Source organism: Copadichromis virginalis, linkage group LG1, assembly GCF_057382275.1.
Source record: "Copadichromis virginalis isolate Kocher_CV1m ecotype Utaka linkage group LG1, C_Virginalis_male_GT1.1, whole genome shotgun sequence".
Taxonomy (NCBI): domain Eukaryota; kingdom Metazoa; phylum Chordata; class Actinopteri; order Cichliformes; family Cichlidae; genus Copadichromis; species Copadichromis virginalis.
Genome location: NC_140618.1, coordinates 38,522,236 through 38,777,518, shown reverse-complemented (window position 1 = coordinate 38,777,518; position 255,283 = coordinate 38,522,236). Strand labels below are relative to the sequence as shown.

The 255,283-nt window shown below is 42.1% G+C and overlaps 2 protein-coding genes across 4 annotated transcripts; both read left to right on the top strand.

Moving 5' to 3' along the window:
• Positions 1-37,182: 37,182 nt before the first annotated feature.
• large2 (LARGE xylosyl- and glucuronyltransferase 2) lies at positions 37,183-174,372 on the top strand. 3 transcript variants are annotated; one of them, XM_085461828.1, is made up of 16 exons: positions 37,183-37,631; positions 98,529-98,629; positions 142,200-142,422; positions 149,642-149,931; positions 152,594-152,676; positions 156,555-156,678; positions 159,197-159,368; positions 160,609-160,713; positions 160,898-161,010; positions 161,422-161,547; positions 161,950-162,105; positions 164,886-165,049; positions 165,136-165,414; positions 166,155-166,301; positions 166,399-166,594; positions 170,094-174,372. In XM_085461828.1, the coding sequence occupies exons 3-16, from the start codon at positions 142,323-142,325 to the stop codon at positions 170,289-170,291; spliced, it is 2,253 nt and encodes a 750-aa protein (XP_085317954.1). In that variant the 5' UTR covers positions 37,183-37,631; positions 98,529-98,629; positions 142,200-142,322; the 3' UTR covers positions 170,292-174,372. The 3 variants fall into 3 exon arrangements, with proteins under 3 accessions (XP_085317954.1, XP_085317963.1, XP_085317971.1); XM_085461837.1 differs by lacking the exons at positions 37,183-37,631; positions 98,529-98,629 and adding an exon at positions 128,988-129,205; XM_085461845.1 differs by lacking the exons at positions 37,183-37,631; positions 98,529-98,629; positions 142,200-142,422; positions 149,642-149,931; positions 152,594-152,676 and adding an exon at positions 155,347-156,065.
• Positions 174,373-186,325: 11,953 nt separating this feature from the next.
• On the top strand, positions 186,326-192,484 carry LOC146719227 (uncharacterized). Its single transcript, XM_085461856.1, has 9 exons — positions 186,326-186,825; positions 187,125-187,271; positions 187,504-187,685; positions 187,929-188,065; positions 188,187-188,280; positions 188,545-188,877; positions 189,066-189,240; positions 189,330-189,454; positions 189,653-192,484. Exons 1-9 carry the CDS (start codon positions 186,741-186,743, stop codon positions 189,977-189,979), a joined length of 1,605 nt encoding a protein of 534 aa, XP_085317982.1. The 5' UTR covers positions 186,326-186,740; the 3' UTR covers positions 189,980-192,484.
• Positions 192,485-255,283: the final 62,799 nt, after the last annotated feature.

Here is a 255,283-nt window from a genome sequence, read left to right as displayed (position 1 = left end):
GACACATCTGAGCGGATGATCTGATATCGTCGTGTTGGTGTTGTTCCCAGACCATCATGAGAATGTTGTTCCAGGTTCAACATTGCAAGTGACCAATCACATTGTTGTGACGTTATTCTTTTGCGCGCCAGGCCCATTCGTGCATTTATGAAATTCCAATGTTGCAAGGACAATATCAATTCTGCTTACTGTTTATTAAAGGGTTACGGTTAGGGTCAGGGTCGGGGTCAGGGTCCGTTGATCGGCGGACAGAGGCGGTTTCACGCAGCTTTAGTACAGTTTTTTGTTTTACGCCGGTTTTTCCCGAAGTTGAAAAGGTATGACGTCACAACATTCTGATTGGTCACTTGCAATGTTGATCCTGGAACAACATTTAGTATGATGATCTGGGAACAACACCAACACGAGGATATCAGATCAACCCATCTGAGCAGTCGCTGCCTGGACTGAGTGTTAAAAAATGGCCTGCATTTGTATAGCGCTTTTCTCAGTCCCTAAGAACCCCAAAGCGCTTTACACTATATTCAGTCATTCACCCATTCACACAAACATTCACACACTGGCAATGGCAAGCTACATTGTAGCCACAGCTGCCCTGGGGCGCACTGACAGAGGCGAGGCTGCCGGACACTGGCGCCACCGGGCCTTCTGACCACTACCAAGAGGGAAACATGGGGTTAGTAGTCGTCCCAGCTCCATCGGAAAAATGTGTGGACCACTACTGCTCCACCCAGCGGGGTGTTCTGATGAGTCTCCCAATCCTGTCACTGGTTTTTGTGCAGACACCATAAATTTCCACACACACTGGTATCATTGATGCATGCTTTTGCTTTCCAATAAGCCCACATTCATTAGCAAGGACACAAAACCTCCAGATTGGAATGCTATATTCAGTCTGTACATAGACTACTGTGTCTATAATGCGTTGGGTGTTTGCAACAGGTGTTATTTTACCATAACTGCTAATTGAAGTGTAGCTGTTGTGTGGTGCACGGCAATTAAAAACCAACAATGTTTCTGGCTGTGTGCACACACACACTGTGTCTGCCGCTCAGCGACAGCTCCTATGTGTGAGCAGACTGAAAATATGCGACTTGTTAGTCTTCACTGCTGGGGAAGCCTGTATCTGAGAATTAAAGGTGCCAAAAACAAAAAATGCACAATTTATTTTATTTTACTGGTTTAAAACAAAGCAATTAAAACATTTAAATTAAAAGAATTAATAACTCGTTAGTTAGCACAGTTGCCTCACTGCAAGAAGGTCCTAGGTTCAAATCCACCACCTGCCCAGGGCCTCTCTGTGTGGAGCTGTTCTCCTCGCGTGTGTGTGGGTGCTCCAGCTTCCTCCCACAGTCCACAGACATGCAGTTAGTGGGGTTAGGTTAACTGGTGAAAAATCCCCATAGGCATGAATAGTCGTCTGTATCTGTGTTAGTCCTGTCGCAGATTGGTGATTCTTGCTCTATGGCAGATGGAATAGTTTCCAGCTCCCCCACAAACCTGAATTGGATAAGTGGAAGAGAACAGAGGGATGGATAATAGCTGTGGTTTATGTCAAACTTCTTTTTTTATGTAGCCTGCTGTTGAAGTTTGAAACACAGCTCACATGGAAACCAGTACTGGTGACTAATATGAACCAAGAAGCAACCTGTGGTGCTGAAAAATGTGCCACAAACTGAGCCACGTGAGGCTGGATCAAATTAAACCTCACGCGTTAAAATGGGACTGTGATCTTTGTGCAGCCAAACAGCTGTCTAAGTTGTCATATAACCTGTTGGTCATGTGACCGTAGTACATAGCAATTTTCACATACGTACATAGGAACCAGGAGTGTGCTGTGTCAAAGTGCATGATTCTGACACATTTAGGGATTCGGTTTGAGACACAGGGTTATCTGTGTTGTTGTGGAGAGAGCAGGCTCTTCGTTAGCTTTTGTTCTCAGTCCATTTACATCTTTGGGTTTCTCACCTACCAGGCTGTTAATTAAACTGGCATCTCAGCCATACATCAGCTCCTGATTAGACGGGTAAAGAAAAATGCCAACAGACACATACAGCTTGGAAATCAGGACTGAGAATCAGTGGCCTTTTCTATTTCTTTGTGCACATACTTAAACTCCTTTGGGCAGCATGCATCCTACAAGAAACCCACTCTGCAGAATATATTTGAATATTTAATTTATCCTCAGGTGTTGAAAATGTCTCATTAGCTGGTGTTAACAGCACTGTATCATCTATTTATGTGGAGCTAAGTTTGCTACAATTTTATTAATGTGTAAAAAAACAAAAAACGCAGAGTTTGTTCTGGCAGAGGAACCTTATTACTGTGTCCCGGCCGTGCGGTCAGGGGTGACTGACAGCAGTTTTGGTAAATGGGGCCAGGTTTCAATTAGCTTTGTCCTCAGGGGGGAACAGAAGCTGCTCAGCCACAGCAATGAGCACAGAAACCTGCCAAGACCACTTTTCATCTCTGTAGGTCCAAAGGGAAAAACAAACAACAGTAGAAGTCCTGTGTTTCACTCTCCATTTACTCACTGAGAGACACGCTGCCTGATTCTAGTGTTAGCCACTGAAAAAGCTTGCCTGCACCTCTTAATGGTTTTTACAGAAGTTTTGGTTCAGTTGCTAAAACCTACTTCGCTTCTTAACATCCATCAGCTCATCAGACACCGGTTAGGGTTAGGTTAACATCAGGGTTCTTATAGCAGAAGGTCAGATGCTGTAAGAGATTTGGGACAAGGTCAAAATGGAACTTAACCATAACTGTTGAATGTTAAGGCCTCACCGATCCTAAATAGGATCCTTGTTATTGTTGATCACTGGCACTCGTGATAGTTTCTGTTTATTTCCAAATAGATTTGGGAATTCAGTGTTCACTGGTCTGAAAAGAATCGCATCGTTCTGATGTAAAGTTTGATCATAAACGTCATACAGTACAAATAAAATAAGAATACTACAATAGGATACTGAAAGTCACTGCAGATGTATGTTTCAACGTAAGGAACCATCATTTGAAATATTTGATATATAGTATCCAAAAACGTAATTTATGCAAAAAGTAATTGATGCCCGATGACCCCGGATTGTACGAATAACATTTTATGTCTTCAGCTGGACCGAGGATAACAACGACCCTTAGCCTTAGTATGTCATCTGTCCGGTGAAGTTGTCTAACACTATCAAACCTGTAAACGTTCCAGGGTGGAATGGAGGGAGTCATTTTGCCGATGACAAACAGTTATATCTCTTCTGCAGGCCTGATTCCTCCCTCCCACCTTCTTTTCTTACAGAATGCATATCAGAATTAATTAATCCTGGTTCAGCTCTCATTTTCTTAATTCAGATTCAGATTCAGAAGACTTTATTTATCCCCAAGGGGCAATTAAGAGACTGACCTTACGGACCGTACTGAGTGACATATGTGACCGTAACGCATACGGTCACATATGTCACTCAAAGATCACATTGGGGAGACAGGTCAGAACCGAACCACAATGGAAAATGCACAACATGAGGAAAGACGAGGAGAAAAAAGAACTCCCCCCAGACTGAGCTCCAACAGGGAGATCAGTTTGAGAACAGAAAAAAACACCTCAGCACATGAATCATCACATCTCACAACATGGAAGACATAAGCTTCGAAGCGTTTGGGGGGGTGAGTGTAGGTCTGTGTCAGTGTGTGTGTGTGTGTGTGTGTGTGTGTGTGTGTGTGTGTGTGTGTGTGTGTGTGTTCCGTGTCGAGAGAAAGTGTCCCTTCACCCGGTTAAGCAAAAGTCAACAATCTTCGGTCGACGCGGGTGGCCTTGAATGAGGAGGGAGAGAGTCACAACAAACAGTCTTATTATCTAAGGGAGAGTTTTGTTATTCCCGTCAGCTTTTGCTTTGAGCATCCAGCTGGCGCCAGGTGAGCCGCATGAGATGAAGATGGTAGTTGTTTTGGTTAGTGTGAACAAACTGCATCCAATTTTACAGTTGGTCTAACGTCCGTCACTGGTCACCAGGTCTCTCAATTCCCGTTGTTCTTCTCCAAGAGCTTATCCATATTGCGTTAAAAAAAACACAGTCTGAGTACTCACAGTCCTGCCCATCGTCTATCATGACGGCCAGCCTTGTGGGATTTTAAACAGCTGTAGCCGCTTCTTGTTCTTCGATAAGCCAGGTCCGAGCCAGCTCCAATCAGCCAGAACTCTGTTATCATAGTTGGTAGATGTTGTTCAATGTCCTCCATCAAGAGTGTTGCCAGACACACAACGCAACCAACCATCGAGTATCCGGCAGAGAACATCTCTGCAGGACAGTGATGACCTGTTCTACATCCATCAGCCACAGTGCTTGAGTTGTGCCCTACTTTCACTCATCCAAAACTACACACCAGCGTCACTGGGCCACAGATGCACTGCTAATTGCTTGCCAGAAAACCTCTTTCTGAATGCAGCATATCATTTTCGTATTTTAAACAACTGTGTTTTACAGCTCTGTGTAACTTATCAGGCCAGCTGCAGCAGCTGTGTGCATAAATTTGGATTCTCTTCCCACATTCTCTGCACCTCCGCAACACCTTTCAAACCTACGTACAGTAACCCAAACATTACTTATGCAAACCCTCTTTTTTATTCAGTTCTGTATATTATACTGTGTATGTCTGTTTTGCATTTAAATAAGGGTTATTAAAGATTTCCTGAAACACTTAAACATGCTAACCACAAATGTTTTGTTGCAGAGTGGTGGCGTGCTTTGTGCTCAGAGCTAAGCGAACATGTTTAAGGATAATGAACTGAATGGATAACACTGAAGTTCAGTAATGAAATGCACACTGCAGCAGATGAAACTGTTTTTGTTTGTTTATTTTTCAACTCTTTACTTCTACCATTCTCAGCTATCTGTTGATGTGATTCAGTGATATTACTATAGTAACTAATATCATCCAATTAGCCTGCATCTATTTACTTATGTGTTTATTCTGTAGCACAGGAAGATGAAATGCAAAGGAAACATTTATGATGTTATTCATAGCATATCATCTTACATCATTTACAGAATCAGACAAAACTAGTGGATTGCTCCCTGTGCTGCTTCCTCTCTCTCCCTCCCTCTTGTCTTTTTCCTTCCTCCCAGTATGTGTGTATAGCAACCCGTTCTCACTCCCAAAGCGTAACATTTTACGCTAGGTGACAAATCGTCACCATATTACGTTTTCGGCTACCCATCACGTTCCTAAATGACGACCTCGGAAAAAGAGGAAAATATGAGAACCGTCTGGACTGAACCTACACATGTTCGCTCTTTTTCTTCAAATCGCTTAGAAACACGCTATTTAACATCATTAAAGTCCTGGTTAAGGTCAGGAATAAGGTTATGGTCAGGGCTAGGGATAAGGTTAGGTTTAGGGCTGGAATACAGGGCTGGAACGTCTACTACCGCGGGAGCGTCATTGCACTGGATTCCAGCCATAACCCGCCGCGTACCATAAGAACGCCGAAGGTCTCCTTTCGCGTTCCTCAGGAACGCCGCGGGACGTGACAAAACGTCGACATGTTACGCCTCGGGAGTGAGAACGCTCTGTGTATAGCGTTTCTCTAATTCCTGCCTCCTTTGACCTTTGTGTTGGTGCCTGTGACCATTAACATCTCCGTGTTAATGCATCTGGAGGCCATGAGAGGAGCGAGAGGCGGATTGCTGGAGAAGCTCTAATCGAGGATGCTCAGGTGAATCCTGTTCTCACCTTCAGTGTTTAAACAGTGATAGACAGAACATACAAACCATGGCGGGACTCTTAAAACAGCTTATCCTGTTTGCTTCAGACAACACATTGTTACACCTCAGCCCAGGGAAAACCGGCGTGCAACGTAAGGAAATTTTTTTTAAAAAAAAGGAAAATGCCCCCACACTCCCTGCTCTCAAGGAAGACGAACCAAAAAGACATCAGCCCCGGATTTTTCAACAGCCAGTCAGTTTATTAAGTCCCAAAAGGTAGCGGGCATCAGGGTGAGCATGGCCAAAACAACAAACAAAAACTTTAGAAATGAAATGCAGCTGGCTTACCTACAGAGAAAACCCCAAAAGAAAATTACAGGTGTCTTACCTGCCTCCCTAACCAAAAATAGGAGAAAAGGTTTCTAAGGAAAAATGGTTCTCACCCCTACAGCTACCGAGTAAAAAAAATATTGACAACTATTTACAACAAACTATTTACAACACGGCAAAAGCTTCCAGAATATAAACTCACACGCAGCCAGATGCACAGTTTGTTGGGAACAGGAATTAGGCTGGGGCGTGCCGGTTGAGAAGGGTCCTCATTTATAGCCGGCCTCTCCCAGTCCTCCACCAATGGTCAGCCTCCACCTGGAACTCACATAGCAGCAATAACACAGGACACAAACTATGCCACCCTCTGGTGTGGCAGACAAAAAACACAGTACAAAAAATATCCATAACATTGAATCATAACAATATGAATAAACTTTCTGCCTTTCACTGCTTCTGTGTATGTGATTAAAAAAAAAATAAAAAAAATTTTCAAAGAAATACAAATAGAGGGCTTGAGAAGAGGATTTTGTATTTTGTGGACCAGGTGAGAGACCCTTAGAGATCCAGAGACACGAGCATCTGCTGGCAAGTGCTGATGAGCCTTTCAGTGAAAGTCACAGTTTGTGATTTGGTTGGTCTTATCGATTGAAGGCTCTCTTTTAGTTGAGCTGAGTTTGGGCCTTTAGTAAGTGATGAAACTGCACCATTGTAAAGCAAAAACAACAGCAATGTGTTTCTTATTTGTGTATTTTGTGGATCTGTTACCAGAAATGATATTTTTGCCACAGTTTGCTTGCACTAACCAGTCCAGCAGCCGTTCCCACGTGTGCACCTCTCTCCATGTAGATGCCGTTTCGTGCCATTACCTGCCCATTCAGCCTCCAACACAGACTTTTCATTTTCTAATTATCTGAAGTCCAAAGACTGTTCCACACCAAGTGTGTTGGAGAAAAAGAGCACAAAATTCAGAATTTTTCTGATGGAAGCTTGTCGTGTAAACTTTGTCCTCAAAAAACTTGAAGTTGACATGTTAAGGAAGAAAAAAGGCGATTATGGGCTCATCCCATTCTCACCAGAAGGCAGCAGCACGGAGAATTTCAGGATCAGTGGGACAGTTTGAGCTCTAAATGGAAGAGCTGGGACCACATCTGAGGAGGCAGAGAGCCGACTGACCTGGAACAGCATCTAGCTGTGTGTCTGAGTTAAAATAGTGTTACCTACTATTTCATTATTTTACTTTTTTCATCTCATCCTGTACTATTTCCTGTTTTATTTCCCATTGTGCTACGAGCACACATGTTCCCAAACGTAGTGCTCTGATTGGTTAGATCGGACTAAGAAAAGAATCACTGTGACACACATCAGACAGTATTTACAGTTTGTCCAAGATATAGGGTTAGAATCATCACCAACGCTGGCTTAGACCTCAGAGGGTTGGACCTGTGTACATGCACACAAATCAGTAGATCCAAAACCAGTGTGATGAAAAATTATGAACATTAAAAAAAAATGTTCTGGTTAATTTATAACCTGCTGTGAGCGAGCCTGTATGGACAGGAGATTTTACGTCCCAGCTAGGACGCTATGTTATGTTAAAATGAATTTAAATAGGATGATATAATAAAGGAATAAAATAGGAACTGTTTTTTATTATTATTCTAGCCTCAAAGTTGTGAAAAGACTATGCGCATATGTGCTTATATTGCAACAACAGCTGCCTGCAGTGAAGCCAAAGAGCTGTACATGAGATTGGAGGGACAGCCGGAGACAGGTAATGAACATTCCTCCCTCGCTGCATTGCTCTGTTAACATGAGGCCTGGTTAGAGGAACCACCTGCAGGCCGGATTAGAAAGTCCTCTCGCTACCTGCTGGACGTGGCGCTGTGTGTTTTGATTTACTGCTTTACTCATCTATCGTGTGTGTGTGTGTGTGTGTGTGTGTGTGTGTGTGTGTGTGTGTGTGTGTGTGTGTGTGTGTGTGTGTGCGTAGGTGTTATGGAAGTAGAGAGCAGATGGAGGCAGATGGCGACTCCTACTGCTGCAGTAAAATGGCATCTCATCACAGCTCTGCCAGTTTAATCTGCTACCAATAAAAATATATTCCAAAGTAAAATAAGAGAAATAAAACTGAGCAACAGAGGAGAGAGATGGGAGAGGTGGGGGCGACGGAGGAACAGGTGGTAGCGGGGGACAATGGTATGATAACAAGAAGCAGACAGAACAAGCAGTGGGACCTGTGCAAAATGTCGAGACCTGAACAGAGTGACGTTTATTTTTACACGAATAACATCACAAGTACAACAGCAACCTCAACATCTCTCCAAATTCTGCTCCACTTAAAGGAGAATTACACTTACTCTGCTATATCTGCCATTAATGTGCCTACAGTGGTTAATTCTACCTCCGCTGTAGAGATAATTACAATGTTAGACCATTGGTGCGGTCCAACAGGCACGAACAGCAAAAACACAGAGGTGAGGCCGAGCAGGCAGCTATTGTGCTGACAGCTCCCTGGCTCACCACCTGTAACTTATACTGCTTTCTTTAAGGCTTCACATCCATAGTTCAGTTGTTAAGAAGAGGGAAGCTACCCATGAAAAATAAAAAAATATTTTGTGCAAGGCTGAAAGCATGTTTCATTTTAACAGCCAGCCTATGAGACTGACTGACTTTTGGAGCCATTTGTGGAACAGCCCTTTCTGAAACACTTTAAAACCAGCCTGAACGATTACCACCCTGTGGCCCTCATACCGGTAATCATGAAATGCTTCAAGAGACTAGTCCTTCAGCACATCAAGGACTACCTCTCCCCAGAATTCAACCCCTACCAGTTTGCATACTGCACAAACAGATCTACAGAAGGAGCCATCGTCATAGCCCTCCACTCTGTGCTGAGTTACCTGGAACAGCGGCAAAGCTACGTCCGAATGGTCTTTGTGGACTACAGCTCAGCTTTCAATACAATCATCCCGGACATCCTCATCACCAAGCTGGTCACTCTTGGCACAGCACAGACTTAGCCCCCCTATACATCAACGGGAAGTGTGTGGAGAGGGTCCACACCTTCCGGTTCCTTGGCGTCCTCATCTCCGCTGACATCTCCTGGACAGACAACATCACAGCGGTCGTCAAGAAGGTCCAACAGCGGCTGCACTTCCTAAAGGGTCCTCAGGTAGTACAAGCTGCACTCCAACCTGCTGCTGACCTTCTACCGCTCGTCCATTGAGAGCCTGCTAACTTACTGCATCACAGAGTACAGCAGCTGCACTAAGGCAGACAGAGCAAGACTTCAGAGTGTAGTCAGGGCAGCAAAGAAGATCATCGGCTGCCCTCTCCTCTCCCTGATGGACATTTATTCCTCCCACTGCCTCAGCAGAGCAGCAAACATCATCAAAGACAGCTCCCACCCTGGTTTTAACCTGTTCAGCCTACTTCCCTCAGAGAAGCACTGCAGGTGCATCAGCACAAAACCCCACAGACTCAAGAACAGTTTCTTCCCAAAGGCCATAACCACCCTGAACTCACACTGATGTGGACCAGAGTAAGCTAACTATACGCACGAAAATGGCTCTGAATGGTGAGGTTATTAAGTGGACTCTAAAGCAGAACCCAAGAGACAGCAGGTCACAGATCGTACTGATACAGCAGAGAGGACTGGACAGGGTCCCAGTGGCGACTTGGGTTCCTGGTCCTGACAGAGGTGAACAATGCTAGACAATGACATATTTCTGGATTTTCAGTTGCACCCTGGTCTCCTGTGTCCTAAATTTAGGCTCCTCCATTCTCAGCAAACAATTATTTAAATCTATTGTTGACGTTGATTTTGTAGGTAAATGATTTAAATGGCGACGCCTACGATGAATGTGAAGAACGTTTGGCGTGGCAGCATTCTCTTATGTGGCTTTTCACCCCGTGTCCCATTTCATGTCTTTCTGGAGGGAAAAGAGGTTTGAAGTTTGTAAGAGCTTTGTCAGCTTCCTTGCAGGTTCACCTTCAGGTGTGACATCGGGGATAATGCTGTTGGAGCAGCTCCCCAGGCCCCCACAATTACACAGTAATGGAGGTCAGAGCGGACTCAAGCCGTCTTCACAGATCTTTATTATAGCAGCTACACTCTGGTAAGTCACACCCAAGTAAGCGTTCACCTCTACTGCTCCACCAGCTAAGGAAATGTCACTTTGCCACTGCTATAGCCCACAACACACACACACACACACACACACACACACACACTCTCACTCTCATTGCTCTGACTTTTCTCTGGAATGGACCAAGGGGCACACAGCCAACACAGGGGTAGTCACAAAAGTGCTTCTGAAATGAAATAAAATGTTAATATCTGTTAACAGTCATCTAGGTGGAGATTTGTTCTTAATAAATCTGCACTCCTGAATGAGACTAGCCTCATTCAAGAATGACCCGCATCTGTACAAGCTGGATCAAAGTCCTACCACTGTCTCCAGCTCCCTGCTAACCTTCACCTGAAAGTTATCACTGCTTTTCAACAAACTGCTTTGGAAACGGATGCATTACCATATTCATGTCATGGTGTTTGACGCAGTAGGAAAAAACTAAGACAGATGACATTGGACCTATTATTTAGATTTTATTATGTCTGCGTGCATTCCAAGAAGTGAGGATATTTTCTGCAATTAGCAAAAGAGGCGTGTGAAGGACCATGACTCCAGGCAAGACAAAGGAGGCAATGAAAAATGTTAATTTCTAATTTTGTCATTGTCACTGAGCATCTCCTGTTAAAGTGGGACATCGTGAAATTGTTTCTATCAGCTGGAAAGGAAATGTATTTTTCGCACCTTGCCCAAGGAGTTGACCACTGTGTAGGTAACGTTTTGTTTATGAACAGGGTTACTAACAGGCAGCATGCTGGCAAATGCTATTAAGCAGAAGTGTTCGCTGCTGAAGCTAATCCAACCTTGGCTAACTTGCCTTGTGATGAAGGTTAATACTGACTGACAACCACAAACCCCCACAGCTTCACCCCACAGCCGACATGTACACACACACAATAGCAACACATCTTATAGGATGGGGTGTGGAATAAAAATGAAATGTCTCTTGCACGTCCCTTTGTAAATGGTAAATGGACTGGTTCTTATATAGCACTTTTCTACTCTCCTGGAGTACTCAAAGCGCGCTATACAACACGCCACATTCACCCCATACACACAAGCACTACTATCTATACGGTGAGTGCTTTCTAACTATCATTCATACCCATTCATACTCCAATGGATGCATCGGAGAGCAAGTCGGGGTTAGTATCTTGCCCAAGGATATTTGGCATGCAAACTGGGGGAGCCAGGGATCAAACCACCAACCTTCCGATCAACAGCTGCTCTGTAGCTCAGGAGGTAGAGCATTTGTCTCCATCTACTATGCCACTCACTCATTTAATGTCAATGATAAACCTGTTAAATATATTCTCACGTCAGCCGAGTGTTTGTCAGTGTTTTTCTCTTTCAATGCAGCTGTCGTCTCTTCATCGGGGCCCTGAGGCCCTTCAGGCTCATTCAACCTCAGTCACAAGGAAGATTTCATAAGACAATGATTACAAAGCCAACACACAAAGTGTGATATTTGTGGGTTTGATTTTTGCACTTAAAAAATCTTTATGAACCCAAATTATAACAAATTGTTATTTTGTGTATTTGTTAACACATTATTCATTGTTTCTGACTTACATGATAATTCATTATAATTTTATAAGGCAAATCTTTTCAAGTACATAATTATGCTAAGCCTTATGTATTTATAGCAGAACATAGGTTTGGAGAGCTTTTTTCACCCTGATAAATAAAACCCTATTTTAAAAACTGCATTTGGTATTTACTTGGGTTATCTTTGTGTTATATTCAAATTTGCTCAATCATCTTAATCATGTAAGAGTGAGAAGTATGCAATAAAAAGGACATAAATCAGAAAAGGATTAAATACGTTTTCACAACCACTCACTGGTTAGGGCAATCCCGTTGTGAAGCCTTAGCATAAGCATCTTGATTTGTCCATGTTGATTTCTTTGAAATTAGATGTCACAAAGATGAGTTTTCACCCAACTGAGAAGTACAACACACACTCATACGCTACCAATTTGTCAATCACTTATACCTACATACAGACTGGGGATTTGAGCAGCATGATAACAAGATGAAAATGGGCTGGGCTAACTAGGATTATCAGATGAGTTAAATCTATGGAAAATCCATAATTTTAAAACTGTTTAATGCGTTCTACCATTTTTAAAGTCAGGCCAACCCATAGACCTGTAGAGTCACACAGTTAAAACAGTTTAGCTCAAGTCTAATGGGTGGCTGTAGCTCAGGTGGCAGAGCAGGTCAGCCAATAATCAGAAGGTCGGTGGTTCGATCCCAGGCTACCTCCTGGCTGTATGCTAAATATCCTTGTGCAAGATGCTAATCCAGGGCTTGACTGCGGCATTTTGACTAGAGACCGGCCCACCAAAAATGTGACGTCATTCAGGGGTAAAACCACAAAGGATTCTGGGAACTTGTGGCAAGAGGTACTAGCGCATGCAGGCTTTCAATTGAACTCAGTTACACAGCGATGAAAAGAAACACAAAAATTAGCAAGAAGCTGTTGTATTAATAACTGCAATAGCCGGTGTTGTGCCAAAAAGTGATTGCTCGTATTTAAATTGGTATAAGTAACTTGTTGGGCTATAATATGTGAAACATATGTCAAATGCATCCCTCATGGATGACATAAAGTCATCTCTCTCTCCTGCTCTTTTATTTCTCTCTCTTGCTCTTCTGTCTTCTCCACTTTTGATGATAAATCAGCCTGGTGCAACATGTAAGGATTGGCACAATTTGTTAAGATTTTGAGGAGTTTGAGAAACTAACCTTAAGCATAAAATAAAATTTACTATCAGTAACTTCATAGCACCCGCCCAGCAGTATATAAACTCTGTCATGCTAGCTAGTACGCAGTACCAGTTATTCTAAGCGACTGTAAAAAGTCAGCACAACGAAAACAAACTACAACTAAATCCGGAATCCAAGATGGCGCCGTTGAGTTCGGCTGCCGCCCTGGCAGCTCTGCGACGACTGTGCTTTTATTTCGTTTTATTTATGTTTTTTATTGGTTTTTTTGCTCGTGTTGCACTAGGCCGGACTCAATATGACTTTGGCACACTTTTGGATATAGGACAACACTTTTCACTCACCTCTGCTACGGGTTTACTGGACACAACGTTGTGGCTGGAAGAGATCCTCCGCGACGAGAACAATGACTCCAGAGGATGTTGGAGACAAAGGAGACGGCGATACAGAGGTAGAAGAGCAGGGGTCCGGAACAGGCTGCGTACCAGAGCATACCGCCCTCCACTGCCTAGCATATTGCTAGCTAATGTCCAGTCACTTGAGAACAAGCTGGACGACATCAGGGCGAGAACCAGGTACCAGCGAGACATCAGGGACTGCAACATCTTCTGCCTGACCGAAACCTGGCTGACCAGCTCTGTGCCGGACCATGCGATAACCCCGGCGGAATCATTTTCTATTTTCCGCTCGGACAGAACTGCGGAATCCGGTAAACTGCGGGGCGGTGGGGTTTGTTTTATGGTTAATAACAGATGGTGTAACCCTCAGAATATCACGGTCCTGTCCCGGTCATGCTCACCCCATCTGGAGCTTCTCACCATCCTCTGTCGGCCATTTTACCTCCCTCGGGAGTTCACGGCTGTGATTATCTCTGCGATTTACATCCCGCCACAAGCGGATAACAACAAGGCGCTATTGGACCTCCATGATGTGCTGAGCGGCCACCAGGCTAAACATCCAGATGCCGCCCTCATAGTGGCGGGGGATTTTAATAGGGCTAAATTAAAACAGGTCATGCCTAATTTTCACCAGCATGTTACCTGTCCCACCAGGGGAAACAACACACTGGACCACTGCTACAGTCCATTTAAAGGCGGCTACAAAGCCATCTCCCTACCGGCTTTTGGGAAATTGGACCACGCCGCCATTTTACTCGCCCCGGAATATAAACAAAGGCTTCATCAGGAAGCTCCGGTGACGCGAGAGGTCAAACGTTGGACTGTCCAATCAGAGGCGACGCTGCAGGACGTACTCGGTGATGTAGACTGGGACGTATTCCAGGATACTTCCGCAAACATTGACGAGTTTGCGGACACAGCGATTAGCTTCATTGGAATGCTAGTGGATACCATCATCCCCTCGACTACAATTCGGACCTTTCCCAATCAAAAACCTTGGGTTGACTCTACTGTCAGGAGAGCTCTCAAAGCACGGACCACGGCCTACAATATGGGGCTCACATCGGGCGATATGACCAACTATAAAGCAGCTTCTTATGGTTTAAGGAAGACTGTGAAAGCGGCTAAAAGGCGTTACAAGGACAAGGTGGAGTCGCATTTCCAATATGGCGACTCCCGACGTATATGGGACGGGCTACGAACAATCACAGATTATAAACCCAGCACTGTGAGATGTACGAAACCGGAGTTAGCTGATGAACTCAATGCTTTTTTTGCGCGTTTTGAGGCGCCTCAGTTTCAATCTCAGAGCCCTGCACCCGCCCCCGCTGCTGAACCAGCACCACTGATACTCTCTGAGCATGACGTGAGGAGAGCTCTGAGGGCAACCAACTGCAGGAAGGCAGCGGGACCAGATAGCATACCGGGACGTGTGCTAAGAGTATGTGCAGATCAGCTAACTACAGTTTTCACTAACATCTTCAATGCCTCCCTGGCCCAGCAGGTAGTCCCCACCTGCTTTAAAACATCAGTGATTGTTCCGATCCCTAAGAACACCCGCCCAGCCAGCCTAAATGATTATCGCCCAGTGGCCCTAACATCTGTAGTGATGAAATGTTTTGAGAGGCTCATGAAACCCTTTATTAGTTCTTTCCTCCCTCCCGACTTGGACTCATTGCAGTTTGCATACCGGACAAATAGATCCACTGGAGATGCTGTAGCACAGGTCCTGCACACCACACTGAGCCATCTAGATGAGGGACGTGGGAACTATGTGAGAATGCTGTTTATAGACTACAGCTCAGCGTTCAACACCATAGTGCCCCACATCCTTACGGATAAGCTCCGGGATCTGGGATTCAGCACATCCTTGTGCAGGTGGATTCACAGCTTTTTGACTGCGAGACCACAGTCGGTGAGAATAGGGGATGTGTACTCTCATACCCTTTCACTGAACATAGGGGCCCCCCAGGGATGTGTGCTTAGCCCTCTTCTTTATTCCCTCTACACCACGGACTGCACGGCCAGATACCCCACTAACTCCATTGTGAAGTTCGCTGACGACACAGTGGTGGTAGGACTCATCTCCGGGAATGACGAGAGGGCCTACCGAAGCGAGGTGGACGGATTAGCAAAGTGGTGTGTGGCAAACCACCTCTCCATGAATATCAGCAAAACAAAGGAGATGGTGATTGATTTTAGGAGACAGAGAGGCGAGAAAACTCACACCCCAATTCAGATCAATGGAAACCCTGTGGAGAAAGTCTCTAATTTTAAATACCTCGGTGTTTATATCAACGAGGACCTTAATTGGAACACACATACGGACTTCCTCATCAGCAAAGGCAGACAGCGCCTCTATCATCTGAGGCGTTTAAAGAGGTTTAAGATCTCCAAGAACATCCAGAGGAGATTCTACACCGGGGTCATTGAGAGCATCCTGTGTAATAACATCACGGTGTGGTACGGGAACTGCACAGTACAGCAACAGAAAGCCCTGCAGAGGGTCGTGCGCACAGCTGAACGCACTATGGGAACATCTTTACCAACACTGCAGGACATCTACGCTGAAAGGTGCAGATCCCGGGCCATCAGGATCACTAACGACTCCAGCCATCCCGCTTACAAACTGTTCAGGCCACTGAGGTCAGGGAAACGCCTCTGTAGCCTGAAAACAAGAACTGAAAGGTTCAGGAGGAGTTTTTACCCACAAACAGTGAGACTCCTCAATCAAAACACAAATCGAACAACATGATGGACAATTCCATACCTTTATCCTTATTTTTATTTGTATTTTATCATTTACATCTGTATTTACGTAAATACGTACACTATAGCTCTTAACTATTACAGCGTAATATTTTGCACGATATTATACATTTTTATACTTTTATATAGATATTTTTTTATTATAAGTTTAGTAAGATGCACAGTCAGGGGGGGGAGTACTTTTTAGCCGGAAAAAACATTTCACTGTGTGTTGTACTAGTTATAACTACATGTGACAAATAAATAAAGAATTGAAGAATTGAATTGAATTGAACTTGGTTTATATCTGACACAGACAGACAGCAGGTCATAACTTCTTACCTGAAATTCAGTTCCTCTGCCACTATGACCGGCGGCCGCCTCGGGTCTCTCCTCCTCTTGCCTCCCCTTTCCCTTATCCACCTGCTGGCCTCCACCACTTGCTGATGTTGCTAAATCTGTGGAAGCTATGCCATAGCTACCGCCAAACAATTCAGTTATTTTTACACATTTGGCAGCGTCTGCCTGAAGGGCTTGTTTCTTTTTGGCCCTAATTTTTTCTGCACCTCCTTTCCTTTTTTTGTTTTCCATTTTCTTTAGTTCGTCTACAAGATTGCTAAACAAGGGGGAGGGTGCATCCGACCTCCTCGGCTGTAATTGGTCCAGCCCAGAGTCGATCATGACCAATTGGCCAATCCAACACCTTTCATTATTTATACCCTTCCAAAAAAAATAAAAATAAATCGATCGGCCCATAAAAACAAAAAATCGCCAACGGCCCACCGGGCAAATGCCTGATGGCCGGTTCAGCTGTGTACTAACCCCATGTTTGCCTACTGGTGGTGGTCAGAGGGCCCGGTGGCGCCAGTGTCCGGCAGCCTCGCCTCTGACAGTGCGCCCCAGGGCAGCTGTGGCTACAATGTAGCTTGCCATCGCCAGTGCGTGAATGTGTGTGTGAATGCGTACCTACTCCTCGGGTGGGAGTGGCTAGTGTCCAGCAGGTGCCTGCACCCGTTCCTGTTTCTACTGAAGGCTCAGGAGAATTCAGCCCGTTCAGCCTCCTGTCTCCGCTGGAGGGTCCGAGGGGCCCGTTCAGCCTCCTGTCTCCGCTGGAGGGTCCGAGGGGCCTATCCAGCCTCACGCCTCGTCAGCTGGAGGGTCCGAGGGGCCCGTTCAGCCTCCTGTCTCCGCTGGAGGGTCCGAGGAGCCCGTCCAGCCTCACGCCTCATCAGCTGGGGGTTCAGGAGAACCGCACCAGCCTCATGCCTCGTCAGCTGGAGGGCCCGAGGAGCCCATCCAGCCTCATGCCACGTCAGCTGGAGGGCCCGAGGAGCCCATCCAGCCTCACGCCTCGTCAGCTGGGGGTTCAGGAGAACCGCACCAGCCTCATGCCACGTCTGCTGGAGGGCCCGAGGAGCTCGTCCAGCCACCTTCTGCTTCTGCTTCGCCTGGTCCAGCTTCAGCCTGTGCTTCGCCTGGTCCAGCTTCAGCCTGTGCTTCGCCTGGTCCGGCTTCGTCAGTCTTCATCTTCGCCTGGTCCGGCTTCGTCAGAGTCTTCATCTACGCCTGGTTCGGCTTCGTCAGAGTCTTCATCTTCACCTGGTCCGGCTTCGTCAGAGTCTTCATCTACGCCTGGTCCGGCTTCGGCCTCTGCTCCTGCTTCTGCCTCACCTGGTCCGGCCTCAGCTTCTGCCTCGCCTGGTTCGGCCTCATCCGAGTCTTCCTCGGCTTCTGCTTCTGCCTCGCCTGGTCCGGCCTCTGCTACGCCTGGTCCAGCCTCTGCTTCAGCGTCGCCTGGTCCTACGGCTGTTATGCCGCCGCCCAAGCCTCGCTCTGCACCTGGGAATCTTCGGCCACCTGCTGGACGTCACCGCCATCGAGGTCGGCCACCTGAACTGTTTCTACGCCGTTGCCGTCCGCACGGTCGGCCCCCTGAACGGTTTCCATGTCGCCACCATTGCCGTCCGCACGGACGGCCCCCGGAACTGTTCGACCATGGACTTCTGTGCCGTCGGCCTCCGGGCCGGCCCCCTGATCACATGAACTATGATTTTCTGGACCGTCACCCTCCGGGTCGGCCCCCTGAGGAGTCATGAACTGTTCCCTGCGCTCCTGTGATTTTGATGGACATTTTGGTTTTTTTGGCCTTGTTTCTGTGAATGTGTGTGTGAATGGGTGAATGACTGAATGTAGTGTGAAGCGCTTTGGGGTTCTTAGAGACTAGAAAAGCACTATACAAATGCAGGCCTTTTTACCATTTAATGTGGTTTTCTAACATGTGAAATAATGCAGCTGTTTTTTACATAAGGTTGTTCAGCTATCCGGTCTTTAAGTCTGACGTCATTAGCCATTTCTGGGTCCAAACTCTGCTTCAGGTCCCAAAGTCAAACGAACACTGCAGCATCACTGAGAGTTACAAACTGTCTAAATTCTTTCATCTTTAATAAAATGATTAGCGTTGCTGCTTTACCAGGTGTAACGATTAAGTTTAACATCCAGACATCCATGAACACAGAATTTATTAAATTTAACAGAGTTAGAAGTTAGCAGGAAGTTAGCTCGCTAGTTTCCACCTAAACATGATATAGCATGTTCTGACTGAGAGATTTCTGAAAAAATGCAAACGTACAGCTCTGCTATCACTTCCAACATAAATGAAGACAGAAAACTAAACAGCAGTGACGTTTGTAGGGTTACTAAAGTTGGGCTAGCTGGTATATAATGATGTGCTACGTGGTGGTGCTACTGTGTACAGTTTGCTGCAGTGTGGCAATTAAAGACCGCTGAAGGTGAATGACATTCTGCAACTTCAAGTGACTGTGGGCAAAAAAACCACTAGTGACAGTAAGTGAGCCGAGCCCAAGATCATTTTTTCTCAACTTTCAGGCGTGACACTGAAGTAACAAACAGTGAGAGCAAAGATTTTCCCATGACCTGGCAGTAAATACATTAGAGCGTCACCTAGGCAACCAGAGCCTGGAGCTTTATGGTTAGATGCTAAGACCCTGGCTTAGCTAAGCTAGCTTAGTTTAGCTCGTAGCTCGCTAGCAGTATGGCTGCCTCAGCTGTCCCTTCTGCATTTTCCTTCTCATTGTGGCAGATGTTTAGTTACTCCTTGACCTCTGTTAGTATTAACGATACTTGTAATAAATGTACACTGTTTGCTGCTCTGGATACCAGGATCGCTGAATTGGAGACCTGCCTTCCCTTGAAAAATCCGTAGTTAGCCAGGTCCCTGTAGCCGCTGTATCTGAAGGTAGCATAGCCACCGTTAGCTTTCCCCCACTTTTTCGCACAGTGCTGTGTAGGTTTGGATTTTTCCCCTTAAGAAGAAAAGCCTTGATTGAGACAAGGGAAAGTGAAGTTGTAATTGTTACCTCCTGACATCGCTCTGGTGGAAAGGAGGATGACGCTTGAAAAGACTTTGGAGATAACAAAAAACGAAAGAAAACACTGAATGCAGACATTTACACTCAGTCTAAATCGCTCATTTTGACATTTTCTTTATTGTGTTAACAATATATAAAAAGATTCAGAGCACTAAAACATTTACATCAGTGTTGCCAACTTAGCGACTTTGTCGCTATATTTAGCGAGTTTTCAGACCCCTTAGCGACTTTTTTTCTAAAGAAAGTTGCTAAAAAAAGACGTGAAAGCGCGTATCGCTTTTTCTCTCAACAAGCAGCGGGTGCTGTAACGCAGTCAGTTCTTCTTTTACTCTTATGCTGTTTTGTGGATCACAAGGTTTAAAACTACTTATAAGCACACACACACAAAGTAACTCCACCAGAGTGCCTATTTCGGGTCACTTGCCGGTCCAAGCCCGGGTAAAGGAGCAGGGTTGGAATTGTGACATTAAAAAAAACAATAATTGCTAAAAGAAATTTAATTTGTAGATCTAAATAAACTCTAAATGCATTTAGGACGTTTTTTACTCACTTTATGTCTCTTCCACGATGTTATTTCTCTCTCCAACAACATAGGTTACAATTAGATTAGCATGACCAATTATGCAAATTAGGCGATGACGTCATTTAGCGACTTCTAGCGACTTTTAGGACAACCAATAGCGATTTTCCTTACTGAGGAGTTGGCAACACTGATTTACATATTGCAGTGTCAGTTCCATTACCTAAAGCAGCGGTCCCCAACCCCCGGGCCTCGGACCGGTATCGGTCCGTGAGTCGTTTGGTACTGGGCCGCGAGAGTTGAGGCTCAGGTGTGAAATGTATGGTTTTCAGGGTTTTTATCGGTTTCCAGCGTTATTTTGTTATCCTTTTTATCATTAACTCAGTTTTCCTGAGTCTTTTCACGTGTGTTATAAATAAATCTTCTTTTTTTCGGTACCGGTACTAGCTTTATTTTGTTGTATTTATCCGCGACCAGTGTTGGTCAAGTTACTCGAAAAAAGTAATCAGTAACTAATTACTGATTACTTCCCCAAAAAAGTAATCCCGTTACTTTACTGATTACTTGTTTTCAAAAGTAATTAATTACTTAGTTACTTAGTTACTTTTTAAAAAGACGATTTACAACCTGAGTAGGTGATAAAGCGATAGATCTTTCAGCCCTGTCACAGGCTGGGTCTCTGACCCAGCGCTCTGAGTTCATGTTTGTATTTGTCTCATTTTGTTATGTGATTTAGTTTGTGTTATTTCCTATCTGCCTTTAGTTTAGGCAGTTATTGTTCCTGGGTTTTCTATGTTTTGGGGTTTTGTATTTATTCATCACATATTAGGTCTGTTAAGTTGTGTTGTCATGTTTTAGTTTTAGTATTTCCTGTTTTATTCTGACAATGTCATGTGTTCTTTGTTTATTGTATTTAGCTTTCCTCTCCTGGTCCTGTCATTAGGTTTATGTCTGTCAGCTGTTTCCCCCATGTGTCTCCACCTCCCCTGATCACCTCATGTATGTATTTAAGCCCTTTGTTTTCTGCATGCCATCGTCAGGTCGTCTGCTCATCCATGTCTCATCTCCAGGTACCCATGTCAGTTCACTATGGTTAAGGTTTTTCATGTTTTGTTATTAGTTCACCCAGTTTAGGTTATTGTTTAGTTTTCACCGATGCCCTATTATTTTGTACCCTCGTTGCTAACCTCAATAAACGGCTTGTTTTGTTAATCCACACCACGTTTTGGTCTGCGTTTGAGTCCTCCTCTGCAACACATACGGTCTGCCCCAGTCAGACCGTGACAAGCCCAATTCTACTTTTTCTGCATAATCCATCATACAAAATGTAATCAAATGGAAACGTCTCTTTTTAAAACTTGTTTTATTAGTTTTAACCTTTTAACTTTATGCATCAAGCAAAAATTTAATTATATGCAACATTCTCTGACTGGAAGAAATTTGTTTAACATTTAAACTTATTTTCTGCACATTCCAGCACATAAAATATATATATTTTTTTATGTTTACACTCACTCTTTCAAATAGATGCAAGTAAAACACAGCAGAAAATAAATAACATCAAAGACTAGCAGTCCTGTTGCTCTATTTTCACCTGTAAAGCAGGAGTGGCGTAGGCGGAGGTTCTCTGTGAGTTTCCCATCACGTCGTAGCTACTCAGCGCTTGCTTGGAAGTTTAGGGGGGTTTTTTTCGCTGTAAAAAGAAGTTTTCTTCCCACGCACAACGGACACTAATGTTTTTGTCACTTTTTATGGAATCAAACTCAAAGTAAGGTCAGTACTTCCACGCTTTAAATGCTGCACGCTCATACTCTCTCCCGCACTCATATGATCCATTGTTGATCTGCACACAGCTGTTGTCACGAACGTCGCACTTGCTTACGTCACTGTCATGAGACATTCTCGCAAAAAAAATCACGGTTTTAGTAACGCAGTAACGCAGCGTTCCTACAGGAAAGTAATTACGGTTTTTGCAATAGTAATCCCTTACTTTACTCGTTACCTGAAAAAAGTAATCAGATTACAGTAACGCGCTACAAGTAACGCGTTACTGCCCATCTCTGTCTGCGACACCTTAAAGGCCGGTCCGTGAAAATATTGTCAGGCATAAACCGGTCCGTGGTACAAAAAAGGTTGGAGACCGCTGACCTAAAGCACCCACTGAGTGCATTCATAATGTTGTTTTCTCATTCTCAGGGGGAAACTAGATGCACCGTACTGTATATACTGTTATAAATACAGCAGAAGGCATTCTTTGGACATTCAAGTTAACAAGTGTTTTTCATTAAAGAAAATCAGCCTTACACTTTATTTCAGATGTGAGTTTTTCTCTTGAAGTTTGAGCGCTGCTCACACACCTGCATTCTTACCGCATCATGATTCACAACAAATTAAATATTTAGGTATCGGTGTATTAGTACCACATATTGGATTCTGTTAATGAAACCCTGTTGAATATGAAAATGTCTTGGCTGGGACTAACACAGTAAAACCACCATCAATTTTAATATTAATTTAACAAATATGCTGTAGAACTAATGACATTACTGTGAACATGCGATAAGACTTATAGTAAATCTTCCATACCCTAAACACAGGTCTTATATTTAGAATTAACTATTAATTAAGAAAATTTGACAAATAAAAATCTATTTTTCTGGTCCTCTGACAGCCATACTTTTAAAACTGTAGACCCACCCATAGATAGGCTTTTTGTAAAATAACTGGTATACATGTCCTCACAAATGAATATAGCAGACTGATCATAACTGCTCTCCCATTTTAATTAAGGATTTTGTGGATTTATGAAAAGAGAAGCTTCAAATTCCCGGCCTGAATCATCATTTCAGTCCAGCTATGCATATCTTTCCATATTATTATACAACTGGTCTTGCAGCCATTGTCTCAGAAAGCATCTATGTCTGTGTCTGACAAAGATGATAAAAAAAGAAGTCATTTAGTTTTGCTGGTTGACTTTAAATCCACTGTTGCTGCTAAAATGATCTTGTGTTAGACAGACACCTGGATTTACTCTAATTATTTCTAATCTGTGATCCTGATTGCGCCAATTGTAATTAGGCTGTGATGATCTGTTTTGTACGCTGCATCTGTCAGTTTAGAAGAGCGACCTGCTTTTCTTTCATTTCTGACGAGTTTTTCCTCATGCACGAGTTTTAGAGCAGAAGGTGTCGTGTGCTATGCTAAGCCCTCTGAGGAAACTGTATCATTTCCTGGCCTTTAATAATAATCTCTACCTTGACTAGTTTCATGTTGTTAATTAATGATATAGCTCTAGTCCTGGCAAGGTTTGCAACTTCAGTAAAATCCATCCATCCATTCATTCACTTCCGCTTATCCTTTTCAGGGCCGCAGGCCGGCCTGATGGTGGAGTTGAACTCAGGCGGCAACAGTGCTAACCACCGTGCTACTGTACTGCCCTTCAGTAACTGCCCAAAGAGCAAAAAGACAGCAATCTCTCCAAATAAACTAATGACTTAATTCATAAATAACTAAAAAGATTATCTCAACTTTTGTTCCAGTTCCAGCCTGGCAGTATGAATGAATATGAATCAGCTGCTTTAATGATATAGCATTTAATTACAGCTTCTGTTTCAGCATAAGCCCCCATTTTTGGCACCAACTCGATGTGTGTGTGTGTGTGTGTGTGTGTGTGTGTGTGTGTGTGTGTGTGTGTGTGTGTGTGTGTGTGTGTGTGTTTTGATGAATTATTGATGTGTGCGTCTGGCTCTCGACGTGTGTCTGCCATTGGAGTGGCTTCTTTGATCGCAGGAACCCCACAACCCACCAGTGACGAACACACACACACACACACACACACAAGTACGCTTGACTACCTTTATTAAAGATGGTTATTAGGAGCTCTAGTGTGCCATCTGGCAGCTAATCAAATATTAAAAGTCTGTCTGTCTGCACCAGACACACCAACACACTGCACATACAGATGCACTGTGTGAACATGTGATGTGTAGTCATACCGCATGTAACAATTCATCCTTGTGAAAAACTTGATTTTGACCTTGGAAAGATTTCTGTTACGGGCAAAGGAAACAAAGGTGGGTAACAACAGTTATGACACACACTGTAGATGCTCTGGGGTGATTAGTTAGATTAGTTTCATGGAAATCTGCAACCACGGTGACGTCTTTGGATTTAATTCATTCAGGTACACGTGAACTATCTGGAATGAAGCATTCAATAATCATTAGAACACTTGGCAGCACTGTGAAGTTTTGTGTGTGTCATTTTCTGAAAAATGGAAACGTTTCCAACTTTATAGTCTCTTGCTTGTTTCAGTCTTTACTAATATAGACTGCTGCTGTGGATCTCAGCCAGGCACCCCCAAAACAGGAAGGTCTGGAACTGGCTCGCTGCTTAAAAAGTCAGAATCCCTGATCCTATGAGTGTTACCCAATAGGCAATGTAGAGCTTGGATAGAGCTAGAGAAGAGAGTCGCCCAGCTCTAACGGCTTCTTAGTCCTCCGGGCGTCGATCCCTGGCCATGCTCGCCAGGGTTGCCCTCTGGTAAAGTCGTCCCCTCGGTCACGCCCATTATCAGCAGCTTTCTTCTAAATCTGTGTACTCTCTGACTAACTGGCTCAAATTTAGTGGCCTGGAAAACTAGGCCTCAGGGATCTTATTATTTTTTAAGGCAACAGTAACCTGTAAGAACCCTTTGAGTGGTGCTATAATAATACACAGCTTTTTTTCCTTTACTGTTTCACAAGGTGTTAAAAAGGGAATGTCCACAATTTAGCAGGAGCAATGCAAAAGCCAAATCAAATAATAATAGTCACATGATCAAATCACTGTAATTATACTTTTCTACTTAACCTACTCCGAGCTAATGCTGAGTTCAATCAAAATTCAAACATTAATATCACTTTATTGCATTTTCTTCTTTGGTATGTTATATTTTAACGTGATCTATCATTACCTTCATCACATATGGATATACTTTCCTTCATGTTTCATTCAGTTTGTACTTTTTACTTCAACAGGATTTATCATTAGCTCAGCCTCATGAATATCCAACATGATTTTAATCAATAAGCTTGTTTTTTACTCCCTTTTTCTTTTTTATGACTCTGTGATTGTCAGTCACAATATATTCAGTATAACTTCTTTTTCAAATTATATTATAAAGTCAGAGATTCTTTGAGACTCGTGTCTCCTTGGTGTCTCACTCTGTCCTCCCCTCCCTCCGTCTCACTCACAGCCTCCAAGGTCATCTTTAGCATAAACAAGCTCCTCTGTGCCGAACCGCAGTGAGAGGCTTGTTATTGGGATCACTTCACAGATTACACTTTCTTCTTTGCTATATTGGTCAAACTTACACTTGATTATATTCTCATCAGTATTAAGCATATATAGAATTATGTATACAAATTATGATTATGTGTTTATCAGTTATCAGAGACAGATGTCCTATCTTTCACATTCCTGCAGCCAGTCTCAGCACACAGACACTAATCTGCCAAGGTCGAAGCTGATTGGAATAATTTTAATTACTCAACCTGCATTTCTCATTTTTCATATAAATAAGACTTTGGTTATATTTTTGATCAAGAATCAAACATGATTTACTATGAGCAAACTCACAGATGGCCTATGCTGTGGCACTCTGTATCACTTTAAAACATAAAAGTTCTTTCACCGTCTCTCAATATGTAATGAGAGGTAAAATTCAATCCCACCTCTCTTCACACTGTACAATATTTAATTCCCTTTTTCGTTATCTACTCTGGAATTTATTTGGATTTTGGCATTCTGAGCGCCTAATGAAATATTTCAGCCAACTTCATGTGTTTTAAAATGAGTGGTTTCAGAGGGTTTTCTCACCTGTAGATCCTTCACTTTTGGTCAAATCATTTGATGGCTTTGTAACCCTGTAGCTTTTTAATGTGATATGGTTCCTTTTTACACCAAGGACTCTCCTGATGAACTCCAAGCAAATGCCTCACTACAAATCCCGTGGGAATGTTCAACCCACTTACAGACTTGATATGTCTGGAGTAGGAGTATCAAAAATATAAATACAGGATGAAGGTGCTGTGTTTGTATATAATCAGGTCTATGGTACATTCATGAGTGCACAGTATACATTGACTGCAAGATGGTGTTTAGCTCAAACTTGCAATAAACACCTTGTAATTGGGCAAGATCAGAGTTGGACATAAACACGGTGGGGTTTTATTTTTGTCTTTCCTTCCACTATTTGTTAATTGCCCTTGACTAGATACTAGGAACTAAAAAAATAAGAAACTAGACAGCTGAGAGCTAGAAGCTAGGAGGGACACGAGGACCGCAGGAGAACACACAGCAACATGAGACAACGCAACAACAAGTAGAGGAAGACAAAAGTCTTAAATACACAGAAGGGTAACAAGGAAAGTAGAAACACATGGGGAACACAGCTGGGAGACATCAAACATAACGAGACGGGAGGAAAGAAATCTAAGCACGCTAACACAGGACACAAGACTGTCAAAGTAAAACCAGAAACATGAGACACACTGAAGATGCTGGCTTGGCACTGGGACTGAGGAAGAGCAGACATGAGAACATAACTGACTATGGAGACAGAAAGAGAACACAATCTGGACATAGAGACAAGGGTGACTAGATGTGATATATGGAACACGGGAGAGGCACAGAAACAAAACCTAAATCCTAGAAATGACAGAAAATAACTAAGAAACTAGAAAACACCACGAATAATACTAAATCAAAGAATCTTCGAAACCAGAAAACACATAAAGTGTGTGAATGTGTGCGTGAATGGGTGGATGACTGGATATGTAAAGCGCTTTGGGGTCCTTAGGGACTAGTAAAGCGCTATATAAATACAGGCCATTTACCATAAACCCTAGATTCCCAGGACCGTGACACCTTCACCTGAGAGTCCTCATCAGATTCATTTGGATCAGAGCCCCACGGTCCTGCACACCACATATCCTCTCTGGCCTCACCACCTCAGGAGGAAACCTCTCGTACCAGCCAGTCACCTGCCTGCCCGCTTTCCACCAGAAGATCCCAGGAACCCGATCGACCGACACACTGCTTCTTGTATAAAATGCCTGCAGTGAAGACCCAGAGACATAGACTGTCTTTTGTACCTGCTGCTGCTATTATCATGGTTAATAACACTATAAGGAGGGTTGTTGCCATGCACATTGCACTTTGTTGATGATAAAATTTGGGCTGTTCTCTCTGGGATTTTTTTAAAATTAATTAATGAATTTTTTGTGGGTGCTGTGTTTTTTGTGTCTCTGTGTATGGGCAGACTGCAAATCAATTTCCCACTGGGGACAATAAAGTTACCATTGACCATTGACCCCATTCCACCCCCAACCTTCCAAAAGGAAGACTTCACCACTCTCTTTCTACTCATGCTGAACTCATTTTCTGGAATGGACCATAACATATCCTGTCCTCTCTGGTCCCTGAGGACTCACAAGACCCAAAGGGTCTCGCTCAATCGCACCCTAAACCCCTCTATAAATGACTAAGGTTCAATAAACTTTTTGCTACTGAGTACCGCTGTCTGTACTCTTTGGGTCCTGCCAGATCTGCATCATGGCAGGATCATCTTCTCAACTTAAATGAACTGTTTTGGAGTTTGCTTGGAACTGGACCAAGAACACCTACTTCAAACGTTCTCGGTGCAGTTGTCTTGTTCCCCACCAGTGTGTGGTTACCATCTTCACATCTGCATGAATGAACCCCTCCGTGGGAGAAAATAAACCAGAGTTTGTTTTAAACTTACTAAATTATGCAAGTGTGAAAACAGCTTAAGGGAAGGTAACAGATTTATTGGCTTGCACTTTGTGAGGAACACCCTTCAGTTTATCAGAATCAGAGTACTTTATAATTCCCTAAGGAAATTTAGCAGGTCTATGAAATGGAATCAAGCAAACCTGCAGACTATAGGAACCACCTTCACTTTAACATGAGATGCAGAAGGTCGAGACTGATTCCCAAATGTTTGGGTCCTTGGTTCCTTGGAAAGCATAGAGCCAGTTCCTGATTGAAATGATAAGACCTTTCACTCTGACTGAGAACCTACACATACACCCAAATCAATATATATCTAGTCCAGCTGCAACAGTAAAATAAAAAAAACCTAAAACTAAAAGTTCCAACCAAGCAGCAAAATGCAAACCGATGTCCAAACACAAAAGAGGTGGAAATCATGCTTTGAACTGTAAATAAATAAACACACTCTCAAAATTCTAAACATAAAACAGGAAGAGAAGACAAATACTGCAAGCAACAGAAGGTGGGTTGTGGAAGGTTAATTATATTGTAAACCTATGTGTGTGTTCATCCATGTGTACAGCAAAAAGGAGTTCTCAAGACCAACATCCTCTTGTCCTTTAGGCATCCTAACTGACCTTTGACCCAAACACACACACAGGCATATCCCCATGTGTGTGTGAGTATCTGGGAGACAGCGTCAGGCAGCACATATGGGCTATTTGCATATGATAGTTCTTCTGGATCTTCAGGCTCACCTTGAATATTTGTGTGTGTGTGTGTGTGTGTGTGTGTGTGTGTGTGTGTGTGTGTGTGTGTGTGTGTGTGTGTGTGTGTGTGTGTGTGTGTGTGTGTGTGTTTCTTTGTAAAAATGAAGAGGGTGGCGAGCTGAGTGCGTCTGTGATAGAAGTGTTTGTTTCAGAGTTGAGCTGCAGCTCAGTTAAAGTTGTCCTAGTCTGATTTTTTCATGCTCTTATAAAAATAACTTGTCTCTGAATAATTTATGATCTGCGGGTTTTTGCTTCTCATGCTGTTTCACATTCTATTCCTCCCTGAATCTAGTTTGTAAACTCTCTCACTGTCTGTGTACAGCTCTTTCTGTTATCAATGTTTACAGTTTTTTTTTTACCTTTGTTTTCAGCAGTTGTTTTTCTGAACCTTTGGGTCTCTCGCTGGCATAGAAGAGATGCTCAGTCTTTTTCTTCCATCACCTATTTCTGAAACTCCACAGTGAAATGTTACTGGGTCATCTGTTGTCTGCAGTTGACTGCTTTCTTGGATACTTGCTACTTGATCTAGTATTTCTTGAGATTTTCCATTAGTCTTTGCTGTTCTCTAATATAATGAAGAATAGTTTTTAAATTACTGATGATTAGCCTCTGTGCCTCACAAGACAGGCCCAAACCATGACACCACTACCATCATGTCTGACTGATGAGTTATCGGTCTGATGCTATCGTGATGATGTAATCTTTTCTGTCTTCTATTAGCGCACTTTTCATTTAAACTCCTAAGACCCGAACTCTTTCATGGCATGCATTTTTAATTTCTCTTTGCTATTTGGCTGATTGGGATCTGATGAATGTAGAAACAAAGAATTATCTTTTTACCTGATTTTGCTCTACAAGGGCCGAGATCCCAATATGAGGACATTTGTTTAAATTTTTGATAGAACAGTGGCTGTATAATGTTCTTGTAAGTGGATATCAGGGCCTTGTGGAGCAAAATTTAGTATTGTGGTCTAGACAACCCAAAATGTGATGTCCACATACGTGATCTCCTCTATCCACATAACATGGTTTCAAAAGCCTTCTGCCTTACTCACCTCCCTGCCAGGCCCACCGGTCTTGTTCAGTTTTCTTAGATAGTGGTCCAATGAACATAAATAGCAGTCAATGACAGAGATTTATTGCTTACAAGTTACTCGGGGTCCCTACTATATATGACATTCAAGACTATTACTGTATTTTCCGCACTATGGCAGAGTTGGATGTCTCAAGACCGGTCTTGGTCTCGAGACCACTTTTACGTGGTCTTGGTCTCACTGTCTCGGTCTTGCTGTCTCAGATCGACATAGTGGTCAGGAGATTTGGAGTCAACAGTATCCATGACACACAACAATAATGTGTCATGCGCTAAAGCATCAGCTCTAAGAGCCATGCTTAGAGAGTGCTTTGTGGTGAAACAGAGTCGACTCCCATTGAGCGAGAGCCTACAGAAACGCAAAGCAGGAGATGAAGCATCGCTGAATATGTTTCCAAACCAACTTCATTCTAAGCCAAAGACTAGAAAATATGGTGAAGCATATCTGCCCTTTGGCTTCACCTGCACAAGTGCCGAGGTAGGTCTCCCTGCAGAATTGGTTTTCCCTTCGTCGGGAGCAGCGCTGGGCTGTTTAAATCACAGACAAACAGTATCCCACATTCTTGATTTTTAGTTCACAAACACTTTTTGGAGATATACATACTATACTATGGTCATGGTCCTAAGTCTGCCGACTCAGTGTTTTGTGTTTCCTTATGATTTTGTTTATTGTGATTATGTATTCCGTTATGATTTGCCATTTGTTAGGTTTCTGTTCTGTGCCTGCCCTGGTCCCACTTCCGTGTTCCCTCTGTCTGTCTATGGTGTCACACTGTTTGCTTGTGAATCTGTCTGTTTAGTTCAGTGTCTTGTCTGATTCTTTGTGTCTGAGTTTCTTGTTTTATTCTGAAGGTCCCCGTCTCGTGTGAGTGTGTTCAGGTTACGTTTTCCCTGTCCCGTCAGCTCTGACTTCTCCCTGGTGTGTTGCCCTCCTGTCTCTCATCCCTTGATTACTGCTGTGTGTATTTAAGCCCTGTGTGTTCTCCTGACTGTTGCCAGTTCGTCTGTGTTCCACGGTGTCCTGTTCCTCGTCTGCGTCTCTCTGCCTCTCACCCTGTTTGTATGATCTCCGGTTTGTCATTTAGTTTTCCCAGTTTAGGTTTGTTCTGTAAATTCTCTTCCCTCACTGCCTGTTTTTACCACCCCACCACTTGTAAATAAACGTCACTTGAATCATCAGTCACTGCCTGCATTTTGGGTCCTCCTTTTCCTCCAACACCACATGGCTCGCCTCGGCAGCCGTGACAACTATACTTTATACAGTAAAGTTAAAGCGGGATACAAATAATATCAGGCTGATCCTGCCACGATTTGTCCCGCGGTTCAAATCACAGAAAAACAGTATCCCACAGTTGTTTATGTTTTTAAACCCACTTGGCACAGAGAGGCATTTTTAAAAAAAATATTGATAGCAATGTTGAATATTATTACACAGGAAAAAAAACAGCTACACGTAAAATAATCACATCGTGACGCCTCTGCCTTTGTAAATGGAGGGACAGTAACTGCTTGTGTATGTAAATGTGTAAAACCTGCAGATAGTCAGATTAACAGTATTTCGTCTCTATCTGCCATTCTGCAATTTATCTCATGTAAACAATAACGTGCGCACAGCGTGACGTGAATAAAGGCACATACCTTTGACGTTGCATGACGAACTCTGTATTCCTCGTCCACACGTGAACGCAAAACAGGAGTTTTAAAGAAATCTCCGTTTTCGGTGATTCCAAACGCCATTTACGTGGACGAAACAGCTGCGTTTTCAAATATACCCGTGTAGGTGTGGACGCAGCGTAAAAGAGTCAGTAGTTTATTTTATTACTACCTGTAATTTATTGCAGATTACTTGTATTTGCTTAATTGTTTACTAAATGTTTGAGGTGTGAAATAAACCGCAATGGAGCAAAATATGGGCGTGTGTGGTTGGAGGATGTGTGCGTGCGTGTGCGTGCGTGTGTGTGCACGCGGGGGGGGGGGGCGCGAACGTTTTTCTTGTAAGACAAAGGGGGGGCCAGCAAAAAAAGTTTGGGAACCACTGTTCTAATCCATGCCTGTGATTTAATGTTTTTCAACTCAAAAATAATGTTTCAACTTGAGCCTTGCAGGTAAGCGTGGAGGTGTTTGAGAGTCCTGACTTCAGTGGGGAGCCATAGCTGGACTGGTTTGTCAAAGTAACTCAGTTGTTTGGCATCGTGGAGCTTCCACAGATTCAGTAACATTAGCAAGTGGTGGAGGACAGCAGGTGGATGAGGGAGAGGGGAGGCAGGAGGAGAGACCCGAGGCGGCCGCCGTTCCGAGTGTCAGGTGAACTGAACTTCGGGTAAGAAGTTATGACCTGCAGTCTATCTGGTCAGATATAAACCAAGTTTAGGTGGAGTTTATTTTCGTTGTGCTGACTTTTTACAGTCAGTTACAATAACTCGTACTGCGTGCTAGCTAGCATGACGGAGTTTCTATACAGCTGGGTGGGTGCTATGAAGTTACTGATAGTTAACTTTATTTTATTCATAAGGTTAGATAGTAGAGTTGCCAACCGTCCCGTAAAACGATGGAATCGTCCAGCATTCAGAGAAAATATTATGCCTTTTGTATTGAGCTGAAAAGGAGCACAGTTTGTCCTGTACTTCAGCTAGGATAGAAAAAGACACAAAGCTGGAGTTATTCTGTCTTTACGCTGTCAGCTGCCTCTTCTTCTCTTATTCTTTCCCCTCCCTCTCCTGTTTCTACTTCAATGAAGATGATCATGAAACTGATCAATGATCAGCTGATCGGCTTTTCTCTCTTGTTTGTTTATCGCCCACTTTGAGCCAGAAAAAGGAAACCAGCAGATGTCGCGTTAATCAACAGCTGCATGTTTAAGCTTGATCCGCTGTTGTTAGAATTTATTTAATATTAATTTCTAGTATCAGCTGATGTTTGCTGGAGCCACAGCTGTAAACCTGCTGGTCATGATACCGGTTTGGATATGTGGTGAGAGGGAAACATGAAGATGAAACCAGGAGATGTCCTTACTGAATCATCAGAGCTGAACAGGTGATGGAGAAACAGGTTCACCTTTTAGGTGACGTGAATGAGTTGAAGAGAAGTTATGAACTGTTTCTGAGAGACAAAAAACACCAGGATCCTTTTCTAAGTAGCTGACAGCTGGTAACTGTGCAGGGGCGGGTCTAGCAAAGTTTTGCCAGGGGGCCAGGTAGGGCATTAACAGGGAGAGGGGGGCACAAAGAAATATGTTCTTATTCTCATTAAAATTTCTCGCTTTTATTAAATAATTATCTGAAGATTACAACCAAAGTTTTTATCTGACGTAAAATGTATATAAATCATACATATACCAACAAGACTGTGTACATCACTTTCACAACAGTGTCTGTTTTCATTCAAAAGCTTTATGCCTTTTCCTGTAATACCTGGGGGGCCGGTCTCTAGTCAAGATGGCCATTTTTTGTCCCAGTCCAGCCTTGTGGGGAGCTCAGTCAGAACCATTATATCCACAATGATGTGTAAAACTGGCTGACACTTGTACTTTATATTTTTTTAATCTGATTTTTCTCTTCTCTGCTCTGATGCAAAATGGGATGATTCAAAGCTAAAGGAATTTCCCTGAGTCATCTTAAACTAAATTTGAAAGTCCCTTAGTCCAAAGTGCTTCATAATTCATAAAGACAGGGCTTATTTAGACCTGGCTGTCTGTAGTGTTCAGACTATAACTGACTGCAGTTTTCTGGGACAATTGTAGGCACGGTTTTGGTTTGTTGTGGGCTTCAGACTGGACAGTAATTAAAACTGAAAAAAATCCATCATTGAATAGAATTTTTAATATATATGTAACCAAATATTCCAGTTATTTTTAATTAAATGACATATGAAGAAAACTGAAAATATATACTGTGAATTAAATGCATAAAATAACACGAGAAATAGCCTATAACTCAGTAAATGTGAAGGGTTCTTTATTTTAAAGAAACTGAATTAGTACGTTTACATTGAAATATTATCTAAAAACTTAGTTTCAAATTTCACAAATAAGTCATATTCATTTAATAAATAAAACTGCTAAGCTCTAGTTGTAAGATACATATAGTTTCTTTTATATATATTTGTTTGTTAATAATATGTTGTGCAATTGTTAGGCAAGGTGTTTGTTTGCAAACGAAACTTTTAATTTAAAGTTTGATAATAAAAATAAAATTAAACGGATAAAAAAAATCAGCGATAAGTATTCAGAAAGAGCAGACTGACCTGTTATCTCTTAAAAAATATGCATGTGTGTTCATGTTATTACAGGATTCGGTTATTTCATTTAGTTTTGGAAAAGCATTCATTCCTTTTGTTCTGCAGCTGTATTGTGATGCAACCTTCCTTTAAAACGAAAACGCTTCACGTCTTCATAATGGCCTTGAAAAGATGGTTTCTCAGTAATGTAAAATCTGGTTTGTACAATAAAGTAACTGTTTGCTTTCTATGTAACTGTGGTCATGCTGTGTGATCATGTGTGTCAGTTGTTTCGTATTCACATAATCCAAATAAATGCAAAATGAATCTAGAAAATATTTTTTATCAACTTCATGGGGAACGTCTTTTTTACCCTTGGCTATGTTTTATGTAAGTCAAAACGTATTGAATAAAGTCCGGCACACTGCTGTGGCTGTGAGCACAAAGGTCCTACTTGCTTAAATCTTCTGTTTATGAAGGGCAGCCAATCAGAACATATTTGACTTGAAGCTTAAACTGCTTGTTTCAGACAGCGGAGGATGAGCTAAATAAGGATTATTTTGAACTGTAAACCATGCAAAGCTGTTCAAGACAGATTAAACTGTTCGGTCTCAACAAAGCTATTTGGGTCAAACAAACAGGTGGACAAAGGAGGGGGGAACAACTAAGCTGTAGTGCCTCTTCACCTCACTGTGCAATACCTTTTGTGCAATACTTTTGTTAATAGTCAACGGTGCAATAGACTCCATACTTGAAATGTGCAATTCACTTATATTTTTATTTTTATTCCTATTTATTCTATTTATCCCCTTCGTATATTTTATTTATATATGTCTCTGTATTTATTTATATGTGTGTGTGTGTGTGTGTGTGTGTGTGTGTGTGTGTGTGTGTGTGTGTGTGTGTGTGTGTGTGTATATATATATATAATATTCTGTAACTGTAACTTCTGTCTGTGCTGTGCTTTTGGAAACCGAATTTCCCAGAGGAACCCACCCGAGGGATTAATAAAGTTTTATCTTATCTTATCTTATCTTAAACTAAATTTGCGTCACGTACATATGTCCCTCATAAAAAATTGATGCATCCACTGGTTTTGTGAATGTCATTGTTTTGAATATAAATGTTAACCAAGCAGGTACCCACATAGCAAAATTGGTATGGCCTGGATCTGGCCTACACAATGTTCTTACACAAGGCCCACATACCGCAAAGAATAACGGCCCTTTGGTGGCCCAGATCAGGTTTGCCAGAGGTGGCCCACACATGGGCCAGCACAGGGCCTGCAACTGGCCTCATGCTGGCCCATGTGTGGGCCACCTCTGGATTGAACCACTAACCTTCCTATCAGTAGGTGACTTGCTCTACCTCCTGAGCTACAGCCACCCAGTGGTAAACACCCTGCCATGACACCAGTCAGTCAGAAGTGTTTTTCTTGAATATTAACTATACAGTGTGTTATTGGTGAACGGAAGAAATGTACTTATGCTTTTAAATTTTGCAGTATTCGGTGCATTGATTTTTTTCTACATTTTGTGTTTTTTCTACATGTTTTTGAGTTTCCCACATATAGATCTTTGGGTTTTGTTTAATTTAAAAAGATTACAAAAATGAACAATACAATACACTTAGTTTTCTTAAACTGATAACATGACTCTGTTGTACTCGTTCCTTTTAAATTATTAACTTATTGACATGGGAGACATGAATGAAAAGTTTTAGTTATTAAATATTTATAAATTTAATTATTAAACATTTTATTTTTATTTTAGTTAAATGGAACATGTCAACTGAAATCTAAATATTGGAGTGCTGATAGTCTTCAGCTTCATAAACTTAAAAAACTTAAGCTAATCGGTTGCTTTAAGTTTTTCTTTAATTCAGATAATTCCCTTTGAAATTCTCCAAAGGCACCAATAACACAAACAGAAACACAAACGAGAAGTCCAGTTCAGCTACTTCAATTAGTAGAGCTGAATTCATGCCAGCAAGCAGAGCAGTCGGGCCTCTAACTCTAAGCCTCAGGAAAATACAAATGAATAAGTGTTAATGAAATTCCTCAGGAAGTTGTTATGAAGGAGGGAAATGCCGCTGAGACCAAAAGTGCTTAGTGAATATTTTAACAATGGAATCTATATGAATTCACTGTTGAAGCGAGCCTCAAGTGACAGTGGAGGGAATGCAGTTTATTTGCTTGGCTTTTGTTTTAGTTCAGTAAAATGAATATGCATGCTCCCCTCGTATATTCTTTCTTACTAGGAGGTGATTATCCACTTTAACTTGTCAAATAAAATCATTAAAATCCTGAAAGATGGTCATATAGTATCAAACTGAGCCCATGACCAAGTCAAACTGAGTTACACTAAAACCTTCAGTTCACTTTATTTTTTATCTTTATTTACAGAACCATCATCTTACACTTAGGCTGCCATGACGATACTTCTGGGTTACTTCACCCAGTTAGGAACCTTAATCAGTAAAAGTGACCATTAAAGTGCAGCTCTGGAGGCCGCTGCTTGGTTTGGACAGTCTCAAATACTGAGCACTTTTTGTGATGGGAAGTTGTTGAAGCCAATGAGCAAGCACAAGATAACATGGCTAATCCTACTTTTTGAAACATGACCAACATTAACAAATTAGACTGCATTTTTATTTGGTATGACCCAAAGTGACAAAGAAGACAAGACAAGGAAGGGGCTGCAACATTGCAAAGCAATTACAGAGGTCAAGAAGAAGCCCTTTCCCGGCAGACCTCTGTAGAACTTTTGTACCAAAGCTATTACCATCTGGTGGCCTACAAATAAATAGAAGTTTAAGGCCCTTGGCTTCATTTTTCTGAACAGAAAGCTAGTTTATGTAGAAATACCAACAACACCGAGCTGATAACGCCAAGCATTTCAAGATAAAGTCTTAGAAAACCCAGAGAGAGCAGAGCATTACATCTCATATTGCACTTGTGTATCTTCTTGCTCTTCAGATGTTCCCTGACAGAACTTGTTGAATCTGCTTCCAGGGTTTATTTTTGTCAAATGCTTGTGCACTGAATTGAGCTACAGGTTGCAAGCGAGTTTTAAAACGCTGTGAAATCCCTTTATTGTGCTTTGGTCAGGTGACATAAGTGGTTGTGCGGCTCAATGAGTATGGCTGAGTACGTGTCTACTCCTTTTAGAGGATGAATACTGCAGGCGGCTCCTGGAAAGGAGCCGGAGCCTTTGTGTCGCCGAATCGGCCAGAGAAAGAGAGAGAGGGTGTGTGGCCGAGAGAAAGCGAGAGGGTTCCTATTGGCTGAGCTTGTGTGGGGAGGGCGGAGTTTGTCCTCATGTCGGGGGACAGGAGGGGGTGGGGGCTGCTGAAGACTGCCCACCTCCCTTTATTTTTCAGGAGGAGCAGAGAGAAGGAGGGATCGTCGGTACTCCTCTGCTCACGAGCGTGTGGCGAACCGATAGAGACCGGATCTGACAGCCGCAGCGCCCCCGCGCTTCTTACCCAGACAGGGTGCAGCGCTCTGAGGCTGGACTCGGCCGATAAAGCTCGGCAACCTCGGCGCGGGATTCGTGCTCGACCACCTGGCTCTCCTCGTCGCTCCGTCGTGTGAGGACAGATTTACTGAGCCGTTAACGTGGAGCGTCTCTCCCCAAACGCACAAACACTACACACAGGCACGCTTTCTGGACCGGAGACGATGCCACCTGCTCCTTCGTCCTCCGCTGAGCTCTCCGCTCGACTCTGAACGGATTTCTGAATGGTTTACAAATCCGCTGGATTAGGATATAGAGCGACTGCGGCCAAGAACAGCAGAACAGTGGAAGTAACAGCGAGCAGAAGTTGAGACGCAGGTAAGGGAGGTTTGCACTCCGTGTGGCAGATCGAGCAGCAGCGGGCTGTGATGTGACTCAGGAGGGATCACAGCCAACATTTCAAATCTCTGATGTTACTGACGTGTAATGCTGCCTGTCGTGGATTATGTCTGTGATCGAGCGCGCGCGTGCCTAAGTCATCTCCATGTGACTTGATTGGTGGATAAGGTGTAATTGAGCAACATTCTTTTTCTCTGAGCCATGTTCAGACCCCCCCCTCCCTCCCCAAACACACACACACGCACCACCATTACTCCTGTGCGCGCACACACATCACCTTCCACTTCTTCATGCTATTACTTTAAATTCGCAGTGTGCCTCTCGATGGAGCCGTTACACATTGTATCACGCTGAATAACATTCAAATCCTAAGGTCACGAACATCGTCCTAGTTTCTGCGTGGATGCATAATCCTTAAATAAAAAAGAACGCACAGCTGGCTCCACCAGACCTCTGCAGCGCGCTTTATTTCATATTTGAAGCTCTTGAACTTTGAGTACATTTGGAGTGCTAGCCCACTAAAAACAAACACAAAACGATTTTTAGTCAAATATATGACATGTTTTTGCCGTTCTTTTAAAATATGAGGCTTTGTTATAAAGTAAGGCACTGAGTTACAGACAGCCTGTGCTTGGACATAAAGTTAATTTGCAGCTATCTGAATTGCTTAAGCATTTTCTTTCTGTAAATTGCATTGCTCATTATTTTTTCTCGTTTTGAATAAATTAAATTTTTTTCTTTTTTCTTATTTTTGTTTTTTCTGTTTTAGTAATTTTACAGTTTGTATCAGACAGTTAATGTGAATATAATCTGCAGGCAATAATGAAGACATAGATACATCGGTATGATAAGGCTGACCGTGCATATTGTATTATTGATAGCGTCTTATTTATTTTATCTATGTGAGAGTCTGAATATTAAAGCATAGTGCTGCTTGAGCCTGTTAAAATGTCTTTATGACTATGTGCCCACTGACCTCTGGTTTGGCTGCACTGTGAATGGATAAATGTTCTGAAGCTGCTACCCTTGTCCTCAGTGGTTCATGGTTCATCTGAAACAGACTTGGGGAGGATCTGGAGAACTAAAATGCAACTTGGTTCACTACCAGTAACCAGAGGTGTGGCCAGATTGACCTGGACTGGCATAAATGAAATATCACACAGGTGGAATAAAGATTATGAAAGGGAGAAACATTTTATTTCAGGTATAAAGTTCAATCACAGCTGCTTTGTGTTAATATTTACAATTTTTTTTAAAACAAAATTTAAGCTTATTATTTTCTTTCTTCTTCTTTTGGCCACTTGGGGTCAGTGCAACAGAAATTGTTCTGTATTTGGTTCAAGCTCTGGACTGAGGAATCGCTTATGCCTCTTTTCCACTAGTACCTTCCCAGCTTGACTCGACTCTGCTCGGTCTCTGTTGTTTTCCATTATGACTGAGCGACCACCTCAGTGCGCCTGGCTCATTACAGCCGAAAGTCCTGTGATGTCTTTGCTTGCAAAACAAATGCAACGGAACAATGGAGGACGTCTGGGTGTTTGTGAGTCGGTGACCATGGTGTCGGTCTTTGTGCAGCCATTTCTATCGTTGCCGAATTTCAAAATGAGCAGTTTTGATTTTTGGGAACAAGCCACTCTCATGACTCATCGAGTGACATCATTGATGGGTCAGTTGTTGGCTTGCAGTCTGTTGATCTCACATTTTCAGATCGACTCGGATCACTTGTGATTCCAGCCGAGCAAGTACTAAAAAAGAACCTGGTACCAGGGACTGCTACCTGATCGGAAACACTAACAAGTAACACAAATGGACCTGAGCCGATTAGGTGCTAGTGGTCCCAACACAACACCAGTCAAGATGGGGTTTTTTTCTTTAAAAAAACAAACAAACAAAAGACCTGGGAGTGGTATGTTGAGCTGAGGGGAACTGCAGGATCAAGTGTTTTTTGCAAGATGCTCAGCTTTGTATTTTATTTTGTGACTTGCATGGAGTCTGGATGGGCATCCAGGCAGGACAGCAAGCTCTTCAACATAGTCTAGATGCCCATCTCCTCCTGTGGCGCTCATGAGGCCACATGAAATCCTGTTTTTCTCCTCAGGATTCTTTAGTCCCGTTCTTCCAGTTATTTCCCCAGAGCTCATGATTGTAAGTCAGGGAAAACCTACATTTTTCTAAATCTCCTCCTTTTTAGTTCTGATACAGCAACAGCATTACTGCCCATCCTCTAGTCTGCCTTGTGCACCTTTTAACCTCACTCTGGAACTGCACCCAGAGGCACCAGAAACATGATTTGTTTTGCTTCTTAGCAAAGGTAGAGCCCTTCATGCATCACTAGCAGTACTTGTTAATTTGTCCACAGCTGTAGCACATTCAGCGCCTGGTCAGTGCTCTTCATATGGGTTAGCGAATCTCAAACACACGATAGCTTCCAGCTGGTAACTCGTAAATTCCAACTCCTGACCCAATCTGGAACACAAAAAAAGCCTGTATTTGTCATAGTATGATATTGAAAACTATGGCGTCTACCTCTGGGATCCCGTTGTGACAGCTGTTACTTCTTTAAACACTTGGCCGCTTCTGCTTCCTTCTAATCTTGCTGCCTCCTTCCAGAGACACTGTCCAGTTTGCCATTTGTCCGATGAACCATGTCGTCAGTTTCTCTTTTGTTTGCGCTGTCCTCTGTGTTTGTTACAAAGGAGAGCTCCCAGACAAACTGGAGTAAGCGTTTAAAAAGTCCGACCTTTTGGCTGCTCGTGTCTCTGTCTGCCCACCGTCTCTTTTACCCTGCTTCTCATCTCTGTCTTTTTAATAAAACAGGTGAACTCTTCTCCTGTGTGTTTTAAAGAGCAGCATTTAATTATTCATCACTTGTTAGAAGGTTCTCTGTGCAGTGTGTGTGTGTGTGTGTGTGTGTGTGTGTGTGTGTGTGAGTGTGAGAGGCGCTAGCAGCAGTAGGACTTTGCTCCTGCTGCCTTCACTGACTCGACACTCCCATTCCCATCCAGGAAGTGGAGGAAAAATGTTGTTAACATATTTTCCAAAATCCTTCAAGAATATGTCTGGAATTCCTGATGACTACGTTTGGTTACGGCCGCCTCAGAACCATTTCACACTTCGCATCAAGCACTTTAACTTAATATCTCGGTTAGTGAGGCTAGTTGAGGGAACAGCAGGTATATTGAAGGGCACATCCTAACCAATATTAGCGTTGTAAGTCCATTTTGAAGATCTCCTGTAGGGAGATTAGTTTGTGCTCAATCTGCAGTAAATATTTTTGATAGGATGCCTCCGTTCTGGGAACTCTGTCAGTGGGAAAAACACCTCTACACTCTTTCACGGGCAAACATGAACAACATCGAGAGATTGATGATTGTCATCGTCACTGATGGTGATTACTTGTCCATCGAGGCAATTTCTTTTCTCTCTTCTTCACTCTTGCATTATTGTGAGATTCATAATAATAATCGCAGAATGTTACATTCCTAGAATATAACAGACCCCTACAACACAGACATGAATGGGTATTCATGTGCATGTGTGCGCTATTTCCCAGCAAAAGCATAACTGCCTGGAACGATATTGGCTGCGTAGGTGGTTACGTTGTAGCGAGGGCAGGGCAACATGGCCAAAAATGTTTCTCACGATATATATTTGAAAATTTGTGATAACGATAGAATTGATGATATAATTGCTGCGAGACAAAATACTTTTACAACTCCACAGCTTTATTAGTTGTTGTACTCCAACGAGCGCTTCTGCTTCAAATGATGAAATAGGTTTGTCGTGTTTCCTCCCTGCGCCACGATGGCCCGCTTGCATGTACTACAAAAACTTGTGCTTTGTTGTGTATCTGACAGACGAAAACCAGACCAGTTCCACACCACTGAGGTTGCACCACTTTTACAAACCAATTCTGGTTCATCTGTTGCTTTCGCCCTTCTCATTCTCTGTCGCCGCCATGCTTTTTCTGCCATGTGCGTATGAAAACAAGGGCACTGCGCATGCACATTTATTTCACTTTCTTATCACTGCCTAACATTGTACTCATATTACCATGAAAGGTATAATATGACCCAGCTCTAGTTGTAGTTGTAGCCTCTACAAAGATCCTCGCAGAAGTCTAAATCAGGTATAAGAGAGGCAGCTGGTGGTGTTGGTGCTGAACATATAACTGTTGAAAGGTTTGGTTGTTGTTTGCATGCTCAGACACTATATATGTTTATCTGAGTTGACCTTAGGTGGGTGCTGCATGGGTCATCCTCTAGTGATGTGTGATTCTAATGAAAAGGCTCATTAGTCCGGTGAATAACACCAGTGTATTGATGTTCTCGAAAATGCTGCGACTCACTCAGCAGCTCAACAGGCTGAATAATTGCTGTTGTTCCATGCACACATATGATTGTGACCAGCGCATGATGTCATGTGACTCTGGTGACAGATGGCTGAATCTCTATTTAGTCATAAAGAAAGCCGAGGAGGACGACGAGGTAGCGGAGGATTTGTGTGGTAAAGAAACGAATAATGTAAACGAATAATGTTTACAAAGAAATGACAGCTGTGCCGCATTTATTCTGCAGGAATACCTGGAGAGTTTCAGGTGTGTACATTAGTGAAGAGCAAATGTTTTAGCATATTTTCATCAAAGAAAACTGTTATCCAGTAAGTTTCTGTCAGGACCTGAAATACACTGAGAATTAGAATTAGAATTAGTGAGAATTTAAAATAAAATAAAAAATCGAACTTTGAAGATTGTCAAACCCAGTTATGGATGTTAGTTGAACATTTAAATAAATCAGTTCATTGATAAATATAATGTAGCATAGATTTATTGATTTTTTTTTTTTAAATTGCTATTGGCTAATGATTATTTTCTTATTCTAATATTTGTAGCATATTGTGGATGTAGAAGGGCTGCTGAAGGTTACTCGTGCTTACTGGTAGGGCTGTGACCAAAGTCTCATATCCCGATATAAGAATTCTATCGTCCGATAACGATATAAATCACAAAAATGTAACATTTTCTGTAAATTCTGTGAATCTCGACTTGCGTGAAGTGTTTCCAGCTGCGCGTCATGTAGCTGGAGTCGAGTGTTTTAACCGATGCATGAAACGATACATCTTTAGACATAAGTTGTAACGGCTGCTGTTTTCTTTGTGAGTATTTATTACACGGCGTGCTGCGGGGGAAAGCCTGTTCTAACGTTTGAGTCTAAGGTTTATTTTTTAGCACCTGGCGGCTCTTTTTTACTTCATCCGTAAATAATCTGCTCTTTCACGTGATTCAGTTTATTTTGAAAAGTCTCAACAGGATCTTGAGCTTTATTGTGAAAGGTTTATGTGGAACATAAACAAGCGGACACGCGGTGGTGTTACCGTCGTTGTTGTTAACCACAACGCATAAAAACAGGCGATTGTCCGTCCGTAGTGTGGTTATATTAAATATAACAAAAAGAGAGAACTTTAAGAAATTAATATAGCCACTACAGTGACCATCAAAACCATGAAAAAATATTGCCATAAACAGCTTATTTTGCGACAACACAAAACAAACAATAGCGTAAAATGAAACGATAGACGTTTTTATATCGTCATCCGATATATATCGTTATATCGAACAGCCCTAATTACTGGTGTACTAATTGAAGTCCAGTGTGGCCTGGAAGTGTATGAGAAAACTTTGTGTTACCTTGTTTTGACTGTAAAGTCTGTAAAGCAGCAGCTCAGTCACACGAGAGTAAACGTAGGTTGGCAACCTCATTGTTAGGAAAAATTGATGGTTTCCTGATGACTGCGTTAAATTTCTTCAAATCTGATGTGACTTCTATCAGTCACATGGAAAGGTCATCAAAGGTCATCTGGTGGGAGGAAATGAAAATAACATGAATTTAAAAAAAATACAAATAGAAATACAACAAATTTAAAAAGTGAACTAGTGAATTTAAGAACAACTGTGCAGAGGTGTGATTTTTTTTTTTTTTTTTAATTTTTATTCCTCATCTATTTGCATGAGTCTTAAATAAAAGAAAATGTACATTTCAGCTTCTTAGTTTCCCATTAATGTTTCAGATGGATTAGAAGAAATGCAGGAGATCATCGTTGCTTCACAATTTCCACCCACTTGCACAGAAGTGAAGCTAAAATATGTTAGAAATGATTGCTGGAAGCAGTCGTCTCTGTAGTCCAGTCGATTGAGGGACAAGAAGTATAATATGCATCCAGTAATAATGATGCAATGTAATGCTTGTGTCTGTCTCAGTAAGTTCCATATCGTTGCTATGCTGTAGTATCCCAGGTTGGTGCATCTGATATCATGATCCGAGAAGAGCTTCCTTTAGACTGTTGCATTGGTTCAATATTTCATTGATTAAAGAAGCGAAGAGTGTTTTGTCTGAAGGAGGTTTATAATCCAAGGCTTTTAACTTTTGGAATATACTGACATAAACCATTTAGTATAAAAGGAGTAGTTTTCCTCATCTTACAAAGGATGTGCTCACCAGAGCTATTATAGTTTTTGTGTTTTCTAATTGAAATTGAAGTTTTTATTGTATATTATATATGTTATATATCACCAAATTATCACAAGTTGTTAGTTTCAATGTTAGTTCTAGTCTTTTTATGTGTCATTGGCAAGATCTGATTCACAGTCTTGCAGACGTCCAGAGTCTCAAAGGACATGTCCATCAATGCCTCATCAGGCAAATTGTAATATATGCTTTTTCTTTTTTTTTTAATCTGCACGGCCTCTGCCTTTGTCTTTACAGTATGTATGTTCATAGACAGCACAGACCAATGGCATGCAATGCATTATTCAGAGCGTGTGCGAAAACCGAAAACTCTGTGAGAAGACGACATTTACACATTGGTTTGTCGGGGAAGCCGAGATAGTTTATACATTAGATGCCATTATGGGGAAACTTTTTCAACTTGTTTTAAAAATGTTATTTATGAATGCAAATCTTATTTTACTTGAAACGGAGGAAATACATTTTAAAGTTATTAGAGCTCTCCTGCTCATTGTTACAATTAATATTTACATAATATTAACATCATTTAAATATTGTTGAAAAGTGTTTTCTTTGCTTTATTTGACAGCTGTTGTTGACTACAAACATCGATATAATGACAGAAGGGTACTTCAAAATATATTGCATTGAATCATATTACATGTAGAGCTTACGATGTTCCAGACATTTGTTTGAGGAAACTGGATCTTCTTAAAATGTAATTGAATACTTGGGTTATAGACATTAAGTTGGTACAGTTTTGCTATTTTAACTGTGGTCCATGATGATTTTTAAAGAGTGGAAAAAAAACAAAAAAAAACAGGAAAAACAAAAAACAAGCAAAGCGAAAAAGTTTGCCTTCAAAATTTCACATTTATAGAATTAAGGGATCAAAAGTTTGAAAGGTGCCAGAATTGACACCCTGTAACCAAATGTTTTTTATTTTTTGAAGGTAAAGTTTTGCAAGACTTCATTGTCATTGGTTATTGTGTAAAATTGATACAACAAAACTAAACTCCAGAATCACCAAACACGTTTTACATCGATCAGGTGTAACATTAGCACCAGCTGCTTAATATTGTGCTGTGGTGATCCATCGACGTATGGGCTCCACTAGACCCCTGAAGGTGTGCTGTGGTATCTGACACCAAGATGTTAGCAACAGGTCCTTTAGGCCCTGTAAGTTGTGAGGTGGGGCCACCACGGATCGGACTTGTCTGTACAGCACATCCCACAGATGTTCGATTGGATTGAGATGTGGGAATTTGGGTCAACACTTAAAACTTTTTATCGTGTTCCTCAAACTATTCCTGAACAGCTTGTGCTTTGTGGCAGGATGCATTAACCTGCTGAAAGAAGCCAGAGCCATCATGTTCTACATCATGTTGTACATGGTCTCCAACACTGCTTAGGTCGATGTCAAAGTAACATCTACATGGCTGGCAGAACCCAAGGCTTCCCAGCAGAACGTCCCATAATGCACCTTGGTACCAGGTGTTCCCCAAGTAAGCAATGCACACCCGGCCATCCACGTGACCTAAAAGACAACATGATTCAGTAGACCAGGACATCCTCTTCCATTGTGCTGTGGTCTAGTTCTGACGTGGTCATTGTGTTGGCTTTTTCAGTGGTAGACAGTAGTCAGGATGGGCACCCTGACTGGTCTGCGCCAAACTGTGACGCATCCATCCATCCGAGAGATATAACCTCTCCATCATGTCCTGGGTCTGTCTTGCTTGTCATTCAGAATTTGAGCTTCAGTAGCTCATTGTTGGATCAGACCACATGGGCCAGCTTTTGCTCCCTGCATGCATCAATTGGCCGCCCATGACCACCACCAGTCCTTCCTTGGACCTCTTTTGATAGATACTGACTATTCAGCAGGAGCTGTAGTTTTGGAGATCCTCTGAGCCAGTTATCTAGCCGGCACAATTCAGCCCTCGTCAAATCCTCACACTTGGCCATTTCGCCCGTATTCATATTTCTCTACGATTTCATATGTATTAAAGAAAGAAAATATCTGTAAGATACAGTTTACTAAAGCTTTTAATCACAAGACAGTTTTCCAGGTCAGTTTCTGACTATAATTAGATTTTTTTTTTTTTTTTCAGCAGCTGAAAATAGTTTTTTTGTGCTTTTTCTGGAAGCAGTACAGTCTATCCATTAGCTTCCATAAGCAAGAGAATTACTCACATTTACGGCCGCAGCACAGCAGCTGTAAGATCATTAGTTACTCGTAATAAATTATCCTCAACATGGAAATAGGACGTACGCAGAGCTAACAGTGACAGCTCACCTTTGTGACGTGAACAACACAAGAGTCAGTTTATTGCACAGCTGATGGACATCTTAATCAACTTAATGACTTCTTACTTACAGTGTTATATGTTCTTCTTAAGTGTTTATAGTATTTGGCCTCTGTAATTATCACGTTCAGACAGTGTGATAGCTTCTTTACTAAAACGGTAAATAATGTCTCGTGTTGATGTCATGGGAATATCTGAATGAAGACATGAAGAGCATTAAGAACATTAAGTGATTCATGTCTGAATGGCAGAATGCAGTCACGTTAATGAAGCCAAATTGTATTTCTGATTGATGGCTGTGCTAATTACTCCGTGGATGGAGCCTTTCACAGTATTGATATCACACTCAAACTTGATTTATGATCAAAATAAAGATGGAAATGTTATTTTCTGCAGTACGAAACTTCTAATGAGCTCTTTCTGATCTATTGTGTGTTAAACTGAAAAGTGGACTATTAGAATATGATCAATATTTCAAAAGTATAATCCAGAACAATAATGTCATTAGGAGCTCTGCAGAGATCGTGGTCTAATGTACTCTGCAGCTAATGCAGTTGATGGAGTTAAAATAGATTTTGTCTGCGTTTGTGAACCATAAACTTTTGTAATGTAGAGGAAATTTCAACATTTGAAGTTCTTCTTTCTCCTTTAATTACATATGTGAAAGATTTGAGCTATTGGAAAAGAATAAAACTGAAAATATATGTACTCCTCTTAAAGAATGTCTAGTTATGGTCTGTCTAATGGAACGCATTCATTATGGACCAGAGTCTTGAGGTTTGCATCTTTAATAGAGAGCAGAGAGTTTGGTGCTGGGAAGGAAAAGTACTGAGAAAAATGCAGACTAGCCTTATCCTGCTCAATGTTTTTGAAAAAGAAGATCAGATTCCTTTTTAAATGAGTTTAATCCTGTTTTAATTGCTAACCTGGTTCAAGCAGTAAGCAGCAGGGTAATGGGCACATTCAAAAGGAGCTGAATTAATGACTAATATCGGCTAATTATGCTCCTGGTAGCATTCTCCTCTACTTTTCTTTTCACTGTCTTTGCAGCGATGTTCCCCTCTATGCCTGCGTTCATCCACTTTTTTGCTAATGGTTTCTCTATTAACCCCACCTGATGGCAGTGTAGGTAATTACAGATATATTTACGGCCTGTGGCCACACACAATGAGGAATAAATAACGTGTTTGACCAAGCAGAAGGAGATATTAGCCACCCAAACACACACTCACACACACTTCTTTCCTTTTTTAATGAACACCATCACCAGAAGGCGTAGTGCTAAAGTTCTGTTCAATAATTTCTTCAGCTGGTGAATCTCTCCTTTAACTCGAACTCGTGGGTTCGTCCGGCCCTCCGCCTCTGCTGTTCTGTTGTGCAACAAGATGTTTAAAAATAAAATCAATATGGACGCTGATGTAGGGGGGCGGACCGCACTCTGATGTAGGGGGGGCGGACCGCACTCTGATGTAGGGGGGGCGGACCGCACTATGATGTAGGGGGGGCGGACCGCACTCTGATGTAGGAGGGGCGGACCTCTGATGTAGGAGGGGCGGACCACACTCTGATGTAGGTGGGGCGGACCACACTCTGCACCTTTCACTGCAGAAAATGTTCATCAAATCAGAATCAGAGAGACTTTATTTATCCCCAAGAGGCAATTAAGAGTCAGCGGGCTTCTTTTTTACGTTTTACCTCCGCCTACTGTATTTTCACCCAACAATCACACTTTTGTATCATTTTTAAGACCGTATAAACAGTGTAGTAGAACAAGTGCATATGGGTGAATCATTAGTTTGCTTAGTATATTGCTGTATAAGTAATCTGTGCAAAATCCCATTAAGATTCGCCAGTCGATGATAATCAAAAGGCAATAAATGCGTTCCACTGTTTATCTGAAACAAGAACATATACATTAAAAACTCATAATGGTCATTTATTTTCTCCAAATGCTTAAACATTTCTAGCTCCAGTTTGTTGTTGTTTTTTAATTTTAACAGAAAAGCTTTTCATGATTCACAGTTCAGAATATATACCAGACTTTCCTGCAGCCCTTAGTTCATTTTCTCTTTGTAAACAAGTTTAAATCTTGCCTCTGCTTTTATGCCTTCTGATTGGCTGCCTTTCATAAGTAAAATATTTTAATGGTAGTTGGAGAGCGGCACTGACTTCATTCTTAGCCAAAAGCAGAAAAAATATGCCTGAAACTAAGGATTTAAAACAATCTGAAGCCTATTTTGACCTAATTCTTTAACATTTTAATCATATTATATAATATAATAACTGTTTTTACTATATATATTATGTTTATTTCAGAGAAGATTTGTCCATGTCAAAAAAAGGGAAAAAAAGGTCTGTGTGTCATCTAAAATCATCATAATTTAAAACTCAGCTTTTTGCTTTAATTTATAAAGATGGAGAAAAACAAAATGAATTCATGGACCATTGGATACAAGTAATATTGCCATCTCATTTTTTTTCTTTTAGTTTTTATTGTCCGAAGAGTCCAATACCGCAGTCCCTCGTTTATCGCGGGAGTTCCGTTCTAAAAATAACCAGCGATGGGTAAAATCCGCAAAGTAGCCAACTTTATTTTTTTTGCAATGATTATAGATGTTTTAAGGCTTTTAAGGCACTACACACTTTATACAGACAGGCATGAACATTTTCACACTTTTCTCTCGTGTTTAAACTCTCAAAGTTCAAACCTTCGTATAAAAATAAGCCCAGTATTATAGAATGAAACCAAAGATCTGTTTTCAGGTCCAGAACATGGGAATAGAGCAGCTGCCAGAGAATTCAACATTAATGAATCAATGGTACGGAAGTAGAGGAAGCAAGAAGAATTAGTTGAGTAAAGTTTGACTTATCTGACTGTTTGGTTTCACTTAATGCGCCTTATAATCCAGGAAATATGGTAATTTCTATTTCTGGTTAGCATCTTCCTCTGCCTGTTGGGTGCTACTGCAGGAGCCTTTGACGGTGCAAAACGTTTCATCGACATTGTTGTTTGTTGGGGAGAAAACTTACAAACATACAGTACAGCACTTCAGAGTCACACTGCTAGTGATCGAAGATTTATGTAAATTTTGGCTGTAGACCATTGTCAATCAATCAGGACGCAGAACACAATGTGCTGTTAAAAAACAAACAAAAAAGAAGGCATGCAAAATTGCACAAAAAAAATCTGCAAAATAGCGAGCCCGTGAAAGGTGAACCGCGTTATAGCGAGGGACCACTGTAATATTGGGATAACTATAAAAGGGAAATAAAGAAGATAATCAGTCATAACTGTTTTTTAAATAATAGGCTTTGTTCATTACATGTAATTCTAACACAGCTGTGTAGTTCTTTACAGCGTTGGACATGCTTCATTACCTACCTCTAATATCTTATAATATTTATTTAAGCTAATAATAGTGCTTATGCAGTCAGTTCCCGTCAGGCTGGTTTTACACATTCCCTCGTCACAACATTTCATGACTTACATCAGAGCTGCAGAGGCGATTGCGGAGTTGTTGCCCATGCTGGGGTGCATGTGAGCGATGCTGCTGCAGTCATGATTGATTTCATGTCATTATCTGTTTGCTGTGATAATGTTTTAGCGCCTCCATGGCTGACTGCTGTTTGTCAAGTTTATAATTGCCAATACTGAGGGTCGAACAACAAACAAGTGTGTCAAAAGAAAAAAAAAAAAGAGGCTGAAAGAGCTGATTAGGGGCTGTTGTTGTGAATGACTGCTGCACTTTGTGCTTGCCTCGAGTTCCTGCATTGGAAGAGCTCTGTGCAGTGTGTAGTTGTTATTTGGAGAATATACAGACAACATGAAGTTTTATTTATAATTGAAAGTACAGCTGAGAGTGCACTCAGCTCATTAGAACTCTGAAGATGGAGAGCTAGCATGTTAGCATTCTTCTTAGCCTGATTATATGGAATAAAACCACCAAGAGATTCTTTTTTATATAGTTTGAAACTTGCTGTATGGAATCTTGTTTAAACGACTTTTCTTTAAATTAAATTAAAATGAGTAGGAGCGTCCTCTGGGCTCATCTTTGTGTTTGCACTAGTTTTTATTTCAAGAAATGAGATTCTGTTCCTGTGCGTGGGTCAAAATGCCAAACAGGAGCTAAGTTATGCACAGTGTATGATGAGCATACAAGTTGAACTTTTGACTGAAATTAAAGTTTCTCAAAAGTCCTACTTGGTATATTTTTAAGGACTGGTAGAAAAATCATAGTAAAAACAAAAAGAGCTTCTGTTTTTCAGTTAGCAGCTTGACTGTAGCATGATAGCAAATATAACCGTGTAGAGCAGAAAACACTGGAAGTGCACACTTCATCCAATCAGATATGAAATAATAACAATATGGGCTAAATGATAATAAACTCAAAGAAATGAACTGGTCTCTGTTAGCAGGCTATATTAGCTTAGTTAATGACTGACTTAGCTGAACGTAGACATTGTGGTGTGTTGTGTGTTTGTGTCAGTTTGTGTTTTGTCTTCAGGTTAAAACACTGGTGGAAACAGTGAAGATGAAATAGTTCCAACCACTGATCAGTTTTGTCGTCAAACATCTTATTTTGACGTTAGAATTGTGAAAGCAACCTTTTCTTGGACTAGTCCTGTGTTAACTATGGCAGCATTTACCTGAGAATAATAGAGAATTGACATAATTGGTCAAACATCAAATTACTGATTGAATCCCGGTGGCAGCAGCAGGATAGAGTCTAACCTGCCTCCTCCTCCTCCTCCTCCCTTTCCTTCATAATGTGAAGCAGAGCGGAACAATCCTGCTGCAGCTCCGATCGCCTTCAGCTCCGAACTGCACGTGGGAGTCCGACTCTGATTTCATGCCTTTTATAGAGGACACTGCTGTTTTTCTGCCTGCGCTCCTATTCCTGTGAAGTGTGACTGTGTGTGTGTCTGTGTGTGTCATTTGGACTTGATAACACATTCAGTTAAAAAGCTGGTGGAAATGGAAATGGTGACGTGAGAGGGCATACGTATTAAAAAAGAAATCATGACTAGTGGATTAAAAGTGCGTTGTCAGGCATAATGATAGAGCCATAAAATATTTTTTAAAGGACATGTTATGCTCATCACTAAACCTTACAGCAAGGTTACTGAGTTATTCTTCATTTTATGCTAGTTTGCTGCTCGTCTCAGTCTGCAATAAATCACTGGAAGTTGGTATGAATGAGGGGCGTGGTCTGCGGCACGGCTGCGGGTGATGCGCACGCACCTGAGCAGCATCAGTAATCACACCACAGCTTAAAACAGAATGAGCTAGGTCCTGTTGTTGTTGTTGTTGTTTTTGTTGTTGATGATGATGTGTGTGTAAAGCTGCAGCTGCATGTCTAAGTCAACAGCGTAAAACGAACATGCGATCAGGTCTGTTGTGCATTGTTTACGATCATCTATCGTTTTTTTTTTTTTTTATACCAACATGATGTTTTAAATGTAATTTAGTGCAGTATTGAAATCCACATAAGATAGAAGTGCTGTTCTTGTTACCTTTCATTTTCCTTTAGGTGTAAAGTTTTGGCTACTGCTTTATTACAACAACAACACAGAAACATTTGTAGTTCTATTAAATGGAAGAAAAGAGTTAAATTATATTAAAATGAAATTATTCTCACCAGCTAGCACATACAGTAAGTAGCTAGAGTTAGCTAGAGTGTAGGTTTACCCCGACCCCACCACCCTTAAACCTAAACTATATTTGTAGTGTTTTGGGGGTTTTTTTTATGGTCAGAAGTGATGCTGAAGTCTTAAATAAGTTTTGCCCAAATCTGTGAGCTGGCTGTAGGAAAAAAACATCTGAATTAAGAGATGAAGAGACACAGCCTGGTACTTTTAATCTGTGGTGTATTTGTACAAAGCAGTGGAATGCTGAAGAAATCAGTTTAGTATAGTCATTTCATTCTCCTAATTAATTCAAGTCTGTCTCTCTGAAATCTGAAATCATACATTTTATGTAAAGCTAAGTTTTTAATCCAAACAGACACAGAGTCAGAAACACAAAGGGCTTCATATCTGGATCTTGGATGAACTGTGAATGTGTCTGTTCATGACTTCTGTTCTGGGTTTGACCTGCTTGAACTGTAGCAGGTAGAAAAATCACTTTTTTTATTGGTCAGAAAACCAAAACTTGTGTATGCAAGGCTGAAGGATTTAGGCTGGTTGTTGTTTTTTGTGTTGTTTTTCTGGTACAGATGAAATGGTCCAAACCTTTTTCTCCCACATTCCTGATCTGGGTTCAGCGTCATGCACGCGTTGTTGTGTTGCCTTTAAACAGTTTTTCTACAGTTTTGTAAACTTTGGGATTTAATTCAAGTTCAAAAACAAATCCATTCAGTTTAATACAGTTCATTTTTTTAATTATGACTTTTAGTGAGTCAGTCTGTCAGTTTGATAAGAATGGAGAGAGTGGTTTTGTTGTGAAGGCTGGCCCTGGTTGTGTTTGTGGATGAGAGGTGATGGTCGTGTTTTCAAATTTTGATTTAAAAAAGTATCTATAGAGTTATTGGGAGCATTTGTCCAAAAACAATTCATGATGAGCTTCACTTTGCTCAGTTTGTGACTCCTCCATGGCTGATGTACACCAGCGACGTCCCAGCATGCCCCTGGCTTCAGGATGGCCTAAGTCGGGGGTGCTGGACTCAGGCAGGGCCATGTGAATGCAGGATCAGGCAGGGGGGGTTGTTTAGGGTGTGGGGGTGAGGTGCTTTAGCCACGGGAGGTGCCGGCAGGGTCTTTTGTCGGCGTGCTTGGCCTCTTCGTATTCAGATCAGCTGTTGTTGGGATACCAGTGTGAGAAGAAGCATTAACTCTGCTCCCTCAGATGGATTAGTGTTTCTCTGCAGGATGAGCTGCTGGTTCCCCTGACTCCTCTAAGGTAAGGCCCTAAACCTGAGCGCACGTCTGAGCTGCATAGATTTTTCTTTTGTTTTGATTTCTTAGAAATTGATTTTGCTTTCAGCTTATATGCGATGTGACTGCTTCCAATTTCAGGCAAGCAGAAGCAGGAGGGGATTGCATTGAACTATATTTTTATTTTGAATTTTTAAGAGCTCCACTGAGCACAAAAGACTTTCATAGTAAGAAAAAAAGTTCTTTCTGACCTGATCTTGTAGAGAGCTCAGATTTGCTTTGTAACCATAATGTTTTCTGACTGCTTCTCTTGGAAGACCTCGATCAGGTTTCAATAAGCAATAAAGAGGAAAATCTAATGGTTTGTTTCAGAAAGTGACAGAAAAGGTCTGCACAGGGCTAACCCCCAACCCCCATCAGCTTAATGTTAATAAGGTGCACGGGGGGAGGGGGGCTGTCTGATTGCACCAATGTGAGAATAACAGTAATGCTGTGGTGGAGTTACTGTGTCTGTTTGTGTGCTACACATGTGACACATGGCCTCTTAAGTATCATGGGAATGGTTTACTATCGGCTGAGCTGGACTCCAGTGTAGACACTGCAGTTAACACTGTTCTTTGATCACTGATCAGCCCAACAGTTCATGTTTTTAATGTGGTCAAATTTGTTATTTTGTTTCAGAATTGTTGTCAAATTTGAACCTGAAATGTCTGAGACTTGTCCTTATTTGGAAGTTGCAAAGGTGCTCTGGATTAGAGCAGGGCGATATGACCAAAAATATTTATCACGATATAATTTGAAAATTTGCGATAACGATATAACTGACACTAGACAAAATACTTTACGACTCCACAACTTTATTAGTGCAAAAAAAAACCATCAATGTATTTTCACTTAAACAAGCAGCTGTTTTTTATGTGCATTAAAGTTATATAAAATTTAACAGTGCAAATGCAAATTCCTCGCTGACAGTTTAACCAAAAGGCATTTCCAGTGGAAACTGGCCGACATATCCTCAGCATAACCATGTATAATATCCACAAAACTTAAAAAGAGGTTAAACACACAATACGGTAACATTATGTTGAAGCACAGTACGTATCACTCCGCGAGGCTCCTGAGGCTCCGCGAGGCTCCACCGCGAGGTTCGTAGCTTAGCAAAGTCGCACTAAAACATTTGACAGATTTTCAAGCGCCGTGTACATAAAATCGTTTCGAGGTCAGTAAACACAACCAGAGTTCATACATAAGGCACACGGGATTATAAGGGGCTCTGTCGACTTTCAGAAATATCAAAGGATTGATTTTAAGTGCGCCGTATTTTCCAAACAACACGGTAACAACGACGGCCCGCTAGCATGCGCTACCAAAAATAGTGCTTTGTTGTGTATCTGACGGACGAAAGCTAAACCAGTTCCACACCACTGAAGCTGCAGCATTTTACAAACCAGTTCTGGTTCATCCATTTCATTCAACGATCCACTTTTGCTCTTCTCTTTCTGCGTCACCGCCATGTGCGTATGTAAACAAAGGCACTGCACATGCGCATTTTACCCATATTCTATCGCGATATTTCATTTTCCTATCGTTGCCCAAAATTACACCGGTATTATCGTGAACGGTATGATATAGCCCAGCCCTACTCTGGATGCCTTTTTAGTTTTTGCAGATGTTTGCAAAACCAAATCTGTGGTAGAAATCCTCAAATATCATCAGGGACTCTGTGGTATGTGGAAGTGTCTGCTTTTAAAGAACAAACAGTACAGCAAACAAATTGGATCAGAACAAAAAACAGTTACATACGTTCGAAAAAAAGATGAATTATTGTGATTATTGCTGCTTAAATCCGTTCTGCATGCGCTCTGTACTTTTCTTTTTGAAGGGTAATCATGGTTTGTGTCCATGGGCAGGACTTACTGAGAGTCTGTATAGAAAAAGTGGTGTTTCCTTCTGCAATGGGAAGGAAACGAAGAAAAGCATAACCTGGAGCAGATGTTTGGTAGTCAAATGATTGAGTTGTGTGTGCACGAGCTGTTTTGGAGTTCTCTTTGCAGATTAATATTTCACTGTGTTGACACAGGTGCTAACTGAGCCTTTGTACACTGCAGGAAGAGAGAAAGCAAACTGCTGTAAGCATCAACTCATGCTTCAAGCTAAAGGTTTAGCAGAATAATATTTACTAAGGGGTTTGGAACTGCACAATAAGAGCCTCATCCAGAGATTAGCAACCCTTTCAGCAACAGAGATATTCTACCTGTATGTAAACTGTGATGAATTGGGCTGCTTAACTGTGCAGCACCTCACATTATGAACATTACACGTTATATTCCAGACAACGAAGAAGAAAACCACTTAAACAGATGTTTAATGTATAAAATCATTTTACAAAAAAGATGTTCACATATTATTAAAATATGTCAAATTAATATCCAAGAACTAATAATCTGCCACTGAAAAGAGTGGCGCAGACAACCACTTCAATAAAAGGGAAAATGTAAAATAACAAATCGGTAAATCAGCCATCGATTTTCTTCCACTTCTCTGAATCGGCTCAGGGGGGCAGCAGACTAAGAAGGGAAGCCCAGACCTCCCTCTCACCAGCCACTTCCTCCAGCTTCTAAGGGAAAATATTTAGAGGTTCCCAGGCCAACTGATAGATGCAATCTCTCCAGCGTGTCCTGGCCTCTTCCCAGTAGGACGCGCCTGGCTGGAACACCTTACCCAGGAGGCACACACCTCAGCTGGCTCCTTTTATGCAGCGATTCTACTCTGAGCTCCTCTCAGATGACTGAACTCAGAGGATTTCTGTCTCTTGTATCTTTGCCTTTAAAAGAACTAACAATAAAACAATCAGGATTAACAGATTCATGGCGTTTTTCAGCGATGATCCTCCCTCTGGTGGCAGATGGTTGCATAACATTTAGGACACAACGATTGACGGGCAGGTTACAGTGTATCATGTACCGACGAGTGACAATGACGACGATCAGTTGTGTAGTCGAGCCCTCATTGCCCGGCTGTATGAATGTGCAGTGAATTTTAAGTCCAACTAAATCTCATACGCAGTGTAATCAGAACAGCTGATCTCATCCTGTCTGGAGGCCCGCACGTGAGGGAGCTGTCAGATGTTTGAACATTGAACCGTGGAAAGGTGTAGAAGGTTTTGTTGCTTAGAAGTCTTTCCCAGACTGTTCCACTTTAAAATACAACTGTTTAAGTACAGTTCATTTTGACTTAGATTAGAGGGCTGAGACGTCGCTGCGGCTGCTCGAGATACTCGTCTGAGTCCCAGGAGAGGACCTGTCATTTTCCCTGTCTGTATCTATCTCATCCTTTCCTGACAGTCCGACTGGAGCTGAACTTTGCTCCCGCCCTGTCGTCGTTGTGCCAGTTACTGAGAGCTCTGCTACTGACCTGGGTCGGCAGTGACAGTTGAAGATGGATAAGCTGGAGATGATATGGTTTTGTTTGAGATGGGTCCTGCTGAGCCTGACTTTGGTTGCTCTGTTTTCCTTTGTCTGTGTGATGTTTAATGCTGTCATTGTTACCTGTTTAGGACTTCATGGAACGCAGTGTTCAGTGTTAGCTCTCCGCTGTTGAAGAAACCTGGAATCCGCGATGGATTTTAAGACTTAGTCAATTTCAAACGATGCCTGTACACTGTGTATTCATGATGATAATATAATAATCAGATTGTATTAATAGAAAGTTTGACCTTAGACATAAATTACTGTTTCGAAAAAGCTTAAAACCTTCCAAAGTGTGGACAACTGCCTCATTATTCTTATACGAAACATCTACGTGGGGCACTAAAGAGATCAGCTGAAGCAAACTAGGAATTAATTTGGCAACTTATTACCAACATATTTTTTATGGAGCCAGTGCAGCTGAATCAGCCTCTGTCGTGGCTATATCAATTTCTCTCTTTCTCTTATATTTAAAATAACCACACTATGGACGGACAAGCGACTGTTTTTACATGTTGTCTTAGCAACAACGACGGTAAACCCAGCATGCGGCTCCGCCATCCATTTGTTTATTTTCCACATTAACCTTTCACAATAAAGCGAGATGAGATGCTAAAAATGTTAGAACAGGCTGTTCCCCGCAGCACGCCGTGCAATAAATACTCACAAAGAAAATGGCGGCCGTTACAACTTATGTGTCGTTTCATGCATCGGTCAAAACACTCGACTCCAGGTACACAATGCCCAGCTGAAAACACTTCATGCAAGTAGAGTTGGCCAAGATTCACAGAATTTACAGAAAATGTGACATTTTTGTGATTTATATCGTTGTTGTCTTATGACCAAAATCTCATATCCCAATATATCGCACAGCCCTGATGGCAACTTGGCAAAAGGCAAAGAACTTTGAGGAAAGGACTAGATAAAGACTAGCACACATCCAAAAAAAACATGTCGACACACCCCCTGGGAAAATACTGCCCCCCAATGGTGAAACCTTTAGTTAATGTGTTGCAAGTATTCTTTATACAGTCGATTGAAGTCCTGTCACCCTCGTAGCTGCTTCCCTTCTTCGTCTGTCCTTGTGTTTTTGTGGGCCCGAGGCTCCATTCTTACACACACAGTCAAACTTTGAAGGTCATTCCAAAATCCAGCGATTTGATCCTTTAAACTTCTGCCAAAGGGATGCAAGTAACTTCACTTGCAGGTCTGTATGTGTGACCAGCTCTCAGAAGCCATTCGATCACAGCAGTGTTCACCAAAGCCCAGAGTCCTCGGGGCGGTTTAGGGCTTTCAAGTCTTACAACCATTTCAAGACTGCACTGCAGCCTGATGTAAAAATAAAGTAGTTCATATTTCCTACAAATGTGTTATCCGTTCCAGTAAACACAAACAGCCACATTCACCTTATCTTAAGAATATGAGCATTTAGGAGTATTTACTAATCTAATCGGACTCTGCAAAAATGTGCCATCAAGCAGAGATGTTCAAAATCACCTCAAGGCCCATCTGCAGCATCACATTATGAGACTTTAGCAAATTAGATTAAAGGCAGCAAGATGCTATTTGCGAGAGATGATCTTTCTGCAGCTAAATTTATATTTCAGAAAGTTGTGTGCCCATAAACTGAACCCATCTCCTTTAACAGGCAGGAGAAAATCACAGAAATGACTTTAGAAAATGGCCAACAGCCACAGGAAGTTTAGCTACAGGGCTGTTTTTGTGCTTCAGGAAATCAGCAAAGCCCCACCCAGTGATGACGACTCACAATGACTTGTGTCTGGTTTTGTAACTGCTGCAAAATCACAATAGGCTTGACTTAAAGACTGTAGCTGTGCTGTGACTCCAGCTGTGATCACTCAGAGAAAGCTGGAAGCAGCACAAAGTCTATTACTCGCGGTACTGTGCCTCCTCCCTCTGTGTCACTCCTCTCACTCACCCATTATACTAAACAGAGAGACGGGGAGAGAGACCACTGTTACTGAACCAGGTGAAGAGTAGAAAACAGGCCTAGAAAAAAGAAAGTATCTGCTGAATGGAGCTGAAAAGCAGGTAAATCGCTCAACAGAGTTGCTGAATTAGCAACAGTCAGGTGAGCTGAAGTGTGACGATCACTGCTGTGAGTTAGAGGGGGAGTCAGGGTGGCGTATTTCCCACAGTTGCTGTTTTCCACAGAAGGAAATGGAATGTCTGAGACACGTTATCACTGGAAATAGTCTGAGGTCTACCTGAGAGTGCTCCTGAGAGCAGTGAGGCAGCACACATGACACCCAGTTATTAGCAGCTAATATATTAGACTGTTAAGGTCCTTTTATGTGGTAACCCACATGTACATGTTGTAGCTGTTTACTCTCACCAAAGGGCAGAAAAACTTGCAGTGAAGTGAAACAATGTGTAAAACAATGAAAACTGTCCAGCAGCCACTTTCTGTGCTTCTGTCAGCCCATCTTTTCTCTGACAGGTTGCCTGAAAAACAGCCACATCACTACCTTTCTGAAATATACTCTTCCAACTGCTCCCCAAGCCATGTGCTGCTGGCTGTGCGACCTCAGCTCTTTGTTGTTGCCTCCAGTCTGGAAAGCACAAAGCCCCACTCAATTCTGCTCGTATGTGTGGTTATCCCATTTTCCAACATGGCCTCCCGTCATCCCATTGTGAGTTTCCAATATCTGTAGTAGAGATGGCACGATACCACTTTTTTTTTTATGTCCGATACCGATATCATAAATTTGGATATCTGCCGATACCAATATGAATCCGATATAGTGTGTTTTTTAATCAATAAAACAGTTTTTTTAATATCTTTCTGCATTTTGTATAAGTTCATACTCAAGTTTAAATAAACAACAACACTAAAGCTATTCTGTTATACCTGTATGTAAAAAAAAAAAAAAAAAAAAAAAAAATACACTGCACCCACAATATTTCATAGTTCAGCAATACTGATCAATCTAATAAACTTAAACCTGCACCATCCTCCCTATTCTGGTATTTTAAAGAGTACTTAGCAGAAATATTAAGCAACCTAACTAATAGGGTTGCAAACTCCCAGCCAAAAAAAAATTAGGGAACCTCCCACCCTCCACCTCATGATGCTTAATCGACATAATCAACTTTAATTTGATGCAGTGTGAAAAAAAATGCACAGAAATAAATTTTTTTTCAAGAATAATTAAATAGATTCAACATCTTTCTTCAACAAAATTACAGACTGCACAGATGGTACTTTCCCAAAGGAAAAAGTACTATAGCTTACTAGGGTATATTAGACTTAACAGTTACTATATACAGTAATGGACTTATATATTTTACATAAGATTAAAACTTTGGGTGTAAGATTCAGACAACTATTTATTAAAAGCTAGATATTTTAAATGAGAATAAGAAAGAAAAGTATGTCTTTATGCCCCCTTTTCCCTGTTCATGCCCTATCGGCCCCCCTGGCTAAACTTTGCTAGATCCGCCCCTGCACAGTTACCAGCAGCCAGCTACGTAGAAAAAGATCCTGGTGGAGAAAGTAATATTAAATAAATTCTAACAACAGATTATCAAGCTTAAATGTGCTGCTGTTGTTCAGCCGCTGGTTTCCTCTTTCTGGCGCAAAGTGGGCGATAAACAAACAAGAGAGACGGACTAGCGACAGAAAAGCCAATCAGCTGATCATTGATCAGTTTCATGATTGAAGTAGCAGCAAGAAGAGGCAGTCGCTCCATATATCGGTCGTTAAGCTTAACGTGGGAATGCTTTACAAACATTCAGAGATGCTTTACTCCTCTCTGGGATAGCTTTCTTGGAGATGAAATGCTGGTTTGGTAGCGAGGCTACAAATACCCACAGCTGCTCTATCACATGAGCGCACTGCTGCGACGTGCTGCGGTTATGAGCCGAGTTACGCCGTGTCGCAAGTTTTGTGAGGTGCTTTTTTGATATTTAATGGATTGGATTACATTTTTTATTTCTCTCCGATATCCGATCCAGTAATTTACGTCAGTATCGGACCGATACCGATAGGTAATATCGGATCGGTCCATCTCTAGTCTGTAGTTTAAATTTCAAATCCAAAAGCACCGATTCTTTCCATTTATTTCATTTTCATGGTGTTAGACTCTGAGCTCTGTAGTCAAAAAGTAGCCCATTTTAACCCCGGTGCACTTGTAACTAGGGCTGCCAGGATTAGTTGACTAGTCACGATTACGTCGACTATCAAAATCGTGGACGACTGATTTAATAGTCGACGCGTCGTTTGAAGCTTTGTAAGATCACAAAAGACGCAGGAATGAGTAGTAGGATTTAAGAGTGTAATAACGGACTGAAACAGAAGATGGCAGCACTGCATGTACAAGGATGCCAGCTGCCGTTAAACCCCGAAGAAGAAGAAGCTGTGTCCCAGAATTCATAGCGCAGCCCAGCTCAGTTTCCAACAATGGCGGCAGCTAGTTAGTTTTAATGTTACTCTTATTATTCTTTCTGGGTCACAAAATAAACGTTTAACATATTTTCAGGCGAGAATGTAGCTGTGTAAACCTCAAATATCTGCTCAGTTTATCAAGACACCACATATTTTCAAAAGCACTCCGACGTTTTCGGAGACGTCTGTTACCCACTAGCTCGATAGCGAGCCGGGGGCAAGGCTCACTAGAGCCGCTGAGAACACCGGACTCCCGGCAGATCATTTTCAAACCCACCGCCGTCTTTCACTACTCAGGTTAAACATGATATATAAGTCATTTAGATAACTTAAACATGTTATTGTTTGGCTTTTTTCAGTATTTTATTTGTTCCTGAGTAAATCGGTTTGGCTGAGATCAAAGTTATAGTTTTTACACAGCTGAATAAACGTCAAGCAGACAGCTGATTATCAGAAGTGTGAGATGCTCCAGAATTTACTCCGGTGTCCTGTTATATTTTAGATAGCAAGGAGTTTATTAAATTTTAATGAAATTTGCAGATTGTTTCGGTGAAGTTTAATAAACTATCATCTTGTCTTTATTTTTAGTTAGCACAGATCTTAAACACTTAAAGCTGTAAGCTAATGATAGTTATATAAGAGCAGATGCTGCTGGTGCAATAAGCTGTACGCTGTACGTCCAATGGATGATGATTTGATTAGTTGACTAATCGCAAAAATAATTGGTGACTAGTCGACTATCAAAATAATCGTTTGTGGCAGCCCTACTTGTAACTATGTGTCAGATTTACTTGCCTCAACTTCAACAAGCGGCCCAGCAGGTGCCTCATGTTGGTCTTAGTCATCATGTGGACTGTGACTCTCACTAAAGTTCCCCTAAAGGCCATGTGAGTAGTGTTGCCCTTCTTGCCCTTCTAAAGTCTCCCTTTACCCTCTGCTCTTACCTTTGGGAGTCATTATTCTCAACTTTGGCTCCAATAAAGTAAAGAACTAATTTTTCATGTAGTAAACATCATCCACTGCTCCACAAAAGCTGTGTGGGGAGAGTCAGACTCAACCGTGAGTCACAGAAAAATGTGCCACAGCCTGAAGCAATGATCATGTTTTCTGTAACACTGCAACTCCTGTCATGATTGGTTCAGAACCTTTTGCCAGTGAGTTGAATAAGAATAAGTTACTCCATTATTTTAAATTTGAAGCACGTAATGAAAGTAAACTAACAGCTTTGGATTTTGTGGTTCATAAAACTTTAAATACTGAAAGTCCATAAGTGATGTTGCCACTCCATCTGAAATGTGAGAACCTTGAGTTTGAGTCATTTGAACCTCGTCTTTACATGAACACACTTTAATATACTTTGTTAATCACAGAGGAGCTGTTTTCTAAACTAAACCACATCTAAAGTAATTCAAATGAGCACAACCTTGAAAATGTGCTGTAGTAAAAAAAAGCAGCGTTCATAGTAAAGCGGTTACATTATTCCCTACGTTGTACCCAAAGCTTTTGGAGGTGGTGGGCACACAGAGTCCACTAGCATCTTCAGATGACTTTAAGAAACCTGGATGAGATAATTTAGAAAAATCAGATCATGCAGGAAATCAGACATCATCATTTACTACACGTACTGCATAATCCCATTTTCCAAGACACAAGCTGCTACTTCTGGCTATTACACAGCAAAAATGCCAGTGTTGATTTTTCAGTGTTAGTAGATTTCAACAGAGTTCCGAGTTAGTTCAACACTTAATCGAGTTAAAATAACACATCGGGAGTTGATTCCTGAAAAGTGTAAGTGTAGATTTTAGTCGTTACTGCATTTTAACACTGTGGGTGTTAAATTAGACCACACCTTCATTTCCTGTGGAGCTTCGCAATCCAGAATCTTCGGTCGCCATTTTTTCTTGCTGATGCGGTAAGTTTTATTCGGTTAAATATTAAGTTTTAGATTGACGTTAGAACAAGTAACATGATAACTAGTAAAAGAAATAGTATTTATATCAAAATACATCATTTTTAAGTGTCATATTTGAATTTTAACTGTTTTTGTTAAGCTGGGCTACTGCTAGCTAGAACTCTGCAAAGGACCAGTTTCTTTCCTAATATTCATTTAGCATAATCTGGCTATTGGCAGACTGTAATGAATATTACATGTTAATATATTTCACAGTTTTTATTAAATGCCTTTTATTTATTTTCGAATTAAACTGCCAAAGCCTTAGGGTCAGTGGTCTCAAACTCGCGGCCCAGAGGCCACTCGTGGCCCAAAGGCCACTTGCGGCCCACGTCAGGTGAGGTGAAGAAGTATAATGCAATTTGGCCCTTAAAGTGACTTTTTTTTGTCATTAGCCAAAAATGATTTAATATAAAGGCAATGAGGGCAGAGTGTTACCGGCCCTCATGGGTAGTGTAGTCAGTGCTGCGGGGAGAACGTGTGGAACTGCCCCTCCCGTTGTGTGTTTGAGCGCGAGAGAGGGAGAAAGTATAAGCTGTTACCGATGAGAAATGGAAGAAGAGAGCATGTAAATATAATAATAACCACTGCCGCCAAAATGAGTGCCTGGTTGTAAGAAAGCTGTTAAGATTCGACTGTACACTGTGTTCGCTGACAGTAAAGCTACAAGCCTGACAACCCAGCGTATTGGCCAGAGGTGTCATTACCACGGTTCAGAGCCGCGGACCTGGCCGAGGTAACAAGAGAGTACAAACATGTGGAGGGATTGGCTTTGTTAGTTCAGTGAGAGTCAAAAACTAATGTGTACACTTATTTCTGCATTTTTATTTTGTTAAATATGAATAAAATTACAGCAGAAGTGCTGCAAAGTGTCTGACCAGAAAGAGAGGACCATTGTGTTAATTTGGTAGTTCAATTAAAGGTATCGGTTAGTTAAGAGGGAGAGGGGGGGATGCGTTCATATTTGCAGTTTTGTCTTGTTATACAATATTTGAAATTTAAAAACGAACAAACGAAACGCTACATTGTCAGGAATATTTGTGGGTGTTTTCTTTGTGGTTTCTTTCTTTCTTTCTTTCTTTTTTACTTCTTGAACACTGAAGTAGCCCTCCAATAAGATGACAGCTCATTTAAGTTTGAGACCCTGCCTTAGGTGAACTAGGATGCTTAAGGGTAACCTGAGAGTATTTTTACACTATAATGGCCCCTACATCTTGTAAATTGTGGGAATTTCATTATAGTGCGCATTTCTGTAGCCAGTAGGTATTTTTCTTTTTCTTTTTTTTCTTTTTTTAGATTTCCTTTTTTTGTGGTAAATTAAGCATTTTCTAGTCTAAAATGAATAACATGGTTATATTAGGGTTTGTTAGAGAGTGGGGAGGGTTTTTATGGCTTAAAATATATTAAAAATAACAAAATAGAAATATGGTTCCTACTAACCCCTGTGATAGTTGAGAGAATACTGTATTGCAGTCATGTTACACAGCTTGTACTACTTAAAAAATGGATCAAGGATGTTTTTCTTAACAAAATTAATTTTAACTCAGTCTAAAGGGACTAGACATGCTAGATATTTTGCAAAGAAATGGTGTTATATGCTGGACCTTATTTTACTCTTGGCAGGTGGTGATATGCTGGTTCCCGAGAAGAGATGAACTAATCAAAGTCAGCTTTTCAAGACAGCCCCAAGACTCTTCGCAACTTGTGTTCAAATGTGAGGCCGTTGTCAGGTGATAAATGCAAGGAAGAGGCACTCAACTGACATGAAACATGTCAAAGACAACATGAAGGTGACATTTCAACACAGGCAAAAAGTGGTTCAAGAACCTGCCATAGCTTCTACTGTCCTGGACCTTTTCCCAAGATTTCTGGATACACCTGGCTTGGTAAGGCATAAAATAATTTAATGACTGCTTTGTGGTTCCTTTGTTTGTTTTCTTGTTAATGTGTTGTTTCTGTTGTTACACTTTGTGTTTAAGATTGACCAAGACTTCACAATGCTGTTTTTTGGGGAGGAAGTGTCTGGTAAGTTCCTTGCAAAGTGGCCAACATTCTTCAAGCCAAGGATCATCAAAGATTGCAAAAATCTGTCCCAGAGTACAGAATTGGATGAGCTGCTCATTTCTGCACAGCGTTACTCTAACGAGGCTGGTAAGTGTAAGTTGGAAATGGTAGATTTTGCATGCCTTTACAGCATTTGCTTAATTCCCACAACACAATATATCACTCATTTCTGTATGGTATGAAAACAAGCTTACAAACATGTTAAACCTGAAATGACATTTAATGTAGTTTGAACACAAAAAAAGTTATAATCTTACTATTGTTATGACTCGATATCTACTTCACTTGGTGGCCAGAAGATTTTAAGTCTCTAGAAATGAATTTTTATACCAAGGCGCTGGAAAACTGTCTTATTAGAAAAATTATCAGGTGTCTAAAATGTCATCATGGTATTACATAACGTGGAAAAATGACTGCTGTGGTCCTTTAAATGACAGTAATTGTGATGATCTTAATTTCTATTCTGTAGTTTGGGACTGCGAGGCGGCTGCCATCTTTTGCTGCTTCACTTCACTCCAACATCTAAGGGAAGGACGTCTTCAAAGATTAGCACATCAGATGCTGCTCACCACCTAATGAAATTCATCAAGGTATGCTTTTTAGAATTGTATATTTCTCTTTTGATGAGAACAGATGCAAATTATCAACGGCTGATATTTTAAGATGGCAAGGTGATCCAACCTGCAGCAGATGTATCTATCCCAGACAAGCTTGGTGTTGCAGGACTGACATGTCATTGTTTCTATTAGAACTAAATGTACACATTGAAACAAAAATAATTGTGCGCGCGGAGTGAAACATTTTAATATTGTCATAATTTCAAACAGCAATGCCTCAACATCAGATTATCAATTTTGTTTAATGTGAATCACTTGGTTTCTTTCTCTCCCTCAGGTGGGAGGTAGCAGAGGCTTTTCTTAAGGCTGGCCCCACTCAGCCATTCGTCCTGTGGGTTGGAGAAAGAAAGAACATCATCCAAAGTTTCTACCCAAAGTTTCTACATTGTCCTAGATCAAAAGGTCATTCCCTGTGTGACACAGATGGGAGATGCAGGTTTTGACAAGGCAAAACTTTTCAAGGCACATTTTTTAATTTGCCGTGTCCTTTGATAAGGCATTGGACAACTTCTACACATTCATCCAGACCATCAAGTGTATGGCATTGATGTTGGCAGCGTGAAGGACAGTCCTCGGGTCAATGAAACAAGAGGAAGTCTTCACTGTACGGTTTAAAGATATCCACTATTCAGCACTTTGACTGGAAATGTTCATCTGTTACATTTGCAAGATACACCACACAAGTTGCTCAGTGTTATTTAGACATTTGAAGTTCCAGCATGGTTTGTACCCAGGAAAGTTTTTACGTTTGACCTGTGGAGAGCCATGTGAGAGTTCATTTATCTTTCACACGTACTCTGGTTACAAGCGGCACTTATTCCGAGCACATGGAGACTGCGTTCACTCTGAGGTCATCAACAATTTTGAGCCTGTACCTAACGATGGAACCTCTGTTTCACAGCCTGTAAATGTGGCTCATCCCATGACAATAACTACACCGGTTCCAGTTGAAAAAAGGCAAATACTGAACATGTGCAGCTCTGTTATTGCTCAAGTACAATCATCAGGAGTTCCTGAAAGTACTATACAGTGTTTAGTTGGTTCATTGGAGGAACTGGTTAATGACATCCATGCACATGCAAAACAATCTGTTGTCGACTGTTTGTCAACTGATGCATCAAGAGAAACCTTAGAAAAAGTTGAGGATTGCTGTGATCAGCTTGAAAATCCATTTTCATGTCTTAACACAGAATCTAAAAGGATAAGATATTTTGAGCAAAAATGGAAAATAGTTGAACCCATAGAGCATGTTCTTGGTGTGCGTTTTGATGTACGCAAAGATAGAACAACAGGGACATACAGGCAAGTTCCTGTCAATGATAAATTCATGTACGTTCCTATCATGGGATCCCTTTCATCTATGTTTCGAAACAGTGAACTTTGTAGCAGTTTCCAGAAAAAAAAACTAAACATGGAGGGATTGTACAGAGATTTAAATGACGGCTCCTACTTCAAAAATCACAGTTTATTCTCACAACAAGAACATGCTCTCCAGATCCAGCTCTACTATGACGATTTTGAAACTGCTAATCCTTTAGGCTCAAAAAAGGGAGTGCACAAACTTGGTTGTATTTATTTTGTTTTGAGAAATTTGCCACCAGAGTTAAATTCTGTGTTGATGAACATTCATCTTGTAGCCCTTTTTCATTCAGAAGACTTAAAAAAATATGGGTTTGATCCTATCCTAAAGCCACTTGTTGATGATCTAAAGATTTTAGAGACTGAAGGAATGCAAGTGCCCTTTTCAGCCACACCTGTGAGAGGTTCGCTTTTTCAGATTACAGGTGACAACTTGGCTTTACATAGCATTTTTGGTTTTGTTGAATCATTTAGTGCAAACTATTGTTGTAGATTTTGTTTAACTGATAAGACAGAGTTGCAGTCAGTTTTTAGTGAAGATCATGTAGGCTTAACACTGCGTTCCAAAGAACTTCATTACAAACACTGTGGTGCCATTCAACAAAATCCTGCTTTGGCCTCAACATTTGGTGTAAAAAGAAATTGTTTACTCAATTCACTTCGGCTGTTCCATATTTCAGACAACTATGCTGTAGACATAATGCATGATCTACTAGAGGGAGTGGTGCAGTATGAGTTAAAGCTTGTGTTTCAGTACTTGATTAAGACCTCTTTGATATCCTTGAATTCATTGTCACAGAGAATTATAAGCTTTAACTACGGATATGCACAGAGAAGGAACAGGCCAGGTGGGCTAAAACTGGATGACAACAGCAAAGATCTTGGGCTTAATGCTGTGCAGATGTAACCCACATAAAAATAAAAAGAACTCCACCTATAACTAAATCGGAATTTTAAATTCCAACCGGAGCGTGTCCGTGAAGGCATCGTGACGCGTCGTGACGCACGCCACGCCGCGAGTCTGCACGTGCCTGTTGTGACCAATCACATTCGCGAGGCACCGATATATGCCTTCCGGGTTGTCGTCTCGAAAAGACGCGGGGGAGAGGCGTTAGCGGATGGAAGCAACAGGTACGTGGGGCGAGCGCTTTTCGCTGTTTACTATCTTGACTTGTTTTTGAATTAATTGTGGATTGCGTTCAACAGTATTTTGATACCGCCGCGGGTAGATGCGTGGGGGCTCGTATGTGACATCGCACGTAGTGAATGGTGAGTTGAGCCTGAATGTCTGTTTGTATTTGTAACCTGTATCAGTATGCCAGTGCTATCAGCTGATGGGATAGCTAAGGCTGAGGCCTACTACATTACTACTACTCTCACTTTACGTGGCTGTAGTTTTGTTATTTGAGATTGTTATTTATTTTAATTTATTACAATGGTTGGATATGTATTTGTTGTATATTGGTATTTTCTCCTGAACTTTATTGTGTACACTGGAACTAAAGCTAGCTTGGGAAATTTAGATGAATTTTGCTAATAGTGGTCCTGTGATTATAGTGCAGGCTAGTGGTGCCCTGGAGAGACCACAGCGACACCACTACCTTGGCTGGCGAGCTAGGCCCAACGAGCCAGAACCCCAGCTACAACTTCCTGCGGTCTGGTAGGAGGCTGCTGCGGCCTACACTCTCCCCCCCTGGTTTTCAGTCCCCCAAATCTTACTTTTGAGATCTCAGTCTTGGAATCTCAGTTCTGATCATCACACTTCCAATTTCAACCTGTTACAGACTGTCATACGCGTTGGACTTATATCAATTATGAAATAGCAACTTTATGGACATTGTCTGCCGGGGGTTGGAGGAGGTTGCTGCACCACTGTGCAGCGGATACTTTACAAGCTTGAATTATGTTTTATCTTTTCCTGTCTGCAGATTTGTAAATATTGGTATTTGGTAATTGCACTTTATTTTCACTATAAATAATAACTGTAATCACAATATCTGTGGTTGTATGTTTATTGTACTTCACTCACCTCCTAGAGCCAAATCTGATATCTTCTGAATTAGCCCAACTACTCATAACCAACATAAATTATTTTAGCTTATGTACTTGCTACACAGTCATGGTGTCTTTTGCGGAATAGCCCATTGATTTTTGGAGATATCGTTTGCAGAAATGATGGACATTGGAACTTGCTACTTTTGTTAGTTCAAATTGTGAACATTGTTTTTTCACCCATTATAACTCATGGCATGACTTGCTATTTGAAACATCTGATTGCCGATCATCACAAGGCTTTCAAATCTCTCTTTCCAGAACGGAATTTGATTCCAAAGCACCACCTAATGATCCATTACCCACGCTGCATTAGAAAAATTGGGCCACTCATACATATGTGGTGCATGAGATTTGAAGCAAAGCACAAGTTCTTCAAAAGATCTGTAAAGAACTTTAAAAATATCACAAAAACACTAGTAAAAAAACATCAGAATCAATTAGCCTTTCATTTTGAAAATTTTTATTTTAAAAGATTACAGTTCGGCCCCATTAATGAAGTCTTGGCCAGCAGCTTAAAAGGCAGTGAAGCACTGAATAAAATGTTTGATGTTTCTTCTATTGTTTCTACAACTTCCTGGGTCAAAAGTTATGGTACAGAATATCAAGTTGGGATGTATGTTTGTTCTGGTGTTGAAAATGAGATGCCTTTGTTCAGTAAGATTGTCAGTATAATTGTTAGCGATTTCAATACTTATCTTCTAACTTGTAAGGTCTCAACAGTATATTTCAATGATCACTTAAATGCATTTGTTATTGAGGATGGATTAGATGTCTTTGCACTGATCTCTGTAGATGATCTGGTGTACTATAGACCTTATGATAGGCAATTTTCAAATGGCACTGATGACAAAATGTACATTGTCCCATACTGTAATTTTGTATGACTTGTTTACTTGTGGTGTATCTGAATACAAAGTATTTTGGAACGTTAATGTCTTGTATTTCTTTGTAATGGGTGGATGTTGGGGGTTAATTGTAGCAGTAGAGATATCAGAGATTAATGGGAGTTTATTGTAATCTGGTGGTATTAATGATTTGACTGACACTAGTGTTAGTGTTAGAAAATTAACACTATTCAGAGTTGAATTTTTTAACACCAGGGCTAGTGTAAAGTACCACCAACACTATTCGGTGTTAATTTTTAACACTTAACACCAGTGTAGAATATTTTTGACACTGGTCAGTGTTACTCAGTGTTAATTTTTAACTCTGTGCAGTGTTAAAATAACACTAGCTCGTTGTTAAAAATATAACACTTTGAAAAGTGTTAATTTAACACTCAAAAGAGTGGACACATATAGACACTTTTCTAGTGTTAAATTTAACACTCACAGTGTCAATTTAACACTGGCGATTTTGCTGTGTACAGTTTTCATATGTACTTCAGTGTAACCAACAACAGTGACTGAGCAGAGTGTGTAGTAACAGCAGGGATATAGACAATGGACCAGTTATTTAACAAATCTAACATTCATGAAACAATTATATTCACTGAACGATATACAGACATGCACAGGGAAAGCTATATACATATTTAAGAATCCGTCTTATCCTTTGAGAACCAATAATGTCGATTCCCTCATGTTAAAATTAGAAATCCCCCAAAATGTTACAGTTAGTGCTCTTTGTAAATAATGTTTTTAGACAGAGCTGATGTGCTTCTGCTCCTCCCTAAACATCTGCTGTCATTGAAGATTAATGCAAATATTTTCTATATATGAATCAGTCCCAGACAAACGACACACACAAGGACATAAGAATTATAAACAATTAGACTCCATTTTATTTTCTTCTTTGTTAATTGATACTATTTATCTATTTTTACACCACATAAGTAAATTATACATGTAGTTGGATAATCTGTGTTTAAAATGGTCAAAATTCATCGTTAAAAATTGGTTTCAAGACCTAAAATACACCTGAGGGCTTCTAGTAAGTTCTTCTTTTGTTAGTTTCAAATATCAGTGATATTAAAATATGTTGGCCAACACTGCTGCTGTCAGTATTCATGCTGCATGAATTCATCCTTACATGTGCATTTGAGCTTTACTGCAGTAACAGGAGTATGGCAGCCTGTGTCAAGCGTCCCTTTGAAGTTGCTCTCTAAAAGTGAGATCTTGCCTCAAGTTTCATGTAAGCAGGATAACATTAGGGAAGTTTACAAAGCCGTACAAATACAGCGTTATTTAAATAAGCAGTGCAGGGTGTTGGTTGCTGCCGTGGATTCAGTGCAGCCCTCCAGCTCAAGTGCAGATGGGATTTGCCAAAAATGCAGCCTCCAGTCAAACACTGTCCCTGCTGTTATTCCAATGAATCCGTAACTCTGACTGTAACCATCTGCATGGTTAGCATGGCTTACAGCACTTACGTGTATAAAACTTGATATCAAAAGAAAGTCATTTTCTTTGTTACTCACAATTGATAATCATTTGTAAAGAGGAGGCTGAGTGAAGTCCAGGTGTGTCTGATGGGTGTCAGAGTGCTAGCAGAGTGGATATGATGCATTTTAATGACATGGCCAATAGGGGTGGGCGATATAAACGATATACGATATACAGTAAACGATAGAGATTTTGACTATACTGCTCTATAGAGATTGACAGACCACGTGACTTTCGTGCATTGCATGCCGGGAACTCGTGGCAAAACAATCCAAGTACCGCATCAAATGCAAGCATTTGCAGCACCGCAAAACGTTCATTCTCCGGTTCCAATAAATTCTTGGTTTTTCTTTGCCTCCCAAAAAGGATATGTACAAAACGAAGGAGAACAATGCCGGTCCGTACAAAGACAGACTTGATGAAAAGTCAATAATATTGTATGCTGTAATCGTACTGGGCAATTAGTGATACAAAAAAACACGTTTTACCCTGTGAATAAAAATATATGTTTTTGTCAATGTACCATGGTAATAAATTAAGGAAAACGCAATATTGTGTCAGGACAATTCACTATTTATGCACAATAAACAAAGGAGCATAACGCGACAATTTCTGTTCAGCGCCAGACTTGCTTGTAACCTATATCACCAATTATGTTATGAAAAATGACGTATTAACTACTACAAAACACTGACCTTTGTGGAAATGCTTGGAGCAGACTAACATGTGAGCTTGAGTGTTCTGGGACGTTATATTTGGTCTTTGAATGGCTGCAATCCAGGCCATCTGTCGGCTCTTTGTTACTTCGTAAACATGGCTTGAACAATTTCTCTTCAACGACGTAATCCGATAACAACCGATCTCTTTACCTGTCGGCTTCCCGTGGCTGTCATGCGACCGACTATTGCAGTTAATAATACAACAGCTTCTTGCCAATTTTTGTGTTTCTATTTATCGCTGTGTAACTGATTTCAATTGAAAGTCTGCGTGCGCTAGTACCTCTTGCCACGAGTTCCCAGAATTCTTTGCGGTTTTACCCCTGAATGATGTCACATTTTCAATCTCTATCCGGTTGTTCAGTCTGACGTCACTAGCCGTGTCTGGACCTAAACTCCGCTGCAGGTCCATATATCAAACGATCACTATGGCATTACTGAGAGTTGAAAAACTGTCTAAAGTCTTTCATCTTTAATGAAGTGATCAGCGTTCTGCCCTACCAGGTGTAACAATTGAGTTTAACATCCAGGCATCCATGAAAACGGAATTTATGACATTTAACGGAGTTAGAAGTTAGCAGGAAGTTACCTCGCTAGCTTCTATCTAAATACAATATAGCATGTCCTGACTGCGGAGTTTTGGAAACAAATTAAAACGTACAGCTCTGTTATCACTTCCAGCATAAATGAAGACAGAAAACTAAACAGCAGGGACGTTTGTAGGGTTACTGAAGTTGGGCTAGCTGGTATATAATGATGTGCTACGTGACCGCTAGCGACACAGCTATGTTAGCATAATATAAACAAGCTAACTTTTTTTTCCACTCGATAAAAGTTAACGTGAGTGTTCTCGGTGGTCAGGAACAAATGTAATCGCATGGCAGGATGCTGTAAAAGGACCAAACTTCAGCCAGGAGAACAACTGAGATAATCCATCCACAATACGAGGTTAGTCATTCATATACTGCTGCATGGGCTGGGCTGTAGTTACATCCTAAGGTTTTAAAAACTGATCAATAAATGATTAGCGGTAATAAAAGCCGAGGGAGGTCAACAGTGATCACTGACTGTTTTAGGAGCTTTTTGAGATTAAATAGAAGAAAATACAAATACATAACATTAAACATGTTAACAACACAAAAGCCATATTAAACGCAGACTACTTTAGGCCTGGAAGTAGGATTCGTCACGTCATCACTGAACAATCGGATAGCGATAGTGCATGTTGATGATGTCATAAAGCTGCGCCTGTTTTGGTCGAAAGCATTGCAGTGGCTACAACCATTATCATCTGCAAATTATGGCGGGCGACAGTCATAGCAAAGAGATGAAGCACTTTTGAAATATGGGGAAAGCCAAAAACTGCGCTTCCTCCACTTCCGTAACATTGATTCATTAATGTTGAATTCTCTCGCAGCTGCTCTATTCCCATGTTGTTGCAGTATCTTAATAACTAACCTCGTATTGTGGATTAATAATCTCAGTTGTTCTCCTGACCGAAGTTTGATCCGTGTATAGCATCCTGCTATGCGACTGCATTTGTCCCTGACCACCAGAATCCCTCACGTTAACTTTTATCGAGTGGAAAAAAAGTTGGCGTTCATCCTCCAGCTTCACTGTGCTAATGTTATGCTAACATAGCTGTGTCGCTAGCAATCACGTAGCACAACATTATATACCAGGTAGTCCAACTTCAGTAACCCTGCAAATGCCACTGCTGTTTAGTTTTCTGTCTTCATTTATGTTGGAAGTGGTAGCAGAGCTGTACGTTTTAATTCGTTTCAAAAATCTCTCAGTCAGAACATGGTATGAAATGTTTAGGTTTAAACTAGCGAGCTAACTTCCTGTTAACTTCTAACTCCGTTAAATTGAATAAATTCTGTTTTCATGGATGTTAAACTTAATTGTTACACCTGGTAACGCAGCAACACTGATCATTTTATTAAAGATGAAAAAATTCAGACCGTTTTTAACTCTTAGTGTTCGTTTGACTTTGGGACCTAAAGTGGACGGAGTTTTGGACCCACATTACTCCGCGAAGCTCCTCACTACCGCAGCCGTAATGCTCTGACAATCCATCAAACAGTGCGACTTACCAAAGTTGTACTAAAACATTTTTTAACAGATTTCTGCACGCCAAAATTGGTTCGACGCCAGTAAGCACAACCAGAATTCATACATAAGGCACAGTCTCGATTTTTGAGAAAATTAAAGGATTTTAAGTGTGCCTTATAGTGTGGAAAATACATTTATCAGAAGAAAAGAATATATCGCGATATATATCGTTACCAAAGCACATGCTTCAAATTATATCGCGATATGAATTTTAAGCCATATCGCCCAGCTCTAATGGCCAACCTTATCCACCTTAGCGGCTGCAGTCGCCAGCGGCAAGTCAATAGTCATCTTTATTATCAGTTGATAATGACATGTCCATTATTACAAAGTGGGGAGTAAACATGTATCTTATTGAGATTGCTTCTAGATAACTGCATCGACATGACCAATTATTTTTCTGTCAGTTGGCTAATCGATTAATCGATTACACGTGTAGCCAAAGACCCCTGTGAGATTCCTGGGTTGTTGGAACGGAGGTCAGGTGGGCGTATTTTTATTCCCAGGGAATAGATAGTCTTTGTTCCAGTTCATACGTGGCAAAAAACATCTTTCTGAGAGAAATCTGGCAAAAGCAGGTTTGTGTACTCTCCAACAGGAAGTAGCTCTCTTCTACGTGTGACATAATTTTAGAAAACCAGGAGTTACTAAACCTAATGGCTGCTGTTTTGAGCACGCATAGTGTGTGTAGATCTTCTGCATATAACTGTGAACTAAAGTTTCTCTTTAAAAAGCGTTTTCCAAGTACCAGGAAGCATCCTCCTCTTTATATTTTTACAGCTCTTGTGTGGGATGTGACTTCAGTGTTCGAGCAAACCTCTCTACCTTAGCTCCCACACACACTGCTGCTGTGTCACAATGTGAGTTTGTGTAGCCGGGGAAAGTTGTGCGAGTCTGTTGTGCGCTGTAATTTGTGACTGTTATCTTTCCTCTGCCCGTTTGTCTCGTCGTGCAGCCACCGAGGCTTCCTCGTTATTTTTGCTGTGCTAGTGGAAAGCAGCGCCGCTTGGATGGGAAGGCGATGTGCGACTAATGAACCCGGTGAGAGGAGGTGCGGCGTGGCGCCAGGATGAAGCAGCTATGAGAAAGGCAGCATAGAACAGCAGGATGGAGGAGAGATAAAAAGCATGATAATGCTTTAGACTTTGGTGTAAAGGCAGAAACATGAGCTGTTAATCTTCTTCATAAATAATCCAGCGTCCATTTAGCTGGAGCTTCTGACCCGACTGAACTGGGTGTGGGCTGCTGGAGAAGCAGTTACTGATGTTATCTCTTTGTGTCGGAGTGTAAAATCAGACTGAACGTGGGCTATGTCACCCTGAGAGATCGCTCTGTATCATTCTCAACAAACATGGACCTTACAGCTTTATACAGTAAATCCAAAGCATGCGATATCCATCAATGCTGAGTATTGGTGATAATTAATTAATGCTTGTAATTTAGAATGTGTTTCTTAGGGTAAGAGCTACTTAGATCTCAGACAGTTAAACAGCAGTGATCCCATAAGGCTAGACTGTACTAGAAGTTATGTATAATGTATTAGAGGATCTCATCCTTCAGCTGATGGGAGAACATCCTTAAGACTGTTTTTCATCAGTAGTTGCTCTGTTCTATGATGTCCGCCACCTTAACATTGGCATTAAAGACCTTTGGTCCTCTGGTTTGTGGGCTGGGACACATTTAAGTGGATCCCATGGATTATCGATCAAATTAGGATCTGGACAAGTTAGGGAACACACCGTGTCTTTGCTGTTTTTCTCATTCGCTGTTCATCTAATGTTTGGATGTTTTGGTAAGTGTAATAGCCACATGATTGTGGATATTATGGAGGTGTCCAAATTCAGAGGCTGCATCCTCCTGAGGACCTGGTTTTTGTGGTCTACGTGGGCCGGGTCCTCTAAAGACCGAGCAGGCCAGAAGGCCGGTCTAGCCTTCAGATTTGCGTCACCAGTTTTTTCGGTGGAGTTTAATAAACTCGGCCGTCTGCTCCTGGCTATGTAAAAAATAACAGGACACTGGAGTAAACTCTCGACCATCTCACCTTCTGTTTAATCAGTTTTCTGTGTGACATTAATTCAGCTGTGTGAAAACTAGAACTTTAATCTCAGCCAAACCGATTTACTCAGGAACAAATAAAACACTGAAAAAACCCCAAACAGTAACACTTTTAGTTATCTAAGTGTTCTCGTCGGCTCTAGTGACCTTCGACCTCCAGGTCAGCTATCGAGCTGGTGGGTAACAGACGTCTCCGAAAAACTTGGAGCACTTTTGCAAATATGTGATGTCTTGATAAACCGAGCATATATTTGAAGTTTGTACAGCTACTTTCTCACCTGAAAATATGTTAAAAGTTTATTTTGTCACCCAGAAAGAGGATTAAGAGTAATATTAAAACTAAGTAGCTGCCGCCATTGTTGAAAACTGGAATTGTTTGGGCCTCGCTATGAATTCTGGGATAGATTGGGCCACAAAGGACACACCTGACCCATCCTTCAAATCTGGTGAGAAAGAGGACGGATTTGTCGGCCGCATTTGGAGGAGTCTACGAATTTGGACAGCCTTCGTTGCGTCGCTGTGACGTAATCTGCCTACAAATGTGGCCTCCAAAGGATGCGGCCTATGAATTTGGACACCCCCAATGAATTTTAATTACATTGTAAACCTTATTCACCTCGCCTACCTAGTTGTTTACTGAGGCTGCAGTCATCAGCTGCAAGTCAAGAGTTTGAGTTAGTCCCTGGGGTGATAGACTGACTAGAGAGATGCCTGGTTATGTTAATCAATTATTTATTTGACAGAAGGTACTTGGTTATTAAAGTATTCACAGAGAGTAGCTCCTTTTACTCATGTGCACATAAGCGCCAGTGAAATCTAAATATTTGGGGAAGAATTCTGAGTTTTAACAACTTATCAAAGTGCAACCATGAGTAACTGCCTGATTCCACCAAGCAGTGCTCTGACGGACACTTAAAGCCTCCTCTGTAGCTCAGACACGAAAGAAATAAAGACAGAGGTCAGATAAAATCAGGTGTGTTTTAAGAAGAGATTTAAGAGATGATTCTGTCTCAGACGGACTTATTTCTGCTGGCAGATTGGTCTCTGCAGCCTTTGCGCTCTGACTCTATCCACTTTGATTAAAAAAAAAAAAAGAGGGTCTCATACAAAATACTGACCAATATTATTTGGTTTTTAAAGGGTCACTCCTTTATGACTACAAGTCTAGCTAACTGGTGTTGAGTTTTCAGTCGGTCAGACATTAGAAATCCACCTAGCGTTGTGCCACCAGGAAAACCCACTAATGCTCTTTTTAAATGAGATTCCTTATTTTGCACAAAGAAAAGTTTAATGTTTTTATTAAAGGGAACAGTGCAACTACAAACATCATGAACTGTAAAGCTTCTAAAGCGGGAAGGTTTTAGCATGGCTGGTAAGATTTTGAACTGACATAATGTGATATATACACACTGAACTATGCTTGATGCCATCAGAATTGCATTTACAGCGTTAGCTTCAGGCTCAAGGGGAACTATTAAGTTTTGTGTGTGTACATTGATTAGTGCACATTAACCTAATAAATGGCTTTAAATGTTAAAATGAAGAAATGGTTTGATAGTCAAATCCAGGCTTTATTAAACCTGATGGAGGAAATGTAACAGTTTGGACTATAAAGTATTCAAATCTTTGCCTGAAATATCTGCAGGTCAGTCATAAATGGTTTGGTTTACTGGGCATTATCTAAAGTTGAGCCCAAGTTTAATTAGATTGAGCATTAGATTTATATTTCTGTCCATGTTGTTGTGAATTTAGCGACACCTTTGTTGCAGACTTGTCATCGACTGTGTTGAAAGGAAACAAGATCACAACAGTTAGGTAAAAAATATTTTTTGGTTGAACTTGTTTAAATTTATTTTGATCCCCTTTAACTTCTTGGTTGGCGTGGGGATGTGTAGGTTGAGGAACTTTCCACTTCCTTTATCCTCTATTAGCATGACTGTAGGAGAAGCAAATGGAAATGGAGGACAAAGGCACTAGCATGCAGTCCTCAGGCGGAAAGTTACCCTCAGAGAGGGTTACGCCTGTAAACCGTTCGGTCTAAAGGCAGCTTGAAAGTAAAGATGGTGAACTGGAAGTTAACCTGAGGACTGAATCTAAACCTCTTTCTGCGTATATGCACTTGCTTTATATCTATATTTAAAAAACAAAAAAATGTGAATAATGGATTTTCCTTTCTGCATAATTGTTTTAAAAGGAGATGCTGCATATGTAATTAAGAGTTGCTGTGTCATGCAAAGCAGTGTGCTGAAGACTTTGAGGCTTCTGGTCTATCCTCATTTGAACCTGGATGGATTAGTAGGTGCCAGTAGGATTCTCTGGTGCTGTACCCAAATGGTGATTACATTTCCTGACTGATTGGCTCCTGCCCACTTCACCTGTGATTGCATGTATGAGGTTCAGCAAATGCGGATAATCTAGATTTCTTTTCTCTGACTGACAAAGCTTTAAAAGGCCAAATGTGCAAAATAACCAAAGCTGCAATTCTTTAAGCTTGACAAGCTAAAATTGATTAATGACGCACACAATAGATCTTTGTTGTTGACCAACTCTTTAACTGACTGACCACCTCAGCAGTATCCTGAACACTACACATTCATGTGTTTGTTCTTCTGCTTGTGTACATACAGCTGTCAGGCTGGACAGCTGTGACTTCCTGTCCTGTGGGTCTTCAGGTTTTATCGGAGTGAAAAAGCAAAGTGTTGATGTGCCGAGGTTAATCTGTGAGTAAATGTCAGAGCGGGCTGTTAATGTGCTGTTTGTGTGCTCAGCCTTCAGACCGTGTGTCAGATTTCGGCTCTACACTGATGTGTGAATGTGACACCTCTGTGTGGCAGAGTGCTTGGGTTTGTTTGGGATCTCCAGCACGTTTCACTCTTGGAAACTGATGTATGCTCACAAAAGAGCAACGAAATCTGAAGCTACTCAAACATTTACTTTTGGAACCAGGGGTTTGGTGATATTGTCCCCAAATTATATCACAATATAATTTAAGAATTCTTTTTGAATATGTTTGTTGAAGTGTGTGTGTGTGTGTGTGTGTGGGAGGTCTCTTATTTTATTGTGTCACCCTTTGTTACATGTGCAGCATTTTGTTGTTTTTAAATGTGCTTTATAAATACATTTGGAATTGGAAATTAGCAATAATCATATTTATGAATAACATTTGCGTGAGTCAAATGTAAGCACAAAGTAACCTGGAAATTTATAGTATAAGTGGAAGATGACAGTTTAGCTCTGGAGCTTGCACAATATTTGTTCTGTCAGATAATGTGCGAATATTGTGCACTCATATGGAGTGAAGCTAGTTATGGTCAGTGGAGTCATTTGGGGTATTTGTGACTTCGTAGCCTGATCGTACTCAACAGTGTGGCAAAGGATTAGCTGTAGTTTTTAATCAGCTGTCTGTAAGGTCATATTTCAGAGTTAATCTGATTGATTGAATCTTGATTATTACAAGCTAAAGATGTTGGAGTTCCTGTTAAATGCTAGGTGTAATGGCAAAACCATTAAGCCAACATGGAACTGCAATTCCTCTAACTGCCACTTGAAGTCGTCCTGAAACGCGAATCACTCTCCAGAGACCCTTGCGTTGAAATGCCCAATGTTTATATCTGCTAAAAATGTACTGGATAGTTTTCAGCGTTATAACATTAAATTGAACTAAACAAGTTGGGTCTTCAGTTAGGTGTAGCTAATTTATGCTCGCCTTACAGAAAGTTTGTGCTAGAGTTGAGGGAATTCTAGTATTATTATAGTATTATTATTAGTCCATGAGGAGGTATCCGTGTCTGTACTGTTTTAGAATTCAGCTTCTCAATCAAGCTAAGTAGCATTGGCTCAAACCTCGGCTCTAAATTGGTCTAGTTTTGACTCCAAACACCCAACATGGTCGCAGCTGTTACACAAACATAGAAGCCTTAAAATGACAGCGACGACTGGGTGATATCACACTGAGTATGTCACAGTGATTACATCCTTCTTATATTTACAGCCTGTGGTTTAATATTTCTGGTCACAGGATTCGGGTGGCAGCAAACAAACTAACCGTGAATTTCTGAATTTATGCTGCACACATTATGTGTTTGAATAGCCCAGCATACTAAAAGGTGTTTGTTACCTGGCTGAAAATTTGTGCAGTCTGTTGCCTGAAGCACTTCGTCTAACAGTTTACTGTCCTGTGCTATTTCTCCTGTTTTCATTACACATTGCTATATTCTACGCTGTCAAAAGAGCCAGAAAACACATATTTTAGAAATATTATCGTTCGCAAGCTGCTCACTGTGAACACATTGCATAGTGGATAATGTCATTCAGCTCATTTTCACCTGTTAAATACAGCACTAGGAAATGTTTGCTTTACATTAAAATTAGAAATGTAATTGTTATTATTATGATTCTTTTTAAATCCTGTCGTGTCTGGAAGCTTTTCCAATCAGAGTTATGATCTGAGTGTACTCTTGTGCCAAACACATTTTGCTTTTCCAAGATCAGCTCCATAAATTGTATGTATTGTATGTATGTGTGATGTAATTACTTCCTTATCTGGTTTACTTATGTCAGTTTTGTTTACAAAGTTCACAGCTTGGGTGAGGTTGAGATACAGCAAATAAACCGTGTGGTCCTCACATATCCTCTGCCAGAATAGCATGCATATAGTTCTCAGCAGAGTTGTCTTTGCAATAGTTGCATATGTGTGAGTCTGAGGCCCATTTGGAACAACATTTGTTCTGTATAGTTTGTATTTGCTGTACGTTGCAGATTTTTTGACAGTGTTTAAGCATACTTGTGTCCAGAAGTTTTGATTGGTCGATCCATCTCCCTCCCACTTTATGGTTGGGATAGAAATTGATTCATCAATTTTAATTTTTAATAGCTTATACATTTTTGATAGTCATTTGAGGGTGCAGATATTAAAAAACAACTTTTTTGTATTCTGTATTCTGCAACCAGTTGGCAAGTGTTTGCCAACTGGTTACTTCAATTGCTAGCATGAAGTTTGTAGCAAAGAATGGTGTTGTACTAAAACATCCTTCCGTTTGCTTTGGTTGCTAACACGTTGCCCTGGTCATGAAATGTGCCGCATTCCCAAACACATGCAGACTCTTTGCCAAGTAGCAGTGAAACTGAAAAGTGTGATGCATATGTAACCTTTCACTTTCAAAGGAAATGTTCCATCTTTGGAAATGTAATGGTTGCAAAGGGAAGCACACCAGGAAGGCATGACTTTACTTTTACAGTGGGGCAAAAAAGTATTTAGTCAGCCACCGATTGTGCAAGTTCCCCCACTTAAAATGATGACAGAGGTCAGTAATTTGCACCAGAGGTACACTTCAACTGTGAGAGACAGAATGTCAAAAAAAAATCCATGAATCCACATGGTAGGATTTGTAAAGAATTTATTCGTAAATCAGGGTGGAAAATAAGTATTTGGTCAATAACAAAAATACAACTCAATACTTTGTAACATAACCTTTGTTGGCAATAACAGAGGTCAAACGTTTACTATAGGTCTTTACCAGGTTTGCACACACAGTAGCTGGTATTTTGGCCCATTCCTCCATGCAGATCTTCTCGAGAGCAGTGATGTTTTGGGGCTGTCGCCGAGCAACACGGACTTTCAACTCCCGCCACAGATTTTCTATGGGGTTGAGGTCTGGAGACTGGCTAGGCCACTCCAGGACTTTCAAATGCTTCTTACGGAGCCACTCCTTTGTTGCCCGGGCGGTGTGTTTTGGATCATTGTCATGTTGGAAGACCCAGCCTCGTTTCATCTTCAAAGTTCTCACTGATGGAAGGAGGTTTTGGCTCAAAATCTCACGATACATGGCCCCATTCATTCTGTCCTTAACACGGATCAGTCGTCCTGTCCCCTTGGCAGAAAAACAGCCCCATAGCATGATGTTTCCACCCCCATGCTTCACAGTAGGTATGGTGTTCTTGGGATGCAACTCAGTATTCTTCTTCCTCCAACACGACGAGTTGAGTTTATACCAAAAAGTTCTACTTTGGTTTCATCTGACCACATGACATTCTCCCAATCCTCTGCTGTATCATCCATGTGCTCTCTGGCAAACTTCAGACGGGCCTGGACATGCACTGGCTTCAACAGCGGAACACGTCTGGCACTGCGGGATTTGATTCCCTGCCGTTGTAGTGTGTTACTGATGGTGACCTTTGTTACTTTGGTCCCAGCTCTCTGCAGGTCATTCACCAGGTCCCCCCGTGTGGTTCTGGGATCTTTGCTCACCGTTCTCATGATCATTTTGACCCCACGGGATGAGATCTTGCGTGGAGCCCCAGATCGAGGGAGATTATCAGTGGTCTTGTATGTCTTCCATTTTCTGATGATTGCTCCCACAGTTGATTTTTTCACACCAAGCTGCTTGCCTATTGTAGATTCACTCTTCCCAGTCTGGTGCAGGTCTACAATACTTTTCCTGGTGTCCTTCGAAAGCTCTTTGGTCTTGGCCATGGCGGAGTTTGGAGTCTGACTGTTTGAGGCTGTGGACAGGTGTCTTTTATACAGATGATGAGTTCAAACAGGTGCCATTCATACAGGTAACGAGTGGGGGACAGAAAAGCTTCTTACAGAAGACGTTACAGGTCTGTGAGAGCCAGAGATTTTCCTTGTTTGAGGTGACCAAATACTTATTTTCCACCCTAATTTACGAATAAATTCTTTACAAATCCTACCATGTGAATTCATGGATTTTTTTTCACATTCTGTCTCTCACAGTTGAAGTGTACCTCTGGTGCAAATTACTGACCTCTGTCATCATTTTAAGTGGGGGAACTTGCACAATCGGTGGCTGACTAAATACTTTTTTGCCCCACTGTAAGGTAAATGTTCTACCTTTCCAATTAGATTTTCACTTTTTTCCAATTTTCACTACTGTTTGGAAAGAAAATGGCAAATGTTTTTTGCAAACTACAGACAACAGCAGCAATCTGCTGGTGAGCAAAGCAACCAAAGTTAGTTGGGCAACATACACCCTTCCCTAGCAACCTTAATGGCCTTAGGCCTCAAAGAACCATTAATTGAGGTGCCTCTTCAGGGTTTGTAGAAAAATCTCTCGAAAAAGGTTTTTTTTTTCTTTGTGGAACTAAAACTCTTGGTATCAATCTGGAGAATTATTGATGGTTCTAGCATTAAAATGATCCCTTTCTTTTTCTCTCCCCCCCAGAGAAACCCCCAAAATACGAGGACAGGACACAGCAGTAAATCTGAGTTCTTGTGACTTCAGACTTCTCTCATCACACAGTATGAATGGTGAAGGAAGTGTCTAACATAGGAGACTAATAACATGCACACTTAAATCCGAGCAAGGCCTCTCTGGGCCTGGGAGATCTGGGAGCCAATGGGGGTGTAATGAAGCATGGAGCAATGGCATGATCACCTCATTATTCTTTGCTGCTCGCTCCAGAATCCTGTGCCAAGTCCACAAGCGACTGAGGCAGCAGCAGGGACAGCAAGAGACTGAGCTGATGGGTTGATTGTGCATGCAGAGTGGATGTCACAGGGTGTGTGTGAACCAGATCTCAGCTGCTGATTGCTAAGAATGGTTCTTTATTTTATTCAAAATAACAGCAACTTCCTAAGGATTATTTTGGATACATAAAGAGATCAGTCAGGTTAATGGATGGCACATCTGTTTTGTTTAATCGGATGAACTCTGGTCATGTACGGCACCTTTAGCTTTTTATGTTTTCATAGTTGTGGATCGAATTAAAACAGTGAAAGTGAAAAACATTAGTTTCCTTAAAAAGTGAAGGGATAGCCACATGTCCGATGCCCTCCCTCTATTTTGGTCCTCTATGCCAAGCAGAAGAATAACAAAGTCGAAGCTTTTAACCCCCCTCGACTTCCCTCCTCACTCTCCCATCTCTAACCAAAGCCAGAATCCCTCCCAAAGTCCCCAAACTCATCTGGAAATCTTTCTTATCTCAGCTCATCCCAGTTTTTCACCCAGCAGCAACGTTCTCGGCAGTTTGAGCAGCACTGAAAATTTAAGGATTCCAAACCCAAATTCATCCCAAAATCTAACCTGACTATGAATGTGCGTGCTCTCAGAAAAACATGCTGTGAATATTTGAAAAGCCCTGCAGCATTTCATTGCTTTAGTCTGTGTGTCCAGGTGAGAGAGAGCAGTGCCATTTGATCTTGAGTTAACAAGGAAGAGATGAATTAAAGAGACGTTTTTGTCCCCACAGAACAAGAGTCTTGATGCATTTGGATGCACCACGTGCTCTTAAAATGCAGAATTTCTCCTGAGAGGCGGAGCAGCATTTGTGATGTTTGTTTGTTGTTGCAAAGCATATGGATAGTGATCAAAGTTAGACATACTTTAACTTTAAAAGAAACGTGGTACGAAGCACGTTTCAGACCAAAAATTGCAGTCTTGAAAGAACAGAGAAAACGTGATGCATACATTTCCATCAGCTTGTTTATTATGACCAGACCCAGTGACTCAGACTCTGTATATCTCGTAACATTCCTTGAAACTGCTTAACATCTCTGAGTCTTGGGTCTGAATTTCTAACATGTCGTCTTGGTTTTGACAGAGATCTGCAGCGTTCACAGCTGACAAAGACATATCGTCTGATTAAATGGCAGCACATGAAACTATGGGAGCTGATAACTATGGATAGCTGAAACTCACTGAAACGATGCAAAATAAACATGAAAATGTTTATTACTTTGAGTACTTTGAATGCTCAGAGTAGAAAAGTGCTATATAGGATCTAGCCCATTTAACATTGTTATACAATGTGGTTGTAAACTGAGACAAAATGTCCATTGCCAAGTTTAGAGTTAAAAAATGAACAGAATGGGATTCAAACTGACGACTACAGGTGAGGACAAACCTATTAACTTTGTAAAGCTCAAAGCGTGTAAAATCAAGTCAGATCTGAGGAACTGAAACTGGGAATCCCATCAAGGTGGAAGGAATCACGAAGACCTACACCTGAGCTACAGGTGTTCACCTACTAACCCGAAGGTTGGTGGTTCCATCCCAGTCTGCATGCCAAATGTTCTTGGGCAACATACTAACCCCATGTTGCCCTCCAATACATACATATGAATGTCTGTGGGAATGTTGGATAGAAAGCAGCTTAGAAAAAGTGTTTTGTGTGATTGGGTGAATGAACAAGTTGTGCAAAGCACTCTGAGTGCTCAGAGAGTAGAAAAGCGCTATATAAGAACCAGCCCATTTACCATTTACCAAGAACTGATATGTGAAAATTTTGAAAGAAAACCTCAAGCAGTCGGTTGTGAAACTGGGTCTGGGTCGTTTCTTTGTCTTCCAACAACACCAACCCAAAACATGCATCGCTCTTTGTAAGAATCATTTCCAACTGAATGGCCTGCACAAAGCCCCGACTTGAACATATGTTGGGTGAACTGAAGACCAAGGTCTGTGCCTGAAGATCATCAAATTTGGAGGATCTTAAGAGATTTGTCAAAGAAGAATGGCCTAAAAACATGTGAGACTTAAAAACTGCATGACTACAGGCTCTTATACAGCAAAAAAGATACACAACTGACTTTCAGCATCAGGGGTCAAATAATTCGATTTTTGTGAAATAATATTGTTTCTGTGTGCGATTAAAATATAAAGATCAGAAATAAAACTATAATATTTGGAAAGGCTGCGTTAAAGTTTTCTTTAGTTTTGGTGCCTCAAAATACTTTTAAAGAATGACATTTTTTTTATGGCGGGCTAATAATTCTGACCCTATCTGGATTAGACGCAAACACACAAAATTTATCTTTATGTCCAAAATGTTTCTCCCATCTTTTAGCTTGTGAGCCACACCTCCTTTTTCATCTCCAGTAGAGGCCATAATAGAGTGATTTTTAAAAACACATTTATTTACTTAATAATGATCCATATAAACATTCAGTTGTTCTGAATTATTTAAAGTAAACAAACTACCTTCATAGTCACAGAGATGTTGAAAAACATTCAGATAATCCATTATGAAATAATATTTCTATTCTAATCACTCTTGCTCTTAACATTTGTATTAACAGTAACAGTATTTGTGTTAATCTTATATTTTGTACTCAAATAGATTGTCAACTTGTCTTTGCCCAGGAAAAAACTCAACAATCATCCTTTTTTCCTTCTTTTTCATGTTGTAAGAAAAAACAAAAATAAAAGCCTGTCTTGTAAAACATTCTCCAAATGCTTCCCAAATGTCACTAAATGGTGGTCTTTCTTACTGAACAAAAAGGACATTTATCTGAAAGCCTAGGCTTGATGATAGACACAAAAGCATTGACCTGCAATAATACCATGTAGAATCGGCCATCGTAAATCACCAGTATTTTTTGTCAGTGGTGGCCTATAAAGCAGCCCCCATACAAGTTTCACATCAAAATCAACGTTTAAAAACAGTAACCTGAAAGCTGCTTTTCTAAAACAAAACACTTTGAGGGACGCAATGCATGTGTCCCAAAAATGTTTCAAATAATAGTCTGCAATTTCATTAATAGGTTCGGTGGGGTTCCAAAACAACGGTGCCACAGCGATGATGCAAAAAGACTGTTAGTAAGTGTGCAAGCCCTGTGAGAAATTCTCGGTAAAAACCAATGGCATTTCTTTAACCTACTCTCAATCAGTTCAAAAAAACCTTTCCAATTTTTCGTTCCCCCAAGTAAACACCCAAATATTTTAAACCACTTTTACCCATTTTAGTTCATCAGGTAATTTGGGTCCCCCTCTTGTCCATTTTCCTACTAACAAAGCCTTACTCTTACTCCAGTTAACCTTGGATGATGACATTTTACATCACATTTATAAAACATCTAAACTTTCTGTTAAAGTAAGGACATTTGACTCAATAATACCATCTGGATAAGCTGAAAAGGTAAAGAAATTTAATTTAGTTTTACTTGATGTAACCTTTTTTTTAAATTTGACACAACAAAGGTTCAATAGTTACAGAATTAAACATAGTTGACATAACCTTGTCGAATACCTCTTTACATTCAAAGGAGCACTTAAACCACTATTGACCATGGTGGTCAACCATTCAAAACCCTTTCAATGGTACAATAGAGGGTTTTAATCACTGAACCCAGAGGATAAACCAAAAGTCGTCAATTTATCCCAGAGATAATCAATCAACTGCCTTTTCTTGGTCAAGGGAAATCGGGCCAGAGTTTATGTCCAGTAGTTTAGAAATGTCAAAATAATCCCAAATTAGTGGTATGTTAGCTCTTATTGATCTGCCATGGATACATTACGACTGATCAAAATGTGTAACTTTGGTCAATCGCAACCTTTAAGATCTTATAGTCAGCACTTAAGAGACTGATGGTCTCCAATTCTTTATTTCATAAAGATCTCCCTTCTTGGGAAGAAGAGTGAGCACTCTTCAGCAGCTGAGGGGTTGCTTTCCCCTAGCCCACCCTGTCATTGAGAACTTCCAACAGATCTTCAGCCAACACGGACCAGCGTGGTTTATAAAATTCCACAGGCAATCTATTCCTGGAGCTTTACAATTTTCCGTACTCAACAGTAGGGCTGGGCGATATGGCCTCAAATTCATATCGCGATATAATTTGAAGCACATGCGGTAATGATATATATCACGATATATTATTTTCTTCTGTATAACGTATTTTCCACACTATAAATTAAAATCCTTTAATTTTCTCAAAAATCGAGATTGTGCCTTATGTATGAATTCTGGTTGTGCTTACTGACCGATTTTGGCGTGCAGAAATCTGTTAAAAAATGTTTTAGTACAACTTTGGTAAGTCGCACTGCTTGATGGATTGTCAGAGCATTACGGCTGCGGTAGTGAGGAGCTTCGCGGAGTAATGTGGGTCCAAAACTCCGTCCACTTCAGGTCCCAAAGTCAAACAAACACTAAGAGTTAAAAACGGTCTGAATTCTTTCATCTTTAATTAAATCATCAGTGTTGCTGCTTTACCAGGTGTAACAATTAAGTTTTACATCCATGAAAACAGAGTTTATTCAATTTAACGGAGTTAGAAGTTAACAGGAAGTTAGCTCGCTAGTTTACACCTAAACATTTCATACCATGTTCTGACTGAGAGATTTTTGAAACGAATTAAAACGTACAGCTCTGCTACCACTTCCAACATAAATGAAGACAGAAAACTAAACAGCAGTGATGTTTGCAGGGTTACTGAAGTTGGACTACCTGGTATATAATGTTGTGCTACGTGATTGCTAGCGACACAGCTATGTTAGCATAACATTAGCACAGTGAAGCTGGAGGATGAACGCCAACTTTTTTTCCAATCGATAAAAGTTAACGTGAGGGATTCTGGTGGTCAGGGACAAATGCAGTCGCATAGCAGGATGCTATACACGGGCCAAACTTCAGTCAGGAGAACAACTGAGATTATGCATCCACAATACGAGGTTAGTTAATATACTGCAACAACATGGGAATAGAACAGCTGCGAGAGAATTCAACATTAATGAATCAATGTTACGGAAGTGGAGGAAGCGCAGTTTTTGGCTTTCCCCATATTTCAAAAGTGCTTCATCTCTTTGCTATGACTGTCGGCATATTGTGCAGATGATAATAGTTGTAGCCACTGCGATGCTTTCGACCAAAACAGGCGCAGCTTGATGACATCATCAACATGCGCTATCGCGATAGAGTGATACAGTCAAAATCTCTATCGTTGGCCAAATTTATATCGTTTCTATCGTATATCGTTTATATCGCCCACCCCTACTCAACAGTGCCTCCTGCAGTTCTTCTAGAGTTGAGGGATGATTCAAGACAATGTTGTCTTGAATCATCCCTTGTTAATAATTTGCCAAAGGTTTGTTCTGAAACCTTTGGCAAATTATTAACAAACTCCTCCGTCTTCTATGCATTTCACAGATAATTTGAAAACGTTAACAGACAAGAGCTCCCTCTGCTCTTAGCCCTGGCAGAACAGTCGAAGCAGTTTTGTGCCTCAACTTTGCTGATTTGCATTGTCTTTGCTGATCATTATGTGACAACTGCTGCAGCAATACATCATTACCAATAGTTGGCAAATTGGACAGGATGATCTTTCACAAAACAACTCCCCTCTCAACTAGGCTATTCACCTTGTCTATAGAATCCAGAAACATGACAACCGCATTATTTCTCCTAGACCCTGCCTTCATGCTGTCACATTCGACAAGTTCCCCTACAGCCAAACAACACTTCTCAACCGAGTAATTCAATGGGTATTTTAATACCATACTGACAGGAAAGGCTCCAAAAGCCTTCAGAACCACATATCATTTCCGCTATCGTACCCAGCTAAGTGCTATATGCTGCTGAAAAAAACACCAAAAACACGCCAGTGAAAGAAAGTTGTGTGAACAGAGCTAAAATGTGAATCACCACTGTAAAAAGTAAAGTTCAAACCTTTAGAAAACCTCACACTCATTCTCCTCTCCACACATGCAGCAGACGCTCATGCATGCACACCCAAAAGAAAGACGGACAGACAGAACATGTTCTGTTCAGTATGCCTTGAATCTGCTTTAACTCATCAGGAAAGTGTTCACTGACATCACTGATCAAAGGGAAGTTATTCTCCCAAACTCTGCTATACAGCTGGATTCTGCAACCACAGGAGTCACCCCCTGTTGGCCATTAAAAAGAACTAAGGCGCTTCAGTATTGTCTACTCTTTTTAGAGCCAGAAGCTACATCCATCTTTTATTTCGTCTATGATAACGGCAATCCACAGATTCAATGTGGTCATCTCTCTTATGTAAGCAAAGCATGTCTGGTCGAAGGTTTCAATAAAATATGGAAGCATAACAGAACCCAGCATATTCACATCACTAAGTGAGCCCCCAGTAGCAGAGGACATTGATTGCAACTTAATCCATCCCATTGTGAGTTGCTTTTAAAACTGGTTTATTGTTTTTTACAACACAAAGACAAAACCATCAAGATTACGAAGCAAGCATGGAAAAGGAAGAAACCCTTAAGCTCTCTATAAATTACCCCTTTAGTTCCCTTAATTTATTTTCATCAACACCAAAGCTTCATATGCCCTAATACATGATACATGTGCAGCAGCTAGTCAGTAGCAATATTTAAAATGCATGCTCATCAAATGCACTCCAAATCGTGACACGGGAGATTAGTTTGTGGCCATAAAGGTTGTATAATATAAATGTAGCACAGTATTCCGTCACAGGAGGATCAAATATTCTCGTAAGGTCATCCAGTGAGAGAATCTGCCAAATCGAACATGTGGCGCTACCTGCCTCAAACCCTTGTGAATAAGGGAGTAGCTGAACGTAACCTCAGTGCAATGTAAGACTGAAAGCAGTGTGTGTTTATTTCATCGTGTTAGGGTTTGGTACAGCTTTATGAAATGATGATGATTTCTACAAATTAGAAAGCGCTGTTCTGTTTTCACAACAACGCAATAAATGTTTTAATTTTTTTTAAACACCAAAATCGATAAATAATCATCACAAAAGATTACGCTGTCAATATTGAACAAAATGAGTGTGATTATAGTTTTGCCAAGGACTGTGCAGCCCTAGCTTGTTGCACAAAAACGGAAGTGATTTGTGTCACTTGAAAGGTTGCCTTCAGTTGACACCTACGGTTTCCCACAGTTACTTTTTTTCTAACCATTACCTCGGTCACTCTTCTTTGATTGTGTCCTGACAAAGACGTGCCAGGAAGTGGATGTTGGGGACATTTCGGTCAGCGATATTCTTCCAAGTTGATTTTCCTTCTCCCAAGATTTTCCTCTTCCATCAGTTTTTTTTCCTGGTCTCCCGTTGTACTCTCAGCCTGCTGCGATCCCCCTCTTTTCTTTTTTTCTTTTCTTTTTTTTTTGCGTTGTTGTCTCCTTAACTGGACTCCCCCAGGCCTGATTCTTTGGCTCAGTGGGGCTGTTGCTTGGCCGCTTTCTTTCTGTGGGCACACAAGGACTCCTGGATTCAGAGCTGACATTGATTTTCCGTTTCTTTGGCAATTTGAACCATGAAGAAAATGCAGACGCTTAGTAGTAGTATGTTTTTTTTTAATTTTTTAATTTTTATTTTTTAAAATGAGATCATTTAGATAAATGGCAGTAAGTCTGGGACAGATGAAGACTATTCTTATCTTGAATTCTTTAACTCATTTAACTCGATGCTTTCAGGAAGCACAAGCAAGTCAATATTGTTTTTTTGCTCATACTGCTGCAGTTTTTCCTTCTGTTAACTTGCATTTCCTTCTTGAGCTTTCCAGAAACAGCAAAACAACCAGGGTTTCGTTAGCCGCTGTTTCTGCAAAGAGCAGAGCAAAAAGTGTGGACTACAGCAGATGTTCAGGCAGGACCAGCACTACGGGGAAGTGGCTGAGGGGGCAGTTAAAAATGGTGATGGGGCAAATTTTATCCTGCTGTGCCTATTTTTACCTTTTCTTTATTAATCACCTAGAAATATAATTGCATGTTTGACTCAATTTACCCTGGTTTATCTTCCATTATTACTTAAATTCCCATACAGAAAAGAAATAGTAAAAACTTATATGTGATTACTCATGAAAGTGGCCACTTTCGCATTACTTTCATACATTGTTTTAGTAAGTATCCAAAACATACAAGTTTCATTATATAATTTTTCAAGGGATCTTATATCTGTTTTCACACTTATATGCTTTTCATACAAGTTTCACACAAGACAGATACAAACTTTATAAGATTTATATATATCTTTTCCATATGGGTTAGTACCATTTATAAAATGATTTCCATGTTTTATGCAGTATGACTTGAAACTAGAGATTCTAGCCCAGAAAAATCATCAGAGATATGTTCATGCAGGTCATAAAATAGAGAGCTAAAAGTCGTTCTATACAGCTGGATTTGGTTTTTTTTGCGACCCGGGGAATTGCATCCAGCTGGGTATTAAATACAATACTGTTAATATTGTGAATTGAATGAAATTAGCGAATTCATTTATTTTGCATTAGCTCAAAAAGAATCTGTACAGCCATGAAGAGCAGCCAAAGCAGAAACATAGATGCGTTCTGTCTTCTGACACTCCCTTCAAGCACAGCGTTATGTTCAAATTCCTCGACGACATTGATCCGTATCAGGATAGCGTCACACAGTTGCTGCAGACTTGTCGGGTGCATCCGTACGTGAATCATAGAATCATACATGTGGTGACTATGGTCACCAAATTTTTGTCATTTAATTTTTTTGTAATTGTTCGTTTAGTTTAGCATGAATCCTCTTGAAAAAGAATAGTTTTTCCGTTTTTGTTTTTCTTGTTTTTTGAAAAAAAAAAAAAAGCTTGCCAAAAAATACTTAAACTTTAAAAATGTATGTTGTCCTTTGTCCTTCTAGTGGGCCAGATTAGAGTCTTTGCTGGGCTGATTATGCCATATTTGACACCCCTGCTGTATATCATAGAGATGGCTGTGTGGGGAAAATCTTAGTAGATCAGCAGTTTCTGAAATACTCCGGCACCAACAACCATCCCAAATTCAGAGTTACGTGAATTGCTACCATGTTACTGATTGATTAGATATTTGTGTTAACAAGCAGTCAAACAGGTGTACCTAACAAAGTGACAGTGACTGTATAAGGGCTTTGACTTGACCACTGTTCAGGCAAATTAGCTCGGCTGACTCCAGTCAGTTCACTGTTGAGATTTTGCAGATCATTGTCATTTTGTAGAATTTGAAACCGCTGCAGCTGTGCTGTGATCACAGTTTCACACATCAAAGACTGTGTAGCAAGGGAAAAAATTAAAAGGCTGTAAATTGGCTTCAGTGTGGTGTGACTCGTGTCTGTTTGTGTCAGCAATTAAGTCACTTCAGTTTACATTTTTAATGTTGCCTCCATGTGTTCTGGCCTGAAAAATACAGAATTGGGAAAAAGAAGTGGTTTCAGTGGAAGTAGAGAGTTAGATTTGTGTGATACATACCCAGATAAGGTTGGGAAACGTGCAGTCTGCTGAGACTGACTGCACATCCAGATGAACAGAATCAACCTTTTGGGTCATTACTGTTTATTGTACCTTTCTAGCTACTCTTAAATCTGCTACATTGGATTGGTTGCGCTGAACAAGTCCCTGATGTGAAATGTGCCCTAGCCATTATCCTTACTTGACCTTGTTATTTAGCACCAGACCTCGCTGAAAATGGAAAGAAAGTCTGAATACTGGGTCTTAATTTCTCAGTTAAAGAAAAAAAGGAGGGGTGGCACCATATATAAAGGATGGATTTAACCTCCGGATACACAATATGAACCCAATGAATGCCGTAAATGGGGAAAATGACCCTATTTGTCGCATGATTTATGGCCTCTGTAAACATTTCTTCTAATGACTTTATAGCCTGAGTCAGAAGTTTCAAGTTCTCTTTAATACTTCAGTAAGATGATGTTCATTTGGTAAATGATGCTCCCATTATAGTCTAATGGACAATAGAACAGGGAGTGCTTTAGGATGAGGTTATTTTGTGATTGACAAAGTACTGCTATTATAGTCATACAATGTTCCTGGAGTTATAATTCAGGTCCACCCCTCACCCAGCATGTCCAGTCTTGTGAAAAAAAACAATGCCAAACCTGAGGCTTTAAAATAGCCGCCCACTAGCCAGTGTGTCACGCCACAGTGACGGCCATCCATCTCTTAAATAGTCTATGGTTGTTAGTTAGAGAGAGACATAACACAGAAGACACCGTCAGCAGCTTGGGGTTTTTCCATGTCTGGTATTGCATCAGTGTTTCCTTGTGTGTTTTTAGTAGTTTGTGACTTGACTGTAAACTTAGGACAGGTGAGTTAAAATGACCGAAATCTGCTCTGATATTTAGTAGTTTCAGTACAAGAGAATGGAGACTATAGCGGGGGACTGTTGTGACATGAGTGCAAATGAAGTGGGCGAATAATATAAATCCATATCCTTCACTTCCACTGTATTTATTTTAGTTTTGTTGTTACAGCCATTTTATTTGATCTTGAATGCATTTGTTGTTTTTTATTTTAAAAAGTTGTGAAACTCTTGTTTAAATGATCAATTGTGCTGCCTCCATAGAAATTCCGTCTGTTTTTATTTAAAGGCCTCACTTAACTTGTGCATTTTTTATAGATGTACTCGAGGCTGGTACAACACACATCTGACTTACTTGTTAATGATTTGTTTTAAGAAACTGCCATGGTTTGTTTCTTTTCCCCTAAAGCCTAAATGAGCATTTAAGTTTTTGTCAAGTCAAAAATTACATTGAGTTTACTTGAAAAATGACAAACTGTCCATGTTAAAAAGCTGAAGATGTGTATTTCTGGCATTCTGTGTGTTCTCGCATGCAGGGGTCAGAAATCACCCAACAGCTATTTTTATACAGCAGGTGGGGGGACCCCTGAGGCATGCCTACAGTGGAAATTTACCTGCCCCCCAATGTCTGTGTCTGGGGATTTAAGATTGGCACGTGACAGATAAGAGCAGTGATCCTCCCCCCGTGTCTGTGCACTCACACAGAGAGTATGCACCACGGTGCGTTTGCATGTGCTAAACTCTGCTAAGCCTCGGCCGTGGGGAAGAAGAGCACATTTTCTCTTTCCAGAAATATCTTCATTGCTGTAAGAAGAATCAAATAATCAGATTAGCTAAGGCCATGCAAACTAAGCTGAATCCCTTGATTGTGTTTACTACCAACTAAAACAAAAAGACAAGCTCCTTCTCACACTGGGCTGGACTCAGTCTGGGGTAGATGGCCCCCTCCTCCTGCTCCTCTCGCCCCAGGCCGTATGGAGGAGCTTTAATGGCTGCTGTTGTTTCACACTAAGAGCCAATCTGGCTGTGCTCCTGGAGCCATCAGACGGGCTGTTAGCACACAAACAACAGCATCACTCCAGCTATCAGCTGCAGTAAAAACAGTGTGGGACCTCCTGTGGTTCAGGATGATCCTAGCCCCCCCACATCCTCGTTGATGCTGGTGCAGATTAGACTGTCGGCATGCGAGGAGACTGTTTGTCACAGGCTCTGGCTAAGATCGGGCTCCGGGGCAGAATTTCTCGGATTTTTGACAGGCGTCGTGTCGCCTCCCTCTGTTCTATACAACAGAAGAGAGGAGCTGCCGTCTGGATGGAGCCCAGGCAATGCCAGGGAGGACAAAAGAAAGACAAGATTTTTTTGTGTATGTTAATTCTTTTCCCTCTTCTTTTTTCACTCCTGCCGTCTGCTTCTCTGTCCCCCTGTTTCCCTCCAGAGCTTCACCCCACAGTGTTCCCTTCCCGAAAGTCAACCGTTGTAAGCCCTGCCCACAGACTTGGAGTCACGTTTTACACAACACCCCTCACAACAATAACCCGTGATGTTTTTATCTCAGTAAATCAGTCTGATTGGAAGGCACCATTGATCCATTCCAGTGCTCCTGAGCTTTTTCATCAGGCATTCTTTATGGAAAAGGCAACGATGGATACAGTTCAAAAAGATCAAAAAGTCTGAAATAAAAATTTAAGGAAAATGATATCCTAAAATGCATTTACATTCATTTTTTACATTTTTTTTAAGTCGTTGTGGTTTTATTGTTGCTTGCTTATTTTTGTTTTGGCCCATTATTAAGTGCTTAATTTATTTGAGAATGTAGTTATTTGGGCCAAGGCCAAGAATAATGCTGGTCATCTTCTACTCTTGCATTAGCAACTTCAAAGTAGCTTCAGAGCTAGTCTAAGACAGCCATCCCACTTCCACAGTATAAAAGGTCCGGTGGCTACTGTGACATCACTCATGTCACCTTTGTGACTGGATCAGACTGAAAACACAAGCTCATTGGCTAAAGGAATTCGAAGTCATTAGCCAATTGTTTATTTCCGAATCTTATTCTATGACACTGAGGGGGGAAAAAATCTGTTTGCATTTTAATCAGTATCACTCCCTCCAGTTAATACACGACACCACGGTTCTTCATTCACTGATGGATTTATTCTTCCGTCAAACTTCTCCTCAGAAACACCATAAAATCCACCGTCAAACTGTTATTACAAAAAAGTACAGAATGACCAACATAAATATTACAAATAAACATTTAAACCCAAGTTAACAAATACGCGATAAACAAACACAGTTAACGTACCTCGCTGGCTGCACGTAACCGTGAGGGAATGAGTCCGCTTCAGGAACAAAACTTAACAAAAATAATTCCCAATTTCTTCTTCTTTTCAGCTTTCTTTTACTTTAAACTGCTTATTTATTCCTTCTTCTGCCTTAGTTAACTTATTAACTTAGCTTCTTTGCACATGCTTTTTACTTCCCTTTACGTCACTTAAAAAGGCCTGTGTGCAACACAGAATGAACCTTAGTTCCTACCCCAAAAGGAACAACAATAAATAAAGAAAATAAATAACATAAATGAACACAATAAATTAAACAAACTGACATAATTTACATTTATGGCAGTTAAAATCAGTGTAATCCAAAACAAGTAACTGAAACCATAAATGTTTAGAGAGGTCTGGGCACTTTTGCAGCTACAGCTATTGCTCCCTGGTGGCCATTTAAGAGAATGCAGGTCTAATGGTGCAGACGACAGTCAGGACATGTTCCCCGACCCAAAGGCGCAGGGAACAAACGCTCTTGTCCACTGGAAAAACTCCAACGTACAGGCAGCAAGGCGAGGGGATACTAAGATTCCTACCTCAGCCTGCCGCCTCTCGCCAAGGGCAACTCTAGACTAAGGGAGTCCAGCTCCTCTCCAGGGTTCTGGAGCCCTTTGCGTTGAGCTGGTACCTCTCAACCTCACGCGGTGGATCGGGTCCTTCCCCACCAGAGAGGTGACATTCCATTTTCCAATCGTTAGTCTCGGTAGCTGGTGATTGGCCCAACAGGGTCTCTGACCCCGGCCGCCGCATGGGCCCACCCTACAGGTAGTAGCCCCATGTCCCATGGTCTCCAGGCGCTCGCCCTCGGGCACCCTCCCTGGGCCTGGTTCCAGGGTGGGGCCCTGGTAACCCTATCCTGGGCAGGGTGAATTGTTCCCTAGATCTTATACTCACAGGGGTTTTTGAATCCTCTCTTTGTCTGGTCCATCACCTGAAACCAGTTTGCCATGGGAGGCTGTACGAGGGAGCAAAAGCCCCCTGGCAACATGAGATCCCTGGGACACACAAGCCCCTCCACCATGTGAAGGTAGCGGATGTATGGATGGAAGGAACGTTTAGTATTTCCAAACAAAAATTGCTGCACTACATGTATTACAAATAAAGAAAACGTATCATGACAGTACCCGTAGATCTCCATCAAATACCATATCCCATCAGTATGACTACATATAAATTATTACCTATAAAGAATATTCAACTGAAAATAATTTGTTCTGTGGTAAACAGGCAAATGAGATACAATCGCTAAGACTGTTTGAAAAATCCATGCAGCTGAGGGTCTTCTTTGTTCTGGAGAGCTTTCAGTAGACCGGAAGAAACACTGCAAAGGAGAGGTAGAAATGACTGACAAGTCTTAAAAATGATCCAAAAAGATTCAGTTTAATGTCATTTGGGCAAAGAAAGAGGGTATGTAACTAGTACTAATGGCTTATTTATTGACTTTTTTGAAAAGGTTTTGCATTTGATGTTTAAAATGGCACAGGAGTCCTTGTTGCTTAAAAAGACGAGCTGCTGCACTGCTGAACCCACGCATGCACAGGAAGTGATGTAGTATTTAGCCTCAAATTAAAGAAATAGACAACCTCACACTCCTGTGCAGGTTGATCGACAGAGGAGACATGGTTTCAGAGCGCTGGCAACCGAAAAACCTTGTGAATTTCAACTTGAGCAATGACAGTAATGAGAAGCTCTGTCTGCTGCGTGATTGACAGCTCAGTCTGTAGCTTTTGCTGTTTGATATTCAGATGCTTTTGGTTGAGCAGCTCAGAGGAAATCTTCACTCTTTCTGTTCATTTCTGTTAAAAAAATATTATTCTTTAGTATCTTATAAGATTGTCTGAATATTAGTAATTGTTCCAGTCCTGCCATACAGCTGCTGTCATCTCATAGCTATTTTTATTTCTGCAGACTGGATCTTCCCCGGATGGTTCCTGTTGACTTCGACTGAAGAGCCTCTCCGTCACTTCTCATCACTTTACCCCACACGGGGATTTACATTAGCCAATCTGGTGAGGAATCTTTTTAATTGATTATATTTTTTTGCCTGTAAAACACCCCCTCAGTGAGTGCGTGTGGACCTGCATAGAGTCTCTGAAGAAAACGACTGAAGAGTTGGTGTAAAATCAGCTGTGTGGGGACATAATAGGATTCAGTTTATATCTGATGAGATGCAGAGAAATCTTCAGAGACCAGATTCACAAATTCTTGGATGTAATCCAGAGATGAGCTGCTTGGAACTGGTGAATGTATTGTTTTGGCTCTTTGTTGATTCCTGTGCATGTGCGTTTACGTGACTGGTTTTGTGATATTTTTTTTCTGTTGTCTTGTTTGTGTGACATGACAGGAAATCTAAAATGTTCAGCAGCAGCAGCAGCAGCAGCTGTGGTGCTTTACCCAGCAAACACCTCTAGAACATGTTGTCCCACATCACAAAGGTCATTGCATAATTATGTTGTGTAAATTAGCATCCAAGGTATTTATCCCCTGTGGCTGTCACATGGTGTTATTTTTCTTCTTCTTCCTCTTAATAGAGCTGCAGTGGAAATTATTTATGTGTGCTTGAAGCAGTTTGGGTACAAATTTAGCTCAGAGGAGCAGCTCTCTGAGGAAGCTTCCCATACGATCGATGCTGCACTGTTATATGATTTTCTGTAGCATCGGACTTGCTAAATGGAAGCATCACAGCACTTTGTTTTTCTTCGGCTGTTGCTTTTGAATTGATGTCTGCATATTTTTAGTCATTTATGTAAAATTTTAATGTGCCAGACTTATAACAAGTAATGTCTTTGTAGATGTTACTCAGATGTTTGCAGTTTTACAGGTGGCCGACTAGTGTGTTTAATTAAAAACGGCAGCTTTTGAATCAGGGGCCGTTTGGACTTGGTGATGAATCAGATTTGAATTAAAATTAAAATAAATTACAATTTTGGCTTGGAGCAGTTTTGGGTTAAATGCTGTTAGGTCTGTGGATAACACAAACTGTAGACATCTTGAATCTTTACATTTAAAACTTGCATTTAAAGCTGCATTTCCTCCAAAAAGTAACAGAGGCAGCATCTGCCTACAAGGGTTCGAGTCTAGCTTTACAAAAGAAACAGTCACCAGCATAGAAAAAACTACAAATGGAAGATTTCAACTAGTGCAACTGCTGTAATAGCTCTGTCCTGTTTGGAAAGAAAAGCAAAGTAAGTTGTACAAGTACTTTGCATTCAAAAACTCCACAGCTGAGGTTTTGCTTCAACATCTGCCAGAGCAACACTCTGCGTGGCCTCTTAGCACAGGTCAGTTGCATCCAGTGTCCCACAGGCTAATTAAGCCCAACCAGGAGTCCTTCTAGTGCTTGATGGCTCCCTTCACTTCCAGTGTCCACCAACCCATTCAGGGATTACCACCATGACAGCTACCTTGAGGTTTGGAAACAGGGTCCATGTCCAGAGGCTGATGTCACCAGCTTTCCTCAGAATACTGTTGAAGTTGGGATTAACAATCCTATGGATCCCAGCCTCTGCCAGATTTTTCTACCTTCTCTGTATGTTTTGGGTGTCCCCGCCCAACTGCTCACCAGCTGGTCATCAGGAGCTCAGCTCCTCTCTTCACCTAAATGTCCAGAACACACAGCCACAGGTCTAATACAGAATCAATCATCGACCTGCAACTGAGTGTCCTGATGCCACTCTGCTGTGCGCTAAAGAATGCATTTGTGTTCAGACATGGTGTTAATCAAGGACAAACTTTGACTTGCAGAGAAGTCCAATGATACAACACTGCTCAGGTTCAGATCAGGCAAGCCGTTCCTCTAGAACAGGGGTGGGGAACTCCAGGCCTCGAGGGCCGATGTCCTGCAGATTTTAGATCTCACCCTGGGTCAACACACCTGAAATGATTAGGTCATTCCAGACCTCTGGAGAACTTCAAGACATGTTGAGGAGGTCATTTAGCCATTTAAATCAGTTGTGTTAGATCAAGGACACATCTAAAACCTGCAGGACACCGGCCCTCGAGGCCTGGAGCTCGACACCCCTGCTCTAGATGACTCACCTCCAGCCCTCACTGTCGTTTCACACATGAGCATTGAAATATCCCAGTAGGACAATGGAGCTGCCAGGTAGGGCACCCTCCAGCACTGCAGCCAGCAACTTCAACAAGGCTGAGTACTTTGTATTATTAAACTGCAATCTGGATGCCTTCCATGAGCCACAGTTGCATTAAAGCAATGCTCTTGTCCACTTGAAAAAAAAAAAACCAATTTTCAGGCACAAGAATACCTTCCTCTGCCAGCCACGTCTCGCCAAAGACAACACAGCCCAAGCTGAGTATGACATCAGGACTCGCTAAGGCTCCTCCCACAACAAAGACAAAAGAGAGATCATCAGTTACACAAAAGTGTCATAATCCTATTTCCCACCAAACTGTTAATGGCAGCAGCAAAATAATAAGATGTTGGCTATCCCAGTGGTCTGAAACTATACAACCATACCTCATGCTCGTAGCCTGACAGTCCCGATTGGACAGAGTAGTTAAATGTGGTGTGTTTCAGTGGGGTATTTTTTTCACATTAATTAGATAGCAATAATTAAATATTAAAATGCTATTAAAAGTTCTTAAATGAAACTGCTGGACACCAGTTTAGAAGCTGTAACTCTAAATGTTAAGAAAAAATCATTAGCACCACTAATCAGTTACTTGAGCAGTCTTCAGTGCCCTGACTTAATAATGCTAGACTGCACCACAGGACAACCACCTGGTGTCTGACACCAGATTACCTTTCAGGTGGTAAATATCTCAAATCTCTCTCGCCTGTTAATGAAACAGGCAGCAGCTGCAGTAGCCTGTTGGCTATCGTGAATGATAGCCAACACACACACAGTTAACTGTCTGGTTAGGCAGATTTACATCACCAAGTTAGACCTGAGCACTGATGCACTGTTATCATATCTAAAAGACCTCATAGTACAATACAGGGAGTGCAGAATTATTAGGCAAGTTGTATTTTTGAGGAATAATTTTATTATTGAACAACAACCATGTTCTCAATGAACCCAAAAAACTCATTAATATCAAAGCTGAATGTTTTTGGAAGTAGTTTTTAGTTTGTTTTTAGTTTTAGCTATTTTAGGGGGATATCTGTGTGTGCAGGTGATTATTACTGTGCATAATTATTAGGCAACTTAACAAAAAACAAATATATACCCATTTCAATTATTTATTTTTACCAGTGAAACCAATATAACATCTCCACATTCACAAATATACATTTCTGACATTCAAAAACAAAACAAAAACAAATCAGCGACCAATATAGCCACCTTTCTTTGCAAGGACACTCAAAAGCCTGCCATCCATGGATTCTGTCAGTGTTTTGATCTGTTCACCATCAACATTGCGTGCAGCAGCAACCACAGCCTCCCAGACACTGTTCAGAGAGGTGTACTGTTTTCCCTCCTTGTAAATCTCACATTTGATGATGGACCACAGGTTCTCAATGGGGTTCAGATCAGGTGAACAAGGAGGCCATGTCATTAGTTTTTCTTCTTTTATACCCTTTCTTGCCAGCCACGCTGTGGAGTACTTGGACGCGTGTGATGGAGCATTGTCCTGCATGGAAATCATGTTTTTCTTGAAGGATGCAGACTTCTTCCTGTACCACTGCTTGAAGAAGGTGTCTTCCAGAAACTGGCAGTAGGACTGGGAGTTGAGCTTGACTCCATCCTCAACCCGAAAAGGCCCCACAAGCTCATCTTTGATGATACCAGCCCAAACCAGTACTCCACCTTGCTGGCGTCTGAGTCGGACTGGAGCTCTCTGCCCTTTACCAATCCAGCCACGGGCCCATCCATCTGGCCCATCAAGACTCACTCTCATTTCATCAGTCCATAAAACCTTAGAAAAACCAGTCTTGAGATATTTCTTGGCCCAGTCTTGACGTTTCAGCTTGTGTGTCTTGTTCAGTGGTGGTCGTCTTTCAGCCTTTCTTACCTTGGCCATGTCTCTGAGTATTGCACACCTTGTGCTTTTGGGCACTCCAGTGATGTTGCAGCTCTGAAATATGGCCAAACTGGTGGCAAGTGGCATCTTGGCAGCTGCACGCTTGACTTTTCTCAGTTCATGGGCAGTTATTTTGCGCCTTGGTTTTTCCACACGCTTCTTGCGACCCTGTTGACTATTTTGAATGAAACGCTTGATTGTTCGATGATCACGCTTCAGAAGCTTTGCAATTTTGAGACTGCTGCATCCCTCTGCAAGATATCTCACTATTTTTGACTTTTCTGAGCCTGTCAAGTCCTTCTTTTGACCCATTTTACCAAAGGAAAGGACGTTGCCTAATAATTATGCACACCTGATATAGGGTGTTGATGTCATTAGACCACACCCCTTCTCATTACAGAGATGCACATCACCTAATATGCTTAATTGGTAGTAGGCTTTCGAGCCTATACAGCTTGGAGTAAGACAACATGCATGAAGAGGATGATGTGGACAAAATACTCATTTGCCTAATAATTCTGCACTCCCTGTAGAGCATTTTAGCTCCTGTTTCAACAACATTAAAGTATTGAACAGTTGTCATGAATGTTAATCTGCAATTACCCATATTGGTCATCTCTCAGGTAGCGGCTATGGCTAATAAAAGAGCTGCAACATTAATGTGGGAGCTAGCTAACAAACAACATCAGTCCTGCTCCCTGACCTCTAACTATAGTTAATATAGTGCTCATTTAACAGAATTAAGTTTAAGTCTCTGAAAATTTGAATTTAATTAGCAGTTAGGGAGTCACGTGTCATGTGTAAACCATACAGTTATTTTTCACTTGGTCAGATAACTGACATGTTTCTATTGTCAGATTTTTCTTTAAAAAACAGAGCTGGAGATGTTCACCCCTACACGTCCATGTGTGTGTGTGTGTAACTCCGCCAGAGTGCCTGTTTCACTTTTCCTGGTCCCAAGTCCAGATAGAGGAGCAGGGTTGGAATTGAGATGTTAAAAAAAATGATAATTGCAAAAAGAAATTTAATGTGTAGTTCTAAATATATTCTAAGTGCTTTTAGCATGTTTTTTACTCTGTCTCTCTCATTGTATTATTTCTTTCTCCTACAACGTAGGTTACAATAATGTAAGCATGACCAATTATGGAAATTAGGCGATGGCGTCATTTTGCGACTTCTTGCGACTTTTAGGACAACCAATAGCGATTTTCCTGACTGACGAGTTGGCAACACTGGGACTCTCTCCTGTGCGTGTTTTGTCCTGTCTGCTTTCTGCTCTTCCCTGATTGTCTATTGGAGGTTTTTTCTTCCAACCATTTATTTCCATGTACTTACTCATAAGAGGTAAACTAAAACAGAAATGAATTGAAATGAAAAGGAGGCGTTCACGACTTTTTGGCCAGCTGATTGAGCTTTTCTCCCGGTATCAGCTCGGGCATCTTCGCAGCCACTTGCCCAAATCCCCGTCCACACTTGCAAAATGGCTTTGCTTTCGATTAGCCTTTTTTCCCTTCTTCTGTTTTTCCCCCCTCTTAGAAACATAATTACCATCATGTCAACATGAAGCCCTCTGTGTTTTGTGTTCCATGTGTAGGTTTAATTTCTCAGGCTGGTTGCAGTGAGAGGAAACAGAAGGAGAACGACTCGCTGAATTCTTATTTTTTTATTTTTCCTCTCATCCTGATTACTGTGCCGTCCTCCTCCCTCTGCTTTACCCCTCGGGTTATTTAGACTTTGGGAATAAACTGCCTCTGAAGTCTGTGCGAAACGAGAGGATGTGCCAGTGCGCCGTCAGCTCCGTCACAACGCATAAAGCGGTTGGATGAGTTAGCGAGGGGGTGCTGTCTCCACCTGCGTGTGTGTTCAGGATATTTCATTGAGGGGCGTAGGCGGCATCTGGAGGCGTTTCCATTCCAATTTAAAACGAACCAACAATAATTTTCCACTTGATAAACCAAATGACATGTGGTACCTTTATAAACTGCAGCTCTTCACCCAGAGCATGTAAGTGGCACCTCCATAACGTTAATATTAAAAATCCAAAAGATGTAATTTATGGTAAATTTATGGCCTTATCTGCTGATAGATAAAGATACTTTAAAGCCATGATTCGAGCACTTCCTCCAGCCCTCACCAGATCACCATTAAATCAGTCTCACTTTCTCCTTTAGCGTACTCTTTACCCCAGAACTCGGATATTTTCCTTCCTTTTTATTGGTGCAGTTGTTGACAAAGTTTAAAAAGTGCCTTGTTGCACTGGCTTTGAAGATTGCTGCTTAGGGAACGACCTGGGACGTTCCTTGAGGTTGTCCTTTCGACCGTTCTCTCTTTGGTCCCTTTTTCAGAAGTTGTTAATGATGCCTGGAAGGATTCACTGCCTCAAAGGCTAAAGTCAGAGATCAAAAGTGTCTTATCCAAAAAAAAGAAACTTTACAGATTATAAGACTAATGAACATAACCTGCTCCTGCTTTTTAAAGCAATTAAAATAGGTCTATAATCCTGTTGCTTTAAGGTACGAGTTTACTGATTGATTATAACACTATGTTTGCCACATCATTAGGTGCCAGATCGTTACGTGCAATGGCAATGTAGCTTACCATTGCCAGTGTGTGAATGTGTGCGTGAATGGGTGAATGACTGAATGTAGTGTAAAGCGCTTTGGGGTCCTTAGGGACTGAGGAAAGCGCTATACAAATGCAGGCCATTTACCATTTACCGTCTGGGATGGAGGAGGAGATGATGTTCTTCAGCAGCCTCTCGAACACCTTCATTACTACCGAGGTCAGTGCAACTGGCCGGTAATCGTTCAGGGATGAGGGTTTGCTGTTCTTGGGCACCGGGATGATGGCGGATCCTTTGAAGCATGTGGGGACCACATAGGGCTGTTCGATATAACGATATATATCGGATGACGATATAAAAACGTCTATCGTTTCATTTTACGCTATTGTTTGTTTCGTGGTGTCGCAAAATAAACTGTTTACGGTAATATTTTTTCATGGTTTTGATGGTCACTGTAGTGGCTATGTTAATTTCTTAAACTTCTCTCTTTCTCTTATATTTAATATAACCACACTACGGACAGACAAGCGCCTGTTTTTATGCGTTGTGGTTAGCAACAATGACGGTAACAGCATCGCGTGTCCGCTTGTTTATGTTCCACATAAATCTTTCACAATAAAGCTCAAGATCCTGTTGAGACTTAAACTGAGTCACGTGAAAGAGCAGATTATTTACGGATGAGAAGTAAAAAAGAGCCGCCAGGTGCTAAAAAATAAACTCAAACGTTAGAACAGGCTTTTCCCCGCAGCACGCCGTGTAATAAATACAAAGAAAATGGCGGCCGTTACAACTTGTGTCTAAAAATGTATCGTTTCATGCATCGGTTAAAACACTGGACTCCAGATACATGACGCGCAGCTGGAAACACTTCCCGCAAGTCAAGCTGCCCGAGATTCACAGAATTTACAGAAAATGTTAAATTTTTGTGATTTATATCGTTACCGGGATGATAGAATTCTTATATCGGGACATGAGATTTTGGTCATATCGCACAGCCCTAGGACCACAGGCTTGGCCAGGGACTCTTTGAAGATGGAAGTGAACACACCTGCTAGCTGGTCAGCCCAGCAGCGCAGCAGACGGCCGGTGATGCCGTCTGACCCCGCCGCTTTCCTTGTGGTCACTCTACTCAATGCCACTCGGACGTCATGCTCCGCGATGCTGATCACCGGTCTCTCGCTGATGACGTCACTGTCTTCGGTAGTCAGGCGGTAGTTAGCATTAGCCGCCTGGCTCATTGTTGAATGCAGAGTCTGCGTTGATCGGCGCAGTGTCCCTGGCTTTGTAGTCCGTAATGGTGCGTGGTCCGTACCATATACTCCGTGTGTCACCCTGGTGGAAGCGAGACTCCATGCGCTCCCCGTACCGGCATTTGGCATCTCTCACCGCGCGCCACACGCCGTATGAGACCGCTTTGTAGGCACTCATATCGCCAGTGGGGAGACCCGCATTGTAGGTGGCGGTCCTGGTGTTCACTGCAGCACAATTTGTCCACCTACGGTTTCTGGTTCGGGAATGTGGCGACTCTCGCAGTGGGGATAATCTCCTCCACTAGCATATTAACGAAGATTACTGCTACGTCCATAAACTCATTGCTGTCAACTGCGCATGCTCTGAACATGTCCCAGTCTACGTCGTTGAGTGCATCCTGTAGCGTAGCTTCTGATTGGGCAGACCAACGTTTCGCCTCCCTCGTGGTTACTTCTTCCCTCTGTATGTTTTGTTTATACTGGGGAGTGAGGAAGATGGCGTTGTGGTCAGACTTCCCAAAAGCCGGGTGTGAGACAGCTTTGTAGCCCTGCTTGTATGGTGTGTAGCAGTGGTCCAAAATTCAATCCCCCCTCGTCAAACACGAGACACGCTGGTAGAAGTTTGGCATGACTTGTCCGAGGTTCACTTTATTAAAGTCTCCTGCTACAATGAGGGCTGCGCTCGGGTCCTTGTTTTGAAATGAACTCAGCACATCATGTAGTTCGGACAAAGCCATACCTGTGTCCGCTTGGGGTGGGATGTAGACCATGGCGATGACCAAGATGAACTCACGGGGCAGATAGAAAGGGTGGCACTTAATGCTCAGGAATTCCAGATGTGGCAAGCAGCCACTGGAAAGAGTAGAAATGGTCCTGGCATCACACCACTTTCTGTTTACCCTGAAACACTCCTCCACCTTTGGTTTTGTTCGACTCTGCCGTTCTGTCCGCGTGGAGCACACAGAATGAATACGACGGAGTTACGGCCTGGTCCGGCATGTTTGGGGGTCAGCCATGTCTCCGTGAAGCACAGAATGTTGCAGTCCCTCATGTCACGTTGGAAGGTGACTCTTGCTCTTAGGTCATCAAGCTTGTTCTCCTAGCATCCTACTAGTATGTTGGCCAGTAGGATGCTGGGCAGTGGTGTGCGATGTCTCAGTCTGTTCCGCGTTTCCCCCGGCGCTTCTTTGTTCTACGCCTTGGATGAGCGGCCCATCCTTTGTTGTTGTCCGCGCTGTGTGTAGTATCTCTGGCAGCCAGGATGGGTCAAGTTTAAAAGTGTCCAAGATTAAAAATGCAACCTTGTCACCGATGTTTACAAGTGATCTGCTGTCGTAGACTATAAAACTAGAGGATTTTGGACTGTAAACCAGAGCAGAAAATAAGCAATAAACTAAAAAGGTGCATAGTCGGAGCCAAGCGGTCAGGAAGAATGTGGCCGCACCATATTCTGTATCATTACAGTCATTTTAGAAGCAAGTCTCCCAATTGCTACCACTAAGGATTCCTAAATGAATGAGGAGATAATGTGGTCAATGAAACAGAAACTGTATGGAATCACAGTTAAAATCCAAAGTAAAGGAAAAGAAAGAAAGAAAGCACATTTTTTTGTCATTGTAACGACACAATTGGCTGCTTTCTCACTGCATGTGGCATCACAAGCATGTCATACATTATGATCATTGTTACTGTGACAATGTGCACGACTGTCAGGTCAGTGTGTGCACCTGCTGTGGGCAGAAATGTGACACCAAAGCTGACCGATGAACGATTGATGTGCTCTGCTGCAACCACAGATGAGAGCTGAGACACACACACACTCACACATGCACGCACGAGCTGTCCAAAGACTGGTGATATGGTGTGCTGAAGGTGGACAGACAGAGGTGAACAGGGGTGAAATAATGTGACCACAGGTCAGTCCCCCCGACCTCTGTCCATTAAATCTTGGCTTTGATTGGACAGATAACAGACATCAGAGCAGACATTAGAAGTGATGTGGTGTGCTGATGGGGTCATCTGGGCTATGGTGGGGTCTTTTGTGTTTGGGTTCCCAGGACACATTCCATTGTTCTGCCGCAGGGGTATTGGACAGGGTGCAAAGGTCAACCAAGGCTTCAAATTAGGGACTGACCTCATGTGTGTGTATATATATGAGGTTATAGGTTGCTTTGATTTTATGAATAAACTTGGATTTTTTTATTGCCTAGTGCATTATAAGGTTTATAAATCATCTGTTTCTGGTAGAGGAACACTCCCATTGTTTGCATTTGGATCACAGATGGTGCTTGACATTACTTGGACTGTGGAACCCTGTGGGTTCTGTTTTTTTTTTTTTTTTCAATAAAGCCAGAGTGTTGGTAGTCTAAATGCCTGGACAGATGCTATTCCTGCAGTGACACAGCTTCTACTACACTTGGATCTGTGCCATCCAGCAGAGTCTAGACATTACCTGCACTGATCTGTAATCACATGTTTTTTATGTTCTTTAACTGGATGCTTTTATCGGTACAGTGTGTTATGGAGCATAAAGGTTGCAAATTTGCTAACACAAATTCAAATCATATCTCCTATTTTCCTTAAAGGTCTTTTGGTAGGGTCGGCGTTTTCTTCTGGTAACCATGTCACCAACACCTAATGCCACTCCATTGTCTAGTTTGTGTTGGCCATTTTTATGTACTGACAGGAGCTAGGGCTGGGCCATATCATACCGTTCACGGTAATACCGGTATAATGTTGGGCAACGATAAGAAAATGAAATATCGCGATAGAATGTGGGTAAAACGCGCATGCGCAGTGCCTTTGTTTTCATACGCACATGGCGGAAAAAGCATGTCGGAGAATGAGAAGGGGGAAAGTGGATCGTTGAATGAAACGGATGAACCAGAACTGGTTTGTAAAATGCTGCAGCTTCAGTGGTGTGGAACTGGTTTAGCTTTCGTCCGTCAGATACACAACAAAGCACTATTTCTGGTAGAGCATGCTAGCGGGCCGTCGTTATTACCATGTTTTTTGGAAAATACGGCACACTTAAAATCAATCCTTCGATTTTTCTGAAAATCGACAGAGCCCCTTATAATCCTGTGTGCCTTATGTATGAACTCCGGTTGTGTTTACTGACCTCGAAACGATTTGATGTACACGGCGCTCGAAAATCTGTCAAATGTTTTAGTGCGACTTTGCTAAGCTACGAAGCCGCACTGCTTGATGGATTGTCGGAGCATTACGGCTATCGTAGGCAGGAGCCTCGTGGAGTGATGCGTACTGCGCTTCAACATAATATTACCGTATTGTGTGTGTATAACCTCTTTTTAAGTTTTGTGGATATTATACATGGTTATGCTGAGGATATGTCGGCCAGTTTCCACTGGAAATGCCTTTTGGTTAAACTGTCAGCAAGGAATTTGCATTTGCACTGTTAAATTTTTATATAACTTTAATGGATAGGATATGAGGAGCTGAGGCCCCAGTGGACTGCTTACAGTTTTGAGAGCACTGTCCTGCTAAGACGTTGCATTGCTTCCACCTTACCCATGCAGCTTGCTAACATTACAGTTAGCACTGAAGTTATTTTGCTGCTGAAAGACAAAAAAAGAAATTGTGAGACTGTAGCGTGACCAACCATTATGGTGACCTTGTGTGAATAACTTCATTAATCTCAAATATCCACAAGGTTATTGCAAACCCATCGAGGTTTAGGTTTTAGCCCAATGCTTCTTACAGTTTTGCCTGTTTGGAAGCTTGTGACAGGAAAACTATAGTTAAAGCACGTAAACATCTGTTTGAGGGCAAAATATGTGATCCTGAAAAAGGCAAATATTAATGATCAGATGAACTTCTCTTTGGTTACCTAACCAGCTCCACGTTGATTCTTTGAAAAGTAAAAGACACGCGAGTCAGTTTGAAAAGAAAACTGGTCCCTTTGTGAACGCCACTCCTGCCCGCCTCTCCATTGTGCCTTGCTGTCCTCTTCTTCATTGAGAGTAAATGATGACGCCCTCCCATGAAGCCATCTACTACATTTGTTGTGACTGCTGGAGAAATGAAGGGAGAAGATTGAAGGAGGGTAAAAGTGACAAACGAAGATTGAGAGCGACAACATTTGATTCTTACAGTGAAAAGTTGTTATTAATGGATGTGAGCCACTCGTTCTCTTCACAGCGCCTACTTTCACTGTCCACACACACACACACACACACACACACACACACACACACACACACACACACACACACACACACACACACACACACACACACACACACACTCCCCTTGCTGTCAGAGAGATAAATCTCTGTTGGCTGATGGAAAGAAATGGAGCCCGGGCTCTGCTGGGAAAATGAACTCACAACTATACTTAATCATTTACCTCCACTTCTCCTCTCTAAATAGTCTCTTCCCCTCCCTTTCTCTCTCTTCTTTTCTCATTTGAACTGAGGAATTGCTGCAATCTCAAAATCACATCCTGACGTTTCCTGAAAGGAATGCCTCTCAGCACTTTGTGATTCATCGGGACGCGACAGGACTCCCGTAGATCAGCGGCCGAAGGGGGGCGGGGTGAAATTACATTTCATGGTTTTTCGGCATTGGACTGCTGTTACATAATTTGTGCTAATGTGAGTGAAAATAAGTGCAAAGGAAGATTGTACTCTTCACTGATGAGGTAACACATGATGCAGCTTTCAAACAGAGTAATAATGCGTTAACCTTGAGCGTTTTTATTATATTGGGCCTGGTAGCGAAAAAGATTAGATTAAATCTTCACAGCTCATGTGACTGCTTTCAGAGCTTTGTCTTCTATGGTGAAAGTGAACCTATTGTGCTAGTCTTTATTTTCTGCTATGATATATATACTGTCACAGCGGTGGATGCTTATCTTCAGCAGGGCCAAAGAGGGAGATCTTGAGATCTTGGATCTGCACAATATCAGAGCAGAAACCTCAGACCTGGATTATACTCTGTAGGCTGGACATGGACAGCTGGAGATCCACTGCCTGGGAGCGTGTGTGGTTGTAACATCTGCGCAGTCATAGCCACAAATGGCAGACTGTCTCGCTCACTGTCCAATGGCAAGCTTTCCGTCAGTAGAATAAGGTTGGCCGATTGGACGAATATATCGACTATTGACGAGGCGGAGGCTATCGTCGATCATTTTTACAAAGGCGATTTATTTATTTGCCCATGAGCAAGTTTGCTAATAATGTTCGTTGAAGCTAACAGAAATGTCTCTTCCAGCGAACATAAGAAAAAAATCTCAGACATAAAGTCTTTTGTGCGATTTGGCGCATCACAATGCAATAAATAAATAAATGAATAATCCAAAAAGTAGATACATTAATACTGAAACAAACAAGAAAAGGTCAAATATTTCCTCCAAACAAAACATATAAATTTAAATTTATCAGGTTTTAGCAGCATGCACAGGTGGTTAACGATATTAGCCGTTCTGAAGGCGTGCTCGTGGCCGGTATACACAGATGTTTCCATGCCATGTGTGACATCAATGGGAAACGTTTTTCATGCATTTTCCATCAAACCTATGGATTGTCTCCGTCTACGACCTCCTCGCTGAGCTAACAGTCCACTTCTATCTGCACCCTCTCCTCCAGGGTGCAATTTGGCAATTAATTCGTCCATGTTTGGACTTCTTCTGTGTTGTAAACGCGCATGTGCATGATTACATTGCTCCGCCAATCAAAAAGTCTGCTCATGCGTGAATATATCGCCTGTCATCGGTTATTGGACTGACGATTTTTACATATCGCCCAACCTTACAGTGGAACCCAAGTGGACTCACTAAATCATGTGTCTACAAGGCTCAGCCAATCAGAAGAAAGTTGGCACAATTTAATGTTTCTGGGTGCTGATGCTTAATACAGTGTGCCATTTTCAGGTACCCGATATAACTGAATGTAAATGCATGTAAGACTCTTGGTTTGAAAAATCAGTTTCACACAACTAAACTTTATTATGTATGTAAGATGCATCCTAACCCTAAAGCTGTGTCCACACTGGAATCGGTCACAGCTGGTCGCTTGCAGATATTCCAGGCTCTTGTTGCCTGGGTAACCCTCTTGTATATATTTACAACAAGGTCATGTGTCAACCATGTGTCGGTATCATGTATTTCTCTGATAGCTGCTTAATTACCTCACCTGGAAACTGGGCCTGGTGTCACCAGCAGTTATTTTGTCTGTAGTTGCATGAAATTGCTGAATATTAAATTTCTGTGATCTCTGGTCCCGCCCATCGAGGATGGAGCCTAACGCTACCACAGAGTGGTTCACTGAAGATGTGGAAGATGAAAGAAAAGACCAAGTTGGGCCAAAATGTGAGTGAAAAGATTTGATTTAAAAGGGAGCATCTTCAAATTTCTTGAACTGTTTGTGACCAAGCTCTAACCTAACCGTAGCCCTAAGGGTGGCCTTAAAGAGAGAGGAGCTAAAATAGGTTATTTCAGGTAGGAGATGAATTGAGGGACTGCACAAAGGCCTATTGTACGATAAGTAAGCAATATTTTAAACTGTGGAGCTTGCACAGCTAGTAAAGTCAAAGAATACAACTGATCTAGAAATAAGCAAACTAGTTTAGGTTAGCCAGATAAAAATATGTGTGCAAAGTTCACTGTAAGTCACATCCAGTATAAGTCAAATGAGCAGTCACATTAATTCAAGGTTAATGCTTACAGGAAGATCACATTAACATTTCAGAACTGCTACTTTGGCTTTGGAAAGATCAGTGAGGCACAGAAGCAGTAATCAGTAACTGCAGTTTATCAGATATAGAAGAAAGCAGCTTTCTCTGTTTGCATGTAAACAGCAGTTTCTAAAAAGAAAAGCATGTGCTGTGTAGGACCCACAGGTCCTGACAACTCTGGCTCAGTTTTTTTCTGTAATACGTTAATAAATAAAAGTAAAATATTTGTGGTTTTTTGCACTTTTTATTCACATTTCATTCAACCTTCAATTTGAAGATGTGAAAATTGTATTTGGAAAATGATACATTCGATCATTATGCAAATAATTCTTTGCACCTACAGTGCAAAGAATTATTTGCATAATCACACTAATAATTGATACAAATTCTTCATACAAGACTTAAAAGAATTCAGCCTTCTAGATTAGATTAGATTAGATTAGATTAGATTAGATAGAACTTTATTAATCCCTCCGGTGGGTTCCTCTGGGAAATTCGATTTCCAAAAAACCACAGCACCGACAGAAGTTACAGAGTTATACACACACACATATATATAAATACAGAGACAATATAAATAAAATATACGAAGGGGATAAATAGAATAAATAGGAATAAAAATAAAAATACAAGTGAATTGCACATTTCAAGTATTGAGTCTATTGCACCGTTGACTATTTACAAAAGTATTGCACAAAAGGTATTGCACAGTGAGGTGAAGAGGCACTACAGCTTAGTTGTTCCCCCCTCCTTTGTCCTCCTGTTTCCCCTCCCTCTCCCCTCCAGAGAGGAGTTAAACAGTTTGATGGCGTGTGGGACAAAGGAGTTTTTAAGTCTGTTAGTTCTTGTCTTGGGGAGAAGCAACCTGTCACTGAACAGACTCTTCTGATTGTTTATGGCCGTGTGCAGAGGATGCCCAGCATTGTCCATAATGTCCATCAGTTTCTTTAATGTCCTTTTCTCTGCCACTGTCACCAGAGTGTCCAGCTTCATGCCGACCACAGAGCTAGCCCTCCTGATCAGTTTCTCCAGCCTGGATGAGTCCTTCTTTGCTGTGCTGCTCCCCCAGCACACCACAGCATAGAAAAGTACTCCAGCAACCACCGACTGGTAAAACATCCTCAGGAGCTTCCTGCAGATGTTAAAAGACCTCAGCCTCCTGAGGAAGTACAGTCTGCTTTGGGCTTTTTTATACAGGTGCTCTGTGTTGCATGACCAGTCCAGTTTATTGTCCACCCACAGCCCGAGGTACTTGTACTTGTTGACCACCTCCACCTCCTCCCCCTCTATCTGAACCGGCAGTGGACCTGCTCTAGACCTCCCGAAGTCCACAACCAGTTCCTTAGTCTTTGAGGTGTTGAGTTGCAGGTGGTTTGTGTGACTCCATGCGACAAAGTTCCTCACCAGACTTCTGTACTCCTCTTCCTGATCATCCCAGATACACCCCATGATGGCTGTGTCGTCTGCAAACTTCTGAATGTGGCATAATTCAGAGTTGTAGCAGAAGTCAGAGGTGTACAGGGTGAAGAGAAGAGGGGACAGCACAGTTCCCTGTGGTGCTCCTGTGCTGCTGACCACTGTGTCAGACGTGATGTCCTTCAGCCTGACGTACTGTGGTCTGTCGGTGAGGTAGTCGGAGATCCAAGCCACCAGGCAGGGGTCCACCTCCATCCTGTTCAGTTTTTCTTGAAGCATACAGGGCCGGATGGTATTAAAGGCACTGGAAAAGTCAAGAAACAGGATCCTGACCGTGCCTTTTCCCCCATCCAGGTGTGAGTGGGCTCTGTGTAGGAGGTACAGGATGGCATCCTCCACTCCGACACCCGCCTTGTATGCAAACTGTAGTGGGTCCTGGGCATGTTGTACCTGTGGTCGGAGGAGGTTGAGGAAGAGCCGCTCTAGAGTCTTCATAAGATGTGACGTCAGTGCCACCGGTCGGAAGTCATTCAGCTCATTGGGCCGGTTCTTTTTGGGGACCGGGACAATGCAGGATGTCTTCCATAGGGCGGGCACTCTCCCCAGTCGCAGACTGAGGTTGAAGACTCGTTGTAGCGGCTCCCCAAGTTCAGCAGCACACGCCTTTAGCATCCTAGGACACACCTTGTCTGGGCCTGCTGCCTTTCTGGGGCGAAGCTTCCTCAGTTGTCTCCTGACCTGATCCACTGTGACACTGGGAGATGTTTGGGAAGAGGGGAGGGGGGGAGATGTCTTGCTGCTGAGAGAAGGATTGGAGGAGGGGGGTGTCATGGTGTCAGGAAGGGGGGGAAGCGAGGGAGGTAGGAGAGTGGGGATTGGACTCTGTAGTGAAGGTGAGGGTGGGGGGGTTGTGGGCTGGTCAAACCTGTTGAAGAAGTTGTTAAGTTCGTTTGCCTTCTCCACAGTCCCCCCCACTGTGCTTTTCTTGGTGTTGTGGCCTGTTTCTATACAAACAAAGAGTTCTATAATCCAGTTTATAATTATCCCAGTAAGAAAAAAAAGTACAGTTCATTGGAAATGTAAGACCACGATTGGAGAACAATTACAAAAAATTAATTGCTAAATGTTCAAGAATAATATTGACCAGGATGTTCAGAGTTAAAGGACAGTTAATCACAGAATAACCACAGGAAGCAGACTTCTGACGAAACATTGATTTTGTCGATTGAGTTTGTCCTGAGCAGACCTCAAACTGATCAATGATTGAAGGCTGAAAACAGGAGGGAGCTTCTGTCACTGCAGCATTAACGTGTCCTGGACACAAACAGCATCATGTGACTCACCATATTATCTGAAGCCAGCAGAGGTCTCATGACATCACAGTGCAATGAGCACACATTCAGAAAAGCCTGATGTGCAGTAAATAATAACACACCAGGAAAGGTCTGGTCTGTAGGTTAATGTTTTATCTTTGCTCTCATTAGTCTTCTAGCAAACAGTGGATTCAATTTGGTGCCTCAACGACGCAATTTCCCAGTGGGATGAGCGTTTTGAACAAAATACCATACAACATTATTTCGAATTAGAATTATGAATGATGTAACTGAAAAGCTAGTACAAAGAATGGTATTTCCTCTACTGCCCACTGGAGGCTGGCTCCAACAGTGTTTAGTGTGTTTAGCTCAATAGCAATGCTAAAATGCTGTGGCCTCTATAACTAATAACTGTGCAGTGGGTGTTTGTTTTAATTGTTTTTTATAATAATACTAAAGCCCAACCAATTGATTATTGGCTAATAGTAACTGCTTCCTGAACTACATCAGAGTTTAATGGGCTTTTCTCCAGGTCATGAGTGTTGATGTGTAGTTTTCCCACCAGAGGGCACTCTGTAACTTCCCTGTTAGCATCACGTGTTGGGAATGCCACAAACAGAACAACCATCTGTACCAAGCAGAGCTGGTAGATAACCCTTTACTTGAGTACTCAAATCACCTTCTACAACATTGACCCATACATATGCTGAAGTGCTTTCTGTTTATAATTCACACTCCAGTGAATGCCCGAGGTTTTTTTTGGCACACAGACTGAACTACCAGCCTTCCAGTTACCCTTGGCTCTTTCTGTGGTGGCTAATCTTCCTGTGTAAATTAACCAGGCATGGATTTTGAGCCGTCTTGAAATAGGTATGATGGGCTTAGGCAGCCACGGTGTGACATACTAAATCCATCATGCTGAATCCCATCAAAGGGGAAAAACCAAAACAAAAAGGACTTGCTCACACCGAGAGGACAGCAGAGGCTGTCTGACTGTTTGCATGTTTTTGTTGCGCCTTGGAAGGGCGCTCTGTGCTCCTATTAGTCAGCACCGTGAACATCTTGTTGAAATTGTCATGAGTGAGAGAATTATCTGGATTGGCTGTTAGAAGCTGTTGTCAATCATGAAAGAAAATGCATAATAAAATGAGTTTTGACAGTGCAAAGTCTGACTTTCTAAGATACTGAGTGTGTAACGAACACTGACCGTATAACCCAACTAACCTTTGCCCTTCAGGCTGAATTAGAGCACAGCCTCTGAAGGTCTAGATCCGATGCACTCCTGAAGTTCATGAAGATTCAAAAGCTCTCTGATGTTGAAGGTGAGTTGCAACGTGTGAGTCTTGAAATGTAACCGTTAGGACCTTAATCCATCCTGATTTCAGAGGGACGCCTAGAATGCAACTCCGGATTCAATTCAGATTCCTTCAATTCCTCTGGCAGAACGAGGCTCAGCGCGGGGGAGCTGCAGTGACCAGTTAGGGGCGACGGTTAAGAGAAGAGACGGGACAAGCTTCCAGAATCTGGTATTCCCAGGCAGTCTCCCAACCAAGAACTAACCACACCTAACCTGCTGAGCTTCCAAGGTTGGATGAGGGCAGTTTGGCTGACCATGAGTTTGGTGAAATTCTGACTTGTGTTCGTGCAGTACATTAGTTTTGAACGATGGTGTGTCCATCATCTGTGTACCTTAGACATCACGTGGCTCATTCAAAGGCTGTAATGCTGCTGTCCTCTCATATCATCACTGAGTAATGAGCTCAGGCCCTGTTAAGGTGAAGGACAGGACTGCACAGAGGGTTAACACTGGCAGCATGTATGTTTGTGTTCTGCACCCTGGAAAGTTGTGATTTGTGAAAATAAACCGTTTAAGTGTAACACCATTCCCATTGATTTAACTCATTGGCAAGATTGAACTTTAAATGAAGCTAAACTGGCAAATCATTCCCAGCTCACACAAACACAACAGTGCTGCTACATTTAAAATGAATTTCTTTGGGATCCAAAGCATCTGGGAGCTCTGGGACTATTTTATTTGAAGTCAAAGCTCAGTTTAGCAGACCACAAAGGCAGGAAAAAGCAGCCAAAATGTAAAATAAAGCTGCTGCAAATAGACAATAAACAACCAATGGGAATCCCACACTGACCATGAGGAGGTCGTGTTTTCTCTCTTGCTGGTGAAAGACTCTAACTGATCACAGAATGCCATAAAGCGAAACCATCGGTATGTAAATTGACCACAAAGACAAAACGGCCAAAAACAGAGATGAAGCAGTTGCAAAGGGACAATAAATGACCAGAAGGGAACACACAGTGGTTACAAAGAGGTGCAACTATAAATGGAACAGGACCACATAGGGCTAAAACACCTGCACAGAGCCACAGACGACATTACGGAGCCAAACGCAGCCCAAAGGAGATGCACCAAGAGATCAACAATGAATCTGATCATCAGGTTGTTTAAATACTGGAATTCAACTCTGGTCTCATGTTATTGTGGCGTGCTGCTTTTGCTTACTCATTGCATTGGCACTGCACCATCAGCGTTGAGTTTTATTCGGTCCGCACATGAAACTTCTCCCCGCACTGTTCCAGATATATTCAGTATGTGACATGGAACGTGGAATACATCAAACTGTCTACGGTGCACGAAAACCCTGTGGTGTTTCTCCACTTTGGAGCTTATATTAAAGTGAGCGGGTTCTTTAGAAGTGCCACTTAAAAGAAAAAACAACCTTTTCCACATGCAACGAAAAGATTAAAAGTGGAAAATCCTCGATTTTCGATTCAGAGCTAGATGGTATGATGTGTGGAAGCTTTTCTGTCAACAATAAAATATCTTTAAAGGAGGAAGTGTGGACTATCTAAGCGATGGAGCTACATTAACAGTGCCAGCTGTATCTGTTTTTGGTCCCCTGTGAAAAACCCTGAATAGTCTCTACTGTGCCAACTGAGTTTGAATGTTAGTGGAAAACTTTGCAGACTATAATGTTGAAGCCTGAAGAACTGTGAACGGACTGGATCTGAGATCTGACTAATTAATCGCAGACTAGCCGTTCTGTGTGCATACTTTGTGTTATCGGCCATTTTATTCTAAATGGGGCAATAAATTAAAGAGAAATATAAAGAATCTAGTGACTGAGACTCGTTAGGAAAATGTTTGCTGTGGTCATAAATCATTTTCTTAGAGATCTCTGCACAATCTGCCTTTCTCTTTTCAGCTGTAGAAGTCTCCCCCTGCTGGCCATTAGAAAGAACGTAGTTTTAGCTCACTTCCACCTTCCATCCTTTGTTTATATTTAGTCTATAGCTGCAGCACTTGGGATAGAAGTTTGTTATGTTTCCAGAGGGTGTAGAAGTATTTGGAAGTAGTATGAAAGTAATTACATTTTGATAGATGTATAGGTAGGCCTGCTCCAGAGGACATCGGAAAGTTGCTCAGAAATAGCAGGCGAGTGTACAACAGCGGAGGGGCTCTAAAAGAGTCTTAATAAAACCTCTGACCTGCTGTACTGTCCAGAAGCGGACTTTGTGGATATGACTATGCAGTGTGGAGGCGGCTGGAGCACAGCAAAACAAACACGAGCGCTCTTGTGTGTGAATGTGTGCATGATTCTGTACTCTGCGAGTCAATTGTCATATTATTTATGCAGTCCATGTGGGTGGGCAGTGCAGAGCCAGAGGGCACAGCATGTGTACACTGAAAGAGATGGAGAGAGATTCTCTGCTGTGCTATCAAACACGGATCATCTGCTTCTGAATTTCAAGTAGCCGAGCAGCTGTTGTCCTTTAACTATTTCTCTTATTGTTACTCTTTATTTTTAACATTGGTTTCCCTCCAAACAGAGTACAGAATTTAACTGAATTGTGAGCGAATCCAGTGCCGAGTATTGGAAACTTTTCTGACCCCAGTGATACCAGTGAATAAATCATTCCCACTGATAGCAGACTGATAGAGTGACTCAGTCTTTTTGCATTTTTTTTTTTTTTTGCCGTGTGGACGCAGCAGACGGATGCTTGCTCTGAAGACCGCAGCAGACCTCCAGTAGACCCTGAATTTGAAGCAACCACTTCAAAGGCGGCAACATTTCCAGTTTACAGCACACTTTTGTGCCGCGTTCTCCACCCACACTCACGACCCACGATGAGTGCATGGAAAATTTTGATGGTGACGGTAAACATTTACAGTTTCTGTGCTTTCTGGAGCTATACCAGCTATCTATTAAAAAGTACATAAAAATTCTACAGAGTTCATCCTCTTCTGCAAGTGAGAAGGAGGAGGGGGGAGGTGCAAGTAGGAGACGCAACTCCTCAGCCACTCCAAAGACACCCACAATCCACCAGATTCTTTCTCTGCTTCTCTGAGGAAGCGCAGACCTATTTCTCCTCACCTTTCTGTCCCTCCTGTTGTTTATCTGCTAGCAGCCTTCAATAAGACCCCCCCTCCCTGGGCCAGTAAACCTGACCTGTGGCCCCATAACAAGGAGAGAAGTGTTGGTGTTAAGTTGTCAAATCATCCGAAGGACAGTTACCCACCATACACGATCCACAGCCAGAGGGCAGGAGGCATTAACAAAAAGTGTATTTTTTTTGGAGTAAACTGTGAAAAAAGATGTTGCTGACCTGCAGACCTCGCTTTGTAAAAACCAGATTTTATCTCAGAGGAGCAATAATGTTTCACATTGCACTGCTTCATTTTCTCTCTTTTTCTTTCTCTAATATAAAAAAGAAAGACACAGACTGCAGTGGTTTAAGGCTAAGACTGATAGCTGTGCTACTGTTGGCTGGTGAGTACTGTGCAAAAGTTTTGAGTCACCCCTCATTTCTTTATATTTTGGTAGAAAAATGGAAAAGAAGTACAGTAACTTATTGAACGGAAATGCAGCATAATGAGCCTGACAGTCAGTGTTTCGTATGTCTCAGCCAAGCTTTCTTATCCTTTCTTTAAGTCATCTTCAGGAATAGTCCAAGTCCAAACCGCTTCTTTAAATGTTGGGCGGCTTTAATCTCGTCCTCAGTCGAGATGATCCCGACTGCTGAGGTCCCGGCTCTATAGGGACGCCAATCCGTGATTAATAGTTTTCCATTGTATGTTTTTCTACCCAGGTGTGTTTGCAATCACTGAGACAAATGAAGCTGTTTCCAGTTAGACGTTATCCTGATGTTTATTCTCTGCATCCATAATTCCAACAGTTTCGATAAGTTCCAAACACCACTGGCTGAAGTGCAACCACGACCCACGGCAGAACCTCCACCATGTTTTAGACTCTCACTATTATCCGGGGGAACACCAAGGCGTTCCCAGGCCAGCCGAGAGATATAATCTCTCCAGCGTGTCCTGGGTCTGCCCTGGGGCCTCCTCCCGGTGGGACATGCCTTGTCAGATGCCCGAACCACCTCAGCTGGCTCCTTTCGATGTGGAGGAGCAGTGGCTCTACTCTGAGCTCCTCCCGGATGGCTGAACTTCTCATCCTATCTCTAAGGGAGAGGCCAGCCACCCTTCGGAGGAAGCACATTTCCGCCGCTTGTATTTGCGATCTCGTTCTTTCGGTCACTACCCACAGCTTGTGACCATAGGTGAGGGTAGGGGCGTAGACCGACCAGTAAATTGAGAGCTTCGCTTTTACACTCAGCTCTCTCTTCACCACAACAGACTGCTACAGCATCCGTATCACTGCAGCCGCTGCACCAATCCGTCTGTCAATCTCCCACTCCCTTCTCCCATCACTTGTGAACAAGACCCCGAGATACTTAAACTCCTCCACTTGGGTGCCTGTCGTGGTGGTAACCCCCGAACCAACTGGTGGACACCTGAGGTGAGGGGAGCCATCACGCTGAAGGAGTCCTAACGGGCTTGGTTAGCCTGTGGGACTCCGGAGGCAGCTGATAGGTACCGACAGGCCAAGCGGAGTGCGACGCGGGCGGTGGCGGAGGCAAAAACTCGGGTGTGGGAGGAGTTCGGGGAGGCCATGGAAAAAGACTTTCAGACTGCCTCGAAGAGATTCTGGCAAACCGTCAGACGACTCAGGAGGGGAAAGCGGTGTTCTACCTGCAATGTGTATAGTGCGGGAGGAGTGCTGCTGACTTCGACTGAGAGAATTGTCAGGCGCTGGAAGGAATACTTCGAGGACCTCCTCAATCCCACTGGCACATCTTCCGTGGCAGAAGCAGAGTCTGGGGACGAAGGGGATGACCCGCCAATCTCTGGGGGCGAGGTCACTGAGGCAGTTAAAAAACTCCTTGGTGGCAGAGCTCCTGGGGTGGACGAGGTCCGAGTTCCTGAAGGCTCTGGATGTTGTAGATCTGTCTTGGTTGACACGTCTCTGCAATGTTGCGTGGAGATCAGGGACAGTACCCCTGGACTGGCGGACTAGGGTGGTGGTCCCCATCTATAAGAAAGGGGACCAGAGGGTGTGTTCCAAGTACAGGGGAAACACACTCCTCAGCCCCCTGGGAAAGTCTATGCCAGGGTGCTGGAGAGGAGCGTTCGTCCGCTAGTCGAACCTTGGATACAGGAGGAACAATGCGGTTTTCGTCCTGGTCGTGGAACACTGGACCAGCTCTTTATCCTCTCGAGGATACTCGAGGGCGCATGAGAGTTTGCCCAACCAGTCTACATGTGTTTTGTGGACTTGGAGACGGGATTCAACTGTGTCCCTCGGGGGGTCCTGTGGGGGGTGCTCCGGGAGTATGGGGTGTCTAGCCCATTGCTAATGGCCATTCAGTCCTTATACGACCGTTGCAAGAGCTTGGTCTGCATAGCCGGCAATAAGTCGGACTCGTTCCTGGTGGGTCAGCCAGGGCTGCCCTTTGTCACCAATTCGGTTCATAATTTTTATGGACAGAATTTCTAGGCGTAGCCAAGTGGCGGAGGACTTTCACTTCGGTGGTCTCAGGATCTCATCTCTGGTTTTTGCAGATGATGTGGTCCTATTGGCTTCATCAGGTGATGGCCTCCACCTCGCCTTGGAACGGTTCGCAGCCGAGTGTGAAGCGGTGGGAATGAGAAATCAGCACCTCCAAATCTGAGGCCATAGTCCTAAGCCGGAAAAGGGTGGATTGCCCACTCCAGATCGGGCGAGACCCTGCCCCAAGTGGAGGAGTTTACATATTTTGGTCTGCACAACCCAAAATGTGATGTCCATATATGTGGACGGCAGGTCCTAGGAGGTTAAGAATGGCTTCTTGACAACCAAGACCGTTTCTCACAAGCCACCAGTGAACAGTATGTGGATCAACTGCAGGGCGATACGCATTTGTCAGTTCCTGCATGAGAACTTGGCTGGATTTTTTTCTCCGCTGTCTGCCAAATCAAATATGTACAGCTACCGGCTGTGGCAATCCTTTGTGACAAGGGAGCAACCGAGAGTAGCTTATTCTTCTTAAGGTCGTTACTGTTCATCTGCTCTAGCTTTTTTTTGAGGCCTGTCTCTTCTTTCTTCTTCCTTTGTCCTTCACTTGCCTGGTTCCTAAAATGCTCAAGGGCACACTGTACACCATACTGAGATGTGGTGTGTTAATAGCTCTCTGCTAATCACCTTGTTGGTGCAAAAATACTTTTATTTATTTTCAGTAATTAGTTACTGATTACTTTTTTCAAGTAACTTGACCAACACTGGTGGACAATATATGTCTGTTACTTTATTTGGAATTTTTTAAAATGGGTTTGTTTTTAGAGGTAACAGTTTTTAAATTTGTTTTTCATATAGAAGCTAGAAAAGTTACTCTAATGTAACTATGCTAAAGAATGAACATGTGAACTGAAATAAAAATGTATACCGTGCACTATCAAAAGCAAAACAAAAGTACCAAATATATAGGAAGTGTATTTAGAGTTGGAGTGTGCAGCCATAGAAATGGCTTTAATTCCAAAACAGATGATGCAAATTTTTGATTCGTTGACTTAAAATTCACTGTGGTGGTCCACAGAGGCAAAATCACTATATTTGTGTTAGTGTCCAAAAACATGTGGATAGAAGAAGAATAAAAACACAATAATTCTCCTTGAAGCTACATTCCCAATCCAACAGTATTACTCATTTTGTTCTTTTTTATTAGTTTTTGAACAACATCGGAGTTCCACTGCACAGAGGAGGAAGCTACTGTGTGTCAGGCTTTAATGCATCACAGCTACATATTAGTAGACTTACTTACTTAGACTTAGATCCTCCCGCGCTGATTGGCACATCGGGTGAGAATGGAACGCCATCGAACTCGGTATATCGCTGCAGTTGTTGCTTCATCCCATGACAGTTCGACAGAACGTAAATCTTCAAGGAAAGTCCTCCTCCATGTTATTTTGGGTCTTCCTCGCCGTCTCTTTCCATTCTTTGGGTTCCACAGAACCGCGACACGGGCAGGTCTCTGGTCCGGTAGCCGAAGGATGTGACCGGCAAATCTGAACCGATGCTTGGTGACTTGGACATGGAGCGGCTCTACTCCTGCACGGCGATATACTTCTTCATTGGTAACGCGATCCCGATATGTGATCTTAAGCAGCTGTCGAAGACGTTGTTGGAAGATGTCAAGATGGCGGTTGATCTTTGCAGTTGATTTCCAAGTCTCCGCTGCATACAGTGCCGTCGGTATAACAATGTTCTTCAGGAGCCGCACCTTGGTTGATAAAGGCAGTGCGGTGGTCATTCATATAGGTCGTAGTCGTTGAAAGGCTGCCCATGCTTTCCCAATTCTGCACTTAACGTCATGCTCCACGTCCCCGTCACTGCTAAAAGTGCAACCCAGGTACATGAACCTGTCCACCTCTTCTAGCTGCTGCTGCTGCTTCACAGTCACCACTGTGTTTGATGGTGTAGCGTAACCAACTCGCATAATCTTCAACTTCTCACCACTGATCCTGAGTCCTATCGGTGCTGCTTTGCTTTCCAGAGATGAGGTTGTTTTCTGAAGAGCCTGGAGTGTTGGTGCAAGTAAGGCTATATCGTCCGCAAAGTCCAAATCTGTGAACTGCTGCAGGGGATCACGTCCGGCGATGCCCATCGTGTTTGGTCCAATTGCTCGGCGCATGACATGGTCAATGGCGATGTTGAAGAGGAATGGCGATAGGACGCAGCCTTGTCGCACACCAGTATCGATGTTAAAATATTCCGTGATGCTGTTGTCTGTTCGGACGCAACAACGAGAGTTGCAGTACAATGCTTGGAATGCGGTAACGAAGCGGTCGGGTACTCCGTAAGACTTGATGATTTTCCAGAGCGTGTCTCGATTAAGGCTATCAAAAGCCTTTTTAACCCTCTGGGGTCGCCGGACACGCTGGCGCGTCAAAATCACATGACCAATTTAAGACGGCACAGCTACAAGATGCAGCGCGTCAGAGTCTCCATTTCAACTTGGCTCAAAAGTGCGGACTTCAAACTATATACCAGTTTTTGAATTGTGTCGATGGGCCACGTAAAACCAGACTTATGATAAAAAATACACGCGATGTTTTTTTCTGAACAAAACAGTGGTGTTCACAGCGGGAAGAACAGTAAAAACTGCGTTTTCTACAGAGAGCGCTAGCAAACACTCTCCGCTTGCCAGTGAAAAAAGAAAAAGAAAAAACACCCCTTCCCTATTGGTGTTAGAGTTTACCATGTCAGCCAATCAAAAAAATTATATGGCAACATGCGGCATTTGGTTGTTTAGGGAGAAGGGGACGTTTTTAGGAGTGACACCCGCAACGGAAAGCGGGCGAGCGAAAGACAGAGAGAGAGAGAGAGAGAGTTTTCATATGTGAGACATTAGTGACGTTTAGCGTGTTTGGAGGCTATAGTTAGTGTGTTGTGTAGTTATTGTCTTGCATTGTGTGTCAGTTAGACTGCTGAATTTCATATTTGCTCTAAAAAAGCCGTCAAAGGCAGATTCCAGTGTAAACGCTGTTCCCACATGGAAAACTGGACTGATGCACCCCCTGCTGTCAGACCTGTAGGGTTTAGGCCTTTGGTGTTCTCCTCTGTCTTATACTGAACACAAACTACATTTTTTGGACTGGCACAAATAATTTGTGTGCCTTCTTATTTGATGCAGCACACCTGATTGTTCTGTAAATAGATTTAAATGGTTATGTAAAAAACACCTGAGGCCTTGGCTGCATTTTTAGGTAAATAGTACCATATAAATTTGTTGTTTGCAAAACTTGTGCATAATTTTTAGAAATGTACAATTTCTATTTGCATTTCAAGTTATGAAAATGATTCGTTAAACATGTTTGTGGGTTTTACAGTAAAAAATATAACCTTTTTCTACTCGGATTTTGAATTTTTTGTCTGAATTTAGATCAACTGCGCTAATATAGTATACCAAAATGAAAAAATAACTCAAATCTCAGATATTTAAGGTTGTGCTGAAAATAATGATACCAAACAAGGCAAAAAAAACATATTTTAAAGGTGAAATATAGAGGTAAAATCAAAAGTAGTCAAAAATGGCCAATTATACCCCGGACCCCAGAGGGTTAAAGTCAACGAAGTTCACGCATAGCCTTTGCTGGAATTCGAGGCTCTGCTCAATAATTGATCTCAGCGTGAATATTTGTCCAATGCAGGACCTTCCACTTCTAAAACCCGCCTGCTCCTCGCGTAGCTGTTCGTCCACCGTATTAGTAGACTAAGATTTATTTTTAAGTTATATTAACTGATAATTAAAGATGATATCTGTGTGTGTAGCAGTGAAAAAAATGTCCCCTCGTAAGCTCCTGAAATGCTAAAGGAAGCAGGTAGATTGCTCAGAGCTGTGTTCACAGTTTACATAGCAGGCAGTTGTTCCAGACGTTCCAGACACTCCTGTACAAAGTTGAGTTTCCCCGTGTGTGAGCTGTTTCCGGAGAAGAAATAAGAGCCGTAGTCGGTTCCCAGCCTCCCCGCCGATCCACTCTGTTGATCTGCATCCTTAATGAAGCATAAATAATAATAAATAAATAAATCTTTATTTATATAGCACCTTTCAAGACAGAATCACAAAGTGCTGCACATAAGATTACAAGTCATAAAAAGATTTAAAAAGAGAAAATAAAACAGGCATAACATTAACCAAAAGCAGTTTTAAAAAGGTAAGAGTTGTTTTTTAAAAACAGCTACTGAGTCCACAGTTCTTAATGCGTGGGGGAGAGAGTTCCACAGTCTTGGGGCCACAGTGACAAAAGCTCTATCACCCTTAGTCCTCCTTTTAGTATTTTTTATAGCAAGTAAGCCCTGATCAGATGACCTCAGAGACATGCTAGGGACATAGGGCTGTAGCAGATCAAAGATGTAGGCTGGTGCCAGTCCGTGCACAGCTCTGTAGGTCAAGCAAACCTATCAGCAGAGCTTGGTTAGCTCAGGTATGCAGCGTGCTCAGACTGGTTCTTGGCATGCTCCTCCTCAACACTGTAGGTCTGTATACACTGTAATTATAGAGCACTCCCTCCTTTATTGTGCTTTTGTTATCATAGCGCTTACCTTCATGCCTGCAGGCACAGAAAAACAAAAGATGACCCAGGATGAATTTACTCGAATAACATTTGGCAAACTATAAAACAAAAAGTAAATCGCTGTCTGTTGATTGCAGGTCTAGTTCTTTAAGGGAATGTGTGCCTGGATTATGCAAGTCACGGCCGGAGTAAATGAAAAGAAAAGCCAAGTTTCCTGCTTGGTTATACATTAAACTAGTTGAAGGTCTGAACCTAATCTTCAGTGTCGAGCGGTATCACAGAGTTGTGTGTGAATAAAATACTAAATCATTTTCCTCAGTGAGCAACAGCGCAGTGTTGGTGTAACCTTCACTGTCATTTACCGCAATAATACTGCAGGGCAAAAGTGATAGTACTGACTGATCCAAGTTTTACCCACACCAAAGTTTTGCGTGACCATGTCGACTTACAGCCTCGACTCAAAGCTGAGTTAGCCAGAGTTCTGCCTAAGATGGGCCCGATATAATGTGCGTTAAGACATTTGAGCCACTGTGCAGATGTGGCCCAGGATATAATCCTTGCAACACAAGTCAAGCACTTCACTTCATTGGCAGGTAAATAAACCTTTAGGTACATTGTAATCTGCACGCATGACCTTCAGCTATAAGGACATAATGAAGGTTAGTTGCTTTATGTAGACTTCTTGCAGGCTTTCAGTCAGGTTACTGAGTGATATTTGTAAAGCTTTACACTTTGATTCTGTACCTTTACGGTTATCACTTGAGGTCGGTGTGATTGTTATCAGCACATCCTTTACATCCTAGAAATAGTGAGTTGGACCTGTAGTGGATTAGACTGGTTTGCCCTTTATTTGGCCCAATCATCTGGACATAGCTAATAGACACTTGCTCGTGTCATTTAACATGCTAATTTCTCTTGCTTTATAAGGACACATAGACTAGAAATCTAAGTCTCTTAACTCAATCCAAAGCCATGAGATACTCTATGGCAGGGTTGTCCAACTCGAGTCCTCGAGAGCTACCGCCCTGCAGCTTTTAGATGCATCCCTACTGCAACACAGCTGAATGAAATGGTTGGATGCCATCACATTTGGCAAAGCTGTTGTGTGTCACAACAAGGATGCATCTAAAAGCTGCAGGGTGGTAGCTCTTGAGGACTGGAGTTAGGGTATGTGACTTTTGGCTTTTGCACATTCTAATCCCAGGTCGTGGCAGTTGGCTAAAAAAAAGGTCTACCAAAAAACAAAAAAACCTCCAAAAACAATTAACTTATCTTACAACTGTTAGTTTAGCTTCTGGTACAGTTATCTAGTACATGTATGAAATGTCATGTGTTTCCTGGACTGGATAAGAGATGCAGTCTTATTCTGTTCTAGCTGGGTTTTTAGTCTGATTATGGTCCAACAGCAGGTGTGGCAGGTGTATTCAGGCTATGCAAAAAGCCCACCCTGTGAAAAACTGAGCCTCACGTCTTTTGAATTCCACAGGTTTTTTTTAAAGCTTCTTCTCCGACAAAGCTTCTCTCTTGTGTTCTTGACAGCAAGTAAGGCGACACCGCTTCTTTCCCTCTGTCATTTCTCCTCTTTCTACCTTTCTCTCTCTCTGAAGGAGCTCAACTCTTTTCTTGCAAAAGCCAGAGGAGGACAGCAGGGAGAGGTGGGGGCTGAAATCAGAGCCATTGCCTTGGAGGTGGAGGAGATTTATAGCGTGTTTGTGCAGGAAGAGGAGGAGGAGCAGTGGGAGGAGAGCAGGCAGAGTGAAGGAAAGGAGGGCACGAAGCAGTGACAGAGGGCGAAGAACTGGGACAAAAGTCTGTCGAGAGAGAAAAGAACTCTGGAGTTTATTGTTGGAGCTTTGAAAGAGGAGGATTAGAAGGAGGGAATGAGGAGGGCTTGACTCACTCTATGCAGCTGAATTTGGATTTGCAGCCACATGTGCAGGAGAGGAAAAACGCAGGTACGGCGACAGGGTAAAGGTCGCTTCTGCTCTTTCTGCGTGTGTGTTTTAAAGGTTTTATACTGGCTTGTTTCTGCATCGTCCGTCTGCTTTGTTTATGTATTCAATTCAAGAAATTATATGACGTACAGGACACTGTGAAGCGTTACAGGAGTGAAATAACCAACATGCAGTGCTGTTAGCAAAGATTTAAACCCATCTGTGTCCGGTCCCATTGTCGTTCAGCTTCTTCTCCTCAGGTTTCTGCCTTTGTGTCCAGAGCTGTGTTTTCACAGACAAAATGCATTTACTCGTTTGTCTTTGGGATGTTATTATAAGGCACCTTATAATACACCTGCTCAGAGTACTGTAGGTGGAGGAGGATTTCATTACATTCAGACATGCTGTGTGATCTTGCCTCTGCTGGTTTCACCCGTCCTTGTGGATGTTTTTGATTTACTTTGTCCTGGGTATTCACATTTGTCACTTACAGTTCTGCCCTGCAGTACAATGAAGCTGAACGTAATATAGTTGGAGAGTGTGCAACGCTCAAAAGTGACATTCAGAAACTCTGCAGTGACATTTATTTCTTAAAAGGGTAGCCCTGTTTCTAAGGATAGGTTTCATTTCTCTGTAGTATTTGTCTGTCCACCGTAAACAGATTTGCTTTGATCTCTCTTAACTCTGAGCAACACGTGCAGCTTTCTGTGGCCTTTGTCTCAAATGCTGTGTTATAGAAACTATTCCTACACCCATTCTTTTTCTCTATATATGGTTAACCATGCACCCTCGCAAAGATTTATGTGTGAATAGTTATTAAGTTATTCAACTTCTTTACATCCACCATCACAACAGTGATTAGCTGAGCTGAGGGTTAGGGGTAGCTTTACCTTACTCTGTAGAATTTTCCAGTATACGTCGATCCCAAATTGTAAACTCAAGAACAATAAGGCCACAGATGCATATTGGAGACTTGGTCTGAGTTATGTTATAGTCTCTGTTTGTTTTGGACTGTTTGTTTAGCACGTGGTGCATTTGTTAAACATGTCTCCCAGTAAGTTTATTCAAGCACTATGCAGGTTGGTTGTATTTACTGGAGTATTTAAATTGGAAATGTATTTTCATTATGAAATAAGCGTGGATTGCAGAGTTTAATGGATGTAGAATAATGGCACCATTGATCTACAGCTTTGAAGCTTCAGATGTCACTGGGTGTGAAATCTCATGGAAGAATAAAGGCTTCATAATGCAAAGAAAACAGAAAGAAGATGGGTTGAAGAGTGGGGGGTGACTTGTTGCTCGACTTTTTGACTCTTTGCTAATTTATTTGGCAGTTTGTTACTTTAAAATTAACATTTTTTAAAAGGAAATCTAATCTTACTTAGCATGTAACATGCTCTGCAGGACTACATGACAAATTTAAGAACCCAACAGTATGTAAAATATGTTCAGTTAAGTGTACTGCAGATTGCCACAATTCTAAAATTCTGCATCAATGAGAGGAGCTAAGTAATAATCAACAGTATGAAAAATGTAAATTAAAGTTCGTTTATGTTTTAAACTTACAGGTCAGGAAGAAAAATTAGAGATATATTAGAAAAATAAAAGGCTGAATAATTCTTCCACCACAGCAATAAATCACGCTAAAGAGTTTTCTGGTATGAAGGATTGGAGTAAAACTCTTCAGTACTTTGAGTAATTTCTGACATGAACCTCCCAGGGATAATGTCGAGGCTCCAAAACTACTTGCACTGATTGGCAAAGGTTCACAGTTTGATTGAGGATTGGGGTCATTACCAATGATGGTGAGAACTCTTTATATTAGCAATAATTAAGACACATAGTTGTATTTGAAAAAATAATGTCTATAGCCGTTTTTTAAAGTGTAAAATGAAAATTGTGGCTCAGCTCATCTGAAAGAGCGAGACAAAGACACAGAAAGAGAGACAATGTATCATTGTCAGTTCCAGCTCTTGTCTGTGGGAGTACAGGGAAATGAAATGAAAAAGGTCGTTCCTGGTCACAAACTCACTAATCCCATCTCAGCTTACTCTGATACATCACAAAGAAACACTCTTGACCTGACAGAGCAGTCAGCACACTGACAGTACAGCTGATTAAATCCTGACCAAATGGAATCAAAGGAAAATCAATGGGGAATGAGCAGTACCTTACTCAGGCATGATTACGGGATCTCTGTAAATTATTAATAACAATAACAAAAGTAAGGAGAAGAAATGTTCACAAAGGACAAAGTGTCTGCTCTGAACTGACATTAAATTTGCTGTGCTAATTTGTTAAATGACATGAAACGGAAAATAGAACTGAGGCTGATGGGAATGCTGGATGGAGTGGAGCATGAGGAGGGCTCTGAGAAAAGCTCGGGGAGCGAGAGTTTCTTCATTTCATCTTCTGGCTTCAGGATAGCACCAACTTTTCATGGCATCAGCATGTCGAGATTTTTCTCTAGAACCAACAACGACAACCTTATTTGCTAAAAGAAGAACGGGCATGTGTTCACTGAAGTTTATTTTGACAGTCAATAAATACTAAATAATGAAAGTATTACAAGTGGAATCGATATTGAAACTTCATGAACGTAATGTTGTTTATCCTTTGCAGCAGCTGGCTGAGTGGACAAACATGGGCTAATGGTCTCCTCCTTCCTGGTTTTTGTTGAGCTAGAGCAAAAAGAAAAGACATTGATGTGTGTCATCATGTGTATCAACACAAAATTATAGAATGAAAGTTTTCAGAAAATGCAGCCATGGGGACTCGACATTGTGGTTGATGTTAATCATGGTAGAAACAAAATATCACCATAGCAGTCTCCCTGTCGATGTCCAACGAGCTATCGTTTCACCGATCAAGCTGTGCTCTCTAACTATTCGATATGTTACTTCAATCTGTTTGACTAAACGCTGCAAAGGCACCTTAAATATGATCTTTTTCATTTGGGTCATTAACGGAACTGCCACAAACAGACTTTTTGTATTCGTCTTTTTAAATGTTTTAAATTTGAGTTTTATTTCCTCATAGCATGTCTCCTCTTCTGCACTGAGTTGAGTAATAGAGCCGGTGTGTTTTACAGAGGAAAAATCTGCACTAAAGAAAAATGTTTGTCTCTCTAGAGAAGCTGCAGGGAAAAGAGTGCACGTGTCAAGGCTCTGAGTGCAACTCATGGAGCAAAGGGTGAAAACTGGGTGGAAAGACTCTGAAACACGATGAACATTGATGCCGGAGGGAAAGGATGGAGAAAGTTTTCCTTTTCTTCACACTGACACTTGTCTCTCCCTCTATACAGAAATTCTGAAAAATGATGCTGGTGAACAAACCTGAGCAGCAGATTGGTGATACTGGACAAAGCTCTTAGAAAGGAGGTGGTTTTAGATTTCACTCAGTCTGTTGTTGCTGTCTGATTTAGTGAGTGAATCTTGACCATAGTCAAGAAAGACATCATGTCCCAGAACGCCGGTCCAATTCTGATCCAACTTTAAATAGGACATATTATTTCACTTCCCCATCAGGGAAAACCTTTATATAGCTTTTTATGCATGTAAACGTCCACAGACAACAGATGCTGTGTTCTCATACAGAAAACCCTGTTGTCGAACTACCTCAGTGCCTTGTTGGTTGCCATGGCTTTCCCCCACTACTTATCTGGTAGTGGGGGAAACGTTTTGGTATGCCATCACATAAAGTATGGCAACTGCCTCACTTTTATATACTTATACTCGAAGCCAGTCCTGCTAAATGTCTCAAATATCTGAGACATTTCCAAATATCTATTTCCAGCTGATGGCTGCAAAAATTAACACGGGGGCTTAAAAGGTCAAAGGTCAGGTTTTCCAAAAATCTTGTGAATGCAATAAGTCAAGAAGACCTTTCTCTGCACTCACTGTTTATACATGACTGTGCATTTAATCATGAATTATTATTCATCTCTGGCTCTTTTTTCCCATCTTCCTCCCCTCACCCTGGCTGCCCCTCCCTGAGCCTGGTTCTGCCAAAGGTTTCTTCCTGTCAAGAGGGAGGTTTTCCTTTCCACTGTTGCCAAAGCGCTTGTTCATAGGTGGCCATGTGAGGTTTCCTCTCTTTTCCTCTGCATTATTTTAGGGTCTTTACTAGGGTTGTTCAATATAACGAAATATATCGAATGACGATATAAAAACGTTTATCGTTTCCTATCACTCTATCGTTTGATTCGTGGTGTCGTGAAATATAAAGTTTACAGCAATATTTGTTCATCGTTTTGATGGTCACTGTAGTGGCTATATTAGTTTCTTAAAGTTCTCTCTTTCTCTTATATTTAATATAACCACACTACAGACAGACAAGCGCCTGTTTTTACGTGTTGTCGTTAGCAACAATGATGGTAAAACGGTCGCGTGGCTCTGCTGTCCGCTTGTTTGTTTTCCACGTAAACCTTTCACAATAAAGCTCAAGATCCTGTTGAGACTTAAACTGAGTCACGTGAAAGAGCAGATTGTTTACGGATGAGAAGCAAAAAGAGCCGCCAGGTGCTAAAAAATAAACCGTAGACTCAAACGTTAGAACAGGCTTTTCCCCGCAGCACGCCGTGTAATAAATACAAAGAAAATGGCGGCCGTTACAACTTATGTCTAAAAATGTATCGTTTCATGCATCGGTTAAAACACTCGACTCCAGGTACACGACGCCCAGCTGGAAACACTTCACTTGAGTCGAGCTGCCCGAGATTCACAGAATTTACAAAACATGTTACATTTTTGTGATTTATATCGTTATCGGGATATGAGATTTTGGTCATATCGCACAGCCCTAGTCTTTACTTTATAATTTAAAGCACTTAAAGGCAACTGTTGTTGTGGTTTGTCACAATATAAATAAAGCTGAGTTGAAGTGACCTGGGATTTTCAAATTTTCAGCATTAGTGCATTTCCTAGAAATTAGTGACCTCGACCTAAACATTAGAGGTCAAGTTTTCTCAGAATCTTGTGAATCCAATAACTTGAGAAGAAGACAACATAGAAATTGATACCAGAGAGGTGTGTCTACTAGTAACCTGGGGTGTAGCAGTGATGGTTGCCAGTACTTTTTAATAATAATATCATTTAGTAAGAGAAAAAAGTAACTATCCCGGAGAGAAAGCAAATATTCTTCACAACACTGTTCGTGCCCTCCATACTCTTGGATGGTTTGAGATCCTTATAGATAGTTATAAAAAGCAATGTTGCCTCGAAAGTTGAGATGGTTGTGTGTTCATGAAGCATGCTGAAGCCGGCAGAAGAAAAGAAAGACACTGTTAATGAAAAGGAAAAACTAATACGGGGCCCTCCTGCCTGCTATGAAATCAACATTTTCAATGATCAGAAGCTGGGAGGGATAATTGGGTTACTGTATATATAATAACACAGTGTGTGGTGATTGCTGCTCTCAGTTTACAGATAGTAATTCCTTGTTTTTCCTCATTACCTATTTATGGGTTAAAGAGGATCAGCTTTTATTGTTAGCATAATGTAAAGCAGTGCCTCTTCTGCCAAGGTTGTTGACAGCCATCGAGTAGTCGTGTGAGGGGAGCTTTGAGCGCTCTTCGCTCTTGAGGTCTTCTTCCTGCTGAATAGAGGATGAGTGGAGTTGATTATTGGTCTCCACTCTTATCTCTCTCCTCTAATGCAGAAGCATCTGCTGATTATTCCCTTAATCAGGACTATCCTCTTTGTGATTAGCTTAGGGCTAAAAGAGCTCCTCACTCACAACGAGGACACGCCCACTGGACTAAAGCTTTGCTCTGGGTTCCTAATTGCATTATCATATGTTGTGTGTGAAGACTGATGGGCAGAGGTGGGTAGTAACGAGTTACATTTACTCCGTTACATTTACTTGAGTAAGTTTTTGAAAAAAATGTACTTTTAAAGTTTTTTGCACAATACTTTTTACTTTTACTTGAGTACATTTGTGAAGAAGAAACTGTGCTTTTACTCCGCTACATTTGGCAATATTCGACTCGTTACTTTTAAAAAAAATGATTAATTTCACACATTACATAATACTGCTAATAATGGATCATGCCGCCAGTGGAGTTTTCTGTAACTCTTTTACCAATCAGATGTGGCCATGCAGTCACATGACCAGTTTGAAACTGTGGCGGGCAGAGCGGCCCAAGCGTTTTAAAGTAGCGACACACGGAAAGAAGAAAACTAGGGCTTCCACGATTAGTCGACTATTAAAATCGCCAACGACTAATTTAATAGTCGACGCGTCATTTGAAGCTTTGTAAGATCCCAAAAGACGCAGTAGTAGTATTTAAGAGTGTAATAACGGACTGAAACAGAAGATGGCAGCACTGCATGTACAAGGATGCCAGCTGCCGTTAAACACAGAAGAAGAAGAAGCTGTGTCCCAGAATTCATAGCGCGGCCCTGCTCAGTTTCCATCAATGGCGGCAGCTAGTTAGTTTTAATATTACTCTTATTATTCTTTCTGGGTCACAAAATAAACGTTTAACATATTTTCAGGCGAGAATGTAGCTGTGTAAACCTCAAATATCTGCTCAGTTTATCAGGACACCACATATTTTCAAAAGCGCTCCGACGTTTTCGGAGACGTCTGTTACCCACTAGCTCGATAGCGAGCCGGGGGCAAGGCTCACTAGCACCGTGAGAACACCGGACTCCCCGCAAATCGTTTTCAAACCCACCGCCGTCTTTCACTACTCAGGTTAAACATGATATATAAGTCATTTAGATAACTTAAAAATGTTATTGTTTGGCTTTTTTCAGTATTTTATTTGTTCCTGAGTAAATCGGTTTGGCTGAGATTAAAGTTATAGTTTTTACACAGCTGAATAAACCAAGCAGACAACTAATTATCAGAAGTGTGAGATGCTCGAGAATATACTCTGGTGTCCTGTTATATTTTAGATATCAAGGAGTTTATTGAACTTCACTGAAACAATCTGCAAATTTCATTAAAATTTAATAAACTACCATCTTGTCTTTATTTTTAGTTAGCACATACCTTACACACTTAAAGCTGTAAGCTAATGATAGTTATATAAGAGCAGATGCTGCTGGTGCAATAAGCTGTACGCTGTACGTCCAATGGATGATGATTTGATTAGTTGACTAATCGCAAAAATAATTGGTGACTAGTCGACTATCAAAATAAGCCCTACCATCCACTCATCCATCCACCCCCCCCCCCCCCATCCATCCACCCATCATTCCACCATCTATCCACATCAGCAAAATGTTAGATATAGGACTCAAACCTTGGTGCTAAACACCTAGCTTCAAAATCAAGTCTGAACCCCTTAAACAAGCGTTTGAAACAAATAATCCAGGTCAGCCTCTTTGAACGGGCTCTGCTGACGGTGTCGCTCTTTGTGGCAGCAGTTTCTATTTTTACATAATGCGACATTAAGGACTGAAGTGTAAGAATCTCAGAGTCTGTCGTTTTCTGTACAGTTTTGCATCAGTGGAGCGAGTTCAGGCGGACACGCCTCGCTCTCGTCTTCATACACCAAACACTCCTCTAAACCTGTCCACCACCCGGACAGTCATCCATATTCTTCTTCTGCTGCTCATCCCTGATCTACAGACTCGTTCTGCCCCATCAGTAATTCAGTAACACACCAGGTGCTTGACAGGAAAACTTTGTGATGTTTTTCAGAGGATGAATTTTACTGTCTAGTTGATGTGTTTCAGTCCTTTTTGACATAAATGGTTGCACCGGTTTTCGAAAGCCCTCGGCTTTGATTTAATTTGCGGGTGAATGAAAGTGAATTGCTGCTTTGGGGATGATAGCAGAGGAATGTTTAGGAATTGTTGCTTCTCTGTGGTTGCTGTGTTATCCTTTAATTTACAGCCATTAGACTGAGTTATCTGTTGTTGTGCCTCCACCCCGGTGCCACCCACGCTGTCCCTTCAGTGCTGTTCTCAGCTGCTTCGATGACAGAGGGGGCTGCAGACTGCCGCAGTCCTCCGGTGCTCCCCGCTCACAGCGTTTTTACTGCTACAATTAGAGCAGAGAAAACGTTTTGTGCAGCTCCTGCAGAATCAACAAAAGCTGCCTATTAAACACCTCTTTAGTGGCACTGCCCCTCACTTTTATTTCCTCTCTGAGTTTATGGCTGTTAGAGGCGGAGTGTCCAGTACACTGCCACGACCTATAGCTCAGCCTCCACCTCATTTACTTCCTCTCCTTTTTGCTTTTTTTGCTTTTCTCTGAATCTGGTAATCTTCTACGTACTATGGCTACCTTGCCTCTTCCTTTTCATTTCATTCTTTACCTCCAATTACCTCTGCTCCTCTTTTTTTCTGTTTCCCTTTGATCGTTGTTTTATACACCTCCTTAATCTTCTTTTCATTTCTTTTTCATTGTTTATCTCATTCCCTAGTACTTTTCCTCTGCTTCCTATGCCCTTTTAACCTCTCTGCTTCCCTTCTTTTCCTCATTCCTTTCTTCCTATCTTCTTTTTCCTTTCCTTTTTCCTGTCTTGACCTTTCCCTTCTCTTTTTATATATTCTTCCTCACATTTTCTCCTGTTTTTCTTCCTCATTTCTCTTCCTTTTTTCTTTACCTGTCCCTTCTTTCTTTTCTTGTTTGTTCCCACTCCCATTTCCTTATCTTTCAAACTTCTTCCCTCTTTATCTCTTTCCCTGTTCTTTTGCTTGCCTCTCTCATTCTCTTTCTCTTCCCCCCACCACACTTCTCTTCCTTCTCCCCTCTTCTTAATCTTTACTCTCCCTGCTCTCCATCTCAGCTCTCCTCCTCCTCCTCTCTTCCTGTCTCAGCACCTTTCATTGCTCTTAACGACATAGAGCGCATACATCAGCCTCACTAATTAACTCATAAATCATCTCTATGTAGTTGGAAAGTTGAAATGTCTGGCAGTGTTGTGAGAGCCTTTCAGCGCGCAGTGTGATCCACTTTTACAGCAGATAATTGTTGTGGTTTTAATAATGCATCACTTTAAACCATGTGGGGCTGAACCACAAATAACAGTTTGGGTTTTTTTGTGGTTTAAGTCGTAAATTTCTCAGTGTTTCTCCTTCTAGGTTTCGTGGGAATAACGTGTGGTAAAAACTGAATCAACATTTCAATTCAGCTCAAACACCTGACAGAGCTCAGCTCCATTATTAAACAGTCGATTTGCTGGTAAAGTGATTTGTTGGAATCCTGTAACATTTGAGTCAAACAGGTGATGGTAATGTGGGTGGAGTGGACAATTAGCAAGGAAGAGGAAACTATGTTAGGCATGATATCCTGCTAACATTCACAGTAACACCCAAGAGTTATTGCTCTGACAGCCTTGTTGACCCCACAGCAGCACTGAGCACCACACATTTGTGTTTGTTTGTTTTTTAATTTAAAAAAGCTGTGGTTGCTAAGTTAGCTCATGCATCGTGTTAGGCTGCTGTTACAGTTACCAACTACATATACTGCTAAAAAAAAATTAAGGGAACACTTCAACATTTTTAAGTTGTGGGGTGGGGCGTAGGGGCAGTGCCCCCCTTTGGCCCCACCTTGGTGCCACTCCTGTTGTTGGGAATTGATTACCTTCTTAGACACAGATGTGACACAAAAATGGCAGGAAGAAGAACAAAAGTTAATTCCTGATGCTAGACATAGTTGATTTAACAAAACAAAAAACATTAAGTCTGTCTGGCAGCTGCTCTGGAGCTTTCTATCATATCACGTGGTCACATGGGTTTCCCCGCTAAAGACTGAAAACACTTTTATTAAACATTCTGAAAAATGATGTGTGTGCAGCTGATACGTGGGGATATTTCTTGCAGACAAGTTTTACATATTTGCATGTTTGGATGACAAAAAATACTTAAGTTTATCAGAAGTGTGTCAGCAGTACTTCATGTAGTACCAGAGGTTTTGCTTTTTGGGTAATTAAAACTTTGCAAATGAATGAAAAGAGGATCAAAAGACTTCCTGCAAAAAATATATTAAGGTTTTTAGGTAACAATCACTTGGCAGGTTACAGTCATGGTGTGTCAGGATTTAGATTAAATGCATATTGCCCACAAAACAACATAAAGGACGAATACATGAGAATACAGTCACGTGTTAAATGGGCTGCACTTCCACATTCACCAGCTTACACCACACATCAGTGGCACCAGAGATGTTACAGAATAAGATTTTTTTTCAACTTATTTCCTTAAATAAGGTCTCGTTTCAGACAGATTTAAAATTTCAAACTGAATATTTGGATGTTTGTTTGTTTTTAAACATAATTTTTAGACTTTTACACATAAAATATTACCTGTGAATCTGCTGTGTATGACGTATAACAAGGAAACATCACTAGAAATCATGGCTGCACTGCAGTGCGTAAGTATTTGGACGATGCTAATTTGTTGCCTTTTTACTCCACCACCGGCTTTCGGCGTTAATTGCAGGGGTTTAATAAAAGCACTGCATTACCTGTTGAGGAATTATAGCCCTTTTTATATGTAGTCCCCGTTTTTTAGAGGCTGAAAATGGGGGACTACAAATGACTGACAGTTTAATGGCCGCACAAGCCTGTGTTTAAACGGGCCAAGGAACAAAGTCAGCGGGTGTTTAAGTGCTTCAGTAATGCTTTTAAAATGTAAATTTAGCTCCTAGTTATTAAACGCAGAAATATTCTTGAAGATTTTTCTTCCACGTGAGCTGCAGCCTCCAGCACAAAGTTACCTTCTTTCTGCTATGAGCTTGCTTCCATACTGTTTCCCACTGGCAGCCCTCTCTCCTCTCCGGGCTTGTGTCTAATTAAAGAGGGATTAATGAATCACGTTGTTAAACAAAGACAGACCTCCCGCTCTAATCAGGCTCACATAGAGGGAGGGAGGCCAGCACAGACAGAGCTGGACTGACAAACATGGAGAGCTAAACTGAAACTTGTATGGGACTTTCCCCCTTTTCAAGTTTTCTGTGTGTATGGAGCAAAGTGACTCTTTCTCCTTCTTTCAGTTCAGTTCAGCTTCATCGACTGAAACAGTCATGTGAGCTCTGCACGGTGACTCCAAACCTCAAGCTGAATGCTTTTAAAACATCGACTCTAATGCGTCTGCCTGTAATTATATAGTCAGCTAATCCATGAAGTTCTGCAGATGCAGCTCAGGAGCCTCGTGTTCACATCCAAGCAGTGGTTTCATCTTTGCTTTTTGGTTTGAGTATTTCTGTTGCTGACGTCCTGAATTTTCACCACATCAGGCTCTTTACCGAGAACGATGTGAAAAATGTTCGGTGTGTGGCAGAAAGAAATGTCCTGGTGATGAGAGGTCAGAGAGCGATCAGACGTGCTGGAGCTGAAAGGCTACAGTAGCTCACTAAGTCTCCACAGCTGTGCTGAGCTGAAAAGCAGCTCAGATTAACAGGATGCCCAACCTTGAGGCAGACAGGCATGAGCATGCCAGCCAAGAGCAGCAACTCGATGATACAATGAACAGAGATGTGCCAAAACTGTGAAGATAAAGGCTGAAAAAATGGTAGTGATGAATCACAATAGGGCATCAATCTTTTACCATCCACCAGCTCACCAGCTATTCATTGGTGAGCTAACCAGGCACATTTTCAGGCTCTACGTGTTACATTTGAGTTGAAGTCAAAGACTTTGGACGAGGATTTCCATTTCTGTGTCTCAGCACCGAAAAAACCCCTAGACAGTTATAACCCAGTCTAGCTGGGATAAAATGGCTTTGTTTCTTTCCTTATCTGTAAGAAACTCATTTTGTTTTGCATTTTAATCAGACTCCTTATTTTATCTTTGAAGGTCCAGAGTCACTCACTGTTTAGACTAAATATCACCTTCAGTCAGGGACAAAGTGTGGGCCATGAAGGTGCTGCAGTCATGACAGAAATTCAATTACAAGTACGTACAGTTACATATTATATAAATATATTGATTTAGTGGCTGCACGGTGGCACGGTGGTTAGCACTGTTGCCGCATAGCAAGAAGGTCCTGAGTTCAATTCCACCATCAGGTCTTTCTGTGTGGAGTTTGCATGTTCTCCCCGTGTTTGTGTGGGTTCTCTCCGGGTACTCCGGCTTCCTCCCACCGTCCAAAGACATGCAGCTTGTGGGGATAGGTTAATTGGAAAATCCAAATTGCCATTAGGTGTGAATGTGTGAGTGAATGTGAGTGCGAATGGTTGTCTGTCCCTGTGTGTTAGCCCTGCAACAGACTGGCGACCTGTCCAGGGTGTACCCTGCCTCTCGCCCTATTACAGCTGGGATAGGCTCCAGCGCCCCCCGCGACCCTGAAAAGGATAAGCGGAAGCGAATGGATGGATGGATGGATATTGATTTAGTAACAAAAGTGAATAAAACTGGTCACAGGAGGTGGTTACTTTGTGATGTTATACATTCTCCTTGAAGGTTGTGGACCAGCGACAGGAGTGTCACACATGGCAGCGTTAGCGAGTGTATCCAGCAGCACTTTTCCTCAAGCGTCAGTGTTGTATTTGTAAATGTTTGTGTGATGAAGAGCCAGATTTTAAAAGTTGTCTCTTGGTTTTGTAAAATTGTGTCTCTGTAAGACAGAGGTGCAATAATCGAGGTCGAAAGCAAATATCATTATGAGTGTAACAGGCTGTGAGTGTCGGCCTGGGTTTGGTTTGGTGATTTTGGTCCATCTGTGAGGACTCTTGGATGAGGTCTGGCTGTCCTCTGGTACTTTCGGACCGTGTGATTGTGTCTTCTTCTGTGGTTCAGATCTCTTACAGATTGGGTCCAGACTTCTTAGAACCGTAAGCTTTCTAACTCAGATAGTAATGAATCACTCATAAGAAATCTGCAGACTGCTTTGGGATGAGACCCAATCAGCTGGAATGAAGAGAAATTGTTCTTGGTTTTTAGACGTCCTTGAAACAAAACGAGCTTGGAAAACTGGACATGTGTCAGTTTTCCACATTGAAATCTTGTGAACTCAGTATTTGTTGGTTAAATTGAAATTTTTCTTCAGTAACGACTTGAACTCGGATGGCTCTGTTCTAAGTGTCCTGTTTTGACTCTGTGTTCTTCTCTACTCAGATGAAAGGATGCTGCAGAGACCTGCCGAGGGACTGAGCCCCACCTGATAACCCCCACCCCGCCCCTCCCCTCGTCCTCTTCCCGACCCCTGACCCTCTGAGCCCTCAGTGCCGCTGTCCCATCATGAACCTTCTTTGCCGCGGGCGCCTAAAGCTGCTGGCGGCGTCACTCACAGCCATCGTCCTGCTCACCTGGCTCTACCTTCTGGCTGGAAACCTGGAAAGTGAGTATGAAGAGATTTCAGGATGTGCGCGCAACAAAATCACTCAACGTGAGTTCTGCCAAGCATTGATCATTACACGGTCCAAACTGAGAATCCACACAGTGTAATTTTCATAGACGCTGGCTTGCGGTCTGGGTCAGACGGCGTCGCAGGAATCCTACCAGCGACAGCAACACATCAATTATCAGATGCATTTTGCAGCTCGGCTCAGTTTCCTTTCAGTCTGACTATGAAGTTACATTTTTAAACGCATGGAGGCAGTTTTCTGTTTAGTTTGCTTTTTCATTCAGAGAGACGTTTTTGCGTGGTGTCTCCTCGAGAAGCTTTAATAACACACATACTAACACAGGAAGTCACATGTTAGAGGCACAGTATCTCTGCCAGTGCAGCTTCAGGATTAATTGCTTTTTAATTATTTTGAATTCAACCTTGACACTTGTATGAACTTACATTTTCTGTGGATCATGTCAGCAGTCCTCTGATCTGTAATGTAGTGCTGGATCAAACTATAATGAACCGATTTGGGAAACATTGTACCAGTTGTGGGGGTTTTTGCCACAGACTTTGTTGATATAGGTAAGCAGCCTTGGCTTTAATCTCATTAAAACTGAGGATGCATATCTAATGATTCTCCTTTTAACAATTTATATCCAGGGCCAGCATTTAGTGCCAAAGGACTAAATAGTTTTATGTATTGAAATATTATCTACATGCTTAGATCCTCACAAGGCTTAGAAGTTTCACATAAATATAATAAAGACACCGATAAGGTCTTCTGGCACCTCTTCTGTTCTTGATGTGTCTCCCAGTCTCCCACTGTCAGACCACCAAAGCGCCCTCAAACCATCACACGGAGTCAAGAACTTGCTCAGGATTTGTATTATTTCTGTTTTGATCCAAACACCTCAAACCTTGATCAGTGATTCCTTAACAATTAATGTCACTTGGAACAACTCGATTTTATGTTAACCCTTAGAGCAGCAGGTGATATATCTGTGTGCTGGGCTGTTTTTACAGGTTAAAAAAATCAAGTCAAATCGTGCTGCGTCAGTGTGACTGCATTCACATTCATACCATGTTGGAAGCGATAAAGAAGCGAGGCCCAACCTATGAGGCTCAAAGATTGATTTTACAGAAAAGTGTCCAGTGTGCTCATCTAAGAGTGACACGTGACACTGGTGTCAGCGTTGATGGGAAGGAGGATGCAGGTTTACTCCTCAGTGTTTTTCACACACACGTACACACACACACACGTACACACACAGACACACACACAGACACAGACACACACAGACACACATTTCCATATTCGGTGTATGTTTTATGTGGCAGTGATTCTCGGAGGGCACGCAGAGCAGGAAAATAGGATTCCTTTTTGGTGAGGCTTCCACGTTGCTCGAGCACTCCAACATGGATGACTGATGAGTTGTCTCTGTTCAGTGGATCCACTTTAGCTGTGAGTGTTCAAAGTGATGGAGTGGGCTCCTGGAGCACATTACCACAGAAATAACCAGCGTTTCCCTTTTTTCTTTCTGCTGACTGACTGCGAATCGGATTCTGGTTCCTCCATCTGTCCTGTCAGCTAAGGGTTTCCTCTCTACCTACAGTATTCTTTGTAGTGAGTACACGCACCCTGGCCTTCCTCACCCAGTCACAGGAAATGACTGATCCTCTCTGAGACCAGTAATCCAAGTAAAAGGAAGTTCTTCCTCTCCCCTGTCACCAAGTCTCTGCCGATTCTCAGTGAGAACCATTCGGGTTCTGTCTGTAACACAGTAGTAGGATCCTTAACATAAAGCCCATTGAGAGCTTCATACGCATACAGCTACATTATTAAAATGCTGCTTCTTAATCATGGATTGTGTATAAAGATGAGCGCAGAAAGCCACTGTTTGCACTAGCACTGAAGCTGGATTATAGAACGACTTCTTGTTGGATTGAAATGTTGCTTAAATTCCTATTGAAGTCAAATAACAGTGGAAGAAAATAAACACAAAGGTGCACAGGGGGAAAAGTTGTTATTGTCCAAATAGTTGGACTTTACCGCATTATCAAATAATTCATTTTGTTATTTCCTTTTTTATTAGAAAGAGGGACAATACATATGAATGAACATTTTAACAAATGTAAATATGCCAGATTATAGCCTCAGGCTAATTTCCATCTGCAGACCCTCTGACAGGTTGATGTTACACACAAGTTAATAACAACATACAGAGACATTATTTACAGCCCATGTATATGGAGACAAGGACAAACAATGGGAACAAGCATGGACAACAGAGGATCAGATAAATAATCAGAAAGAGGATTTTGAAAGAGTCCAATTCCTTCTTGTCACTCAGCCATTAGATATGGGTGTAAACATTCCCATCATGCCTCTGTTCAGCTGTGGGCCGGCTGCTGCTCCGTGGGGTTACAGATAGGAAGGGAGGGAAAAGGAGCACAATGTAGAAGAAGAGAATACCAAGATGGGAGAAAGAGTTTTAAAAAAACGAAGTGAGAGAACTCAATCACAAAGGAGAACTGAGGGGTAAATATAGAGGGAGAGGGAAATGATGAGCAGGGCACGGTGGGAGAAAGATGCAATTGCTTATGCTTACATAAGAAGAGGAGGAAGACATCAGAGAGACTAACATGTAGAAAAAGGAGAAAGATGTGAAGACGAATAGAGATAAGTATAGATGAAGAAAAACATGGTGGACAAAGTCAAAAGAAAACCAGTGAGAGAAGAAGAGAATGGAAGTTAGATGGAGGCAGGACGACGAATTGGCTGGACATCGTCCAACATCATTTTTGTCAAATGTTGCTGACATTGAAGAAAATGGTGCGTTTGTTGGATAATTTCCAGTAGCAGACATTTGGTGCTCAAGTGAGTATTTGGGTCAGCGTGGCAGTGAATGTAGGACTGAGTGAAAACTCAAACTCCAGCCTGTGTGTGTAATCTTTTGTTCTTCTACATTTAATATTTCTGTCATGATGCTGCTGGAATGGAGAGAAATGGCTATTATTATATATATGCATATAATCAGGTTACAGGAAACATTACAGCACCCATTTATTAGTGAGGTCAGAGTGTGAGGTCGCTGTCCTGCTGGTTTGAAATCAGACATGAGAAGGGCCCTGCATGCTCATCAGTTATCAACTTGTGCATCACAAAGTAGTCCCACTTATAATGTGGAAGGATATGTGAAAGGACCTACTTGACATTGGCCCGGGGGCCCATGAGCCTGAGTTTCAAGTACTAATTAACTCTCATAAAGAGATTTAAAACTATCAGACTCAAGGTGACTGAACATAAAGAGCAGCTAAAGAACTAGAAGGAGAAGCAAAATGAGCACCAGCTGATACAGTGTGTTTGCAAACAGAGAGAAGAGTGTCCATTATTAAAGTTCAGTGTAACTGGGGGGAAATGCAAATGACCAGAAATGGAGTTGAAACTGCAAACAGACGGAAAACACGTCTGCATGTTGGTGTTTTGTGTTTCTTAGCCTGTGAGACTCATCATGTAGGACGGGCGAGGTCCTTTACAAGTCTGTGCCTGGGGGCATGCTGTCTGACCTAAAGTAGGCCCTGATTTATCCTCCTGTTTGACTAATGAGAGCCACAATTTTCAAAGTAAACATAACAAAAATTCAAAAAAGGAAAGTGTTTACTGAGATCGTTGATTAACAGAGCCAAAGGCTGTTTTCTCATAAACTTCGATAATAACCTGACTTTTTTGTAAAACCACAAAATTCACCACCTACTGGCCATTAGAAGAATTGCAGTTTATCTCACTGATTCAAGGTTCAAGGTTCTTTATTTGTCACATGCATACAGAGATGGGCAGTAATCAGATTACAGTAACGCGTTACTTGTAACGCGTTACTGTAATCTGATTACTTTTTTCAAGTAACGAGTAAAGTAAGGGATTACTATTGCAAAAACGGTAATTAGATTACCGTTACTTTCCCGTAGGAACGCTGCGTTACTGCGTTACTAAAACCGTGATTTTTTGCGAGAATGTCTCACGACAGTGACGTAAGCGAGTGCGCCGTTAGTGACAACAGCTGTGTGCAGATCAACAATGGATCACATATCGATTGTGGGAGAGAGTATGAGCGTGCAGCGTTTAAAGCGTGGAAGTACTGACCTTACTTTGAGATTCCATAAAAAGTGACAAAAACATTAGCGTCCATCGTGCGTGGGAAGAAAACTTCTTTTTACAGTGGAAAAAAAACCCTAAACTTCCAAGCAAGCACCAAGTGCGCTACCACGTAATGGGAAAATCACAGAGAAACTCGCGGATTCTTCCACTGACCGCGGCACACCTGCACCAGGGCAAACCTCCGCCTACTCCACTCCTGCTTTACAGGTCAAAATAGAGCAACAGGACCGCTGAGTCTTTGACTTTATTTATTTTCTGCTGTGTTTTACTTGCATCTATTTGAAAGACTGAGTGTAAACACAAAAAATATTTTATTTTATTTTATGTGCTGGAATGTGTAGAAAATAGGTTTAAATGTTAAACTAATTTATTCAAGTCAGAGAATGTTGCATATAATTAAATTTTTGCTTGATGCATAAAGTTAAAAGATTAAAACTGATAAAACAAGTTTTAAAAAGAGACTTTTCCATTTGATTACATTTTGTATGATGGATTATGTAGAAAAAGTAGAATTGGGCTGAAAGATCTATCACTTTATCACCTCTTCAGGTTGTAAACCGTTTTTTTAAAAAGTAACTAAGTAACTAAGTAATTAATTACTTTTGAAAATAAGTAATCAGTAAAGTAACGGGATTACTTTTTTGGGGAAGTAATCAGTAATTAGTTACTGATTACTTTTTCAAGTAACTTGACCAACACAGCATGCATAGTTATACAAGTATAACACACAGTGAAATGTAGCCTGACACGCTCCTCGACATGTGCAAAAAAAAATTGGGGGGGGGGGGGGGGTGTAGAGGAAGAACATTATATATATATATGTGTATATATGTGTGTGTGTATATATATATATATATATATATATATATATATATATATATATATATATATATATATATATATATATATAGGAACCATCATGGAAGGACAGGCCCCTGCACGGTATGTACCACCGGCAGATAGAGGAGGTGGCTGATATCCAGAAATCCTACCAGTGGCTGGACAAAGCTGGACTGAAAGACAGCACAGAGGCACTAATCATGGCAGCACAAGAACAAGCTCTGAGTACAAGATCCATAGAGGCTGGGGTCTATCACACCAGGCAAGACCCCAGGTGCAGGCTGTGTAAAGATGCCCCAGAGACAATCCAGCACATAACAGCAGGGTGCAAGATGCTAGCAGGCAAGGCATACATGGAACGCCATAACCAAGTGGCCGGCATAGTGTACAGGAACATCTGTGCCGAGTATAACCTAGAAGTCCCGAGGTCAAAATGGGAGATGCCCCCAAGGGTGGTGGAGAATGACCGAGCTAAGATCCTGTGGGACTTCCAGATACAGACGGACAAAATGGTGGTGGCTAACCAACCGGACATAGTGGTGGTAGACAAACAGAAGAAGACGGCCGTAGTGATCGATGTAGCGGTTCCGAATGACAGCAATATCAGGAAGAAGGAACACGAGAAGCTGGAGAAATACCAAGGGCTCAGAGAAGAGCTCGAGAGGATGTGGAGGGTGAAGGTAACGGTGGTCCCCGTGGTAATCGGAGCACTAGGTGCGGTGACTCCCAAGCTAGGCGAGTGGCTCCAGCAGATCCCGGGAATAACATCGGAGATCTCTGTCCAGAAGAGCGCAGTCCTGGGAACAGCTAAGATACTGCGCAGGACCCTCAAGCTCCCAGGCCTCTGGTAGAGGACCCGAGCTTGAAGGATAAACCGCCCGCAGGGGCGTGCTGGGTGTTTTTTATATATATATATATACACACATTGGGTGAATGTGCAGTAGTAGCAGCAAGCAGGTGAATTCTGTACATTAGTATGAATAGACATCTGACTATTTTACAGGATAGACAATATAAACATATTTAAAATTAAAGGAATTGAAATGTACATTGTGCCTTGGATTAGTGTCTGGAAGACACTTGTTGTTGTTGTTTTGTTTTTTTTAATTCTCCACATTGTAAGAAGTTTGAATTGAAGCTTAACTCTCTCCAGCTTCATTGAAATTATATTTAAGCTGCTGGCAAAATGAGAAATGACTATATAAAAAATGAACAGACAACACACACACACACCCTGAAGCACCGCGGGAATGTTCACACCCGAGTCTGTCAAAACATTGAGGAGGCAGTAAGGTGGTGAAAGAGGAGCGAACAAATGTGTGAGAAGCCAATTTTCAAGTGTGAGCCGCAGGAGACGTTCTCAGACTCTCAGCATGCATGAAGCCAAACATGAGTGTGCTGCCTGTGATGTCACCTCCACAGGTCCTGGTCGGGTTTTACACTTCCTGTTGTCGTCTCCAGAAGTTTGGGCAGAAGACGACAGAGCCCGTTAGCAGCTTTGCTATAACTGTACTAATTAATCTGGTGTTTAATGGAGCTGTGTCTGGCTGAACTGCTTTTTTGGCAGGGATTGTGGTTCTTCAACATACCGAACTAACACAGGAGAATAATCATTTTTTACTCAACTGCAATTATTTGACAATTATAGTTACTTTACAGTGTTGCATATTATAATACATTTTTCTAACTACCAGCCAACCCAGTGAAGGAGTTTATGTGCAGCGCATGTTTGAACTGTGAATGAGTAGAAAACCAGCAGCACCTAGCAGCTCAGTGCAATAATATCAGTAGAAGACAGCTACCATGTGGAGATCCAGAAGCTACAGTACAGTGGGAACCACAGTGAGCTGTATGGATGTAATGAGCCGACCCTGGTAGATGGGACCAGTGTAACTGAACTAGATACCTGACTACAGATGCATCTACCGACTAAGTAGTAAGTTAAGTTTGCTGAGGTGCAGACAAGTGTTGGATGAATAAGAACTACAATAAAAACTGAGAAATAAAGGCTAAGAATAGCCTCAAATGGGCCAAAATTGCTGCTGGAACATGAAACAGTTATCAGAGATTTCAAACCAAAAGACATGCGCCAAATGTTTTTGAATTGTTAAGGCTGTAGTAAAAAAAGAAGAGTTCTTTTTTATTAACTGCAGAGCAAAAGCAATGCACAGGTTACATGTTGTTTGCTTCCTGCAGACAGCCTGACAGTGCCTCACTTTCCTTCCTTAGATGGTCGTTCCCTTCTCCTGACTCCTTGCCTGGCGGATACTCCAGCTGCCCAGGTCCTAGAGCGGGCCGTCCTCGAGTCGCGGGTTCGGGAGGTGGAGGAGGAGAACCGACAGATCCGCCTGCAGCTCAGCCAATCGCAGGGTATGGCTGGCCAGGCAGCGGATGGTAACTATGGCAACCAGCAGTGGGGTGCGTCTGCAGACACGGGGCCCGAGGATGGCGACAACACGGCCGAGGAGAAGAACAACCACACGGGGTGTCCCCGCTCACCCACCGTCCAGAAGTGTGAGGTCAGGATAAACTCTGCTAATGTAACCGACCCAGAGTTTGGGCCGGTAAAACAGATTAAATGTTCCTGCAAAACAGGGAAATGATGAGACAGAGACGACTGGTGAAGTTTCTCTTTGCCTCGCTTCTGCCATATTTATTTATACAATCACATGTATTTTCAATTTGCATCACCAACATTCTCCATATGCAACAGAAATAAGAATACAACCGTCTGTATGTTCAAGCTGCAATACCACAGTCTTTACATGGAAAACAAAAATACTTCATGTGTAGCGACCATTAAATCATCTACTCAGCTATTCTCTCTGAATGACAATTCAAAACAATATGAAATGCATGTTCAAATACATTTTTACCTCTAACTTTTGTCCCAAATACCTATGTATTCTGATTGTTTTAACCAACATACCAGTGCTTGGTCTTAAACCAATTCAGCTTAGTAGCTCACAAATACATGAAAGAGTCATGTGTATGCTGGCAGGCTTAGCTTTAACATTCTCAAAATCACTTTTCAGAACCAGTAAACAGTCGTTCTTCACTGCCAACAGCAGATTAACATTCATATTCACAATATCAGGACACAACAGGGAGCTTATTCAGCTAAAACGACCTGAAATAAGGGGAAAAAGGAAACCAAAATGGCACCCGCGGCTGGCTAGGCTTTGGCATTTTTCCAGTCCTTCTACTTCATAAAAAGTAACAAATAATAGGGTTTACCCACTGATTTATCCCCCCACATTTAGCTGTGTTTCTTATTAATATTTTACAACTGTTTTAATATAGTTTTACCGGTTACAAACCTGCAAAACAGGGAAATGATGAGACAGAGGCGACTGGTGAAGTTTCTCTTTGCCTCGCTTCTGCCATATTGACTATGTGCACAAGAAAATGCTAACTTCCTGGTTTGAGACTGGATGTAGGGTTGTGCATTTCCGGTAGCTTTACTTTGCGGTCAATCGCTACTGCGAAGATATGCTCCAAAATCATGTCCAAAACTCGAAAACGGAAAGATCGCGTTAAGTTACAAAGAGCAGAAGGTGGGAACACTCACCACTGTTGTGTCATAAAAAATCTAATGATCAATTATGACGTTTAAAGCGTTTAGATCGATCAGTTGTTTACATCACTCAACACAAGCAGAACTGCATTACTGCAGCAGAAGACACATCGTCCACATTCAGAAGTATCTCTGTATAGTGACTGGTCTTGTGATTTAAACAGGCAAATGTTCAGCATTCAAACTGCAGGTGAACAATAGTCAAAACAGATGTTTCCCCGTTATGTCGATATCAGCTAGTCAAGTACACACCTACACAGCATGTTAACAAACCATGAAAAAAGCCACACAAAAAATGAATGATTGCTGGTAACGGTTTCTATAGATTAGTATTTACGAAGGGTATGTTGTGACTTACCTTCAAAATTACTGTGGTCCCTCGCTATAACGCGGTTCACCTTTCACCTCGCTGTTTCGCGGATTTTTTAGTGCAAGTTTGCATGCTTTTTTTTTACGTCACATTGTGTCCTGCGTCCTGATCGCTGCAGACGATCTCCGTGACGTCTCTCCTGTACAGTACAGAATCGCTGCATCGATCGTTAGCAGTGTGACTCTGAAGTGCAGTACTGTATGTCCACGATGTCCACGAAACGTTTTGCACCGTCAAAAAAAAAAATTGGCTATTTGATTTCACCTATCGCTGGCTATTTTTAGGACATAACACCCGCGATAAACGAGGGACAGCTGAGAAATATAACATTTGAATCACTTTTCTCTTTTGCTCTGAGGCGCAGGGGAAAAATATCGACAAGTCGATGAACATCATTTACAGATATATTGGGTAAATGCCCAAGACATCTATAGAAATGTAAATCGCCGCTTGATTCATTCATTTGCTTAACTTATTTTGGACGGTAAACAAGGCGTGAATAGGACACCGGAAACAAAGCTCCCCACAGGAGTTTCCGCACCGGAAGTAGCATATGTTAACGTGCACATAGTCAATTGGAGAGGAGGACCTATGACCTCGCTATTCTGTCTCACTGAGCAATGCGCCACCTGGAGGCCGGGGGGTGCAACTACCTCATTACACATAATTCACTTCGGTGACAAATCTCTCATTTTTTTTTAACAAGTACTACTTCTGATGGGATCACACATTAGTGTGTCACACTAACAGCTGCACTGATGGCTAATCACAAACAGGAGAGAATTTCCTGAACAAGAAGCTCAGCGAATCACAGTGGTCCATTCAAACTAATTAATGGGTGAGGCAGAGGTGGGTTAGCAGGGTCTGAAATCCAGGGGAACACTTTGTTCTTTGATGTGATTTGCTGCCTTTGAGCTCCAACTTTTCAAAGTCTCTTCTGCTGAAAAGCGAGTGTCGTGAAATCATATATGTTTGAGAATCTCAGTATGAAAGTTTACATCAGAGACGGGGGCGAGTGACACGCACCAGCAGAGCAATATAGCTTCAGTACTTTAGGAGAAGACTGATGACACTGTGTGTGAATTAGCACATAGGGCAGATCTATAACTGCAGTCACATCTAGTCTGCTGTGAGCTTGTGATGGAAGCTGTTAGCACCCATAATGGGAAGTATTCATGCTACAGGCTGACTTTTGCCAAAACTCAGAGCTTCTTCTTCTTCTTTTTTCCTTTAGCTGATCCATGTAGCGTGCGTTTGTGCCGGTCATAACGCCAGCAGAGATGTGGTCACACTGGTCAAGTCGGTCCTCTTTCACAGGTGAGTCTAAATTTGTGTCAGTTCTCTAGTTTAGGTTTTCTGTAAACAAAAATGTATTCTTTGAAGGTCACCCTAAAAAGAGTTATTTAAAAAAATGAAGAGACTGAAACAAAATGAGCCAATGGACCTTTACACTGTAGAAATTAAATCAAGCAGTTTGATTGGTTGGTAGTTGCTGCAGGCTAAAGTCTCTGCTGAGGTGGTCCCATTTCCCAGTTAGATTCATTCAGCTTAAACAGGAAACAGACAAAGTGAAAATGTTATGGTTTAGATCACATAAGAGTCATATTTTAACAGACATTTTAAGGTTATTACTGAAAGGATCTAAAAGTATATTACATTGGTTTAATTAAATGGATGCAATCAGATGCTAAAAAATGAGCAAAAAGGGATGTACAATACTTAAATTATCTCAGCTGATCAAAATATTATTTCTGTCAACCAAACATTTAGCCTTCATTTGCTTTGGTCACATCAGCTAAACAAGCTAGAAATTGAATGTTCTGTCTCCAATTGCTCAGACAGGTTGCTTCCCGCTAGGTCAGAGGTCAGCAACCTTTGGCTGAAGAGCCGTATCTGGCTACGGGCTAGTAATAAAAACACTGATTTATTCCCTTATATCTGTCATCTGTCCGCCAGCACATCTGTGTGCTGCTCTCTCCCCCCCCCCCCCCAATTGTTTGGTAGAAGGGTCTAAAATGGCTCATTTGATGTTGAAGGTTTCACACCTGTACTAGCTGGTCACTGCAAGTACACTCAACAAAAATATAAACGCAACACCTTTGTTTTTGCTCCCATTCCCCATGGGATGGACGTAGAGACCTAAAATTCATTCCAGATACACAATATAACCATCGCTCCCAAACAGTGGTCACAAATCAGTCCAAATGTGTGGTAGTGGGCACATCTGCTATATTGAGATAATCCATCCCACCTCACAGGTGTGCCACATCAGGATGCTGATCTGACATCATGAGTAGTGCACAGGTGTACCTCAGACTGCCCACAACAAAAGGCCACCCTGGAATGTGCAGTTTTTTGCGCTATTGGGGGTCTGGGGTCCCAGAACCGGTCAGTATCTGGTGTGACCACCATTTGCCTCATGCAGTGCAACACATCGTCGCATGGAGTCTATCAGATTGTCAATTGTGGCCTGTGGAATGTTGGTCCACTCCACTTCAATGGCTGTGCGAGGTTGTTGGATATTCGTGGGAACTGGTACACGCTGTCGTATACGCCGGTCAAGCACATCCCGAACATGCTCAATGGGTGACATGTCCGGTGAGTATGCTGGCCATGCAAGAACTGGGACATTCTCAGCTGCCATCTGCCCTGAACAATGTGAACCATGATTCATCCGTGAAGCGCACACCTCTCCAACGTGCCAGACGCCATCGAATGTGAGCATTTGCCCACACAAGTCTGTTACGGCGACGAGCTGGAGTCAGGTCAAGACCGCGATGAGGACGACGGGCATGCAGTTGAGCGTCCCTGAGACGGTTTCTGACAGTTTGTGCAGAAATTGTTTGGTTGTGCAAACCAATTGTTCCAGCAGCTGTCTGGGTGGCTGGTCTCAGACGATCTTGGAGGTGAACCTGCTGGATGTGGAGGTCCTGGGCTGGTGTGGTTACACGAGGTCTGCGGTTGTGAGGCCGGTTGGATGTGCTGCCATATTCTCTGACACGCCTGTGGAGACGGCTTATGGTTGAGAAATGAACATTCAATGCACGGGCGACAGATCTGGTTGACATTCCTGCAGTCAGCATGCCAATTGCACGCTCCCTCATTGCTTGTGGCATCTGTGGCATTTTGCTGTGAGACAAAACTGCACATTCCAGGGTGGCCTTTTGTTGTGGGCAGTCTGAGGTACACCTGTGCACTACTCATGATGTCAGATCAGCATCCTGATGTGGCACACCTGTGAGGTGGGATGGATTATCTCAATATAGCAGATGTGCCCACTACCACACATTTGGACTGATTTGTGACCACTGTTTGGGAGCGATGGTTATATTGTGTATCTGGAATGAATTTTAGGTCTCTACGTCCATCCCATGGGGAATGGGAGCAGTAACAAAGGTGTTGCGTTTATATTTTTGTTGAGTGTACTTGCAGGTCACCAAATACGGAAAAATGCAATGCAACAACCTGCAGCCACCATTTTTTCATAGTTGCAAGGAGGACGCAATCCACTTTCAAACTGACATAATCTCATCATGCTAACTAATGTCACTTAGCTGTAATGTAATCATAACTTACCCCAGCCTTTAAGAAACACTAAAGTAAATCTGACAAACTAATTTCATTTCAAATCTACTCTTTACCATTCTCAGTGACTACAATGTTTACAGGAAGTTGGAAAAAGTGTTACTAAGATATAGGAATCTACAAAATGCTACAAACACATTTTTAGAGAATTGTGTTCAAAAAGACAAAGTGTTTACAAATGGTCAAAATGCATGACTTTTTCTGCTCTCTTTAGAAATGGACAGTCTGTGAAGAGCATACCAAGAGCACAATGTGCAATCATTAAAGAACCAGCAATGTGAATGATTTGTCATTAGTCAATACATAATAGGTTTATTTATTTTATTTATTAGTCACACTATGTTTGTCTATGTTGTGCCTTGGAAGAAGATTTGTTTGAGTAATTCATACAAAAATCCTGGTCATTCCAAAGGGGGTCACAAAATTCTTCTTTTTGTAATAGATTTACATACAAACCCACTTTTACCTAGATATTCTCAGATATACATGACTTTAGAGTTAACACGAGATTGTACAGGAGAAAGAAGAAGCTAAAGTATTTGTGAAGCCTTCTTCAAACATGCTAAAGGCAAATAAAAAGAAAAGGATATTAAATAAAAGTGATAAGGGACAAAAAGAAATGTTTGTGGGGAAATTGGATAATCAAAAACGAGATAAAGACCCATAAAGGCACTCTTGCTTCAAGCTTTTGTTCAAAGCAGGCAAACTGTAGAGCTTGTTGATGAAGATAGCAGCTCCATGAGCAGAAGGCTGCTAATTTAGAAGGCTAATGATGGTGATGCTTTTAGAGGGCTAACCTTAGCTAACATGAATAACTACTAGTATTCAGCTTTATCAGCGACCCTGTGTGGGGTTATTATTCAAGAGAAGAAATGTACTACAGATTACTTACTTCTTTTTAAATTTATGCAGTATCCTGCTTAAGTACTCATTATACTATATAAACCTCAGGCTACAGTCCCACACAGACACAAAATCCTATCCTAACAAGGACACGCATTTGATCATTTTGCTGGCGTTACATAATAGAATAAACCCACAACAAAAAGCAAAGTTTAACACCAGTCCAAAGAAACTTCAAAGTGATAGCCAAAGAGGTTCTGCTACAGACACATGTACAGGTGTGGTTTGGGGTTGGCATACACTTAGCTCTAATGTTATTCTGAGCTCTTCCCTTTGTGTTAGCGCACTAGCTTTACATTAGCGTGTTAGCTTTGTGTTAGCATGTTAGCTTTATTTTAGCAGGTTAGCTTTGTGTTAGCGCATTAGCTTTGTGTTACCGTGTTAGCTTTGTGTTAGCACGTTAGCTTTGTGTTAACTTGTTAGCATTGTTTTAGCAGGTTAGCTTTGTGTTAGCAGGTTACCTTTGTGTTAGCAGTAAAACGCAGTTGTTTCTGTCCCAGATGCAGTTTGCCCTTTACCGTTGTACTGATGTGCTTTTGTGCACTACAAATAAAAGAGATGCCCATATCACCGTAGCATGTTACATCACTGTCATACTGAAAAATGTAATCTGATTACAGTATTGCATTGCCGTGGAACGTGTTGACATTTTTTTCCTCCTACTGGAAGGACCTCCTTGACCTTGATGCCTTTTTTTTATTTTTCAGGAGAAATCCTCTTCACTTTCATTTTATCACTGACACAGTAGCAAATCGAATCCTGAGTTCTCTGTTCCAGTCCTGGATGGTTCCATCTGTGCAAGTCAGCTTCTACGATGCAGATGAGCTCAAGGTAAGAGCACGCCTTGAATGTACACAAACCTCATCCAAATACATTAACACAGCCCTGTTTCCTGTTGTCTGTTAGACAAGGTGAGTCAAAGTCAGACCCTAAATTTATCACATCAAAAGAAAACCTGCACAGTTCAAAGCAACAGCAAGTTGTGAGGGTACCGTTGAATATATTTCCAAATCTTTACCAGAATAGTTGCAGAGCATCAAAGAGTGGGAGACAGAATAAGAGCTGCACGGTACAGTATGCATCTCTAAGAGTCTGACAGAGGAGGTCACAGCTAGTGTCTATGTGCTTGTCAGATCATTTGTCACTTTAGCAGAGATCAGAACATCGTTAAAGCTCTCTGATCTTACTTTAGGATGAGATAAAGGGTCAAGCTCCCATTTAGCTTCGATTGTACTCATGTTGGTGCTGAGGGGTTTCCAGCCTTCTGGTAAGGCACAATGCAACACACTGTAAAATTTGACTTTACTTTAAAAAGTTATGCAGACTTACGGCCCAAAAACGTTAAGTAATAACTAAAGTTATGCTACGTTGTTTATTTTGAACATGCAGCTCTTAGGTTTATTCAATTTAAAGATAAACTTTATACATTCAAAGTTTTATACATGTTATGATGCACAGATTCAGAAAATGTCATCTCTGTAGTCAGAGATCTTAGTTTTTGTTGATTTCCTGTGCCACATACACCACACAGCTACAGGAACACTGGTTTTAATAACACCGGAGCCTCAAGCCTGAACATGAATACTGACAGAGTCATTGCTCTCCTTGTATTATTCTTGACCTGTTAATTCACTGGCCACGGTCACACAAACACTGGAAATCACATCAAACATTCTCATGAATCTAAGGATAAATATTTTTCTGTATAATTTCAACATTCTTTCTTTTTATGTATTTCTCAGATATATCATGATAAGATAGGTGGGGATTATGCCCCCCACCCCTTTATGTTAATGGTCTAGTCCAGTATTTACTTGGCCTGTGACTTAACCAATTAACTGCTGTCAGCTGGCTTACCTATGAAGATGTGATTGGTTAATTTGAATTTTTTTCTGTTTCCTTTATTTAAGCACAAATTGTGTTATCTGTTTCTATGACCCTGATGAAAGCCACAAGCCGACACACGTTGGTCAGTTAAGAAAATTGTTCCTCTTTACTTTTAAGTGTTGCTGGAGTTCATGCTTTGTTAGTTTCTCATCCTCTCCATGCACCTTGGAAGTAGGTGAAGTTGTGGCAGAAATTTTGCTGCATGATATTAGAGATTACGAGTCTCACAAGTGCTTGCAGACAGCGGTGTACAAGTGTTCCATATTTAGGCCAGATAAGTTGATGTATGTGAGGAAACCAAGTATAAATAAAGTTAAATGCACTCATTTGATCTAGGTAAGGTTATTGTTGAGTTATCATTGTATTTAAAGTGGTGCCCTGATATAACACATTCATATAGTTATATAATGTTAGCAAACATTTGCTGTCTCGAAATGGTAACATGCGTTTTTCACATGTTTGATCTTTCACGTATACTTTTTTGCGTTGGCATGTGTGGTGTTTCCAGTGCTTGTTGACGTCCGCCTCCTTCAGATATAGAGTAGAACAAGAGTATATGTAATTGTATTGGTGTATGCTGCCCTCTTCAGTCCTGGGATGAATTGCAGGATTGATACATAAACTGCCTGATCCACTGCCCCACAGCAACAGTTGCCCAAAGGCATGTTACATTTTAAGATAACCCCAGAATAATACAGAGAAAACCCCAAATATCAGATGACAGTAAAGACTTCCATGGAATGTGGAACGTGGAACTCCGTCAGTCATGGATCGGTGTCCAAGCAGTGTGGGACCATCTAGACTGGGAATGGGACAAAACAGTCAAAACATCCAATTAAGTGTCACTGAATTAAGACTTCTGCTCGGTGATTCTGAGCCGCTCATCCACCTCCTCGAAGTTTAAAGACAACAATCACCACAGGAGCTTTGACTCGACAGAAACGACTGCTTGTTAAGTTCGAAAAGTCAAGTGACGCATGAGCACAAAGACGCCAAACGATTTATTTTAAAATCATAACTGTTCTGTTGGAGTGGCGGGGAGGGAACAAGCCTGAATTTGTTTGTGTTTCCAACCTGCATCACCCCCGTCACATCATCACATTCTCCTCTCCCTCACAGTCTTAGTGCTAAACAATGAGTCCTTTGTGCTGTCAGAAGCCTCGACCCGCAGCCTCTCTCTTCAGCTTCCTCACACTAAAACAGGGAAAAACAGCCAAGACTCTAAGCCGATTATGTTTGCAGATGATTCACTTATGCAGTTACAATTACTCAGAATCAGGAGAATTAATTAAAAGAGTCTCTTAGCAGATACAGGGAAAAAACCCAACAAATTGAGGCTTTGCCAGAATGTCCTTATATGGCTTTGTCTTAGCCCACATACTGGAACTGCGCTCATACATAATGAACAGCTCAGAGCTGTAACAGCTTTAAGAGTTACTGTTGCATTTTTTTCTCGTTTCAGTCCGAAGTGTCGTGGATACCCAACAAACACTACTCAGGTATTTACGGCTTGATGAAGCTGACGCTAACCAAAGCTTTGCCCTCCGACCTGTCGAAGGTCATCGTCCTGGACACAGACATCACCTTCGCTACGGACATCGCTGAACTCTGGGGCATTTTTAGGAAGTTTACTGGTGAGATCCTCAAACCTGACATTGACAAAAAAAAAAAAAGTCTCCAAAAAGTCAGCCGGTGCTGACACACAGAAATGTCAAACTATAAATGAGAAATTTGTGAAATTCCAAAACTTGGAATGGTGCGTAAAATATAAATAAAGACAGAACCCAACAATTTGCAAATGTCATAAAGCCATATTTTATTTACATGGCACGCTATACCACATTTAAAATGAGGCAATGTTTTGCCATTTTGACTTTTATGGCAGCAGGACATGTTTACCGCACTGTAGCATTCGGTCTCTTTGTAACAACAGCTGCCAGTTCCACAGACACTAATGCACCGCCCTACAATCGAAGATCTGGGCTTTTGAACTGAGTGCTGATAACAAGCCAGCTGACCGATTTCCTCTTTAGTCCAGAGGATGTGTTGACTATGTGGTGTGGCTGTAGCTCAGGAGGTTGAGCAGGTTATCTGCTAATTGGAAGGTTGGTGTTCGATCCCCGTCTTAGCCCAAGTTGCTCTCTGATCTATCCATTGGAGTGTTAATGTGTCTGAATGTTTAGATTCACACAATCGCTTGATGATATTATGTACTCTAGACACAATTTTCCATCGAGGAACATTATTCTGAAATTGTTCCACAAAGAATTTGAAGACAGAGTTTTTACAGATTTGTGAACCTCTCTGCTTCTCTTTTTTATGCCATGTTAAAGACCTGTTGCCAATTAGCCTAATTAGTTACAAAATGTTCTTTTGTTGCCATCAATTTCAAAATGAGCTATTTTTTTTCATGAAATAATAAAATATCTCAATGTAAAGTTTTGTTTTCTGTGTGCTACTGTGAATAAATTGTGGGTTTATGAAAATTTCAAATCAATGTTGTTTTTATTTTTAGGACTGCTGTGTACCATCACACGTATCGAAAACCATCAATAAGTTACTGTTACTGAAAATCTCCTCAAGCAGACCACAGACGTACGGATGTATCTGTGGGTTTTAGATTCATTAGCGGGCAGACGCTGCCAGCAGAGTGACTGCTGTTTAGTATGTGACGCCTCGATATCAGTTATCAAATAAGAAATTAGAATTTTTTTTAAACTAGCTGAATGAATGATGAAAGCAGTTGGTTACTGTGAACACTGACGCTCATTTAAGTTTATTATGTTTGTGAACTGTTGAGGGGAAAAACTTGTTGAAAAAGAAGAATGTTTCCTGAAATTTTTGCTCCTCAGCTGATGGTTGTTTCATTCACAGATAAGCAGGTGATTGGTCTGGTGGAGAATCAAAGTGACTGGTACTTGGGCAACTTATGGAAAAACCACAAACCGTGGCCTGCGCTGGGAAGAGGCTTCAACACAGGTAAACGGGTTTTTGATCGAATCTCTGAGGCTGGCAGGTTTGCTCCAAACAGCACAGAACCTGATGTCGTCTCATTCCTAACAGCACAAAGAACCTCAGTGTTTGAAGAGTGAACGTTTAGCCCAAAGTGAACGTTTTAAGTTAATGTCACATTGTTAGCCAGTGTCCTGCTTCGTGGTTTCAGGCGTCATTCTTCTGTACTTGGAGAGACTGCGGCGAATCGGTTGGGAGCAGATGTGGAGGCTGACGGCAGAGAGGGAACTTATGAGCATGCTCAGTACATCACTCGCTGATCAGGTTAGGGATACCTCCAAACAGGATTGTCAACTCATTACACACCGTCATCAGTCTGTGGCCTTCACTGTAACTGATTCTGGGTGAGGACTCCTTTGATTGTGACTCCGTCGCCTCGGCGCCCACGTATACAGCTCATCAGTGGCATCATCCTGGCACTGACGAGCTGTTGGTGTTTTACAGTCTTGTGTTTGTTGAGCTTTATTGAATTTTTTAAAGACTATTTTTTTGTTGTCTTGGAGAGCAGGGCTGCAGAATTAGACCCTGAGGCCACGATGAGTCATGCTTTCACAAATTTGATTCTGTTTACATCATCACAAACATCAGCAGCTCTGATCTATGCATGTCTACAAAGTAATCCTAGTGTTAAAAGGATCGAGGCTCTTGATAAAGCGGTGTGTTGTCTGTGTGCAGGACATATTCAACGCCTTCATAAAGCAGAACCCAGTCCTGGTGCACCAGCTTCCCTGCTTCTGGAACGTTCAGCTGTCTGATCACACGCGCTCCGAGCAGTGTTATACCGAGGTGTCTGACCTCAAGGTACGCCAGCTCGCACCATCAGGTTTGTCGTTTACTGCCATAGGCTGCCGTCAGGCTGAGTAGCAGAAACTTGCAATCGTGGCTCAAGAGTTGGGAGTTCGCCTTGTAATCGGAAGGTTGCCGGTTCGAGCCCTGGCTCAGACAGTCTTGGTCGTTGTGTCCTTGGGCAAGACACTTCACCCGTTGCCTACTGGTGGTGGTCAGAGGGTCCGGCGGCGCCAGTGTCCGGCAGCCTCGCCTCTGTCAGTGCGCCCCAGGGTGGCTGTGGCTGCAATGTAGCTGCCATCACCAGTGTGTGAATGGGTGGATGACTGGTTGTGTAAAGCGCTTACCCCAAAGCGCTTTAAGGACTAGAAAAGCGCTATACAAATACAGTCCATTTACCATTTGTTATGGTTTCAGGTGATCCACTGGAACTCTCCTAAGAAGCTCCGCGTCAAAAACAAACACGTGGAGTTCTTCAGGAACCTCTACCTGACCTTCTTGGAGTATGATGGAAACCTGCTGAGACGGGAACTGTTCGGCTGCCCGACGCAGGCCAGTCCAGAGAGCGTCAAGGTTGGCGCACACACACACACACACACACACGGGCGATATTTGTGACAGTAGCAAACATCTGAGAGTAATCATTTAACATTGGGGGAAAATATTTCAAACATCACTCAGACTGTGTCAGGCAGGAAACAATAACATCCACCTGTTTTCTTATCTGCTCGTCCAGTTCAGGGCTGTGCCGAGCTGAGGTCAGCTGATCTGTCTCTACTTCACTTTGTGGCCTTTGCTGAGTAATATTGTACGGGGGCAGCGTCGTGGTTTCCACTGTTGCCTAAAGTATCTAGTAGTAGTAGTAGTGAAGTTTATTTGTTAAATATTTATGATGTTACCTGTCAGCTAAACACATGTGCATGTATCGTTTTCCAGTCGATTCCCATGAGATTAGTCTGCAGGACAAATCTTGTTTGCAATATGTTTTTATCTTTTGTTTTGTTTTTTTGATAAAGGAGGGTGTTTGGGGAAGAAAGAGAGAGCTAGGACAGACAGAGACAGAAAATATTTTTTGTGCCACTGGTTTATGTCCGACAATATTTTCACAGACCAGCCTTTAAGGTGTTGCGTATAAATACAACAAAATAAAACCAGTACCAAAAAAGAAGATTTATTCATAACACTCGGGAAAAGATCCAGGAAAACCGAGTTAACGATAAAAAACATTAAAAAAATAACGATAAAAACCCTGAAAACCATGAATTTCACACCCGAGCCTTAACACACACCGAGCCGACAGGCTAGCAGATGACTCCTGCAAGACCAGAGGTGGAGGTTTGTGCATTTATATTAACAACGCTTGGTGCATGAGCTCCACCTAATCTCCAAAACCACAGACAGTGTCACCACCCAGAAACGGATCACCATGTACCCCAACCAGAAGCCTTGGATGAACCAGGATGTTCGTCTCCTCCTGAAGGCCCGCAACACCGCCTTTAGGTCAGGAGATGCACACGCCTGCAGTACAGCCAGGGCTAAGCTAAAGAAGGGCATCAAAAAAGCCAAACACCATTACAAAAAGAAGGTAGAAGAACACTTCTCCAACTCCAACCCCCGACGCATGTGGCAAGGACTCCAGACCATCACAGACTACAGGACCACCAAACCCTCCCCCGCATCCTCTGACGTCTCTTTCCTCAACGAGCTCAACAACCTTTATGCTCGTTTTGAGCGAGGGAATCCAACAACCACAACCAAAGCAGACATGACGCCAGACCACCAACCTCTGACTCTCTCCTCCACCGATGTAGGAGCGGTGCTGAACAGGATCAATGTCCACAAGGCTGCAGGTCCTGATGGCATCCCCGGGCGTGTTCTCAGAGCGTGTTCTGGGGAGCTTGCAGGAGTGCTCACAGACACATTCAACCTGTCTTTGGCCCACGCTGTGGTACCGGCCTGCTTCAAATCCACCTCCATCGTCCCAATACCCAAAAACTCCAACCCATCTAGCCTCAATGACTACCGCCCAGTAGCACTCACCCCCATCATCACTAAGTGCTTAGAGCAGCTGGTCCTAGCACACTTCAAATCCTGTCTCCCCCCCACCCTGGACCCCCACCAATTCGCATACCGCCAGAAACAGGAGCACAGAGGATGCAGTCTCCATCGCACTGCACTCTGTCCTCTCACACCTGGACAACAACAACACCTACACCAGAATGCTGTTTATAGACTTCAGTTCAACATTCAATACAATCCACCCCTCACAACTCACAACTGACAGACCTGGGCATCAGTTCCCTCATCTGCAAATGGTTACTGGACTTCCTGACCAACCGCCCCCAACATGTCCGGCTGGATAACCGCTGCTCATCTACAATCACAATGAACACCGGTGTACCACAAGGCTGTGTGATGAGCCCTTTCCTCTACTCCCTCTTCACCCACGACTGCAGACCTGCCGGTGGTTCTAACACCATCATTAAGTTTGCAGATGACACCACGGTGACCTACAGGGAGGAGGTGGATCGTCTGGGTGAGTGGTGTGACACAAACAACCTGCTGCTTAACACTGAGAAGACCAAGGAGCTCATCGTGGACTACAGGAGGAATGCTGACCCACATCCGCCCACCTACATTAAGGGGACGGCTGTGGAGCGTGTGAGCAGCTTCAAGTTCCTGGGAGTTCACATCTCCGAGGATCTGATCTGGACGACCAACTGCTCCAAGCTGGTCAAGAACGCTCACCAGCGCCTCTTCTTCTTGAGGACTCTGAGGAAGAACCACCTGTCCTCAGACATCCTGGTGAACTTCTATCGCTGCACCATCGAGAGCATCCTGACCAACTGTATAACAGTCTGGTACGGGAACTGCTCTGCCTCGGACCCGAAGGCGTTGCAGAGGGTCGTGAAAACTGCCCAGCGCATCGCCGGAGCACCACTTCCTGCCATAAAGGACATCTACAGGAAGGAAGATATATCTATATCATGGCTAAAGCACTTCTGGATGGATGCAAACTGCATTTCGTTGCCCTGTACCTATGACATGTGCGATGACAATAAAGTGGAATTCTATTCTATTCTATTCTATTCTAATGACAGACGACTCACGGACCGGTACCGGCCGGTGGCTCGGGGGTTGGGGACCGTTGGGTTAGAAGATAAAGGAAATTGAAAATGACATTTAATTGTTGTAACTGTGGCCCTGCGACAGACTGGCGACCTGTCCAGGGTGTACCCTGCCTTTCGCCCCATGACAGCTGGGATAGGCTCCAGTGCCCCCCGCGACCCTGAAAAGGATAAGCGGAAGCGAATGGATGGATGGATGTTGTAACTGTGTGTACTTTTGCTCAGCTACAAAAGGCTCTGGAGGAGCTGGACGAGGACGATCAGTGTTACGACTTCCGTCGAGAGCGACTGACAGTGCACCGAGTTCACCTGTATTTCCTGCAGTATGACTACACGCCCACTGAGGACAACACTGACATCACTCTGGTGGCCCAGCTCTCCATGGACAGGTACTGAACCCGTGTACTGTAATCATCTCCTGGCTTGGATCTGTGTGCTTTAAAATGTGTGAAATGACCGTGTGTGCCTGCTACAGGCTGCAGATGCTGGAAGCCATCTGTAAGCACTGGGAAGGCCCCATCAGCCTAGCTCTCTACATGTCTGACGCTGAGGCTCAGCAGTTCCTGCGTTATGCCCAGGCCTCCGAGGTCCTCAAGAACCGCAAGAACGTGGGTTACCACATTGTCTACAAGGAGGGCCAGTTCTACCCGGTCAACCTGGTGAGGAACGTGGCCCTGAAGAATGCCAACACACCCTACGTGTTCCTGACTGACGTGGACTTCCTGCCAATGTACGGTCTCTATGATTACCTGAGGTAAGTCCAACTGTCCTGTTGTAAAAAAACCTTTTCATGGCTTGTTTTTTTTTTGTTTGTTTTTTTGAAGAGTGTTACATACAGATGTGGCGTTATAACTGTACTTCTGATACCCTTACCTTACCACTGACTAAAATAAAATAGAGTAATGAACTCTGATGCCTACACCTTGACTTTCCGCTGTGCTTAGAGGTTGTAATGCTGCGCTGTGACATCCGTTGGTTCTGCGCTGACTCATTTTCCTTATTGCTGCGAGTGGAAACGGTGTTTGCTCCTCAGTGAGGACGCTCTCCTGCTACACAAGATGAACTGAAAACAAGAGTAGACATATTTTAACACTCCTTAAAATTATTATTGGACAAAGAAGAGATGACGTTTCCCTCCTTTTCACCAGGATATTCCTGCCATGATTCGGTCTAGGATTTCTGTCTATTAGCCAATTCGTTGCGAGTGTTTTTGACTCGATTATATCCGCCTAATAGGAGACGCACTGATCACAAAGTGCTGTGTAGTCTGAGCCCAGCATTAGAGGTGAGTCATGAGTCCTGCATAAAATCCTTTTGGAGTAGTTTTCCTAACCAAGAACCAAAAATCATTCATTATATATTATTCATGGCATTTCTGGAAGTTTTACTTACTTTGAACTTTCAGACTGCAATCCTGTTTTCGAGGGTTTAGTCATCCCTGTTGGTAGATACGTGCTGCTTTAGCTGCCTCTCACTTCCTGTTTGCTGCTGCAGAAAGTCTGTGGTGCAGATGGACATGGCTCACACAAAGAAGGCTCTGGTGGTTCCAGCTTTCGAGACCCTTCGTTACCGTCTGTCCTTCCCCAAATCCAAAGCCGAGCTGCTCTCCATGCTGGACATGGGGACTCTCTACACCTTCAGGTTTCTAATTACAAACCAAAATGAACTTTTCTGATCAGTCGATGATGATTGGAGGATTATTTAACTGGCAATGTCTCCTTCTTCCTGCCTGTCACAGGTATCATGTGTGGCCAAAGGGTCACGCACCTACCAACTATGCCAAATGGCGAACGGCCACCACGCCCTATAAGGTGGAGTGGGAGCCAGACTTTGAGCCATACGTTGTGGTGAGAAGAGAATGTCCTGAGTACGACCAGCGCTTTGTGGGCTTTGGCTGGAACAAGGTGTCCCATATCATGGAGCTGGATGCACAGGTAAACGTGCTCATGTACACAATAATCTAGTCAAAGATGGCAGGGGAAGAACGACTGGGTGGGGTGGGGGGATAGTAATCAGTTATAAACTGATTTAAGTAAATCCTTTCGTGTTTCGCTTGTCAACTCAGATGTCCGTGAAGTTGTCCCGTCCTTAGCAGAAAAGTATAATGTTTCTATGCTTGACTTTCTCTTTCTCCAAACGTGGCACATCGAGTTGATGCTAAAGAGCTTGATTTTGGTTTCATATGACCACACAGCTCTCTCCCAAGCCTTTTCTGAATCATTTGGATTTTTAAAACTAAGTCACGTGCCTCCTTAAACAGGAGGACCTTGCAAGCGCTGCTAGATATCAGTCCAGTGTGGTGTTCTTGTTGTCTGTGGTCCAACATCTTTCTCATGATCATCTTCACCCCATGATGCAAGAGCTCATGTGGAGGTCCAGACATAGGGGAGAGTAATGGTCATTTTATATTTCTTCCATTTCTGATTAATCGCCTTCTCATCAAGCTTCTTGCTGATGGTCTTTGGTCTGTGCCTCATATGCATAATGTATAATGTAATTAAATTTAATTGCAGTTGTAATCTGTGTGTCACATGAGCTCACAGTCAGTATGTGGGAGTCTGGCTGGGCTGTAGGATCTCAGATGCTTGTTTTACTCAGTGTCATATAAATTATTGTATGCCTTTAGTGTAATGTAATGATTGAGCAACTTCATAGCAACATTCATGTGCTTTTTTTAAAATAAGGCAACAGTCCTACTATATTACTTCAGCCAATACCTTTTGATTAGCCTTGTCTCATGCTTTCTTGCTTTGTGGTAGATCTTTGTTCTGTTTTCACTGAGATATTTGAATGCTAATCAATAAAAATCAAAATCAAATCAAATCAAAATCAAATTACAGAGAGTACTCCAGTGATCCCCTATGAGCAGGATCCTTAGTGGGAAGGAGGAAGTCTCTTTTAATATGGCGTTATTTTTGTGCCACTATTCTGCACACGTAAAAAAAAATTGCAGGTGCAAGTGTTGCATTTTGAGGAGAAATTTATTTTGAGCGAAGAAAAGCTTAATTCGAGTGAACAAAATTCATTCCTGCGTGCAAAAACTGTATTTCAGTGTTTGCTATTATCCACACAAACACACACACACACACACACACACACACAATAGCAGCCCCTCTCGCTCAGTTTTTGCATTTGCGCTCACTCGCAATGTGTTGCTCGTGCTCTCAACATTTCTGCCCGTGCGCATTCAACTCTTTCTCTACACCGTTATATTTGTGCCACAAAACCAGCCAATCACAGACTTGGATGCAAAAATATCTGATTGGTTGTTCTGGTCTCCAATCAGCTCAAAATGGCGAAATGCAATATCCCAGAATGCATTTCGTCCCAAACTCAAACGAGGCAGTGGCGGAGGAACACAGAGTGGCGGAGTTTGAAATATTACTCTTTCTGGGTCACAAAATAAACTTTTAAGATATTTTCATGCGAGAATGGTGCTGTGTAAACTTCAAATCTCTGCTCGATTCATCAAGACATCACATATATGCATAAGTGCTCTAACGTTTTTGGAGACGCCTGTTAACCACCAGCTGACCGGGTGGGAACTCGGGTTAAACATGATGTATGAAGCTGAACTGACAAAAATTCGGCCGACTACACCACCATAAATCATAAAGCCTTTGAACTAAAACGAACGATGTTGTGACAGTGATGTACACATGTATGATTTGTATCAGCTTCATGTTTCCAAACCGATATCATGGTCAGCAGCTTTTACAGCTGTGGCTCCAGCAAACATCAGCTGATACTAGAAAGTAATATTAAATAAATTCTAACAACAGCTGATCAAGCTTGAACGTGCTGTTGTTTAGAGCGACATCCGCTGGTTCCCTGTTTCTGGCGCGAAGTGGGTGATAAGCAAACAAGAGAGACGATCAGCTGATCATTGATCAGTTTCATGATTGAAATAGCAACAGAAGAGGGAGGGGGGAGAATGAGAGAAGAAGAGGCAGCTGCGCAGCGTAACGCCAGAATAACTCCAGCTTTGGTGTTTTTTTCATTCTCGCTGAAGTCCGGGACGAATCGCGTTCCTTTTCCCCTCAATACGGATGTATTGTAATTGGTCCAGCCCAGAGTTGATCATGACCAATTGGCTAATCCACCACCTTTCATTGTTTATACTGTTACAAAAACAAACAAACAAACATAAAAATGAAAAATCATCATCGGCCAACCAGGCATATGTCCGGTATGCCCAGTGGCCAGTCCAGCTATGCGATCAGCTGGTGGGTAACAGGCATCTCCGAAAACGTTAGAGCACTTATGGAAATGTGTGATGTCTTGATGAATCGAGCAGAGATTTGAAGTTTACACAGCACCATTCTCGCATGAAAATATCTTAAAGTTTATTTTGTGACCCAGAAAGAGTAATATTTCAAACTCCGCCACTCTGTGTTCCTCCGCCACTGCCTTTTTGAGTTTGGGACGAAATGCATTCTGGGATATTGCATTTCGCCATTTCGAGCTGATTGGAAACCAGAACAGCCAATCAAATTTTTTTGCATCCAAGTCTGTGATTGGCTGGTTTGTGGCACAAATATAACGGTGTACAGAAAGAGCTGAGCGCGCACGGGCAGAAATGTTGAGAGCGCGAGCAACACATTGGGAGAGAGCGCAAATGCAAAACTGAGCGAGAGGGGCTGCTATTGTGTGTGTGTGTGTGTGTGTGTGTGTGTGTGTGTGTGTGTGTGTGTGTGCACGCAGCAATGAATTTTGTTCACTCAAATTTAGCTTTTCTTCGCTCAAAATAAATCTCTCCTCAAAATGCAACACTTGCACCTGCAATTTTTTTTTACGTGCGCTCAGAATAGTGGCACAAAAATAACGCCATATTTTAACAGGAAAAAGACTTCCAGCAGAACCAAAACCATGCTCCTCGTGGGAGATAACGTACAGTTTATGCATCCCAGAAGCTGGGAAATGACTGTGTTCCAGCAGCCATCTAACCATGATGCAGTATGGAGCCTAAATCTAAAATGAAGCATTGTCCACATCCATTCACCATATTGTGGAGCAATGTGTGTTTGAGATTTAATATGAATTTCTGTGTAATGGGAAAGATTTGCAATTTTTTACCAATGGATCACAGTTAATTGCCATATTGTCACAAAGAGATTGCATGTAATTGCCAGCCTGTCCCCATTAAATTTCAAGCTGATAACAGATGAACTCCAGGTTATTGCCATTTTATCACCTTCCTGTTGCAGACCTGGGCAACCAAAGATTGCAAGTTCAGTGTACACACTCACGATAATTTTGGTCATCATTTTTGGCTTTTCCCCCGCGTGACTGTAGCATAAAATTAATATTCTTAAAGGGAGTATTTAACCCGTCCCATCGTGTTTTGATAAACTTACCCAAACTGTGAGTGGAGGCTGAAAGCCATTTGAAAATGCATTTGTTCTCCATTTATCATCTCTTTCTTCTTTTCAGGAGTATGACTTGATGGTCCTGCCGAATGCTTTCATGATCCACATGCCCCACGCTCCCAGCTTCGACATCTCTAAATTTCGCTCTAGCTCCAGCTACCGCAACTGTCTGAACACCCTGAAGGATGAGTTCCACCAGGATCTGTCCAGGAAGTATGGCTCTGCAGCTCTCAAGTACCTCACTGCCCAGAGAAACATCTAGAAAGTAGACTTGTTAAGAGCAGCTCTGTCAGCCCTGCGAGCTCCGACGTGTACTGACGCTGGAGGGGCTTGGAGTGTATCGAGTGTGGATATAAGCTTTACAGCCCTTTTGAGCATCCCCGGGCTCCTGTGCATTAATTCTCCAGTCGACTGCAACTCGGAGTGACTGAGGACCGGACGCAGAGACGAAAACCAAAACAGGACAGCACAGCTGCGGATTTGTAACGCGGGACTCTGACACGGCCGAAGGGGACAATAGATGAGAGTGGAAACTGATGGGACTAGCTTTAAGGCGAGGAAACAACAACCATATTCTTACAATTTGTTCTGACAATCAGGGCTTTTTTCAAGCAGACACACAGTGAACCAGTCGATCTCCACGGATATTTGGATATTTGGCACCTGGGGGAAAAACTTCCGACATTAGGAATCATATTTGGGAGGCACGTCGAACTGGAGAAAGATTTAAGCCTTATCACTTTCCTGATATTTACTAAGATATTTAATATTTTCTTTTCTTTTTTTTTCTTCAGTGCAAATCTGAACCAATGATAGTGAGCATTTGCATTTACAATGTTTTGATTATGGCTTTACACAAGAATCAGTTTTTTTTCTTTCTATATTTTCTGACCTCTTATAAAGAAATCCATAGTGTCCTGGTCAAACGATTTAAGTTTCTTCTGTGGGCTTCAGGGATGTGCTGTGTGTGTGTGTGTGTGTGTGTGTGTGTGTGTGTGTGTGTGTGTGTGTGTGTGTGTGTGTGTGAGACAGAGAGAGAGAGACGGAACAAGCGATCCAGCTGCATCACTGGGCACGTCTTCAACACGCTTACAGCTCGTCTTCAGTGTCACGCTTGCTTCTGTCTTGCATGTAAAGAGTTGCACAACACGTTCTTTTCATGTTGGAAAAATCTACATTTTTCTCCCATGATTCCTCCCTTGGAAACAGAAAATTATTGATGAGATGTGTCATTACCAATTGGGACCAACTCACACGACCAACACCGACACATAATTGTCAGTGATGAGATGAAGCTATTGGCTTTGAAATAGGAGCACGGTGACGGGCAGGAGCTTATTTTTTTGTGCCATTACATTTATAATGTGTCTGAATCACTGGATTGTACGTGCCATCTACTGTACTGTTTTACCCACTGTGCTGCTGTTTTTGTAAAGTCCAGCTGAAATGTTTCTGCAGCCAAAGTTCAGTTTTTTGTTATTCCAACTTTACCTGCAGACTAGAATCTGAAGGATTTCTGCAGTTTGTTGTCAGATTATTTTGATGCAGATCGAGTCTTCTAATCAGGAGGTGACGTTGAATTATAACAGGAAAAAGAAGCTTCTGTGTCCTCTTCTCTTTGCCAAATTGAATATTTTTCCAAGCTAATTTTACATGAGATTTGAAGCTATTTAAAATGAAACAGCTGACCGGCTAACTCAGAACACAGGATGTGCTTGAATTTTTACTGACAGAGAAAAGAAAAGAGTAAAAAAGTAGTGTAGTGTTCCCAACTTTGTGTCATAGCCTGTTACATGATATCAGCGACGGGCTCGGTCACTCAGACCCGTCAATAAACCTGGAAACCTCACAGGAATAACGTTGGTGAGGGGTGGTGCAGTTGGAGAACTACATCCTGCACTGACAACCTTGTGATTGCTTTAGTTAATGCGGTCCCCCGTAGTTTTTTTTTGTTGTTGTTGTGAAATGCCAAGTTGCAAACGCTCCCTAACTAACCACTGAGTGATAGTAAAACTATCAGGAGTGCGACACAAACCTGAGAAACTTCAAAGTAAAAGTTGTATTTTTTCAATGAAATGCACAACTTGTACTCTGACACCTGACGTTCTCTGTTTCAGGTCAACCAGAAACCTGATAGTTTCACGATTAGTTAGTGAGTGTTTGCAGACTAGTCTTCCATATGAACTACAGGTGACCATGGCAATCTTCTAGCAACCAAAGAAATGACAGGGTAGTTTTCAGTGCAGCACTCTTTGTGATTAACGTCACTGAGGGACAGCAGTCACCCACCACCAAGCATTCTCCAACCAGTTATTCCTCCTTACCCGACGAGCCTGCAGGCCTGTGAGACTGGAGACGAATTAATGATGTAGTGAAATCGGAGCATGAGGTCACTGGATATCAAGCGCAATTACAGTAAACTTCCTGTCCAGCAATATTTGGTGTTACATTTGTTTGTAAGGCTGTTTACATCCACCAAACAAAGTTACAGGTCAAAGTCTGACACAAAAGGCTTTTTTTGTTTTGTTTTATCTGTTACTGGCACAAAAGAGCTTCAGTACGTTGATGTCACAACTGGTAGTAGGGACTCAAGAGCAGAGCGGTTTGACGTCTCCAAAAACAGTTTATTTACAACACCGGTGCACGATATATACAGTGAAGGGAAAACATCCAACTCCAGGGAATCACGGGGAAGCTCTCTCACACTCGCTCTCGTCTTCTCACCCAAACTCACACACGCTCACACGGTAGGGAGGTCACAGGTCCAGGAAGGAAAGTCTGTGGTAGAGGAAAGGGAGTCACTCACAAATCACGAAATACTAAGCAGATAAGCTGGGAGAATCACTAACGTCTGTAGTACAATCATCCAGCGACGAGAAGATCTGTGCTCCAGCCTCAAATAGTGCTTCAGGTGATGACAGCTGATTGTTGTCAGGTGTGTGGGCCAAGGGCGGGAGCCCACAGTGAGCTCCGCCCAGGCAGAGAGAGAGAGAAAACAAAACAAACACATGCAGCAATGCGGAGCCGGCCGGCAGGCACGGAGACCATGACAGTTGAGGCTTCATAAAGTCAAGATGGTTAGTTTTTTTCCCACCAATGCACATTTATTTGCACTTTGCTCAGATGCATTTAGAAAAGTAACAGAGCCGTGAAAGTGCAGCATCAAGAATTAAATACAGTGTGACTGAATATTTTAAAAGGAAGATTATAAGAAATCTGATTTTCTCAAAAGATGATGTCCATTCAGTCTTAAAGTGTGGTTGAGGATGTCATCACGTGGAAATCAGTGCTGACATCTTGTGCCGGTGGTTTGTTAGTCTTTACAGTGGGGACGCTAACCCTGCACCCAGTTCAGATCTTGATACCAAGCTAAGAGCACAACCAGTCTAGTCAAAAATATCTGACGTGTATCAAACTGAATAACTTGGTTACAAATGGGTTTTCTTTAAAATCACAAGAATACAGCGAGCGTCCGAATCGGTAAATCTGTTGACAGCTACATGTTCAAGTTGTAAACATCCAACAGCAGCAAACTGGAATGCAGCCGTCAAACCAGAATGCTTCTCCTGAACTTTCCACAACTGATCCGTGTGCTGCAGAAAGATATTTATTTCAGTTGGACTTTATTCATTTTCTGTTTGTTTTTAATGATGCTCTGTCCAACATTTCCAATCAGTAAAGTATGATGAAATACATTTGTCATGTTGTTATGACATGTAGCATTGGACATGATGGATAAGTCCTACTGCTTCAGTTTAGTTTAGTTTTTGGTTATTTGAACGCTTTGGTCAGTTATGCTCAGAAGCATCCGTGTTTAACGTTATGTTGGAGCTGCCTGCAGGCTGATCACGATGTTTGCATCCTTCCCTGTAGCGCAGGAGAGCAAAACAAGTACCAAGGTGCAGCGTTATCGCTTGTAGCAGCATCGCGCTGTAGTTTTGTTTTTGAGCATTCTCTACAAATTTTCATCTCTACCTGCATTTAGAGGGGAGGGAAAGGCAAGCGGAAAAGACTTCAAGCAGATCTCGTGTAATTTCCACTGCAAATACGGCAAACATGGGAGGTGGGTCACGAGTGACGGTGTATGTGACGGCCGTTTGACGAGTCCAGACGGTGCCGTGAAGAGCCCTGCTCCCTGTCCACTCCCACCCACACCACCTCTATTGCCGTGTTGTTGATTGTGGTAAATGCTAGTGCCTTTGCTGTATTGTGAAACTGGATATTGATTGTACTGTTGTACCGACAGGGCCTGGGGATAGTCAGGCGCTCTATTTATTATTGTTGACTCAAATCGATCATATTTTTCTATGTAAGTGCTTTAAATAAATTTGCCCTTTTTATCACTTGGTCTGTATTTAGTTTTTCAGCATTCTTGACAAACACGACTCCGCTCTGCATGAGGATGCAAATACTCCTCAAGCTCGCTAAAGTAGCATTAAATGAACAAACGCTGCAGCATTTGGATCCAAGGATGTCTTGGGAACCTCAGGAATTCAGAATATTTGCCAAGGTCAGTGGTTTTAAGCCGGCTGAATCTTCCATGTGTGTAATTGGCCTAGTGAAAATTCCAAATACAAACCAAATTGTTTTGGATGAATAGGTCCCCTGATGGCTCTCATCCCTTTTAATGCAAATTACAATACAGTAATTGGATTCAGAACTTTGCCTGCAGTTTGTTCAGAAGTGAATCATTTCTTAACAAATTGGGGTGAGAGAGTAGAAAAGCAAATGAATACACATTTAGAAAAGCATTTATGTTTTCATTCATATATATGTGTGTGTATGTGTGTGTGTGTGTGTGTGTGAAGCCAGAAATGCCGACAATACAAAATATTCTGAATATGAGGGAAAGAGTGGGCTGCAATGTGCCCCGGGCCATTTAAGCTTTTACAAATGCATCCAAAATATAGTAAAATGTAGCATAAGATGGAAATACATATAGTTACATACGTGTAGTATGCCCTTCTGCTTCTCTGCGTTACATCGTCAAATGCAGAGCAGGTCTTCATCTCATGATTAGCACATGACACATAGACGTAATATCGCTCAAGCTCCCATTTCACAGCAGGAGAACATCCACTTCACACCTCCAGTGTTCTTAGTAACAGCTTATCAGTTCTTAGTCGGCTTCCCTGCATGTAGGCTAACCAAGCTCATATGTGAGTGTAAGACTGTACAAGAACTTACTGGAAACCTCAAAGTACCTTTCATGCCTGTTTTTTACTGCAGTTATTTTAAACCTTTTCAGTAAAATCACTGCATTAAAGTGATCTGTGACATTCCTCAAAGACAAGGGCAGAGCTTCTTTGATGGCATCCCGTATGCATCAGAAGGATTATATAGGGAGGAGACGTGTGCAAAGACTTCTGTATTGAAATCTATTTCACACAACAGCACAGAAGCACAAATTCCACAGGACAAATCTTTTAAACCCTTTTATTGCTGCTGTGCTTTTAGAATGTCAACAGGAAATCGGTTTGTATCCCATTTTTAATAAGTAGAGCTCACTTGGAAGAACTGAATATGATTCCCTTTGATAGACCCCCACACACACACACCTCTAGTGGTGCTGAGGATGCAGACTGAGGCTTGAATAGAGCTCTGTCTGAGGTGGAGATGGGGAGGAGGTGGGTTGCGCGAAAAGAGTCCGAAAAGGAGAATGCGCACAGATTTAAAAGGCGTGATGTCAAGGATGATTGGCCCAAAAAAGGCGGGTGAGAAGGTTCACTCTTCCTGTTCAGTTAGGTTTTGAAGAACAGTCCAAATCTAACTGAATGTTCTAGGATTTATTTAGTCCATCTACATCCCCACCTTGGCCTACGGCCGTGAGAGCTGGGTGTTGACTGAAAGAGAAACGTTGCAAATTTCCTCCATTTTCCTCCATCCTCACCCTCAGCCTTAAAAAGAAGGGGGGAGGAGCTTGGACATGTCTTGAAGCAGAGCTTCTGTTTCTCCGTGTTGAAAGGAGCCAGTCGAGGCTCTGTTGTTAAGATCACTTGTTGGGTCTGCGCTTCCACAGGCCCCGCTGGTTTAGAAACTTATTCCCGTTAACGACAAGGAAGCAAGACGAACAGCGATTTTACTTGCACAAGGGAGGCCCCGGTCTGTGTCTCAGGAAAGCACTCTGAATCCAACCACAGACGACCTCGACCCCGGCCTCCACTTCCCGCCTTTTATTGACAACAGTTACAGTACACACAAGCACCTCCCATTGTAACCCCCCCCCCCCCCCCATGGTTATAAAAGATAAGGTACCATGTGTGTATGTGTGCGCACGTGTGTATGCCTGTGCGAGAATGTGTGTGTTTGTGTTTTGGGGTGCGTTTGTGTGACCTCCTGCTCACCAAAAGGGTCATAAGGGCAGGAAATTTACTAAACAAGAAAACAGAACCCTCACATGTGATGTGTCCCTATAAAACACTACAGCCTCCCCCGCCAACAGGCTGGGGAGGGTAATAGAAACAAAGAAATGTCTTTGATGATGCTGTTTGAACTAAGACTTACAAATTTAAGTAACACAATGACAACATTTAACAATTTGACTCCAACATCACTCTTCATAGTTTCATTCTGACTACATACCCCGTGTACTGCGATTTCACCACGATCCTTTTCACAAACATCAACTTCTGTTTTAGCGTGAAAACAATTTCATGTAATAAATCACAGCTGAAGAGAGTTGATCTCCAACCGCCACTAAGCACTGTTCAATTAAAGAGCTACAATTTCCAAGCCTGAAACAAACATGTCAGAGGACGAATGACACGGGCAGGATGCTATTTTTGTTTTTAGGTTTTTATGACATGTATGTTTGTTTATTTGTTTGTTTATGACATCTTCGTTCTCCATCCCACATCATTTTTTTCCAGTTTATGCTACGTGAATTCCCTGTGTAAAAGCTCTGCTATTTTTATTGAATTGGAAGAGATCCAGTACACACTAGAGATGTATAAATACACTGGGACATAATTCATATGTCTGTGAAGAGTTAAGAATATTAGTCGCCCATTTTCCCCACTTTTTAAAATTCATCTGTAAATTTTGGCCTAAACTGTGATCTTGAGTGAAAGAACTTCAATCAAACTAAGTAAAAAACATCAAGTCACATGGAGTAGCATTTTTAGTCATGCAGCCAAACCTTACTCACTACCTGATGTGGACCGTGGATTATTTTTGTTGGTTATGCAGTCAGGTTAAGTTTCATATGAGAAGAAATACATTTTCCTTTACATGTTAATGGGCAATGCAGTTTAGGCGTATCTCTTTTTCTTTCTTCAGAGAGAAGGTTGGAGAATTTTATCAATAAAAGTTTTAGGACTAAGCTTCTGACCTTCCGTCTCTAAGTGGGAGCTGAGTCCCATAGCATGAATAATACAGCTACACGCCTACACCTTCTCTTCAGTACAAAACCACATTAAGCAATTTTCTGTGAGCGTTTTCCTGCTCTGACATTTATTGCAAAAGCCTGGAAATTGAATTGTCCTTTGCAGATGTGTTGCTTGAATAATGGGCTCCCTCACCACTTTTCTTTCACTAAAAAAGAGAGGGAAAAGAACTGTGAAGTCAAGCATTTCCTTATTTCCAATATCTGCAGAAACAATTGAAGTACTGCGATAACAATCTCTTTCAAGACAAATGCCTCCCACTTCCAAAGCAATGCTCACCAAAGCAGAAAGCAGCTGATGTACTGCTGTCATGAAAAAACAGCAAAGGTAGAAAAGAACCGTTACGCTGCTTTCAAACGGTTGTTTAGAAACAAATACTGGCAGCACTGACCCATGGCTCTCTGGCGGGTTTTTCTCTTTTTTTCTGTGTTCTTGTTTTGTATGCACTTAATTACTGAAAAGTACAGTTTCTTCTCCCTCTATTGAACATACATGCTCAACAAAAATCCCCAGTTAATCTCAGGGCTTGCCCTGCAGCACAAGTACAATATGCAAATGAATGAATTCATCAAACGCTCTTTTAAGTATCAAACACGATTGCTGAAAAGTTTGTATTTTGCCTTGTAAATTAGATTCCAAGTGATGATACAGAAGCAAATGTAGAAAGGACTGACTGCAGTTTTTTTTCCTGGACAAAGAGCCACATTTATGAACAGCAGTCAGCAGGAGGTGCTTGGGGTGGATGGAGGGGAGTATCAAACGCAATACTCTGACCCCAAACACTGGCCATTAGGTTAAGGTTGGCAAAAGATGGGATTTTTAACCCGTCAACACAAAGTTATATAAAACCAGACGACCACCTTTATTTATCTCAGACTTTTCATACTGTTTGCCACTATGGTTATTAATACCTTTGGACCTTCAACATAAGTGATTTATTTGCTCATAACTAATATTTTGATTGAATTTGTTCACATATGATTTACTTGAATATCTCATATCGAAGCCTAGCATATTGAACTGTGAGCTGTTTATTCACATCATAAAACATTATCATTATGACCATCATTATTATCATCGCATTCATTTTTTAATATGTTGCTTATAGTTATCACTGTTAAAGACCTAACTCAGATCATAAAAATGTACATGTTAATTTTTTTAACTATTTTAATATTCTTTGTAAATATTTTTATATACTCTCGTTAAAATTCCTTAATTTGCTAAGTTTTTATTCCTTCCTTACAACAGATCCACTGAAAAGTGCAGGTGAAAGGGAAAAGAATGGTAAATGGTAAATGGCCTGTATTTGTATAGCGCTTTTCTAGTCCCTAAGGACCCCAAAGCGCTTCACACATCCAGTCATCCACCCATTCACACACACATTCACACACTGGTGATGGCAGCTACATTGTAGCCACAGCCACCCTGGGGCGCACTGACAGAGGCGAATGACAGGTGTGAAAAAAGATTTACCTCCACATTGCACATTGCTCCACCCGGACCTCAGCCCATGTCTCCAGTGGTGGAATAAACAACCTCCTGCTCATAAAAGCAGCTGTTTCTTTTCTTCTGTCATAAAACTCGTGTCATAAAGACACACAACACACGTCTGCTCCACGTTGAATAACATCTTCATTTCTTTCCTCTGTTGTTCCTTCCCAGTTGTTTTATGGATAGTACATTATAATACTGGCTTGAATAATGTCAGGTCTGTGCGCTATGATATATAGTTCTATAATGGTATATAGCTCATAGTCTGCCTCCGGGTATCTGAGGTTATCGTCCCATCTATTAGTCCTTCCCTTCACCTAAAACCAAAGGTGAATGGTCAAAAGTTTTTCTAAAACTGTCTACGCACCCCAGCCTTGTTGTTTTACCTATACAAACACTACATGTGTTTAACTAACGTCAGGTATGTCAGAATGAACCACACTCCCCACACTCACCTGCTTCATCCTCCCAGCAACTCCTCTTAGCTGCTCTCCAGTTAACGTCCAGTGTTTTTTCAACTTTTCAGTTTTATTCAATTCAATTTTATTTATACAGCGCCAAATCACAACATCAGTCGCCTCAAGCCGTTTTATATTGTAAGGTAGACCCTACAATAATACATACAGAGAAAAACCCAACAATCATATGACCCCCTATGAGCAAGCACTTTGGTGACAGTGGGAAGGAAAAACTCCCTTTTAACAGGAAGAAACCTCCGACAGAACCAGGCTCAGGGAGGGGCGGGGCCATCTGCTGCGACCGGTTGGGGTCCACCAAAGCTGATCTCCTTGTAGCAGCAGAAGTTGTACCAATTACAAACATATACAACTGTCACCGTCTACAATACACGAAAATAACATCCAATTCGTATGTAATCAAATAAAGTGACAAAGTTTTAGCTCAATTTTCAAAGCTGAGACTTTGAGAAAAAAGTAACATTTTCTGAATATTTGTAAACTGACTTAAGAGTAACCAGCTCTGACAGCTTCATGTCCCTGCAGAGATTATTCCAGAAAAAATGGCACATTTTCTCTCTAATTCTGACTCTGTGGACAGATATTTGGAAACTATTGTGAGCGCAAAGACAGCCAGGATTATATTTTTACATGTACTGTATGTGCAAAGATAAAAGAGAAGCAGACCCAAGAGAGATTTATATTTAATAAAGAACCTACGGGCATATCCGCAGACACACAGATGGTTAGCAGCTGCATACAGACAAGAAAGGTATGTTTGATTTCCACTGCCAGGAATGTACATGTGAAGCTCCGTGTGTAGACAGTATCCTTGTTGTTTAGGAGCTGGCCAAGTGTAATTACATTTATTGTATTTACATTTTTTATATTTTTATATTACACTAAATGATCATTTATTTTCCCTGTTTTAATAATGACATTAATGTATTGTTGCTGGGCTGGTGTTTAACTTACAAGAAAAAACCCAACACTGTTTTGTATTGAGCTTTGATTAATCGATTAACCCTTTTAGAGCCGTTACCAACGAGTGTACCACAATCTTAAATGTAACCAAGTGAAACCAAGAAAACATCCTTTCCTAGAGAATCCTCAAGCTTACATTTCCTAGATCAACTCCAGATTGTGTCAACAGAAGCTTTGGCCTGTGCTCAGTGTTTGGCTAGAAGGAGATGATGAAGCCATCAGAGGATGGAGGTGGGTACAGGCCAGTTTTTACTCTTACAGTCTACACAGTATAAATGTGGATCCAGCAGAAAAGTATTCGCATCACTGGCCCAGAAGAGTCGTCACCCGCCTCAGATCAATGGCAATACCTCTCCCCTCTCTTTCTGCCTGGTCTCTATGAGCACTATAAAGGGGAGGATGACACTTTCTCCCTGACTACAATGAAGAATGCATCCAACATAGTTATACACATATAGGATCATATCTGGGCTTTATTGACTGCTGGGTTGCTCCAGCCAGGGTGTCCTATAACAGATTTTGAATAAAAAAGTCCTGCTATTTATCATAATGTATTTGTATAAATGTTCCATCCACGCTAACCAAGTAGGTTGAGCACCTCTGCATTTCACACTGAGGTATAAAAATAGATGGACATTACCCAAACCCAAATTCCAGCCCGACCAGTAACCAAAGCTGGCTCACTGTCAAGCAAATGGTTGGTGAGAGGTATTTTTTTCTTCTATGCATTTGCTCTATTTTATTTATTGTAATATTATATAGTGAAGACAGCCATTCCATTGTGACTCAAAAAAAGTTGGACAGTAATTTGGATGCACATCTATACCTGTTAAAGTCTGTTGAACTAAAGATGAAAAGTATTTCCTTGCAATTAAAAAGGTCAAAATGCCTCCATATGACTCGCAGACTGAAAAAACCCAAATATCATAAATGTTATAGCAAGTGTAACAGATTTCATCCTCTATCCATCCATGATGTGTTTTGCATATTATGTCTCTGACCTGGCAAAAAATTCAATCCACACTAAACATGAACTGTGTACCACCGTCCAGTCCAGTTGAATCTGGATTTGTTGTATTTTCTAGAGAAATTCATGTTTCTCAATTTTTCTTTTCAAATTTGATCAGTTTTCAGTTGTGAATATGTGTCCTCGGAAAAATGATTTAAATATCGACATTTGCCTTTAGCAGTCGCAAACCGTACTTCCAAAAACTGTTGGAGTGAGAGCTGAAGTAATGTCATGACTTCCAACTTGAACCAAGACCTTTCTTAGCAGTCAATAAAGCACAGATATGATCCTATCCACCCCAGTTTAAATATGTTGAATGCATTCTTCTTCTTCATATAAATCTAGCCATACCATTATGAATATCCTGCTAATGTTTTGTGTGCAACGCTAACAGAGTAGTTTGAGTGCCTTAGTCCAGTGAACCCAGAGAAGTACTGTCCTGCAGTCTGCAGTCAGTGTTCTCCTCCTTCTGCCTCCATAGGTGGATGCTGTTTGTCCTTGGTGGAAACTTTTGTGGGGGGGTTTCAGGAACACTAGCATGAGTTGTGTGGGACCTTGAACAGTGCATAGCACTGCAAACACACAATGTTAATTTGCTGAGTGTGGATAACAGTAGCAGCCATCTTTTGCCAGGCTAGCGTCCACCCTCCTGTGCATAATTTTTCAGTCGAGTGGTTATATGTCAGTTTAGTCATATATTTGATTACCATTACGTTTCTGCACCAAAGTGCTATAGAGCCCTGCAGTTAGCGAGGCAGTCGTCTGTCTTACCTTCCGCTTTGCTCATGACTCCTTTCTGTAGCAGACAGAAGGTTGCTGTTGGATACACGTTTAGAGCAAAGTAATTTTACTTCACTGATGTTTTAAAATGTTTTCATTCTGGTTCAATCATTCACAGCAATTGATAATTCTGTCTGGAAAATTACAGTGTGAAATACACATCATCATTGTTGTTCACTGTTTAAGACTGAGATGATGGAACACTGAAACAATTTCATTTCTTAGTGGTTCTTGTTAAACAGTATCTGTGGGCTCTTTCTGCTCTGAGACTACAATAAGCCTTTTATGCATAATAATTGTAATGGTTTGTTATGAGGCAAGAAAGCAGGAATATCACTTGTTTGATTACATTTCACACATTTCATCTCACTTTGTGCTTCTCCACTAACAAAATTTTCATGATTTCAGTCTGCCTCTCTAAGGGCAACTTAGCTTTACAGAGTTGAACTTGCAGCACATAATACCACAACACCCACATAGTAATAACTTACAAATGATCTCTTCTGACCATTTTCTTGTAGCTGTGTATTGATTTCACAGCAACTAACAACAAAGTTACTTTTACTCCACGCTTGTGCGCGCTCGCACGCACACACACACACACACACACACACACACACACACACACACACACACACACACACGCACGCATGCACGCACGCACGCACACACATTGTTTAAATTTTTTTATTTTTATTTACACATTTAATTTCTATTTTTTTAACTTCCACCTGACGGGGCCCCTGATGTGCTGTTGGCTCAGGTGCCTCTCAGCAGCCAACAGTTAGGAAAAGTGGATCAGAGATCCTTCCTCTCACATTTGACATCACACGGCTCAGTGAGGAGGCCACAGAAGCAGCAGAATTTAATGAGGGTGAAGGGGTGAACACGCATTTACACAACGGATTCATTAGAGAGACATATTGCAACATTTGGTAAATGACGCCCAAACGGTGCAGCATTGATGCTCTGCGAAATCTGTGTGTCCAACGTGGCCCCAGGTCTCCAATTACAGACCAAACTTCTCCCCTGGAGCAGAGGCCAAAACACCTGCTCACAACATCTGCTGAGCTCACTCGAGGAACTCTTAGTGTACATGTGTGTGAATGTGCACGTGCACACAGGGCTTTATTTTACATGGCTTCCTTATGATGGAGGAATTGTAAAAGCATGCGTATGCGATGCGTAAAAGCAGAATAATTCAGGATGAAACAGAACTGCAAAATTTCAGAATCTACAGGTAAATCTTGTGGTAGTGAGACTGAACAGATCTTTTAGAATTCCAACAAAGAACAAATTCTAGTTTAGGTGTGCCTCCAGAGGCTTTTTAAAAATAGACTGCAAACAATATCTCTACAGTGATGAAACTACTTCAGATACAATGTTACAGGCTTCAGACCACAAGCTAGGCTCCTTCCTTAAACACGATAACTGAATCCTTTTATAATCATCAAAGCAAAAGCAGTCAGCAAAGATAAAAGACATTTGACCGCAGGTGTAGTTACCATCAGCTAATGAGCAGTTTGCGCACACACACACACACACACACACACACACACACACACACACACACACACACACACACACACACATAGGCTTCGACCTTGCCTAAATCACGCAACAAACACAGCTTTATCTCGTCTTGGGAACTATTAAAGTTCCCTCTTCCTACAGCTCGTAGTAATTTATCTGAACATAACTGTGCACATGATTTGACTTTGGTTAAATGACACTTCAGAAAAGCTTCGACATGTTGTTTCGAGAGATGAACCTAGCTAACAGCCTGAGGAAAATCAGCAACAAAACATGTTAGCTTGTAGCAAAACTGTTGTTTTATACAACAACAAATAAGTTGATTTAAAAATAGGTGATTCTCAAATGCAGTTTTTCTTTCATCGAACTGGAAAACAAATACCGACATGCTCAGAGACGATGCAGGGCTTCATCCAGAAAATGGATACATGTGTCAATTTAGACCATGACATTCAGCTACTGTTCCATTTCAGTCACCACAGCCCACTTTATAATTTACACTTGAATTTTCCTTAATGGAATGAAGTGATAACACCGGAACCGTGTGGTACATTACATCTGATATTTATTCAGCTGGAAAATAACAGAAATAGTACCTGTGACAGAAATGAATATGAAAATATGGCTCAGGCAGGTACAACTAATCCACTAATGAATGTATGATTTATATCATAGTCTCGTGATATGGTTAAAAAGGCTGAGTCAGGTTCAAACTCCCTCCTCTAAACTACAATATATTTAATCCAGATTTCTAATTACAACCAAAAGAATTCAGCTGCTCGACAGACATCTTCACTTATACATTTAACATCACGCCCAACCTGATGTCAGCTATAAAAGATAGTTTGTATGATGCATCATATGATAGAAGCGTCCCATCAGTATTACTCATCACATGATAAATCCAAGTTAAAGGCTCATACTGCTTTATGTAAATAGTAGTGCTGTCAAAATTAACGCGTTAACGCGAATTAATCCACCATCACGGTCAACGTGATTACATTTTTTAACGCAATTAACGCATCTCGAGTGCAGAATGACTCAAAATCCCTGAAATGTTTCTGTCAACACATTTCGGGCAGACCTATTACTATCGTTGAGAACATGAGGTTCACAGAACTTTGGTTCCTCGTTTTGAGGACTTGAAGCCTCTCCAAGAGTGACAGAGAGAGAGGGGATAAATGTTTACAGAGTTTTTTGTTAACATGAATGTTCAAGGTGTTCAATAAACATGTTAAGTGCAGATATTTTCCCTTTTTTCTTGAGTCTGTTTGCTCATGCAAAATGAAATGCGATTAATCCATCCATCCAACCATCCATTCGCTTCCGCTTATCCTTTTCAGGGTCGCAGGGGGCGCTGGAGCCTATCCCAGCTGTCATAGGGCGAGAGGCAGGGTACACCCTGGACAGGTCGCCAGTCTGTCGCAGGGCCAACACACAGGGACAGACAACCATTCGCACTCACATTCACACATACACAGCAAAATCCGAAGTGTTGATGTGAGTTAAAATTACTGGTGTTAAAAATTTCGAGTTGAAAAGTGTTGGTTTGAGAGTTACAGTAACACTAACGGTGCTGAAAAAGCTCTGTAGCCGGAGTTATTTCAAAGAGTCAATACTATAACACTCATTTGGAGTTGATTTCCACATCCGGGTTTTTCGCGCTCATGGGCATGAGGAGTCCACCAGAGGTTTGCTGTCAAGATCGAGGAGGTTGTTCAGGTAAGAACTATACAACAAGACCTATGTTATTTTATCATTATTAAATATTGTAACTAACTAGCCTATAACATTATTTATCAGAAGCATGCAATATTTTCCTAATGTGGAGTGTATTCATCTGCGGTAAGAGATGGGATTCGTTAGCTTAGGTAGCTAAACTATCCTCTATAACAAGTTAATATTGCAGCGAAAATAAATGCGTGCTCAATATAATTCTCAATTCTAGTTAGTTCTAATGTCATAAGAGAAATGCTTTCCAGTGTTCAATGCTTATTAAATGAAACGAGGGAGGAGTTAGCTATCCTCTGGATATGTTAAATGTAATGTTAAAATTTGAATTTGTGGTAGCCTAGCTGGCAGCTAAGACAAATGCGTTTAGCCCACTGCTTTTAAGGGAAGCGAACATTCGCCTCAGAAATATCCTATTTAAAAGTGAACTAAACAATCACATGGAGACGTTCAAGTCAAGTTTTGGAAAGCATCAAGATAGGCTAATTACACGTGCTACCAGCGAGTTTAGCAGTAGCCTAGCCTACAAATCTTTGAAGTGGCAGGGGGTTATGGAATTCTGTTAGATGTTAGTGACCAAGCAAGGCGCGCTGCGTTTGTGCATGGATTGCTTGCTAACGGTTAGGATATATCATACATGTTGTAGTAGGCCTAATCTAAGGGAACATTTTCCCCTTTTCTACAGTTTTAGTGAAATAGGCTACCATCCAGTGTTTAAGACAAAGCGGTATAACGACTGAGGGTCGTTGACGTCGCCTCCACTGATAATCCTAGCATGTCGTGTCACAAAACAACCACCACAAAGTAGCAACTAGCCAGACGGCTGTGCATGTGTCAGAAACTCCCGATATAAATGTAAGACTTGCACTCATTAATTTACAGTATAAGGGATATTTGTTGTCATAAGTGAAAGTGTGATGAAGGCAGGTGTGCGTTCAACAGGAAATTTTATGTGGATTATCATCCTGACATGGTTTAAACAGAGATGCTTTTCCCCAAGTAGGCTACAGCGATTTACTCGCAACATAGCAGAACTAAGTATCTAGCCTGCGTGCAGACGAGAAGATCGCCGTTGTCGTCTTATAAACATGTGGATGGGTGGATAATTCATTGGATGCTATTTCTGTGTACCCAAGTTCAGCTATTTTAGTGCGCAGGGGGAAGCCAAATTATGTTCCTGAGGTTGAAGTGGTCTGTCACCCCTTCACAGATCATCACACAATGTATAGCCTAATATTTTCTTAAAGTTGTCCGGATTTGTTGCCACTTAAGCTATGGTTTAAATATATGGTAAAAAATATTCTGTGCCCCCTTCTCTCCACCAGGTGCTGTTGTAAGACATGTTGCTGAAAGTGAAATACCTCAATGTAAAGAAGTACATTAAATTGCACGCAGGATTCACTTATCTAGAATTCATCAGTGAAGGTAAGATAACCTGGCAGAACAAAATTTGTTGCACATGTATCAGTTCATCATGTTTGCATCTCATCTATTTAAAAAACGAATTAAATGTTAACACATTTTATTTTAATGTGTGACATTAAAAACAGTACAGAGCAGTAGGCCTAGGCCTATATTGTTGCTGCAGACTTGTCTAATTTAACCATTTTAAAGACAGGTAAAACAGCTGTTAATAAATATTAGCTAAATAAAAAAGTCAAAATTAGTTTTTAAAAAAGTTTTTCAGGCGTTTTAGGTGACATTATGCTTATCTTTTTGTAAAGCCAAAACCAAGTTTGGACTTCCGGATGCTGCTGACCTTGATATTTTCGATGAAACTGACACAGCTGTCGAAGAAGACATTTTTCTGGAGTTACTGGAGGCCCAACCAGACCTATGCCTGACAATACGTGAAAAGATTTCAGATGAAGGTAAATGTTATCATAACTTAAATTTTCATAGTATAGCCCACTCAATGTAGAGCCAAGTTCTTTTGCTCTTGATGCAGATGACATTGACCTGTCTTCATGCAATATACATGACAGTGGACAGGGCTGGGTCATATTTGTATAGAATGTTGTCTGAACATGAACATTGAAATTGTGTTATTAATGGCATTGTGGAGTAGCCTAAAGAAAGTTAACCAAATCATCTCTCCCAAAGATTTTTGTCCTTTAGCTCATTCCACACCATCCTCCTCGGATACATTATCTTCCCTCACGGACACTATATCACTTTCATCAAGTGACAGTGACCTCAGGGAAAAGGGCATTCCTGCAGGCCGCAGTAGATCCAGCAAAGACAGTTCTGCACCAAATGTTTCTGTGTCAGAGGCTGCAAAAGAGGTAATTGAGAACAGAAAATGTCTTTTGTATTTTTGAGTTGACACCGTTTATACTGTAGATTGTTATACAAATTGAAATTCAAAACATGGTGGTTCCCAACTTGCCCTGTATGAAAAAATGTTAGTAGAAGTTAGTGCTTCTTGCTAGATATGTCTTTCACAGGTTTGTTGACATTCCTCTAAACTTTCACCTTTACTGACAAACAAGTTTTTATTGTTATTATTTTCCCTTTTATATGAGCAGATGGTTAAAAATGCCTTGACTAGGAAACCTGGTGGAGAGGAAATTCTTGAAGAATACAATGCCGAAAATTCACTGAGCCACCGCACCCGGCGGCATCTTGTTAACATATTGGCAAGTGATATGACTGAGAGACATGGGTAAGAGTAATAGTACCTAATAAAAAAGTAAAGATGGGCCATATGGAATATTCTTGTAATGTATACTGCAGTAAAGACACATACTTCTGATTTAACATTGTCAATTGTATTTCCTCTATAGCAGAATTCCCTCCCGTAAGCAAAAGGAGAAATATGCCCTTGGAATAATTACACTCTTTCCCTCATTGAAGGATCCATTTTCTCCAAACGGCTATGTAAGTCATGCAGTGATTGTAAAACAGCACATTATTTAGTTTTCATCATGGAATAATTACATCAGCTAAATGATTTAAAAGAAAAATCTTAATTCCTCTTTCGTAATAACTATTGTCATAAAACTGTATTGAAATTGTGGATGTTGTTTAACATGTATTGCACCTGTTACATGATAATAGTCCTTGGGTTTCTTTTTGTTGAATCTGCAAAGTCTGTAAGATCGCATTTGATGTTTATTTTTCATCTATGTTTAAATGTGACAGGAGCATTTCTACGACGGAGTGAAAGGCACTGGATATGTAGCGTGGCGCCTCAAAACCATGTCCAGGTCTACAACCAAACGGCCAGTGAAGGAAGTCCCAGTGCATCAAGAACAAGGGCCTAAGCGCAGAAGATTAGCAACCACATTGCCTCAGCAACTTGATGGAGATGCCTGCAAGGAGGCCATCTCATTTCTTGTTCACTCTCCTGATGAAGCAAGTGTATTTCAGAAGATGAAAATGATGTTCCAACATCGCCAGGATCTGGTGCATGATCCACAAAGAACTGCAGATGTCTTCAAAACATTTCCACGCTTTTTGGATGTCAAAGGACTAGTAAGTCAAATCACTTGATATTTTCAACTGTTAATCCTTTTTTTTTTGTTTTGCTGATGTGGATGGCAACAGTAAAAGATGTGATCATTGGTCATCCCAGTCAGGCTATATCACATATTGGTCAAAATCACATTGCAATGTAAACAATGTTGAGCACTGTCTTTATGTCCTGTGTGTATGATGAACAGGTCAATCAAGACTTCCTGCTGCTGTTTGGTGCTGAAACAGCCACCAAGTTGCTTGAGAAGTGGGACATGTCATTCAAGCCAAAGGTTATTAAAGAAGCCAAACAGCTGACTCAGTCAACTGACCTGTGTCGTTTGATAAAAGCTGCTGAGAAACCAACAGAGAGTGATGCAAATGGTAGGCGTCGCACCATGCTTGTTTGATTTTAATAATATTTATTTTTACCTGTCATTTTGAAATTGTTTTATAAATTCAACCATACACAGACTGGGACAGTGACATGGCCTCTCTGCTGCTACTCCTTCAACTTTTGCCACCCACAGCTGGACGAAAGAGGAGAACCAAAATAAGTCCAACTGATGCAGCACACAAAATGGTGCACTTTCACAAGGTAAATATGTTGTCTCACTTTTTAAAATCCTACAAAACACTTTTTCAGTTTTTGCACTTTTTAGTTTTCCTCTCCATGAAGTATGTGTCTTAGTATTTTGTAATAAGTTAGCAAGGCACATAATGTCAAACTGAATGAATGGTTCATACTCAGCAAGTATAAGCTAGGCCTATATGTCAATATCTCATTTGTTTTTAGTCATGCTGCAGCATTGATGAACACTTGCAAGCAAGAGATGGTAAACAACCATACATCCTCGCTGTTGGTCGAACCCAGAACAGCATTGACACCTTCTACATTGCAGTGGACAAACAGCTCATCCCCTGCCAAGCCACCAGCTCACTCAGTGCTTTTGATGAACTTTTCAAATCCCACTACGTGTTCAACTTATCTTACGACGAGTCACTGGTTCATCTCTACAGTTTTGTGCAGACCACCATATTCAACATTGATGCCACCTCAACAGATGAGTCACCACGTGTTCGTGAGTTGCGTGCCAAAATGTTGAATGAGAACCATGTTTAAATGTTTTATCTGTCAAACTCTGCATAGCACCAGTCAGGCTTTGATAAGTCATTTGCGACTAGGTCACAGTTTTTATCCAAGCACCAAATTTAAGTTGGCTTGTTCACAAGATGGTTGCAGCCGTCAGTTCACTACATATTCTGGTTTAAAAAAACATTTAAATAGTGTTCATGATGAAGATTGTTGTCAAAGTGGTGATGCAGAACCCTCAGAGTCATTTCAAGCTGATTTTGACAGATTACAAGATACAGACATAGCAGTTGCAGGAACAAGTGTTACTCAGAGCCTAGAGGTTGGGTGTTCTGAAAACAATGGGTCAGGTCAAAGAATTAAAAAAAATTCTGAAGCAATTTGCACTAAAATTATTGGTAAACTCAATGGTAGTGGTTTGGCAAATAGTTTTGTGTCATCACTTGTTTGTGATTTGGAAGATTTTGCAGATGGACTGCACTGTGAGTTTAAACATAAAGTACTGAACGTTGTGCCAACAGAAAATCCTGTTAGATCTCCAGTGGAAAAATGTCTTGAGACTTTTGACAATCCAGTTGAGAAGTTCGACACTGAAGCTAAAAGAAAGTCATATTTCTGTGAAAAATGGGGAATTGTGGATCCAGTGGAAAAGACTTTAGGAATACGCTATGATACAAGGTTAAATAAAAAATCAGGCACTTATGACCAGGTACCAGTAAAAGACACTTTTGTGTACATTCCAATTTTGGAAACAATCAAATTTATATGTCGCAATTCTTATATTTGCGAGCTGCTTGCTAAACTATGTGTATCAAAAGAAGACAGATATGAAGACTTTTGTGATGGGAGTTACTATAAGTCTCATCCATTGTTTTCAAAACCACAGACTTCTTTGCAAATTCAGCTTTATTATGATGACTTTGAGACTGCTAATCCACTTGGTTCCAAACGTGGTGTTCACAAAGTTGGTGCAATCTATTTTGTCCTCAGAAATCTGCCTCCAAAGTTAAATTCTGCATTGATGAACATTCATTTGGTTGCATTGTTTCATGCAGAAGATGTGAAAAAATACGGCTTTGATCCTATTTTACAGCCTCTGATTGATGACATAAAGTTTTTGGAGAGCCATGGCATTGATTTACCCTTCTCATCTGAAAAGGTCCATGGCACTATATGTCAGATAACTGGGGACAACTTGGGGATGCACTCAATTTTGGGTTTTGTTGAGTCTTTCAGTGGACGTTACTTTTGTCGTTTGTGTTTAATTGCAAAACAGGATGCACAGAGTGTGTATACTGAGGATGATCCAAAGATCATCTTACGAGGGAAAGAACTTTTTGAAATGCACTGCAGTGAGTTGCAATCTGATCCTCAAAAGCTACATGTGTTTGGCTTAAGAAAGAATTCTACACTGAACACTCTTCAATTCTTTCATGTTTGCCAGAACTTTTCCTTGGACATTATGCATGATATTCTCGAAGGGGTAGCACAATATGAGATAAAGTTACTGTTGGAATATCTGTCAGACAATTTTCTGCCGAAACCTGCTCTTTTGTCACGGATCTATGCTTTTGACTATGGCTACTTGGAGAGCAAAAATCGTCCAACAAGGGTGAACTTAGACAGTAGTGGTAATAGTATAGGTCTTAACTCCATTCAGACTCTTTGTCTGATAAGAAACATTCCTTTAATTTTTGGTGATATTGTGCCAGAAGGAAATCAGAACTGGACTATGCTATTGCTATTGTTGCAAATAATTAACATCATATTCTCTCCATCTGTTACACATGGCATGACTGTGCTTCTAAAACATTTAACAATGGAACATCATGACTTGTTCAAATTGTTGTATCCAGGTAGGAACATGATTCCCAAACACCACTTTATGTTGCACTACCCAACTTGCATCAGAAAAATTGGGCCATTATTGCATGTATGGAGCATGAGAGGTGAGGCTAAACATAGGGTGTTCAAAGACACCCTTAAGAACTTTAAGAACATCACAGTGTCACTTGCCAAAAAACATCAAACATCCATAGCATACAAGTGGGAGACATGTCCTTTAAGCCATGTTGAGTATGGGCCCTTGAAATCATTTGATGTTGATAGTGAGGAAAATAGTGAAATGATCTCCCTAGGCTTGCCTGCTGTTGCAGAAGAGGCTTTCTCTGCTAATTGGGTTAACATTAATGGGACTGAGTACAGAACAGGATTGGTCATTTGTTGTGGTTCTGAACATGAGATGCCGGTGTTTTGCAGAATAAAAACAATAGTTTTGGTCAATAGTCACACCTACTTCATAGTTCAGAAGCTTGTGGTTGAAAATTTCAGTGAACATTGCCATGCTTATAAAGTGTTTGAAACGGATGAAAAAGATGTTGTTAAAGCAGACTGTATTGAAATATACAAGCCCTTTGATTTGCAAAGTGCTTATGGTGATGATGATGGTCTGTACATTGTGCCATTATTTTTGTTGTGAACGTATGCTGTATGGTGCTTGGAATTTAATATTTATTAAAATGCTTATGTGACCAATTTTATGTTTTCTCCTTTTATCCTGTAAAGGGACTTAACAAGGATTTTCACTGAATGTAACACAGTAGTCATACAGTAATTGCACTTTAATGCATTTTTGTATTCAGACAATTAATACAGACTAGTATTTAAAAGCTCATATATGTCACTTTAAAGTGCCAAAATAACACTGTAAAAGTTACAGAATAACACTCTAAGTGAAAACAGTCAACACAATCCAGTGTGAAAATAAACACTTAAAAGTGTCATAAATAACACCATAGTTGTTGTGTAGTAACACCCTCAGTGAAAAGAGTTAACCCAAGCCAGTGTAAAAGTGAACACTTATCAGTGTCCTAAAACAACACTATAAATGTTAGGTAGTTACACTCTGAGTGAAGACACTTCACACCATACAGAGTGAAATTCTAACACTATGGGTGTTATATTTTTAACACTACAATGGAGTTAAAATAATAACACTTTGCAAAGTGTTACTTTAACTCTAAACCAGTGAGAATTATATAAACACTGGAAAAGTGTTAACTTTAACACTATAGGAGTTGAATTAACACTGGAGATTTTGCTGTGTAGTGACAATTTGGATTATCCAATTAACCTATCCCCACAAGCTGCATGTCTTTGGACGGTGGGAGGAAGCCGGAGTACCCGGAGGGAACCCACGCAAACACGAGGAGAACATGCAAACTCCACACAGAAAGACCCCGGCCTGATGGTGGAATTGAACTCAGGACCTTCTTGCTGTGCGGCAACAGTGCTAACCACCGTGCCACCGTGGTGCGATTAATATAGAATAAAAATGAATTCAATTGTGGTTAATCTAAATTAATCTACAGTAACCCTGCGATGAATCAGATTAAACATTTTAACTGTTTGACAGCACTAATATATATTATATATTAGTGTATACTTACCTATTAGTATATAGGTTTTTTTAAAAAGTTGTATTTCACAGTAGAGAACCTGTGCTAAAAGACTGAAGAAAACTATTCAAATTCTCTTTGAATTTAAGCATTTAACATTCTTTGTGTTTATTCTGCATTTACTTGATTATATTGCAGAAATGTCACAAGCTTAAATATAAAGTTGAAAAAAAAATTAGTTTTAGCCAGGTTATTGATCAAGTAATTGCGATTAATCGCGATTAATTACAGAAAATTGTGAGATTACATTTTTTTTTTTTTAATTATTAAATTGAGTTCTTTTGGATTCTTTATGGCCAGCTCATAGTGGTCTTTTACTTTACAAAATGATCTTTAATTTCACATATTCCGGAATACGGAGACTCAGCAGACACACAGACACGTTAGCCAAAGTCTGAAGCACAAACAGGAAGCCTAGTTATATTTATATATATATATACTCCATCCAGACGTCACAAACACTATAAGTTTCGATCAAACACTCTGCTTAGTTTCACTTTCTGGTCCTGCAGTTATCATGCTCTTGCAAAAGCATGTAGTTTCCTGTCAGTACTTTTGGCACAGACTGTATTAAGAGACGGCCCTTTTAAACTATATTAAAAGCAAGTAACAATAAACACTAAATAAGGACTAAAAATATAATTATTTCATGATATAATCTATTGACATCACTGATAAATAGTGATTATTATATAGTAGTAACTCTGTTACAGACAGACGTAGCTTCCATGTCTGAAAACTGATCCCACAGTGTAGATTTAAGGCTTAACCTTAAATCTACACTGTGGGGTGAATGTAGCTCAAGAGGCAGTGCAGGTCACCCACTAATTGGAAGCTTGGCGCGTCGATCCCTGGCTGCTCCAATCTGCATGCCAAAGTATCCGTGACCAAGATACCGAACCCCAAGTTACTTCCTGATGTATCCATCAGAACACGAGTGAGCATGACTGTTAGGTAGAAAGCATTGGGCATAGAAAACAGTGCTGTATTAATGAGTAAATAAGGCATGTTGTATAAAGCACTTTGAGCCCTCCTGTATAGTAGAAAAGCACTATATATAAAAACCAGTGCATTTCATTCTTTTTAATGGCGATCAGGAGGTGACAGCTGTGACTCTCAGTCTTACTGAAGTCTGTGAGATAAAATCCCTCTGCCCAGTTTTGGGTCAAACAATAAAAATTCAATGAATTTTGCAAATTTTGGCCAATTTTTGAAAATGAAAAGCAGGATTATACAGGATATACTTAAAATGTTGTTAGCAAACATAAATGGTAAATGGACTGGCTGCAGACTCTGATGGATGCATCTAACAACTGTGTATCATGCAATAAACAGCCGCTTGTTACGGACAAAGTGCTAGCCACCGAGTGTGCAGTGTCACATTCAGCACCATCCCTCGGCCGCCACATCTGGCTTCAAACTCCAACACGGCAAAAGCAAAAACATCTCAAGTAGGGATGGGTATCTAAAACCGGTTCTTGTTGAGAACCGGTTCGCACTGTTTCAATTCCCTGGAATTGTTTGCCATTTTTGTAAACGATTCCCTTATCGATTCCAGTCACCCCGAAAGACGTCACCACGTTGTGGAGCGTCATTTACCTGGCAGGAAACATGGCGGCTCAAACGCTCAAAAGTTTGGTTATACTTTACGAGAACGGATGACAACAGGGCAACTTGCAATACTTGCAAAGTAGATATTTCATTTAAGGGAGTAAACACTACGAATATGCAAAAGCATTTGCTCACAAAACACGCGATGACCTTAAATGAATGTCGTGTTTTTAATTCCGCTCCGGACTCGTGAATCTCAACCCAGCAGCAGCGGTAACGTTTGCACGTCCTCTCCCGTTAATACGGCAGGTAAATAATCAACTAACAGTGCATATTATGTTAGCGCGATCTGCCTTATTACAAAACCTGCCATTACTGTGCATTTAGGTGACCGTGATGAGACAGACAGAGTCTGGCTCAGATGCTGGCAGTTGTCGCTGCAGTCTACCGGTAGCGTCTCCTTTCAGGCCAGGATAGACGAATGTCACCGAGCAGTGACTAAGTTTGTGGTCAAAGGCTTGCACCCATTTGCCACAGCAGATGCCCCCGATTTTCGGTAAGTGAATGTGTAGGCAGGGACATTGCTGGATATTCTTGTGTAATTGCTACAGAATAATTTATGTTATACTTTGTTATTGCTACAGAAGAATATTTATTTTATTATTTTACATTTATAATTTCTTTTCCCCGGGGTCCCTGTGACACCCCATTGAAGAGCTGTAGGCTGGATCTCTTAAGATCTCACTGTTGGGTTTGTAATGCCATGTTACTCCTAAATTTCTATCTTGTTCAAAGAGAAGATATAAAACAAAGTTCTAAGCTAATCAACCTTAGTGTTCTCCTTTTTTAAAAAGAATCGATAAAGAATCGATAAAGAATCGATAAAGAATCGAATCGTTAAACAGAATCGAAAATGGAATCGGAATCGTGAAAATCTTATCAATACCCATCCCTAATCTCAAGGCCTAAAAACAAGAATTCAGAAACCAAACGGTGACGTCACAGTTGCTACATCCAGGGTGTGATTTGTGAAAAAAATCCGGGGGAAGGTTTGTGTGTCGCTACACCCTCTCTAACCCACATGTGCAAATCTCCAGACAAGGAACTCTGTTTATTTACTGCAGAACGTTAACAAATATGTAACAAGAACTTGGCTCTGCAATGTGTTTCACAGCATCAAACACCACAGGTTCTAACTTGTGCAGTGAATCGTGGATCAGTCTCTTCACACTGGTGTGTGTCAGCCCATCAGTTGTAAAGCCAGCAAACCACACATTTCAGAGATAGAATAGAATAGCTCTTTATTGCCATTGTACATATACAAAGAAAGTGAAGATGCCCTTCACAGCAAGGTTTCTGTAGGCTGTGGTGGAAAGCAACCCTGGTGTGTTGCTGCAGTTCAATAAGAAGAAAGAAGAAACTGCACAATTCGTCTTTGTAGAGAATTCCAGAGCATATGATCAGGCAAGCGGCTGACACAGTATTGTTGTTTTTAATGCAACACTAAAAATCTAGTAAGAAGCACTTTAGACATAAGCTGCATCCATTTTGTCCTTCTGTCTATGGCCGGGATGTCAAACTCATGTTACATCAGGGGCTACATATGGCCCACTTTAAGTGCTCGGTCATGGAGATATCCTAAAAGTGCTGTCACTGCAGCAGGTCATTTTTTTCTAGACAACGTTGAAATTCTGTTCTGGTAATGAAAGAAATTGTGAGCATGACTCTTTGGGCTTAAATTGTAAGAATTAACTGGTTAAAATTACAGGTAAAAGTTCTGATAGGTTATTGTCCAGACTGTAAAGACAAAACTGAAAGTTTTTGTTAATTAACAGAAACGGTCCTTGTCTGGCTGGCTCCTGAGCCTTAGGCTGGACTATGGGAACTACAGGGTGGGCCATTTATATGGATACACCGTAATAACATGGGAATGGTTGGTGATATTAAAGTCCTGTTTGTGGCACATTAGTATATGTGAGGGGGCAAACTCCTCAAGATGGGTGGTGACCATAGTGACCATTTAGAAGTCGGCCATCTTGGATACAACTTTTGTTTTTTCAATAGGAAGAGGGCCATGTGACACATCAAACTTATTGGTAATGTCACACGAAAAACAATGGTGTGCTTGGTTTATTACGGTGTATCCATATAAATGGCCCACCCTGTACAGTAGTGCAGAATAAATGTTTCAGTGCAGATAAACAGATTGGCACACACTTTATTGATAGCTAAATTAAAAAAAAGCCATGTCCACTGTTATCTCTATTCTACACAAACAGCTTTTCCATATAAGCAGTATAAACTAATCTAGAAGTTAATGTTATTTACGGTGTGTCACACAGCTGCTTCAGCAGGAGGGGAGGAGCCAAGCAGAACACCTGCCAGTTACTCCAGTGACTCCCCTAGAACAGAAAACTTGTCACCAGTTCACACTGAGCCGTCTTTCTGGAACAGGGCCGCCCAGCTGTCTCTGAATGTCTCCAATCTGTGCTCAGTGTCCTCCACCTGTTCTGTTTGTCTTCTGCAAACATGTTGCATGTTATATTTATATTACAGCTTGTGTCTTTCAGCGCTGTCTAGTTTGTTTTCATGTATTTCTGCTTACAAGTCCACGGTGCAAATTCATCCATCACAGTGTTATAATTATAAGATATCTGAGCATACAGCAGTACTGTCAGGCGCAGTGGCCCGTGGACATGGGATGGACTCAAGCGCAGATTCAAAACCGGAGGCCAGGGGTGAGGTGTAACGAAAAGAGACTTTATTTTTACAATGCTCAGAGGCTAACAGAAAGTGCAGACTAGAATCAATGAACATAAACTAGATGTCTGAGGCGAGAGAAAAATACTGTGGCGAAAACTAGATGGCAGGGATAACTGGGTGCAGGTACTGGGCAGGGAAAACTGTGGCGGGCCCGGGCAAAGCTTGCAGGTGGGGGTTGCGTGGAGGGGGGAGGCAGGAGAGGTCCAGGTGGGTGCTGCATGCAAGGCAGGGAAGCAGGCAGGAGAAAATGGCAGCTCCAAAACGGAGAGGGATTACCGGTGGCAGCAAACTGGTATCCAGGAGGTAAAGTTTTCAGAGGTAAAGTTGGCAGATAATCTGGCGAAGACCAGTTGAGTGCGCCGGTCATAAATACTGCTGGTCCGATTGCCATCAGGTGAGGAACAACAAAGACTCCACCCAGTGGGGAGGAGCTGATGCTGTGGAAAACCACCCAGACCACGACACTACCCCCCCATCAAGGGTCGACCCCCGGCGACCGAGCCACCCGCGGCCCGCGTCGAGCCCCGTAAAAAGCAGAAAGCAAAGCAGGATCCAAAATCAAGGAACGAGACACCCAGGACCGCTCCTCAGGCCCATAACCCTCCCAGTCCACCAAGAACTGCCGGACCCGTCCCCGCCGACGGACGTCCAGAATGCGCTGGACCGCGAAGGCAGGATGCCCATCCACGAGCCGGGCGGGAGGAGGGGGAGCGGAAGGAGGGCACAACGGACTCACGACCACCGGCTTGACCTGGGAGACGTGGAAGGTCGGGTGAATGCGCAGCGAGGAAGGCAGCTTCAACCGCAGCGCAGAAGGGCTGAGGACCCGCTCCACCTCGAAGGGTCCAATGAAACGCGGGGCCAGCTTACGGGATGCCACCTTGAGGGGAACGTCCTTAGCAGACAACCACACTTTCTGCCCAGGGGAGTAGGCAGGGGCTGCCCTGCGGCGACGGTCCGCGTACAGGCACTGGCGAGCAACGGACCGGCACAACGACCGACGGGTCAACCTCCACGCCCGCTGACAACGTCGGAGATGGTGTTGGACCGAGGGAACCTCGAGGTCGGCCTCCTGGTCGGGGAAGAGAGGTGGCTGGTAACCTATGGAGGCCTCGAAAGGCGAGAGGCCAGTAGCAGAAGACGTAAGCGAATTGTGAGCGTATTCTGCCCATGGCAGCAACGAGGACCATGAGGCGGGGTTGGAGGCAGCGACACAACGGAGGGTGGCCTCCAGTTCCTGGTTGAGCCGTTCGGCCTGCCCATTCGTCTGTGGATGAAATCCTGAGCTCAAGCAGGGTTTAGCCCCGAGAGCGGTGCAGAACGACCTCCACACTCGCGAAATGAACTGAGGGCCCACGATCTCGCAAGGTATGCCGTGGAGTCTGAAGACCTGCTCAGTCATAATCTTGGCTGTCTCCGTTGCAGTGGGGAGTTTGTTTAGGGCAATGAAGTGTGCAGCTTTGGAGAATCTATCCACCACAGTGAGAATCGTGGTTTTACCTGAGGAGACGGGAAGGCCAGTGACAAAATCCAACGCAATGTGAGACCAGGGGCGATGAGGTATAGTGAGGGGTCGTAAAAGTCCAGCTGGGCGTAGTGAGCTCGATTTGTTACGTGCGCAGACAGGACAGGCAGCTACATATTCTTTGACGTCTTTATCAATAGTCTCCCACCAGAAATACCTTTTAAGGAGTGAGCCTGTTCTCCCCCCACCCGGATGGCAAGAAAATTTGCCCTTGTGGACCCAATCGATCACCTTAGGGCGAGCCACGGTGGGGACATAGCGTCGGTTCGGAGGGCCCGTGCCGGGGTCTGGCTCAGTCTCCAGCGCACGGCGGATGTCCTCCTCCACGTCCCAGGCGACAGAACCGATCCTGACTCCTGCCGGCAAGATGGTGGGTGCATCAGACGGGTCACACACAGGGTCGAACTGGCGGGACAGAGCATCCGGCTTGGTGTTGCGGGTGCCTGGTCGGTAAGAGATGGAAAAGTTAAATCGAGTAAAGAATAGGGACCATCGAGCTTGGCGCGAGTTGAGCCTTTTGGCTGTGCGTAAATAGGTTAAGTTCTTATGGTCAGTCCAAATAGTGAATGGATGCTCTGCTCCCTCAAGTAAATGCCGCCATTCCTCCAGCGCTAGCTTTACAGCAAGCAACTACCTGTCTCCAACGTCATAATTCCTCTCCGCAGGTGAGAGGCGGCGGGAGAAAAAGGCGCAGGGCTGAAGCTTAGCAGATGAACCTGAACGCTGGGACAACACCGCCCCGACCCCAACGCCTGACGCGTCTACTTCCACGACAAAAGGTTTACTATGATCGGGATGGATTAAGACCGGCGCAGAGGTAAACAGTTCTTTCAACTGGGAGAAGGCGGCGTCGGCCTCTGGACTCCAATGGTAAGGAAGCTTAGAGGAAGTTAGACGAGTTAGGGGAGCGGCTACTTGACTGTAATTCCTGATGAAGCGGCGGTAGAAGTTCGCGAAGCCCAAAAACCCTTGTAAGTGTTTTCGTGAGGTAGGTAGTGGCCACTCCGCTACTGCCTTCACTTTAGCCGGATCTGTCTTCACCTGCCCCCCTGCAAGAATGTAACCCAGGAATGACACAGATGGTGCATGGAATTCGCATTTCTCGGCTTTGACATATAATTTGTTCTCCAACAACCGCTGGAGTACGGCCCGGACATGGATTCTGTGTTCCTTGAGGTCCTTGGAAAAAATCAGGATGTCATCGAGGTAAACGAAGACAAAACGATCCAGAAAATCCCTAAGGACATCATTCACTAGGGTTTGGAAAACTGCAGGTGCATTAGTGAGGCCAAATGGCATGACTAAATACTCGAAATGTCCTAAGTGTGTGTTAAACGCAGTCTTCCACTCATCCCCCTCCCTGATTCTGACTAGGTGATATGCATTCCTGAGATCCAGTTTGGTAAAAATGGTGGCCCCATGGAGGGGCTCAAAAGCGGAGCTGATGAGTGGTAATGGGTATTTGTTTTTAACTGTGATGTCATTAAGGGGCCGAAAGTCGATGCATGGACGGAGTGTGCCATCCTTCTTACCCACGAAGAAGAAGCCAGCACCCACGGGGGAAGTCGATGGTCTGATGAGTCCAGCTGCCAGTGAGTCTCCGATGTATTTTTCCATGGCAGCCCGTTCAGGGCGTGACAAGTTGTAGAGACGGCTGGAAGGTAACGTGGAGCCGGAAAACAAGGTAATGGCACAATCGTAAGAGCGATGGGGTGGTAGGGACAGTGCCTTATCTTTGTTAAAAACTTCTGATATGTCATGATATTCGGGGGGAACCGCAGAGAGGTCAGGGGTGCAGTTCTCCTTGCTAGAGGGCTCAGTGGCCCCAGGTGGGGCAGCTGAGACGAGACAGTTGGCATGACAATATGGGCTCCAACTCACGACCCTCTGTCCCACCCAATCCAGATGAGGATTATGATGTCTTAGCCATGGGAAACCTAAAATTATGGGCGTGTCAGGGGATTGTGAGGTGTAAAAGATCAGTGTTTCTCTGTGGTTGCCGGAAGTGATCAAGGTAACCGGTGCAGTGCGATGAGTAATGTAAGAAAAGACCTGATCGTTTAATGCCCTAACTGGAATAGACGGAGTTAACTCAAAAAGAGGGATCTGAAGCTGTTCAGCAAATCCCCTGTCGATCAAACTCTGCTCGGCCCCTGAATCAACCAGCGCTGATGAGGCGTGGGCTCCCTGACCGAGTAAGAGTGTCACAGAAAGCAAAAATCGGGGCTTGGCGTTAACCCTGGTACCGCCCACCCATATCCCCGGACCTACCGGCGGGCGGTCTCTTTTCCCTTCTTAGGGCAGGAAGAAATCAAATGCTCACCGGAGCCACAATAAAAGCAAGAACGTGAACGGCGGCGCCTCTCTCTCTCCTCCACCGTCAGCTGGTAACGCCCGATCTGCATGGGTTCCGGTTCCGGTTCACCACCCCCGGTGCCAGCAATGGGAGTGGACGGCTGAACCGGAAGCGGTGGCGGGGGAGAAACGACCAGAGATGACCGCCGCAAGGACCGACGGGAACTGTAGTCCCTCTCCCACTCTCTCTCCCGCAACCTGCTGTCAATGCGAAGTGTGAGGGAAACCAACTCCTCAAAAGTAGCGGGCTCATCCCGGGAGGCCAGGTGGTCCTTCATCTCATCGTTGAGAGAGTGCAAATACACCCCATGCAGAGCCCGATCAGACCAGCCCGCCTCGGCGGCGGCGATGCGGAAATCGATTAGGAAGTCCGCAATGCTCCGCCGTCCCTGGCGAAGATGCAACAGCCTCCGCGCCGAACTGCATTCAGAGGTCGGGTGAGCGAAAGTTTTCTTAAACTCTCTCAAAAAGTCATCATAATGACAAGTCGGTAACGGATGTCTAGCTAGATAAGCCTCTGCCCATGTAAGGGTGCGATCGCGCAGTTTCCCGACTAAATAAGAAATCCGCACAGTATCAGAAACAAACGAGCGGGGTGAGCGACCGAACGCTAGCTCGCACTGAAGGAGGAAACCGCTGCATCCCCCCCGGCCGCCAGAAAAGGGTTCCGGCTCCGGGGAGGCGGCATCGCGGAACATCGGCGTCTGCAGAGGCTCAGAATCCGCAGCGGGCTGAGGCGGCGGCGGCGCGGGTACCGGTGCCGACGTACTGGGAATGGGTTCGGGTTCAGGGGCAGTGGCTGACTGAAGGTTCTGAACCGCGGATTGCATCTTCTCTTGCTCGTCAGTGAGTGAGTTAACCTTCGCCAGTAGAAACTGGAGCGCGTCCTCGTGAGTACCAAGAATGGCGCCCTGTTTCGAGACGGCAGTCCGGATTTGATCCGCTGAGTCCATATACTGGCCAGATTATACTGTCAGGCGCAGTGGCCCGTGGACATGGGATGGACTCAAGCGCAGATTCAAAACCGGAGGCCAGGGGTGAGGTGTAACGAAAAGAGACTTTATTTTTACAATGCTCAGAGGCTAACAGAAAGTGCAGACTAGAATCAATGAACATAAACTAGATGTCTGTGGCGAGAGAAAAATACTGTGGTGAAAACTAGATGGCAGGGATAACTGGGTGCAGGTACTGGGCAGGGAAAACTGTGGCGGGCCCGGGCAAAGCTTGCAGGTGGAGGTTGCGTGGAGGGGGGAGGCAGGAGAGGTCCAGGTGGGTGCTGCATGCAAGGCAGGGAGGCAGGCAGGAGAAAATGGCAGCTCCAAAACGGAGAGGGATTACCGGTGGCAGCAAACTGGTATCCAGGAGAGCTTGGTAGGTGGTTTTCAGAGGTAAAGTTGGCAGATAATCTGGCGAAGACCAGTTGAGTGCGCCGGTCATAAATACTGCTGGTCCGATTGCCATCAGGTGAGGAACAACAAAGACTCCACCCAGTGGGGAGGAGCTGATGCTGTGGAAAACCACCCAGACCACGACAAGTACACTGCTCTAACAGAAGAGTGAAGAGATTATGCAGCTGTGCCAAACATCTCACTTAACTGGCATTGCTTTAAAATGGTGCTTATAGATAAGGGTATTTCATTTTGTTAAAATCCTGCCACCTCAACTCCTTTCTCCTTGGTCTCTTCCTCACCTCGTTCCTCATCTCTGGTGGGAAAGACTGAGGCTGAAGAGCATGTGCATACTGAGAAATAAGAAAATGAAGGCTCCTGTTGCTGGAAATGTTCCTGCATTGTTTTTCTGTTATTTTGTTCAACATTGTGCAATGCCATGTTTTCACACTTTGATCCTTGTTAACTACATGAATATATTCAGACTTACAGGAGGTGTTGGTGCAGGATTGCTTCCCTATAGAGAAGCACGAGACTTTCAAGTGATAATCAGAGAGTGTGGAACCTTTTAAAAATCTGCTTTAATTGCATGAATAATTTTCAATAATAACAAAGTAAAAAAAAAAATTAGTGACTAAATGTCAAAAGTTCCTGTTTAGTGTTTTTAACCCCATAATGCCTTTGTATGAGTTTTTGAGATCTCTAAATCATTAGTGGGACTCCCCCCCCAGCAAAAGTTAAGTAAATATAACCCATATATATACTCTATATACTCAAAAAAGTCAACTAAGGCACGTGTTTAATTACTTGGTTATGAAATGATTCCTTCTTGTTGGTAGTATTTGAATCAAAGATCAACTGGATCTATATGAGTTCAACCAGTGGGAAGAATATACTTCAAAACAGTGATGCTTTCATTGAAAAAGCTCAAATCAAAGCAAGTGCACATGTTGGAACATCTTCAGAGCTACCAGCTACTTTTTTCCATCCTTACTATCAGTTTATAGTATATGTATTATGAGTTTATAGTTAACAAAGCTAGCTCATACCTATGCTGTGCTGTTTTGTCAGTCACATTATGCTACGTGTGGAAATCTGTTTGTGTTATATTGTCAATCAGAATGTACTAGTGCATACTAGTGTATGGCTTGAGTAAACCAGTCAAAAAACTGGTGGGACTATTAGCCTGGTTAGCTCAAGCAACAACCAACTTATGTACGGTATAATGTGTGTGCATGTGAACCTTTACGTAGATGTAAGGACTTATGCTCTAAGTGCAGATCATTTTTAAATCTGCTCGCAATGTTAATCAGTTGTATTTACAGTTCCAAATCACAGCAACCAAGGTACTGTCAAGGTACTTTACACAACAAGGTAAAGGACTCACAGTGTTCCGCGAGTACACTGATGATCAGATAATCCCCTATGAACAAGCATTTGGTGACGGTGGGGAGGAAAAACTGCTGTGTTTCAGACAAAAATTTCCAGCACAACCAGGAACAGTCTGACAAGCTGGGAGGGTGGCCATGCGCTACAACGCGGTCAGTAGAGAGGGGACTACAGGAACCAAACGACTCACGGACCGATACCGGTCCGAGGCCCGGGGATTGGGGACTGCTGGTATATACATTGGGTGAATGTGCAGTAGTAGCAGCAAGCAGGTGAATTCTGTACATTAATAAGAATAGACATCTGACTATTTTAAAGAATAGACAATATAAACATATTTAAATTGATATTATTGAATGGAAGCAACAAAGAAAAACAGATACACACAGAATTGTTAAACAACAAACAAGCAAGTTTCACAGTGACTGTTTGAACTGAAATATTAGAATACAGATTAATGACACACTCACGTGTCTTATAATTGCTTTCATCAGTTTATCCCCAACCCATACCACTTAAAACCCCTATCCCTCAGGCCAGGTAGAAAAAAGCCAAACAATGCAAGAAAAAAGAAAACAAACAAACAAACAAAAACAACATCGCAGATACAACAAGAACAAAATAAGACAAACACACAAATGACTAAAAAAAATTAATAAATAAATAAAAAGAAGAAGAAAAAGAAGGGGGGAGGATTTACTGAGTAATGCTGGAAGTCGGGTTCGCAACCTGGAGGCCGGAAAAATATTTCAGGAATTGCCCCCACACCTTCTAAAACTTACCGCTGTTATTACTAATCGCATACCGGATCTTTTCAAGGCTCAGATAGTACATAAGGTCCCTCAGCCATTGAGCCTGGGTGGGCAAAGGGGCACCCCTCCATCTTAGTAGGATTGCACGTCTAGGTACAAGGGAGGCGAAGGAGAGCATGCAACGCTGTGACGAGGTCAGCTGTGCATCAGCCTCTACAGTGGTTCCAAAAAGCGCAACTAATGGATTAGGATCCATATGGTGTCCAAGAATTAGGGATACGGTTTGAAATACATCTCTCCAGAATCCTTCAAGGCTAGGTCACGCCCAGAACATATGGATAAGGGAAGCCTTCGCACTCCCACATTTATCACAAGTGGGGTCAACATTCGGATACATATGTCTGTGAAGGTTCTCAGTCATCCAGGTCATCGTAGTCAAAGGAGCTTGTAAAGAAAAGCGTCTGGACTTCTTTAAGTTGCTTGAAGACGTTTCACCTCTCATCCGAGAAGCTTCTTCAGTTCTAAGGTCAAATGGTGGAGAGTCCCAGATATAAACCTAGTGGGAGTGACCCCCCACAGAGGGACAAAAGGACTCCCTGATGATCCTCTAATCGCCTGAGCCAAGGTGTGAAACTGGGTGTGGGTCCCAATCAGCCAGAGTTTCGGGTGTGTTCATTGTGAAACCTGGCCCCACCTTATCATGCGAATTCCTGAGGTCAGATGGCCCAGGATGTGAGTGGGCGTTAAGGCGTCTGGGAAGGGATCTCAAAACAGGATTATAGATGGCAGAGAGTTGGTGTCGTAAACCCCCGCCTCTGTTCAAAGATGGTCGCTCACAGTGGACATAGATGGCTTCTTTCACTCCTCTTTCAAACCATCTGTCCTCTCTGTCCAAAATGTGAACATTGGCATCCTCGAAAGAGTGACCTTTGACCTTTAGATGCAGATGGACTGCTGAGTCTTGTCCTGTGGAGGTGGCTCTTCTGTGTTGTGCCATGCGCTTGTGAAGTGGCTGTTTGGTCTCTCCAATGTAGAGGTCTGAGCATTCCTCGCTGCACTGTACAGCATACACCACATTGTTAAGTTTGTGTGTTCCTTCTTTTTTCCTTCAGGCTTAGAGGGAACATGTTCTGCCCGGTGGTGTAGGGTCCTAATTACTCCAAGTTTGTGTTCCAAAGGGTGATGGGAGTCAAAGAGGAGGTACTGGTCCGTGTGTGTGGGCTTCCGGTAAACTTCGATGTTGAGTTTGCCGTTCTCTTCAATGTGCACGGCGCAGTCCAGGAAAGGCAAACAGTTGTCATTTGTGTCTTCCCTGGTGAACATGATGTTTTTATCCACAGCGTTAATGTGCGCAGTGAAGGATTCCACTTCTTGTGTCTTGATTTTGACCCAGGTGTCGTCCACATATCTGTACCAGTGGCTGGGTACTCTTCCTTTGAAAGAGCCAAGAGCCTTCCTTTCCACTTCCTCCATGTAAAGGTTGGCTACAATAGGTGACACGGGGGAGCCCATGGCACAGCCATGTTTTTGTCTGTAAAAGCCTTCGTTGTATTTGAAATATGTAGTGGTGAGGCAGAGGTCTAACAGTGTGCAGATCTGATTGGGTGTGAAGTTGGATCTGTCCTCCAAGGAGCTGTCTTCTTGTAGTCATTTTCTGACAGTCTCCACTGCCTCCGTGGTGGGTATGCAAGTGAAGAGAGAGACTACATCAAAGGACACCATGGTGTTATCTGGATCCAGGGTAAGTTTCTGGACCTTGTCGGTGAAGTCGGTGGAGTTCTTGATGTGGTGTGGGGTGTTCCCCACGAGAGGAGCAAGGATGGTAGCAAGGTGTTTAGCAATGTTATAAGTGGCTGAGTTTATGCTACTGACTATGGGTCTGAGTGGGACAGCTTCCTTGTGGATTTTAGGAAGTCCATAGATGCAGGGTATGGCATCCCCTGGGTAAAGGCGGTGATATGTAAGGCGGTCAATAATTTTGTCCTTTTCAAAGTCTTGAAGGCAAGCTATAACTTTCTTTTTGTAGCTGCTTGTGGGGTCTCGCTTTAGGGCTTCGTAGGTATTGTTGTCACTGAGGAGAGTAGTGATCTTTGTATGGTAATCTGTAGTGTTTAGGACCACGGTGCATCTTCCCTTATCAGCTGGTAAAACAGTGATGTTGTGGTCTTTGCTCAGGGAAGCGACGGCCTTCTTTTCCTGTATTGTGAGGTTGGATGGAGGGACTTTGGCACTGGAGAGCATGGCTGAGACTTTCATTCTGATTTGCTCTGCTTCTGTCTGTGATAATTTATTAATCCGTATGGCAGATTCTGTGGCTGTGATGAGGTCCACTATGGGCAACTGTTGTGGAGAAATGGCAAAATTGAGTCCTTTGGCTAATACTCTCTTTTCAGGTTCAGTGAGAATCCTGTCTGAAAAGTTCTTAACCCATTTCTCCTGACTGACTTCAGGTGTGTTTTCTTCTCTGGGTTGTGTAGGTTCAGGATGAGGAGTGTGTGTTTTTGAAAGCAAGGTGTGAAATTTCCTGCGTTGTCTTTCTTTTCCTTTAGAGTGTTGGGCCCGCTGAGCCTTGTCCACAAACTTGTAAACCTTGTAAACCTTGTAAACTCTCCACCATTTGACCTTAGAACTGAAGAAGCTTCTCGGATGAGAGGTGAAACGTCTTCAAGCAACTTAAAGAAGTCCAGACGCTTTTCTTTACAAGCTCCTTCGATTCGGATACATACGAGATAGTTTGACTTTGGAGAGATGGAACCTATGCACAAACTTAAATTGTAAAAGACAGTGGCGGTCACATAGGGATGTGGAGTTAACTAACTTGAGTATTAAGTCCCATGTATCCATAGACAATGACTGATTTAAATCTTGTTCGAGGCCGTTTTAATCCGATATATCGAAGAACCGTTCATGCTCACCAGACTGTCATAGATAAGAGAGATAAACCCTTTACCCCATGCGAATTCCTGAGATCAGATGGCCCAGGAGATCCCTTCCCAGACGCCTTAACGCCCACTCACATCCTGGGCCATCTGATCTCAGGAATGCGCATGGTAAGGTAGGGCCAGGTTTCACAATGAACACACCCGAAACTCTGGCTGATTGGGACCCACACCCAGTTTCACACCTTGGCTCAGGCGATTAGAGGATCATCAGGGGGTCCTTTTGTCCCTCTGTGGGGGGACACTCCCACTAGGTTTATATCTGGGACTCTCCACCATTTGACCTTAGAACTGAAGAAGCTTCTCGGATGAGAGGTGAAACGTCTTCAAGTAACCTAAAGAAGTCCAGATGCTTTTCTTTGCAAGCTCCTTTGACAACAATTGGAAGAGAAACAAAAATTTAGGAAGTATATTCATTTTGCTTGAGTTGATTCTTCCCACCAAAGAGGTGGAGAGAGGGGACCACTGTGCCAGATGTTTTTTTGTATTATTTAACAGAGGAAGGAGGTTCGCTTTGAAGCGACAGTTATGCGTCCTTGTAATTGTTCCACCTAGATATGTAAATTGATTTCCTGCTATTTTAAAGGGGAGGGTAGTATAGTCAAACACTGGTACCCCTCCATCCACAGGAAACAACTCACTTTGAGCTTGTATCCTGAAAACTGGCCAAATTGGCGAAGTATGGATAGCATTGCAGGTATAGATATTTTGGGGTTTGAGATAAAGATTAAGAGATCATCTGCATACAAGGATACTTTATATTCAACTCTTTTCCTCCAGATCCCATCGATCTCCCCACAGCAGCGGAGTGCAATGGCAAGTGGCTCTATAGCCAGATTGAAAAGAAGAGGGCTTAAGGGGCATTCCTGACGGGTTCCTCGTTGGAATTAGTAAAAACTGAAATGTTAGGACACATATATAATAACCTTATCCATGAAATAAATTTCGATCCAAAATTGAATTGATCTAGAATTGCAAATAAATATTTCCACTCGACCCAATCAAATGCCTTCTCCGCATCTAAGGAGAGAATGCACTCAGGACTCTGACTGGAAGGGGTGTATAATATATCCAATAGTCGGCGGATATTGGAATAAGAGTAATGATTCTTAATGAAGCCTGTTTGATCTTCGGATATAACTGAGGGCAAAATATTTTCCAGTCTGGCCAAAAACTTTGGCCAAAATTTTAGCATTGACATTTAATAGACAAATTGGCCTGTAGGATGAGCATTCCACAGGATCCTTAACTTTCTTTGGGACAAGAGCAATACTTGCCCCGTAAAAGGATGGCGGAAGTTTACCACACTTCCATGAGTAGGACAGGGTTAAATGTAGTTGAGGCAAAAGCAAGGGTGAAAATGCTTTGAAAAATTCTACGGGAAAGCCATCAGGACCAGGGGATTTTCCAGGCTGCAGTGAAGAAATGGCTGCACCCAGCTCCTCTGGCATGATGGGTTCATCTAATCTGTTTTTACTATCAGAGGAAAGCATAGGTACATTCAAAGTCTTTAGAAAGTTATCCATTAAGGTGCTTTCCTGCGGGAATTCAGAGGTGTAAAGTTGGGAGTAAAAAGCCCTAAACGTATCGTTAATTTTGGAAGGGTCCGAAGTGATATTACCATTAGCCATTCTAATCTTTGTGATATGTTGTTTTACCTGAAAGCCCCTTATCTGGCTGGCAAGCATCCTACCCAATTTGTCGCTATGAATATAAAACAAACTCTTACTCTTCAGGAGCTGACTTTCACTTGAGTGCGTTGTGAGGAGCTCAAATTTAGTCTGAAGCTCCACACGCTTATTGTATAGATCTGGGCTTTTTATCTTAGCATAGAGCAGGTCTACTTCTTTGATTCAGTTGACTAAATCAAGTTGTTGTATCCGGCCCTTTTTCTTCATATTAGCAGTATAGGAAATAACTTGTCCCCTGAGAAAGGCTTTTAGTGTATCCCAAATTATTAAGCTAGAAGTTTCTCCTGAGGCATTTGTTTTAAGAAACAAGGTTATTTGTTCTTTCATGAATTCTAGGAAGTTTACATCTGCCAGGAGAGTCGAATTAAAACGCCAGTGTCGTCTGGGTTGAGGGATGTCTGGGAAACTCATTGATAGCACAATGTACAGGGAGTGCAGAATTATTAGGCAAGTCGTATTTTTGAGGAATAATTTTATTATTGAACAACAACCATGTTCTTAATGAACCCAAAAGACTCATTAATATCAAAGCTGAATGTTTTTGGAAGTAGTTTTTAGTTTGTTTTTAGTTTTAGCTATTTTAGGGGGATATCTGTGTGTGCAGGTGACTATTACTGTGCATAATTATTAGGCAACTTAACAAAAAACAAATATATACCCCATCCATCCATCCATCCATCCATTCGCTTCCGCTTATCCTTTTCAGGGTCGCGGGGGGCGCTGGAGCCTATCCCAGCTGTCATAGGGCGAGAGGCAGGGTATATACCCATTTCAATTATTTATTTTTACCAGTGAAACCAATATAACATCTCCACATTCACAAATATACATTTCTGACATTCAAAAACAAAACAAAAACAAATCAGCGACCAATATAGCCACCTTTCTTTGCAAGGACACTCAAAAGCCTGCCATCCATGGATTCTGTCAGTGTTTTGATCTGTTCACCATCAACATTGCGTGCAGCAGCAACCACAGCCTCCCAGACACTGTTCAGAGAGGTGTACTGTTTTCCCTCCTTGTAAATCTCACATTTGATGATGGACCACAGGTTCTCAATGGGGTTCAGATCAGTTGAACAAGGAGGCCATGTCATTAGTTTTTCTTCTTTTATACCCTTTCTTGCCAGCCACGCTGTGGAGTACTTGGACGCATGTGATGGAGCATTGTCCTGCATGAAAATCATGTTTTTCTTGAAGGATGCAGACTTCCTCCTGTACCACTGCTTGAAGAAGGTGTCTTCCAGAAACTGGCAGTAGGACTGGGAGTTGAGCTTGACTCCATCCTCAACCCGAAAAGGCCCCACAAGCTCATCTTTGATGATACCAGCCCAAACCAGTACTCCACCTCCACCTTGCTGGCGTCTGAGTCGGACTGGAGCTCTCTGCCCTTTACCAATCCAGCCACGGGCCCATCCATCTGGCCCATCAAGACTCACTCTCGTTTCATCAGTCCATAAAACCTTAGCAGGGCTCTAGAGTGCGACCAATTTGGTCGCAAATGCGACCAAATTTTTCAGTGGTGCGACTAAAAATAAATATTTGGTCGCACAGGTGCGACCAACTGTTCCGGTAACAAAAAAAAAAAAATCTCTGCAACTCTCCGTGTGGTCAACAACAGACACACATTTTGCCCCTATCGTGGACTAAACCAATCAGAGATAGTCAGGGGCGGGACCTCTCTGATTGGCCGTGGTCCAGTTGAAAGTGCAGGTGGAAGAGAGAGGTGAGTAGCTTGAATAAAGCGATATCAATTCATTAACGGATTCCACACAAAGACCTAAACACAGAGCGGACCTGACACATCAGAATCAGCTTCGTCTTTCTCGGCTTTCTCACCCGACGGCCTGAACACGGACACGCTGTCGGAGCTTAGCGATTCTTCGGGTCCGTGCTGTGTTTACGTCTTTTTGCGCTGATTCTGAGCTGCAGGTTTTGTCTCTCTCCAACCAAAATTCGCCGAGCCAGCAGCAAAAGACGCAGCAAACTGCGCTTCACATTTGATCAATGTCGTCATGAATTCCCTCTGACTTTTGCTGTTTTGCTTCCACCACGATAAAAATCACACTTCCTGCACAGCTCTCTCTCTCTCTGTACTTCAGGAACAGTTTCCCGTCTCAAATCTGTTTTCTGCATTATTCATTCGCTTATTACCCACCAGTCTACCGTTGTTTACAGCGCTTTTTCTTTTTTCACTTAAATGACCTCGGACAAGAAAGCCTAATTTCTGCTGTTCAATACTGAAGAAATTTAAATTTCTTAAAATTATGCAAAATTGCAGAATATTTTTAAGGTTATCTGCTATAAAAAGCCAGACCAGGAAAATCTCCTTCATGTTTTCCTGTGTTTTATTCTCAGTTACTTTCACACAAAGGCATCTGCTGTGATTTTCACAATTCTGATGAAGTCTCATGTGTATCAGTACTGATAAATGATCAGAATTATAATATTTCTGACTGTCTGAGGCTAAATTGAATCAAATCAGGACTTTGAGAACCGGAATTGAATGGATTATAGAAATCAGTGATGATACTCAGCCCTAGTGAGCAGCCTAGGCCTGAGAGAAGTGGATGTACTGTAGCTGTGGGTAATAAGAAAAGATGAAAAGAACTATTGATAACTTTTTTGTTAAGTTAAGGCCTGATCTGTCTGAAATTCATAGCCAGTGCTCTGACACGGTGCCATCAATATTTGAATGCTGAAAAAGCACAGTGTATCCAGAAAACACATTATATGCTGCAGTAAATGCACTGCCCAAGTGTCCCCTCTCCCCACGGCCTTTCAGCAGCAGACAGCAGCAAACAGGTCGTCAGAGGAGGCCAAGATGACGATTAAGTTTAACATTTTCTACAATATTGACAAAGCACTTTAAGCACAAGTTTGTTAGTTAATAATTTAGAAATTAATATTGTCTGTGTGGACTTCCCCCCCAAAGAAAGTGCACATGTAAAACTGCGGTGTTAAGCGATGCGGTTGAAAAATTTGAGTGCGCCTAACTTTTGTGCCGGTACGCCTAAATTTTTAAAGTTAGGCGTACCGGTGCGCCCATGTCAAAAAGTTAGTATAGAGCCCTGCTTAGAAAAACCAGTCTTGAGATATTTCTTGGCCCAGTCTTGACGTTTCAGCTTGTGTGTCTTGTTCAGTGGTGGTCGTCTTTCAGCCTTTCTTACCTTGGCCATGTCTCTGAGTATTGCACACCTTGTGCTTTTGGGCACTCCAGTGATGTTGCAGCTCTGAAATATGGCCAAACTGGTGGCAAGTGGCATCTTGGCAGCTGCACGCTTGACTTTTCTCAGTTCATGGGCAGTTATTTTGCGCCTTGGTTTTTTCACACGCTTCTTGCGACCCTGTTGACTATTTTGAATGAAACGCTTGATTGTTCGATGATCACGCTTCAGAAGCTTTGCAATTTTGAGACTGCTGCATCCCTCTGCAAGATATCTCACTATTTTTGACTTTTCTGAGCCTGTCAAGTCCTTCTTTTGACCCATTTTGCCAAAGGAAAGGACGTTACCTAATAATTATGCACACCTGATATAGGGTGTTGATGTCATTAGACCACACCCCTTCTCATTACAGAGATGCACATCACCTAATATGCTTAATTGGTAGTAGGCTTTCGAGCCTATACAGCTTGGAGTAAGACAACATGCATGAAGATGATGATGTGGACAAAATACTCATTTGCCTAATAATTCTGCACTCCCTGTATATATAGTACGGTCTGATATTACTATGGTCTGGTATTCACAGGATTGGACCCATGGAGTCAGCTGCTTATGAATAAGAAAATAATCGATCCTAGAATAAGTGTGGTGTACCTGTGAAAAAAAGAACGCTCTCTTCTGTGGGGGTGTAAACAGCGCCAAACATACGAGAGACACCACAGTTAGATAAAAAGGATTAAATGAAAAGAGCAGTTTTACTGACAGTGCAGGGATTCGGGGAGGATCGGTCTAACACAGGGTCCAGCCAGCAGTTCAGGTCACCACCAAGTATGAGAGAGTATGAGCTCAGATCAGGCAGCAATGAGAAAGCACACTGGAAGAAATCTATAATATCAATATTGGGGGCATATATGTTGGCCAACACTACTTTCGTATTGTAAAGTTTACCCGAAACAAAAACGTACAGGCCACTCGTATCAGAAATTACATTATGTTTCTCAAAGGGAATATTTTGGTCAATTAGAATAGAAATGCCTCTGGCCTTAGCCTGAAAGGTGGAAAGAAAATGCTGCCCTGCCCATCGGGATATAGGATGAGAGTTATCCGAATTACGGAAATGTGTTTCTTGTAGAAAGACAACAGCTGCTTTAAACTGCTTTATGTGTGAGAGCACCTTCCTTCTTTTCAAGCCTTTGACATTCCAGCTTACAAAGTTTAAGTTACTACCCATAGTCCTGCACTGAAAATGTAAGAAAACAAGTGCAGCTGAAAACAGAGTATGAGAAAGATGACAAATAAGAGACTAAAACAGAGAGTAGAATGCCTGAATATGAACGAAAGTCCTTGCATATCCCAGGAGAGGAAGATAGTCAGGACAATCTACTCACAGGGCTGTCCCACGGACAAACGTCAAGACCAGATAAGCAGGCTCTCAGGGTGATTCGGCTGTAGCGGGCAGGTCACCCAAGTATCTCCTCGCTTCATCGGCCGAATGAAGCCAGCGTCTTGCGCCGCCAGGAGAAGTGGTGCAGGATACAGCAGAGCGGGCTTGAGACCTCGTTTATACAGCTCAGACATCACTTCACGGTACTCCGCTCGCTTGCTCATAACTTCCGGGCAGTAGTCCTCCACCACGCAAATCTGCCGACCATGGTACTCTAGTTTCCCTCCTCGCCGGGCCTCTCGGATAAGAAGGTCCTTTACCTGGTACCGATGAAGGCGTATAATTACGGGGCGCGGTCTCTGTCCTGGGGCTGGCTTAGCGGCAGGTATACGGTGGGGTCTGTCGATCTCCGGGCGGGTCGGGAGCCTCTCCCTCCCGAAAACCTCGCAGAGCAAATCTGCAAAGAATTCTGTGAGACGCCCACCTTCAATGCCCTCCTCGAGTCCCAGGATACGCAGGTTTTGGCGCCTACTTTGGCTTTCTAAGTCCGTAACTTTAGCCAGAAGTTTAGTGTTAGATTCGCTGAGATTGGAACAAATGTTCTCGAGTTCTCTAACCCGCTGGCTTAAGTCAACCGCTGCTAGCTCTAAAGATCCGAGCCGCTGGCCATGATCTTCCACCGCAGAGCGGACTTCGTCAAACTTCGACTCCAGTAGGCTAAGAGATGTTTTGAAGTCGCTGGCCAATGCCTCCCTATGCTGCTCCAGAAGGGAGGAGATGGCTGCCATGTTCAGCTTAGGTGCGTCGTCCTCCCTTTCTGCCGCTTTAGTTCGTTTTGAGGCCATGTTAGAACGAGCAAAACCCAATTTCGGAACCCGTAAAATAAAACGTACTCAGTTCAGTAGTTTTGTTGTGAATTGGCTGGTTTAGGAGTGGAAAAGGTAGACAAGTTAGCGGAGCAGTCTTTTCCTCTACCTTCTACATCCCCCGAGCGACCGGAAGTCCTTTAATGTGACTTTTGAAACAGCCAAACTTTTATTCCCGTCTGTGGATTAAAAAAAAAACAGTTTAATGCTGTAGATGGCATAATAAGAAGGAAATACTCTGCAATATGCACTCTTGTAGTTTGGCTGAGAACTGTAATTTGAAACTGAAAATGACAACAACAGTCAGCGGCTTATTCTGTGACCCACAAAACACTAAATGGGCTTCCAAACTGGGAGCACTGTTCCCAGGGCTGCTGTGTGGTGAAAAGACAGATGTGTGATTTTATAACTTTAAAAAGTAGAATGCCACCATGCTCGTTTTGGAGATAGAGGTTGATACTATGTTACTATTATTTCAGATGGACCCTTAAGGACTAATTTAATAAAAGGTAATCTAGGAATTTCTAACCTGGGAATGTTTTGATGTTTTTATGTGTGCAATGCCAGTAAATCTGAAATTGTTAGAGAGAGCAGTTGTAGCCGGATGGGCTACTCGCCCTTCTTTTTCTCTCTTTCTCGCTCGCTCTACCACCCTCGCTCTCTTTCCGCTGCACTCGCTCCTTGTATCGTGTGATTGGGTTAATTAGGAACCCACCTGCATATTGATTACAGGGTGGTGTTTACCTGTATAAAGGGAAGCCGTTTTTTTTGTTGGATCATTCCTCCCGAGCTTCTGGTGCGATACAGCAGTAAATGCTGGCCTATTGGTTAATTTACCGATACGATCGGATTGTGACTGCTACAGGTAGGCCTCCTTTCGACCTCTGATTTCTCTCAAAAGTCGGTAACTAGTAGTCATAATTCTGCGGCCCGCTACAGCGCGGCTGTTTCTCTTTTCCTTACTCCAGCTGTGGTGGAGAGACGCGTCCACCGTACAGTACAGCGCCTCCAGTCTTGGGGTAAGTCGCTTATATTATAGCTGCTAGTATTTGTAAATTAGAGACGATTAAGGTTATCTTTGCCTTTTTTGTTTGTAGGGTTTGATTGCTGCCGCACCTTCTCAGGGACCAACTGCCTGATTTTAAGCAAAGAGTCGAGACGCCTGCCTAGCTGCTGTCTTGTCTTGCCCTGTTTTATCTTGTGTTCCGATCTGTTGGCCGTCCAGTTTTGTTCCTGCTGCTGGCCTCGCCTCGCCCCTGGGGGCTCTGGGTCTCACGCTAAGCCCCTTTTTGGACTATCGTTTTACTCCAGCTTTCGCGGCTGGTTGGGGCGATCTTCAGCTGCATATTGGGCTGGTGTTACAAAAACTGGTACCGCCTCTCCCGTTCCCTCTCCCAGTTGTGGAGAGCTGCGCGAGACTGAGTAGGGCTACGGACAATCGGAACCAGCACCAGCTGTGGGCTGGCTCGCAGAGCACGAGTATTTCCAATCTGTGCTCTGTGGTGTGTATGTGAGTGTGTTTTATTGCAGGTCTCCGTTTTTCTTTTAATTTCTTTTTTTAGTATATAGAGAGCCTGTTTATGTCCCATGTTTTTATCCTTTTTAATGTGTATATCTTGTGCTTTTATTTCAGTGAACTGAGGATCTACCAGCGGCCGTGGGACCTTAGGTGGCGGGTCGTTTCCACACTTTTGTTGTACAGCACCAGGTGAATAGACTATAGTGGGTTTTTTTTTGTGTGGTTTTCTTTTGGTCCACCGCTGCTGGTAAGTCCCAGTTGTATGTTTATTTTGTTGTAATTTGGGACACTATTTGAGACATTTAGTGTGCTGTCTTTGTTGTTTTGTTTTTATTTTTTTAATAAATAAAATGGTGTTAATACATTGAGCCGGCCTCAGTGTGCATCCCTGAACCTGTGCAAACGTTGTTCTTTTTAATTACATTTCATTTCTAAAGTTCATATTTCCCGGGGGCTAGAATTCCCCCCAGGTGGCGTTGTCATTTTATTATTTCTTTCATAAACCCGCCGACCACTTGGTCACACAAGCAAATGGTCAGCCCAATAAGAGTGTCGCTAACTTCCTCACACTTTACTAGTCCCCTATATAAATACAGGCCATTTACCATTTACCATTTACCACATATGCTACATCAGATAAAATACTTTTCCAGTGTGTTTGACTGTGTTTTTCTTTTCCAGTAACTTAATTAGTAGAAGTTCCTTGAAATAAAATTTGGCCCAGTGGTGGTTTGAAGGGTTTCTGAAGCTTCTGCGGGCAGCGACATTGACAGAGTGCACTGATTGCAGTTAACAAGCTCTAAATGTCTTATCTGGAGTTGTGGTTTCCACGCCAACAGCGCTGGAGCCATCCACCGTGCCAACTGTGCCATTTGAAATTGATTAACTAATTTATATTCAAGCCTGCTGCTTCTTTAAGTCAAGACAAAGAAGAAGTCTCTTCAACAACAAAGACAGCAGATGAATAAATCACTGACAGTGAATTCTCTAAATACACCGACGTATGCGAAACAAAGCTGATTCACTCCTTTGTTGTGAGGGAGGCGAGGCCTGATGGATCTGTGGGGCTCAGCCAAAGGTGAAACCGCAGATCAAGAGATGACAGCAGGTTGATCTGGTAATCGATCTGGAGCGGGTTCAGATGGTATAAGAGATGGTTATTAGAATTAGAGCCTCAGATGCTCTTATTAAACTGTGCGTGTTTGACACGGGGTGATGAAGTGGTGGCTGGAGCGCCTTCAGCACGCAGTCAGCAGCTCTCTGTTGTGACATCATACAAACTCCACACATTAAACTAATTGAGCAGTAGAGTGCCATCAAGCCAAAGTCACCTCAGATCAGACAGCAGTCGAACAGCTTAGCGAGCAGCGTGGAGCATCCACATTCATACCACAACTATCAGTAACACACAAACGCCCCCAGCAGCTGCTGCCTGTTCGTTAGCAGACGTGAGAACATTTGGTCAGCCTGACTGCCACTGAAACGGATTTGTGGGGTTTTTGTCAATAGCAAAAAGGTTATAGAAGTTTTGAGGAAGTGAGGATTTTTACATTTTCCTTTCTATTTATGACTTTATTTATCTGCTGTTCTACCCCTTTTTTTGTTTTGAACCTTCTTAGTTAAATGTACTGCAATACAATTTTATTTTGAGCATAAGCTATTAACCATTAGCCTATTATTTTTTATAATTTGCTCTCTGCCAAAGTCTTTAGGCCTTGCAGGCAAGCAATTATTTCAGCTATATATCCATTATTTTTCATTAGCTGAAGTAACTTTACACTGATTGTAGAATTAGTACAGTACTCATTCAGAGTCATGATTGGCTGCTAACTTATTGATTGTTATAAGAATTTATTAATTATGAGTGTGCTCAATCAGAAGGACTGTAAAGAAAAACAAAAGATCAAAAATAACCACAACAGACGAAACAACTGCACAGAGACCAGCTGAGTCTATTTGAGTTATTCTTTGTGCATGGGATCTATTAGTGTCCTGTGGCAAAGGCCTGGCTATTTCTTAATAAGTAACATTATTATTATTATTATTAAATTTAAATAGATGGATTTAAACGCTGACTGTTTAATTCATCACATGTGCTAACTGACACATTAATAGGACCTTCTTGCTGTGAGGCAACAGTGCTAACCACCGTGCCACCGTTACTTTATTGATCCCCATGGGGAAATTCCTCTGCATTTAACCCATTCACTCAGTGAAGCATTATTAGTAAGATTTAGACAGCAGCTCTTCCTGAGAAGATTCAGCATAAACCCCAGAAAACTTCTATCGATGCACCATTGAAAGTATTCTGACTGGCTGCATCACCACCTGGTATGGCAGCTGTAATGCTCTGAACCGCAAAGCTCTGCAGAGGGTGGTGAGATCAGCACAGCGTATCACCAGGACTGAACTGGCAGCCACAGACTTTTCACACTCCTGCCGCCTGGCATGCGGTTCAGGAGCATCCAGACCCACACTAGCAGACACAGAGACAGTTTTTACCCACAAGCCATCAGGCTTTTGAACTGCTGACATTCCATACACACCACTACACACTCACTACAATTACAGGAGTCTGCACACTATCACTTCAACAAATGCCACTTAAATGCTTGTTGCACAACTTTGCACAACCTGTAAATACTCTTGCACAAACTTGTAAATACCAAATAGTACTTTTTTCTCTCCTTTTCATTGTTATTGTTATTATTATTATTATTATTATTCTACTGCTAAATTCTGTTATTTTCTTCTTAATATAACTGCACACTCTCTATATGCTCATGTAAAGCTCAGGAGCAGGAGCCAAAGAATTTCATTATGGATGAATGTGGCTACACTGTTTATCTGTACATGACAATAAAACTTGAAACTTGACACTTGAAAATAAGTTACATTCAAGGTCTTTGTGAAAATAACTAATTTAATACATTCTAAGGTTTTATTTTCTAAGACGTGCACAGATAATCTAAACAGAGCTGACAAAGGCTCTCCTGCTCACACACATCAACTGCTGAAGTCCAGTCAAACTACACTTACATATCTCGTTCACGACTGCTAAATCAGACCCTGAGTCTACATAGTTACACTCTATCTTCCTGCATCGATGATGTTTTCTCCTGCTGCACTGGCTCTGACAGCCTAAACAAGAACTCATATGAAAAAAGAATTAAAGGCTGGACCACAGTTCATCGCCTATTCATATCGTGAAAGCACTGAACAAACATGACAGTGAGAAAGGTGATGATAGTGCCAATATCTCTGGAAATACATGTCACAGCCTCTTTCTTTTTCAGTCACACCTTATACCTCTCGCCGGTCTCCTGCATGTCATCTCAGATTAATGGCCTATGGAGACGTGCAGGGGAGGGATGTTTTCAGTGGCGCTTCACAGAGTTAATCTCTGCGTTGGCGTGTTGTCAGCACATACAATGTAGGGCAATTTCCCCCGGGGTGGTCTTGCATCTTTCCCTGTTTGCACTCCTTCCTGCTCTCTCTCTGTGTTTCTAGAAGAGAAAACAGACAGAAACTGAAATAGAGCAGAAACATTGTCTGTAAGGATGGCATTATACTTGCTTGACATATGTGTATTGATTAAGTGGTGACCTCCAGGGAGAAAAAATAAAGCCACAATGGAAGTTTCCAAAAACTGCAGTTTATGTTCAGGCTGTTTGGATGCTGACTCCCATAAACTTCCATCAACCGCCCACGTTTAAAGAATTAAAAAAAGTTCAGATAAAATATATGTCATTTGAACCCAAGTGAAGATATGATGCTGACATAAATCAGATAGAAGACACTGTGTTTACACTGGATGCCCTCCCAGCATCAAACCAGGAATATTTTGCTTGTCAGGCAATTGTGTCACCACTACACTAAGGAGACAAAAGTCATATAATCTTTCATGTAATAATATGTTATAATAATAATAATAATATATGATCTATTTGAAAAAAACAAACAAACAAACAAACAAACAAACAAACAAACAAACAAATTTTTCTACAAATAGCCACACTCGGAAAAATAACCCCAAATCACCTGGACTCAGTTATTCCTGTTGCAGAGGGACGTGACATTTAAAGAAATGGCAGAGAGCCTCAGAGGCTCTTTTATTTCAATGAAAAAAATCCTTCACACAGAGAGGCTCTTCGGGTACTGTGGGAAAAAACATGTTTTATGCAACAGATGGCATGGTGTGAAAATGTGACAAAAAGCTAATGTATTTCTTACATTTGTCATGAATCTTGTAGGATTCTTATGGGAAATAGAAAACATTTACACTGTGTCAGTGGAGTAAAGGCAGGGCAGAAAAAAACGAGTCCCATGGTAGTCAGGAGACATTACTGTGGTCTGACAGCTCCTTCCACTCACCACAGCTATTTAAGCATGAAGTCATTATCGGTGACTGTGGAACATACATTTAGCAAGTAACCAGCTCTAGCAAGGCTGTAATGTATATTATAACACACCTGTAACAAAAGTGACTGATGAATGAAACAAAAAGACATGCAGACTCACATTGTAAAATAGGCTAGCATTTACATTCAGCTCTTCTGGTTTCTGTGACCACTGAAGTTGCTCTGTTGCTACAAGCCACATTCACCAGCCCAGTTTTTAGGGCTTTGTTCTGTGCATGCAGCACTTTGTTTATCACAAGCATGAATGCACATGCACACACACTGAGAGCAGGTTTAGCATCATGCACGCCATCAGAATAGAGGAACTGGGGATAGAATCATTGACTTCTTTGCATATCCTTTCTAGCTCAACCTCTCTGACCAGTCAGTCGATACAAGTCCTTTTCATCTTCCTTAGTGTCCAGGAGTACATGCAATCCACTATAAGCCTTTTCTTTTTCCTCCTCTCTTTGGAGAGATGTACAAAGTCTGATACTACGCTCCCCACTGCCACCACCTTGCAGTCTCCTATCTCTTTCAGATTACACCTTCTACATAGTCCACCTGTGTGAATCTTTGTCCTTTATCATACTCTGTTTCACTTCCTACTATCTGTACCGTGGTAGAACAGCTTGGCTTTCAGTTAAGTTCAATTTAAGTATTTCCAAATCACAACATGAGTCACCTGAAGGTGCTTTATAAATGACCCACACCAGCATCAAAATGCTATTAATACCCTGGGAATTATCAGCATGTCCTAAAAACTCCCTGAAAAGCCTTCAGTTAATCCAAAATGCTGCAGCAAGAGTCCTGACAGGGACTAGAAAGAGAGAGCAGATTTCTCCTGTTTTGGCTTCCCTTCATTGGCTTCCTGTTAAATCCAGAATTGAATTCAAAATCCTGCTCCTCACATACAAGGTCTTAAATAATCAGGCCCCATCTTATCTTAATGACCTTGTAGTACCATATCACCCTATTAGAGCACTTCGCTCTCGCTCTGCAGGCCTACTTGTTGTTCCTAGAGTATTTAAAAGTAGAATGGGAGGCAGAGCCTTCAGTTTTCAGGCCCCTCTTCTGTGGAACCAGCTTCTGTTACACCCTGAAAATGGGCTGAAAGGGGATAAGTCACCAGAGATCCCCCTTCCGGCAATGGCAGGCATAACTAATCAATCATGATCACTAAATCACATGGATTATTCCCCAGGCTCGACAAGTAGATCACAGATTGAATTTTACACAGCTTGTAGTCACATTAAGAATTGTTATCCGGTTGAACGAAGTCATGAACTCTTTTACTGTTTTGCCTGTGTTACATTACATCTCTTTGACGGGACTTTTTTTTACCCTTGTTTATACATTTACATATTTGAAATAAATTGAATAATAAATTGAGTAACTTTTAACCACTACTGTTTACCCCGTTATGAACTTCAACTAATAATTAATCTGTCACACTTCCAGTTTGGATTCAGGAGACAGACACTATCTCTACTTTCAAGATTAGGCTTCAAACTTTGCTTTTTGCTAAAGCATATAGTTAAGGCTGGACCAGGTGACCCTGAATCCTCCCTTAGTTATGCTGCAATAGGTGTAGGCTGCTGGGAGATTCCCATGATGCATTGCATGTTTCTTCTTCACTCACTATGTGTTAATAGACCTCTCTGCACTGAATCATATCTGTTATTAATCTTTGGCTCTCCTCCACAGCATGTCTTTATCCTGTCTTCCTTCTCTCACCCCAACCAATCACAGCAGATGGCCCCGCCCCTCCCTGAGCCTGGTTCTGCTGGAGGTTTCTTCCTGTTAAAAGAGAGTTTTTCCTTCCCACTGTCACCAAAGTGCTTGCTCATAGGGGGTCATATGATTGTTGGGTTTTTCTCTGTATGTATTATTGTAGGGTCTACCTTACAATATAAAGTGCCTTGAGGTGACTGTTGTTGTGATTTGGCGCTGTATAAATAAAATTGAATTGAATTGGAATGAGAATAGGCATTAATTTCTATGCCGTACCCAGTGAGACTTATAGTATTGTGCAGCACTAAACAATGAAGTTGTTCTTTGTGTCAAAAGAGCTGAATTCTCGCCTTTTCTTTGTGCTTGACTGAAGATTAGAGATACTTATATCTCACCGACACTCAGTTATCAATGAGTTGCAAGTAGTTTTCTTTGTTTTTTTTTTACAAGTGTATTGAGGCTCAGCATGGCACTGCAGTACAGCTGAGCTAATTATAACGTCTCCAGGTAGGTACAGGACGCAGCCTCAGACATAATTACTGACAAACCATTTGAGACATTTTCAGTGGACCTGACCAGTCGCCTGGCTGTGATACTTTTTCTGCAATTGCCTGAAAGAAAAAGGAATCAGAACCACTCAAACATCCAAACACCTATTATAAGTTTCATTTCAAGGTGTTCAAGACTTTTGTAAAATTTTAACTCCTGTTCTGTGTGAAGGAGTCACAACCCACTGGGCTTTGCATGAAACCTGAGCTCAGACTCAGTAGGAAAGCCAAATAAGCCACAGGCTGTACTTTACCACCATTACAAGTGGGAAATTTCGGTATTTCCATGCTGGATGGTACTTTTTTTTACTTTTTTACTCTTAACAGAACATTTGAAAAGGTGAGGGTAATATTTGCGACACAGTTTGTGATGTTAGTCTTCTTCAGTGTGGTGATTAATGTTGGATTATTTCAAAGCCTTGATACATTCTCTGCACAACTGCAGTTTCACGTCACTACCAAAAACAAACATCCAAAACCAAAAAAGCTTTCTGAGATGGAAACTACCGCAGATATGGGGAAATACTAAGAGCCAGATTTGCAGAGGAGTTGCACCAGTGCAAACTGGTGTCTCGTGTAAGAACAAAAGAAAAAAGCACTCGGCTGTTACTTCCTGTTAAAAGGGTTTTTTCCTTCCCACTGTCACCAAAGGTTGTTTGTAGTATCTTTACATTACAATATAAAATGCACTGACTCAACTTTTGTTGTGGTGATATATGAGTTGAATTGAATTACATTGACAAACCAAGCAAGAACAAACTCACACAGGAGGAAAATAAAGACACTCACAAAAGAACAAAACACAAACTAAGACACAAAGTGTTAAAAAATATTTCTTTGAGGCGGGTACAGAGATCTATTGGATGATGTGTGCTTTCATCCAAGGTGAAACAAAAAACATTTGAGATGTTTTGACATTTATTAAAGCTAACTCCTGATTCACCATATCTGCTGCAGACACATTTGCCACTGTTGTGAGTTTGTTGAATGCCACAAAACCAATCACAGCAGAGAGAGCATCCCTTCAACTCATCCAGTCCAGCACCAAGCCTAAACAGAGGGGCTTCTTGTGGTTATTGTAATCTTGTATCCGTCACTTTAACTGATTTTTTTTCTTTCATTGTGCTTTGAGAACTGCAATCTTCTCAGGAGGCTATTAAGTCCCCTGCTGTGTGAACTCTGTGTCTGCCCTCGGCTTCACATTGAGCCTCACAGGGTCACTGTGGCCATGCATCTCACCAATGTGAGCGTCGATCTTGTGCAGTTACAGAGGCCTCGGCAGAAATTTCTAGATGTGCTGGTGCAAAGTAGCCCTCCCATTATTTTGTTCTCGCAGCAGTTTGAAGAACTTGCCAAATGACTGTTTAAAGCATTTAACCTATAAAAAAAGATACCATAAATGACTTTGTGTCACTGTGTGGTCTGTGTATTGTGTGTTTCTTTGTGTGTGTGGAGGTTAATAGGACTGTGTGTGTGGATGAGTTTTGGATGAGTCCCATTTGTAGCACATCATTACTCTCTGGCTGCTGGCTCCATCCTCTGACGGGCTGATCTATAAATACAGCTGGTCCAGAGCCGTTGCACGGCTGATGTGACACTGCACGAAGCCACGTTTCCAGCAGCTACAACAAACAAATAGCCAAAAAAGAACAAATAACACCATGAAATAAATCGCAAGGAAATGAGGCCTGGATATTCTTTTGGGGTTTTCATCTTTTGCCCTCATTCAGAAAGTAGCAGCTTATATTTGCAGTTGTAGTGAAAACAGGTAAGATAAAAATATTGGAGATAAAAACTGGTTAAAGTGGATCAAAATAGAACCTCGTCTTTCCTTAACTCTAGTTTGTCCAACTCAGCTCGCTGCTCTTCTTAATGACAGCTGCTCCAACACTGCGGCATTTCACTGCAAATGATACTGATAATTAGCATCTTAAATTTTATTTGGCCCCATCTGTGATGGACTCTAACACTGAGGTTGGCTAAATGCACAACAGAATCACACATCACTGTAAAAGATATCCTGGAGGCAGCCTTTCCTTTTATTGGTGCTCTTCATCACTTTCACGGTTTAAACTGACAGACGAGGCAGATGTAGCTAATTAATATTGTTCTACTGTCGTGAAAAACCTAACAGTAGAACAGAATCAACCCGAGCGCCACTCTGAACATCTCAAAGACTGCTTCCTGCTATTAAAGAAGAATCCCTGTGCAACACTGCTATACAAGCACCAGAAGAGTCATTGCAATACACTGGGTGTTTGTAAAAGATGGACATAGACAGTGGACATGTCACCGCCTGGTTGAGTCCCAATCAGAAGCTTCCAGCTGACACTTGCTTTCTTTTAATGTTTTGAAACAAACATGAAAAGTGAGCAGTTCACTGAGAAAAGAAATGACGCTGCAAACTCAATTCAATTCAATTTTATTTACACAGCGCCAAATCACAACAACAGTCCCCTGAAGGTGCTTTATATTGTAAGGTAGACCCTACAATAATACATACAGAGAAATCCCAACAATCATATGACCCCCTATGAGCAAGCACTTTGGCGACAGTGGGAAGGAAAAACTCCCTTTTAACAGGAAGAAACCTCCGGCAGAACCAGGCTCAGGGAGGGGCGGGGCCATCTGCTGTGATTGGTTGGGGTGAGAGAAGGAAGACAGGATAAAGACATGCTGTGGAAGAGAGACAGAGATTAATAACAGATATGATTCAGTGCAGAGAGGTCTATTAACACATATTGAGTGAAGAAGAAACACATCATGGGAATCCCCCAGCGGCCTACACCTACTGCAGCCCTAACTATATACTTTAGCATGGAGACATGCTGACTTTAGAAGCAGAAGATTAGAGGTCATCCAGGTCTAGACATTCCTGCAGTTTAACTAATTGGTGTGTGTTATCTGGCTCATAAACTTAAACCTAAACTCATTTGGTAGCCAACATGATCCTAATGTAAACAGTTCTCATGGTTCTTACGCGGCGCTTTTCTACTCCCCCCCGCCCCCCTCCTCCACCCCGACCATTGTTACGGCTGTGGCCATAAGAACACTGTGTGGGCTGTTTGTTCTGTCTCTTTACTGTGTTTAAGACTCTTTACAGGTCCCTCCCCTAATGAAGAGTAGTGAGCAGCTGATTGGACCATGGAACAGGTGACCACATTCAAAAAGCCGCTCTGACAGCTCCAGAGAGAGAGAGAGAGAGAGAGAGAGTGTGGAGCCGTCGCAGTCCTGACCCTGGTTTTCCCAGCCTGTGTTTATCTTGTGTATTTGTGGGAGTGTGAATTGTAAAAGCACTCGTGGGCTGAAGCGGAAGGGGTGAGCTGCCTTTTCTTTTGGAATCGTTTTCTCCTGTTTTCTTGGTCAGGGAGCGAGGGATAGCTCTGTCATTTGTTTGTTCTTTTTTTCTTTCTTAGGGTTTAGTTAGTCTTTTCTGGTGGGACTTAGTTGGTTTTGTTTATTATTTTGGCCTGGGCTCACCCTGGAGCTATGCTTCTTGTCCTTAAATAAAATCACTTTTTTTACTCACAACTGGTTTGGATGTTTGGCTTGGGAACCAGGGCGGGGATTTGTCTCTCTCTCCTCCAACCTTATGTGCGTCCCTACCCGCCTAGACTAGGGGCGTAACATAAATGGGGGCTCGTCCCTTTTCGTTCGTGTGATTGGTTCGTTTCCTTTTTGCGTTTGTGGTGGGGGGGAAACGTCGTGCGTGAGTTTTGCGGCTCTGGAGTGCGCGAATGCGGTTGGGTGTCTGCGGAGTTGTGTTTTCCTTTTTCGCTTTGCTCGTGATGTCGTTTGACATGGATGATTTTGCGCAACGTCCCTCCATTGAAAAGTTGGAGCGGTGCACAAAAGCAGATTTGTTGGTAGTGGCTAACTTATTCAGGGTGGATGTTCCGTTGAATGCTAAGAAGGCGGAAATTAAACACTGTTTGGTGGAGAGACTGGTGGACAGGGGAGTGTTTGGGGGGCAGAAAACCTCGCCGAGTGGGTCTGGGAGTTTGGAGACGGCAGTGGGGGCGGAAGCTGCTGGGGCCGTCCCAAAGCCTTCCAAGGGGCGGATGCCGTCGGGGGCGGAAGCTCCTGTCGCCATTCAGTCTCCTGTATTTGACCCGGCTGGCCAGGTTGGGGCGGGTTTGGTGACGGAGGATCTCAGGCTTGCCCTTCGCTTGAAGGAGGTGGAGTTGGCGGCTAAGGCTAAGGAAGTCGAGCTCATGCATCTCCGCATTCGAGCTATGGAGCTTGATCGTTCTCGAGCGAGTGACGCTGCTCCCGTTCCTGTAAGTACACTCCCCGACACTCCCACCATAGACCAGTTTAACGCTAGCAAACAGATTGTTTTGGTACCTCCTTTTAGGGAAGGAGAGGTTGACTCATATTTCACTGCTTTTGAGCGCATCGCAACCACTTTAAAATGGCCAAAGGACGTCTGGAGTCTGTTGCTGCAATGCAAATTAATAGGAAGAGCGCAGGAGGTCTGTGCGAGTCTTTCTATTGCGGACAGCTTGGATTATGAGGTTGTCAAATCCACTATTTTGCGGGCTTATGAACTTGTCCCAGAGGCGTATCGACAGAAGTTTCGTGCCTGTCGCAAGCTTGATAGTCAAACGTTTGTGGAATTTGCACGTGAGAAAACTGTCTTATTTGACAAGTGGGTGGCTGCCAGTCACGCGGAGGACTTTACTCAGCTAAAGGAGTTGATCCTGCTGGAAGAGTTCAAGACATGTCTCCCTGAAAACATTGTTGTGTATCTTAATGAGCAGAAGGTGGGGTTACTGTCTAAAGCCGCGGTCCTTGCCGACGAGTTTGTGTTAACTCATCGTGCTGCACTTTCGACAGAGCGCCGTGAGTACACTTCCTCACCTCGTCCTGTCAGAAGTTATAGGGTTTCCCCTAAGCGCCAGACACGTTCTGCTGCTATTCCTATGTCAGATCGCAAATGTTTTTATTGTCATGAAATCGGGCACCTCGTTGCTGCTTGCCCATCACTACAGCGCAGGGAGCAGGCCAACACGGTGAGGAAGCCGAAAAGTGTGGGTTTCGTTCGTTCTATGTCAGCTTCCACTTCACCTAGCAATGGAGTGGGAAGTGAAGGCTTTGATGAGAGCTACCGCCCTTTTGTGTCGGAGGGGTTTGTTTCGTTGAATGAAAAAGAGGAGGATCGGGTGCCGATCATGATTCTGCGTGACACTGGGGCCGCGCAGACTCTTATTTTGAAGGGTATTCTACCTTTTTCTGATGACTCTTTTTGTGGTTCGGATGCTCTTGTCTGGGGTGTAAAAATGGATGTACTGCGTGTGCCACTGCACAATGTGTTTCTTCAATCGCCGCTCGTTTCGGGTTCGGTACCGGTTGGCGTGCGCGACCAGTTGCCAGTGCCCGGAGTTGCGATGATTCTGGGGAATGATTTGGCTAACGGAAAAGTGTTTTCTACCCCGAGAGTGGTTGAGATACCGGTGCCTGATATTTCATTACCTAACCCTGTCGCTGAGGAGCATTCCTCCTCTGTTTTTCCTGCTTGCGCGGTAACTCGTGCGCATAGGCGCAAGTACGGTGACGTGGATTTATCTGATTCTTTTCTCTGTGCTGGTGGTGGGCCGGAGTCTGAATCTGAAACCCGTGTTCCACTGACGGGCGACTCTGAGGCGATGCTGCCTATTAGCCCATCAGTGACACCTCAACTGTCTTTGGAAATCAACAAAAAGGAGTTGGTTTCGGCACAGCAGAGTGACCCAACTCTTGTGAGTTGTTTTTCCGCGGCCAACTCTAGCGACCAGTACCCTCGTGTTTATAGTGTCGAGGATGACGTGTTGATGCGTACTTGGTATCCGCCTACAGCTGGTGATTTGGGTTGGAATGTGTTTAAACAGGTTCTGGTGCCTCAACAGTACCGACCCAAAGTTCTTGGTCTTGCCCATGACAGTTTTTCTGGACATTTAGGTATTAGGAAAACCTATCACCGCATTCTGCGTCATTTCTTTTGGCCAGGATTGAAGAATGACGTTGCTCAGTATTGTCGTTCTTGTCACACCTGTCAGATTAGTGGTAAGCCTAACCAAGTCATTCCACCCGCTCCATTACACCCTATTCCAGTTTTAGGGGAACCTTTTGAACACATCCTCATCGACTGCGTTGGTCCGCTCCCTAAAACAAAATCGGGTCACCAGTACCTCTTGACTCTGATGTGTGTTGCTACCCGTTTTCCCGAGGCAATTCCGTTGCGCACCCTTAAGGTTAAACCAGTTGTTAAGGCATTGGTGAACTTTTTCTCTATTTTTGGTTTACCAAAAGCTGTTCAAACTGACCAAGGCTCTAATTTCATGTCTAGGATTTTTGCTCAGGTTTTGCAGTCACTTGGCATTAAACATCGGAAATCTAGTGCCTATCATCCGGAGTCGCAAGGTGCGCTCGAGCGGTTTCATCAGACATTGAAATCGATGATGCGGAAATTTTGCCTTGAGTCTCAAAAGGAGTGGGATGAGGGGTTGCCGCTGCTTCTTTTAGCAGTGAGAGAAAGTGTGCAGGAGTCGTTAGGATTTAGCCCTGCTGAGCTGGTGTTCGGTCACACAGTGCGTGGACCCTTGCGATTGCTTAAGGAGAACTTCCTGTCCGACACTGTTGCCCCTAAGGAAAATGTGTTAGACTATGTGAGCTCTTTCAGAGAGCGTTTGCATAAAGCGTGCGCAATTGCACGGGATGCTCTCAGTGCAACACAAGGTAGGATGAAGAGGAAGTTTGATGTGAAGGCTGTGCAGCGAAAATTTGAGGTTGGTGATAAAGTTTTAACACTTTTACCGGTCCCTGGATCTTCCCTCCAGGCCAAGTTCAGTGGTCCGTATACAGTGCAGGCGAAATTGAGTGACACGGATTATGTCATCGACACCCCAGAGCGAAGGAAAAAGTGCCATGTGTGTCATATTAATATGATGAAGCCCTACTTTGCTGGTGGTGTGTCAACAGTTGCGACTGTGGGGGTGCCGGTTTCCGAAACTCGGTATGACCCAGTAGGTGACGATTTGGTTTTCGGTTGTGCTGTGGGCTGCGCACGACTTAGGAATTCTGAAATCCTACGTGATTTAAGGTCACATTTAACTGGGGTAGACGATGATGTCCGAAATGACGTGTGTCGGTTGATTGAAAATCATCCTAATCTTTTCTCGGACACTCCATCCTGTACCACCGTGTTGGAGCATGATATCGATGTGGGGGACCATCCTCCAATCAAACAGCATGCCTACCGGGTGAATCCCACTAAGCGTGCTCTTTTCCAGACAGAAGTCTCTTATCTGTTGGAGAATTGTCTTGCTGTCCCTAGCTCTAGTGCGTGGAGTTCCCCATGTCTCCTAGTGCCTAAAGCGGATAAGACCCCACGGTTTTGTACAGATTTTCGGAAGGTGAACAGTGTGACCAAGCCTGACTCCTATCCTCTGCCCAGAATGGAGGATTGTGTTGATAGGGTCGGTTCTGCGACCTTCGTTACCAAGCTGGACTTGTTAAAGGGCTATTGGCAAGTTCCCCTAACATCACGTGCGGCCAAAATCTCTGCTTTTGTTACTCCTGACCATTTTCTCCAGTACACTGTCATGCCTTTCGGGTTGCGCAACGCTCCCGCCACATTTCAACGGCTCATGAATATCGTGCTGGGCGGCGTCTGTAAGTGTGAAGTGTATTTGGATGACATTGTCGTCTATTCAGACACCTGGTCAGAGCATATGGAGACACTCACTGATGTGTTCCATCGCTTGGAAAGGGCATCCCTCACCCTCAACCTCGCCAAGTGTGATTTTGGTAAAGCCATGGTAACGTACTTAGGAAAGCAGGTGGGTCAGGGGCAAGTGCGCCCTATCTCGGCCAAAATCCAGGCCATACTGGATTTTCCTGCCCCTCAGACTAGGCGTGAGCTTCGCCGTTTCCTCGGCATGGTGGGCTACTACCGGAGTTTCTGTCAAAACTTCGCGGACGTGGTCGCACCTCTCACTAGCCTCACTAGTGTGTTGAGACCTTTTGTGTGGACCTCTGCGTGTCAGAGTGCGTTCCGGGCTGTTAAGACTCTCCTGTGCAGTGCGCCAGTGCTGGCCGCCCCTGATTTTGCACGCCCTTTTAAGTTGGAAGTGGACGCCAGTGCAAACGGGGCAGGTGCCGTATTGCTGCAGGAAGACCATCATGGTGTGGATCACCCAATCGGCTATTTCTCAAAGAAATTCAATGTCCATCAGCGAGGGTACAGCACGATTGAGAAAGAGGCCCTCTCTCTGCTGTTTGCATTGCAGCATTTCGAGGTGTATGTCGGTGGCAGTCCCTCGCCTGTGATTGTTTATACCGACCACAATCCCTTGGTATTCCTAATGCGGATGCGGAACTCGAACCAAAGGCTGATGAGGTGGTCCCTCCTGGTGCAGGACTTCAATTTGGAAATCCGTCATAAAAAGGGCACAGAGAATGTGTTAGCGGATGCCCTATCCCGTGTTTTCCCTTAAACATGACTGTCCAAAACATCTACAAAGGAGATGTCTTTGATTTTGGGAAGGGGGGTGTTACGGCTGTGGCCATAAGAACACTGTGTGGGCTGTTTGTTCTGTCTCTTTACTGTGTTTAAGACTCTTTACAGGTCCCTCCCCTAATGAAGAGTAGTGAGCAGCTGATTGGACCATGGAACAGGTGACCACATTCAAAAAGCCGCTCTGACAGCTCCAGAGAGAGAGAGAGAGAGAGAGAGAGTGTGGAGCCGTCGCAGTCCTGACCCTGGTTTTCCCAGCCTGTGTTTATCTTGTGTATTTGTGGGAGTGTGAATTGTAAAAGCACTCGTGGGCTGAAGCGGAAGGGGTGAGCTGCCTTTTCTTTTGGAATCGTTTTCTCCTGTTTTCTTGGTCAGGGAGCGAGGGATAGCTCTGTCATTTGTTTGTTCTTTTTTTCTTTCTTAGGGTTTAGTTAGTCTTTTCTGGTGGGACTTAGTTGGTTTTGTTTATTATTTTGGCCTGGGCTCACCCTGGAGCTATGCTTCTTGTCCTTAAATAAAATCACTTTTTTTACTCACAACTGGTTTGGATGTTTGGCTTGGGAACCAGGGCGGGGATTTGTCTCTCTCTCCTCCAACCTTATGTGCGTCCCTACCCGCCTAGACTAGGGGCGTAACAACCATACACTGACTTAAACACACAAAATGACATGACATCAAAATGGTACTTTAGCTGTGTCACCATGAGTGACAAATTCACAATTTAAAATCTTGTTAAAGTCAGAAAAATATGACAAGCATGCTCTTATCTTAACTGGGCTCATGTGTTTGCGCTCTCATCACCTGCAAAGATTGTTCAAACACAACTCAGATCAGTTTGAAACAAAAGCTGATGCTTTTAGCTGACACAATGTGACCAAAACAGTGAAAACAGTGAAAATTAAAAATAATGGTCTATTTTAACAGCGGGTTGTTTCATTTTAAAGTTCTGCTATGGGTTAAGATTTCAAATCTATTGTGTTATTTTAATAAAAGAATGTGACTTTACTGTGACTGACATTCTACAACAGTTAATGTGCACTTCAATTATGGAGTTGCAATAACTTTGCAGTAAGTTTTTAATTTAGTTTTATTAAGAGGAGCTAGAATGCAGAGAAGAGCCAGCAGCAATGATCCCAAAACTAATGAAGTGCAGTAGGAAGCCTGATATATATGGCAGCATTAACAAAGTGTGTGTGTGTGTGTGTGTGTGTGTGTGTGTGTGTGTGTGTGTGTGTGTGAGAGAGAGGCTCTCTGTTGGTACTAAAGGGGCAGAAATGCTTATAGCTGGTTTTCTGCAGACTGCTGACAGAGACCTGTTATCGTCACAATCAGGCAATAACATCCAGGAAATCACAACAAGATGAACCTGAGAGTGAACGTATGAACACACACACGCACACACACACACCCACACACACACACACACCTGCACAGAGAGTTACATTCCACTTTTCTGCACATGTCAGCAGATGACATAGTGAAGTGGGGGGGGGGGGGGGGGGGGTCACAGTGGGTTTATCAACCTAACAATTTTCCAGGTAAGCAGTTTCACGCAACACTGTACACACACCATCATGTAGGTACAAACGGACACACAGACACAAAGGTGTGTAGAAGTACGGTTTATTACTGTCTTGGGCTCTAACTAAACCAAGAGTGATTCTATAAAATGTCAAGTACCAGCATATACATATAAATGCATACTAAAGAATAGAAAATAAAGCTTAAATATTCATATCTATCTATCTATCTATCTATCTATCTATCTATCTATCTATCTATCTATATAAACACCCAGCACGCCCCTGCGGGCGGTTTATCCTTCAAGCTCGGGTCCTCTACCAGAGGCCTGGGAGCTTGAGGGTCCTGCGCAGTATCTTAGCTGTTCCCAGGACTGCGCTCTTCTGGACAGAGATCTCCGATGTTGTTCCCGGGATCTGCTGGAGCCACTCGCCTATCTTGGGAGTCACCGCACCTAGTGCTCCGATTACCACGGGGACCACCGTTACCTTCACCCTCCACATCCTCTCGAGCTCTTCTCTGAGCCCTTGGTATTTCTCCAGCTTCTCGTGTTCCTTCTTCCTGATATTGCTGTCATTCGGAACCGCTACATCGATCACTACGGCCGTCTTCTTCTGTTTGTCTACCACCACTATGTCCGGTTGGTTAGCCACCACCATTTTGTCCGTCTGTATCTGGAAGTCCCACAGGATCTTAGCTCGGTCATTCTCCACCACCCTTGGGGGCATCTCCCATTTTGACCTCGGGACTTCCAGGTTATACTCGGCACAGATGTTCCTGTACACTATGCCGGCCACTTGGTTATGGCGTTCCATGTATGCCTTGCCTGCTAGCATCTTGCACCCTGCTGTTATGTGCTGGATTGTCTCTGGGGCATCTTTACACAGCCTGCACCTGGGGTCTTGCCTGGTGTGATAGACCCCAGCCTCTATGGATCTTGTGCTCAGAGCTTGTTCTTGTGCTGCCATGATTAGTGCCCCTGTATTTCAGTCAAGCTTTGTGCCACTAGGAGGATTTCAGCCACTTCTTCTATCTGCCGGTGGCAGTGATGGGAATAACGGCGTTACTAAGGTTGGTGGTTCGATCCTTGGCTTCCCCAGTCTGCATGCCAAGCATCCTTGGGCAAGATACAGAGCCCAAGTTGCTCTCCAATGCGTCCATCGGAGCGTGAATGTGTGTGAATGCTTAGATTGCACTTAAGTATAGAAGGAAGTGCTTGTATGAGTGGGTGTGAATGGGTGAATGAGGCATGTTGTATAGAGCGCTTTGAGTACTCCGGTAGAGTAGAAAAGCGCTATATAAGAATCAGTCCATTTACCATTTATTTCTATTGATACAACGCTGTTACTAAAAAAAAAAAAAGTGGTGCGGTCGCGTTACTATTTTTCAACAAACAGACAGTTGAAGCTGTGTTCAGCTTACCGCATCTTATATCAGTTACACAGAAGTAGCTGTAAGTAATCTGGGCGCTACAGCTTTCAGCAGCTGTGCGCTCACGCGGACGGCAATCACTTTCTAACAGACGATCACTTTTTGGCACAACACCTGGAGCTAAGGGGGCAAAATAATCACATGAGGAAGAATATAGTAGTCGTGGTAAGCCAATCACATGACCACTTTAGGATGACAAAGCAACAAGGTGATGTATACCAGTTTTTAAATTGTGTTGATAGGCCACGTAGAGTCATGATAAACAATATATACGCGGCGTTTTTTCCTGAATAGTTTCATCACGTTTAACGTCTAAGGATAGCACTAGCAAGCACTCTCTGCTTATGAGCAAAAAATAAAAAAACAAAACAAAAAACACCCCTTTTATGTGTATTTGTTATCATCTATCGTCCACATGGGCCTTACTCAGAGTTTCTGTCTGATTTCTCAGACTTTTTATCTGATTTAGTGCTCAGTTCAGATAAAATAATTATTGTGGGTGATTTTAACATCCATGTAGATGCTAAGAATGACAGCCTCAACATGGCTGTTATTAGACTCAATTGGCTTCTCTCAAACTGTAAAAGAACCCACCCACCACTTTAATCACACTCTAGATCTTGTTTTAACATATGGCATAGAAACTGAACATTTAACAGTGTTTCCTGAAAACCCTCTCCTGTCTGATCATTTCCTGATAACATTTGCATTTACAATAATTGATTACACAGCAGTGGAGAGTAGAATTTATCAAAGTAGATGTCTTTCTGAAAGTGCTGTAACTAAGTTTAAGAATATAATCCACCCACTGTTATCATCTCGAAATGCCCTGTACCAACATAGAGCAGAGCAGCTATCTAAACACTACCCCAACAGCAGTTGATCATCTTGTTAATAATTTAACCTCCTCACTACGTACGACTCTGGATACTGTAGCTCCTGTGAAAACTAAGGTCTCAAAGCAGAAGTACCTGACTCCGTGGTATAATTCTCAAACACGTAGCCTAAAGCAGATGACTCGTAAGCTGGAGAGGAAATGGCGTGTCACAAATTTAGAGGATCATCATTTAGCCTGGAGAAATAGTTTGCTGCTTTATAAGAAAGCCCTCCGCAAAGCCAGAACATCTTACTATTCATCACTGATTGAAGAAAATAAGAACAACCCCAGGTTTCTCTTCAGCACTGTAGCCAGGCTGACAAACAGTCAGAGCTCTGTTGAGCCAACCATCCCTTTAACGTTAACTAGTAATGACTTCATGAACTTCTTCACAAATAAAATTTTTATCATTAGAGAAAAAATTACCAATAATCATCCCACAGATGTAATATTATCTACAGCTACTCTTAGTACCATTGATGTTAAGTTAGACTCTTTTTCTCTAATTGATCTTTCTGAGTTAACTTCAATAATTACTTCCTCCAAACCATCAACGTGTCTTTTAGACCCCATTCATACAAAACTGCTCAAAGAAGTCCTGCCATTAATTAATTCTTCGATCTTAAATATGATCAACCTATCTCTAATAATCGGCTATGTACCACAGGCCTTCAAGCTGGCTGTAGTTAAACCTTTACTCAAAAAGCATCTCTAGACCCAGCAGTCTTAGCTAATTATAGGCCAATCTCCAACCTTCCTTTCATATCAAACATCCTTGAAAGAGTAACAGCTAACAGATCTGATCTGAGGCTCTGCTCTTTTTCCTCCACATTGTCTAAGATGTGGGCCAAGATGTTTTGGAGCTGGTCAGCACTATTCTGGATTCTCCTGACGCTTGTCTACCATCCTACGGCTGGACTGCTCCACTATACGGCCGCTGAGCTCCTGTGCCTTCGCGGTCAGCTGCCGCTCCCATCGCCGGCGGAGCTCCACTACCACCTGGACATCACTTCCAAGCCTCGCCGGAGATACAGCCATCGTGGGTCCCGCAGGATTTTCCTCAACTCCAGACAAAGCAGACAAAATTAATTCGTTTTGGTCTGCTACTCGCCAACCTCGCAGGAAACCTCATCGGGCTGTCAACCACCGATCTCTAGCCCACCTGACCAGGGCGTCCACCGCGATTAGCGAAAAAGAAAATACTCCACTCAACTTTGGTCTTCTAAACATCCGCTCACTGACAAATAAGGGACCTCTCATCCAAGACCTCACATCTGACTGTAAGTTTGACTTTTTCTGTTTAACTGAAACCTGGCAACAACCTGATGACTTTTCTGAGCTCAATGAATCTACTCCTCCGGGGTTTGTTTACTTTTCTAAACCTCGCTGCTCAGGTCGTGGGGGTGGTCTCACGATCATTTTTCGTCAGCACTTAAATGTCCTGCCAGTTATCGTTGATACCTTTAGTCCCCTAGAGTGCCTTGCATGTGACCTGACTGGACTGGATGTTGTGTCTGCTCCCTCTCCAGAACCTTCTCTCTATTTTGAGCCGTTTTCCACTTTTCATCTTCTTGATTTATCTGATATTTCTGAGTTTATTTGTAAATCAAAGTCTGCCACATGTCAACTTGACCCTATGCCTACAGGGCTTGTGAAATCCTGCTTCTCTTCCTTACTCCCACTCATCTCTGCTATCATTCACTCTTCACTCATCACCGGTTTCGTTCCCTTCTTATTCAAGATTGCTTCAGTCACTCCCATACTGAAAAAAACCTTCTTTAGATCCTAACAACTTTAACAACCTCTGTCCGATTTCTAATCTACCCTTCATCTCTAAAATACTCGAAAAAGTATTTGCAGTTTAACTTCATTCACACCTGGTTAATAATAACATCTATAAGAGATTTCAATCTGGTTTTTGTTCATGTCACAGTACAGAAACTGCTTTACTTAAAGTAAACTAATGATCTTCTAATCAGCACTCTGCTGTTCGCGTTATCACCAGAACCCCTCCTACCAGCACATCACTCCTGTTCTTCAGGAACTTCACTGGCTCCCTGTGAAATGCTGGATAATGGCCTGCATTTATATAGCGCTTTACTAGTACCCCAAAGCGCTTTACATATCCAGTCATCCACCCATTCACACACACATTGGTGATGGCAGCTACATTGTAGCCACAGCCACCCTGGGGCGCACTGACAGAGGTGAGGCTGCCGGACACTGGCGCCACCGGGCCCTCTGACCACCACCAGTAGGCAACGGGTGAAGTGTCTTGCCCAAGGACACAACGACCGAGACTGTCCAAGCCGGGGCTCGAACCGGCAACCTTCCGATTACAAGGCGAACTCCCAACTCTTGAGCCACGATCGCCCCATTGTATATTATCCATATATTTGGATAATATACAAACTTCTTCTGCTCACCTTCAAGGCCATTCATAACCTTGCACCTCCTTACCTTTCTGACCTGTTAAGCACTACCTCTTCTGCCTGCTCACTTCGTTCTTCTTCTTCTATCCAGCTTGCTGTACCTTCCTTCCGCCTCACCACCATGGGAAGCAGAGCTTTTAGCTGCTCTGCTCCCAGGCTGTGGGACTCTCTACCCCCAGATATAAGAAACATTGGTTCTCTCCCCAAGTTTCAATCTCAACTCAAAACCCATCTGTTCACATCTGCATATTCACTTTGAACCCACTGTTAGTTAATTTTATCTTGTGCTTTTGTTTTATTGTTCTTCATTGTGTCATTGTTCTATTATGTGTTTCATCCTATTGTACAGTGTCCTTGGGTGTCTTGAAAGGCACTTTATAAATAACATTTATTATTATTACTATTATTATTATTATTATTATTATTAATAAACCTGAACGTCTCCGACCTGGTAGGCAAATGAGACGTAACGGTTTTAACTTTTGTCCTATATTATTTTTATTAGTTGATTCAGTTAAGACCAGATCATTTGCATGATTGTGATCTAACTTTGAAGGGTTGAATAAACTGACAGTTTATACTTGCTATGAACATCCTTGCAAATGGCGACATGTGGCCAAAGTCCTGGGGCCAGCGTCAGGTTGAATACACGTCAAGCTGAACCACAGCTATAGTGAGTATAAATTTGTCAAAACATTATTGCTTTTGGTTTCAGTTACTTTAAGCTGATTCATTGATTCATGTATGACTTTACCTTGCTTTACGTGGACATGCACGCATCACAAGCATTTTCAGTCTACACTCCACTAAAACTCGCAAACCCCAAATTACAATTCCTATTACCAAAAGTCTGGAAATAAGTAAATAAAACATGAACCTCTGCTACAAGGAGGTGCAAAACGACCACATAGAGATTTCTTCTTCAAAGTCACGTTTATTTGCATATAAAGTGGCATCTGATCACTTGAGATGCATGCAGAGGTGCATTCTAATATCAGGTGTGAACCAATGTACTTGATGTCAACTTAGGACCCACAATGTTGCCACGTGTGAACAGAACCTTTGCCCATGGCTCCACTTTTCCTGTTGTTGCTTCACATTGTGATAATTGAGTCATGCTTTGGTCTAATGTCAACTCATTTCATTTTAATCTTGGTAATATATGCAGTTCATCATATTTCCACCTGACAAAGCTCTCAGATTTAACCTCCTGGCTCTGACTCTGATGTTATCCATGGCAAGCACAAGAGATGAGGGTGGTGGGAACATGACAGAGCCATTCTTCTCCCACACTCCCTTTTTCCTTCTCCCAGATGGGAATCTATTTCTTAACAATAGGATGTATTCTTTATCGTGGGGACAGACGGCTGATAGAATAATTCAATAACACAGCCAAACCTCATTGACTGGACTGAAGAATAGGCACTATCTTTAGTCCTAAAGTCGTTGATTAAAAATGGAGAGGTGCCACTCAGTGGTAACATGAAAAAAGTAGAAATGCCTTGAATACAATAGACAAAAGAGAGAATAGAAAAGCAAGAGAGAGAGAGAGCATAGGAGGGGTGGATGAATGGAGGTGGATGCAAATTAATTGATGAATTCTGTACCATGAACTGTGTCACTCATTGTGTGATCTACAATGAAATGTGCCTCAGACACAAATGGAATCCATTTTCCAGCCCAGAAATGATTGTCTCTTCTTTATTATTACGCTGATGGTTTTTTCACCGTCTTGACACAATTCAATTTCTTTTGCAGACAGTCAGACTATCTGCCCTACATGCAAAATGAATCCCATATTGTTTAGACAAACTAAATTCAATTATTTTGAATTACCGGTGCCAAATGGCAAAACAAAATAATTCATTTAAAGTCTGAGAAGAGAATTTATATTTTAGCATAGCAAAAACCTGGTTAAAGTGCAGTCACCTTACTGCCTGTCTTGGAATGAGATAATGTAAAATTGAGGCTTCTTTCATTTTTAGGTCATTATATCTTGGTTACTTTGTCAGGTGTTGATCTCTGATTTCATGATTTTTCTCAAACAAAGGAAATCACACAATGCATCAATTGCACCCTTTTTTCTGAAGACGTGTGCCGCTCTTGATGCACAAACATGAACATTAATTTACTCCTTGTGAATCTTTTCAAAGTTTTAAGGTGAAGTACAGCAAGCTGCCCACACTCGAGACCTTAGAAAGTCCCAAGCAAAGACTCGCAGCCTTGGATATCCACCTGAGATATGAAAAAGTTGGCCAGCAACCAGCTGTATCTGCACTCCATGACTATCTGGCAGCACAAATCAACTTGTTGCTACTGGATGAGACTCATCCAGAATGAATAATTGAAGGCCAGACAGTCCTGCTCCTCCTGGAAGGGACTGATCCCACCCAACTACAGGCCAATAGCCACAGCTTTGAAGCTCATTTGAGCCATCATAACAGCTAAAACAAACAGGCAAATTGCTCAGTACATGAGTGGGGTCCAGAAGGGAAGAGGCAGAAACACCAAAGGGACAAGATGCCAGCTACTGGGATACTGAGCAAATGCCTTAGACTGTAAGAACAGACTCACCAAACTGTGAGATATGGGAATGCCTAAAACTGTACAAGATCAACAACCCCCTAAGAACAGGAATTTGATGGGTAGATGGCGAACAACACTAGAGGTCAACTTCAAGCCATTTGAATAAGACATCAATTCTCTGGTCCACAAAATGAGGATCTATAGCAATGCCACTGGATAGTTGGATGGTAATGAAGAGAGGGAAGGTTTTCAAAATTGAGGGAACAGCACTACCAGAAGTCAACAGCACAGACACTAAGGGCAGCTGCTAGTACCTGGGAATCCCAGGCAAACAGAACCATGAAGAGGCCCCTAGGAAAGCCGCAACCACCACATACGTGCAGAGAGTGAGGCAAGTCCCGAGGAGTCAGCTGAATGGGAAAAACGAGATCTGGATAATCAACACCTACACTCTGTCGTGGATCATATAACCTACTGGGACAATCACCTCAATTTTCAGCAACTTGAAAATGTATGACGAGCGGAAGGAAGGAAGCAGAGGACTAGTGAGTGTCAGAAACACTGTCCAGGATGAAACAACAAACATCCATGAGTACATCAGGAAGACAGCCACAAGCAAGCTCTAAGCACAAGATTGAAAGTGGCTTAGATCTACCATAAAAGGCATGACCCCAGGTGCAGGCTGTGTAAAGATGCCCTTTAGACAATCCAGCACATAACAGCAGGGTGCAAGATGCTAGTGTGCTAATGTGTATGTATATGTATACGTATGTATATATGTATGTATACATATATACATATATAAAAAATCTGTGTCTTTGTTGATCAATACGATTTCTGACTATGATGGAAAAACTCCTCGTAGTGCAACAGATGACTTGCATGAAATCTTGCACAAAATGGCACATGCAGTCTTTGCAATATTTTGATAAGAGTGTGTCAAGATGACCTGACAAAAACCAAAAACAGTGTTGAAGCACATAACACCTCTGCTGTGAAGCTTGCGGGTCAGTGTCACTGTTGTTAGTTAATTGTTGTGGGTGCAAATGGTTCTGACAATAGGATAAAGATCTCCTCTTGCTCAGTGTCAGCTGGGATGGTGCTACTGGAGTTGGAATGCAAAAGTAAAACGTTCAAACCAATCCTGGTTAACATGAATAATAAATAGCACCAGTTTCCTGAGTTATACTGCCCAAGAATCATGGCTTTCCTGCCTGCTATCAAAACATACTTTGTGATTTCTTTGTTTTTATCATCATCAAACAACATTAATGTTAGATTAAAGTTGTTTTCTATTTGCTCTCGTTCTTTGTTGCTCTCTGTTTCTTTTCTACCTGTGTGTGTGTGTGTGTGTGTGTGTGTGTGTGTGTGTGTGAATAGACTAACTGTGTGTTCACCCGTTTTGCAGCAATCCCTGTGGACTGATAGAGCATGGAGCTTGCAGATGTTACGGCCACCAAAAAGGCCGTTTTGAGGGACAGTCATTTCAGCTCAGCGTCCTTGAGTGGCCCAAACGGAGGATGCTGAAAGGCTAATGACCAGGTACAGGTTCCATGGGGGAACTGGAAGTCCAGGCCTGGGCACCTCATAGAAACTGGGAGATTGGGGAGAAGTCAGTCCCATGCAGTGATGAGCGAACAATACGAACCGCCTTGATCGCTGCAACTATACCTTGCAATGAGACTGCAGATTTACCCACCTCCAGCTAGGACTGCAGGAACTGCTGCAGCCTTGTGGGGGTCCAACTGGTGGACCGCACACCTGGCGGCAAACAGTCTCCAGTGGTTGGAGTAGGCAACCCTTGTGGTTGGTACACAAGACTCCCCCAGAGTTCATATCTCAGGCTCAGGCAGCCCTAAGACCAGAAGCCTTTTCCTCTCAGGGGCCAGATCATCAGCCTGAGCCCTCTTGGGAAGGGGTTGAACAGCGTCCTACTCAGGCCAACTAAACTATAGTTTGTTAAGAAATATGCCAGCAATGAAAAGTGTTCCTACAGTGGATATTTCTGAGTTAAATTATTGTCATGCAAAGCTCAAAAAGTACTCCACACCGATAAGGTGGAAAATACAGTGGAAAAAAGAGAGAACCTTACTGTAGCGGTGGCAAGGCAATGTGAAGGGGACCAAATGGAAAAAACAACCACACGAGCCTTCAATTGTTTTCAATTGTTTTCAATTGTTTTCAAAGCTAAACGGATCACCAGAGGAAGCCAAAGTTCTGACCATTAAAAATATGGCGGATCTCGAAAAATATCAGTGAGCAACACGATCTGGACGGCAAACAAGGTAACAGACAACCACACACTCACTTATGACACACACTGGAAGGAAGAACTCAGATACATCTGGAAGAATCAGCTGCATCAGTCAGACAGTTGCAGAATATGATCAATTGGAACTGAAAACATTTAACTATATGGATCACAATACACATGACTTGGAATATGAAATAGATCCAGACAACAACTTTTTCTCATCTAACAATAACAATTGCTGCTACTAGAGCAGGGCGATATGGCCAAAAATATTTATCACGATATATATTTGAAAATTTGCGATAACGATATAACCGACGATATAATTGATGCGAGACAAAATACAACTCCACAACATTACTAGCGCAAAAAGACAACCTTCCATTTATTTTCACTTAAACAAGAAGCTGGTTTTTATGTACATTAAAGCTTTATAAAAATGTAACAGTGCAAATGCAAATTCCTTGCTGAAAGTTTAACCAAAAGGCATTTCCAGTAGAAATGGGCTGACATATCCTGAGCATAACCATGTATAATATCCACTGAAGTTAAAAAGAGGTGCTTTGCAACATTAAACTGCAGTGTGCAGTACGTATTTTTCGGACCATAAGGTGCACGGGATTATAAGGCACATTAAGCGAAACAAAGCAGTCAGATAAATCAAACTTTATTAAACTCATTCTTCTTGCTTCCTCCACTTCTGTACCATTGATTCATTAATGTTGAATTCTCTGGCAGCTGCTCTATTCCCATGTTGTTGCAGTATATTAATGACTAACCTCGTATTGTGGATGGATTATCTCAGTTGTTCTCCTGACTGAAGTTTGGTCCGTTTACAGCATCCTGCCATGCGATTGCATTTGTCTCTAACCATGAAGAACCTTCACGTTAACTTTTATAAGTGGAAAAGTGTTAGTGTTCGTCCTCCAGCTTCACTGTTTATGTTATGCTAACATAGCTGTGTCGCTAGCGATCACGTAGCACATCATTATATACCAGCTAGCCCAACTTCAGTAACCCTACAAACGTCACTGCTGTTTAGTTTCCTGTCTTCATTTATGTTGGAAGTGATAGCAGAGCTGTACGTTTGATTTTTTTCAGAAATCTCTCCGTCAGAACATGCTATATCATGCTTAGGTAACTAGCGAAACTAGCGAGCTAACTTCCGCTAGCTTCCTGCTAACTTCTAACTCCGTTAAATGTAATAACTTTTGTTTTCATGGATGCCTGGAAGTTAAACTTTATAGTTACACCTGGTAAAGCAGCAATGCTGATCGTTTTATTAAAGATGAAAGAATTTAGACAGTTTTTAACTCTAAGTGATGCTGCAGTGTTGTTTGACCTGAAGTATACGGAGTTTAGGACCCAGATTACTCCCAGATTGAAGAGCATCTTAGTCCGACAAATATGACAATAACAACGGCCGCTTGCATGTTCTGCAAAAAAATGTGCTTTGTTGTGTATCTGACGGACAAACACCAAACCAGTTCCACATCACTGAAGTTGCACCATTTTTACAAACCAATTCTGGTTCATCTGTTTCACTCAACAATCGGCCATGTGCGTATGAAAACAAAGGCACTGCGCATGCGCGTTTTACTCCCATTCTATCGCGATATTTCATTTTCCTATCGTTGCCTAACATTATACCGGTATTACCGTGAACGGTATAATATGGCCCAGCCCTAGCTGCTACTATACAAATAAAGACTACAATCAGAGGATTAAAACTGAGAATAAATTATCAATTATCCACTTTAACTGTAGAAGTCTCTATGCTAATTTTAGTCATATCAAAGAATATCTTAACCTGTTTTCACATCCATTTAGTGTCATTGCCTTATCAGAAACTTGGATCAATATGGAAAAAGGAACAGACTTTGAACTGGAGGGTTATGAATTCACATTTATAACTAGGCGAAACAAAGGAGGAGGAGGAGTGGCCTTGTATGTGGACAAATCCTTGAAATTTAATGTGGTGGAAAAGATGACGATGGTGATTGATAATGTACTAGAATGTATTACAGTTGAAATTTGTAAAGAAAAAAGTAAAAATGTAATCATTAGCTGTATATACAGAGCTCCAGGTAGTAGTATTGAGACATTTAAAGACTGGATAGAAGAAACATTTATTGAAATAGCTCGCAAAAAAGTTTTCATTTGTGGAGACTTCAATATTGATTTGCTAAACCCAAATAAACATAAAACCACTGAGGAATTTATAAACACAATGCACTGTATGAACCTATTCCCTAAAATTACTAGACCTACCAGGATTACATCACATTGTGCAACTCTCATAGACAACATTTTTACAAATGACATTGAAAATAAGACTGTAAGTGGACTCCTGATTAACAACATAAGTGACCATCTTCCAATTTTTACAATCTATGATAGGAATTACAAGATCAATAAAATGGACAGTAAAAAAGAGTACAGACGAGTAAGAACAGAAGAAAGAATGAATGCATTTAAAAAAGATTTATTGAAGGAAAACTGGGGTGAAGTATATCAGGAACAGGACGTTAATAGTGCTTATAATAAATTCCTTAGAATATTTACATTACTGTACAATACCAACTGTCCAATAAAGCAATATAGTAGGAAACAGAAATATATGGACTGTCCATGGATAACAAAAGGTCTGCAAAATGCATGTATAAAGAAAAATGCTCTATACAGAGAGTTCTTAAGAACGAGAACTAAAGATGCTGAAATCAGATACAAAAGATATAAAAATAGGTTAACTAATATACTTAGATTTAGTAAAAAGGAACACTATAAGAAGCAATTAGATATAAATAGAAATAATAATAAAAGATTATGGGAAATCCTGAACAGTGTTATAAAATGTGGGACTGGACAAAAGAACTATCCCAAGTATTTCATTTGTAATGACCATGAAGAATACAATATGGATGTTGTGGCAAATAGTCTCAATGAATTCTTTGTAACTGCTGGACCAAATTTAGCAAGAACAATCACTCATCCTGGGAAAGCACAGGAAAAACCCGATACACTGATTGACAGAAATCCATATTCTATGTTTCTCACAGCCGTTGATGAAAATGAAGTTCTTGAAATTGTCAAAAAATGTAAAAATCACAAATCTTTGGATTGTAATGATATTGATATGATAATGGTTAAAAGAGTCATTGAGGCTATTATAAAACCATTTACATACATCTGTAATTTATCATTTCAAACTGGTCGATTTCCAGATAGAATGAAAATAGCAAAAGTTATACCTCTATACAAATCTGGAAACAAACACCATTTCACAAACTACAGGCCTGTCTCTTTACTACCTCAATTCTCAAAAGTTCTTGAAAAACTGTTTAAAAACAGACTGGAAAAATTTATAGATAAACATAAACTACTCACTGAGAGTCAGTACGGATTCCGATCAAGCAGATCAACATCATCGGCACTATTAGATTCAATAGAATACATCACAAATTCCATAGACAAAAAGCAATATGTGGCTGGGTTATTCATAGACTTGACAAAGGCATTTGACACTATAGATCATGATATATTAATAAGAAAACTGGAACGTTATGGTGTCAGAGGGGTAGTTTTAGATTGGGTCCGGAGTTACTTAAGTGACAGAAAGCAGTTTGTGAAAATAAATGGTGGTTGCTCCTTATGTATGGACATTGCTTGTGGTGTACCCCAAGGGTCAGTTTTGGGTCCAAAATTCTTCAACTTGTACATTAACGACATCTGTAAAGTGTCCAAAGTATTAAAAATGGTTCTCTTTGCTGACGATACAAACATTTTTTGCTCTGGTGATGATCTGCAGAATTTATTGGAGGATATGACTAATGAAATAAGTAAAGTGAAGTTCTGGCTTGATAAAAACAAATTATCATTAAATTTGAATAAATCTAAACTGATGTTATTTGGAAATAGTAGTTTAAATACAAATGCAAAGATTCAAATAAATGGTGTTGATATTGAAAGAGTCAGTGAAAATAAATTTCTGGGGGTAATAATAGATGAAAAACTTAACTGGAGAGCTCACGTAAGATATATTAATTCCAAAGTATCACGAAGCATTGCAGTACTAAACAAGGCAAAACAGGTATTCGACAGAACATCACTTCATATTCTCTACTGTTCACTGGTTTCACCATACTTAAGCTATTGTGCAGAGGTCTGGGGCAATAACTATAAAACCACATTACATTCACTTTTTACTCTTCAAAAAAAAGCAATTCGAATCATCCACAATGCAGGTTATAGGGAACATACAAACTCACTATTTTTGCAGTCTGAAATATTGAAAATTGACGATATAGTGAAATTCTAAACAGCACAAATTCTATTCAAAGCAAAAAATAAAGAACTGCCAGGTAATATTCAGAGTATGTTTTTTTTGAAAGAAGGAAATTATAATTTAAGGGGTTTTTGTAACTTCAAAACAATGAAGGTACGTACTACAAGAAAAGGCTTTTGTGTTTCTGTTCATGGAGTGAAACTATGGAACAAACTGAATATGGAATTAAAGCAATGTCCAAGCATAAAACTGTTCAAAAAGAGTTATAAAAATATGATCTTCTCGATCTATAAAGAAAAGGAAAATATTTAAATTAAGTGAATGTCTCTATTTAAAAACAAACAAACAAACAAAAAATTCATGATGTGATATTATAGTATATAGTATATCAGAAATCTGTTCACTATTTTTATTACAAATTATATCAGTAAGGAAGCTGACTAAATATTCACTGATAATTTATGGCAAAGGGGTGGGATTAAATAAGTGTATACTTCTTCCCCCCTCCTTCACCCTCCTGCCCTCTGGGAGGCGCTACAGGAGCCTCCGGACTAAGACCACCAGGTACCGGAACAGCTTCTTCCCCACAGCTGTCAGACTCCTGAACTCTGCCTCCTGACATCTGACCCACGTTAACTCATGGACTGAACATACACACACACACACACACACACACACACAATGGACAACTGTACCCTCAAACACACAATAATAACATGGAGTGAACCACCACTCACAACCACTAGCACTTTATATAGCCTCTGTAGAAATTATCCACACCCTCACTTACCTTAACTGCACTACTGTATAGCTCTGTGTAAACAATCATTCTGTACATACGATAATTTTTAACCCTACAACTGTTTACAACTTGCATAGTTCCCATTTCTGTATAGCTGTATATCTCAGATTCCTGTAAAGTTATTTATTTCATATTCTGTATAGTTTTTCATATTTATATCCTGTTCATAGCCTGTACATAGCTTGTACTCACTACAGCCTGTACATACTTATAGTTATAGAATATTCACAACATACTTCATACCGTGTACATTATAACATAATAGACCCATTTCTGTAATATACTTACATATCTATATTATTGCTAATATATATTGTAATATATCTATATCACTAAGCACTTGTGGATGGATGCAAACTGCATTTCGTTGCCCTGTACCTGTGCATGTGCAATGACAATAAAGTTGAATTCTATTCTATTCTATTCTATTCTTCCCACTCCCTTTCAACATGTAAATTAATCAGAATGGTTTTTTGTATGTAATTTGTATAGTATTTTTTTCTCTCTTATTTCTTTTCTAAATGTACTTGTATATTGTTCACATGTTGAAATAAATTACCAATCAATCAATCAATCAATCAAAGCTTTGAATATATTCTCTCTTTTTTCTGGTACAGAGGTTTTTTGTCATGCTCACCAGCAACACATCTGGGAATAAAACCACCCGAGCCTCTCAACAAACCCCTCCTTAAATAGATGCTGGTCATACCATCACCAATAAAATGTAAAAGGTCTTCACACCTAGGGCTGCTCGATTATGGCAAAAATGATAATCACGATTATTCTCACTGAAATTGAGATCTCGATTATTTGACGATATTTATTTAACAATAACAATGTATTGAATAATAGCTTAAAAGATTGTCAAAAATAATATAAAATGCAATGCAAATACTGATAACAGTGCAAATGTTTGCAATATAAAAAATAAATGAAAAATGTAAACATCTGTGTTTAGTGAACTTTGCAGTGTTGCTCTGTGGTGCAGCTACGACACTGTAGCAAAGTTTACACACTATGTCTACTTGATCCACGTCTGACTCCGCAAACCCATAATGTTTCCACACCACTGAAGTTTTTTTTACCTCTCTTTTCAACCAACGGTAGTCACTCTCCTCTCCAAATAACTTCTGCTTAACTTTCTCGAGCTTCCCTCGGGTCCTCTTAATTGTTGTGACGCGTGTTCGAAACGCAGAGAGGTGCGCTCGATTTGCCACACGGAGCAGCGCGAGAGTAAAGCACGAGGGAGGTGCTAATAATCGGCTCAGTCATTTTTAATGATCGTTGAAAGCCCAGATCGTAATTTAGATTAAAATTCGATTAATTGAGCAGCCCTATTCCCACCTCGACACAACCCAGCTACAAAAACCTATACAGTGAAACATTGCAGTTATTTTGATACACCTCACAAATATCTGATTACAAAACACCCCTTAGCTAAACAATATCCCAACAAACTAAATCAAATCAAACTGAAAATTCAACCCACTCCACCCTCAGCTCTCATCAGATGGTTCAACCCACTATCAGTGGGTGATTGGAACACTCCTTTCAGGTGAACATCATTAGGCCATAATCATGTGTGCACTCCATGACTAAGGCCTTCAGGAAGTTGACTTCAAGAGAGAGAGAAGTTAATGGACTTCAAAACAAAAGCATAACAAAATCAAAACTTCCTATTAGACACTGTGAGTGCGTACATCATTTAGTGAGGGAGATGCTCCCCAGCACCCTCACACTTACCAATCACATAGAGCACATGTAATATTAATAAAAGTGTGCTGACTTTATTGGTAAAGCTAAAATCACAATGTTCCCACAAGAGGGAAAACTTTCCTTCTCACAGGCTGCGTTAAAATAAGCAGGAGTGTAACACAATCGTCTATTCTCTGTCTCTTTATTCTTCTTCTCTGTGTCAGCACGCATGTGTGTGTGCATATATATGAGATAACCACACCTTGTGTTTACGAGGTGGTCATTTCTCTGCTTCCCACCCTTCAGTCCAGCACACCTGTGGTAATGAACTCACCTGCTGACAATCCTCTGATCAGCTGGCTGTTACTTAAGCAGGAGACAGATTTTCGGTGTGTGCTGGATGGACAAGCAGACCTTGTTTGTGTTCATTGTTTAACATTCACTGAGCTTGAGCGCCAGAGTCTGCATCTTGACTTCAAACAGATTTTCCTCAGCCATGAAAGGTAAAGCTCACTTTTTCTTTGTGCGCTTTGAAGAAGCAGTGCAAAGAAACCCTTTTAATCTAATTAAAGTTTATTAAATCATCCTTTAAATTTAACCTTGCCTGCCTTGGGAGGTCCTTGTATGAATACATGACAGTAATGCACAAGGAATTGTATTGAAAAGGAGAACAGAACTTTTTATTATCCTGTCCTGTCTGGCAGCTTTCACAGTCAGAATTATGATCTGGATGTGCTGTTGTGCCAAACACATTTTGCTTTTCCAAGATCAGCTCTATAAATTCTCTATAGGCTCCTGAGTTTATTTCCTCATTTCTCCAGTTATTGCATTACAAGTGGTATACAGTATGACAGTATTTAAGGCGGGACAGGCAGCAAAAAAGTGGGGGTGGGGATTGGGGAAGACGTAATAAAGAGCACAAATAGAAATAAACAATGTATTGCCAACTGCCTCACCTGTACGAAACATAAACATACAACACCTGGAACACAAACATGCACAGGTACAAGCTGAGATCAGGTGCCTGCAACACAAGCACCCAGAAGTGCTGATTCCCCCAACCCGACCCCAAGACCCTCAGTGTCTAAGGCTACATCCACACTAATATGTTTTCGTTTGAAAATGCATCGTTTTCTCTCCGTTTTGGCCTCCCGTCCACACTGAGACGGCGTTTTCCCCAAGGAAAACTGAGCGTTTTGAAAAGGCTCTCGAAAACGCATACATTTCAAAACTGAGATGTCCCGTCGCAGTGTGGACACTCTAAAACACAGACTTTCGAAAACGATGATGCATGTTGGTCATATGATGCAGTCATGTGACCACTTAATCCAAGATGGCAGTCGATGTTCTCGCGTGCTTTGGAAACCTTGTACTCGTTGGTGACTCATAGCAACAACTCCACCTCATTATCAGTCCACTTGAAAAATTTTGGTGCTTTCTCTTGCCATTTCGGCAAATGGGGAAATGACGCAGGTCGAGTCTTCTTGCGTTTCATGCAGGCGCAGAACTGCAACGTCAGTGTTTTCGGCCGTTTTAGTGTGGACGCGCAACTCTTTGAAAACGACTGAAAACGCCATTTTCAAATCTATCCGGGCTAGTGTGGACGTAGCCTAAGTTGAAGATAAATTTCAAAGAGAAGACAGCAATGAAGGGATGAATGGGGCCCCCACCACCATCTGCCTGATGAACCTGCGCCCCAAAGCTATATGTGTGTGTTGATGTTATGAACTGTGAAGCAGCTCATGGCATTGAAAAGTGACCATCAGGGGAGAACAGACACAACCTGACCGCTACCGGCACACTTTAGCACCAGAGGTTTTTGTAAAGCTTTTATTTTGGTATTTCCGTTGATCCGGACAATAAATTTGCATGTTAGCTAAATATTTAGATTTAACAATTAACATTTAGATATAAATATAATATTTAGATTTAACATTTAAAATTGTTTTAAATAGAAAAAGTTAAAATAAAATAAAATGTTGTAAAAAATGACTTGAAAAAACACGTTTTTGTAAGGTTTTGAGCTAAATGTTGGAAAAATATTGCCGTTAATTTCAGCATGTTTCACTTTACAAACGGTGCCCCATATACAGCTAATTGATTACATACAGAGGAATGGTTTATTTAAAGAGTTTCAGTCAGTTTTCAGAAACATTGCTAGCAAAGGTTATAAATGATTTTATTGTGGCCTCTCACCAGTGTTGGTCAAGTTACTTGAAAAAAGTAATCAGTAACTAATTACTGATTACTTCCCCAAAAAAGTAATCCCGTTACTTTACTGATTACTTATTTTCAAAAGTAATTAATTACTTAGTTACTTAGTTACTTTTTAAAAACAAGATTTACAACCTGAAGAGGTGATAAAGCGATAGATCTTTCAGCCCAGAGAGTCTCTTTTTTTGGTCTAGATTATTTTACTTCTGTTACAATTATATCTTATCAGATCTAAACTATGTCTGCTAATAAACAAGCAATAAGTCTGTAAATGTTGTGAAACAAAGAAACTGAATGAAGAGTCAGCTTGTAGATTACTCTCTGTCCTTCCTAACTTCTCTTTTCCTGCGTTCCCCATCCAGGCTCATTGCCTTTGCTGAAGATGTGCATATAACAAATATATGGTTATGTGTTTGTAATGGCTCAGTTACTTCCTAAAAACAGCTGGCTGCTGTATCTGTTATCACTGGATAAAACTGCTTTTGAAGCTCTTACTAGGTTTTTTTTGTTTGTTTTTTTGAGCAGATAATATTTATAAGGGAATGAGTTAAAACAAATGAGTATTTGTCATTTACTGGAAAAGTGGCACCCATTGTGTTTTTAATTGTTATGTAAGAATGGAGCTCTACAGCACAGAAGACTTGTTAATAAGAATAAGAAAAATAGTTATAAAAATATCACAGAAAAAGTTCCAATTATGTTTTTATGCTGCAATCTTCCCCTTCTTGAATTGCCGTGGTGGAGGGGTTTGTGTGTCCCGGGGGTTATATTGTCTGGGGCTTTTTGTCCCCTGGTATGTTCCCCCATGGCAAATTGGTCCTGGGTGAGGGACCAGACAAAGAGCAATCCAAACCCCCTATGAGAAAAAGATTGAGGGAACTGTTCACGTTGCCCGCGATAGGATTACCGGGACCCCACCCAGGATCCAGGCCCGGGAAGGGTGCCCAAGGGTGAATGTCTGATGGATGGGACTTAGTACATGGGGCCCGGCTGGGCACAGGACGAAAAAGAGATCTAGGCCCACCCTCCTGTAGGCCCACCACCCACAGGAGGTTCTGTAGGGGTCGGGTGCAATGTGTGCTGGGCGGCGGCCAGGGGAGGGACCCTGATGGACTGATCCACAACTACCAAGTAGTGATGTGCGATACCACTGATTTCCTTTCCGATCCGATACCACGTAAAATTCAGGGTGGTATCGGCGATACTGATCTGATACCGATACTTTTTACAAAAACTTGTTTTTTTTTACTGTATCTTTTATTGTATTTCACATTATAGATTCATAATGATTACAGGACATCAGATTACTTGATGTTATCAAATTCAAATTCAAATTCAAATTTTATTTGTCACACACACACAACCATACACAGTATGACATGGGGGTGAAATGCTTGTAGCTGTACAATGCCCGACCATTAAATGACAGAAGAAAAGTTTTACAATATTTACAATTTACAGTTTACTACAAAAATTTACAAATTAACTTAGGAATTTACAGTAAAGAATGTGCAAATAGCAGAAGAGATTATAAAGATAAGGATTATAAATTATAGGATTATAGGAAATGTGTGGTGGTGCGTGTGGTGACGTGTGTGAGAGTCCAGTCTTATAGTGACGTGTTTGGTAGAGTCCAGTCCTACACCTGGTTCAGGCCCCGAATAGCCTGGGGGAAGAAGCTCCTCCTCATTCTCTCTGTTTTGGCCTTAAGGGAGCGGAAGCGCTTCCCAGACCTCAACAGTGAGAAGAGTCCATTGTTGGGATGGGAGAGGTCCATCATAATCTTCCTAGCTTTGGACTTGCACCGCTTGGTGTAGATGGACAGCAGGTCAGGGAGCTCTGATTGAATGATGCGTTCTGCCGAGCGCACCACCCTTTGCAGATCTCGTCTGTCCTGCTTGGTGCTGTTCCCAAACCAGGTGCAGATGTTTGCCGTCAGGACGCTCTCGATGGTGCAGGAGTAGAAGTTCTTGAGCACCTTCAGTGGCAGATGGAAGTCTCTAAGTCTTCTGAGGAAGAAGAGACGCTGACGGGCTTTCTTAACCAGGGTGTTGATGTGACAGGACCATGACAGGTCCTGAGTGATGTGGACACCCAGGTATCGGAAACTGTCCACTCTCTCCACTGGCGTGCCACTGATGATGAGGGGTTTGTAATTCCTCGCCTGCTTTGTAGTGAAGTCCACGATCAGCTCCTTAGTCTTGCTGATATTTAGGAGGAGGTTATTCTCCTGGCACCAGGTCTCCAGGTTCCTAATCTCCTCCAGGTAGGCCGTCTCGATGTTGTCGGAGATCAGGCCCACAACAGCAGTGTCGTCAGCAAACTTGACAATGGAGGTGGTGTCGGATGTGGCTACACAGTCATAAGTGTACAGTGAGTACAGCAGGGGGCTTAAAACACTCCAGTGCTGAGTGAGATGGAGGGGGAGACTTGTTTTCCCACCCTCACTGATTGGGGTCTGTCTGTGAGGAAGTTGAGGATCCACTGACACAGTGATGAGCTGAGTCCTAGATCCGTCAACTTGGTGAAAAGCTTAGAGGGAATTATTGTGTTGAATGCTGAACTGTAGTCCACGAACAGCATCCTAACATAATTCCCTCTGGCAGTGTCCAGGTGACTCAGGGATGTGTGGAGCAGGTGAGATATGGCATCGTCTGTGGAACGATTAGTCCGGTAAGCAAACTGAAGTGGGTCGATGGTGGCAGGAAGTGAAGAAGTGATGTGATCTCTCATCAGTCTTTCAAAACACTTCATCACAATTGAAGTCAGTGCTACTGGACGGTAGTCATTGTGGCAAGCGGGCTGTTGTTTCTTTGGAACAGGGACAATAATGGACTGTTTGAAGCACGTGGGAACCACAGCTTGGGCCAGGGAGAGGTTGAAGATCTCCGTGAACACCGGTGCTAGTTGATCAGCGCAGGCTCTAAGGACCCGGCCAGGGATTGCATCTGGTCCTGCTGCCTTCCTGGTGTTCACCCTCCTGAAGGTGTTCCTCACGGCATGCTCTGTGATGACAAATGCATTTTCTTCACTGGTGCACTCCGAGCGCGCGCAGCCGTTTGTTGTTTTAATTGCTGCGGCGTCGAAGCGAGCATAAAACGTGTTCAGCTCATCAGCCAGTGAAGCATCGGCATTCATCATTGAAGAAGCTGGTCGTTTATAGTCCGTTATAGTCCGCAGTCCTTTCCACAGGCTCCTAGAGTCGCACTGTCGTAGCTGTGACTCTAGTTTTTACCCGTAGCTCCGCTTTGCCTTTCGGACCGCGCTGCGCACGTTGTAGGACGCAGCCTTGTATAGGTCCATATTACCGGAGACAAGCCCTTCATTGTAGGCAGCGGTGCGTGATCTCAGAGCGTTGCGGGTGTTTTTATC

Bases quoted from the DNA above. Each gene is read 5' to 3' on its own strand.
- large2 (XM_085461828.1), top strand. From the start codon at position 142,323: ATGAACCTTCTTTGCCGCGGGCGCCTAAAGCTGCTGGCGGCGTCACTC. The intron at 161,011-161,421 runs GTTAGGGATACC...GTCTGTGTGCAG, and splicing joins GTACATCACTCGCTGATCAG to GACATATTCAACGCCTTCAT. The intron at 162,106-164,885 runs GTTGGCGCACAC...ACTTTTGCTCAG, and splicing joins CCAGTCCAGAGAGCGTCAAG to CTACAAAAGGCTCTGGAGGA.
- LOC146719227 (XM_085461856.1), top strand. From the start codon at position 186,741: ATGTTGCTGAAAGTGAAATACCTCAATGTAAAGAAGTACATTAAATTG. The intron at 187,686-187,928 runs GTAATTGAGAAC...TTATATGAGCAG, and splicing joins TGTCAGAGGCTGCAAAAGAG to ATGGTTAAAAATGCCTTGAC. The intron at 189,241-189,329 runs GTAGGCGTCGCA...AACCATACACAG, and splicing joins AACAGAGAGTGATGCAAATG to ACTGGGACAGTGACATGGCC.